This window comes from Oncorhynchus nerka, linkage group LG7, assembly GCF_034236695.1.
Source record: "Oncorhynchus nerka isolate Pitt River linkage group LG7, Oner_Uvic_2.0, whole genome shotgun sequence".
Classification (NCBI taxonomy): Eukaryota; Metazoa; Chordata; class Actinopteri; order Salmoniformes; family Salmonidae; genus Oncorhynchus; species Oncorhynchus nerka.
In genome coordinates this window covers 56,526,107-56,731,098 of record NC_088402.1, presented here as the reverse complement: position 1 = coordinate 56,731,098, position 204,992 = coordinate 56,526,107, and the positions used below count along the sequence as shown (strand labels likewise).

Genomic DNA, 204,992 nt, shown 5'->3' with positions numbered 1-204,992 from the left:
TGAGGGCCTGTTCGGGTGTCTGGAGTAAATCCCTCTCATCCGAGTCATTAAAGGAAAATTCTTCATCCAATTCATGGTGAATAATCGCTGTTCTGATGTCCAGAAGCTCTTTTCGGTCATAAGAGATGGTAGCAGCAACATTATGTTCAAAATAAGTTACAAACAATGTGAAAAACAAACAAAATAGCATGGATGAATGGTGTATCAAAACACCCAGTCACTACAAAGATACAGTTGTCCTTCCTAACTCAGTTGCCAGAGAGGAAGGAAACTGCTCAGGGATTACACCATGAGGCCAATTATGACTTTAAAACAGTTACGAGTTTAATGGCTGTGATAGGAGAACACTGAGGATGGGTCAACAACATTGTAGTTACTCCACAATACTAACCTAATTGACAGAGTGAAAAGGACACCTGTACAGAATAAAAAATATTCCAAAACATGCATCCTGTTTGCAACAAGGCATTAAAGTAATACTGCAAACAATGTGGCAAAGCAATTTACTTTTTGTCCTGAATACAAAGTGTTATGTATGTTTTGGGAAAATACAATACAGCTGATTACTGAGTACCACTTATTTTCAAGTATAGTGGTGGTTGCATCATGTTAATGGTATGCTTGTAATCATTATGGACTGTGGAGTTTTTCAGGATAAAAAAGAAATGGAACTAAGCACAGGCAAAATCCTTGAGGAAATCTTGGTCTGCTTAGTCTGCTTTCACCAGACACTGGGAGATGAATTCACCTTTTATCAGGACAATAACATAAAACAGAAGGCCAAATCTACAATGGAGTTGCTTACCAAGACAGTGAATGTTCCAGAGGGACCGAGTTACAGCTTTGACTTAAATCTACTTTAAAATCTATGGCAAGACCTGAAAATGGTTGTCTAGCAATGATCAAAACCAATTTTACAGAGCTTGAAGAATTTTGAAAAGAATAATGGGCAAATGTTGCACAATCCAGTTGTGAAAAGCTCTTAGAGACTTACCCAGAAAGACTCACAGCTGTAATCGCTGTCAAAGGTGCTTCCACAATGTATTGACTCAAGGGTGTGAATACTTACGTAAATGAGATATTTCTGTATTTCACATTTTCAATAAATGTGCAAACAATTTTAAAAACATGTTTTCACTTTGTCATTATGGGGTATTGTGTGTAGATGGGTGAGGAAAATATACAGTTGAAGTCGGAAGTTTACATACACCTTAGCCAAATACATTTAAACTCAGTTTTTCACAATTCATGACATTTAATCAGAGTAAAAATTCCCTGTCTTAGGTCAGTTAGGATCACCACTTTATTTTAAGAATGTGAAATGTCAGAATAATAGTAGAGAATGATTTATTTCAGCTTTTATTTCTTTCATCACATTCCCAGTGGGTCAGAAGTTTACATACACTCAATTAGTATTTGGTAGCGTTGCCTTTAAATTGTTTAACTTGGGTAAAACATTTAGAGTAGCCTTCCACAAGCTTCGCCACAATAAGTTGGGTGAATTTTGGCCCATTCCTCCTGACAGAGCTGGTGTAACTGAGTCAGGTTTGTAGGCCTCCTTGCTCACACACACTATTTCAGTTCTGCCCACAACATTTCTATAGGATTGAGGTCAGGGCTTTGTGATGGCCACTCCAATTCCTTGACTTTATTGTCCTTAAGCCATTTTGCCACAACTTTGGAAATATGCTTGGGATCATTGTCTATTTGGAAGACCCATTTTGCAACCAAGCTTTAACTTCCTGTCTGATGTCTTGAGATGTTGCTTCAATATATCCACATCATTTTCCTCCCTCACTATGCCATTTATTTTGTGAAGTGCACCAGTCCCTTCTGCAGCAAACACCCCCACAACATGAAGCTGCCACTCCAGTGCTTCACAGTTGGGGCGGTGCTCTTCGGCTGGCAAGCATCCCATTTTTCCTCCAAACATAACGATGGTCATTATGGCCAAACAGTTCTATTTTTGTTTCATCAGAGCAGAGGACGTCTCTAAAAAGTACGATCTTTATCCCTATGTGTAGTTGCAAACCGTAGTCTGGCTTTTTTATGGCGGTTTTAGAGCAGTGGCTTCTTCCTTGCTGAGTGGCCATTCAGGTTATGTCGATATAGGACTCGTTTTAATGTGGATATAGATACTTTTGTACCTATTTCCTCCAGCATCTTCACAAGGTCCTTTGCTGTTGTTCTGGGATTGATTTGCACTTTTCGCACCAAAGTACGTTAATCTCTTAGGAGACAGAAAGCTTCTACTTCCTGAGCGGTATGACGGCTGCGTGGTTCCATGGTGTTTATACTTGCGTACTATTGTTTGTACAGATGAGTACCTTCAGGCGTTTGGAAATTGCTCCCAAGGATGAAGCAGACTTGTAGAGGTCTACAATTGTTTTTCTGAGGTCTTGGCTGATTTCTGTTGATTTTCTCATGATGTCAAGCAAAGAGGCACTGAGTTTGAAGTTAAGCATTGAAATACATCCACAGGAAAACCTCCAATTGACTCAAATTATGTCAATTAGCCTATCAGAAGCTTCTAAAGCAATGACATTTTCTGGAATTTTCCAAGCTGTTTAAAGGCACAGTCAACTTAGTGTATGACCCACTGGAATTGTGATACAGTGAATTATAAGTGAAATAATCTGTCTGTAAACAATTGTTGGAAAAATTACTTGTGTCATGCACAAATTAGATGTCCTAACCGACTTGCCAAAACTATACTTTGTTAACAAGAAATTTGTGGAGTGGTTGAAAAATGTGGAATAAGGGGTATGATATGAATGAATAAGGAACTGCATATCTCTCGATGTGTTTGACTCAGAGTCATGGAATTTGGAATCAGGGGCGTAAGTATAGCTAACCTGTAGAGTGGTTATGTTTGGCCACATGGTGGCGCTGTTGGGCCATTACTTGACCCCCACCATGGCTGCTAGCAGCTATATTTTAATTGAATTAAATTAAAATGTTACCCCCTTTTCTCCCCAATTTCGTGGTATCCAATTGTTAGTAATTACTATCTTGTCTCATCGTTACAACTCCCGTACGGGCTCGGGAGAGACAAAGGTCGAAAGCCATGCGTCTTCCGAAACACAACCCAACCAAGCTGCACTGCTTCTTAACACAGCGCGCCTCCAACCCGGAAGCCAGCCGCACCAATGTGTCGGAGGAAACACCGTGCACCTGGCTACCTTGGTTAGCGCGCACTGCGCCCGGTCTGCCACAGGAGTCGCTGGTGCATGATGAGACAAGGATATCCCTACCGGCCATATCCTCCCTAACCCGGACGACGCTAGGCCAATTTGCGTCGCCCCACGGACCTCCCGGTCACGGCCGGCTGCGACAAAGCCTGGGCGCGAACCCAGAGTCTCTGGTGGCACAGCTAGCGCTGCGATGCAGTGCCCTAGACCATGTCACTCTTTACTCACGTCACTCTTGTGGCATCATGAATCAGCTCACATGAACATTTTTACCTGCTCTAGAAGGAATATGGTATCGAGTGTTACTTTGTTTTGTTTGAGTGATTTTTGTTTTGGTACATATTATATTCCAGAAACGAGAGGTAGACATTTCTGGATTCAAACTCTATAGCTAAGAAAAGGCAAAGAAGCCATGTGAAGCCACAAACAATGTGAATATAGTGCAAAATATGTTCAATAGAACACATTTTCATTCAAATAAGAGTATTCTTTGGCTTCAGAGTTCAGTAATCTGTTAGAGCGTTCCTGTCCATAACAATGTATTTATTCTAATCTTTCTACTTTTAGTTTCCAAAAAGGTCTACCTCTTTTTCCTCAAATCCTCTTTCTGTTAATACTGGTCCTGTAAATCACATGATAATTATAATATCCCCTTCCCCATCCCAGCCCTCACACCCCCACCACCAAAGTGCAGAACAATAATATCTAGTCTCAAAATATATTTCATGGCATGGGTGAGAGGGAGGGCAATGGATTCATGAAAAGCCCAAACCTTGCATAGATCTCTGTGAGATCTAAAAGTCCATATGAACGCACTGTACACACGTAGTACATGACATAAGGTCGAAAGATGACCACAGCTTATGAATCAGGCAAAAGGAGCTCTAAGCAACATTGTTGATAAGAGCCAGGTGAGTGCTAGCGAGGATAATAATCATGTCTCATCTCTAGAAGACAAGAAATACAGTGTGGCCATGTCATATAGTCAAACTGTAAAGAGCCTTCCAGTCCAGTTTCTGTTGTTGGATCAGGTTCATATCAGGTGTCAGGCTGTGTAAAAGTAATGTAGCTCCCATAGAAGAGGTCATATGTATTGTCATTTTGAAGCAATGCAATAGGAAACTCCTGTACTGTCTCCATTTCTTTTCTCACTGCAATAATCAACAGCTAATGAATCTCTTTTTCTGAATGAATCGTTCCAAACCAAACTTGCTCTATTTACATGTACATTTTTTAAATCCCTCTCTATAGTCTTGGCTGGAGAATGGAACAGTTTGGTCCAAAATATTGTCTCTGCCTAACACACTGTTGAAGTGCTGAGGAGAAAGAAGCACAAGGTCGGAGACTTGGATAGCTTTTTAGCTGACGCTAATGGTTTTGTATCCAGTAAATGTTGTATTGGGAAAAAAATAAATATATATATATATATATATATATATATATATATGCATAAACCCAAAGAGTACAACAAATAAAAAGAAGTAGAGACTCATTTGGTCAGTTTCTTCCTGCTAACAAATACGTTTGGTCAAATTAAGCAGGAGTTTCTGATTATCCACATTTTCTGTGATACGTCATTTTAAAACACAATCAAAACAATGTAAATTTGCTCAAATTGATCACCTCATTGTTATATCAGAATCTTAATAAATGTCAGATGAAAAACTGAGCATATAGTCTTCCTGATTTGACATTGGCTGGATTCTACTGTTACAATATTTCAAATGGAAACACAATACACATAATATAATACAAAAATTGCCCATTTTTCATCAATTAGTTCAAATGAATGTTTGAAACACAGATTTTTGAAAATGTTGGATTCAGGGGAACAAATGGATTGTAAAAGTATGGTTTTACAATGATTCATATGATAGGGTCTCCCTATCGCCTAACTACCATGGTGCTTGCTAGACAACTCTTGTGTACACTAACAATCCTCTGCAGTGTCTAAAACTGCCTATACTGAGTGAGACATACTATAACATAAGTAGAAATCCCATTGATAATACCCAGGTTTATAGGATCAGTGATTATATTCAGGTTACTAGTTACTCATTTGGACTGAATAGGGCAGTTCATTTGCTAAATAAACGGAAGAGTTTTAGGACCAAACCCTCTGTGCGTGTAACTCCAATTTGACCTCAACTCTCAATGACATCAATAGAGGATTTACAAGAAAGCACATAGCTATGTGCACTGATCTAAAGTCAGAATTGGGCCCATGGAGACTAACCCTGAATGGGAATGGGATGAACAATACACATAACAACATCAACATCACAACATGAGTGAGTGACTCTGCAGTGTGGAGGGCCACTGTGACCCTCCAGGACCTGGCCCGGGCACCAGTGAAGGAGAGGGGAGAGAAGGAGTCTAGGAGGGGATAGGGCCCCCTGGGGCTGGCTCTGGCTGGCTCTTGACATGCTTCCTGTTGGTGCGTTTTGTGGAAAGGTTGGGGTTGAACTGCTGCCAGTAGGACTGACAGTACTGGTTGATGAGGCGGATCTCCGGCTGGGAGGAGAACTGCAGTGGCAGAGTTTGAGGCGGGGGCGGTGGGTGGTGGAGGTGGTGATGGAGGTTCTGGTCCTCCAGCGGGGCATCCAGGGAGGTGAGGGCCTCCACTATCTCCCGGTCCAGGATGCGGAGGGCCACGCGGACCACCGTGTGCTTGAAGTTGTTCTCAGTGGCCAGGCAGTGGTACAGCCCCCTGTCAGCGTAGCTCAGAGACTTGAGCAAGATGCCATGAGCTGTCTCCAGCACCTCTCCGTCTCGGCTCAGCTGGGGGAAGGGGAGAGAAGGGACAAGGACCATCAGCGTGAGCGAAAAGGAAAAGACAACATTATCTACAGCCATCATAAAGAAGTTAACTAAACGGTCCGTTAGGCCTTGTTTTACCACTTTCCTCCTGCCGTCTGGTGTCTGGTAGAGCCATTTGACTGTCGCTTGTGGAGATCTAGGTTGGCACTCCAGGAACGTACTGCTCCCCTTCACCCCAAACTGCACCGTTTCACTGAGATGCTTCTCCACTGGAGGAGACAGAATCAGAGAAATAAAGTGAAGTATAGATTATGGCATAGTCTGAATAAAAGGCCTTTTGACTCATTAACAGTGGTTAACTCCTTCGTGAGAATGTGTTGCGAGACCATTGTATGCAGAAAACAATTATACTCCTTTTACAAAAATTATTTTCCAGACCAGGCTTTCAGATACACACTCTATATAAGAGGTAAGGGAGATATTGTTCAGTGCTTTGGCCGGAATCACGTACCTTTTGCATTGAACCCTCTGCACTGCCGCAAGGGGTTTCCATGCTTAATATCCTGTCTTCTGCTTCGCCTGTGAACAAGTAACAATTATCACAACTTTGACTTATGCTTGAAACCCGGTAAGCAGTTTGGATGGAATTACTTCAGCTAAACTAATGTCATGACTGTCCTGTGAGGATCCAAATAGGTCAGATCAGCTTGGCAATAAATAACTTCAGCCAGACCCTCCATCACCCACAGAGGGGGGAGATGGGAGCTGGTGGGAGGTTGACAGTTCACACCCGGTTATAAATCAAGGATTAGAATATTCAGTTGTCTCCCTTTCTAAATTCACACAGGAATGTGCCTTTGTTTCACAGACATTTTCAAGACGAAACTCTTAACACATTCTAAAGTGAATACTGGAACAACATTTCTAACATAGAACTTGGGGAATGGTCAAAGGCGATCTAAAGAATAATAATGTCATTTTGGTTGTTATTTTGTGATGTCATTAAAACTTAAATAAAAGGAAATACTGTAACATGAAAAGTATATACACAACATGTACAAAGTTTCCATCCTCTACATTGTGTATGAAATATGAAAATGTATTAGTGTTTTTGTTAAGAGAGGGATATGATCTTAGAAACTATAAGAGGAAATTGTTCCTATAACTTTGATAAGTAAGTAGTCACCACCCCCTTGATGAGGTCAGAGAGTGTGTCAGCCTCACGAACCGCCTCTTTTGAAGAACTGTATAAAATGACGGGTTAAGTATTAACATATCAGACCATAGAAGCATGTACAGTTGAAGTCGTAAGTTTAAATACATTTAAACTTAGTTTCACAATTCCTGACATTTAATCCTAGTAAAAATTCCCTGTTTTAGGTCAGTTAGGATCACCACTTTATTTTAAGAATGTGAAATGTCAGAATAATAGTAGAGAGAATTATTTATTTCAGCTTTTATTTCTTTCATCACAGTCCCAGTGGGTCAGAAGTTTACATACACTCAATTAGTATTTGGTAGCATTGCCTTTAAATTGTTTCACTTGGGTCAAACGTTTCAGGTAGCCTTCCACAAGCTTCCCACAATAAGTTGGATGAATGTTGGCCCATTCCTCCAGACAGAGCTGGTGTAACTGAGTCAGGTTTGTAGGCCTCCTTGCTCACACACACTTTTTCCAGTTCTGCCCATACATTTTCTATAGGATTAAGGTCAGGGCTTTGTGATGGCCACTCCAATACCTTGACTTTGTTGTCCTTAAGCCATTTTACCACAACTTTGGAAGTATGCTTGGAGTCATTGTCCATTTGGAAGACCCATTTGCGACCAAGCTTTAACTTCCTGACTGATGTCTTGAGATGTTGCTTCAATATATCCACATCATTTTCCTACCTCATAACCCATCTATTTTGTGAAGTCCCCCAGTCCCTCCTGCAGCAAAGCACCCCCACAACATGACGCTGCCACCTCGTGCTTCAAGGTTGGGATGGTGTTCTTTGGCTTGCAAGCCTCCCCCTTTTTCCTCCAAACATAACGATGGTCGTTTGTTTCATCAGACCAGAGGACATGTGCAGTTGCAAACCGTAGTCTGGCTTATTTATGGCGGTTTTGGAGCAGTGGCTTCTTCCTTGCTGAGTGGCCATTCAGGTTCTGTCGATATAGGGCTCTTTTTAATGTGGAAATAGATACTTTTGTACCCGTTTCCTCCAGCATCTTCACAAGGTCCTTTGCTGCTATTCTGGGATTGATTTGCACTTTTCGCACCAAAGTACCCTTCATCTCTAGGTGACCGAATGAGTCTTCTTCCTGAGCGGTATGACGACTGCATGGTCCCATGGTGTTTATACTTGCGTACTATTGTTTGTACAGATGAACGTGGTACCTTCAGGCATTTGAAAATTGCTCCCAAGGATGAACCAGACTTGTGGAGGTCCACAATTTTTTTCTGAGGTCTTGGCTGATTTCTTTTGATTTTCCAATGATGTCAAGCAAAGAGGCACCGAGTTTGAATGTAGGCCTTGAAATACATCCACAGGTACACCTCCAATTGACTCAAATGATGTCAATTAGCCTATGACATTTTCTGGAATTTTCCAAGCTGTTTAAAGGCACAGTCAACTTAGTGTATGCAAACTTCTGACCCACTGGAATTGTGATACAGTGAATTATAAGTGAAATAATCTGTCTGTAAACAATTGTTAGAAAAATGACTTGTCATGCACAAAGTAGATGTCCTAACCGACTTCCCAAAACAATAGTTTATTAACAAGACATTTGTGGAGTGGTTGAAAAACGAGTTTTAATGACTCCAACCTAAGTGTATGTAAACCTCCGACTTCAACTGTAGCTGCAGCTCACGTCCAAAGTGGTTCGAACTCAATCTCAACACGAGGTAGAGGCGATAATGTCACCTCTCCGACAATCTCTGGTATGGCTGATAAGCTGTCCGAAGTAAAGTATCTAGAAAAGTGAACTTAAGTGGGACAATTATCCTACTCTTCTCAAATCACTATCATTAAATAATACATATGGAATCATGTAGTAATCAAAAACAAATTAAAATATAAATATATTTCATATTTGAGATTCTTCAAAGTAGCCACCCTTTGCACACTGGCATTCTCTCAACCAGCTTCACGAGGTCAAACGTTTCCTGGAATGCATTTCAATTAATATCTTTCCTTCTTAATACGTTTGTGACATTCAGTTGTGTTGTGACAAGGTAGGGGTGGTATACAGCATATGATGACAAGAACAGCTCAAATAAGCAAAGAGAAATTTCAGTCCATCATTACTTAGAGACATGAAGATGCGGAAAATGTGCAGTTGCAAAAACCATCAAGCACTATGATGAAACTGGCTCTCATGAGGACCGCCACAGGAAAGGAAGACCCAGTTACCTCTACTGCTGAGGATAAGTTCATCAGAGTTAACTGCACCTCAGATTGCAGCCCAAATAAATGCTTCACAGAGTTCAAGTAACAGACACATCTCAACATCAACTGTTCAGGGGAGACTGCATAAATCAGGCCTTCATGGTCAATGTGTTGCAAAGAAACCACTACTAAAGGACACCAATAAGAAAAAGAGAATTGCTTGGGCCAAGAAACACGAGCAATGGAAATTTGTCCTTTGGTCTGATGAGTCCAAATTTGAGATTTTTGGTTCCAACCGCCGTGTCTTTGGGAGATGCAGAGTAGGTGAACGGATTATCTCTGCATGTGTGGTCCCCACCGTGAAGCATGGAGGAGGAGGTGTGATGGTGTGGGTGTGCTTTGCTGATGACACTGTTAGTGATTTTTTTTTAAATTCAAGGCACACTTAACCAGCATGGCTACCACAGCATTCTGCAGCAATACGCCATCCCATCTGGTTTGTGCTTAGTGGAACTATCATTTGTTTTTCAACAGGACAATGACCCAAAACATACCTAACAGGCTGTGTAAGGGCTATTCCAAGAAGGAGTGATGGATTGATGCAGCAGATGACCTGGTCTCCACAATCACCCAACCTCAAACCAATTGAGATGGTTTGGGACGAGTTGGACAACTGTCTCTATAGCACTTCACTAATCTGGGCTTTATGGGAGAGCGGCCAAACGGAAGCAACTCTCGAGACAAAGGCACATGACAGCATGCTTGGAGTTTGCAAAAAGGCAAGTGAAAGACAGAGCATAATACAAAAGATTCAGTGGTCTGATGAGACAACATTTGAACTTTTTGGCCTGAATGCAAAGCGATGTCTGGAGAAAACCCATCACCCATCTAATACCATCCCTACCGTGAAGCATGGTGGTGGCAGCATGATGTTATGGGGGATGCATTTCAGCGGCAGGGCCTGGGAGACTGGTAAGGATAGAGGGAACAATGAACAGAACCAACTAAAAGCCAATCCTTGATGAGAACCTGCTTCAGAGTGCAAACAACCTTAGACTGGGGCAAAGATTTACTATCCTAAAGGACAATGACCCCAAGCATACAGCAAAAGCAACACTGGAATGGCTTCAGATTAAGGATGTGAAAGTCCTTGAGCTGCCCAGCCAAAGACCAGACTTGAATTCCATTGAAAATCTATGGAAAGACTTGAAGATTACTGTTCACCGCCGCTCACAATCTAACTTAACAGAGCTTGAGAAAATCTGCAAGGACGAATGGGAGAAAATCCCATGAATACTTTCTGAAGGCACTCTATTATGTTGATGCTAAGGTGCCTCACCTCTTGGTGGAGGGGCTAAAGGTGGCGCATGTCTCCCCGTCCCAGGCACAGTAAGGGTCTCTGGCCAGGCAGCAGTCTGAACAGGCCTTCCCATAGACGCTACACCTGTGCAGGGACAACTGGGTAAGACCCCTCTCTGACGACACATACAGCTGTTGCTGTGGGTCAGAAGGGAAGAGGAAGGACTATCAGAGGCATACAAACAACAGCAAACACAACAACAGCAGCAATCAGATGAACAAGTGAATATTGATGAAACATACCCTTTTTGATGATAACTTCATAGTCTTAATAGGAGCTGGAGTCTGCAAAAAAGAACAACAAGATAATACTGTAGAATGACGTTTTTGGCTTGTCCCATCTCCCTCCTTGTATTAATTCATACTAGACAGTGATTTACATGAAATAGTAATGATCGTCATTACCCTGAACATTTCCACTTCCTCTAATGTGAGTTCTTCTGTTGTGCTAGTGTCTTTAGGAAGTACTATCACCTTTTGGACTGTCCCACGATCTACAAAAGAGGGGAGAGCAGTTCATAGCGTACATAGTACCACAGATAGCCTAAATATTATAGAAACATATTTAGAGAAGGTATGTGTGAAATGTAAAAGGCACAGTTTATTTAACGTTTAAACGTTAAATAAAATATCATAAAATGGCGTAAATTCATAATCTAGATATGGTTCTGCGTGTGACCGCTAGGGGGCAATGCAGTTCAATCTACAGCAGCCCTGGCTACATACAGGTCGTCACTAGTTATCACAGCCACAAAGTCCGCCTATTTCTACATGCTAACCCTATGCCTAACCCGAACTTTAAATTAAGACCAAAAACATTTTTATTTTAAGATATAGTCATTTTTTTTACATTGTGGCAGTGGTTACTACTGGAAACCCAGTCAGACAGCGTTCACTTTTACTGCCCTCCCCCACCCACTCAGCAACGATGGTATTAATGCTATTTTAGGTTCTCCGTTGTCAGTACGTACTTCATGTCCCACTTATCATCAATGTGATGGCTCGTTGCAGTGATGTATGAGAGCGTGTTCATAAATGTCCAACAATCTGTTGTTAACGCTACGTATGGTGTTCGAGAGCTCTCCATCAGGGCCATCACGGTTCTTCGACATGGCATCTTGTAGTCTGGTTCTAGATCTGCCATTAGGGTATTGAAGCCGACATCCTCTACCATTGACAATGGCTGGACATCAACAGCAATCATTTATCTAATCAGCGATGTGATTTGATTAATCCATCCATTATCACACTCTTTCAGCAATGCACCTGCACTGCCGCTGTAGCTCAATTCCACCTTGCAAAGTTTGTATTTCATCACCTTCTCCTTTCACTTCTCAAATTATTGCCATACAGGACTTCGCCGCTTTCGCTTCCTCTCCATTTTTCCAATTGTTAACGAAGATGACGTGTGGAAGACTTTATTTATATCCATGGCAAATAATTTGAAAGACGCGTATCTTCTCCTACTTACAGCATTATTGCGGTACGTATTTATAAAATATATATATTTTAGCCTTTATGATGAGGACCGAGACCTGTTAATCGTAGCTTTTTGATAGTACACTGATTTTAATTTTGTACAATTTATTTTACAAAATTTACGGTTAGGTTAATGATCCCAAATGTGTTAGTCTTTTTCAATTTACAGTTAGTTACATTCTCTTGTTTTTCGATCAACAAACAAAACACATTCCACATTCACAGATGTGGCAGACAAATAATAAAAATGAAATATAAAACAAAACAAACCGATTTGCAGCAGCCCTATCTGTGATCATCTTAGCTGTTTCCAGCTTTAGCTGAGACAAGGAGCAAATAATGAGTTTTTACAGCACCTTACACAACATGTATATACACTAATTTCCCTAATCACCCCATTGACTCTGTCCAATTTGAAATATAGTTGAGTAGTGAAGACCAGAGTCTATCAAATCTGGGGTCATAAGTAGTGTTGCACATTTTGGGGAATATTTAGAGGTGGAAACTTTCCGTCTGAATTAACTGGAATATATGGGAATTAACAGAAATATATGCAAATAAAATATTAATACCATTTAAATATAGATGTTTTTTGCATTGGATATATTTACCATATATGGAGACATAATTGCAAATGATTAAATCCTTCCAATAGAAATTTAAAAAACAATTTAGTTACGAATTCAACTTTAATTAAATGAGTTGACTTTTCACATGGGAGGATTTTACTGAACAACAAAAGAAAGGGAATATTGAATGATCCCCAATGATCCATCACATCTCTCAAAAACATTTTCAACATACTTCTGTAAAATGATAGTCTAGAAACTAAAGCTTTGGTTGTCTTCCTCTCAGGCTTCCATGTTTTCTTCCTGGACCTTCCCAATGTCCACCTCTTGAACATCAGACTCTGAGGCCTCATCTTCACTGTCACTTTCCAACCTTGATGAGGACAGCTTGCTGTCAGGCTCAAAAAGCAACAAAGAAATGCCCTGATGGCCACCAATTTTTCAACCCTTTTATTGGTCAGCCTGTTGCGTGTTTTGGTGTGTGTGTTCCCAAACAAGGACCAGTTGCGTTCTGAGGCGGCTGATGTTGGTGGGATTTGGAGGATGATGGAGGCAACAGGGGAAAGAGCCTCAGATCCACAAAGTCCCTTCCACAAGGTGGCTGATGAGGAAGGAATGGAGTTTTGCCTCCGTATGTTCTCTCAGAAGTATAATTTGCAGTAAAAATAATGAAAAGTTAAATGTATCTGATTTGGATCATATGTGACCTTGTCATTTGCTGTTCGGATGGCCATGATTGTACGCTCTGACTGCTCTTTTTTTAATTGGTAAGCAAGCAATCTGCTAGGCCTATTGCTATACTCATGGTATTTCTGTTTAGTGACTATACTCTCCCGAGTATAGTCCAAGTTTAGTTTAGTTTGGGTTTGGCGCTGTCTGGGGATTGTTTATGTACACTGCTCAAAAAAATAAAGGGAACACTAAAATAACACATCCTAGATCTGAATTAATTAAATACTTTTTCTTTACATAGTTGAATGTGCTGACAACAAAATCACACAAAAATGATCAATGGAAATCAAATTTATCAACCCATGGAGGTCTGGATTTGGAGTGACACTCAAAATTAAAGTGGAAAACCACACTACAGGCTGATCCAACTTTGATGTAATGTCCTTAAAACAAGTCAAAATGAGGCTCAGTAGTGTGTGTGGCCTCCACGTGCCTGTATGACCTCCCTACAATGCCTGGGCATGCTCCTGATGAGGTGGCGGATGGTCTCCTGAGGGATCTCCTCCCAGACCTGGACTAAAGCATCCGCCAACTTCTGGACAGTCTGTGGTGCAACGTGGCGTTGGTGGATGGAGCGAGACATGATGTCCCAGATGTGCTCAATTGGATTCAGGTCTGGGGAACGGGCGGGCCAGTCCATAGCATCAATGCCTTCCTCTTGCAGGAACTGCTGACACACTCCAGCCACATGAGGTCTAGCATTGTCTTGCATTAGGAGGAACCCAGGGCCAACCGCACCAGCATATGGTCTCACAAGGGGTCTGAGGATCTCATCTCGGTACCTAATGACAGTCAGGCTACCTCTGGCGAGCACATGGAGGGCTGTGCGGCCCCCCAACGAAATGCCACCCCACACCATGACTGACCCACCGCCAAACCGGTCATGCTGGAGGATGTTGCAGGCAGCAGAACGTTCACCACGGCGTCTCCAGACTCTGTCACGTCTGTCACATGTGCTCAGTGTGAACCTGCTTTCATCTGTGAAGAGCACAGGGCGCCAGTGGCGAATTTGCCAATCTTGGTGTTCTCTGGCAAATGCCAAACGTCCTGCACGGTGTTGGGCTGTAAGCACAACCCCCACCTGTGGACGTCGGGCCCTCATACCACCCTCATGGAGTCTGTTTCTGACCGTTTGAGCAGACACATGCACATTTGTGGCCTGCTGGAGGTCATTTTGCAGGGCTCTGGCAGTGCTCCTCCTGCTCCTCCTTGCACAAAGGCGGAGGTAGCGGTCCTGCTGCTGGGTTGTTGCCCTCCTACGGCCTCCTCCACGTCTCCTGATGTACTGGCCTGTCTCCTGGTAGCGCCTCCATGCTCTGGACACTACGCTGACAGACACAGCAAAATTTCTTGCCACAGCTCGCATTGATGTCCCATCCTGGATGAGCTGCACTACCTGAGCCACTTGTGTGTATTGTAGACTTCGTCTCATGCTACCACTAGAGTGAAAGCACCGCCAGCATTCAAAAGTGATCAAAACATCAGCCAGGAAGCATAGGAACTGAGAAGTGGTCTGTGGTCACCACCTGCAGAACCACTCCTTTATTGGGGGTGTCTTCCTAATTGCCTATAATTTCCACCTGTTGTCTATTCCATTTGCACAACAGCATGTGAAATGTATTGTCAATCAGTGTTGCTTCCTAAGTGGACAGTTTGATTTCACAGAAGTGTGATTGACTTGGAGTTACATTGTGTTGTTTAAGTGTTCCCTTTATTTTTTTGAGCATTGTACTTTTTTGCAGCGTTCCAGCTCCCTCTCAAGATCTAACCTGTGTGCTTCCATTGCTTTTGTCTTAGAGGAAGCATATGCAATTAGATGGCGTCTTAGTGTGGCCTTCTCTTTAGTAAGAGAGTTCAACATCTTTACCGATCTAGGGTTTGTGGTGGGCACTTGAGATGATTTGTCCAGAGTTGAGTTGAGGGTACACTTAAAATCTCCAGCCAGCACTCCAAAGGAAATACAATGCTCATTGAACAGGGTTATTATTTTCGACATGAAATCAGGAGTATCTGTGTTAGGGGCATATATATTTAAAATAGGAATTGGTTGCCCATATAGTGACCCAGATATCAGAATACATTTCCCCTCCGGATTAGATATGGTTTTGTCAATTCTGAATAAAACATGCTTATGGATAAGTATGGCTGTGCCTCTACTGTTTCATTTGAGAGATGGGAAATACAGCTGTCCCACCCAAGCTCTGCCGAGTTTAGCATGTTCAGTAACACAGAGGATGGTCTCTCGTAATAGCGCAATGTCTGCTTTTTCCTTTTTGAGAGCACATAAACTCAGCAAAAAAAGAAACGTCCCTTTTTCAGGACCCTGTCTTTCAAAGATAATTCATAAAAATACAAATGCTTTCACAGATATTAATTGTAAAGGGTTTAAACACTGTTTCCCATGCTTTCCCAGGCAATGAACCATAAACAATTAATGAACAAGCACCTGTGGAATGGTCGTTAAGACACTAACACCTTACAGACTGTAGGCAATTAAGGTCACAGTTATGAAAACTTAGGACACTAAAGAGGCCTTTCTACTGATTCTGAAAAACACCAAAATAAAGATGCCCAGGGTCCCTACTGATCTGCGTGAAAGTGCCTTAGGCATGCTGCAAGGAGACATGAGGACTGCAGATGTGGCCAGGGCAATAAATTGCAATGTCCGTACTGTGAGACGCCTAAGACAGCGCTACAGGGAGACAGGACGGACAGCTGATAGTCCTCGCAGTGGCAGACCACTTGACCACAGGTGCATGTTTTGTCTCACCAGGGGTGATGGTCGGATTTGCGTTTATCGTTGAAGGAATAAGCGTTACACCGAGGCCTGTACTCTGGAGCGGGATCAATTTGGAGGGTGAGGGTCCGTCATGGTTTGGGGCGGTGTGTCACAGCATCATCAAACTGAACTTGTTGTCATTGCAGGCAATCTCAACGCTGTGTGTTACAGGGAAGACATCCTCCTCCCTCATGTGGTACCCTTCCTGCAGGCTCATTCTGACATGACCCTCCAGCATGACAATGCCACCGGCCATACTGCTCGTTCTGTGCGTGATTTCCTGCAAGTCTGTTACTTTTGATTTTGACACCCCCTTTGTTCAGGGGCACATTATTCCATTTCTGTTAGCCACATGTCTGTGGAACTTGTTCAGTTTATGTCTCAGTTGTTGACTCTTAATATGTTCATACAAATATTTACACATGTTAAGTTTGCTGGAAATAAACGCAGTTGACAGTGAGAGGACGTTTCTTTTTTTTGTTTAATATCTTTTTCAGTTTTATTGCATGACCTAGCCCATGGCAGTTCCATGTCAGTAGATTTTAAGGTACTAGTCAACGTCATCGAACAGTAATCGAACTCTAGTGCAAGTCATCTCTGGGTATAGGTGGATAATAGTTACAGCTGCTAGCTAGCATGGCTCACCTGTGCCCAGGAAGAGCACCTCATACCTCCCGTCCACAGCATCCACCAGGTCCACCACGATGGAGGTGAATCGGTAGTCCACTCCAGTTCGGACCACCAGAGGGCGCTTGTGCATTGTGTAGACAGGGTGGTACATGAGGGGGTGTGCCCTCACAAAATTCACTGCCTCATCCGAAAACTCCTTGGTGGAGCGGAGGCCCGGGGTGAACGTTCCTCCTGGACACTGTAGACGAAGAGGACAGATAGCTCTGGTTGAACTGGGTCATGTTCAGTGGCACCAAAAAGAAGAAAACCATCTGAAACAGGGAAGAACTACTGTATCTGGACTTGGCCAATCAAAACGGCATGTTTCCTTTTCCATTGTACAATGTTTTGCTACGGTGTACATCAATGAATACGTAGCATGTACATCAATGAATACGTAGCATGTAGCTCAACATGTTCTTGTGTGTTGGATCATGGGAATTATGGGATTTTGACCACACCAAGACACTGACAGTTTGACACATTGTTTCTTTTGATTACTTGTTGATCTAGATTTGACTCTATGATCAATAGCAACTTCAAAGCTACCCATAATTTGTTTGTTTATTGGTCCTGAGTGTACGTACCGTTCCAGGGCGAGGGTAGGGGATCTTTCCAGTGTAGGGGGTCCACTGGTAGTTGTGTCCATGCTTGTGTGAGAAGGGGCCATTGAAGACATTGCGAATGTCGGACATAGAGTACACACACACGGCTGAGCCCTTAAAAACAGACCTAAGGAAAGAGGTGGAAAGGTGGTGGAAGAGAGTCATCAAAATAAACTACCCCAGTGGTGTGTATTCATGTATGCCAAGGGAAGAAAGGCATCCGAGCAAGCGAAACAGCGCCCCTCTGTCTCTGTATGCGTAGCCCATCTATCTGATGCTGTCTGGCCAAAAAGAGTATGACATTGTTGCCGTCCGTAGCATTGAATGCAAAAGAAGCCAACGAGCATTTGGCCTCTCTTGATTAAAAAAATAATAGCCAATCAGCGTTGAGCTAAACTGAGTGAGATCAACTGTGAATGGTCCTGGTGCACCAGAAAAAAAGTGTCAAGGGAAGAGTGTCAATGATTATAACAGCGATTCTGATACAACCATAAATTCATAAATTGTGCCCCTGGCCTGAGAGGATGGAAGTTCAATATGAAGCTAAATGTTGGCTAATTTTAACTAGCTGGCTCATCATTGCCCATGAAAGGAAGTTAGGCTAGAGAGCATGCATTTTAGCCAGGTAGCCTAGGACAACAAAAACTAAAAGTGTGTGCTGTATGACAGAGTCATAGACCATTTCAGCAACATGGAAAAGAGGAGGATGGCAATTGGTGTTTCTCTACAAGTAGGGTGAGTCAAGTTTTTCCTACTTTCACACACGCACACATACACGCACACACACACAAACACAGAAATCAGTTCCATGGACAGCCACATCATATTTAGCTTATGTTAATTGGACTGATTCAGAGGGGTTGGGTTAAATGCGGAAGGCACATTTCAGTTGAATGCATTCAGTTATACAACTGACTAGGTATCCCCCTTTCCCTTTTCCTAAACTTTTTTTGGTATATTTTAGTTGTAACTATATTAGACTAAGCATAGGTGATTTGATGACGATGAAATATTGAAATTGATGTGGTGCTGGAATAGTGGAGGCAGCTCCGGTTTTCTTTGAGACTTGCAATAATTCTCCATGGTTCTAAATCAATAGTTGTTCAGTAGTCTGAAAATGTCGGAAACATTAACTTGCTTGAACTGTTTGTTACATGCAATATGCTTTGTGGACTTCACAGGACAGATGTTGCTCTCCGGTTTTGTGATAAAACAAAGGTGTGGTTAAATGTATTAAGGAATATAAACTAACAGGTTGTAGGGCAAACAACACAATTATCACAACACATGCAATATGGCTTTTTCCCCCTGGCTTGGCTTCCCCAGTGATTTCACCCATAGGTTGTAATATGTTTTTTTTTCCCCTGGCTTGGCTTCCCCAGTGATTTTACCCATAGGTTGTAATATGTTTTTTTTCCCTGGCTTGGCTTCCCCAGTGATTTTACCCATAGGTTGTAATATGTTGTTTTTTTCCCCCTGGCTTGGCTTCCCCAGTGATTTTACCCATAGGTTGTAATATGTTGTTTTTTTCCCCTTGGCTTGGCTTCCCCAGTGATTTTACCCATAGGTTGTAATATGTTGTTTTTTTCCCCCTGGCTTGGCTTCCCCAGTGATTTTACCCATAGGTTGTAATATGTTGTTTTTTTCCCCCTGGCTTGGCTTCCCCAGTGATTTTACCCATAGGTTGTAATATGTTTTTTTCCCCCCCCTGGCTTGGCTTCCCCAGTGATTTGACCCACGCACCGCTACTGAACTACCCCAGGGTTCTAGAACTTCATTTGTGGAGAACTACTGGGTGGGCAGGCTTTTTTTGTTGTTGTCCGACACTAACAAAGGACATAGAATGTATGGTTGTGGGGAAAAAAAACATTTTGGAATGATTCAAGTGATATATTACCCCGCAGTGGAAAAGACAGCGTACACGACAGGATTGCGTTCGTCTTGTGTTGGCTGAATGAAGACATCCTCTGATGGGAAGCAAGTTGACAAAGATGTTAACAGTGCCTTTTCTATAAACAAGTGTCAAAATAAGACTAAGCCTCCATTTTCCTTTATCTGCATCTGATTGAATTGCAGCCTACTGTACAGTATGTCAATGCCGCAGGAATTAAAAGCAGTCTCACTCAGCTCATCGAAATAGGTCTCCACACCATCACTGCCTATCACTGAGCACACCAGCCGAGCCTTCAGGAAGGTCGTCCACTTGTTGACCAGTGACCTCTGACCCCCATCATCATTCTGGGAACGTGAAACAAAGTTAGGGGGAATTTATGTAAAATGGTAGATCATTCAATATCATCACCACAACCACTTGGCTTTCTAGTGTCCAATGGTTGTGCGTTTAGTAGGAACGAAATGGGACAAAATGATTTGAAACTGAGGTATTATCCCCTAACTTGGGGAAGACGGGCTCATAGTATCGGCTGGAACAGAATAAATGGAATGGTATCCAACACATCAAACACATGATTTCCACGTGGTTGACGCCATCCCATTCACTCAATTCCAGTCACTATTATGAGCCGTCCTCCCCTTCAGCAGCCTCCTGTGGTGTGTGTGTATGTGTCTGTGTGTTTGTGAGGTCAGGGGGGGATATACGAGGGTCTCTCACCAGGCATACTCGGCCCACCCTGGCCAGGACACTGGGGCTGCCCCCCCCAGCCGAATCCAGGCTCTTCTCCCGAAAGAAGAAGTAGAGCTTATTATCGTTCCTCTCGGAGCTGTCAGGAATCTGCTGGATCTTCACAAACACAGGCTCTGGAGACAGACATTAGTCAATTTGAGAGAGAGAGAGAGAGAGAGAGAGAGAGAGAGATTATTTATCCAGTCACCTTCTCCTAATCCCTGCCTACATGTACATTCAGTATCTACCTCAACTACTCCAGTATCCCTGCAAATTGTAATTTGGTACTGCACTTTTGGAAAGGGCTTGCAAGGTAAGCATTTCACTGTATTTGTGCAAGTGACAAATGAAAGAGAGAGACATAGAGAGAGAGGTGTGGCCGACTTTTTCTCAGGGCAAAATAGTCATGAGTTACTCAAAGTGTCACCTGTGGGTCAGGGGCAAGCTTACCATTCAGCCAGCGGGAGTCATATTGCTCAGTCCTGACGGCAGGTCTGTCTCCCAGGGTTCTGAAGATGGCCGGGTCCGTGCCCATGAAGTCAACGTGGACCCCTGCATACAGATTCCCATCTAGCAAAGCGGGAACAAAAGAGGAAGATGGATGATGATGATGGCTAGTGGTATTGTAAGTGAGAACTGTGGTGGGAACTGTTATGATGAACAGACAAGAAGAGGTCTCACTGATAAGGGCCACAGCATTCTCCTGCAGCGGGTCGTAGGAACATTTCCCTTTCCCTGAGTCCACATAGCCAGGGACCAGCCTGAACAGGTACTCCTGCACAGAGAGGACAATACATGGATATAGGTATGTTTCAGACCTGGATTCAGATACTATTTTAGGTACTTCAATTACTTTTTAACACATTTCATAACTAATATTTAGATAACCTTTTATTTGAAAAAACAAATAGTTGAATATTGGAATGCATTTCAAAATACCATTTGGAATGTTTACTTAACTAAAAATACATATCGTTGGAAGTATTTGGAAAACAAAATAGTTGTGAATGTAAATAGTAGTTTAATTTCATGACCGCAGTCAATTTCCACGTGACCATTGAGTCTGTCACGACTTCCGCCGAAGTCGGTCCCTCTTCTTGTTCGGGCGGCTTTCGGCGGTCGACGTCACCGGCCTTCTAGCCACCGCCGATCCACTTTTCATTTTCCATTTGTTTTGTCTATGTCTTACACACCTGGTTTCACTCACCCAATTACCTGTTTAGTATTTAACCCTCTGTTCCCCTTGTTTGGTTGTGAGTGATTGTTTGTTGTATTGTGGGCTTAGAATTATTCTTGTATTATTTGATGACTTTGAAGAAAGTTACTTTTATTTAGTCATCTCTGCTGTCCTGCGCCTGACTCCTCTGCACCAGCTACACACAGACTCTTACAGAGTCACTGTAACTGGGCTTCTCCTAAACTGCGCTTTGATGCCACGGATGGTCATTAGTAGCCTACCAAACTTGCTAATGGCCTGGTACTCAGCGCTCCATTGTCTCGCTAAATCACACTGACATCGATGCAAATGCAATAGAAAAACAAATCAATCACTTCATGAGAGCCTTGGCATTCAGAGTTTGAGCGGACTAGGATCACCTGGTGTGCAGCGAGAGCCAGCTCCTCATAGCTGGTCGATGCATAGAATGAAAAGCCTATGTTGCACCACATTTCTATAGGCTATGCTATGCAAGAAAACAGAGTTTTAATGGCCTCTTTTTAAAAAGAGCAGGTCACATCAGCTTTCTATAGGCTAGGCCCAATATTAAGCACATTGCGTCTCTTTACAACCAGAGTAGCCTACCTGGCTGGCATTTAAATGAACCGTGGGAAAAACCTCTTGCAGTCGCTATTCAATGACATGTATTTTATTCCTCTGCCCCTGTTCCGACAGGTACGTGATAATGGCCCATATTATCACTCGTGAATGATGGCCACCGTGTGCTGTCTAAGGCAATGCATTTTTTGGGGGACTTTATCTAATCATAGTCACATGCAGCCTACCCAATATGCCTATATGTTTCAATGAGGGTTGTAATCACAACTAAAGTGGCCAAATAACTCTAAGCGCAGTCTATAGGCCTAGGAACTGTGGAACACAGTTAGAGAGTACATAGCCTACAGAGCCTAGTGAAACGTGTTCTTATAATCCCAGTCATTTGCGCAATCAGGTGTGAAAACAATCAGGTGTGAGTTTTGACTGGACACTATTTAAAAGAAGTTAAGCACATCAATCACTGGCCGAACACAGTTTATCTGGACTCCCGCAAGGTCCGAGTTCTTTTTACTATATTTTACTATCCTGTGCAAATGTTGATTTGTGGTAGTGGGAGACAATGTTGGAGACTTTGGAAATGACTGTTGTGGTTATCTGCAGATTTAAAGTCATTTTTAATAGTGAGAAAAAACATCTTTCATCTTCTTCTTCTTCGGATGTCGTCTTCAAAATTAGCAAAGGCAACAACCATATTATTTGCATTAGTGGTGACCAGGGTGTTGATTTTGGTTGAGATCTTGTAGTGATCTAAGTGTTCCATGTCAGTGCATATGCATATTTGTTGGTGTCCGTACCTCTGCTCTCCATCCTCTGTTGATGAAGGTGCAGATGGGCTTGTAGGCCCCTGTGCCACAGGTGTACAGGTGTGTGCGATTCCAGGGTTCGATCAGACGCACAAAGTTTGCACACTCCCCCTGATTAGGACAGAGGGAACAGAGTTACAATCAATACGCTTGACATACTGTGCATATTTACTGTACTACAATAACAACAGTATTTGTGTAGCCCTTTTTATACATTAAAGCTAATGGTCAAGACGTAAAGGACACTAACCTGCCCACCCTTTCCAGTCATTCTACACTCTCCTTTCCTCTGGGTAGTGGCCGGCCAGTGAATCTGAAGGAAGAAGTGTAGAAAATGCAACATTTCAGATCTGGTGCATTGTATGATTTTCTGCGTGTAGACATGACATATTTTAAGCCTTAAAATAGGACATCATAAAGGCTCATACATGCTTATAAATAGGTCATGATACAAAAAAAGCATTATACCTGTGGACGTCAAGTGTGACTTTTATTTGCACTCTTAGACGTACAGATGGCTTCAGTGGCTGAATATGTCATAAAATGTAATAAAACACAAGAATGGATACTGGCAACTTGACTCCAGGGCGGCCATCTCCATCAGGGAAATCTTATCAGGTAATATATGTATCTGTCTCTGTGGAATTTTATCATAGGAGTCATCATAGGGTTTTCTCTTACTATGAGAGGCTCCTTGTTGATGTTGTGCATGTCCAGGGCCACCAGGTACTCCCGGCTGCCCAGGTAGAGACGGCCCTGGTCCTGGTCCATGTGCAGGATGCGGTAGTCACTGGTGTTGAAGGAGAAGGAGAAAGGCCGCGCCGTCCGTGTCTCCATCAGCTCTGGACCAACACACACACACCACACACACACACACACACACACACACACACACACACACACACACACGTAGGCAGAGAGAGACAGACAAACAGAGAGGAGAGAGAAAGAGAGAGAAACACAAAGACAGGCATCATTAATGGTGCGGCAGGGTAGCCTAGTGGTTAGAGCGTTGGACTTGCAAGTTCGAATCCCCAAGCTGACAAGGTACAAATCTGTCGTTCTGCCCCTGAACAAGGCAGTTAACCCACTGTTCCTAGGCTGTCATTGAAATAAGAATTTGTTCTTTAACTGACTTGCCTCGTTAAATAAAGGTAAAATAAAAAATAAATACATTTGGATCAGAATACATTTGGGGACAGGATATACCTGGGACTTGGCTTGAGAAGCATGAATCCTTAATGGTGAAATTGCCACGTCCATTTGGGATATTACAACAATAAAGAAGTTACTGCAAACAACGAACACCTCGGACATAATTGCATACGCGATAAAACAGCAGCATACAGTGCCTTCAGAAAGTATTCAGACCCCTTTACTTTTTCCACATTTTGTTACGCTACAGCCTTATCCAAACATGTATTAAATAGTTTTTTTCCCTCATCAATCTACACATAATACCCCATAATGACAAAGCAAAACCACGTTTTTAGACATTTATTGTAATTTTTTTTTTTTTTTAAACGGATATCTAATTTACATTATTATTCAGACCCTTTACTCAGTACTTTGTTGAAGCACCTTTGGCAGCGATTACAGCCTTTAGTCTTCTTGGGTATGATGCTACAAGCTTGGCTCACCTGTATTTGGGGAGTTTCTCCCATTCTTCACTGCAGATCCTCTCAAGCTCTGTCAGGTTGGATGGGGAGAGCTGCTGCACAGCTATTTTCAGGTCTCTCCAGAGATAGTTCAAGTCCGGGCTCTGGCTGGGCCACTCAAGGATCTTTAGAGACATGTCCCGAAGCCACTCCTGCGAAATCTTGGCTGTGCACTTACTTTAGCTCATTGTCCTGTTGGAAGGTGAGCCTTCGCCCTAGTCTGAGGTACTGAGCGCTCTGGAGCAGGTTGCCTGCCCTGCACCCTATTTCATAGCTCCACAATGAAATAGGGTGCAGGCCAGGCAGCAGGCTGTCTGCCACTAGCACAGTGTAGTCAGCTCAGCTATCCCCATTGAGACCGTGTCTGTGCCTCGACCTAGGTTGGGCAAAACTAAACATGGCGGTGTTCGCCTTAGCAATCTCACTAGAATAAAGACCTCCTCCATTCCTGCCATTATTGAAAGAGATTGTGATACCTCACATCTCAAAATAGGGCTACTTAATGTTAGATCCCTCACTTCCAAGGCAGTTATAGTCAAGAACTAATCACTGATCATAATCCTGATGTGATTGGCCTGACTGAAACATGGCTTAAGCCTCATGAATTTACTGTTAAATGAGGCCTCACCTCCTGGTTACACTAGTGACCATATTCCCCATGCATCCCGCAAAGGCGGAGGTGTTGCTAACATTTACGATAGCAAATGTCAATTTACGAAGAAAAAAAACTAAGTTTTCGTCTTTAGAGCTTCAAGTCATGACATCTATGCAGCCTACAATTGTCACTTTTTATAGCTACTGTTTACAGGCCTCCTGGGCCATATACAGCGTTCCTCACCGAGTTCCCTGAATTCCTGTCAGACCTTGTAGTCATAGCATAATATTCACATTTTTGGTGACTTTAATATTCACATGGAAAAGTCCACAGACCCACTCCAAAAAAGCTTTCGGAGCCATCATCGACTCAGTGGGTTTTGTCCAACATGTCTCCGGACCTACTCACTGCCACAGTCATACTCTGGACCTAGTTTTGTCCCATGGAATAAATGTTGTGGATCTAACTGTTTTGCCTCATAATCCTGGACTATTGGACCACCATTTTATTACGTTTGCAATCGCAACAAATAGTCTGCTCAGTCCCCAACCAAGGAGCATCAAAAGTCATGCTATAAATTCTCAGACAACCCAAAGATTCCTTGATGCCCTTCCAAACTCCCTCTGCCTACCCAAGGACGTCAGAGGACAAAAATCAGTTAACCTCCTAACTGAGGAACTCAATTTAACCTTGCGCAATACCCTAGATGCAGTTGCACCCCTAAAAACATTTGTCATAAGAAACTAGCTCCCTGGTATACAGAAAATACCTGAAAACAAGACTCCCTAAATTCTATCAGCATATCGATTGTGCTACCAGGGCTGGTAAAACCCTGGACCATAGTTATTCTAACTTCCGCGACGCATATAAGGCCCTCCCCCGCCCTCCTTTCGGAAAAGCTGACCACAACTCCATTTTGTTGCTTCCAGCCTACAGACAGAAACTAAAACAGGAAGCTCCCGCACTCAGGTCTTTTCAACGCTGGTCCGACCAATCTGATTCCATGCTTCAAGACTGCTTTGATCACTAGGATTGGATATGTTCCGCATTGCGTCCAACAACAACATTGACGAATACGCCGATTCGGTGAGCGAGTTCATTAGCAAGTGCATCGGCGATGTCGTACCCACAGCAACTATTAAAACATTCCCAAACCAGAAACCGTGGATTGATGGCAGCATTTGCGCGAAACTGAAAGTGCGAACCACTGCTTTTAACCAGGGCAAGGTAACCGGAAACATGACCGAATACAAACAGTGTAGCTATTCCATCCGCAAGGCAATCAAACAAGCTAAGCGTCAGTATAGAGACAAAGTAGAGTTGCAATTCATTGGCTCAGACACAAGAGTTAGCGTCTACAGGATCTACAGTCAATCACGGATTACAAAAAGAAAACCAGCCCCGTCGAGGACCAGGATGTCCTGCTCCCAGACAGACTAAATAACTTCTTTGCTCGCTTTGAGGACAATACAGTGCCACTGACACAGCCCGCTACCAAAACCTGCAGACTCTTCTTCCTGCAGCCGACGTGAGTAAAACATTTAAACGTGTTAATCCTCGCAAGGCTGCAGGCCCAGACGGCATCCCCAGCCGCGTCCTCAGAGCATGCGCAGACCAGCTGGCTGGTGTGTTTACGGACATATTCAATCAAGCCTTATCCCAGTCTGCTGTCCCCACATGCTTCAAGAGGGCCATTGTTCCTGTCCCAAAGGAAGCTAAGGTAACTGAGCTAAACGACTACCGCCAACTACTCACTTCCGTCATCATGAAGTGCTTTGAGAGACGAGTCAAGGACCATATCACCTCCACCCTACCTGACACCCTAGACCCACTCCAATTTGCATACCGCCCCAATAGGTCCACGGACGACGCAATCGCAACCACACTGCACACTGCCCTAACCCATCTGGACAAGAGGAATACCTATGTGAAAATGCTGTTCATCGACTACAGCTCAGCATTTAACGCCATAGTACCCTCCAAACTCGTCATCAAGCTCGAGACCCTGGGTCTCGACCCCGCCCTGTGCAACTGGGTACTGGACTTCCTGACGGGCCGCCCCCAGGTGGTGAGGGTAGGTAACAACATCTCCACCCCGCTGATCCTCAACACTCGGGCCCCACAAGGGTGCGTTCTAAGCTCTCTCCTGTACTCCCAGTTCACCCACAACTGCGTGGCCATGCACGCCTCCAACTCAATCATCAAGTTTGCGGACAACACTACAGTGGTAGGCTTGATTACCAACAACGACGAGACGGCCTACATAGAGGAGGAAAGGGCCCTCGGAGTGTGGTGTCAGGAAAATAACCTCACACTCAACGTCAACAAAACAAAGGAGATGATCGTGGACTTCAGGAAACAGCAGAGGGAGCACCCCCTATCCACATCGACGGGACCGTAGTGGAGAGGGTAGTAAGTTTTAAGTTCCTCGGCGTACACATCACGGACAAACTGAATTGGTCCACCCACACAGACAGTGTTGTGAAGAAGGCGCAGCAGCGCCTCTTCAACCTCAGGAGGCTGAAGAAATTCGGCTTGTCACCAAAAGCACTCACAACCGTAAGGCTCTCCAGAGGGTAGTGAGGTCTGCACAACGCATCACCGGGGGCCGGGGGCAAACTACCTGCCCTCCAGGACATCTACACCACCCGATGTCACAGGAAGGCCATAAAGATCATCAAGGACAACAACCACCCGAGCCACTGCCTGTTCACCCCGCTATCATCCAGAAGGAAAGGTCAGTACAGGTGCGTCAAAAACAGCTTCTATCTCAAGGCCATCAGACTGTTAAAACAGCCACCACTAACATTGAGTGGCTGCTGCCAACAAACTGACTCAACTCCAACCACTTTAATAATGGAAATTGATGTAAAAAATGTATCACTAGCCACTTTAAACAATGCCACTTTTATGTTTACATACCCTACATTACTCATCTCATTTGTATATACTGTACTCGATAACATCTACTGCATCTTGCCTATGCCGTTCTGTACCATCATTCATTCATATATCTTTATGTACATATTCTTTATCCCTTTACACTTGTGTGTATAAGGTAGTAATTGTGGAATTGTTAGGTTAGATTACTCGTTGGTTATTACTGCATTGTCGGAACTAGAAGCACAAACATTTCGCTACACTCGCATTAACATCTGCTAACCATGTGTATGTGACAAATAACATTTGATTTGATTTGATACCTGAGCGCTGAAGCAAGCTTCCAGACAATTGGAACGGAAATGGCGCCACACCAAACTGGAAGTCTTCCGACTCGCTTGGAAAGACAGTACCGTGCAATATCAAAGAGCCCTCACTGCTGCTCGATCATCCTATTTTTCCAACTTAATTGAGGAAAATGAGAATAATCCAACATTTATTTTTGATACTGTCGCAAAGCTAACTAAAAAGCAGCATTCTCCAAGAGAGGATGGCTTTCACTTCAGCAGTAATAAATTCATGAACTTCTTTGAGGAAAATATTATGATCATTAGAAAGCAAATTACGGACTTCTCTTTAAATCTGTGTATTCCTCCAAAGCTCAGTTGTCCTGAGTCTGCACAACTCTGCCAGGACCTAGGATCAAGGGAGACACTCAAGGGTTTTAGTACTATATCTCTTGACACAACGATGAAAATAATCATGGCTTCTGAACCTTCAAGCTGCATACTGGACCCTATTCCAACTAAAGTACTGAAAGAGCTGCTTTCTGTGCTTGGCCCACCTATGTTGAACATAATAAACGGCTCTCTATCCACCGGATGTGTACCAATCTCACTAAAAGTGGCAGTAATAAAGCCTCTCTTGAAAAAGCCCAACCTTGACCCAGAAAATATAAAAACTATCAGCCTATATTGAATCTCCCATTCCTCTCAAATATTTTAGAAAAAGCTGTCACTGCCTTCCTGAAGACAAACGATGTATACAAAATGCTTCAGTCTGGTTTTAAACCCCATCATAGCACTGAGACTGCACTTGTGAAGGTGGTAAATGACCTTTTAACGGCATCAGACCGAGGCTCTGCATCTATACTCGTGCTCCTAGACCTTAGTGTTGCTTTTGATACCATCGTTCACCACATTCTTTTGGAGAGATTGGAAACCCAAATTGGTCTACACGGACAAGTTCTGACCTGGTTTAGATCTCATCTGTCAGAAATATATCAGTTTGTCTCTGTTAATGGTTTGTCCTCTGACAAATCAACTGTACATTTCAGTGTTCCTCAAGGTTCCATTTTAGAACCACTATTGTTTTCACTATATATTTGACATCTTGGGGATGTCATTCACTGCTATGCGGATGATACACAGTTGTACATTTCAATTAAACATGGTGAGCCCCAAAATTGCCCTCACAGCCTGTGTTTCAGACATAAGGAAGTGGACGGCTGCAAACGTTCTACTTTTAAACTCGGACAAAACAGAGATGCTTGTTCTAGGTCCCAAAAAACAAAGAGATCTTCTATTGAATCTGACAATTAATCTTGATGGTTGTACAGTCGCCTCAAATAAAACTGTGAAGGACCTCGGCGTTACTCTGGACCCTGATCTCTTTTTTGACAAACATATCAAGACTGTTTCAAGGACATCTTTTTTCCATTTACGTAACATTGCAAAAATCTGAAATTTTCTGTCCAAAAATTATGCAGAAAAGTTAATCCATGCTTTTGTTACTTCTAGGTTAGACTACTGCAATGCTCTACTTTCCGGCTACCTGGATAAAGCACTAAATAAACTTCAGTTAGTGCTAAATACGGCTGCTAGAATCCTGACTAGAAGCAATACATGTGATCATACTACTCCAGTGCTAGCCTCCCTACACTGTCTTCCTGTTAAGGCAAGGGCTGATTTCAAGGTTTTACTGCTAACCTACAAAGCATTACATGGGCTTGCTCATACCTATCTTTCCGATTTGGTCCTGCCGTACATAGCTACACGTACGCTATGGTCACAAGACGCAGGCCTCCTTATTGTCCCTATAATTTCTCAGCAAACAGCTGGAGGCAGGGCTTTCTCCTATAGAGCTCCAATTTTATGGAATGGTCTGCCTACCCATGTGAGAGACGCAGACTCGGTCTCAACCTTTAAGTCTTTATTGAAGACTCATTTCTTCAGTAGGTCCTATGATTGAGTGTAGTTTGGCCAAGGAGTGTGAAGCTGAACGGAAAGGCACTGGAGCAACGAACCGCCCTTGCTGTCTCTGCCTGGCCAGTTCCCCTCTCTCCACTGGGATTCTCTGCCTCTAACCCTATTACAGGGGCTGAGTCACTGGCTTACTGGTGCTCTTCCATGCCGTCCCTAGGAGGGGTGCGTCACTTGAGTGGGTTGAGTCATTGATGTGGTCTTCCTGTCTGGGTTGGCGCCGTGGTGGAGATCTTTGTGGGCTATACTCGACCTTGTCTCAGGATTGTAAGTTGGTGGTTGAAGATATCCCTCTAGTGGTGTGGGGGCTGTGCTTTGGCAAAGTGGGTGGGGTTATATCCTGCCTTTTTGGCCCTGTCCGTGGGTATCATCGGATGGGGCCACAGTGTCTCCTGACGCCTCCTGTCTCAGCCTCCAGTATTTATGCTGCAGTAGTTTATGTGTCGGGGGGCTAGGGTCAGTCTGTTATATCTGGAGTATTTCTCCTGTCTTATCCAGTGTCCTGTGTGAATTTAAGTATGCTCTCTTTAATTATCTCTTTCTTTCTTTCTCTCTCTCAGAGGACCTGAGCCCTAGGACCATGCCTCAGGACTACCTGGCATGATGACTCCTTGTTGTCCCTAGTTCACCTGGCCGTGCTGCTGCTCCAGTTTCAACTGTTCTGCCTGCGGCTATGGAACCCTGACCTGTTCATTGTGATTACTATTATTTGACCATGCTGGTCATTTATGAACATTTGAACATCTTGGCCATGTTCTGTTATAATCTCCACCCGGCACAGCCAGAAGAGGACTGGCCACCCCTCATAGCCTGGTTCCTCTCTAGGTTTCTTCCTAGGTTTTGGCCTTGCTAGGGAGTTTTTCCTAGCCACCGTGCTTCTACACCTGCACTGCTTGCTGTTTCGGGTTTTAGGCTGGGTTTCTGTACAGTATTTTGTTATATCAGCTGATGTAAGAAGGGCTATATAAATACATTTTATTTTTCTTCAAGGATCTCTCTGTACTTTGTTCCGTTCATCTTTGCCTCAATCCCGACTAGTCTCCCAGTCCCTGCCACTGAAAAACATCTCCACAACATGATGCCACCACCACCATGCTTCACCGTAGGCATGGTGCCAGGTTTCCTCCAGATGTGACGCTTGGCATTCAGGCCAAAGAAACCAATCTTGGTTTCATCAGACCAGAGAATCTTGTTTCTCATAGTCTGAGAGTCTTTAGGTGCCTTTTGGCAAACTCCAAGCGGGCTGTCATGTGCCTTTTACTGAGAAGTCGGGTCCGTCTGGCCACTCTACCATAAAGGCCTGATTGGTGGAATGCTGCAGAGATGGTTGTCCTTCTGGAAGGTTCTCCCATCTCCACAGAGGAACTCTGGAGCTCTGTCAGAGTGACCAAGGCCATTCTCCCCCAATTGCTCAGTTTGGCCGGGTGGACAGCTCTAGGAAGAGTCTTGATGATTCCAAACATCTTCCATTTAAAAATGGAGGCCACTGTGTTCTTGGGTACTTTCAATGCTGCAGAAATGTTTTTGTACCCTTCCCCAAATCTGTGCCTCAACACAATCCTGTCTTGGAGCTCTACAGACAAATCCTTCGACCTCATGGCTTGCACTGTCAACTGTGGGACCTTATATAGGCAGGTGTGTGCCTTTCCAAATCATGTCCAATCAATTGAATTTAACACAGGTAGACTCCAATCAAGTTGTAAAAACATCTCAAGGATGATCAATGGAAACAGGATGCACCTGAGCTCAATTTAGAGTCTCATAGCAAAGGGGCTGAATACTTATGTAAATAAGGTATTTCTGTTATTTTATTTTTCAGAAATGAGAAAAAATTTCTAAAAACCTGTTTTCGCGTTCTCATTATGGGGTATTGTGTGTAGATTGCTCAGGAAAATGTTTTATTTATTCAATTTTAGAATAAGGCTGTAATATAACAAAATGTGGAAAAAGTCAAGGGGTCTGAAAACTTTATGAAGGCACTGTACTGTATGTACTACCATTTTACCCCCAGTGTTCCCCACCTCTGCTTGTCAACAAAACTATAACAACCATGGGCCAGACAGTGGCGCTGTTTGCCCTTACTGCGGAATTTATCTTTAAGGACAGGCAATGTTAATGTACTGTCACACAGTAAAGAGCAAAGGGAGCCAGACACCTCTCTTTTTGCAAATGTGAGGTGAGCCAAGAGGTCTTCACGGGTCCATCAGACACGAAATTCCAAGATCTGACCTGGGATCCGGGTCCTAAATTCTGGTTTGTCTCGGATCTGGGTCGGGTCTGATATAATTGCCACGGATCTCGGGTATGTGCAATTAAAATTGATTTCCAAACTGGACCCGTTTGAACCCGTCCTTTGTTAATGGAATGTGTGTGAGGTGATGAGGAAACTGTGAGAGCTTGTTATCTGTGTCAGTCAATTGAAACTCAATGAAACACATAGCTTAGGTCGGCCAGGTACAGGAGAACCTTGTTCCAGCCGCTCACCTCATGTGCGCTTGCTGCTGAGGAGAGAGAGAGAGAATCCTTGACCTATGCTGCTGTGCTGTTGATTGCAAAGATGGAGGTCTTTTTCATGGAGATAAAATGAAAGCGATGAGAAACAGTATAGTGAAAAGAAGCCGACATGGGGTATGTCCTTCATGTGGACAAATTTGTATATTGTACTGGACAAAGACAGAGATCTTGCATCTAATAAAACATCAGAAGGCAGTGCGCACTGGCACTCCCTTGAACTCCAACAGCTGAACTTGATGTGAGGAATGTTTTAGGCTAGCAAAGTTACTCCTATAATCTAACAATATAATGCTTATTTTATAAAATATTCTGATTCAAAATATATGACCTCCTTCTGTAGGCCTATGTCTGTATAGCAGTAGCATACTTAAATTCACAGGGGACACCAGATAAGACAGGAAAATTACACCAGATATAACAGACTGACCCTCCGACACATAGACTAATGCAGCATAGATACTGGAGACTGAGACGGGGTGGGTCGGGAGACACTGTGGCCCCGTCCGACGATACCCCTGGACAGGGCCAAACAGGAAGGATATAACCCCACCCACTTTGCCAAAGCACAGCCCCCACACCACTAGAGGGATATCAACAGACCACCAACTTACTACCCTGAGACAAGGCTGAGTATAGCCCATGAAGATCTCCTCCACCACACGAGCGCAAAACCGGACAGATCTCCTCCAGAGCAAATATTCTTGATATGTTCGTCAAAGTTTTATTTGAGACGATTAATTGTCAGATCCAACAGCAGATCTCTTTGTTTCTTGGGACCTAGAACTAGCATCTCTGTTTTGTCCAAATCCACTTCCTTATTTCTGAAACACAGGCTTCCAGGGTAGGCAATTTTGGGGCTTCACCATGTTTCGTGTAAAGCTGTGTGTTGTCCGCATAGCAGTAAAAATTTACATTGTGTTTCCGATGACATCACCAAGAGGTAAAATATATAGTGAATACAATAGTGGTCCTAAAACGGAACCTTGAGGAATGCCGAAACTTACAATTGATTTGTCAGAGGACAAAATATCCACAGAGACAAACTGTTATCTTTCCGACAGATAAGATCTAAACCAGGCCAGAACTTGTCCGTGTAGACCAATTAGGGTTTCTAATCTCTACAAGAATGTGTTGATCAATGGTGTCAAAAGCAGCACTAAGGTCTAGGAGCACGAGGACAGATGCAGAGTCTTGGCCATTAAAAGGTCATTTACCACCTTCACTAGTGCAGTCTCAGTGCTATGATGGGGTATAACACCAGACTAAAGCATTTCATATACATTATTTGTCTTCAGGAAGGAAGTGAGTTGCCTAAAGCTTCTTCAAAAAATGATGAGAGGAAATGGAGATTTCGGGTCAAGGTTTGACTTTTTCAAGAGAGGCTTTACTACTGCCACTTTTAGTGAGTTTGGTACACATCTGGTGGATAGGGAGCCATTTATTTTGATCAACATAGGATGGCCAAGCATAGGAAGCAGCTCTTTCAGTAGTTTAGTTGGAATAGGGTACAGTATGCAGCTTGACGGTTTAGAGGCCATGACTATTTTCGTGAATTTGTCAAGACATATAGGATTAAAAAACTTGAGTGTCTCCATTGATCCTAGGTCCTGGCAGTTCTGTGCAGACTCAGAACAACTGAGCTTTGGAGAAATAAGCAGATTCAAAGAGTCCATAATTTGCTTTCTAATGATCATGATCTTTTCATTGAAGAAATTCATGAATTTATCACTGCTGAAGTGAAAGCTCTCCTCTCTTGTTGAATTCTGATTTTTTGTTATCTTTGTGACAGTATCAAAAATACATTTAGGATTGTTCATATTCTGCTCAATTATGTTGGAAAAATATAGGATGATCAAGCAGGGCTCTTCGATATTGCACGGTACTGTCTTTCCAAGCGAGTCGGAAGACTTCCTGCTTGGTGGTGCGCCATTTCCTTTCCAATGTTCTGGAAGCTTGCTTCAGGGCTCAGGTATTTTCTGTATACCAGGGAGCAAATTTCTAGTGACAAATGTTTTTTGTTTTTAGGGGTATCATGCAAGGTTAAATTAAGATCCTCAGTTAGGTGGTTAACCGATTTTTGGGTAGGTGGAGGGAGTCTGGAAAGGCATCTAGAAATCCTTGGGTTGTCCGAGAATTTATAATACGACTTTTGATGATCCTTGGTTGGGGTCTGAGCAGATTATTTGTTGCGATTGCAAACGTAATAAAATGGTGGTCCGATAGTCCAGGATTATGAGGAAAAACATTTAGATCCACAATATTTATTTCACTGGACAAAACTAGATCTGGGTATGACTGTGGCAATAACTAGATCCAGAGACATGTTGGACAAAACCCATTGAGTCGGTGATGGCTCTGAAAGCCTTTTGGAGTAGGTCTGTGGACTTTTCCATGTGAATATTAGAGTCACCAAAAAGTATAATAATATCTGCCATGACTACAAGGTCCAATAGGAATTCAGGGAACTCAGTGAAGAATGATGTATACGGCCCAGGAGGCCTGTAAATAGTGGCTATAAAAAGTGATTGAGTCGTCTGCATAGATTTCATGACTAGAAGCTCAAAAGACGAAAATGCAGTCGCGGGGATTATGGTCACTCGTGTAACCAGGAGGAGAGGCCTCATTTAACACAGTAAATTCCTCAGGCTTGAGCCATGTTTCAGTGAGGCCAATCACATCAAGTTTATGATCAGTGATTAGTTCATTGACTATGACTGCCTTGGAAGTGAGGGATCTAACATTAAGTAACACTATTTTGAGATGTGAGGTATCACAATCTCTTTCAATAATGACAGGAATGGAGGAGGTCTTTATTCCAGTGAGATTGCTATGGTGAACACCGCCATGTTTTGTTTTGCTCAACCTAGATCAAGGCACAGCCACAGTCTCAATGGCGATAGCTGAGCTGACTACACTGACTGTGCTAGTGGCAGACTCCACTAAACTGTCAGGGTGGCTAATGCTGACTGGCCTGCACACTATCTCATTGTGGAGCTAGAGGAGTTAGAGCCCTGTCTATGTTCATAGATAAGATGAGAGCACCCCTCCAGCTAGGATGGAGTCTGTCACTCCTCAGAAGGCCAGGCTTGGTCCTGTTTGTGGGTGAGTCCCAGAAAGAGGGCCAATTATCTACAAATTCTATCTTTTGGGAGGAGCAGAAAACAGTTTTCAACCAGCGATTGAGTTGTTTGACTCACTCCCCCTAACTGGGAGGGGGCCAGAGACAATTACTTGATGCTGACAAATCTTTCTAGGTGATTTACACGCTGAAGCTATGTTGCGCTTGGTGACCTCTAACGTTGTTGGTGCCGATGTGGATAACAATATCCCTATACTCTCTACACACCAGTTTTAGCCTTAGCCAGCACCATCTTCAAATTAGCCTTTACGTCGGTTGCCCTGCCCTCTGGTAAACAGGGTATGATCGCTGGATAATTCTTTTTAAGTCTAATATTGAGGGTAATGGAGTCGCCAATGACTAGGGTTTTCAATTTGTCAAAGCTAATGATGGGAGGCTTCGGCAGCTCAGACCCCGTAATGGGTGGAGGAGAGACCTGAGAAGGCTGGGCCTCTGACTTCCACTCGTTGCTTAATGGGGAGAACCGGTTGAAAGTTTGTCGGCTGAATGAGCGACACCGGTTGAGAATGCCAAGAGCATTTCTTTCCAGAAGGCTTGAGAAAATTGTCCGGCTGCGGGGACTGTGCCAGGGGATTTATACTACTATCTGTACTTACTGGTGGCACAGACGCCGTTTCCTCCTTTCCAACATTTTAATTTGCCTTTGCCTAACGATTGCATCTGAAGCTTACCTTGCAACACGACTTTCCTCACAATAAGACGATAGTTCTACCGTATATTATGAGTACAGCGACTGCAATTAGATAGCATAGTGTTAATGTTACTACTTTGCTTTTCAGCTGGTGGAGGTCCTGTAGATCCATGTCCAGATAAAGCATCCGGGGTGAAAAATGAATGAAAAAAGTTGAGCAAGGAAAACACGAAGACGTTGGTAAATGTATTAAAAGTAAAAACTGAAAGGTTTGGCATTTGGCCAAGTAGCAACAAACAGTACAACAGCACGGAGACAAGGAGCATACCGCCAGACATACCTCTCTCTTGTCTCTCTCTAATATGCCTAAGCTTCTCTGTCCTTTATATATATTTTTTCAATATTAATATAATATATTGGATGTCTAGGTCTATGTATGCAGTGCCCTGATGCATTTAGTTCTTAAATGTCTGACAGCTGAACAGTGAGGTGGACAGAAATTGTTTAAGGAAAGTAAAAACCAAAGAAACAATAGACTATGACGTTTCGAATATGCTACACATCAAAAACACAATTAATTGTCATTTGTTATAGGCAATTTTTTAAGGTGTTAACTGTGTCTCATCTGGCCAGGTCGGAGGTTTCTTTCTCCCTCTCTTTCTACTCTCAGATCTGAACGGGTCTCTCGGATCCGAATGGGCATAAATCTGTTTTTACACAGGGCTTTTCGGAACGTGTCTGAATGTCCTAGGGCCCATTCGGAGCGGGTCTCTGTCCACATTTTTCTTTATGCATATCAGGTTCGGGTGGGAAAACCAACGGTCCATTTCGGAAAAGGTCCACCTTCTTGGACTTGTGAAGACCTCTATAGCCAAGGCCCCGAAGCAGGTGGAGAGATGAAAGATGTCTCTCAACTGCGTGCTTTAGTTTGTGTGTTCGTGTCTTTTTGTGTGTCTGCCAAGTCTCTTATTGTCTCTATTAGTTTGGGTTCTAGCTCAGAGTTACTGGCCTGCCACAATGGGGATGGATACTATGCCACAATCAAAGGAATGTTTTTTATGATCAACCGTCTAATATACCACAGGATAATGGCACTTCTCTATTGGACGGACAATTTCAATCCTCACATTCATGTGACCTACAGGTAGAGCAGCTTGTTGACTTTAGACATAAATCTCTGGTTATGAGAGTGTGAAGACAACGCCGCCCGCCAACTATATGAGAGCGGGCCCTAGTTTGGCTATGGGGCCTTGGGGGGAGCAGTGACACAGACCATATCTATAAATTGCTCACGTTAGCCTCATACCAGACACACTTTGATCTCACGAGGTATTACTGCCCTTCCAACTGCTAACCTGTCTGGGCTCGGTCTGAAACGTTAAATACATAAAAATAGCTTGAGCCGTAGTGGTGTGAAGGTCACGGACGTACACTATCCAAGGTTCTGGGAACAAGCTTTGGGACGATGCTCAATGTAGAGAATCTTTTTTTACCTTTTCTTTTGAAAGATACCTACTGTCAACCTACATTGAAGCAGGACCTTGTTTTAGCTCAACTAAGTGCCACAAAAAGACTAATAATTTGTGCTTGAAAACAAAAATGAAGATGCATCTTTTGTAGTAGATAATATCTTCATGAAGAACCATACACTTACAAGAGTCTATGCATACCCTTAGTGTGTGTGTATGAGTGTAGTCTGTGTGTGTACACATCAAAGAAGAGAGTGGGCAGCAGAGAGGGGCATGTGAATGTCTTTGGTGCCGTTATCTGGCCCTCTAACTAGGTGGCGAAGAGTGGCCGTCTGTCTGTCTCTCTTGCAGCTGTGTGACTGATCCGCAAACAATCTGTAGAATTCCGTCAGCCACCGCTCTGCGGAGCGCCTGGGATTCTGTCCCCTCGGTGTGCGTAGGTAGGCAGGGGGAGTGGCAAGGCAAGTACGCTTCTATTCTCAGGACTTCTCTCATCCCATTGTAAGTGGCTTTATCCTGAAAATCCACTATCTTTGGGCAAGGGTAGGACAGAGGGCTGACTGTTTGAAAAAGGACACACCTGCTGGCCATAAAGGTCAGGACTATTGGGGCCCTGTGCGGCTGCTTCTACGCTGTGTGGGGAATGGAAGGCTGTTGAGATGTTGTATGCTGGATATGCATATGCTGGATATGCATACACTACCTTGAACTACAGTATATCATACATCCTACAATCACCTAAGTGTAGTATCATGAAATGTCATGTCATTTACCCCTCTCTAATAAATACTGCTACAAGGTCATGCAAAATTGGCGACTTAAATTACATTTATTGAGTGCCATTGAGTCTGACACATCGTTTCTGCTGGTTCGTGATAAGAGCATAGGGGGAAAAAATGGGCTTGTAAATTATTTCACTTTCCATAGCATTGTTCCATTTCTAAAGCTGTGACAATCTCACAATTTAACGATTCGGTTCCATTATTATTAAACTTAGCCATATTGATCCGTAGGAACAAGAGTTCAATAACTAGAGTAGGCTACATTTCCAAACCGGATCATTCTGGATCACACTCTCATGGTGACCTTTAACCTTTCCATCTCACAACCTCCGTCTTTTAGATGATGAATTAACTTTTTCCTGTGGCAAATTAAAAACAAGGTGGAAAGTACAGTGCCTAGTGAAAATCTTTACAGCCATTGCACAGTCTTCATATTTTGCTTCCAAAAAATAAATATAAAAAAGGATTACATTAATTTTTCCCCCTTCAGATCTACACAACCTACTCCACATTTTCAAAGTGAAAAACAATTGTAGAACATTTCCAAAATGTATAATTAAAAAAAATCTAACAAAGATGTCTCGATTGAGGATGTCTTCACACCCCTGAATTAATATTTGGTGGAAGTAACTGTGAATCATTTGGAATAAGATTCTACCAACTTGGCACAACTCTTAGGGCAACATATAAGATTGTGGTGGCAGCATCATGTTGTGGGTATGAAGACATCTTAGAGCAGCTTCAAAGGAAGAGGCCATTGTGTTGAGTCATGCTGAAGCCGGTATCCTCCACCTCTGGTCCTCTCTGCCACAGTGGAGCAACCCCAATGACTCTTATATTAGCACAATTCACTGACTGCCATACCTCGTTAGCAGAACTAGCTAATACTGTAAGTAGCGACGTATTTGTGACTTCAAAACAGAAACATGCCAGTGTTTGAGGGACACAAGAGATCATGCAGAGTGTAGTGCAAACATGTATTAATTAATCCAATTAATAATGGAACAAATATGTTTATCTTTTAACCAACAGCTTTACATGATGTGAGAATAATGAGGACAAACTAATGCTACTGTATTGGCCTACTGTAGGACGTCAGCAATAATCTACATCTGAGGTTAACCGTGATGAGATGCTTAACCTGCTGAATCAATTTTTTGGGGTTGTATTGTCTGTTCCCCTCTCTTTTAATTTACACACAGTGTAGACTTGATTAGAAGTTGTGTGCAGGCACTGGGTGTTTGTGGTATAGTAGTAGTATTTCAGGCCTTGCAAGTCAAATCAAACCACACAAAAAATGTATTAGTCGCATTCGCCGAATACAACAACCTTACAGGGAAATGCTTACTTACAAGCCCTTAACCAACAATGATTTAAGAAGTACATTTAAAAAAAAAAAGAAGTGTTAAGTAAAAAATAGATAAGTAATTTTTTTTTTTTTTAAAGTAACAAATAATTAAACAGTAGCAGTAAAATAACAAGCAAGGCTGTATACAGGGGGTCCGGTACAGAGTCAATTTGCTGGAGCCCCGGTTAGTCGAGGTAATTGAGGTAATAGGTACATGTAGGTAGAGTTAAAGTGACTATGCATAGATTATAAACAGAGAGTAGCAGCAGCGTAAAAGAGGGCTCTGGGTAGCCCTTTGATTAGCTGTTCAGGAGTCTTATGGCTTGGGGTTTGAATCTGTTAAGAAGCCTTTTGTACCTCAACTTGGCGCTCTGGTACCGCTTGCCGTGCGGTAGATGAGAGAACAGTTTATGACTGGGGTGGCTGGAGTCTTTAACAATTTTTAGGGCCTTACTCTGACACCGCCTGATATAGAGGTCCTGGATGGCAGGAAGCTTGACCCCAGTGATGTACTGGGCCATACGCACTACCCTCTGCAGTGACTTGCTGTTGGAGGCCGAGCAGTTGCCATACCAGGCAGTGATGCAACCAGTCAGGATGCTCTCGATGGTGCAGCTGTAGAAACTTTTGAGGACCCATGCTAAATCTTTTCAGTCTCCTGAGGGGGAATAGGTTTTGTCGTGCCCTCTTCATGACTGTCTTGGTGTATTTGGAGCATGATAGTTTGTTGGTGATGTGGACACAGCCCCGTCGATGAGAATGGGGTGTCACAATCATCTCCTTTGTCTTGATCACGTTGAGAGAGAGGTTGTTGTCGTATTTCAGTCCTTGCATGCATTGAAACAGAGTATGTGAGTGGAGCTGGAGTGGAGCAATTTCACTCCAGTAGCACTCACTTCACGAGTTCAAGGCATGCCCACCCCATCATGCATTTGTAGTCTACTTGTGTGCTGCTATAGCCCCTTGCTTTAGCTACTATCACGGAGTTCGCTCAATATTTTCATAAAGAAACTGACAAAGCACACAGGTGCTAAATCAAGGTGACTTACAAAGATGAGGACCAAGAGAAGGTGGTGTGGTGATGTAGTGTCCACAACTAAATAATCATTGTGGAATCTGAAAAGACATGTATCCCAAAAGCATGATGACTTATTACGTGCACATGCTAAACGAAAGGAACGAGGTGGGTAGATAACTAAGTATGCCACTGTTGCAAAGTATTTATAAACAAAAAATCTGCTCTCTTAAACGTTTTGTTCATTTTTGTTCTACTACCTACACAATAGGCCATAATTATTCCCACGTTCAAGGAGCTTTCCATTTTGATTGGGTTATTTTGCCTAAAAACCTTTCGGTCCAACTATAGAAAAATAAATAAACAACTCTGCATCTCTGCTCAGCCTGGCAAGAATGGCCAAAGGGGTGTTTAGCATACCCAGTGGCTCTACAGGTGTGGAGAGGATATTCCCTGCTGCTGGCCGGCTCTCCAGGCACCATCACATAAGCCTGAAGCCGCAGACTGGCCAAGGCAGTAATAAGTCATTTTTCGTTTAATTTGTATGTGTGCAAAGCTGTCATCAAGGCAAAGGGTAGCTACTTTGAAGAATCTCAAAAAATATATATATTTTGATTTGTTTAACACTTTTTTGGTTACTACATGATTCCATATGTGTTGTTTCATAGTTTTGATGTCTTCACTATTATTCTACAAAGTAGAAAATAGTCATGAAAAAAAATGAAAAAAAAGTGAATGAGTAGGTGTGTCCAAACTTTTGACTGGTACTGTATATGCTCAATTTATAGAATATAATGTTACAACAAAATGTTGTTTAAATACTGAGCACTTTATGTCCTACCAGCCACGTGTCACACTCAAAAATGCTTCACAATGTATTTCGTTGTAGGCTATAGCCTTGAAATAATTGAAATAAGCCTAAATAATTCATTTTCATTCATACCTGGGCTCCCTGTCTGGCTCCTGACCTTTACGGTGCCTCTCAAGCTCTGCCAGGTTGGATGGGGAGCGTCGCTGCACAGCAATTTTCTGGTCTCTCTACAGATGTTCAATCAAGTTTAAGTCCGGGCTCTGGCTGGGTCACTCAAGGACATTCAGAGACTTGTCCCAAAGCCACTCTTGCGTTGTCTTGGCTGTGTGCTTAGGATCATTGTCCTGTTGGAAGGTGAACCTTCGCCCAGTCTGAGGCCCTGAGCGCTCTGGAGCTGGTTTTCATCTCTGTACTTTGCTCTGTTCATCTGTCCCTAGATCCTGACTAGGCTCCCAGTCTCTGCCGCTGAAAAACATCCCCACAGCATGATGTTGCCACCACCATGCTTCACCGTAGGGATGGTGCCAGGTGTCCTCCAGACGTGGCGCTTGGCATTCAGGCCAAAGAGTTCAATCTTGGTTTCATCAGACCAGATAATCTTGTTTCTCATGGTCTGAGAGTCCTTTAGTGTGCCTTTTGGCAAACTCCAACCGGGCTGTCATATGCCTTCTACTGAGGATTGGCTTCCGTCTGGCCATTCTACCATAAAGGCCTGATTGGTGGATTGCTGTAGATATGGTTGTCCTTCTGGAAGGTTCTCCCATCTCCACAGAGGAGCTCTGTCAGTGTGACCATCGGGTTCTTGGTCACCTCCCTGACCAAGGCCCTTCTCCTCCGATTGCTCAGTTTGGCCAGGCAGCCAGCCAGCTCCAGGAAGAGTCTTGGAGGTTCCAAACTTCTTCCATTTAAGAATGATGGAGGCCACTGTGTTCTAGGAGACCTTCAATGCTGCAGAAAATGTTTGGTACCCTTCCCCAGATCTGTGCCTCGACATAATCCTGTCTCGGAGCTCTATGGATATTTCCTTTGACCTCATGGCTTGACTTTTTCTCTGACATGCACTGTCAAATGTGAGACCTTATATAGACAGGTGTGTGCCTTTCCAAATCATGTCCATTCAATTGAATGTACCACAAGTGGACTACAATCAAATTGTAGAAACATCTCAAGGATGATCAATGGAAACAGGATGCGCATGTTCTAAAAGCCTTTTTTCGCTTTGTCATTATGGGATATTGTGTGTAGATTGATGAGGGATTTAAAACAAAACAAAATCGGTATTAGAATAAGGCTGTAACATAACAGTGCATTTCCAAATGCAAGGGTATATGCTGTTTAATATAACATGTAGCCTATTTGAAATTATGTTTACATTCACCGTTTCATGTTTATTCCAATACTTTTCATTCAAATCCATAAGGTTTGGTTTCAATACTTAAAAAACAATTGGTAGGTTCAGGTAGTCCAAAAAGTAGATGAATGGAGAGAATTTGGAACAGCAGGTCATTTTCCTGTGAGCGCGGAGAGGTTTTTACGCTGCTCTGCACTGAATCAACACCAAAGAATGTACGAGTTCCCAGTCTTCCTACTTCCCAGTGTTATAATGGATCTATTTTATGTCACAGTGCAAGACTTATGTATATCAGAGTGGTGATTATGTTAGAGGTAGTTTGGGCAAGTCAGTCATCATACTGTATGTTAAGTTGTCCTATGTAATTATCATTCTGTTAATAATAAACTTCATATCACCTCTGGGCTCATCCTGACAATAATAACACTCCCTTAGCCGCAAACCATGTTAGAGCTGCACTGGAGGGAGACAGAGCGATATTTGGGGGGGAATTCCTTCTTTACCACAGTGGAATCTTAGTTTTGTTTGTTTTTGTTCATTTGGCTGCAATGGCTGTTTGTGTGTCACTGTGCCATGGCCAGAAAAGCTACCAGATAGTCTTGTAATATAATTTATTAGTGAGGCACAAAACATGGTCACATTTTCCACTTGTAACATTAACTAAGGGGTGCTATAAGAATCAGGACTGCCCACAAATACAGTTAATTAAACTAGGCCCATGGTGCCCATCCTAGTCATCAACAGTGCCTTGAAAGATTATTTGCCCCCTTTCAAGTTCTCTGCTTTTGCATATTTTTTTATACTGAATGTTATCAGATCTTCAACCTAATATTAGATAAAGGGAACCTGAGTGAACAAATAACACAACAACTACATACATGTCATTTATTTCATAAACAAAGTTATGCAACACCCAATGCCCCTGTGTGAAAAAGTAATTGCCCCCTTACTCTCAATAGCTGGTTGTGTCACCCTTAGCTGCAATGACTCCAACCAAACACTTCCTGTAGTCCAAAATGTTATACCTTTGAATCACCTGTCCATAGAACATTCTTCCAAGAGCCTTGATAATCACCCAGGCGCTACCAGGGGCTTTTTGGCAAACTTGAGTCAACTTTTTGGATGACATGGGTCCCATTATGCCCGGTGAAAACCAAGCCCCGCATTCCACAGTAAGAACCTCATACCAACAGTCAAGCATAGTGGTGGTAGTGTGATGGTTTGGGGATGCTCTGCTGCCTCAGGACCTGGATGACGTGCCTTAATAGAGGGAACCATGAATTTTGCTCTGTATCAGAGAATTCTACAGGAGAATGTCAGGCCATCCGTCTGTGAGCTGAAGCTGAAGCGCAGCTGGGTCATGCAGCAAGACAATGATCCAAAACACACAATCAAGTCTACATGAAAATGGCTAAAAAGCAACACATTTGACGTTTTGGAATGGCCTAGTCAAAGTCCAGAGCTAATCCAAATTGAGATGTTGTGGCAGGACTTGAAACGAGCAGTTCTGGCTTGAAACCCACAAATGTCGCTGAGTTAAAGCAGTTCTGCATGCAGGACCGGACCAAAATTCCTCCACAGCGACATTAGAGACTGATCAACAACTACAGGAAGCATTTGGTTGCAGTCGTTGCAGCTAAAGGTGACAACCAGTTGAGTGTAAGGGGGCAATTACTTTTTCACACAGAATTGGATGTTGCATAACTTTGTTAATTAAATAAATAAAATAAGTATCCATTTTTCTCGTTACTTGTAAAAATAGAGAAAATCAGAGGGGGCAAATACTTTTTCACTGTACTGTATTTGCACTTACAGAAGTAATGTCAAATTCTCTAATATTACAGCCATTAGGTAACCACATTATGTTACCTATTATCTGAATCTAGGTAGATTGACAGACAACTTTGTATAAAAAAGCTAACAATCAAACTTTGCAGTAGTTTAGTAGGCTCTATACCAGAGATGAGGACTCGAGTCACATGACTTGGACTCGAGTCAGACTCGAGTCACAAATATGATGACTTGCAACTGGACTTTGACTTTAACACCAATGACTCGTGACTTGACTTGATACCCTCCCCAAGCCCAAATATAAAAAATGATGCTATTAAAAAAAGTGTGCAGCGGCATCAACTCTTCATTTACGGATTACAGTTTGAATCGGACAGCAGCCAATCAAATTGTGCGTGGCAGTGCAGAGGAACGTCGGTGGGTGAATTCAGATGGAGCCCATGGAATGATGATACCCAAAATTATTCTTTTCAGATATAAAAGACAACACTGTATCAACAAAAAACGGATTGCAACTTGCAAAACATGCGGGAAGAAAATTACAGACGGAGGAGCAACAACTTCCAACTTTGTTCGACATTTGAAGCTGCACAAAGAACGGTAAATCGTGGCTACTATAACCGACAGCTATCCATCACACGAGGTTGTGTGTTTATGAGTGTGTGTAACTTGTTTCATGAGTTTCTTTTTGCTGACTTGTGATGTCTGGAGCCTGTATTGTTACGTGCGCTCCTCACTGCTTGCCTAGATTAGACTTGCAGATTGACTCGCCACCACGCTGTGTGGAGCTGGAAAAGATCAAATGAGCACATTTGTGGCAGAGTGCCTCCTAGAATGGTTGTGTACTCTTCCTAACCTGCTGATTACGGCGAGTGCTTGAACCTCTGTGTTTATGCTTCACACAAATCCCACCATCCCCCTCTCTGCTGTCCTCCGCAGTTTTGAGCTTTCTCCATTAATAATGAATGAAGAACTGAGGCTTATTTCATCTGAGGCACCGCATTCAGTTACAGTTATATAGATATATATGCAATATATAGATCTGTACTCGATTCTCTATTCTACACGGCAAAGGCTGTTGTAGGTGATGTATTTCTATGCAACCACCCGACACGACCCGACCCAGCCTACCACGCCTCTCCTGCTGTCACAGAGCGAGAGAGAGAGAGAGAGAGGGGGTCTTTCTCATGGCTACCCATGTATTTCCATGGAAATATAAAGTTTATTTGGAAAGTAATAAATATCTAGATATTTTTAAAAGCATTCATGATTTGCGTAAATGTAATATACTAACTATTTATCTTGTTAAAAATATGAAATGGCATTACATTTGACTTGTTTAGGACTCGAAACTCAAAGTTTAGGACTTGAGACTTGATGGTCTTGACTTGAGACTTGACTCGGACTTGCCTATCTTGCCTTGGGACTTGAGTGCTAAGACTTGAGACTTACTTGTGACTTGTAAAACAATGACTTGGTCCCACCTCTGCTCTATATCCAATGAAGGCCTAAATGGCTATTGTTATTGTTAACTTTCTTGCTTATAATAAAGTTTGCCAGAAGTGTTTGTGTTCTCATTTCTATGGAAACAACTTAATGAATCTGATGAGTTTTCCAAGTGTATTATTTAATTAGAATTTAGAATGAGAATTTTAATGAAGATCATTTTTCTTAACCTTTTTTGGATCATCCATAGAGGTCTCACCTAAGGACTGTCGCCCAAAGTATAATGTGGGACCGGCTATGGGAGCCTCAGCTTCTTTGACCTGGACTATTCGAACGACATAGCAATCTTGGCCGAGCTCATGGACATTTTACATCTTACCCTTGAGATCATGAGCCATCTCCCAACTGTCCACGCTCAAGAGGAAGACACGAGCCAGGTGATCCAACCAGTTGGACTCAATACCACATCAGCCTGGAACCTGGCCATCATGAAAATGGAATAAATGTTGCGGTATCCCTGGAGATCTACCCCAGGGATTGGTGATAAGAAGGTACGTGCCGCAAAGTTGGCACCTCTGCTGGGAGTACCCGGGCTGGGCAATCCGACGCTGATGGCATCAAGTAGGGGTAATTAGGGGAGACTGCCAACCAGCCGTGTAAGCCACATAAAGGGAGCACTATGGCACACCGCGAGGGAGAAAGAGAGAGAGGCAAAGAGTGAGCCTACAGAGGGGAATGAAGCTCCCGGAGACACGGAGCCTAAATGAGAAGAAGGACCGAGCCAACCTTAAGTTATTTTGTTGTTATGTTTATTTTTGTTTGTAAAGTTCTGTTTTCTGACTAGAACCTTCCTGTCTCTGTGTCCATCTCTGTGCGCTCAACCCTACACCCCATGGTTTACCACATATGGTGGAGAATATGGGCAACTCAGTAGCTTTGGGTGCTGTGGGGTCAAGCGTACAGAGATTACCATGGAGGAACTGGTGGCTCAGTTTATCATCAGCCAGCAGAAGCTGCAGGCTCTCCAGGAGCATGCGCTGGAGGAGCAGTGCCAACAAAAGCTCAGACTGGTAACAGAGGTAGCCCAGTTGAAAGGTGGTATGGCTCAGGAGTCTAGCCCGAATCAGTTCCTGGTCAAGCTAATGGAGTAAGATGATGTGGATACCTATTTGTGCACCTTCAAGAGGACAGCGCAGAGGGAAGGATGGCCCAAGCCCAAGTGGGCCAGCCTTTTGGCACCCTACCTCTCCGGGAAGGCCCAGAGAGCCTACTTTCACTTGAACGCTGACCAGGCAGCAAATTATGAGGGACTCAATGTGAGATCCTGAGCCATTATGGATTCAGCCTCGCATGCCATGCACAACTGGTCCACGACTGGGCCTTTGACTCCACCATCTCTTCCCGCGCTCAGATGAGCGACCTGGTGCACCTTACCAAGGGCTGGCTACTGACTGACGTAATGTCCCTCCTGATAATCGATAAGGTCGTCCTGGAACGGTACCTTCGGGCCCTCCCTATGAGATGAAGAAGGCGGCAAGCATGCAGAGCCCCCAAAGCCTGGAGGATTTGCTGACCATGGTGGAAACCCATCAGAACACCCAGCATCTGCTGAAAGGGGCCTGGGCAGAGAGAACGGATTGCATGGAGGGGGAAGAAATGCACTGAGAGAGGTGAGGGACTGAAGGGGGCCCGGACGGAACCAGCCGTGAAGCAGGAGGGTGACCCGAACCGACGATGATGTCCGCTGTTAGACCCAGATCAGAGGAGCTGCTATGAGTGCGGTGAGCCGGCGCACACCGAGATGGCCCCTTCGATGGTTCCAGTACGAATTGATGGTGTCGACACCAGCGCTCTGACCCTGGCCTAACTGCAGTGGCTCACAAAAGAGGGGAAAGACGAACTGGGGGATGGTATCCTGGGGACAGAAAGCGGTTCCCAACCATGCCGGTGTGGATAACCACCCCAAGGGGGGAGTGCCAGATGCGCGTGGGGGCCATTGCTAACCTGCCCATGCCCATTCTCCTCTGTAGAGATTGCCCTCTCTTCTAGGCACTGTGGAGGAGGGACCTGGGGAGGTGCGCGCACGAGGTAGGAAGGAGAGGAAAATGGACTGTCACCTGCGCAACCCATGCCCCGCTGCGAGAGATGTCCACTGGGCCCAAGTCGGACCAGGAGGAGGGAGACGACCCTGCGCCGGGAAGCGAGCCATCGTCCGTGGAGGACCGCAGGCTCCCCTTTATGGAGGTGGAGGCACCAGACGGGCCGTCTGACATGGGAATCCTCACAGGCCAGTTTTGGACGGCTCAGTTAGAGGACCCCAACCTCCCGAACGCGAGGAGCCAGGTGATCAAGGTGGACAGCACGCTGTTACCCGGGGTAAGTGAGTGGCGCTACCCATACTTCTCCATCAAGCATAATTTGTTGTATCAGGTAGTAAAGCGCAATGGGGAGACGAAAGATTTGTTACTCATACCCACTCAGTATGTTAGTTCTGTCTTGCAGCTCGCCCACCCCCACCCCCACCTGCTCGGGGCACACCTGGGGATGGAGAAAACCAGGGAGCGGATAGGAAATCGGTTCCACTGGCCCGGATTCAAGCGCACCGTGGAGGACTACTGTTGTACCTGCCTGGAGTGCCAGATCACAGCCCGGAGGGCACATTACAGAAACCCTTTGGTTCCCTTGCCCATTATAGGGATGCTGTTTGAGCTGGTGGTGATGGATCTGGTGGGTCCGTTGGTGAAGACCATGAGGGGACACCAATACATCCTGGTAATCGTGGATTACGCCACCTGGAATTCGGAGGCGATCCCATTACACATGGAGGCAGCAAAAAGTATTGCACTGGAGGTCTTCCATCTATTCAGCCGGGTGGGTATCCCGCGGGAAATCTTGACGGAGCAGGGCACCCCATTCATGTCTCATGTAAAGAAAGCGGTGCCTGCAATCTTTTACAAATTAAACAGGTGAGGACCAGTGTGTACCATGCACAAACAGACGGTCTAGTTGAACACTTCAATAAGACCCTAAAGCAGATGCTGAAAAAGGTCAGTGAGCGAGATGGGAGGAGCTGGGACCAGCTGCTGCCGCACCTGATGTTCTCGGAGTTCGAGGTACCCCAAGCGTCCACTGGGTTCTCCCCCTCTTGAATGGTCGTCGGCCCCACAGACTGCTGGACCTAGCCAAAGAGGTCTGGGAGAACCAACCGATCCCCCTTCACAGCGTGGTGGAAAACGTGGAGAAGATGAGGGAGAGGATGAAGTTGATTTGGCCAGTGGTGAGAGAGCACATGGCCCAGGCGCAATTAAAAAGGTACTGGTGCTGATCCCCACCATGGAGAGCAAATCCCTGGCTACATGGTATAGGCCCTACGACATCGTTGAGTGGGTAGGCGACATCAAATATTGTGTCCGCCAACCGGGGCAGAAAACTTCTTCAGCGTTACCATGTGAATCTAGTGAAGAGGTGGCACACACGAGAGGTGCTGTGTGCAACGTGGAACCGGCCACAACAGAACCCACCCTCTGTCAAAGTTTCCATGGGGGAAGACCCAAGCCTGACCAAACGACAAGCGCTCCGACAGTTGGTCCAGTGGAATACGGCTGTGTTCTCCGAGGAGCCGGGAGGAAAGGATCTCGTGGAACATTATATCAAATCAAATTTTATTTGTCACATTTGTCACCTTACAGTGAAATGCTTACTTACAAGCCCTTAACCTCTCTAGGGGGTGTGGGATGCTACCGTCCCACCTGGCCAACATCCAGTGAAATTGCAGAGCGCCAAATTCAAAAACAGAAATACTCATTATAACAATTCATGAAACATACAAGTGTTATACATATTTTTAAAGATGAACTTCTTGTTAATCCAACCACGGTGTCAGATTTCAAAAATACTTTACGGCGAAAGCAAACCATGCGATTATCTGAGAACAGCGCCCGGCAGACAAATCATTACAAATAGTTAGCAGCCAAGAAGAGGAGTAACAAAAGTCAGAAATAGCGTTAAAATGTATCACTTACCTTTGATGATCTTCATATGATTGCACTCCCAAGACTCCATGTTACACAATAAATGTTTGTTTTGTTCGATAAAGTCCCTCTTTATATTCAAAAACCTCAGGTCAGTTTTGTTCAGTAACCCATTGGAACAAAGCGCGGTCACAACAGACTGACGAAAAATCTAAAAAGTACCATAAAAGTTCGTAGAAACATGTCAAACGATATTTATAATCAAACCGGAGGTTGTTTTTGTCATAAATAATCAATCATATTTCAACCGGACAAAAGCTTCGTGAAATAGAAAAACAAGGAATGCGCACTCCCGGTCACGCGCTAGACTCATGTCTGGAAATTTCCACTGTCCACTCATTGAACGTGGTGTTTCTCCCTCATTTTTCAGAGTAAAAGCCTGAAACAATGCCTAAAGACTGGCCACATGTAGAAGAAGCCATAGGGATCGTGAACTGCGTCATAATTCTTTGTATGGTGGATAGGCTTTCAATGGAAAAACACAATTTCAAAATAAAAGCACTTCATGGATGGATTGTCCTCAGGTTTTAGCCTGCCATATCAGTTATGTTATACTCACAGACATTATTTTAACAGTTTGTGAAACTTTAGAGTGTTTTCTATCCATATCTACCAATTATATGCATATCGTAGCTTCTGGGCCCGAGTAGCAGGCAGTTTACTTTGGGCACACATCATCCAAAATTCCGAATGCTGCCCCCTACCGTAGTGAGGTTAACCTGCTCCACTACAGCCCCTTCGATGAGAATGGGGGCGTGCTTGGTCCTCCTTTTCCTGTAGTCCACAATCATTTCCTTTGTCTTGATCACATTGAGGGAGAGGACGCTGTCCTGGCACCACACGGCCAGGTCTCTGACCTCCTCCCTATAGGCTGTCACATCGTTGTCGGTGATCAGGCCTACCACGGTTGTGTCATTGGCAAACTTAATGATGGTGTTGGAGTCGTGACTGGCCGTGTGGCCATGAGTGAACAGGGAGTACAGGAGGGGACTGAGCACGCACCTCTGAGGGGTCCCCGTGTTGAGGATTGCGTGGCGGATGTGTTGTTACTTACCCTTACCACCTGCAGTGGCTCGTTAGGAAGTCCAGGATCCAGTTGCAGAGGGAAGTGCTTAGTCCCAGGGTCCTTAGCTTTGTGATGTGCTTTGAGGGCACTATGGTGTTGAACGCTGAGCTGGAGTCAATGAATAGCATTCTCACATAGGTGTTCCTTTTGTCCAGGTGTGAAAGGGCAATGTGGAGATGACATAATCTGTAGATCAGTTGGGGCGGTATGCAAATTAGAGTGGGTCTAGGGTTTCTGGGATAATAGTGTTGATGTGAGCCATGACCAGCCTTTCAAAGCACTTCATGGCTACAGACGTGAGTGCTACGGATCGGTAGTCATTTAGGCAGGTTACATTAGTGTTCTTGGGCACAGGGACTATGGTGTTCTGCTTGAAATATGTTGGTATTACAGACTCAGACAGGGAGAGGTTAAAAATGTCAGTGAAGACACTTGCCAGTTGGTCAGCGCATGCTCGGAGTACACGTTCTGGTTTTCTGTCTGGTCCTGCGGCCTTGTGAATGTTAACCTGTTTAAAGGTTTTACTCACATCGGCAACGGAGAGCGTAATCACAGCCGTACAGAACAGCTCGAAATGAGCATAGAAGTAATTTAACTCGTCTGGAAGGCTTGTATTACTGGGCAGCTCGTGGCTGTCCTTTCCTTCATAGTCTGTAATAGTTTGCAAGCCCAACCACAACCAACGAGCGTCGGGGCCGGTGTAGTATGATTCGATTTCAGTCCTGTATTGACGCTTTGTCAGAGGTCATAGCGAGATTTCCACACACATCCGGCAGAAAAAGTGTGTAAACAGCCATACCGGATACCAGAAGCCTGGAGGGTGGTGGTTCAGTGGGAATTGACAACAATGCTAGAGATAGGGGTACTGGAGGAGTCCCACAGTGAGTGGTCTAGCCCTATAGTACCGGTACCGAAACCGGACGGAACCGTCTGCAGCGACTTCTGGGGCCTGAACGAGGTCAGTAAAGTTGACGCAAACCCCATGCCCTGGGTGGACGAACTGGTCGCCCGCTTGAGGAAGGCGAGATACGTCAGCATCCTTCACCTGATATTAGGGATACTGTCAGGTGCCCGCTGGCAGCAGCCTCCCAGGAGGCAAGTAACCAGAAGGTTGCAATTTCAAACCCCCGAGCTGACAAGGTACAAATCTGTCATTCTGCCCCTGAACAGGCAGTTAACCCCTTGTTCATAGGCCGTCATTGAAAATAAGAATTCGTTCTTAACTGACTTGCCTAGTTAAATAAAGATAACAAATAAAATACAATGGAATTTATTTTTGTATGCCAGTTGAGTTGAATCAACAAATCACATCACATACTGATGGGTACGTGTACTGCATTTACTTCCTGCTCTTACTTCCTGCTTTGCGCCTATGGATACACTCGCAATGGCTGCCAGTCCCCACCCATTATGCCACCATTGACTTGAATGGGGTCGCCTGTTCTATTCATTCTATTTATATGGCAGCACATGCAATCAGGAGCGGAGGAAAGGAGAAAATGTGCATCCCCAAAAATATTTTGTCTGGCCAATTACCATCATGACCGGCCCAGCTTTGTTGTAATTATTATTGTAATTATTCGCCTACCTCCTTATGCCTTTTGCACACAATGTATATAGACTCTCCTTTTTTCTACTGTATTATTGACTTGTTAATTGTTTACTCCATGTGTAACTCTGTGTTGTCTGTTCACACTGCTATGCTTTATCTTGGCCAGGTCGCAGTTGCAAATGAGAACTTGTTCTCAAGTAGCCTACCTGGTTAAATAAAGGTGAAATAAAATTAAAATAAAAAATCATCCAAAATGTCATGACCTTTACAGCCATAGGTGGTACAATCCTCAGAGCTAGCGAAGAGTCAGTGAGTGAGTCAGTGAGTGAGTGAGTGAGTGAGTGAGTGAGTGAGTCTTACAGATAATGTTTTTGGACATGCCAGATAACTGATCTAGACTATCCATAGGGGTCTCATGCTATACCTGGTACTAGTCTGGCCACTAGGCACTTATCAGCTTCCAGGCATATAGGGGCTCCTTGTGGAAACGTTCTTTATCTGATTTCTGGTGTGTTCCCTATTGCTAATGACTGGCTCAACAGCGTACCACTGGCCTCCCTGACAGGGGTCCCTTAGTATTCAATCATTAGAAGCACTTGGAACTGTTTTAATGTCAGTTAGCCAAGTGCTGGCAGGTGGCCAGCACTTGGCTAACAGAGACTGTTATTGCCACAAGGGTCCTTCAAGGGGTTGACTTTATACAAAGCTGGGCCGGTCAAGTACTCATTTGGGCTGAGTCCCTCAGCCGATGGACCTTGAGTGTCTGTCGGCTTTCTATCCATCAATGTTCCAATGAACATTTGATTTCCAAATAGAGCATTACCGAATATAACTATGCATAGTTATCGGACATTTGCTTTTTTGGATGGCAACTTATGAGAATTCAGTGTGGGAAAATTACACTTCAATTTACCCGCTGTAAAACATTATATTGGCAAATATATCGGTATCTTTAAGTTTTGTCCCCCAAAAAACATAGGTCGGACTCTAGATAGGATGGATTTGACTCGTTCTGAAGTTAAATTATTAGAAGATATTCTTTCTGAAATTTTATCACTGGATATCAAGATGCAATGATGAGTTGAAGCAAGTGCATTAAAGCTGGGCTGGGCAACTGGCAGCCCTTTGGCCTGCGGATCAATTTCCAAAAACGGGTCTGTTTTATTCACGTTTTCAAGTACTGGTAATAAATCATGCATTTCAATTCTTGCATAGATTGTAATGGACACATATGATGGGTGTAAAATGCTTTTTTGAAGGTTGTACTGATTATGATGAGCTAATGCTAAGCTATTTGGCAGCTATGTGTGGCGCCATGTTTGTTGACATTATACAATGCATTATGGGTGTCACGTAAAAGTCTGTCAGACCAAAGATGTTATTACAAAATGAGGTGAAGGGATGGCTCACTCATGTTTCGAGTAAACTTCCGCAAGTGAATGAAGGGAAGTGAATGATGATAGAAGACACACCCCCTTCAACATGTATACTGCAAACAGACCAAACTCCTCTCCTCTTATTATCTTTGGTTGACGCGAAAAAACAAACATGGTGGCTCGCTACCCATCATCGGATTACTTTTGATTTTTAGAAAGTGTTTGACACAACGTGTCAAAGGGCTAAATCCTCTTCCCAGATCTCGGTGCGTTTTACACTAATTGACACAGTGGTTGTTATTCTTTCCCAATTAAAGTATTACTCACATTTGTGGAGAAGTGTCATGTGTCATTGTCACTCCAGAGGTGGTTGAGAAATCTGGGAAAGTTCCTTAGTTCCTGCTATTGCAAATAGCCTGGTCTGTGTTAGAGATCGATGGAAAAACCATCAAACACCAAGGATGAAGAAGAGAGTAGTATGCTGCTAGTGCTTCTGTTTCAACAGAGGCAGAATGGGAGGAGAAAGAGTGGACCAGACAAGTTGGTAGAAGGGTTTAAGGAGATATGGGACAATATTGCCGGACAAAAGGTTGTTTTCCAAATGGATATTTGCACTTTAAAATTTGGACAAACATTTGATGCATCCTTCCAATTATTCAATTATTTTCTGTGTGTGAGGTTTTTATCTACTCTGCCTGTAATACAAGTTTTCAGAACATGATCATGGGTTTGAATTGTATTGTGCCACTACACAGTCATTAAACTGATTCAGACACAGTGCAGGATAAACCAACTGAGATGGCAGTAGCTTCTGCAGTCTGCTTTGATAGAGTGTGTCTGGAACAAGAAGACAGGCCCCACTCTGCATAACAGACATGTCTGTCTTGCATGTTGAAGCAGGTCGTTGGAGCTGGGCCCTTGCATTCTTCAGGGGGTTTCCCTGTGCGTTTACTGAGCTAAACATAGCAACAATGGCAGGCTATTTCTGACAGACTGTCTCTCCGAAGAGGAATCTGTTTCACTGTCACCTAGGCACACATAACCCAGGACAGCCCACCATCCTGTCACCGCTCTCTCCTTCACAGTGACACCTCTCCTCTTCCCTCCCTCAATACCCACACCCATGTCTGTCTCCATTTCTCATTCTCACCACTCTTTCTCTTCCTCACACTATCTCTCGCTCTCTACATAACCACAAAATGTACATATTGCTCCCTTTCCCTCTAGCCTATATTTTAATCTCTCCATGGCTGTATTTTCATTAGCTCTCATCTCAAACTCTCTTTCCTTCTCCATCTTCACCAGATTTCTCCTCTTCCTTCCTCACCCCTCCATTCTGTGTGGTTCTAGCGTTCCATGGTGAGCTTAGACCTCCTGAGATGTGGGCACCACCAGTGTCCCCCTCTGCCCTGGCAGAGGGCCAACAGATCTGTACCCCCTCCCCTGCACAGAGGGTAGCAAGGTGTGTCCCTTTGTATCACATATAGCAAATTCAGAGTGAGACGCAGGCACACACACATGCACACATAGCTCCACAGAGACATCATCAGGAAGGAAGAGTGATATGTTCAGATAAAGAAACAAAGAAAATATATATACATATACACTTCCGTTCAAAGGTTTTAGAACAACTACTAAGGGTTTTTCTTGATATTTACTATGTTCTACATTGTAGAATAATAGTGAAGACATCAAAACTATGAAATAACACATATGGAATCATGTAGTAACCAAAAAAAAGTATTAAACAAATCCAAATATATTTTACATTTGAGATTCTTCAAATAGCCACCCTTTGCCTTGATGACAGCTTTGCACACTCTTGGCATTCTCTCAACCATCTTCACCTGGAATGCTTTTCCAACAGTCTTGAAGGAGTTCCCACATATGCTGAGCACTTGTTGGCTGCTTTTCCTGCTGTCCGACTCATCCCAAACCATCTCAATTTGGTTGAGGTAGGGGGATTGTGGAGGCCAGGTCATCTGATGCAGCACTCCATCACTCTCCTTCTTGGTAAAATAGCCCTTACACAGCCTGCAGTTGTGTTGGGTCATTGTCCTGTTGAAAAACATAGTCCCACTAAGCCCAAACCAGATGGGACGGCGTATCGCTGCAGAATGCTGTGGTAGCTATGCTGGTTAAGTGTGCCTTGGAATCTAAATAAATCACAGGCAGTGTCACCAGCAAAGCACCCCCACACCATAACACCTCCTTACGGTGGGAAATACACATGCGGAGATCATCCGTTCACCCACACCGTGTCTCGCAAAGACACAGAGGTTGGAAACAAAAATCGCAAATTTGGACTCATCAGACCGAAGGACAGATTTTTTGCCCCAAGCAAGTCTCTTCTTATTGTTGGTGTCCTTTAGTAGTGGTTTCTTTGCAGCAATTCGATCATGAAGGCCTGATTCTCCTCTGAATAGTTGATGTTGAGATGTGTCTGTTACTTGAACTCTATGAAGCATTTATTTGGGCTGCAATTTCTGAGGCTGGTAACTCTAATGAACTTATCCTCTGCAGCAAAGGTAACTCTGGGTCTTCCATTCCTGTGGCGGTCCTCATGAGAGCCAGTTTCATCATAGCGCTTGATGGTTTTTGCAACTGCACTTGAATTTGATTTGATTTGTTTAACACTTTTTGGGTTACTACATGATTCCATGTGTCATTTCATAGTTTTGATGTCTTTCCTATTATTCTACAATGTAGAAAATAGTACAAATAAAGAAAAACCCTTGAATGAGTAGGTGTTCTAAAACTTCTGACCGGTAGTGTATATGAGAAAGAGCCTTTATTGTCAATATCGAAGAAAGGTATCCTTTTGCATTTGGGCAACAGTGCACGTCAACGTTTGGAGTTCTAAATTACATTGTGTTCAAAGGGTGCTTGCTTTCATTTTATAATTATTTTTTGGTGAATAAAGTGAAATTTAAGTATTTTATTGGAAGACATGTCGCTCTCAAGACCCCAGCTCTGAAGTCTCACATAAAACTACAATTGAAAGAGGGCATTCATAGTTAAATACACTGAAAGGGCATTCATAGTTAAATACACTGACTGTAATTGTCTTAAGTTGCTGTTGAACACTCACATAAAATTAGTAAGGTAAGGCTCACCTTTGTATGACAAATGCACTCTGGGAGCAGTCCGTGCATTGGCATGGCAACTGTAGACACATAAACTCAGTAGAAAGAGGAGGAGGGCTTGGGTGGTCTCCATAGCAATGACAGCAGTGTTAACCTTTGGAGTCCTACAAAGGGGAAAGGTAAAAGCAGTACAGATTAACTGAACATCACTTAAAACCGTCAAATCATTTCAACCATTTAGAGATACTTCGACATAGAGGCCTTCACGAGTACAAAAAGTTAGAGCCATTCCAAAATGGACCAAGGTCTTTTTTTACATCTGGGCCCGATACGCATCAATACATTTTTTAAACATACAGACCAGTTCCAAACGGACCCTAGGACAACTAGACCCATTCTGTACAGACCTTGTCGGATCCAGACCCTTTCCAATCAGAGCCGAGTGACGAAGCAGCAGCAAGGGCAATTTATTTGTTACTTTACTAACCAGAGGTGATAAAGCGCGAGGGACAGGAGGTAGAGAGAGGTGACGCTCTAGCAGGGGCCGTGCTGTGTGTAGGCTACTGTGAGTGTGAGCGATTATACAATCTCTCTCTCTCTCTACTGCAGCAGTCTAGTTCGGATCAGTATGGGCACAGTTAAAATGACACATACCTGGTTATTCGGGTACAGGTGGATTCGTAAAGATCTCTACCTCCACAACCACTGAAATATCCCTTGCACAGAAAAGTGTAGTTTTGAGAAGTAAAAAATAACTTCCAGTCCTCTAAAATGTCCCATTCACATTGAAATCACCCACTCAAAAGCCTTGACCCTGATAATAATCTGTTTGCAGGTCAGTGAGCATCGAAGCTTTCAGAGTTAAGACTAAAATGTCCTCATTACTGAGATATATCATTAGCATGTCAATAGCTACAAATTCTATTCCATGAACACTATCAATAACAAGACAAGAAAAAAGAGTGCACTTACAACTACCATCTGATGCAGAAATATTGGGAACTAGTAAACATTAAGTGCTGGTTTCGCTGACACACATTTAGCTAAGTCCTGGACTAAAAAGCACAGTCAGTGAAGATTCCTCGTTGAGAATGTTTTTTTTTGTCCAGGACAAGGCCTAATACTGTGTCTGGGAAACCCGCCCTAAGAAAGCTATCCTATTTAAAGAGCAACTGAACGTACAGGAATAAGCAACTTCTCCTTTTGAAAACAGCCTATGTGGCATCATATGAGTCAAAAACATTTACTCTAGTGTCAAAATTTACTACAATGTCTACAATGGATGTCTCTATTGACCTGTGTGCCCTTCCCCTGACACTGGGACAGCGGTGGAGTAAAAAAGACTGTGAAAGTGGGGCAACTAGAACTTACCCATGAGTGACATGCTCCTAAAGAGATGAGGAAAGTGAGCACTCCGAGACAGAGTTCTTAAACACTGCAGCCAAATCCTGGCAGCTAATACAAATCCCTGCCACATTGTCTTGCTCTAAATGTGAAACTCTTTTAGTAAGAGACTGTCTAAAAGCACGAGAACCACCAATAAGGATCACACACACACTCACTCACTAGGCCTCAAAATCGAATGTAAATCATGTCTGTTTAAGTTAGGGTGTGGGTGCTGTACTTTATTTCCCCACATATACCCAAGGTTAATAACGGGTTATCATAACTGTAACATAAACAGCTCAGACACAATACAACGATGCACAATACAAACGGTTTAAAGAAGCGGGTGGCAGTCCAATCACCTCTGACCAGATGTTGAATCGTCGCAAACAGCCACCGTTTGTAGTCACCCAGCAGGTGATCACTTACACAACATGGCCACTTGCTGCTTTTAGCCGTTCGTTGACACGGTGGGTCTGAGCTGTTACCTTCAATGATAATATTGCTTTTCTCTGTCAACATGCTTACAGTGCAATCGGAAAGTATTCAGACTCCTTCAGTTTTTCTACATTTTGTTACGTTACATTCTTACTCTAAATTAAAAAAAAAATCTTTATCAATCTCCACACAATACCCCATAATGTCAAAGCGAAAAAATTTTTTTTTGTAAATGTATTAAATTTGAAAAATAGAAATATCTTATTTACGTACAGTTGAAGTCGGAAGTTTACATACACCTTAGCCAAATTTGTAGCCAAGTTTTTCACAATTCCTGACATTTAATCCTAGTAAAAATTCCTTGTCTGATTACCACTTTATTTTAAGAATGTGAAATGTTAGAATAATAGTGGAGAGAATGATTTATTTCAGCTTTTATTTCTTTCATCACATTCCCGGTGGGTCAGAAGTTTACATAAACTCAATTAGTATTTGTTAGCATTGCCTTTAAATTGTTTAACTTGGGTCAAACGTTTCGGGTAGCATTCCACAAGATTCCCACAATAATTTAGGTGAATTTTGGCCCATTTCCTCCTGACAGAGCTTGTGTAACTGAGTCAGGTTTGTAGGCCTCCTTGCTCGCACACACTTTTTCAGTTCTGCCCAAAAATTTTCTATAGAATTGATGTCAGGGCTTTGTGATGACCACTCCAATACCTTGACTTTGTTGTCCTTAAGCCATTTTGCCACAACTTTGGAAGTATGCTTGGGGGTCATTGTCCATTTGGAAGACCCATTTGCAACCAAACTTTAACTTCCTGACTGATGTCTTGAGATGTTGCTTCCATAGAGTGCCTTGCGTAAGTATTCGGCCCCCTTGAACTTTGCGACCTTTTGCCACATTTCAGGCTTCAAACATAAATATATAAAACTGTATTTTTTTGTGAAGAATCAACAACAAGTGGGACACAATCATGAAGTGGAACGACATTTATTGGATATTTCAAACTTTTTTAACAATTCAAAAACTGAAAAATTGGGCGTGCAAAATTATTCAGCCCCTTAAGTTAATACTTTGTAGCGCCACCTTTTGCTGCGATTACAGCTGTAAGTCGCTTGGGGTATGTCTCTATCAGTTTTGCACATCGAGAGACTGACATTTTTTCCCATTCCTCCTTGCAAAACAGCTCGAGCTCAGTGAGGTTGGATGGAGAGCATTTATGAACAGCAGTTTTCAGTTCTTTCCACAGATTCTCGATTGGATTCAGGTCTGGACTTTGACTTGGCCATTCTAACACCTGGATATGTTTATTTTTGAACCATTCCATTGTAGATTTTGCTTTATGTTTTGGATCATTGTCTTGTTGGAAGACAAATCTCCGTCCCAGTCTCAGGTCTTTTGCAGACTCCATCAGGTTTTCTTCCAGAATGGTCCTGTATTTGGCTCCATCCATCTTCCCATCAATTTTAACCATCTTCCCTGTCCCTGCTGAAGAAAAGCAGGCCCAAACCATGATGTTGCCACCACCATGTTTGACAGTGGGGATGGTGTGTTCAGGGTGATGAGCTGTGTTGCTTTTACGCCAAACATAACGTTTTGCATTGTTGCCAAAAAGTTCAATTTTGGTTTCATCTGACCAGAGCACCTTCTTCCACATGTTTGGTGTGTCTCCCAGGTGGCTTGTGGCAAACTTTAAACAACACTTTTTATGGATATCTTTAAGAAATGGCTTTCTTCTTGCCACTCTTCCATAAAGGCCAGATTTGTGCAATATACGACTGATTGTTGTCCTATGGACAGAGTCTCCCACCTCAGCTGTAGATCTCTGCAGTTTATCCAGAGTGATCATGGGCCTCTTGGCTGCATCTCTGATCAGTCTTCTCCTTGTATGAGCTGAAAGTTTAGAGGGACGGCCAGGTCTTGGTAGATTTGCAGTGGTCTGATACTCCTTCCATTTCAATATTATCACTTGCACAGTGCTCCTTGGGATGTTTAAAGCTTGGAAAATCTTTTTGTATTCAAATCCGGCTTTAAACTTCTTCACAACAGTATCTCGGACCTGCCTGGTGTGTTCCTTGTTCTTCATGATGCTCTCTGCGCTTTTAACGGACCTCTGAGACTATCACAGTGCAGGTGCATTTATACGGAGACTTGATTACACACAGGTGGATTGTATTTATCATCATTAGTCATTTAGGTCAACATTGGATCATTCAGAGATCCTCACTGAACTTCTGGAGAGAGTTTGCTGCACTGAAAGTAAAGGGGCTGAATAATTTTGCATGCCCAATTTTTCAGTTTTTGATTTGTTAATAAAGTTTGAAATATCCAATAAATGTCGTTCCACTTCATGATTGTGTCCCACTTGTTGTTGATTCTTCACAAAAAAATACAGTTTTATATCTTTATGTTTGAAGCCTGAAATGTGGCAAAAGGTCGCAAAGTTCAAGGGGGCCGAATACTTTCGCAAGGCACTGTATATCCACCTAGTTTTCCTTCTGATGATGCCATCTATTTTGTGAAGGGCACCAGTCCCTCCTGCAGCAAAACAACCCCACAACATGATGCTGCCACCCCCGTGCTTCAAAGTTGGAATGGTGTTCTTCGGCTTGCAAGCCTCTCCCCCTTTTTCCTCCAAACATAACAATGGTCATAATTGTCAAACAGTTCTATTTTTGTACGATCTTTGTCCCCATGTGCAGTTGCAAACTGTAGTCTTGCTTTTTATGGCGGTTTTGGAGCAGTGGCATCTTCCTTGCTGAGCAGCCTTTCATCTGCACAAGGTCCTTTGCTGTTGTTCTGGGATTGATTTGCACTTTTTGCACCAAAGTAGGTTCATCTCTAGGAGACAGAACGCGTCTCCTTCCTGAGTGGTATGACGGCTGCGTGGTCCCATGGTGTTATACTTGCGTACTGTTGTTTGAACAGATGATAATTTTCTGTAATTTTCCAAGCTGTTTAAAGGCACAGTCAACTTAGGGTATGTAAACTTCTGACCCACTGGAATTGTGATATAGTGAATGATGCGTGAAATAAATTGCCTGTAAACAATTGTTGGAAAGATTACTTGTGTCATCACAAAGTAGATGTCCTAACCGACATGTCAAAACTATAGTTTGTTCGCAAGAAGTTTGTGGAGTGGTTGAAAAACAAGTTTTAATGACACCAACCTAAGTATATGTAAACTCCCGACTTCAACTGTATTTTTTCCCCCTTAACAATCTACACACAATACTCCATAATGAAAAACCAAACCTCTACGGAGCTCTATGGACAATTCCTAATGACCTCATGGCTTGGTTTTTGCTCTGACATGCACCCTTATATAGACAGGTCCCACCCTAAAAAATAGGGTCTGAATACACTAACGGTCAAAAGTTTTAGAACACCTACTCATTCAAGTGTTATCTTTATTTTTACTATTTTCTACATTGTAGAATAACAGTGGAGACATCAAAAATATGAAATAACACATGGAATCATGTAGTAACCAAAAAAGTGTTATACAAATCAAAATATATTTTATATTTGACCTTCTTCAAATAGGCACCCTTTGCTTTGACGGCAGCTTTGCACACTCTTGGTATTCTCTCAACCAGCTTCACCTGGAATGCGTTTCCAACAGTCTTGAAGGAGTTGACTGCTTTTCCTTCACTCTGTGGTCTGACTCATCCCAAACCATCTCAATTTGGTTGAGGTTGGGAGATTGTGGAGGCCAGGTCATCTGATGCAGCACTCCATCACTCTCCTTGGTAAAATAGCACTAGAGGTGTGTTGTGTGATTGTCCTGTTGAAAAACAAATGACAGTCTCAATTTCCACCGGTCTAATGTCCATTGCTCTTGTTTCTTGGCCCAAGCAAGTCTCTTATTGATGTTCTTTAGTAGTGGTTTCTTTAAAGCAATTTGACAATGAAGGCCTGATTCACACAGTCTCCTCTGAGCAGTTGATGTTGAGATGAGTCTGTTACTAAGCATTTATTTGGGCTGCAATTTCTGAGGCTCGTAATAATTAATTTATCCTCTGCAGCAGAGGTACTGTAACTCTGGGTCTTCCATTGCTGTGGCGGTCCATCATAGTGCTTGATGGTTTTTGATGGTCAAAGCGCTTGACTGACCTTAATGTTTTAAAGTAATGATGTCCTGTCATTTCTCTTTGCTTATTTGAGCTGTTCTTGCCATAATATGGACGTGGTCTTTTACCAAAATAGGGCTATCTTCTGTATATCTCCCTACCTTGTCACAACACAACTCATTGGCTCAAACACATTAAGAAGGAAAGACATTCCACAGATTAACTTTTAACAAGGCACACCTGTTAATTGAAATACATTCCAGGTGACTACCTCATGAAGCTGGTTGAGAGAATGCGAAGAGTGTGCAAAGCTGTCATCAAGGCAAAGGGGTGGCTACTTTGAAGAATCACAAAAATAAAAATATATTTTGATTTGTTTAAAACTTTTTTGGTTACTACAAGATTCCATATGTTTTATTTCATAGTTATGATGACTTCACTATTATTCTACAACGTAGAAAATAGTAGAAATAAAAAAAACAAAAAAACTTGCACGAGGAGGTGTTCTAAAACTTTTGACCAGTAGCGTATGTAAATAAGGTATTTCTGTTTTGTATTTTTAATAAATGTGCAACATTTTCTCAACCTGTTTTCACTTTGTCATTATGGGGTATTGTGTATAGATTGGTGAGGATTTTTTATTTATTTAATCCAATTTAGAATAAGACTGTAACGTAACAAAATGTGGAAAAAGGGAAGTCAAAATACTTTCCAAATGCACTGTTCATTGTAGAAATTATTTAAGATACTCTTCAAAGAGGTAGGGTTTCAGACATTTTCAGGAAGATTTGCAGGAACTCTGTTGTCCTGACTGCAGGGGAAAGCTTGTTCCACTATTGGGGAGCTTTTACTGGGCTGAGCAGGAGCTGCCCTCCCATAGGGGTTGGAGGCCCAAGATACCAGAAGGTGGCTGAACGGAGTGCACTGGGTTGGGATATAGGGTTTGAGCATAGCCTGAAGATAAGGAGGGGCAGTTCCCCTTCCTGCTCCGTAAGCAAGCACGAGGGTCTTGAAGATGATGCGAGCTTCCACTGGAAACCAATGTCATGTGCGGCGAAGCGGGGTGACTTGGGAGAACTTAGCAAGGTTGAACACCAGGCGGGCTGCGGAATTCTGGATAAGTTGAAGGGGTTTGATGGCACAAGCATAGAGCCCAGCCAACAGTGAGTTGCAGTAGTCCAGACGGGAGATGACAAGTGCCTGGATTGGGACCCGCACCACTTCCCGTGTGAGGAAAGGTCATACTCCGGATGTTGTAGAGCATGAACCTGCAGGAACGAGTCACTGCTTGGATGTTTGCAGAGAACGACAGGGTGTTGTCCAGGGTAAAGCCAAGGTTCTTTGCACTCTGGGAGGGGGACACCATTGCGTTGTTGAAATGCCTGGTAATAGGGAATCATTGATATTTTATAATGAATAGGCTGACACATTACCTTTAGCTACAGAATATCTCACCACCATGCGTTTCCATCTCCTCCTTTCTCTCCTTCATTCCTTCCTTGAGTGCAGTGATAGGGGCTGTCAACAGTTTAATTAAATATGTTTTGTTGTGGGGCCTCCCGAGTGGCGCAGTGGTCTAAGGCACTGCATCACTACAGATCCTGGTTTGATACTGGGCTGTGTCACAGCCGGCCACGACCGGTAGAAGCACAGTTGGCCCAGCGACGTCAGGGTTAGGGGAGGGTTTGGCCGGGCGGGATGTCCTCGACCTTCGCCTTTCCCGAGTCCATATGGGAGTTGCAGCGATGGGACAAGACTGTTACTACCAATTGGATATCACGAAATCGGGGAGAAAAAGGGGGTAAAATAAATAAATATATGTTTTCTTGTGAAAGCACGTTACTATCAATGTTCCTGAACAGATTTCACTTGCTTTCCCAAATGATGTACTGGGTAGCTGCAGGAACATGGTTGGAGAGCCCATGGCATACAGAGTTTGGGCAGAATATCACCAGTCGTGCAGCGAGGCTGCATGCACCTCAAACAGTGGTTGATGCATGAAGAGAAATAAGTGTTCTTATAAGCCCGGATATTTCTATATGCCATCCCGTGTGAAAGCAGAGTTTTGATGCTGGCCACTAAAAAGAGCAGGATCCCAGCTGAAACTATATTTAGGACTATTTCTCAGCTGCTCCACTATAAAACCAGAGTAGCCCACCCGACATCAAATCAAATCAAATTTTATTTGTCACATACACATGGTTAGCAGATGTTAATGCGAGTGTAGCGAAATGCTTGTGCTTCTAGTTCCGACAATGCAGTGATAACCAACAAGTAATCTAACTAACAATTCCAAAACTACTGTCTTATACACAGTGTAAGGGGATAAGGAATATGTACATAAGGATATATGAATGAGTGATGGTACAGAGCAGCATACAGTAGATGGTATCGAGTACAGTATATACATATGAGATGAGTATGTAGACAAAGTAAACAAAGTGGCATAGTTAAAGTGGCTAGTGACATAAGAATGCAGTCGATGATCTAGAGTACAGTATATACATATGCAAATGAGATGAATAGTGTAGGGTAAGTAACATTATATAAGGTAGCATTGTTTAAAGTGGCTAGTGATATATTTACATCATTTCCCATCAATTCCCATTATTAAAGTGGCTGGAGTTGGGTCAGTGTCAATGACAGTGTGTTGGCAGCAGCCACTCAATGTTAGTGATTGCTGTTTAACAGTCTGATGGCCTTGAGATAGAAGCTGTTTTTCAGTCTCTCGGTCCCAGCTTTGATGCACCTGTACTGACCTCGCCTTCTGGATGATAGCGGGGTGAACAGGCAGTGGTTTGGGTGGTTGATGTCCTTGATGATCTTTATGGCCTTCCTGTAACATCGGGTGGTGTAGGTGTCCTGGAGGGCAGGTAGTTTGCCCCGGTGATGCGTTGTGCAGACCTCACTACCCTCTGGAGAGCCTTACGGTTGAGGGCGGAGCAGTTGCCGTACCAGGCGGTGATACAGCCCGCCAGGATGCTCTCGATTGTGCATCTGTAGAAGTTTGTGAGTGCTTTTGGTGACAAGCCGAATTTCTTCAGCCTCCTGAGGTTGAAGAGGCGCTGCTGCGCCTTCTTCACGACGCTGTCAGTGTGAGTGGACCAATTCAGTTTGTCTGTGATGTGTATGCCGAGGAACTTAAAACTTGCTACCCTCTCCACTACTGATCCATCGATGTGGATAGGGGGTGTTCCCTCTGCTGTTTCCTGAAGTCCACAATCATCTCCTTAGTTTTGTTGACGTTGAGTGTGAGGTTATTTTCCTGACACCACACTCCGAGGGCCCTCACCTCCTCCCTGTAGGCCGTCTCGTCGTTGTTGGTAATCAAGCCTACCACTGTTGTGTCGTCCGCAAACTTGATGATTGAGTTGGAGGCGTGCATGGCCACGCAGTCGTGGGTGAACAGGGAGTACAGGAGAGGGCTCAGAACGCACCCTTGTGGGGCCCCCGTGTTGAGGATCAGCGGGGGGGAGATGTTGTTGCCTACCCTCACCACCTGTGGGCGGCCCGTCAGGAAGTCCAGTACCCAGTTGCACAGGGCGGGGTCGAGACCCAGGGTCTCGAGCTTGATGACGAGCTTGGAGGGTACTATGGTATTGAATGCCGAGCTGTAGTCGATGAACAGCATTCTCACATAGGTATTCCTCTTGTCCAGGTGGGTTAGGGCAGTGTGCAGTGTGGTTGAGATTGCATCGTCTGTGGACCTATTTGGGCGGTAAGCAAATTGGAGTGGGTCTAGGGTGTCAGGTAGGGTGGAGGTGATATGGTCCTTGACTAGTCTCTCAAAGCACTTCATGATGACGGAAGTGAGTGCTACGGGGCGGTAGTCGTTTAGCTCAGTTACCTTAGCTTTCTTGGGAACAGGAACAATGGTGGCCCTCTTGAAGCATGTGGGAACAGCAGACTGGTATAGGGATTGATTGAATATGTCCGTAAACACACCGGCCAGCTGGTCTGCGCATGCTCTGAGGGCGCGGCTGGGGATGCCGTCTGGGCCTGCAGCCTTGCGAGGGTTAACACGTTTAAATGTCTTACTCACCTCGGCTGCAGTGAAGGAGAGACCGCATGTTTTCGTTGCAGGCCGTGTCAGTGGCACTGTATTGTCCTCAAAGCGGGCAAAAAAGTGATTTAGTCTGCCTGGGAGCAAGACATCCTGGTCCGTGACTGGGCTGGGTTTCTTCTTGTAGTCCGTGATTGACTGTAGACCCTGCCACATGCCTCTTGTGTCTGAGCCATTGAATTGAGATTCCACTTTGTCTCTGTACTGACGCTTAGCTTGTTTAATAGCCTTGCGGAGGGAATAGCTGCATTGTTTATATTCGGACATGATTTAAACTGCGGGAAAACAGCCTCCATTCACTATTCGAGTGAATACAGATTATATGTATTTTTTTCCCCTGCCCCTGTTCCTATCCATTTGATAATTGGGCATTCTAAATCGATTTGAAAATATATATATTAGTAAAGGCAAGAGTAAATTGGGAATAGTCCGATGGGTGAAAATATGATCGCTTGATGAGAGAACAGAGTGTGCAGCCTAAGGCAAGGAACAGAGAGCAAGCATTTTTGCGACTTTTTCAAATAGTCAATAGCCTATAGTCACATCATGCAGTTTTGATTTCTAAGACATTCTAAGGTTTGTGTCATTCACAACTAAATTTGCCAAATAACTCTAAATCTAGCGTATAGAACCTGTTTCAAATGATCACTTTTACACTCAACATAGCCACTTCATATGCCCACTGGCTCCGGAATAGAAAAATATCCTTATATATTTTATTCAATTATATTATCTTATTCCATTATATTATTCTTACAATAAAATCATATAACATTAAATAATGGCATGGGACTTATTAGCATATCTTGTCTCCTAAATGAACTAGCCTACAGCCTATGGAATGACTTATAGCCAGATAACATAGGATGACTACATTTTGTTCATACCATTAGGTTTCTTTAGACCTGCCTAAAAAAAAAAGAATTTATTGTGATGGTGTATATTAAATGAATTTTAAATACAGATGTTCCAAAGGCGCACATCAGCGGCTTGTATACTTGGAGGCCTGGAGATGCTAAACGTGTTTATGTTAATTAATGGTCAATTGGTTTCTTGAGGAGGGGCGGAACTCTGGACATCTTGAAATCAGTGGTCAGGGATGAGTTAAGTGAGGAATAGGAGAAGATCTCCAGAGATGGTCTGGAGAAGGGAGGGGATGGGGTCAAGTTGGCAGATTGTTGGGAGGCTGGGCATCACTAGTCGCGGGTTTTTAACTGGAGAGAGGAGAGAAAGAAGTCAAGGTGTAGGGTAGTTCTGTGTGAGTTGGATCAGTGGGGTCTGTGAATGAGGAGTGGATGTCGTCAACCTTATTTTCAAAGTGGTTGACAAAGTTTTCCGCAGAGGGAGGAGGGAAGGGAATGAGGTGGAGGATTAAGAAGGGAGGAGAAAGTGGAGAAGAGTTTCCCAGGGTTGGAGGCAGACGCTTGGAATTTAGAGTGATAGGAAGTGGCTTTAGCACTGATACAGAGGAAGAGGAGGGAGTGGAAGGATAATAGGTCCTCCGGAAGTTTTGTTTTCCTCCATTCAGCTGCCCGGAGCCCTGTTCTGTTAGCACGCAGTGAGTCATTCAGCCACGGAGTGGGAGGGGAAGGTCGAGCCAGCCGGGAGGAAAGGGGACAGTGAGAGTCAAAGGATGTGGAAAGGGAGGAGAGTAAGGGTCAAACAGGCAGAGTCAGGAGGCAGGAGAGAAAATGATTTAGGAGAAGGGAGAGAGGATAGGATAGAAGAGGACAGATTAGTGGGAGAGAGAGCGAAGATTGAGGTGGCACAAATCAAATCAAAGTTTATTGGTCGCATACACAGATTTGCAGATGTTATAGCAGGTGCAGATAAATGCTTATGTTTCTAGCTCCAATAGTGCACTAATATATAATATAAAAACTGTTAAAAAACATCAGAATGAGCAATATCAGAAAGAGTCCGGAATATAAATATATATAAATGGTGTGTATAGCAGTGGAGGCTACTGAGAAGGGGACGGCTCATAATAATGTCTGGAACGGAGCAGATGGAATGGCATCAAACAATTGGAAACCATGTGTTTGATGTATTTGATACCATTCCACTAATTCCACTCCAGCCATTACCACAAGTCCGTCCTCCATAATTAAGGTGCCACCACTGCTCTCTTGGCTGTTGCCTGTAGTCCATGATCAGCTCCTTTGTTTTGTTAACATTGAGGGAGAGGTTATTTTCCTGCCACCACTCCGTCAGGGTTCTCAACTCCTCCATGTCTCGTCGTTGTTGGTAATCAGGCCTACAACTGTTGTGACGTCAGAAAACTTGATGATTGAGTTGGAGAAGTGCATAGCCATGAAGCCATGTGTTAACAGGGAGTACAGGAGGGGGCTGAGCACACACCACTGTGGGGCCAACGTGTTGAGGATCAGAGTGGCGGAGGGGATGTTCCCTACCTCACCAATTGAGGTCGGCCCGTCAGGAAGTCTAGGACCCAATTGCACAGGGAAGGGTTCAGACGCAGGGCACTGAGCATAGTGATGAGCTTGGAGGGCACTATGTTGTTGAAGGCTGAGCTGTAGTTGATGAACAGCATTCTCAGATAGGTATTCCTCAGGTGGGATAGGGCAGTGTGCAGTGCAATGGTGATTACGTCGTCAGTGGATCTGTAGGGACAGTATGCAAATTGTAGTGGTGTCGGGTAAGGTAGAGGTGATATGATCCTTAACTAGCATCTCAAAGCCCTTCATGGCTACTGACGTGTTTGCTAAGTTACCGTCGCTTTCTTGGGTACATGAACAATGGTGGACATCTTGAAGCAAGTGGGATCAACATACTGGGATAGGGAGAGATTGAATATGTAGTAAACACACCAGCTGGTTTGCACATGCTCTGTGGACACGACTTGGGCCGGCAGCCCTGCAAGGGTTAACACCACACTGACCTGTGGTACAAAGCCCATGAATATTATCTAGCCTCCAATACCCTACTCAACAAATTGGATGCAGTCTATCACAGTGCCATCCGTTTTGTCACCAAAGCCCCATATACTACCCACCATTGCGACCTGTACACTCTCGTTGGCCTGGCCCTCGCTTCATACTCGTCGCCAAACCCACTGGCTCCATGTCATCTACAAGACCCTGCTAGGTAAAGTCCTCATTTATCTCAGCTCGCTGGTCACCATAGCATCACCCACCTGTAGCACTCGCTCCAGCAGGTATATCTCTCTGGTCACCCCCAAAACCAATTCTTTCTTTGGCTTTCTCCTTCCAGTTCTCTGCTGCCAATGACTGGAACGAACTACAAAAATCTCTGAAACTGGAAACACTTATCCCCCTCACTAGCTTTAAGCACCAGCTGTCAGAGCAGCTCACAGATTACTGCACCTGTACATAGCCCATCTATAATTTAGCCCAAACAACTACCTCTTTCCCTACTGTATTGATTTTATTTTATTGATTTATTTTGCTCCTTTGCACCCCATTATTTTTATTTCTACTTTGCACATTCTTCCACTGCAAATCTACCATTCCAGTGTTTTACTTGCTATATTGTATTTTCTTTGCCACCATGGCCTTTTTTTGCCTTTACCTCCCTTATCTTACCTAATTTGCTCACATCGTATATAGACTTGTTTCTACTGTATTATTGAATGTATGTTTGTTTTATTCCATGTGTAACTCTGTGTTGTTGTTTATGTCGAACTGCTTTGCTTTATCTTGGCCAGGTCGCAATTGTAAATGAGAACTTGTTCTCAACTTGCCTACCTGGTTAAATAAAGTTGAAATAAAAAAAATCTGGTGTTCACAGATGTATTCTGGAGTTAGTTCCAAATGACAAACAGTTCACCTCAGAAGTCTAGATAGGGGTGGTCCTATCAATTGCAATAAAAAATGCACAGATCCACAAAACGAGACAAACAGGAAAGCCTCAAAGGATCCCTCAAATGAAATTCAAGGACAAAAGGATGGAATAAACAAGCTGGTACACAGTGTTCAAGCAAAGTTTTTCATGTTCATTTTGTCATAGACAAAAAAGATTTGTCTTATCAAAATATATATATATTTTTGTGTGACATTAGTTGACTAAGTCTGAATCCCGTCATCCATCCTGTCATAGGTTTAAGCCGACCGGGTGGTGGCCATAGCTCCTGAGAACATGTCAACATCTCTTAGCTCACATGCCACTGGGCAAAAACTGGTTGAATCAATGTTGTTTCCACATCATTTCAATAAAATAATCAACGTGGAACACTGATGGTATTTGCAAAAAGTAATCAACGTAAGGAAATGTCTTTTTTTCACCCAACTTTTTACCTAAATCCAATGTCATGGTGCCATTTTTTGTTTCATTTCAGGTTGAATTCACGTTAGTTGACAACAGAACCAATTGTAAATCAAAAATAGATGTTGAACTGACATATGTGCCCAATGGGACACTACTGTCTGCCCACATTTCACACTGCAATCCGAATCATTAAAGTGGTGTGGAAAGAGCTGTGTGCTGCCCCCAGAGAAAACATGTTGGGGCCTGAAAACCTGCAACAGTTGATACAACCTTTCACAGCATTATTGTCCCATAAAGTAGCAACGTGCATGCCCTGCCCACCTGAGCATCTGTCTTTTTCAGCCATTTATTTCCTGTGTTTGAGGGGTGCAAAATCCACTTGTCACTTACAGTTGAAGCCGGAGTTTTACATACACCTTAGCCAAATACATTTAAACTCAGTTATTCACAATTACTGACATTTAATCCTAGTAAAAATTCCCCATCTTAGGTCAGGATCACCACTCTATTTTAAGAATGTGAAAAGTCAGAATAATAATAATAGAGAGAATGATTTATTTCAGCTTTTATTTCTTTCATCACATTTCCAGTGGGTCAGAAGTTTACATACACTCAATTAGTATTTGGCACCAGTCCCTCCTGCAGCAAAGCACCCCCAACATGATTCTGCCACCCCCCCGTGATTCACAGTTGGGATGGTATTCTTCGGCTTGCAAGCCTCCCCCTTTTTCCTCCAAACATAACGATGGTCATTATGGCCAAAAAGTTATATTTTTGTTTCATCAGACCAGAGGACATTTCTTCAAAAAGTACAATCTTTGTCCCCATGTGCAGTTGCAAACTGTAGTCTGGCTTTTTTATGATGGTTTTGGAGCAGTGGCTTCTTCCTTGCTGAGCAGCCTTTCATGATATGTCGATATAGAACTAATTTTACAGTGGATATAGATACTTTTGTACCTGTTTCCTCCAGCATCTTCACAAGGTCTTTTGCTGTTGTTCTGGGATTGATCTGCACTTTTTAAACCAAAGTGTATGTTCATCTCTAGGAGACAGAATGCGTCTCCTTCCTGAGCGGTATGTCGGTTGCGAGGTCCCATGGTGTTTATACTTGTGTACTACTGTTTGTACAGATAAACGTGGTACCTTCAGGCGTTTGGAAATTGCTCCCAAGGATGAACCAGACTTGTGGAGGTCTACAATTGTTTTCTGAGGTCTTGGCTGATTTCTTTAGATTTTTCCATGGTGTCAAGCAAAGAGGCACTGAGTTTGAAGGTAGGCCTTGAAATATATCCACAGGTAAACCTCCAATTGACTCAAATGATGTCAATTAGCCCAGAAGCTTCTAAAGCCATGACATCATTTTCTGGAATTTACCAAGCTGTTTAAAGGCACCGTCAATTTAATGTATGTAAACTTCTGACCAACTGGAATTGTGATACAGTGAATTATAAGTTAAATAATCTGTCTGTAAACAATTGTTGGAAAAATTACTTGTGTCATTAACAAAGTAAATGTCCTAACCGACTTGCCAAAACTATAGTTTGTTAACAATAAATTTGTGGAGTGGTTGAAAAACTAATTTTAATGACTTCAACCTAAGTGTATGTAAACTTCCGACTTCAACTGTAGATCTCGCTGGATTGCTTTCATTTTACTCCTACAACTCTTTCAAACTCTTGCTTGTGCCTGTTGTTTCCCATTAACGTTATGACTGTGGAAATGTTTGCAATGGCCCGTAAAACACCCTGGTAATGGTTGAAATGGGCTCAATGGAATACAATGGCTTTCATTGAATCTATAAAAACAGCTTCGTTTGGGATTTAACGCACCATCTCGACACTAACATCACGAGAAAGATTACTTTTTTCAATTCCACAAAAAATGTACACCCATAAAGTTATCAAGAAAAACAGTTGAAATGTATACAAATTAGATGCGCTGAAATGAAAGCAACTTCCGAAAATGAACACTCGGATTATAGTGATATTATGTCTGACCTCGCAAACAATGTAAAGTATGTTTAGATAAATGTAATCTAGAGCCAAGTGTGTTGATATTTAATCTGAGGGTATCCTGCTATTGACACACTTGAGAATTATGCAGGAGAAAGTGACAACAACAGTAATTAATAAGGAAGTCCAGACAGCACAGGTGAGTGCAGGAAAGTAAGTGTTTGGTGGATGCAGCCCTGTTCCACCCCTTTATGTTAATGTATTCATATATGTAAATTCACTCAGTGTATTTATGCAAATGTCACACATACCATTTTGTTTTTATTTTAACACCAAATATTTAAAAATACCTGATACAATAAGAAAAACTATGAGTGCATTCTAAGGGGGAAAAAATAATAATTTTACAATAAATGTAATACCTGACTTCCCACCAAAATGCCTGAACTCATTCAATATTTGTCCGTGCAAGTAAAATGTTTTATGTGCCATAATTCAGTCAATATCTGATAGATTAAAACATTCAAAAAGTTTGGAGTATCTTCATCAACAGTCCAACTGTTGCATTTATTATAATTGTTTTAAAACCTTTTAAACAATTTTGATGACTGTTCCTACATGAATAACCAGGGACAGGCTATAGCTGAGTGCTAATCCTTGATCTTAGAATACTGTATAATGATTAAATTCATCACTAAGAAATCCATTAAAAGTTACAGTAAATGGATGTAGTAACTGCACAGGAATTCCCCAAGATACATGACTTTCCTTGAGGCATGAAGGTATTGAATCAGTGCCGTCAAACTCATTTCCACTATTTGTCTTAAGCATTTTATTTTTATACAATGGCCTTCACTTTGATATTAGAAAAGCTAAATTGCTCTGGAGTACTGTACTTGAGATTATAGTTAAACCATGAGGTCGAAGGAATTGTCTGTAGAGCTCTGAAACACGATTGTGTCGAGGCACAAATTTGGGGAAGGTTACCAAAAGAAATCTGTAGCATTGAAGGTCCTGAAGAACACAGTGGCCTCCATCCTAATTAAATGGAAAAAGTTTGGAACCACGAAGACTCTTCCTAGAGCTGGCCGCCTGGCCAAACTGAGCAATCGGGAGAGAAGGGCCTTGGTGACCAAGAACCCGATGGTCAATCTGACAGAGCACTTGAGTTCCTCTGTGGAGATTGAAAAACCTTCCAGAAGGACAACAATCTCTGCAGCACACCACCAATCAGGTCTTATGACAATTGCATTATTTGGCCTGAACGCCAGGAAACCTGGCACCATCCCTACGGTGAAGCATGGTGGTGGCGGGGGAAAGATGAGGAGAGCAAGGTACAGAGAGATACTTGATGAAAACCTGCTCCAGGGCGCTCAGGACCTCAGACTGGGGTGAAGGATCATCTTCCAACAGGACAATGACCCTAAGCACACAGCCAAGATAATGCAGGAGTGGCTTCGGGACATGTCTCTGAATGTCCTTGAGTGGCCCAGCCAGAGCCCGGACTTGAACCCAATCGAACATCTCTGGAGTGACCTGAAAATAGCTGTTCAGCAACGCTCCTCATCCAACTTGACAGAGCTTGAGAGGATCTACAGAGAAGAATTGGAGAAACTCCCCAAATACAGGTGTGCTAAGTTTGTAGCAACATACCTACTGTAAGAAGACTAGAGGCTGTAATTGCTGCAAAAGGTGCTTCAACAAAGTACTGAGTTAACCTTTCTGGCGCATGCGTTCCGCTAGAGACCCACCTCGACAACATCTGGTGAAATTGCAGAGCGCCAAATTCAAAATACAGAAATAGTCATAATAAACATTCATAAAAATACAAGTGTTATACATCGGCTTAAAGATGAACTTCTTGCTAATCCAGCCGCTTTGTCAGATTTCAAAAATACTTTACAGCCAAAGCATACCATCTGAGGACAGCGTCCCACTTACAAAAGCATACAAACATTTTCCAACCAAGTAGAGGAGTCAGGAAAGTCAGAAATAGAGATAAAATGAATCACTTACCTTTGAAGATCTTCATCTGGTTGCAGTCACAAGGGTCCCAGCTACACAATAAATGTTTGTTTTGTTCGATAAAGTCCCTCTTTATATCCCAAAAACACAGTTTTGTTGGAGGGTTTTGCTCAGTAATCCACTGGCTCAAAGGCGGTTAAAACATGCAGACGAATACATCCTAATAGTACCGGTCGTCGAAACATGTCAAACGATGTTTATAATTAATCCTCAGGTTGTAAATTGTCTAAATAATCAATAATATTTCAAAAGAAAAACAATGAAGGGCGCTGTCACGACTCTCACCGAAGGTGGCTCCCCTACCTGTTCGGGCGGTGCTCGGCGGTCGTCGTCGCCGGTCTACTAGCCGCCACCGATCCCTTTTTCCTTTTCTGTTCGTTTGGTCTTATTAGTTGCACCTGTTCCTTATTGTGTTTCTTGATTTTTGTCTATTGAAGCCTGTTAGGCCCGCCTAGGTTTGTGCGGGATTTTATACTGTTAGTTTGTGGATGTTCGATTGTATTTTATTTTTCCTGACATTTTGGGTCCTGTGTATGGGCCGGTCAGTTGATGCGCCTTGTGTTTTTGGCGTGACCATTTTTTCCGGTAATAAAATATAAATTTATTCGAACCCTCTGCTCTCTGCGCCTGACTCCAAACCCACTGTCCTTAAAGGACTCTGACAGGCGCGCACTCGGTCACGCACGCAAACCAGCACTGCATGATTCTACAGTCCACTGACAGAAAGGTCTCTTTCTTCTTCATTTTTCAGAAAAGAAGCCTGAAACAATGTCTAAAGACGGTAGACATCTAGTGGAAGCCATAGGAACTGCAATCTGGGTCCTAACCCATGATACTCTATAGGCATTCAATTGAAAACTACCCACATCAAAAAAATCCCACTTCCTGGATAGATTTTCCTCAGGTTCTCGCCTGCCATATCAGTTCATACTCACAGACATTATTTTAACAGTTTTGGAAACTTTAGAGTTTTCAAAATTCATATGCATATCCTAGCTTCTGGGCCTGAGTAACAGGCAGTTTACTTTGGGCACGCTTCTCATCCAGATGTCGAAATACTGCCAAGCCATAAGAAGTTTTAAGGGTCTAATTACTTACGCAAATGTGATATTTTTCATTTTTTAACCCTAACCCATTCTAACCCTAACATTTCTAAAAAACCTATTTTTGCTTTATCATTATGGGGTATTGTGTGTAGATTGATGAGGGGAAAAAACGATTTAATCAATTTTAGAATAAAGCTGTAACGTAGCAAAATGTGGAAAAAGTCAAGGGTTCTGAATACTTTCCAAATGCACTGTATATCTGGACAACTGTAATTTGACCCAGAATGCACTAAGTATACAAACTTTCATTTGACCCAGAATGCACTAAGTATACAAACATCTCAGAAGTTCACCACAGGTGAAACAAAGACTAAAGAGTTTGCACAAGCGAGCAGAAGTTTACCTAGGACTTTGAGGGTTTAGTGTCCATAAAGAATGTTGATACATTTCCAGAAACCACCATTCATAGTAATCCTCCTGTTCTTGGTTTCTCTGTTTCATATAACCAGGCTTATGGAGGTTTTTTTTTTTCCTAAAGGCACATTTCTGGCAGGAGAACTGTGGATATGGATGGTAAAAATAAAAGCATACAATAAGTGGTTCATAAGGCTTTTGGATCCTTCTGCAGAAGGAATTTCTCATTTCAAGTGCAGATTTTATGATTTCAAGTGCAGATTAAGAGCTGGTTGAAGTAACAGAGTGAATATGGTTTTCTAGGGCACATGGTCACAGGGGAAATGGAAGGACATGCCCAAGAGGCCATCTCTTGTGTATGTCACCATGCATACTGCATCTCCAACAGTACAGGGCCCATAGAGATACAACTAGTGTTCGATCTCTATGACTGGGCCCTTATTTCCCCTCCCATTCTTTGCCACACCATTCACTCATGAAAGTATATTGATGAAGACTGGGATCATATCAAATGGGGTTCTCCGTGCTTCAGCAAACAATATATTCACAGAAGAGGGGTTCAACAACCAAGACAGAAGTTCAAAAGAATGACTTGCCCAGGAAACTCTTCCAAATGTTCCTATGCGTTTCCATCTGGAATAAAGTCTGATACAAACGTGATTATCTCATCTCTGACTGGTGTTTTGAGTGCTCTACCGCTAGGAACCTTGAATTAGTCAAACTGTAGAAATTGTTACTGTATTTCACTGCCTCCAAGTCAAATAGCATCAGTTTAAATAAATCTAATCAAAATTATATGTCCTAGGATCCCTCTGAGAGTTTCCATCTTTGATTTGATCATGTGGACGTCGAGCATTCCACAAGTCAAATTAATTCAACTCAATAAAAGACAAAAGGCTGGAATTAAACATTGCATATTTTCCTCACTGTGACTCAGACTCGAAGTGTTACAGAGTTCAGCAAGCTTGTCCTTGAGTTTTAGCCTAAAGTTCTCTGGTTTTGTCTACCCTAACATCAATCAAGTCAAGCTCCTGAATGCTAAAGGAATGCATGCCACAGACACTTACCATAGAATAAACCTTGTAGGAACCTGGCAGTCATGGCTAGTCAGTCTAGTATTTAGCTGAGGGGAATGTGACTTCGGATCATGTGAGGGCTTGGCCAGCGATTAGTGCCTGATGTTAGTCTGAGTGGTCATCCCTACACTCTTAGAAAAAAGGGTTCCAAAAGGGTTCTTCGGCTGTCCCCATGGGAGCACACTTTTTAGGGTTCCATGTAGAATCCTCTTTGTAAATAGCACCTTTTTTTTCAAAGAGTGTAGAGCTGTTACGGTGACCATATTGTGGTCATGACCACAGTTAAATTCCACGTAACCGTTTAGTCATGGTAACTAGGCTTCTCCATAACTGCCCTCTGATGCTGCTGATGGTCATTAGTAGCTTACTAAACTTGCTAACTGCCAGTCGCTAATGGCCTGGTACACAACAATTGATTGTCCCTCTAATCACTCTGACATCAATGCAAATCAAAACAAAAATCAAATTAATGAGCTCATGTTGCGCAACATTTCTATAGGCTATGCAATTGTGAGAAAACAGAGTTTTGATGGCCTCCATTAAAAAGAGGAGGAGCCCATCAGCATTCTATAGGCTAAGCCTACTATATTTATTTCTCAACTCTCCTAATATTAAGCACATTCCTTCGCTTTACAACAGGAGTATAGCCTACCTGGCTGGCATGAAAATGAACAGTGGAAAAAGCGTCCTCCATATGCTAATTAAAGTGCATAGATTACGTGTTTTTTCCCCCTTCCCCTGTTCCAACAGGTGCATGACAATGGTCCATTTTAAATCAAAACTAATTTCACACATACATGATTTACTATTTGTAAAGACAATATTAAATCAATAAAAGTCTGATGGGTGACAATATTATCACTTGTGAACGATGTCTTATACATTTACATTTACATTTAAGTCATTTAGCAGACGCTCTTATCCAGAGCGACTTACAAATTGGTGCATTCACCTTATGACATCCAGTGGAACAGTAGTGCATCTAAATCTTTTAAGGGGGGGGGGTGAGAGGGATTACTTTATCCTATCCTAGGTATTCCTTAAAGAGGTGGGGTTTCAGGTGTCTCCGGAAGGTGGTGATTGACTCCGCTGTCCTGGCGTCGTGAGGGAGTTTGTTCCACCATTGGGGGGCCAGAGCAGCGAACAGTTTTGACTGGGCTGAGCGGGAACTGTACTTCCTCAGTGGTAGGGAGGCGAGCAGGCCAGAGGTGGATGAACGCAGTGCCCTTGTTTGGGTGTAGGGCCTGATCAGAGCCTGGAGGTACTGAGGTGCCGTTCCCCTCACAGCTCCGTAGGCAAGCACCATGGTCTTGTAGCGGATGCGAGCTTCAACTGGAAGCCAGTGGAGAGAGCGGAGGAGCGGGGTGACGTGAGAGAACTTGGGAAGGTTGAACACCAGACGGGCTGCGGCGTTCTGGATGAGTTGTAGGGGTTTAATGGCACAGGCAGGGAGCCCAGCCAACAGCGAGTTGCAGTAATCCAGACGGGAGATGACAAGTGCCTGGATTAGGACCTGCGCCGCTTCCTGTGTGAGGCAGGGTCGTACTCTGCGGATGTTGTAGAGCATGAACCTACAGGAACGGGCCACCGCCTTGATGTTAGTTGAGAACGACAGGGTGTTGTCCAGGATCACGCCAAGGTTCTTAGCGCTCTGGGAGGAGGACACAATGGAGTTGTCAACCGTGATGGCGAGATCATGGAACGGGCAGTCCTTCCCCGGGAGGAAGAGCAGCTCCGTCTTGCCGAGGTTCAGCTTGAGGTGGTGATCCGTCATCCACACTGATATGTCTGCCAGACATGCAGAGATGCGATTCGCCACCTGGTCATCAGAAGGGGGAAAGGAGAAGATTAATTGTGTGTCGTCTGCATAGCAATGATAGGAGAGACCATGTGAGGTTATGACAGAGCCAAGTGACTTGGTGTATAGCGAGAATAGGAGAGGGCCTAGAACAGAGCCCTGGGGGACACCAGTGGTGAGAGCACGTGGTGTGGAGACGGATTCTCGCCACGCCACCTGGTAGGAGCGACCTGTCAGGTAGGACGCAATCCAAGCGTGGGCCGCGCCAGAGATGCCCAACTCGGAGAGGGTGGAGAGGAGGATCTGATGGTTCACAGTATCGAAGGCGGCTGATAGGTCTAGAAGGATGAGAGCAGAGTAGAGAGAGTTAGCTTTAGCAGTGCGGAGCGCCTCCGTGATACAGAGAAGAGCAGTCTCAGTTGAATGACTAGTCTTGAAACCTGACTGATATGGATCAAGAAGGTCATTCTGAGAGAGATAGCAGGAGAGCTGGCCAAGGACGGCACGTTCAAGAGTTTTGGAGAGAAAAGAAAGAAGGGATACTGGTCTGTAGTTGTTGACATCGGAGGGATCGAGTGTAGGTTTTTTCAGAAGGGGTGCAACTCTCGCTCTCTTGAAGACGGAAGGGACGTAGCCAGCGGTCAGGGATGAGTTGATGAGCGAGGTGAGGTAAGGGAGAAGGTCTCCGGAAATGGTCTGGAGAAGAGAGGAGGGGATAGGGTCAAGCGGGCAGGTTGTTGGGCGGCCGGCCGTCACAAGACGCGAGATTTCATCTGGAGAGAGAGGGGAGAAAGAGGTCAGAGTACAGGGTAGGGCAGTGTGAGCAGAACCAGCGGTGTCGTTTGACTTAGCAAACGAGGATTGGATGTCGTCGACCTTCTTTTCAAAATGGTTGACGAAGTCATCTGCAGAGAGGGAGGAGGGGGAGGGGGAGGAGGATTCAGGAGGGAGGAGAAGGTGGCAAAGAGCTTCCTAGGGTTAGAGGCAGATGCTTGGAATTTAGAGTGGTAGAAAGTGGCTTTAGCAGCAGAGAGAGAAGAGGAAAATGTAGAGAGGAGGGAGTGAAAGGATGCCAGGTCCGCAGGGAGGCGAGTTTTCCTCCATTTCCGCTCGGCTGCCCGGAGCCCTGTTCTGTTAGCTCGCAATGAGTCGTCGAGCCACGGAGCGGGAGGGGAGGACCGAGCCGGCCTGGAGGATAGGGGACATAGAGAGTCAAAGGATGCAGAAAGGGAGGAGAGGAGGGTTGAGGAGGCAGAATCAGGAGATAGGTTGGAGAAGGTTTGAGCAGAGGGAAGAGATGATAGGATGGAAGAGGAGAGAGTAGCGGGGGAGAGAGAGCGAAGGTTGGGACGGCGCGATACCATCCGAGTAGGGGCAGTGTGGGAAGTGTTGGATGAGAGCGAGAGGGAAAAGGATACAAGGTAGTGGTCGGAGACTTGGAGGGGAGTTGCAACGAGGTTAGTGGAAGAACAGCATCTAGTAAAGATGAGGTCGAGCGTATTTCCTGCCTTGTGAGTAGGGGGAAGGTGAGAGGGTGAGGTCAAAAGAGGAGAGGAGTGGAAAGAAGGAGGCAGAGAGGAATGAGTCAAAGGTAGACGTGGGGAGGTTAAAGTCGCCCAGAACTGTGAGAGGTGAGCCGTCCTCAGGAAAGGAGCTTATCAAGGCATCAAGCTCATTGATGAACTCTCCGAGGGAACCTGGAGGGCGATAAATGATAAGGATGTTAAGCTTGAAAGGGCTGGTAACTGTGACAGCATGGAATTCAAAGGAGGAGATAGACAGATGGGTAAGGGGAGAAAGAGAGAATGACCACTTGGGAGAGATGAGGATCCCGGTGCCACCACCCCGCTGACCAGAAGCTCTCGGGGTGTGCGAGAACACGTGGGCAGACGAAGAGAGAGCAGTAGGAGTAGCAGTGTTGTCTGTGGTGATCCATGTTTCCGTCAGTGCCAAGAAGTCGAGGGACTGGAGGGAGGCATAGGCTGAGATGAACTCTGCCTTGTTGGCCGCAGATCGGCAGTTCCAGAGGCTACCGGAGACCTGGAACTACACGTGGGTCGTGCGCGCTGGGACCACCAGATTAGGGTGGCCGCGGCCACGCGGTGTGGAGCGTTTGTATGGTCTGTGCAGAGAGGAGAGAACAGGGATAGACAGACACATAGTTGACAGGCTACACAAGAGGCTACGCTAATGCAAAGGAGATTGGAATGACAAGTGGACTACACGTCTCGAGTGTTCAGAAAGTTAAGCTTACGTAGCAAGAATCTTATTGACTAAAATGATTAAAATGATACAGTACTGCTGAAGTAGGCTAGCTGGCAGAGGCTGCGTTGTTGACTATGTAGGCTAGCTGGCAGTGGCTGCGTTGTTGACACTACACTAATCAAGTCGTTCCGTTGAGTGTAATAGTTTCTACTGTGCTGCTATTCGGGGCTAGCTGGCTAGCTAGCAATGTTGATTACGTTACGTTGCGTTAAAAGAACGACAATAGCTGGCTAGCTAACCTAGGAAATCGCTCTAGACTACACAATTATCTTTGATACAAAGACGGCTATGTAGCTAGCTATGTAGCTAGCTACGATCAAACAAATCAAGCCGTTGTACTGTAATGAAATGAAATGAAAAATGTGATACTACCTGTGGAGCGAGCGAAATGCGACCGGGTTGTTGAGTGCGGAAGTTCTGTTCGGTAGACGTTGGCTAGCTGTTGGCTAGCTAGCAGTGTCTCCTACGTTAAGGACGACAAATAGCTGGCTAGCTAACCTCGGTAAATTAAGATAATCACTCTAAAACTACACACTCTAAACTACACAATTATCTTGGATACGAAGACAGCAAAGACAACTATGTAGCTAGCTAACACTACACTAATCAAGTCGTTCAGTTGAGTGTAATAGTTGTGCTGCTAATCGGTAGACGGTGGACGTTAGCTAGCTGGCTAGCTGCAGGGCAGATAGCAGTGTAGACTGCGTTAGGACGACGAAATACGATAATTACGCAATTATCTATGATACAAAGACGGCTATGTAGCTAGCTAAGAAGAAATTGCTAAGATTAGACAAATCAAACCGTTGTACTATAATGAAATGTAATGAAATGTAATACTACCTGCGGACCGAGTGCGGATGCGACCGCTCGCTCCAACCCGGAAGTACTTGTTATCACTTGTGAATGATGTCTTATCACTTGTGAATGATGCCCAGCATGTGCAGTAAGGCAAGAAACAGCACATGCCTTTTTTTGCAACTTTTTCGAATCAGTTGTACACATCATTTAGCCTAGCCCCATATGTTTTGATAATTTTGGATCACAACTAAAGTGGAAATATAAGTCAAAACGCAGTCTATACGCCTAGGACCTGTGGAACACAGTTAGAGAGCACATAGCCTACAGAGCCTAGTGAAACTTGTTCTTATTAGCACATAGCCTACAGAGCCTAGTGAAACTTGTTCTTATTAGCCTAGTCACTGCGCAATCGCATGTAAAAGCAGAGTTTTGACTGGCCACCATTTAAAAGAGGATCCCAGCTTTCAGGTTCTGCTATATTTATTGCTCAATTCTTAAAATTGGCTAGCTAGCAATGTTGATTACGTTACGTTGCGTTAAAAGAACGACAATAGCTGGCTATAGCTAACCTAGGAAATCGCTCTAGACTACACAATTAGACTACACTTAAAGTAATGATGGACTGTTGTTTCTCTTTGCTTATTTGAGCTGTTCTTGTCATAATATGGACCTGGTCTTTTACCAAATAGGGCTATCGTCTGTATACCACCCCCTACCTTGTCACAACACAACTGATTGGCTCAAATGCATTAAGGAAAGAAATTCCACAAATTAACTTTTAACAAGGCACACCTGTTAATTGAAATGAACATTCCAGGTGACTACCTCATGAAGCTGGTTGAGAGAATGCCAAGAGTGTGAAAAGCTGTCATCAAGGCAAAGGGTGGCTACTTTGAAGAATCTCAAATATAAAATATATTTGGATTTGTTTAACACTTTTTTGGTTACTACATGATTCCATATGTGTTATTTCATAGTTATGATGTATTTACTATTATTCTGCAATGTAGGACATAGTTTTTTTTAAATAAATAAAAACTCTTGAATGAGTAGGTGTGTCCAAACTTTTGACTGGTACTGTATATTCCTCATATTATAAAATAATATAAAATAATTAGACAGAATTCTAAGCAAATCTTGTCTGATAAATTAACTAGTGTAGCCCACAGCCATATGTCATAGCCAGATGAGGGCCATAAGGACAACTCAGAATATGCTATTCTGTTCTTCTGAAAAAGGCTACATTTTCTTCGTATCATGTTTCTGTAGACCTGTCTAAAATAAATAATGGATTTATTGTGATGGTGTAGGCTATATTAAATGGATTTGACTTTTTAAAATATTGTCTGCATCAATGGCTTGTAGACTATGCGTGGCACCCAGGAAATTCTAAAAGTGTTTATGTTAATTAACAGTAAATTACCGTGAGACCGGTAGTTAATTGTATGACAATCACCGTCTGACAAAATGTCATGACCGCTACAGCCCTAGTCATCCCCATGCAGCATCTCCCCACACGTGCCGGCTGGGGGACAGGGCTGTCAACGTGAGAGCTCATTAGCACGGCCTCTTGGAAAGAAAGCTGCGACAGGCTTGGAGGGCGACCCCAGGAGGGTCAGCGACCGCCAGCGCGGGTCATGTTTCCACATCGTCTACAAAAGTAAGAATTATTTACCCAAGCCCAACCCTTGCCGTTAGTGCCATCTCCTGCAGCACCGGGTGGGTCTCTCTCTCTGTCTTTCTGTCTCTCATTCTCTCTCTATCTCTGGAATGGCAACAGCACATGCCATATACAGTGCCTTCAGAGAGTATTCATACCCTTTGACTTATTCCACATTTTGTTGTTTTACAGCCTGAAATCAAAATTGATTAAATATATACAAAAAATTTACACACAATACCCCATAATGACAAAGCTAAAACATGTTTTTAGAAATGTTTGCAAACGTATTGAAAATTAAATACAGAAATTTCTCATTTACATATCTCATAAGTATTCACACACAACATGAGTCAATGCATGTTAGAATCACCTTTGGCAGCGATTACAGCTGTGTATTTCAGGGTACGTGTCAAAGAGCTTTGCACACCTGGCATGTACAATATTTGCACATTATTATTTTCAAATTACAAAAAATCTACATTTAATATTTTGAAATTCAGGCTATAACACAAAATGTGGAAAAAAGTCCAGAGGTGTGAATACTTTCTGAAGGCAATGTAAATCATAGAGTAATGAAAGTCAATCAAATACCCCTGTGAAACTTTTACTACTACAATGCTGTATCACCTATCATGATCCGTACAACATTGAAGATGGCGCCGATAGATAAGAGCTGTGTTCGTATTCTCATACGAACATATTGTATACTACATACTTAATGAGTATATACTACATACTAATCGTTCATTTTAGTATACTGTAAACAAATGGTATCATTTCAGCTGTGTATACTAGCGCTACGTCTGTCTACTGGAAGTTGATACTGTTGCTTTGCAACCTCTTGCTAGCTTGTTACCATAGCAAATTACTAGCTAGACACGTCGGTGTGTTCATAAATTCAATCTGGAGTGCCAAAGTGCATTTGTAAATTCAGAGCATTACCATATTGTCTGTTTGTAAATTCAGAGAGTTTCCCTCTCGGAGCATTCAGAGCCCATACTGGAAGCTCTGGCCGAGGTGTAGGGTTGATTCGAGCGTACTGACCGTCACAATGTTCAGAACGCCTCCCCAATTTCTCCTTCACCCAAATCCAGATAGCTGATGTTCTGAAAAGAGCTGCAAAATTTGGACCCCTACAAATCAGCTGGGATAGACCATCTGGACCCTCTCTTTCTAAAATTATCCACCGCAATTGTTGCAACCCCTATTACTAGCCTGTTCAACCTCTCTTTCGTATCGTCTGAGATTAAAGAAAGCTGCGGCGGTCATCCCCCTCTTCAAAGGGGGAGACACTCTAGAACCAGACTGTTACAGACCTACAGTTGAAGTCGGAAGTTTACATACACCTTAGCCAAATTTAAATGCAGTTTTTCACAATTCCTGACATTTAATCCTAGTAAAAATTCCCTGTCTGAGGTCAGTTAGAATCACCACTTTATTTTAAGAATGTGAAATGTCTGAATAATAGTAGAGAGAATGATTTATTTCAGCTTTTATTTCTTTCATCACATTCCCAGTGGGTCAGACGTTTACATACACTCAATTAGTATTTGGTAGCATTTGCCTTTAAATTGTTCAACTTGGGTCAACCGTTTCAGGTAGCCTTCCACAAGCTTCCCACAATAAGTTGGGTGAATGTTGGTTCATTCCTGCTGACAGAGCTGGTGTAACTGAGTCAGGTTTGTAGGCCTCCTTGCTCGCACACACTTTTTCAGTTCTGCCCACACATTTTCTATAGGATTAAGGTCAGGGCTTTGTGATGGCTACTCCAATACCATGACTTTGTTGTCCTTAAGCCATTTTGCCACAACTTTGGAAGTATGCTTGGAGTCATTGTCCATTTGGAAGACCCATTTGCGACCAAGCTTTAACCTCTTAAGTCGACCCGACACGCATGCGTCCCATCTAGCCATCTGGAAATGCAAATGCGCTACGCTAAATGCTAATAGCACTCGTTAAAACTCAAACGTTCATTAAAACACACATGCAGGGTACTGAATTAAAGCTACACTCGTTGTGAATCCAGCCAACAAGTCAGATTTTTAAAATGCTTTTCGGCTAAAGCATGAGAAGCTATTATCTGATAGCATGCAACACCCCGAAATACCTGAAGGCGACCCAAACAAAATAATTAGCGTAGCCGTCGCTACACAAAACGCAGAAATAAAATATAAAACATTCATTACCTTTGACGATCTTCTTTGTTGGCACTCCTAGATGTCCCATAAACATCACTATTGGGTCTTTTTTTTAATTAAATCGGTCCATATATACCCTAGATATCGATTTATGAAGACTGTGTGATCAAGGAAAAAACTGCGTTTTAAAACGCAACATAATTTTTTTAAATTAAAAAAGTCGACGATAAACTTTCACAAAACACTTTGAAATACTTTTGTAATGCAACTTTAGGTATTAGTAAACGTTAATAATCTATCAAATTGATCACGGGGCCATGTGTATTCAATAGCTCCACGTCTTGAAATCATGTTCAGAAATTTCCCATCCAAAACATCCTGTCGGAGACCGGAAGAAATGGGCTGTGTCTCGCTTGTTTGACCAAGAAATAAAGCCAAGGCAAATGACAAGACTGGCGAAATCGTGTGGAAGCTGTAGGAATTGCAATCTAAGCCCCATGTAATTTCGTTTCCATTCAACAATACATGCAAGTGGCGCATTGATATATTTTCCAGTTTTCAGTGATCAGATTTTCTTGCGCTTTTCGATGAAACGCACATTCTGTTATACTCACAGCCGTGATTTAACCAGTTTTAGAAACGTCAGAGTGTTTTCTATCCACACATACTAATCATATGCATATACTATATTCCTGGCATGAGTAGCAGGACGCTGAAATGTTGCGCGATTTTTAACAGAATGTTCAAAAAGTAGGGGGTCGACTTAAGAGGTTTTAACTTCCTGACTGATGTCTTGAGATGTTGCTTCAATATATCCACATAATTTGCCTGCCTCGTGATGCCATCTATTTTGTGAAGTCCATCAGTCCCTCCTGCAGCAAAGCACCCCCACAACATGACGCTGCCACCCCCGTGCTTCACGTTTGGGATGGTGTTCTTCGACTTGCAAGCCTCCCCCTTTTTCCTCCAAACATAACGATGGTCATTATGGCCAAACAGTTCTATTTTTGTTTCATCAGACCAGAGGACATTTCTCCAAAAAGTTGACTGGCAAGGTGACTGGGACTGTGGTTTATTACAAACAGTCCAGTTATGCCCTTCGTAAAGCAATTAAATGAGCATAAAGTCAGTAAGGAGACAAAGTGGAGTCGCAATTCAACGCCTCAGTCACAAGATGAATGTGGCAGGGACTCCAGACAATCATGGATTATAAAGCGAAAACCAACCACGTCGCGGACACCGACGTCTTGCTCCCCAGACACGCTAAACACCTTCGCCCGCTTCGAGGAAAACACAGTGCCGCCGAATTGGAGACCGTAAGCTTTCGTTCTCCGTGGCCGATGTGAAGTAAGACATTTCAGCTTGTTAATTCTCGCAAGGCTGCCAGCCCAGACGGCATCCCTAGCCGCGTCCTCAGAGCATGAGCAGACCAGCTGGCTTGTTTATTCCATGTGTAATTCTGTGTTGTTGTTTGTGTCGCACTGCTTTGCTTTATCTTGGCCAGGTCGCAGTTGTAAATGAGAACTTGTTCTCAACTAGCCTACCTGGTTAAATAAAGGTGAAATAAAAAATAAAAATACACATTTTTAAAATGCTTGGCAAGTCAGAGGGCCTCAGACTCACAGAAGGAATATTTTGTCAATGTCAATGCCTCTCCTCCACCTGCAGATGCACCTGTGGCATAGTCTTGAGACATTTAACCAATCATGACTCATGTTTTTTACACATCACGAGAATAGTCGGTTCATTGAGCTATGACGCCATGCATCCAAAGCATACATAGCTTATTTTATTGTAGGGAGTAGTCTCCTGTTACTCTTCTGTCTCTTTTGTCACTTTAGGCTCCATGTGTTATGACTTCCTTGCATAAATCAAGAGCCCGGTATTCAAGAACCCAATTATGTGTTTGAGGAGGTGCGTGCTGCTCCCCGATGGTCTGTCTGGACGGTCCTGCAGTGGGTGTGTTGTGGCTCCTCTCCAGTAGCAGCTGTAACCAGGCTCCCTCCACACTGGTCTAGGGTCCAAAGTGTAATCCAGGCCAAGTGGTGAACTTTGGAGTTGACTGTTAAGCTCTTGCACTCCTAAATACTGGATTCAGCACCTCCCTTCAAAGGCTGTTAAGACCCTGCTGTCTTATCTGCTCCTATTTGAAGTCCTTCACTTCCATGACCATGACTATGTCTCCTTCTGTAGCGCCACAACAGGCCTGTCAGCAAGCACAAGACTCAAGGCAAGTAGTAGGTGAGAGACAAATTAATGTATTACTTTTCGAGAAGAAATAACTAAAAACATTTAAAAGTTGGCATGCGTGAGCCTCAGCTAAGCAAACAACATTTTTATCTGTCTGACTAACTATTGTCTGCTTTCTCATTTTTCGTATTTTGTCTCAAGTTGTTTTCCTCTTGCAATATGTGTTTTGTAAATGTATTTGGCTTTTTCTGTTATTGCATTGAGTTTAAAAAAAATGTCTGCTTTGTCTGTAATGTCGTCACCTGTCTGCTTTGCTGCACAGTTATTGCCCTATCTCGGTCAGGTCATTATTGTGAAAGCGAATGTTTTGTCACTGACTTACCAGGTTAAATGAAGATTAAATAAAAATTAAAGATCCAGTCTCCTTCAAAGTGTTACTGGCAGCATAGCCTCATTTTCTAGGCTATTTCACAAGGAAAGTGTCACACTTTGCAAACTCAGCGAATATAAGGAATACATACATTTTCGACAACAACAAAAATCTTGGTAGCTGCGGTAGTCATCACAATTTAAGTGTTTCAGAAATGCTACAACATATATTATTTATTATATATATATTATTACATATATTCTATTTTACTAATTTAGCAGACACTCTTATCCAGAGCGACTAACAATTAGTGCATTCATCTTAAATAGGAATGGAAACACTAGAGTTTAGAACACCAGCTAACTAACTGTAAATCGCCATATTGGCATTGTTGCATCACTGGCAGAAGAGTTTTGGAATTCCTGAATATACTGAGACCATGACCTCTGCATGCATTAATGAAAATAATTTGCTAGTGTCAAACCATATTCTGTATGAAAACATGACACCTATTTTGAAAGCTGAGAAACATCCCTTTCAAATGATATGACATTCAATAGCACCACATACAGTGCCTTCCGAAAGTATTCAGACCGCTTGACTTTTTCCACGTTGTTACGTTACAGCCTTATTCTAAAATTGATTACATTTTGCAAATGTATGTAAAAAAAACTATTGGATATAAAAGCGATAACAACTTACCAACATTACAACCAGGAATACGTCTTTCCTGAAGCAGATCCTTTGTTCGGACCTCCACCCTGGACATGGAATCTTATCCCAGAGGCCGACCCAAAACAACGCGGTCGTTGCAGGAGAGGCAGATGGAAAGGCCTACTAGGCAAGCACACCATCCACCGCTCCCGAGCATATTACTCGCCAATGTCCAATCTCTAGATAATAAGGTGGACGAAATTAGGGCATGTGTTGCCTTCGCCTTCCAGAGAGACATCAGAGATTGTAACATTCTCTGTTTCACGGAAACATGGCTCACTCGGGATATGTTGTCAGAGTCGGTACAGCCAACCGGTTTCTTCATGCATCGCGCCGACAGAAACAAACATCTCTCTGGTAAGAAGAAGGGCGGGGGTGTATGACTTATGATTAACGACTCATGGTGTAATCACAACAACATAAAGGAACTTGAGTCCTTTTGTTCACCTGACCTAGAATTCCTTACAATCAAATGCCGACCGCATTGTCTTCCAAGAGAATTCTCTTCGATTATAGTCACAGCCGTGTATACCCCCCCCCCCCCCCTCCAAGCTGATACCTCGTCGGCCCTGAAAGAACTTCACTGGACTCTATGTAAACTGGAAACCATACATCCTGAGGCTGCATCTATTGTAGCCGGGGATTTTAACAAAGCTAACCTGAGAACGAGACTTCCTAACTTATATCAGCATATCGAATGCGCGACACGGGCTGCTAGCATTCTGGATCATTGCTACTCTAAATTCCACGATGCATACAAAGCCCTAACCCTCTGACCGTGACTCCATTTTGTTGCTCCCAGCCTATAGACAGAAACTAAAACAGGAAACGCCCGTGCTCAGGTCTGTCCAACGCTGGTCTGACCAATTGGATTCCATGCTTCAGGATTGCTTCAAACACGTGGACTGGGATATGTTCCGGATAGCCTCCGACAACAACATTAATGTATATGCTGACTCGGTGAGTGAGTTTCTTAGCAAGTGCATCGGAGATGTTGTACCCACTGTGACTATTAAAACATTTCCTAACCAGAAACCGTGGATTGATGGCAGCATTCGCACAAAACTGAAAGCGCAAACCGCTGCTTTTAGGCAGTGTGACGGTAAACATGAACGAATACAAACAGTGCAGCTATTCCCTCCGCAAGGCAATCAAACAAGCAAAGCGTCAGTAAAGAGACAAAGTAGAGTCGCAATTCAACTGCTCAAACACAAGACGTATGTAGCAGTCAATCACGGATTACAAAAACAAAACCAGCCCATTTGCGGACATCGACGTCTTGCTCCCAGACAAATTAAACAACTTCTTTGCTCGCTTTGAGGACAATACAGTGCCACTGACTCGGCCCGCTACCAAAGCCTGTGGGCTCTCCTAGTCCGTGGTCAACGTGAGTAAAACATTTAAACGTGTTATCCCTCGCAAGGCTGCCGTCCCAGAAGGCATCCCTAGCCGTGTCCTCAGAGCATGCGCAGAGCAGCTGGCTGGTGTGTTTATGGACATATTCATTCCCTATCCCAGTCTGTTGTCCCCACATGCTTCAAGATGGCCACCATTGTTCCTGTTCCCAAGAAAGCTAAGGTAGCTGAACTAAATTACTATCGCCCCGTTGCACTCACTTCTGTCATGAAGTGCTTTGAGAGACTAGTCAAGGTGCATATCGCCTCCACCCTACATGATACCATGGACTAGAGGTCGACCGATTAATCAGAATGGCCGATTAATTAGGGCCGATTTCACGTTTTCATAACAATCGGAAATCGGTGTATTTTTTTTTTACACCTTTATTTAATCTTTATTTAACTAGGTAAATCAGTTAAGAACACATTCTTATGTTCAATGACGGCCTAGGAACGGTGGGTTATCTTCTTGCGTCGAGCCAACCCGGATCCGGGATCATGACTACAGCCTCAAGCCCATTACCATAACGCAACGTTAACTATTCATGAAAATCGCAAATGAAATGAAATCAATATGCTAGCTCTCAAGCTTAGCCTTTTGTTAACAACACTGTCATCTCAGATTTTCAAAAATATGCTTCTCAACCATAGCAAACTAGCATTTAGCATTTAGCGTTAGCATTTAGCATTTAGCGTTAGCAGGCAACATTTTCACAAAAACCAGCAAAAACATTCAATAAATCATTTACCTTTGAAGAACTTCGGATGTTTTCAATGAGGAGACTCTCAGTTAGATAGCAAATGTTCAGTTTTCCTGAAAGATTATTTGTGCAGGAGAAATCGGTCCGTTTTCTGCGTCATGTTTGGCTACCAAAAAAAAACGAAAATTCAGTTATAAAAACGCCGAACTTTTTCCAAAATAACTCCATAATATCGACTGAAACATGGCAAACGTTGTTTAGAATCAATCCTGAAAGTGTTTTTCTACATATGTCTTCAATGATGTATCGTTCCTGGAAGTGTGCTTCTCCCTCTGAATGGCATGGTAAAATGATTACCACTGAGAATTGCGCACCAATTTAGACAAAGGACACCGGGCGGACACCTGGCAAATGTAGTCTCTTATGGCCAATCTTCCAATGATATGCCTACAAATACGTCACAATGCTGCAGACATCTTGGACGAACGGCAGAGAGCATAAGCTGGTTCACGGCACATTCACAGCCATATAAGGAGACGATAGTAAAACAGAGCTTCAAATATTCAGCTCATTTCCTGTTTGAGGTTTCATCTTGGTTTCGCCTGTAGCATCAGTTCTGGGGCACTCACAGATAATATCTTTGCAGTTTTGAAAACGTCAGAGTGTTTTCTTTCCAAAGCTGCCAATTATATGCATATGCATAGCGCCCCCATAGGTTGAAGAGGTTAACTGACTCATCATTCGGGGGCAGAAAGACAGATTTTCACCTTGTCAGCTCGGGGGATCCAATCTTGCAACCTTACAGTTAACTAGTCCAACACAATAACGACCTGCCTCTCTCTCGTTGCACTCCACAAGGAGACTGCCTGTTACGCAAATGCGGTAAGCCAAGGTAAGTTGCTAGCTAGCATTAAACTTATCTTATAAAAAAACAATCAATCATAATCACTAGTTAACTACACATGGTTGATGATATTACTAGATATTATCTAGTGTGTCCTCTGTTGCATATAATCTGACTGAGCATACAAGTATCTAAGTATCTGACTGAGCGGTGGTAGGCAGAAGCAGGCGCGTAAACATTCATTCAAACAGCACCTGTGTTTTGCCAGCAGCTCTTCGTTGTGCGTCAAGCATTGCACTGTTTATGACTTCAAACCTATCAACTCCCGAGATGAGGCTGGTGTGACCGAAGTGAAATGGCTGGCTAGTTAGTGCGCGCTAATAGCATTTCAAACTTTACTCGCTCTGAGCCTTGGGGTGGTTCTTTCCCTTGCTCTGCATGGGTAACGCTGCTTCGATGTGGTGGCTGTTGTCGAGCCCAGGGAGGAGCGAGGAGAGGGACGGAAGCTATACTGTTACACTGGCAATACTAAAGTGCCTATAAGAACATCCAATAGTCAAAGGTTAATTAATGAAATACAAATGGTATAGAGGGAAATAGTCCTATAATAATTACAACCTAAAACTTCTTACCTGGGAATATTGAAGACTCATGTTAAAAGGAACCACCAGCTTTCATATGTTCCCATGTTCTGAGCAAGGAACTGAAACGTTAGCTTTCTTACATAGCACATATTGCACTTTTATGTCCTTCTCCAACACTTTGTTTTTGCATTATTTAAACCAAATTTAACATGTTTCATTATCTACTTGAGGCTAAATTAATTTTATTGATGTATTATATTAAGTTAAAATATGTGTTAATTCAGTATTGTTGTAATTGTCATTATTACAAAAGCGTTTAAAATATATATATATATATATATATATATATATATAAATCGGCCGATTAATCGGTATCGGCTTTTTTGGTCCTCCAATAATCGGTATCGGTATTGAAAAATCATAATCGGTCGACCTCTACCCTGGACCCACTCCAATTTGCGTACTGCCCCAATCCACAATCCCCCCCATCCACATAGACGGGACAGTAGTGAAGAAGGTGGAAAGTTTTAAGTTCCTCGGCGTACACATCACGGACAAACTGAAATGGTCCACCCACATAGACAGCGTGGTGAAGAAGGCGCAAAAGCGCCTCTTCAACCTCAGGAGACTGAAGAAATCTGTCTTGTCACCTAAAACACTCACAAACTTTTACAGATGCACAATCGAGAGTATCCTGTCGAGCTGTATCACCGTCTGGTACGGCAACTGCACCGCCCTCAACCGCAAGAATCCAGAGGGTAGTGTAGTCTGCACCGCCCTCAACCGCAAGGCTCTCCAGAGGGTAGTGCAGTCTGCACAATGCATCACCGGGGGCAAACTACCTGCCCTCCAGGACACCTACAGAACCTGATATCACAGGAAGGCCAAAAAGATAATCAAGGACAACAAACACCCAAGCCACTGCCTGTTCACCCCGCTATCATCCAGAAGGCGAGGTCAGTACAGGTGCATCAAAGCTAGGACCGAGAGACTGAAAAACAGCTTCTATCTCAAGGCCATCAGACTGGTAAACAGCGATCACTAACATAGAGAGGCTGCTGTCAACATAGACTCAAATATCTGGCCACTTTAATAAATAGACTTAATAAAGGTATCACTAGTCACCTTAAATAACGCCACTTTAATAATGTTTACATATCCTACATTACTCATCTCATGTGTATATACTGTTCTACACCATCTACTGCATCTTGCCAATGCCTATCATTGGTCACTTTATATAACGCAACTTTAATCATGTTTACATATCCTACATCACTCATTTCATTTGTATATACTGCTCAATACCATCTACTGCATCTTGCCTATGCCACACGGCCATCGCTCATCCATATATTTATATGTCCATATTCTTATTCCTCCCTTATATTTGTGTGTGTATAAGGTAGTTGTATTGAATTTCTTAGATTACTTTTTAGATATTACTGCATTGTCGGAAATAGAAGCACAAGCATTTCGCGTGTACGTGTATGTGACCAATAACATTTGATTTGATTTTCAAAGGCACTTTAAAACATCAAACCGTTACCAAAGACTATTAATAAATTGCCCTGAAACAAATCCAAGTCAACAACAACAGTCACACGTACTGAGCAATCAAACAGTTCAAACAGCAATGAGTAAGGGAATGTCATGTATTGTCATGTTATGTCTTGTTCCTGTTCTTTCTCTTCTCTTCGTTTCCCCCTGCTGGTCGTATTAGGTTACCTTCTCTCCCTTTCCTTCCCCCAGCTGTTCCTCATCTCCTCTAACTACCTCGTTTACGCTCTCTCACCTGTTCCCTTTTTTCCCTCTGATTAGGTCTCTATTTCTCTCTCTGTTTCTGCTTCTGTCTTTGTCAGATTCTCGTTTGCTTCACCCTTGTCCTGTCCTGTCGTAATCTGCCTCTTCATCAGATGCTACGTGTGATCAGGTACCTCTGTCCTCTACTACCCGCGCCTACCCGGAGAGACCAGCAGTCTGTCGGCGCTACCCTGCTATTCTCCTCTGCTGCTAGAAGGGGACTCTCCTGTTAAGATCAGAGGACTTTATAATTTGTTTGTCGCCCTCTCTGCGGGTTGTCTATGTTGTCAATCGATACATCTGAAGAGGATCTATGTCTTCCCTGTGTTTTGACATTAAAAGACTCTGTTTCTGTTAAAGCGCTTTTGGGTCCTCACTCACCTGCATAACAGGGAAAGGTAAAGGGAGATACCTAGTCAGTTGTCCACCTGAATGTATTCAACTGAAATGTGTCTTCCGCATTTAACCCAACCCCGCTGAATCAGAGTAGGCTTCTAGTTAGAGACAGCACTTAAATTAAATTGCCGTGGCTAGACAATACCAACAACTTATTGAATCAAAAAATATACTTTCTATTCTTGCAGATGATGTCCTTCCAAGCTATAGAGGAGGCACCATAGTCAACAATGACAGTTCCGCTAGCTAGTAGCTAGCAAACATACTGAACATACTACACTGAACTATCAGAACTCAGGATAAGATGAAGTTAGAGCCACAGATGTTTATTGACCCAAACAGGGGGCAGGCAAAAGACAGGTCAAAGGTACAGAGCTACAGAACGGCAGACAGGCTCAGGGTCAGGGCAGCCAGAATGGTCAGAACCGGGGAACTAGGAAACAGAACTTGAGAAAGCAGGGAGAAGGGAAAACACGCTGGTAAGACCTGACATAAGACAAACTGGCAACAGACAAACAGAGAACACAGGTATAAATACACTGGGGATAATGAGGAAGATGGGCGACATCTGGAGGGAGTGGAGACAAGCACAAAGACAGGTGAAACAGATCAGGGTGTGACATGAACAAAAATATAAACGTGTAAAGTGTTGGTCCCATGTTTCATGAGCTGAAATAAAAGATCCCAGAAATGTTCCATATGCACAAAAAGCTTATACCTCTCAAATTTTGAGCACAAATTTGTTTACATCCCTGTTAGTGAGTATTTGTCCTTTCCAAAGACAATCCACCCACCTGACAGGTGTGGCATATCAAGAAGCTGATTAAACAGCATTAAACAGGTGTACCTTGTGCTGGGGGCAATAAAAGGCCACTCTAAAATGTGCAGTTTTGTCATACAACACAATGCTACAGATGTCTCAGGTTTTGAGAGAGCGTGCAATTTGCATGCGGACTGCAGGAATGTCCACCAGAGCTGTTGCCAGATAATCTACCATAGACGTTTCCAACGTCGTTTTAGAGAATTTGGCAGTGCGTCCAACCGCCTCACAATAGCAGACCACGTGTAACCACACCAGCCCAGGACCTCCACATCCAGCTTCTTCACCTGCGGGATCGTCTGAAACCAGCCACCCGGACAGCTGATGAAACTGTGGGTTTGCACAACCAAAGAATTTGTGCAGAGAATTTCAGAAACAATCTAAGGGATTCTCATCTGTGTGCTCGTCGTTCTCACCAGGGATTTGACCTGACTGCAGTTCGGCATCGTCACCGACTTAAGTGGGCAAATGCTCAACTTCGAAGGCCACTGGCATGCTGGAGAAGTGTGTTCTTCACAGATGAATAACAGTTTCAGCTGTACAGGACAGATGGCAGAACGCATGCATACTCACCAGACATGTCACCCATTGAGCATGTTTGCGTTGCTCTGGATCAACGTGTACAACAACGTGATCCAGTTCCTGCCAACATCTAGCAACAACGCACAGCAATTGAAACAGAGTGAGACAACATTTCACAGGCCACAATCAACAGACTGATTAAGACAAATGATGGTCACACTAGATACTGACTGGTTTTCTGATCCACGCCCCTACCTTTTTTAAAGATATCTGTGACCAACAGATGTACAGTTGAAGTCGGAAGTTTACATACACTTAGGAGTCATTAAAACTCATTTTTCATCCACTCCACAAATTTCTTGTTGACAAACTATAGTTTTGGCAAGTCTGTTAGGACATCTACTTTGTGCATGACACAAATAATTTTTCCAACAATTGTTTACAGACAGTTTATTTCACTTATAATTCACTGTATCATAATTGCAGTGGGTCAGAAGTTTACATACACTAAGTTGACTGTGCCTTTAAACAGCTTGGAAAATTCCAGAAAATGATGTCATGGCTTTAGAAGATTCTTTAGAAGATTCTGATAGGCTAATTGACATCCTTTGAGTCAATTGGAGGTGTATCTGTGGATGTATTTCAAGGCCTACCTTCAAACTCAGTGCCTCTTTGCTTGACATCATGGGAAAATCAAAAGAAATCAGCCAGGACCTCAGAAAGAAAAATGGTAGACTTCCACAAGTCTGGTTCATCCTTGGGAGCAATTTTCAAACGTCTGAAGGTACCACCACGTTCATCTGTACAACAATAGTACGCAAGTATAAACACCATGGGACCACGCAGCCGTCATACCGCTCAGGAAGAAGACACGTTCTGTCTCCTAGAGATAAACGTGCTTTGGTGTGAAAAGTGCAAATCAATCCCAGAACAACAGCAAAGGACCTTGCGAAGATGCTGGAGGAAACAGGTAAAAAAGTATCTATAGCCACAGAGTCCTATATCGACATAACCTGAAAGGCCGCTCAGCAAGGAAGAAGCCACTGCTCCAAAACCGCCATTAAAAAAGGCAGACTACAGTTTGCAAATGCACATGGGGACAAAGATGGTACTTTTTAGAGAAATGTCCTCTGGTCTGATGAAACAAAAATAGAACTGTTTGGCCATAATGACCATCGTTATGTTTGGAGGAAAAAACGGGATGCTTGCAAGCCGAAGAACACAATCCCAACCGTGAAGCACAGGGTTGGCAGTGTCATGTTGTGGGGGTGCTTTGCTGCAGGAGGGACTGGTGCACTTCACAAAATAGATGCCATCATGAGGAAAGGACAATGATGTGGCTATATGGAAGCTACATCTCAAAACATGAGTCAGGAAGTTAAAGCTTGGTCGCAAATGGGTCTTCCAAATGGACAATGACCCCAAGCATACTTTCAAAGATGTAGCTAAAAGGACAACAAAGTCAAGGTATCACAAAGCCCTGACCTGAGCAGGGAGGCCTACAAACCTGACTCAGTTACACCATCTCTGTCTGGAGGAATGGGCCAAAATCCACCCAACTTATTGTGGGAAGCTTGTGGAAGGCTACCCAAAACATTTGACCCAAGTTAAACAATTTAAAGACAGTGCTACCAAATACTAATTGAGTGTATGTAAACTTCTGACCCACTGGGAATGTGATAAAAGAAATAAAAGCTGAAATAAATCATCTCTACTATTATTCAGACATTTCACATTCTTAAAATAAAGTGCTGATCCTAACTGACCTAAGACAGGGACTTTTTACTAGGATTAAATGTCAGGAATTGTGAAAAACTGCATTTAAATGTATTTGGCTATGGTGTATGTAAACTTCCGACTTCAACTGTATATCTGTATTCCCAGTCACGTGAAATTCATAAATAAGGGCCTAATGAATTTATTTCAATTGACTGATTTCTTTATATGAACTATAACTCAGTAAAATATTTTTCATTGTTGCATGTTGCATTTACAGTACCAGTCTGAATGTTTATTTTTAATTTTTTACTATTTACGTTGTAGAATAACAGTGAAAACATCAAAACTATGAAATAACACATATGGAATCATCTATTAACCAAAAAGGTGTTAAACAAATCAAAAGATATTTTATGATTGAGATTCGTCAATGTAGCCACCCTTTGCCTTGATGACAGCTTTGCACAATCTTGGCATTCTCTCAACCAGCTTCTTGAGGAATAATTTTCCAACAGTCTTGAAGGAGTTCCCACATATGCTGAGCACTCGTTGGCTGCTTTTCCTTCACTCTGCGGTCCAACTCATCCCAAACGATCTCAATTGGGTTGAGGTCATCTGATGCAGCACTCCATCATTCTCCTTCCTGGACAAATAGCCCTAGCACAGCCTGGAGGTGTGTTGGGTCATTGTCCTGTTGAAAAATAAATGATAGTCCCACTAAGCGTAAACCAGATGGGGTGGCGTATCGCTGCAGAATGCTGTGATAGCCATGCTGGTTAAGTGTGCCTTGAATACTAAATAAATCATGAACAGGGTCACCAGCAAAGCACCCCTACACCATCCCACCTCCTCCTCCATGCTTCACGGTGGGAACCACACATGCAGAGATAATCTGTTCACCTACTCCTCGTCTCACAAAGACATGGTGGTTGGAACCAAAAATCTCAAATTTGGACTCATCAGACCAAGGGACAGATTTCCACCGGTTTAACCTGTTTGGGCTAGGGGGCAGCATTTTCACTTTTGGATGAAAAGCATTCCCAGAGTAAACTGCCACCTACTCAGTCCCAGATGCTAACATATACATATTATTATTAGTATTGTATAGAAAACACTCTGAAGCTTCTAAAACTGTTTGAATGATGTCTGTGATTATAACAGAACTCATATGTTAGGCAAAAACCTGAGAAAAAATCCAAACAGGAAGTGGGAAATCTGAGGTTTGTAGTTTTTAAACTCAGCCCCTATAGAATGTACAGTGGGATACTGGTTATGTTGCACTTCCTAAGGCTTCCACTAGATGTCAACCATCGTTAGAACATTGTTTGATGCTTCTAATATGAAGGGGAGCTGAATGAGAGGGGAATGAGTCAGGGGTCTGCCAGCAGCCTCGCTCAGTCACGCGCATTCACATGAGAGGTAGCTCTCGTTCCATTGCTTTTCTACAGACATTGGAATTCTCCGGTTGGAACATTATAGAACATTTATGATAAAAACATCCTAAAGAATGATTCTATACATAGTTTGATATGTTTCTACGACCAGTAATATAACTTTTTGGAATTTTTGTCCGACCTTTCCGCTGGAAGTTGCATGCGCGTTTCGATTTGTTTACCAAATGCCCTAACAAAAGGAGGGATATGGACATAAATGGTGAACTTTATCAAACAAATCAAACATTTATTGTGGAACTGGGATTCCTGGGAGTGCATTCTGATGAAGATCATCAAAGGTAAGTGAATATTTATAATACTATTTCTGACTAATGTTGACTGGCGGATATTTATTTTGGCTGGTTTGGGCTCTGAGCTCCATACATACTTTTTCCATAAAGTTTTTAAAAATCTGATACAACGGTTGCATTAAGGAGAAGTTTATCTAAAGTTCCATGCATAACACTTGAATTTTCATCAACATTTATAATGAGTATTTCTGTGAATTGATGTGGCTCTCTGCAAAATCAACGCATGTTTTGGAACTACTGAACAACACATGCCAATTTAAAATTAGATTTTTGGATATAAATATGCACTTCATCGAACCAAACATACAGTGCCTTGCGAAAGTATTCGGCCCCCTTGAACTTTGCGACCTTTTGCCACATTTCAGGCTTCAAACATAAAGATATAAAACTGTATTTTTTTTGTGAAGAATCAACAACAAGTGGGACACAATCATGAAGTGGAACGACATTTATTGGATATTTCAAACTTTTTTAACACATCAAAAACTGAAAAATTGGGCGTGCAAAATTATTCAGCCCCCTTAAGTTAATACTTTGTAGCGCCACCTTTTGCTGCGATTACAGCTGTAAGTCGCTTGGGGTATGTCTCTATCAGTTTTGCACATCGAGAGACTGAACATTTTTCCCATTCCTCCTTGCAAAACAGCTCGAGCTCAGTGAGGTTGGATGGAGAGCATTTGTGAACAGCAGTTTTCAGTTCTTTCCACAGATTCTCGATTGGATTCAGGTCTGGACTTTGACTTGGCCATTCTAACACCTGGATATGTTTATTTTTGAACCATTCCATTGTAGATTTTGCTTTATGTTTTGGATCATTGTCTTGTTGGAAGACAAATCTCCGTCCCAGTCTCAGGTCTTTTGCAGACTCCATCAGGTTTTCTTCCAGAATGGTCCTGTATTTGGCTCCATCCATCTTCCCATCAATTTTAACCATCTTCCCTGTCCCTGCTGAAGAAAAGCAGGCCCAAACCATGATGCTGCCACCACCATGTTTGACAGTGGGGATGGTGTGTTCAGGGTGATGAGCTGTGTTGCTTTTACGCCAAACATAACGTTTTGCATTGTTGCCAAAAAGTTCAATTTTGGTTTCATCTGACCAGAGCACCGTCTTCCACATGTTTGGTGTGTCTCCCAGGTGGCTTGTGGCAAACTTTAAACAACACTTTTTATGGATATCTTTAAGAAATGGCTTTCTTCTTGCCACTCTTCCATAAAGGCCAGATTTGTGCAATATACGACTGATTGTTGTCCTATGGACAGAGTCTCCCACCTCAGCTGTAGATCTCTGCAGTTCATCCAGAGTGATCATGGGCCTCTTGCCTGCATCTCTGATCAGTCTTCTCCTTGTATGAGCTGAAAGTTTAGAGGGACGGCCAGGTCTTGGTAGATATGCAGTGGTCTGATACTCCTTCCATTTCAATATTATCGCTTGCACAGTGCTCCTTGGGATGTTTAAAGCTTGGGAAATCTTTTTGTATCCAAATCCGGCTTTAAACTTCTTCACAACAGTATCTCGGATCTGCCTGGTGTGTTCCTTGTTCTTCATGATGCTCTCTGCGCTTTTAACGGACCTCTGAGACTATCACAGTGCAGGTGCATTTATACAGAGACTTGATTACACACAGGTGGATTGTATTTATCATCATTAGTCATTTAGGTCAACATTGGATCATTCAGAGATCCTCACTGAACTTCTGGAGAGAGTTTGCTGCACTGAAAGTAAAGGGGCTGAATAATTTTGCATGCCCAATTTTTCAGTTTTTGATTTGTTAAAAAAGTTTGAAATATCTAATAAATGTCGTTCCACTTCATGATTGTGTCCCACTTGTTGTTGATTCTTCACAAAAAAATACAGTTTTATAGCTTTATGTTTGAAGCCTGAAATGTGGCAAAAGGTCGCAAAGTTCAAGGGGGGCGAATACTTTCGCAAGGCACTGTACATGTATTGTGTAACATGAAGTCCTATGAGTGCCATCTGATGAAGATCATCAAAGGTTAGTGATTACTTTTTTCTCTATTTGTGCTTTTTGTGACTCCTCTCTTTGGCTGGAAAAATGGCTGGGTTTTTCTGTGACTTGGTGGTGACCTAACATAATCGTTTGTGGAGCTTTCAGTGTAAAACATTTTTTATATCAGACACTGTGGCTGGATTAACGAGAATTGTATCTTTAAAATGGTGCCTAATACTTGTATGTTTGCGAAATTTGATTTATGAGATTTCTGTTGATTTGTTTTTGGCGCCCTGCAATTTCATTGGCTGCTGGCGAGGGGTTCCGGTAGCGGAACGGCCTAGACAGGTTAATGTCCATTGCTCATGTTTCTTGTCCCAAGCAAGTCTCGTCTTCTTATTGGTGTTCTTTAGTAGTGATTTCTTTGCAACAATTTGACCATGAAGGCCTGATTCACACAGTCTCCTCTGAACAGTTGATGTTGAGATATGTCTGTTACTTGAACTCTGTGAAGCATTTATTTGGGCTGCAATCTGAACTAATGAACTTATCCTCTGCAGCAGAGGTAACTCTGGGTCTTCCTTTCCTGTGGCAGTCCTCGTGAGAGCCAGTTTCATCATAGCGCTTGATGGTTTTTGCAACTGCACTTGAAGAAACTTTCAAAGTTCTTGAAATTTTCAGGATTGACTGACCTTCATGTCTTAAAGCAATGACGGACTGTCGTTTCTCTTTGCTTATTTGAGCTGTTCTTGCCATAATATGGACTTGGTCTTTTACCAAATAGGGCTATCTTCGGTATACCACCCTACCTTGTCACAACACAACTGATGGCCTCAAACGCATTAACAAATTCACTTTCAACAATGCACACCTGTTAATTGAAATGCATTCCGAGGACTACCTCATGAAGCTGGTTGAGAGAATGCCAAGAATATGCAAAGCTGTCATCAAGGTAAAGGGTGGCTACTTCGAAGAATCTGAAATATTAAATATATTTTGAGTTATTTAACACTTTTTTGCTTACTACATGATTCCATACATGTTAATTCATAGTTTTGATGTCTTCACTGTTATTTTACAATGTAGAAATAGAACAAATAAAGAAAAACCTGGGAATGAGTAGGTGTGTCCAAACTGTTGACTGGTACTGTATATTTTTGTTCAGTGCATCTAGCAAGCTGGGCAATAGTCCTTGAAATGTTGCCAGTCATTCAGGTGTAACCAGAGCCATATGTGTTAGTGAGCATGTTCGTTCTGCTGTGTCCAAGCCCACTCTCTGACAAAATTATTTCCAGACAATCACTGGGCAAAGTAAACACAATATCACAGCGCCTGACTACAAAACTACTGGCAGCAACAACAAAAAACATATTCAGAAGATAAATTAGCATCTGCTTGTGTTTGGGTCACCTAAACATCAAAAGAGCTCCAAAGATAGTCTCAAAAACTGTTAGAAAACAAACTCAAGATGTTTCCCTGAATCTAGATGGACAGGGAGAGACAGGGATGCCCCCTACTCTCCCCCTTATGCGATAGAACAAATGTGGAGCTTTTGCGTCACCCCACATTTATGCAGTCCATCGACCCTCCCCCGCCTGTCTCTGTTGGTAATCCAGCCCCCCAGGTCTCAATCACTTGAAGCGGAGGTCCTGTGTGTTGTAATGGTACAACATGAGCGAGGCAGCATTAGAGAGCTATTTTGCAGAAAGGAAAAAAGGGCGATCGATGGACACCCTCCCATCACATTCCAACACCTGTTTCAAATGGGCTTGCTCTTTTGATTTAAACAATAAACACTGGATTCTTTTGTAATTACCACTATCTCTTGCCCTACTATGTATACCCAACAGCTGTTTTCCAGCATCGGATTGGCTTATGAAAGAACATTATTTATTTGTTTTATTTTTTACATGCATGTTTGTTTTTGCCAGACCAAAATCCTGGCTTAACAGACCTTCAGTAATGTTGCCATTATTAGATATAGATTTCACACACATTACAGTCCAATACAGTCTGCACTGCACATCCAGAATTCTATGTTCAGTGGAACATGCTTTATCAGAATCAGAACTTAGAAAATGCAACACTGAACTCTAAAGTAGAAGTATCCAAGACAACAAGCACTTCAGTCTCCGGGCCAAGAGACCAGTGAACAAGTGAGTAAATCAAAGTGGGACACAGAGACACCAGTCATGATAAATGCCTCTCTAGAGTCTTACTATCGCTGGCTACATCTTCACTCTGTCAAAAGATTTATGAATGGTGCATTGGGTTCCCAAAATTCACCTCAGTCAAAGTACAGTGGGATATAGTAAGCATAGCACCAGGCCCTCCATGCCGCTACTTCATGCTTGTCTGAAAAAGACTGGCTCTATTTCTGGCAGGGGGCCAATAATCTTCAGAATGAAGGCTTAATACCCCGCGGGTTGACAGCTGCATGGATTAGCTCCCCTTGCCCGCTGTCAATGACGCCCCTGTATTGTGCCATTCCCTGTAAAAGCGGCACCAGATTTAGGAAGGAGGGTAAAGGAGAGGAGAGGGAGGGGGTTTAACAGTCAGGTGCTTCTGCTTTTGAAGTCTTGGTGACATACACAAGTGCTTTGTGCTGGCAGTATACAGTATTTCTATGCTATTAATAGTATATAATCAGTCTGATACTATCTCTCACTGTCAGTGGGCGTACACTGATAATAAAAGAGAACTCTGCCCTTCCTCCCCAGAGAGCTACTTGTCTTTTTCATGGAGTGCCACATTGGGTGTTTCTCAATATGCATACTGCCGTGCTCCACACTCTCATGCTCCAAGTGCATTCTCCAAGGATGTTCTCTTGAGTACGTTCTTGTGAGGACGAGAGTGTGGAGAACGCATAAAACATTTCATTTGAGAAGCACTCGCACTCCCCCTACTGTATTAACTCACGCTGCATCTCCGCATTCACTGAACCTTCCTTCTTCTAGCCAGGACAATGGCAATAGAGACGAAACAAGATATGAAGTAAAATGTTTGCTTTGTGTATAACTATCAGCTAGCTATATGTGAAAACAGACAAAAATGACCCAAAACCAATTTTATCAAAGGTAGATGTCAATTATTCCTGTGTAGCTAGCTAACAATTATTTGTGGCTATCTGGATAGCTAAACAGTAGTAGCTAGCCAGTTAGCTCTATTGACTTAGTATGGGATTACGACCTATGCACACTACAGTGCGTATTGTAGGCAGGTAACCATGCCACAAATAACACAGCATGTACTATTAACATATTAAGATCAAATATTGTAGTCAAGCAACATATGAGATGTGAATAGGCTAAATTAAATTCCTAAATCGGGAGTGTATTTTCTCTCGCTTCAGCACAAATAATGGCCGCCATTAATTTCAAGAAAATGTACAAAATGTTTACGTGATTGTGTAATATTTCTTTGAAAACTTTTCGTTGACGCTTGCATTGATGCATGCTTCAAAAATGTACAAACGGAGTACGCATTCGAGAAGTGCCCTCCGTACTCCGTTGAGCATACTTTGATTTGGACTCATACTCTGACCCTCCCGTACTCTAATTTGCATGCTCGGAGCACGGTAGTATGCATTTTGAGAAACACCCAATGTCTTTTATGTGGTGAGGTCAAATTTGTGGGTACAAAAATAGTACTTTTACATTTTAGTCATTTAGCAGATGCTCATATCCAGAGAGACTTACAGTTAGTGCATTCATCTTAAGATAGCTAGGTGGGACAACCACATATCACAATCATAGTAAGTACATTTTTCTTCAATAAAGTACATAAAAAGTCAAGTGTGAGTGTTATTTAGCTATGGGATTATTTAAGATACTCTTTGAAGAGGTAGGGTTTCAGAAGAGGGTAAGGGACTGTAGCTTCAGGGGGGGAGCTGGTTCCATCATTAGGGTGCAAGGACAGAGAAGAGCTTGGATAGGGCTGAGGGGGAGCTGCCCTCCCACAGGGCTGGGAGGGCCAAGAGACCAGAGCTGGCACAATGTCTGGAGTAATGAAAAAAACATTTAATTCCAAAATCGGCGTCATACAGCCTAGTATATCTTAGGTCTTGTGTTCTTAAAGATTTGTCAAAAAAATTGTAATAATTGAAAGTGTTTTTAATAAGAAAAAAAGAAGGCACAAAACCGAGAAACACGTTTCAGAAATGATTTACCGATGGCACTGCTCATAAAAATAATATAGACTCATAATGGCACCAACAGTAGTGGGCCTATGTATTTTAAGTCTGCCACACTCACTGATATCACCAATTATCACTCTCTTCCCCACTTCCCCCTCCTCTTGACCTCTAGGGCCCATATTACCCCAGCAAAACTCACTGAGGATGTCATGACAACTGTCTCAAGAGGCCAGTTGTATTTGTGGTGAGTTGGAGCCTGACAACTGCTTGAATGCACCAAATCCTTGATGCCAAATTTAAGGAACGGAGAGTGTCAGAGAAAGTGATGATGAACAATAGCCAGGTCCCTATCTGAACATATATCTACATGACACCAGCTTTGTGGTGGGCTTCTGATGCACTGAAATTCCCCTCCAGTTGTTCTCCTACATCAAATGTCAAGACGGAACAATTCATGAACATGCTTAGTTGCAAATCTGCTACTTAAAGATACCGCATATATTATAAGCCTTATTAAAATACATTATAAAGGCTCATATGTGGTTATAACAAGTAATGCAGTATTATACTATACCACTCTGCTTTATGTAAAGTTTTACTTACCACAATAACAACGTCATTAGTAGATCACCTTCAAACATGCAATGTGATTTACAAAAACAAGTACAATAGACAACTGAGACATATTAAACATAGTTATTACTAGGGTTTCAGAGTAGGGATTCATATTTCTCAGAGAACCTACGAATATTCACTCCCTGCAATAACGCATATATTTCCATCAATAAAGCTTGTAAACGCAGAGATTCCCCCTGAACTGAAAATTACATTTAAAGGCATAATACCATCATTATCATGTGCCACTAAATTACACCACTCAAAATATATTTTGACCATTTACTGCAAGATGTCAGCTTCTTACATTCTCACCTGTCTATCTAATTCACAGGGATTCTTGGAGATGTTATGGCAATCTCTTTTTAAGAGCTAAGATAAACACTAAGATAAAAGTCAAAGGTAAATCTAAAATAAAAATAGAGCTATTATGCACATCCTTAAGAGTCGAACAAACAGGACTTAGGAGCTGTCCAATTATACATAGTATCAATGAAAACTGTCGCTCAACCAACCTTTGCCAGGTGACTGTGCCAGGACTCAGGGATAAGTCACAGTTGGATAGGTGGTGTTGCAAAATGAAATGAATCCACACTGGAGTATGAGAGCCTACATAGCCTGTTTCTATTTCAAAGAGAAGGGGAGATAAAGTTTTAGGAAACAGAATGGCGGTCAACAGAAATGAGTCAAGCAAGGCTCAAGATGAGAGATGGAGTATAAACTATACAGACAGGCAGACTAAAGAAAGGTAAAAGTTATCGGTTCAGATAAGAGGAATAAGGTATGTACATAGAAGTGCATATGAACAAGAGAGATGGACTTTTTTAAACGCTCTTTATGAAAATAATGCATATTAAAAGCTTCAGAGAGTCTTTCCTTAATCATACATTTGATTTATTTAATACCCTTTAATACTCCTATAATCTTTTTTCTTCAAACTCACTGTGACCGAAGTTCCATCATTAATAGTACATTCCAGGGCCTCCCGGGTGGCGCAGCGGTCTAAGGCACTGCATCGCAGTGCTAGCTGTGCCAACAGAACCTCTGGGTTTGAGCCCAGGCTCTGTCGCAGCCGGCCATGACCGGGAGGTCCATGGGGCAACGCACAATTGGCCTTGCATCGTCCGGGTTAGGGAGGGTTTGGCCGGTAGGAATATCCTTGTCTCATCGCACACTAGCGACTCCTGTGGCTGGCCGGGCGCAGTGTACGCAGGTCGCTAGGTGTACGGTGTTTCCTCCGACACATTGGTGCGGCTGGCTTCCGGGTTGGATGCGTGCTGTGTTAAGAAGCAGTGTGGCTTGGTTGGGTTGTGTTTCGGAGGACGCATGGCTCTCGACCTTCGTCTCTTCTGAGCCCGTACGGGAGTTGTAGCGATGAGACAAGACAGTAACTACTAACAATTGGATACCATGAAATTGGGGAGAAAGAGGGGGGTGGAAGGTAGGACTTTCCAATAACCTACTGTATGATTTCTTTCAGGTTTTCTAAATCTTACCATACAGTCCAATTGTGCGTCGCCCCATGGCCCTCCTGGCCTGGGCTCAAACCCAGAGTCTCTGGTGGCACAACTAGCACTGCGATGCAGTGCCTAAGACCACTGCGCCACCCGGGAGGCCCTGGAATGTACTATTAATGATGGAACTTCGGTAAGGGGTGCGTAACTGGTGGCAGGGGTGTCAGACTCAGGAGAGCAGAACTAGGTAATAGCCGGAGCAGTTTAATTACAAAACCAACGGCATAAAGAATAACAAAACATGGGTCCAAAACCCGTTGCGCACCAGTCAACATGTGCACAAGCACTTACAATAAACAATCCCACACAAAAACATGGGGGGAACAGAGGGTTAAATACACAACAATTAATGAGGGAAATGAAAACCAAGTTTGTAGGAAAACAAGACAAAACAAATGGAAAATGAAAAGTGGCTCGACGATGGCTAGAAGACCGGTGACGCCGACCGTTGAACGCCGCCCCGACTTCGGTGGAAGTCGTAACAACCTTACCATATTGACATATTTCTAAAGGCAGAAAATGATAGAATGATGCCGAATCCAACAAGGGATGTTGAGAAAAATTATGAAATAATCACAATAATGAATTTACACAATTATTCAACTTGGAATAATGTGATCAAAACTTAAAGTTAATTCCACAAGTAGGAGCAAAAACAAACAACTACCAGCTTCATGATATGCGCATGTGTGATAGGCATGCAGAATCCTATAGGAGCTGTCTGCTACATTACAGTGCAAAGCATTTGATGCTAATCTCTGACTACTCAACCGAGACATTAACATTTGGGAATAATGTAACTGTAACCAGCTTGGTGCATTGTCAGATGTTGAATATGAGAGGAATAAATCATTTGGGAAGCAAGCATGGCAGTTTGAAAGTGCACGGTTTTCAGTATTTCTTCCCACGTGAATAGATTTAATTAGCCATTTTACTATTGTAAAAATACACTCAATTAACAGAGTTTATATGGTTACTGTGCAGTTAATGGTACTGTATGTTTGTAGTGGTGACTACACCGTAAATGTTGGTAAACATCCATTTAAGGACCATAATCTGCCTTTTTCACCACACAAATCTACCATAACTTTCTTTTCCCCCGTTTTCATCCATACACTTAAAATACAAAACCATTCCATGATTTCACTAAAGAGATGTCCTTGTGTCTAATCCTTTAATATTTCAACCATGGCTGTAAAGGGCGAAAACCACTGAGAGCTTTTCCATGTTTCTCCCTCATGTATTTGTCGAGGCCCTCGCTCCTACCACAACGCTAGACCACTGTTTGACGCAATAAAAAAAGGAGGAGCAGTAAGTGTAGAATATATATTGCCATGTCAGAAATGACAGTGTGTCCACGCTTGTGTTTTTTCAGCTTCATGTCATTTGTTCATAAGGTCTTAGTGTAGACTTACCAGTGTCATGTGGGATAGTGTGCAGGTAGGGGAAACCCTTGCAGCAGGGACATGACCACAAAACTTGTGAACAACTAGTAGGCCTACACTGAACACATCCTGCATTTATCTCTTAGATTAAACACTACACAAACAACACTATGAGAGTGGGCCCTATTCTAATAATAGTCTAGCTAAGAGGATAATAATATGTTCTAACATTATCTGAGCATGGGCAGATGGCATAGGGGTAAATCAGATAGCATAGGGGTGAATCAGATAGCATAGGGGTGAATCCATTTGAATTCAATCACTTTTTGATAGCACCCCTTTTGATTTGAATGAAACCTTCCATACATATTTGTACATTGTGCTCAGAAAGTTACTTTTTGGACCTGAATGACAAAACGTTAAAGAGATAAAGAGATAAAGGTACTCAAAGTTGGGCCAACTATGAGCACCTTTATCAGCTGAATGTTTTGGCATTTAGGTCCAAAAAGTAGAGCCCGACCGATTAATCAATATTATACTTTTATAGATGTATTTGTATCTGTGTTTAATCCTCAAAAAATGACCGATATAAAATGCAGAGAAAATGCTCGGGAAAAAAGCTGTTCATAGGATTATACTTTTTGTTAATCACCCTGTCATCTCAGATTTTCAAAATATGCTTTACAGCCAAAGCAAGACAAGCATTTGTGTAAGTTTATCAATAGCCTAGCATAGCATTATGTCCAGCTAGCAGTTGGCAACTTGGTCACGAAAATCAGAAAAGCAATCAAATTAAATAATTTACCTTTGATGAGCTTCGGATGTTTTCACTCACGAGACTCCCAGTTAGATAGCCAATGTTCTTTTTTCCAAAAATATTATTTTTGTAGGCGAAATAGCTCCGTTTGTTCTTCATGTTTGGCTGAGAAATCGACCGGAAATTACAGTCACAAAAACGCCGAAAAATATTCCAAATTAGCTCCATAATATCGACAGAAACATGGCAAATGTTGTTTATAATCAATCCTCAAGGTGTTATTCAAATATCTATTCGATAATATATCCACCGGGACAATAGGTTTTTCAGTAGGTCCGATTGGAAAAATGGCTACCTCTGTATTTTACGCGAGAATCACTCTGAGAGCCATCAAGTAACCACTTACACAATGTAGCCGCTTTTGGGTATTCTTCAACATAAATGCGTAAAACTACGTCACAATGCTTTAGACACCTTGGGGAATAAGTTGAAAAAGTAATCTGGTTGATAGCCCATTCACTGCTCAATAGGAACGCAGAGCTTTCAAAACACGAGGCACTTCCGGATTGGATTTTTCTCAGGCTTTCGCCTGCAATATCAGTTCTGTTATACTCACAGACAATATTTTTACATTTTTTAAAACTTTAGAGTGTTTTCTATCCTAAGCTGTCAATTATATGCATATTCTAGCATCTTGTCCTAACAAAAGATCCCGTTTACTTTGGGTACGTTATTTAAAAAAAAAATGAAAATACTGCCCCCTAGTCACAACAGGATAATGAGGGAAATAACTATTTGACCCCTCTGCAAAACATGACTTAGTACTTGGTGGCAAAACCCTTGTTGGCAATCACAGAGGTCAGACGTTTCTTGTAGTTGGCCACTAGGTTTGCACACATCTCAGGAGGGATTTTGTCCCACTCCTCTTTGCAGATCTTCTCCGAGTCATTAAGGTTTCGAGGCTGACGTTTGGCAACTCGAACCTTCAGCTCCCTCCAGAGATTTTCTATGGGATTAAGGTCTGGAGAATGGCTAGGCCACTCCAGGACCTTAATGTGCTTCTTCTTGAGTCATTCCTTTGTTGCCTTGGCCGTGTGTTTTGGGTCATTGACATGCTGGAATACCCATCCACGACCCATTTTCAATGCCCTGGCTGAGGTAAGGAGGTTCTCACCCAAGATTTGACAGTACATGGCCCCGTCCATTGTCCCTTTGATGCGGTGAAGTTGTCCTGTCCCCTTAGCAGAAAAACATCCCCAAAGCATAATGTTTCCACCTCCATGTTTGACGGTGGGGATGGTGTTCTTGGGGTCATAGGCAGCATTCCTCCTCCTCCAAACACGGCGAGTTGAGTTGATGCCAAAGAGCTCCATTTTGGTCTCATCTGACCACAACCCTTTCACCCAGTTGTCCTCTGCATCATTCAGATGTTCATTGGCAAACTTCAGACGGGCACGTATATGTGCTTTCTTGAGCAGGGGGACCTTGCGGGCGCTGCAGGATTTCAGTCCTTCACGGCGTAGTGTATTACCAATAGTTTTCTTGGTGACTATGGTCCCAGCTGCCTTGAGATCATTGGCAAGATCCTCCCGTGTAGTTCTGGGCTGATTCCTCACCGTTCTCATGATCATTGCAACTCCACGAGGTGAGATCTTGCATGGAGCCCCAGGCCGAGGGAGATTGACAGTTCTTTTGTGTTTCTTCCATTTGTGAATAATCACACCAACTGTTGTCACCTTCTCACCAAGCTGCTTGGCGATGGTCTTGTAGCCCATTCCAGCCTTGTGTAGGTCTACAATCTTGTCCCTGACATCCTTGGAGAGCTCTTTGGTCTTGGCCATGGTTGAGAGTTTGGAATCTGGTTGATTGATTGATTCTGTGGACAGGTGTCTTTTATACAGGTAACAAACTGAGATTAGGAGCACTCCCTTTAAGAGTGTGCTCCTAATCTCAGCTCGTTATCTGTATAAAAGACACCTATTTCCCTCATTAAAATTCAAATCAATTTATAACATTTTTGACATACGTTTTTCTGGATATTGTTTTTGTTATTCTGTCTCTCACTGTTCAAATAAACCTACCATTAAAATTATAGACTGATCATTTCTTTGTCATTGGGAAAACGTACAAAATCAGCAGGGGATCAAATACTTTTTTCCCTCACTGTATATGGTCTTTGAGAAGGTTATTGCTCAAGCTTTGTCATTCAAACGTTTCCAGAGACACTTAAAAAACATAGAAGGTTACAAAGTAGCGCTTCATAGCTTCGTTTTGATGTATTTGTTGTTACTTGTTAGGGACTGCTCCAAATGTAAGTTTTGCCACCCTCATCTACCCAGCTAAACAGCTGTGTGAGAGTATTTGATGCCATTCACTGAGGGAGGCCATTCCTTCTCTCGCTAGAACAAAAGCGGTACCTGCTGCATGCCGAACCGGTACAGACGAACCTACTGATTCTACTTGTTGAATTGCAATGCTTGTCAGTGGCCAACAACTTGACTTAGACATTTCAGAGACATTTCACAAACTCCCACCTGGGAAAGAAGAGGGCATTTTCTCCGTAGGTTACGTCCATGGATGAGCCAATCACACTTCATATGCAATGTAGGCTATGGGTAGGCAGCTACCTAAGTGCAAAGATGCAATGCACACAACATTAAATACTTCCTCCAAGATAGCTAACCACTGTAGGTACTGTAGTATTGACATAATTAAATCACAATGGATTAGCTAGTTTCCATGAAACAGCTGCCTGTGTTAGCTGCCAAGTTAGTGCAGTGTCCTTAGCTAGCTAGCTAGCTAGCTAGCTATGTTGTGCTAGCTAGGGAAAATGCTAGCATTAGCTAGCGAGCTAAACATTTGGCTATGGCATTATGGGATTATGGAGAGTGAATTAAATTGTTTCTTCATCATCTCGCTAGGTAATTATCTAGCTGTGGCCATCTGGCTAGTATCAAAAAGGTATTTCTACAAAATAGCAGCCTTAGCACAGAAAGCTTAGAATCTAGACCATAAGCAATATGCACAGATATGCATTGCCAAACAACGCTACTGCCACCTTCTGGTTTGGAGTATTCTAACAAGGCTGAGTGGCTGACGACTTCCAAGGTCTTTGCTGTGTGAACACAAAAGAGATTGACAGCCGACAAACGTTTGACAATCCTACTGGTGTGTCTGAGCATTTACCGTAAAAAAATTTAAATGTCAAGTTCATATGGGAAATGGACATCCCAAGGATCCAGGGGGGAGCAAAGACCATTCACTTAGGCAATGCTTGGGGCAAGAGGCATCACTGTGCCAGCTATAAATTTAGTGATTGCTGTTTTTCCTTTCAAGTGACAACTACCAGAATTCAGTGGCTACAGCCTTACAATCGATGAAAACATACCTAAATATCAATATATTGAAAAGGTGTCCCGTGTCGTTGTTTTCCAGCTGGCTAGCATGAGGCAGTTCAGGCTTCAGAGGCACATTATTGTCTGGAATCTGCAGGTTATTCTCCTTTCACTAGAGTAACACACTGTTTTTCCATTTAAAAAATGTGTCATTCTGGTGCTCCTAAATATATTGGCAAATATATCAGTTATCGTTAATATTTCCACTCTAAAATTGGTATCGGATCCAAAAATCCCGCATCGGTGGGGCTCTACCAAAAAGTCACATTCTGACTACTTCTTCCATGAGCAAATGTTTAAATTAAAAGGGATGCTGTCAAATGTAATTCAAATGGATTTACCCCAAGGTCATAAAAAGTGTTGTGCTTTTAACTTAAAATACATTATGCATAAGCTCTTCAGCCAGGAAAGCAGAGTATGAATTATACATAGGCCCACTAAGCGGGAAACATATCATGTGCATTTTGAAACCTCATCTCTGGTCCTCAAAAAGTTGGCTCGGGAGTTTGTAACGAAAATAAGAAATAATCAACTCCATGCGGGGAGTGATTTCATACCAACATTATCAATCAGATCAGTAAACCTCAAATGAGATGATAGAGAGCCTAATAAAAGCCCCATCAGTAAAGTATGCCCATCAGAGCATGTGGAATCATTTGCCATAATTGTATCATTTTGAGGGAGGCAGATGGGGCAAAAACTATAACGTTGAACCACGTTTTTAATAAAGCCTTTATAACGTCGTTAGTGCTAATGTCATTATAGCGGTTTAAAAAATAAATAATTCATAAGCAAACGCATGCTAGGATGGTAAGAGTTTTGGAACATTTGGCAAGGCAGTACACGTATCCTACACCTTATTTTTATATAACGCAGCTTCTGTAGTATGACTTGACTAAGACATTATTTCTGAATCCTGCGGATGTTATGAGTTATAACGTTACCTATAAAGCTCTAGAAATGGTTGGACTCCTTGTAGCCTATAGCGTAAGCCTAGCACGCTCTAACTGCGACTGAAGATGCCACAGGCCAATATGCACTACACAATGGCATTGAAAGAAAAGTAGACTAGTTTTCAAGACACCGATTGGCCTTTCTCTGTGACACAAACGTGCTCTAAACATAAATGAGTATTAAACTCACTTGAAATGCAGGTTGGCTCTGCTGGCGATGTCGATGGACAGTAGACTAGATGTCACATTCCGTGGCGTTGAGTAACGTTAGACTTCCAAACTAAAAGTAGAAATGTGTATCTCTGTAGGCAACTTGTAATTCGGCTTCGCTGCTTTGTTCAGGTTTCGCAAGTTGTCAAAAAAGTTTTTCCTCTAATTATAGTCAATAGGAATTACGTGATGCTTTAGAAATCTCTTACGTTTCCATTTACCAGTAAATCCTCCTCTGAAAACTCCGGAATGACAAATCCGGGCAATATTACAATTTTGCATTAAATTAGTGCTGGCAGGTGTTATGAGCTTGTTCTTCTTCCTCCAAAGCCCTCTGAGCTCTACTGTTGAAGGCGCGTGTCCCATTATTGCTACCTCTGACCAAGCCAACCATGTCACAGTTAACTACCTCAATGCCAGCCAGAGCAGAGTGAATAGGTACTGCCACTTTTTTCCCTCTAGCAAGACCAATGTGAGATCTTCTTTCTGTCCTGTTTTTATTTGCATTTCAGAACTGAACTATTATTGAATGATATTTAAATAAAATATGAGTAAGAATCAGAAACGAAGAATCAGAAACGAAAACTTAATCCAGTTTCATTTTTAAATGTGAAATACTTTTTTATTGACCAAATTGACAATTACAATTGCAATTGCAATGTTTGGTCTACCAAACCATTTAAATAGGTAGCCTAGATCCCTATGGTAGCCTCCTGTTTAAGTAAGACATCGCTCTGTTGTCCCTGCTTAAGATTTTGTTAGGTGAGTGTTTTCTGGAAAACTTTAAAACAAGTGTAAATAGTTGAGCCAGTACTATACTATGTGGTGTTCACTACCGATTTGGAACTGAATCCTGTAATGGATAAGTCACTTCTTCAAAAATACATACCAAGATGGCATAGCAGTTCAGACGTCTTTTGTCCTCGTCTTGTCGTGTCCTGTATATATATATATTTACAACTTTTTTCACATACATTTTATTTTTATTTTCCATCAACTCATCTTCAAAACACTCTCCTGCAACCCGCCTCACCAATTTATATTTATAAAAAAGTATTATTTACCTCAAATCTGTAATCCTCCAAGAAGCTAGCCAGAAACTAGCCAGAAACTCCAAGAAGCTCCAAGAAGCTAGCCAGAAACTAGCCAGAAGCTAGCCAGGAGCTAGCCCAGAAGCTAGCCCAGAAGCTAATCCAGAAGCTAATCAGAAGCTAGTTAGCTTCTTTACTGGCAAATCGTTAGTATTCAGCTAACCTCGGTTTGTGGTCATCAGCTATCCTTTAGCTCGAAAATCTATCGCCAGTTTTGTGCAGCGCGGCTCAGAACGGAACATACCGGACCAATTTTTCTCTCCATGTCCCTGGATTTCAACTGCTCTCTGGACATTCATACCCGGATCTCACAGCTAGCTAGCTGCTATCCTGTGTGACTATCAGCTTTCGTCGATTCCGGAGCAAACATCAATTATTCCGGAGCTAGCCAGCTCTGTCAATCACTCCTGAGTTCCATCAATCACTCCTGGGCTGCAGTCACCTATGCGGACCCGTTTTACTGCCTACGCGGAGCCCCACCGGGCCTTCACAACGGGACTGCCGACGTTATCTACCCGAAGGAGATCCGGCTGGCTCCTCCATCGCGACGTTACCTGAACGCCCATCTGCGGCCTGCTAACCGTTAGCTGTCTTACCGGCTGCTATCTGAATGGACAATCGGACAATTTATTTATTTTTTATTATTATTATGTTTTCTTATTGGGCCTCTATAACTATATCTATTGTTTTTATTTTTGTTGTTGTTGTGTGATTTGGATTAATCCCCTCTACCACACGGAACCCCACTAATCTACTGACGGAACGCAAGAGGTGGCTAACAACAGACCTCCATCCTATGCTAGCTTGCTACCGATGGCCTGGCTAGCTGTCTAAATCGCCGTGACCCCCAACCAACCTCTCCACTCACTGGACCCTTTTGATCACTCGACTAAGCATGCCTCTCCTTAATGTCAATATGTCTTGTCCATTGCTGTTCTGGTTAGTGTTTATTGGCTTATTTCACTGTAGAGCCTCTAGTCCTGCTCACTATACCTTATCCAACCTATTAGTTCCACCACCCACACATGCAATGACATCTCCTGGTTTCAATGATGTTTCTAGAGACAATATCTCTCTCTTCATCACTCAATACCTAGGTTTACCTCCACTGTATTCACATCCTACCATACCTTTGTCTGTACATTATACCTTGATGCTATTTTATCGCCCCCAGAAACCTCCTTTTACTCTCTGTTCCAGACATTCTAGACGACCAATTCTTATTGCTTTTAGCCGCACCCTTATTCTACTCCTCCTATGTTCCTCTGGCGATGTAGAGGTGAATCCGGGCTCTGCAGTGCCTAGCTCCACTCCTATTCCCCAGGCGCTCTCTTTTGACGACTTCTGTAACCGTAATAGCCTTGGCATGTTAACATTAGAAGCCTCCTCCCTAAATTTGTTCTATTCACTGCTTTAGCACACTCTGCCAACCCGGATGTTCTAGCTGTGTCTGAATCCTGGCTTAGGAAGACCACCAAAAATTCAGAAATTTTCATTCCAAACTACAACATTTTCAGACAAGATAGAACTGCCAAAGGGGGCGGTGTTGCAATCTACTGCAAAGATAGCCTGCAGAGTTCTGTCCTACTATCCAGGTCTGTACCCAAACAATTTGAACTTCTACTACTCTAAAAACAAGTCTCTCACCGTTGCCGCCTGCTATAGACCACCCTCTGCCCCCAGCTGTGCTCTGGACACCATATGTGAACTGATTGCCCCCCATCTATCTTCAGAGCTCGTGCTGCTAGGCGACCTAAACTGGAACATGCTTAACACCCCAGCCATCCTACAATCTAAACTTGATGCCCTCAATCTCACACAAATTATCAATGAACCTACCAGGTACCTCCCCAAAGCCTTAAACACGGGCACCCTCATAGATATCATCCTAACCAACTTCCCCTCTAAATACACCTCTGCTGTCTTCAACCAAGATCTCAGTGATCACTGCCTCATTGCCTGCATCCGTAATGGGTCAGCAGTCAAACGACCTCCACTCATCACTGTAAAACGCTCCCTGAAACACTTCAGCGAGCAGGCCTTTCTAATCGACCTGGCCGGGGTATCCTGAAAGGATATTGATCTTCATCCCGTCAGTAGAGGATGCCTGGATATTTTTTTTAAATGCCTTCCTAACCATCTTAAATAAACATGCCCCATTCAAGAAATTTAGAACCAGGAACAGATATAGCCCTTGGTTCTCCCCAGACCTGACTGCCCTTAACCAACACAAAAACATCCTATGGCGTTCTGCATTAGCATCCAACAGCCCCCGTGATATGCAGCTGTTCAGGGAAGCTAGAAACCATTATACACAGGCAGTTAGAAAAGCCAAGGCTAGCTTTTTCAAGCAGAAATTTGCTTCCTGCAACACTAACTCAAAAAAGTTCTGGGACACTGTAAAGTCCATGGAGAATGAGAACACCTCCTCCCAGCTGCCCACTGCACTTTAGATAGGAAACACTGTCACCACTGATAAATCCACCATAATTGAGAATTTCAATAAGCATTTTTCTACGGCTGGCCATGCTTTCCACCTGGCTACTCCTACCCCGGTCAACAGCACTGCACCCCCAACAGCAACTCGCCCAAGCCTTCCCCATTTCTCCTTCTTCCAAATCCATTCAGCTGATGTTCTGAAAGAGCTGCAAAATCTGGACCCCTACAAATCAGCCGGGCTAGACAATCTGGACCCTTTCTTTCTAAAATTATCTGCCAAAATTGTTGCCACCCCTATTTACTAGCCTGTTCAACCTCTCTTTCGTGTCGTCTGAGATCCTCAAAGATTGGAAAGCAGCTGCGGTCATCCCCCTCTTCAAAGGGGGGGACACTCTTGACCCAAACTGCTACAGACCTATATCTATCCTACCATGCCTTTCTAAGGTCTTCGAAAGCCAAGTCAACAAACAGATTAACGACCATTTCGAATCTCACCATACCTTCTCTGCTATGCAATCTGGTTTCAGAGCTGGTCATGGGTGCACCTCAGCCACGCTCAAGGTCCTAAACAATATCTTAACCGCCATTGATAAGAAACATTACTGTGCAGCCGTATTCATTGATCTGGCCAAGACTTTCGACTCTGTCAATCACCACATCCTCATCGGCAGACTCGACAGCCTTGGTTTCTCAAACGATTGCCTCGCCTGGTTCACCAACTACTTCTCTGATAGAGTTCAGTGTGTCAAATCGGAGGGTCTGCTGTCCGGACCTCTGGCAGTCTCTATGGGGGTGCCACAGGGTTCAATTCTTGGACCGACTCTCTTCTCTGTATACATCAATGAGGTCGCACTTGCTGCTGGTGAGTCTCTGATCCACCTCTACGCAGACGACACTTCCGGCCCTTCTTTGGACACTGTGTTAACAACCCTCCAGGCAAGCTTCAATGCCATACAACTCTCCTTCCGTGGCCTCCAATTGCTCTTAAATACAAGTAAAACTAAATGCATGCTCTTCAACCGATCGCTACCTGCACCTACCCGCCTGTCCAACATCACTACTCTGGACGGCTCTGACTTAGAATATGTGGACAACTACAAATACTTAGGTGTCTGGTTAGACTGTAAACTCTCCTTCCAGACCCATATCAAACATCTCCAATCCAAAGTTAAATCTAGAATTGGCTTCCTATTTCGCAAACAAAGCATCCTTCACTCATGCTGCCAAACATACCCTTGTAAAACTGACCATCCTACCAATCCTCGACTTTGGCGATATCATTTACAAAATAGCCTCCAATACCCTACTCAACAAATTGGATGCAGTCTATCACAGTGCCATCCGTTTTGTCACCAAAGCCCCATATACTACCCACCATTGCGACCTGTACGCTCTCGTTGGCTGGCCCTCACTTCATACTCGTCGCCAAACCCACTGGCTCCATGTCATCTACAAGACCCTGCTAGGTAAAGTCCCCCCTTATCTCAGCTCGCTGGTCACCATAGCATCTCCCACCTGTAGCACACGCTCCAGCAGGTATATCTCTCTAGTCACCCCCAAAACCAATTATTTCTTCGGCCGCCTCTCCTTCCAGTTCTCTGCTGCCAATGACTGGAACGAACTACAAAAATCTCTGAAACTGGAAACACTTATCCCCTCACTAGCTTTAAGCACCAACTGTCAGAGCAGCTCACAGATTACTGCACCTGTACATAGCCCACCTATAATTTAGACCAAACAACTACCTCTTTCCCAACTGTATTTAATTAATTAATTAATTTTGCTCCTTTGCACCCCATTATTTTTATTTCTACTTTGCACATTCTTCCATTGCAAAACTACCATTCCAGTGTTTTGCTTGCTATATTGTATTTACTTTGCCACCATGGCCTTTTTTGCCTTTACCTCCCTTCTCACCTCATTGCTCACATTGTATATAGACTTGTTTATACTGTATTATTGACTGTATGTTTGTTTTACTCCATGTGTAACTCTGTGTCGTTGTATCTGTCGAACTGCTTTGCTTTATCTTGGCCAGGTCGCAATTGTAAATGAGAACTTGTTCTCAACTTGCCTACCTGGTTAAATAAAGGTAAAATAAATAAATAAATAAATAAAATGTAAAAAAGGAAAGCTTAGTTCCCCGTGGACATTACTTCCCAGAACAAGTATATAGTGTCAATGAGTCATCATTAGCGTGTAGAGAGTATATGGAATTTCATGAAGTAGCCCCACGGTGCCCAGGTGGACCTAGAAAGGACACCCCTTGGTCACAATGATGATGAATCATCTTTCCTTTTTGTCATTGTAGATTAACACAGTTGACATCAAGGGACCACCCACATTTGTCTTTGCCTTTCAGTTACTCACTAAGGAAGATTTTTCACTGAGATCTTGCTCCATAGTGTTTAAGGTTAGCTACCATTTTGCACAATGGCCAATGGAGACCCCTGATTTGTTTTGGGAGTTTACAGGCAGGTGAGGAATGGCTTTGCTGTGATGTGAATACCTGTCTTATCCACCCCTCGTGGTTGCCCTTTCTCCACTCGCCTGTTGTATGCCACCAAGCTGCAGGAATCGCTGGAATTCCCAGACACTGGAATTACCCCCTCGCTGCCACATGAACAATGACAGCAGCAACATCTTTCTTAAATTGCACAGCATGAACTCAGTGGCCATGCCAGCTTGTCTCCCTCCTCCCTTTCTCGTTCATCTCCATCTAAATTCCTTAATGCATTTTGTTCTGAGTCAGTGTATCCCTGAAAGTGTAGGGATGGAAATATAGACACGTCTTAGGGGAGATCATCCTGATGTTTCATAGAGCAACAGCTACAGTATGACTGACGATGGCGCTGTGACTTTGTGTGATCCCTAGGTCAACTGGCCCAAAGGAAATGTAGTGTGACTTCCACCTGCCTTTATTCATATTTTGGGATGACAGAGAATGATGGAGAATTTGACTTCAATTGAACTGCAATGACAGCTCAACTCTCTTCCTTTACTCAGCTGATTATTGTGTTTTGTTAAGATTGAGTGTTTTGGTATGATAAATCATCATGAATTATAAACCATAGCCCTGGTTGCTCTTAGGGTGACAAACCAGAGCTGTGGAAAAGTGACACAATTAATAACGATGCATAAAACGGTCAGATCTGATGTTCGTGGAAATGTTTTATTCAACAACAAAAAAACTGCATAATGAACACATGCAAATAAAACGTTAAAAAACGTTGTTCATTGACATTCCTAAGTCGTCACATAAGTCATTCACTGGCTGGGTGATTCCAGGTCCTTGGGTTGATCTAGACACCAGTGTCATTTACATTCAGGGTGTGTGTGACAGAGTTTCCTGAGCTGGAAATTAATAATATCCCTGACGAGATGTAAAACAGGATACAGGTCCAGGAGTTGAGATCCCACCTCTGTGTGTGGGTGTTCTCTCACAAACTTGCTGCCTCAATACCGAAAAAAATCACCACCTGGTGTTGACCCAACCTTCTATGTGCTTTGACCAAATACACTAAAATATCAAACTTTTCTGTGAATATGTATTGTGGCCATGACATACCCTGTTGTTGTTGGCCTCCACAAGCCTTAGTTTCTGAGTTTGAATAACCAGTGGGTGAAAGGAAATACCAGTAGTGGAATAAGTATCCAATTGTCATACCTTTTGTAAAAGTAAGGATACCTTAATAAAGAATGACTCAGGTAAAAGTAGAAGTTACCCAGTAAAATAATACTTCTGTAAAAGTATAAAAGTATTTGGTTTTAAATATATTTAAGTATCAAAAGTAAATGTAATTGCTCAATTAAATTATTTAAAATTCCCAATATTAAACAAAGCAGACGGCAGCATTTTCTTGTTTTTAAAATGTATGTATGTATAGCCAGGAGCACACTCCAACACTCCAAAATATGCATTTGTGTTTAGTGAGTCCGCCAGGCCAGAGGCAGTAGGGATGACCACATGTTTTCTCTTGATAAGTGCGTGATTTTCCTGTCTTGCTAATCATTCAAAATGTACTTTTGGTTGTCAGGGAAAATGTATGGAATAAAAAGTACAATATATTCTTTAAGAATGTAGTGAAGTAAAAGTTCTCAAAAATATAAATGGTAAAGTACAGATACTCAAAAAAACTACTTAAGTAGTACTTTAAAGTATTTTTACTTAAGTACTTTACACCACTGCATTTTAGCCATAACAGAGCTATAACTTGCTCAATAGGCAAGTTGTTGGACATATTTCCTCCAAAGCATACTAATGATAGTACTCAGGCTGCAGAGATGGGATTTGGGAGTCTGCGACATCTGTGAAAGTATAAATCTATCACTCCTTAGTGTACTGTAAGTGCAGGAAACTGCAGACAAATATGTTTCTGGTGATGCTTTAACTCATCAATGATGTATGCTCTTTTCATTTGGCACAGATCATTCATTGAAGATAGCTCTTCAAAAGTAATGAGATAGATTAGCTCAAATTTATCTGGATTACCGTAATGGTTTATAGCATATAGTTATAGTTTTATTGACATTCAGTAGGTTATCAGGGATGGGAATGTTTGGAAAACAGCTAAAACAAATCATTGTCAACAGGCTTTAAAAAAAAACATATTGGGAAAAATCTTCTTGTGCAAGGATATACAATAATTCCAAAGTACATTTTTGAGGGGAGAAAACATCCATAACATTTAGACATGGATGAAGGCCGTTAACATCTAGTTGTTCAAGTTACCACAACGGACTTCATTTACCCAAATCTAAAGATGCCAGTGTGGTTTCTTTGAACGTTAACAACCTCTCACCCTAGCGGAATGGTGGTGTTGGTGGTGGTGTGTGCGTGCGTGGAGGGGGGATGTTGGGGTGGATAGCATTTAGGCAATGGGGCATGGAGTGTTGGATCAAGCCATTCATCTGGTTTGCATAACTCTGTCATATCCAAGGAGATGGGGCTACGCATCATTCTGCTCTCTACTAGAGTGTGTGTGTGTGTGTGTGTGTGTGTGTGTGTGTGTGTGTGTGTGTGTGTGTGTGTGTGTGTGTGTGTGTGTGCGTGTGTGTGCGAGTGCGTGCATGCGTGCGTGCGTGCGTGGGTGGGTGCATGTGTGTGTTAATATGCCGATGTGCTGGTAAGGAAGGGGGTTGTCTGTCTTTGTGGTTGTGTGTGCGTGTGTATTTGAGTCAATGAGTGTAGATGCATAGCTATGTGTAGCTCTGCTGTGTGAAATCACAGACAATAGTATTGTTGTTTACAAAAGCATGTTTAGTGCCAAAGTGGGACAATTCCATTGCAATAGCCAAGAACCGGTGGGCATTTAAATCCACACAAGGGATATACCTTAAATGTAGTATAAACTGTCCCTCTGTGTCAACTGTTGTCAAGCACATCACAATTCATTTTTCTTTTATTCTTTTATCTGAGGCTATGAGATATGTTTCAAAGTCACAAGGGTGTTGCGTCTCTCTTTTGACTGCTAAGGATGTTCAAGGGGTGTGTTTAATGTGTTTACACCTTGCTGAAAGACTTTAATCATGCTCTGAGCAATTATACTTTATGTAGCCCGCCAGCAGGAGACAGAGAAATGGGTGAACTCATGCAAGTTATCATCTGTCTCCCCCCAGGCTGCTCCATTCAAATGTCATGACATCAAAGTGGTGGAAAGTTCTAGGCTGTCAGACGGCATCAGAAGCTTGTCATGGCCTCCGGTGGGACAACCCCATCCAGTGAAATGGAAACCAGCTTTCTGTTTATGTTCTCTGTTTAGATACAGCGTCTTCTCTCTCAAAGATTGAGTGGCACCATCACAGAGGAATCACTTATGGGATGACACAGACAATGCCATTTCTCTGAAATAAATCATTTGAATTTATATTTTGCAATCATTATAGGAATTCATATCAGACATGAATCCTGTTATATATATATATATACGTATATACAGGATAACATTTTTTATAGATTGGGTTCAAGTGTGTAGGCTGGGCTTGGAGGGCTGTGATACTCGTCTGGGACCTTTGAAACCATAATTCCCAACAGCAAAACACTGAGAGCAGGAAAAGGACTACAACTCTGTCAAGATTTCAGCCACCAGGTCATACAGTATTTCTGAGCTGTGACAGAATGATAACAGAACCAAATTGGTACATCCAAAGGGTACACTTCTCCATTTATACACAAACATACCCGCCGATTAAGTGCTCGCTTGCAAAATCAGTATTTTATTATGGTCCTTTTGGATGTACAGGTCAGAATGTGAATCTGATGTATCTATGTATCTGTTATGGGTAAAAATGTGAATCGTGATATGAAATCAGTTTGTTCTTGATTTACAGGTGAACACTTTTATATGTTAGTGGTTGCCTTGAACAGGTAATTGCTAGTTATTATTTATGACTATGCCCCGAGATGTGTAATCAAGGTCTGAAAAGTGGAAATGTGTCGTATTTACTGCACTCTCTGTCTTGTCCTGTCAAAATACCTTTCCTGAGGTCCTTTTCTGAGAGCTAGCAGGTTTGTGGATGTGAGATTGTGAGTGAGAGAGACGAGGCAGACACTTTACAGACTTAAAACAAAATATGGGGCTAATTTGCATATGGGGGGGGCATTTTCTCTCTCTGGGAGAAAAGGAATGTGCAAAAACACCCCCCTCATATGGAATTACAGTTAAATGGTTTTAGTCTACTTTTGAATTTGGAAAGCACATACACATGCATGAACTTCCATGGATCTGGTCCAGACTGAGGTTTGCTCATATCAAACAGTCTCATGCTTACCCATGCACACCAGATAAAGGCATGTTGTCCTTTAGAAAAGTAACTTTGGATATAAATAACTGGATAACCCTTGCTAGGGAAAGCCTGGTTCACACAGAACGACAACTGCTGGGTCTGCGGCAAAATGGATAAATAGCAGTGGAACAAGAAAAACACAATAGAGATGTTTAGAAACCAAATGCTACTGTATAGACCATATTTAGCTTGATGTCAATGGAATGTTAGATCCATTGTTTTGATGAGATATCAGAGTCATACTGTTTCCTGTAAAGGATAGATTCATTAAACAGATCACATCCACAAGATATAATCAAAGATACATTTAATTGCAGAGTATTTTTTATTTTTTTAACACAATGTAAAATTGTACATGCTTGCTGTAACATCCCACTGGGCACACAATTTAATTTCAATGTGGACATTTGGGTAATATTTGGTAGAAACGTTGATCAATGCGATTTCAACCTTTATTCACCCACTCAATAAATCAGCCAGAAGTTTGTTGGCTAGCTTATTGAGTGACATTATTTCAAAGGTACAAATTAATTATATTTCATACAATGTTTGTCTAGGTTGAAAATTAATTAAAATGTTGAACTAATCCTATGGTTGAAATTCCACCCTCAAAACAACAGTTTACAATGATGAGCCCAGTGGGATAGAGTATACTGTATGTAGCCAACACAACAAAACAATTGTTTACCCTTTCACTAAGTTTGATTGACAAATAATTGCTAAATATATATCTTTCTTTCAAATGCTGCAAAACGTATAGCCATTCCAGCCGTGCACACATCTTCATGATAAAAGAGTCTAGAGGCAAAAGAGTCCTGGGCTGTGCTATGTTGTAGCACCATCTGCTGCTGAACAAAGAAGGTGATGATAGGTTCTGTAGATACTGTAGACCAGGACAGGTCAACCCTCCTGGAGGGCTTTTTCTCCAGCCTTGTTAAAAAAATACCTGATTCAGTAATAGGTCCTAGTGACTTCCTTTCCCAGTAGTTTTTCATTCACTGAAGGGGTGGTTATGTTCAAGGTTCCTCTGGACGAAATAAGGAGTAGGGTGACAGCCATTTCACATGATGATCCCTAAAAAGATGGTTCATATTATTACAATATCATTTTAAAAACATGTCTGTGTTAATGGGTGGGTTAAGCTGTGTTTTATTAACAGGGTTAACAATAGCACCCTCACTTGTTGAGTTGGAATGAAGCTGCAAAACTAAGAATGAATCAAGAGAGCACATCCAGACCATAGGTCTGTCTACCTGTGGTATTTTTGTCCCTTTCTCCTTTGATATTCCATTTCATCCACTGTCCAGACGGCCCCCTTGCCTCCCTCCACTCGCACAAAACACTTGTGGAGGCTAAGATTGTGACGGACAGCGTTCTGTGGCGGCAAATGAATACAGCTTGTGTAAGGAGTTCAGGAGCTAATATTGCTCAAGACTCAAATATAGGACTCATATGAAAGCGAGCATAATGATCCAAGGAGAAGCCTAACCTTCCATGTGGCCGTGTTGTGTCGGAAGTAGAAGAACATGGTGGTGAACCAGTTGTAGATGTCATTCAGGGAGCGCTGCTTGTCTGGAGACTCCAGTATAGACTGCAGACAGACATGGTGGACATTCACAATATGCTTGTGCAATTGAAACAACTCACATGGGGTCTAGACATAGATTGAGGTCTTGCTACACATGTAGTCCAAAACAACAGATGTTATATTAATGTCACACTTGTCGCTGTCTTGCAGTCCAACAAGGATGCATGAACTACCGAGCAAACTGTATGCTCCTCAGCCACTCAGCCCGACTCTCGACAGTCTACCTTTTCCTTTTCTCAAGTGCTCCTTTTACACAAGTGTTCAGAGAGACTCTTACTGTTTAAATCAGACAACTCACCCATCTTATCATGCAGGCGTAGGTGTACAGTGGCCTAATGTTGTTGTATTTGTAACACTCAACACTCGGGATAAGATCTGTAGGACGGCCAACGAAAGCAAACATACCAGGTCTTGAGTTTGGATCAGATTTCACAGCAACACGAAAGACAACATCACCAAAACAGACAAGCAAAACACTTGTAGGAATGCACTCAGAGTGACATTCAGAATCAAAATGGAGTGGAACTCCCTCAGGCTTAAGAAGAGCGGGAGGGGCGGGGCAGTGTTACCTGGCCGTAGGTGGTGAGGAGCAGCAGAGGGCCAATACTCGTGCTGCACCAGCTCCTCTGGCTCTTTAGTGGTGCAGCGTGACACTCCACCTCGGTTCTGGGGCAGGCCTAGTGACAGGCTGTGCCTGTAGGGCCAGTCTGAAGCTGTCTTCTGACAGGGAGAGAGACCATGACCCAACAACACAGACATTCAACAAGGACAAGTTGAGGTACATAGAAATTGTCTTAAAAAGTGCAGGATAATGGACAATGGCCGGTTACTATAGTCACTTGAGGGAATTATTCAAAAGAGAAGTTACCAAGACAGTTGATTTGTGTCCAGATAGGTGCAGATGTAGTTGCATTGCGAAGAGTTTCTGTTTTTCCACAGTCAGCTAAAAAAGAGAGAAGATTCATTGAGGGCCACATTTTCACTTAGCTGGACTTGGAGCTTTTACAACCTTTCCCAGGTTCTCCGTGTTCACTAGTTGGAGTTTTTCTGTAAAACGATATAATATGTAGAACTACAGGAACAAACCTGGGTCTCCATGTATTGCACCATGTCTTGTTGTACCTTCCACTGTGCAATGCTTCTGTCTCCATGGCCATGGTCAGAGTGGAGGTGTCTGGAAACACCATAAAGAGCATCACTGTCATGACTATAAACAACAGCGCCACAACTGTATCACAATGACTAATGAAATATACTGGTGCTCATTACTTACTTCAAAAAACTGGGGAATTCTTCAAATACTGCATCGCAGCCAGGCCAGCAGCAGAGTCCGTTGAGAAACAGAGCACTGGACCCCTCTAGGGTTGGGTGACCTGCCCTGCAGAATGAGGGGAGGAATATTACAAACTTAGGACTGAACGCAATCAATCAAACCATCCTGGCATTGTTTATGCAGTTTCTGTTCATGTCACAAGCTCAGATGCACGTACATGCACACAGACGCACACACGCGGAACTCACTCATGTTGCCTGGTGATGATGGAGCTCTGCTTAGGACTGGCTGTCCTCGGGGGAGAGGGGTGACGAGTTGGCCCAGGAGAGTGCTCAGAGTGTGGGGGAGAGGACTGTCCACGGCTCCCTGTGTCCACCTCCACCTTGCACAGTGAGATGGGCTGAGCTGAACTGGCCTCTGTTAGAGTGCATGGTGCTGGAGAAGCAGAAGGTAGAGAAAAATGGATCTTTATGGAGAAAGACCTAGATACACTTTCCATGAGCCTCCTTTGAATAATGTACAGTATAATGGCTGTATAGAATTGTATGCAACATATGGAATGACTCCATGCTTTTAAAGCCGCTAGTGTTTCCATTCAAAAGTGTGACTGTACACACACATTATAGGGTGAGGGAAAAATGAAAATGTTTTGACAATGATTTAATGGTCCAGTTGTGAATGCTGTCCAAGCGGACAGAACTATGGGGTTAGTTATAGATTCTATACTTCCATTATACACTTGAGGGTCATGGACAGTGTTTCTACTGTAGGTCTTTCTCCATAAAGAGCTGTTTTATAGAGAGCAATAATAATGGCGTCTTTTAGTAAGCACTGACACAGCCATGGTCCGTGGAACAAAGCCTACGGGGAAATGAATGGAGTTTTATATGTCTGTGGTAAACACAGGCTTAGGAGATCTTATACGTTTTGTTCTATGAGATAATCTTCATCAGCTAACGTCACTTGTTGTGCATTTTGAAGCATTGACTGTATGTAACTGAAAAAAAGCACATGAAGGTTTCATAATTCATAAATGTCATGTCAACTGACTGATATTATCGCATATAACCAAACGTATAAGATCTCCTAAGCCTGTGTCAACCTCAGACCTTATTTTCTAAGTTTGTCCCAAAACCCTATTCTTTCCCCATTCATTTCCCCCAAAGGAATGGCTGAACGAACCAGAGGTAACTCCTTTCTGTTTTTTTTTAGGACTACAAGCTGGCTTTATATCTTCTCCTAAGACATACTACATTTGCACACACTACATAGATTTTTCTATTGTGCTATTGACTGTACGTTTGTTTATCCCATGTGTAACTCTGTGTTGTTGTTTGTGTCGCACTGCTTTGCTTTATCTCAGCCAGGTCGCAGTTGTAAATGAGAACTTGTTCTCAACTGGCCTACCTGGCTGAAATAAAGGTGAAATAAATAAAAAAATATAAAAAACATGTGTACGCAAGGGGGATGCAGAGAGTCAGTCAGCGCAAAGTGTACCCTGCGGTCGCACGTGGGCAGCCTGGACACCTTGGCGTAGAACAGAGGGTCTGTGCTGGCTCAACTGGGGGCACAGAGACACCCGTTGCAGGAGCGGTCTCCCCTCCTCCTCACTGGAACACTGGGGAGGACACGCAACAAGGCACTTACAGGATCCCTTTTCACCAGCAGGGAGTTCTCTGAGCAAATACAAGCAACTTTCTTGTGCTAATGTCAGTGAAACTGAAACAATAATGTATGGGTTTACATGTATCTCAGGCCAGAATAGGGCATCGAAACGCTTTATAATAGGAGGCATATGAAGGAATATCATACCTGCCGTAACAATATGCTTTGGAGCTGAGACGAGGCCATAAGTGAAACTCCAGGTCTAATCATCAATGGGAAGCCTATCTATGAATAATGGACATGTATTTACATCATTCCTCTCACTATAAGGACAACAGATATTCCATGTAATGAAAGTATAAATATTTCCTCCAAGCTAGAATCCTTAGTTGCAACATTCATGTTTGGACTTAACAATTACCCTTGAAGAAAACGTATTAATGCCTGATAAGCTGAGTTCAACAAAGTAAATGTAAACAACCACTGAATAGCCTCAAAACATGGTTAAAACTGTCATTTTGATATCATGGATGGCCAGTCCTTGCATCCATAGCGTAGTCTATGAAATTGAGAGTAGTTCCATGTCTTTAGGCCCATCCCTCAGCTTTTTATCGAAACAGAGGCTGGGTGTGGCTTTGTTATTTTTTATGGATTCTAGCTTTAATAGTCTTAAATTAGTATTATTATACAAAGAAATTGTAGACCAAAAAATAAATAAAAAGCAAACGGTATGAAACCAATTGATGTACACTTTAGCTTGAGCTCTTAACTTTCAATTCATGTTTATTTTAGTATTCATTATGTATTATTATTTTTCTTTGTAAATCTGGCTCAAATTTGGCTTGAAACCACAGTAACAGTTCAACCAGTACCTGCGTAACAGTGGTACGAGCACAGAGCTGAGGTGAGGCAGAATCTTTGGGCTGGGTACGTGCGTCTGGCTCCTCTCGCTGCTCTCGCTGCTGCTGATGTCGCCCACTCTTCAACCTCTCACTCTCAGTCTGTGGCATCCCTGGGCCTGGTGCAGAAGAGCAGAAATGGAGGGTTAGTGCTAAGTGCATGTTACCCATAGGAATGCAGGGGTGGTGGTGGATAAAGGTTGACTCTCACACTGCAAATGTGTAGACAACATAAACAATCGTAAATAAACACACATCGCAATAGATCATCTCCACACAGGGCACCAATTGTGTAGGTATGTTCCTATTTGTAAGGTTATGTTGTATTCAGTCCAGCATATTGTTCAATGTATGACATTAAAACAACATATTGCTACAATATAATATAATAAGAGAGAGAGAGAGGGGGAGAGGGAGAGAGAGAGAGAGAGAGAGAGAGAGAGAGAGAGAGAGAGAGAAAAAAGAGAGAGTGAGGGGGATACAAATTTGCTCTTTGGTAAATGTTAGACAGCTACTGGTTTGGAGGCATATTATCTTTGTTCCTTTATCAGACATAATGAAAGGGAGAGGAGTTCAAACACAGTCTGGGCTGAGAGATTTTGTGGTTGTGCAAAGGTGCAACCTTTGACTACACAGACAGTGGAGGGTACAGAGATGAAGCTGATAGCAGCAGGTATCTCAAAAATATAGCACAGGAAAGAGGGAAGGGGAGAGGGTGCTCAAATCCCCCCAAAAAAAAAACATGTAATTATATCATGTCATCTTTAGGTAAATATGTAAATATCTGGTCATTTCTGTACTGTAAAATAAAGTGCAACCCAAGAGCTTCTAAAGGCAACCTCATATAACTCTATACCTCAAATGTTTAAAAGTCTATGGGTGACCACTGTGTACATTTGCAAATGCACGCTCTCACCCAGGAAGAGGAAACAGGAATTCAGTAGAAAGAGAAAGTACTGAAGCTCTTTGTGGCTTCTCACTTTTATCTCCACTTCACTAGCAAAACCAAACATTTCTTCTTTACAGAAAGCTCAGATCAAAGCAAAGTATTTGTTGTAATGCAAAGTGACAATTGAATCATGTCACATAAAACAGGCATTAAATGAATAAGCACATCTTTTGGATTTGGAATTGAGAGCTACAGTAGACGTTTATGTTGCACAGGTTTGTAGGGTGTGATTTGATGAATGGATGTGCTACAATGACATTACAAGTAGAAAATTGTGATATATTAACACTTCTTACAACACTTCTCTCAACTGAGGACAATTACGTTCAGCTTTTACTATAGTCTAGGACTGGGTTTGATTATCCAAATGCTTTATTTACAATCAACTACATATGGAAAGTTATTCCTTCTGCATCATATTGAAACATTTTTCTCAGTGAGTTTTCTTATTACTCACTATGCTTCCATATCTAAAATATCTGTCTGATCTTGGCACTTTGGAAGGAACCTGTGGGTGATATTGATTTGTAGATTCGCTTTCTTTGACCTATAACACTACAGTAGGACAGGAAGGAATTTATAAGCAGAGTAATCATTCTTTTTGATCTTTGATCCACAAAGGACAGTATTAAACAGAATATGATTTTTTTCCCCCAATATTATATTATGTTTAATTTATAATATGTTTTCTTCTAATTCAACTTTTCTTTTTGAATGAGAAGAAAAACGTTTATAAAAATATATTAGAGTAAATACTATACTGTAGTGGTGACTTAGAGACAGCTACATTAACATTTATGTCCAAAATTATTGAATTAATCTAAATGGCAAAATAAGCATGAAGACTAACTTTCAATTTGATGGTCATATAATACCAGTCCTACAGACAATAAAATAAAATAAACATATTGCAGTTTATATTACAAAGTTAGGATGTTTCTTGTACATTTATGTCCAACTTCTGTATTTCCAAAGGGTGAACTCAGCTCCATCATTCATTGAATCAGTTGGCTCATTCATCACAAAACCCACTGATATTGCCAACTACTTTAATCGTTTTTTTACTGGCAAGATTAGCCAATTTAGGCATGACATGCCAAAAACAAACCCTGAACCTACACATCCATTAATAAATTACCAAATTATGAAATACAAGCATTGTAATTTTGAATTCCGTAAAGTGAGTGTGGAAGAGGTGAAAAAATAATTGTTTAACTTCTCAAATGTAACATTTCATTCTGCGATAAGAGTCACTGACTCAAAGCCACAAGAAGGTAGAACATATTTCAAACGTTGCTTGTAAGGGGGCGGTAGTTGCAGAAATGTTGGGTCTGACAACTTGGATGAAAATTTACTGAGGATGATAGCGGACTATATTGACACTCCTATTTGCCATTTGTTCAATCTAGGCCGACAGGAAAGTGTGTGCCCTCAGGCCTGGAGGGAAGCAAAAGTCATTCCGCTACCCAAGAATAGCAAAGCACCCTTTACTGGCTCAAACAGCTGACCAATCAGCCTGCTACCAATCCTTAGTAAACTTTTGGAAAAAATTGGGTTGACCAGATGCAATACTATTACAGAGTAAACAAATCAACAATTGACTTTCAGCATACTTATAGGGAAGGGCACTCAACATATACAGACGGCACTTACACAAATCACTGATGATTGGCTGAAATAAATTGATAATAAGAAGCTTGTGGTTGCTGTTTTGTGTTCTTTAATGGAAGCCTCTCCAACATAATCCAGGTAGAGTTGGGTATTCCCCAGGTCAGTTGTCTAGGCTCCTTATGTTTTTCAATCTTTACCAATGACCTGCCACTGGCACTGAGTAAAGCCTGTGAGTCTATGTATGCTGATGGCTCAACATTATAAACGTCAGCTACCACAGCAAGTAAAATCACTTAACAAAAAGCTGCAGTCAGTTTTAGAATGGCCTGTGCTATCTGCGATCCTTGAGATGTCCCTATCCCATTATAAATGACATGTTAAATGGTTATGGTAAGGGTTAAGGTTAGAGTTAAAGTTAGGATTAGGATTAGGGTAAGGATAGTGGTTAAGGTTAGGGTTAGGAATGTCCCAAAGATCCCAGCACTGACAAGTAAAAAGCTAGAACTAAATATTTAAAAAAAACTATAAGCATTGTATTTGGGCCAACATTCACAAAACCCTGAACCTCAACTAAATATTCTAATGAATAATGTGAAAATTTAGCAAGTTTAGGAGACTAAACTGCTTGGTGTAACCTTGGATTGTTAACTGTCATGGTTAAAACACATTGATGTAACAGTAGCTAAGATGGGGAGAGGTTGTCTGCCCGTAATAAAGTGCTGCTCTGCTTTCTTGACATTCCTATCAACAAAACAAGTCCTACAGGCCCTAGTTTAATCGCACCTGGACTACCGCCCAGTCATATAGTCAAGTGCCACAAAGAGGGACATCGGCAAATTACAGTTGACCTAGAACAGAGCAGCACAGTTGGCCCTTAAGTGTACATGGAGAACTAACATCAATGGCATGCATGTCAATCTCTGTTGTCTCAAAGTAGAGGAGAGACTGACTGCATCACTACTTGTCTTTGCTAGAGGTATTGACATGTTGAAAGCACAGAGATGTCTGTTCAAACTAGCACACAGCTCAGAAACCCACGCATACCCCACACAACATGTCACAAGGGGTCTTTTCACAGTTCCCAAGTCCAGAACAGATTTTGGGAAACGCACAGTACTACACAGAGCCATAATTACATGGAACTCTATTCCACATCAAGTAACTCATGCAAGCAGTAAAATCTGATTTAAAAAACCCAGAATAAAACCACTTTATGGAACAAGGTGGAGTGTAAAGAGACACACACACGCTAGCGCACTCACTCTTCACCCACGTACATTGTAATATTGTTGTATGGTGGTATTATACATTTTGTATTGTAGATATGTAGTGGTGTAATACTTTTATATGATGTACTGTTTTATTTTTTGTTTTTAGTGTAATGTAAGTGCCATTATGTTTTTGGACCCCAGGAAGAGTAGCTGCTGCCTTGGCAACAGCTAATCGGGATCCCTAATAGTAGAATAGATCCCTAATAGTACAAATACAATTAAATACAAATAAAAAGCAATTGAGATAGAACTACTACTCATGATTACTAATGTCACATTAATGTGCAGCGTAAATGCAGCTACAACAACACCCTACAATCATGTCACACTGACTCGGAGCTTCCATTTATAACTATGTATCACTATTGGCTTTCGCCAGAATTTGACCTACATGTATTATTCTATAAACTACAATACAAAAAAAATATGCTTGTATTAATCTGTTCATCCTAATCTGATCTTTAAATTAGGTTAACTGAATAAAAACCTAATCTACCTGGAATATTTAGGTGATTTGCAGATTAAATGCATGTTGTGATTGTAGTGTAAGCCTCAATACTTACATTTTTATATTGACAAAAAAATATTCATAGAGAGAAAATGCTTTCTGGTTTTCTCACAGATCAAAAGTAACACAATTGAAAGACCAAAGTGTAACAGTGTAATTCCTGTAAAGTGATTCATCGTCTTTGACATTGTGGTACCGAAAATATTACCATATTCCATCATTTGCTTTTTTTGTGGTAACAAAGTACAGATATTGACTACCGTCAGAAAAATCTGAATGTATGATCATTTTGATGACACAGCAACATGTGATGATACTGGTACACATTCTTGACATACATTTTTTAAAATCCCAGTATCCTTTAATGATAAAATACTAATTCTGGACAAGCCCACAGATTTGTCACAAATGACCTTTTTGCACCATGAGACTTCAATCCACCAACAGTCCATCATGTTATGAATATCAGGTCTTGGGTCTAAACCCAAATCATTTTAAGAATTACATTCACAATGAGATTGTACATTTTTTTTAGTGACGCATAGATATTTCAGAGTTTCAATTATTACATTTTCTTCACCAATTATTTCCTTGAATATCGTGAGTTCAAATGAATCTACCCTAACCGTGATAGATATCATACCAAAGTCGTTTCAATTTTGTGAATGAATGTGCCCAGTGTTAGAATTGTGTCGACTGGGTTGTCATTGAATAATCCATTCAATGAGAAGTTAAAAGTTATCTTGAACATAATGCTTAAAAAATGTGTAGAAGAAAGATTGGATTTGTTTTCGCCTATATGATTAGTGATGCTTTAAATACTTACTTTTACACCTGTTAACACCTTTTAACAGGTTCCTCACTAAAGCAGTCATTACAAACAAAGTTATTTTCTTAGTTGTGTTTACTTAATATTAAGACCTATCATTCCCCTTTCACCCTTTTGCTATATGCCTACAATCTGTGTTACCCAACTGATATACAGCATCGATACTTTGTACGCTTTTAGAAGTAAGGTACATGACCATTAGACTACACTATAAAATAGCTCATACACCACAGCTACAAACAATCCACCATTACAGATGACACCAAACCAGATTACACCATGGTCTTGAGTTTTGCGTACTGTACGTACCTCTTGGGGACACGCACCCCAATTTGGGAGACACTTGTCCACTGAATGATCTCCCTTCTGATACACAGAATGGTTGCCAACTCTAGCTGAAAGCAAAGAAGTGCATTCCTAAAATGTAAAGGTCACACGTTAAAACAGACAGTTTTTCTCACCTTACACCTTCCGTATCTCCTGCTCGCTTTCTGTCTTCCTGTTCTTAAGAGGATGAGATGCTAGAAAATGAAGAAAAAAAAGCTAACAAATGTCAGAGAGAGGGGGTAGTATTCCACAAGTGATGTTTGAAGTTTATTATGTTTAAAAGAACACAGACTACCAGCAATATTCACTGTAACGGGGAAACAGGTTATGGTAAGAGCAAAGAAATGTTGAAAAAGAAATGTTTATTAAAATATGTTTATAAATATACAAATGTTTATGAAAAGTATATTTCTTTGATGCTATAAAACAATTATATTTGATTTCAGCATTAATTATTCATTTGTTAGGCAAGTAAGACCAAAACCTATCAGCATGTTTTGTCTAAGGTACAAATAAATGTTAACATTAATCTCCTCCAATAGTATCTTATTTTTGCTTTGCCAACCCATCGTATTCAGGTAACTTTCACAATAGCTACATAAAAAAAAATCTTGATACAGACTAAACATAATCATGCGGCCTTGTATAATTTCACTGTGTGTCAACACAATGGACAGCCGTGATGAGTAGAATTGTTCAAATAACGTTGCGTAATCACAATAACATGCTCAAATAAAGAGAAATCACTCGGATTACAGAGAGCGTGAATAACGCAGAATCACCATCCCCTTCATTCAACACTCACCTGAAAATGTCACAAGCAACATGTGAGAGAGGGAACAGATGTGTGAAATGTGTGTTTGCCAGAATCCAGTCTGTATTTATACCTGGAAGTCACAGTAGGAAAAAAGTTTACGCCTGCCATCGAAATGGAAATGTGCTACATCACTGCAACAGGTTTCACACAAATAAGCGTAAATGACTTACCCTACCCTCAATAGTCTGAAGCACAACCTATTTCAGAACAAATAAATGCTACAAGCCACAATGGCAGTGCACAGAAATGGTTTTGTTTTGTGATTGTTGATTATGTGATCCACTGTATTGTACTGAATTAGTGTAAATCAAATGAATCTGTGTTAGCCCGGTGGTCTGAAACCTAGGCATTAGCTTGGGGAGCTTTCGCAAGTCTTCAGGACCTCGTCTCCCTCTCCACAATGACCCCAGCAGCTAATAGGCATCAATTGAATGACTGGCACCGATGGGACCGTCTCGGTTGCAGCCCTGGTCGTCTGCGCACCACAAAATTGTGTTGGCTCACTGAGCTAAACCCTAAGCTTGGGAAGCTAGCGCAAGTCTTTAGGTTTCCGACAAAGTTACTCAACATACAAGCATGGCTCATTGAACCACCTCTGTTACAAAGGCAATGCCCCACCATGACTCTGAGGGGCCTAAACAGTCAGCAGTGATATCGGCAGGCTCTAAACCCTACAATTACCCAACACATTCTCCAAACCACATTGATAAATAACTTTCCATGGCTAAAATACTCTTCTAGCTCACCTTTTACCCCTGTTTAAGTCTTTGACTGGCTATGCTGAGGAGTACGATTTCTCATGTGTACCAAGACACATTTCTCTTGAAACTTGTCTTCTCGTGTGAACGCAACACACAATCTGAGGGAAAAACAATGAAATTATGCACTTTCTCGCCGACCTCAGTCTGCGGAGGAACAGAGCAAGGACACAGACTGCGCCATCTTTTACCACATATTCTGTCACTCCTGACCACACATACTGTAAGGATAGTTGCTGACAAGACGTTCAAAAAGTCATATGTTGTCCATTTGCATTCTTACATCTTTGGATGTAATTCATCATGAAATAAAAAAATGTTTGTCTGTGATTAAACTTTTCCTTGTGTGTGAGGATCTCTAGAAGAAGCAGAGGAGTGGTAATAGGGGGCTAGAGCGGGCGGTTGATGACCTCAGGTGTGTCCTAATCATGACGAGCTGAAGTAAGATTACATTCGTTATGACATGTATGCTCAAATGGTTAATAGCATGAGCAGTATATGAAACTATCAACATTACAATTGTGATAATGACATCAAAAGGTGTATTTCTTGTGAGAAATTATTTTGTTTTTCTGTTGTTGTGTCCGCTGTACTTATTTTATTTTGTAATAAAGATAATAATCATCATTATCTTTACTACCAGCATCACCACCAAAAATGGTTAACGAGGCATTTTTCAGAGGAAACATTAACATAACCAATGAAAAAATAGTCCATTACGCAACGGGGAAGCCCGCGCGAGGTAAAGTATGACATTCTAAGCAGGTGTAAAACACTTTGTTCTGAAGAGTTATTTTTCAGGTTCTCAAAGGTCATCTATCTAAAATACACCACAGAACGTTGCAAGGAAGCGGTCTGCTTGAGCATCTCAATTTCCTTTTTAATCTTAACAAACATTCCCCTTATTAGATAACAACTGTACACAGGCTTTCACAAAAACCTTTGTCAGGGTTGTTTTTCATAACTTTTCTCAATTAATGTCATGATGTGTTTTTTAAAATCATAATTTTTTGGCCAAATTCACTTACAGAGTATTAAACTACTCAGTTTAGTATTTAGTATTTGGTCAGTTTAGTATTTGGTCTGATATTCCTTGAACACGAGGACTTGTGACTCCACAAACTTGTTGGATGTATTTGCAGTATGTTTTGGTTGTGTTTTGGATGATGTTTTGCCCAGTAGGAACTGAGTTTGTAGAGTCACTTTGCCATTTTGGAGTCACCTTTATTGTGAGAAAAGAGGATGTTTCTAAACACTACATTTATGTGGATGCTACCATGATTATGGATAATCATGAATGGATCGTGAACAATGATGCGTGAGAAGGTTACAGAGGCACAAAGATCATACCCCCCCCCAAATTACCTCCTCTATTATTGATATGGGTGAGAGATTTTGTAGTAGCCTCTGTAACTTTCTCACTCATCATTATTCTAGATTCATTCATGATTTTTTTAAAAATCATGGCATTATCAGGATTCATTTAGAAGTGGTCAGAAACATCTTATCTACTCGCTTAGAAAGAAAATGACTCCAGTCATCATTCACCATTCACTTACTATTGCATTTACATTCAAAAATGTTTAAACATTTTAGTAATATATCAGACGCACTTACTCAGAGCAACTCATTCATCTTAAGATAGATGTGGTTGTCTCACCTAGCTAAGATAAAGTAAGTACATGTTTTGTCAATAAAGTAGTTACATCGCCTTTAAAAAGTATTCACACCCCTTGACATATTTTGATGTGTTACAGCCTGAATTTGAAATTGGTTAAATTGAGATTTTGTTGTCACCGGCCTACACACAATACCCCATAATGTCAAAGTGGAATTATATTATAAATTCATTCAAAATGAAAAGCTGAAATGTCTTGAGTCAATAATTATTCAACCACTTTGATATAACAAGCATAAATAAATTCAGGAGTAAAAATGTGCTTAAAATTCACATAATAGGTTGCATGGACTCACTCTGTGTGCAATAATAGTGTTTAACATTATTTGAATGACTACCTCATCTCTGTACCCCACACATACAAATATTCTGTAAGGTCCCTCAGTTGAGCAGTGAATTTCCAACACAGATTCAATCACAAAGACCAGGGATTTATTTACAATGCCTCACAAATAAAGGGCACCTATTGGTAGATGGGTAAAAATATAAAACGCAGACATTGAAGATCCTTTTGAGCATGGTGAAGTTATTAATTACTCTTTGGATGGTGCATCAATACAATCAGTCACTACAAAGATACAGGTGTCCTTCCTAACTCAATTGCCGGAGAGGAAGGACACCGCTCAGGGAATTCCCCATGAGGCCAATGTTGACTTGAAAAGAGTTACAGAGTTTAATGGCTGTGACAGGAGAATAATGAGGATGGATCAGCATTGTAAAACTAACCTAAATGACAGAGTGAAAAGAAGGAAGCATGTACAGAATAATATTCCAAAACATGCATCCTGTTTGCAATAAAGCGCTAAAGTAAAACTGCAAGAAATGTGGCAATGAAATTAACTTTATGCCCTGAATACAAAGCATTATGTTTGGGGAGAATCCAACACAACACATCACTGAGTACCACTCTTCATATTTCCAAGCATGATGGTGGCTGCATCATGTTATGGGTATGCTTGTCATCAGCAAGGACTGGGGAGTTTTTCAGGATAAAAATGAAATGGAATTGAGCTAAGCACAGGTAAAATCCTCAAGCAAAACCTGGTTCAGTCTGCTTTCCACCAGGCACTGGGAGATGAATTCCCCTTTCAAGAGGACAATAACCTAAAACACAAGGCCAAATCTACACTGGAATTGCTTACCAAGAATGTGGCCGAGTTGAAAACTAATTTGACAGCTTGAAGAATTTTGAAAAGAATAATGGGCAAATGTTGCACAATCCTGGTGTGGAAAGCTCTTAGAGACTTACCCAGAAAGACTCACAGCTGTAATTCTTGCCAAAAGTGTTTCTACAAAGTATTGACTCAGGGAAGTCATTACTCATGTAAATTAGATATTTCTGTATTTCATTTTTAATATGCTTGCAAACATTTCTAAAAACATGTTTTCACTTTGTCATTATGGAGTATTATGTGTAGATGGGTGAGAAAAACATAGATTTCTCTGTCAAATTGGTTGTTTATCATTGCTAGACAAACATGTTCAGGTCTTGCCATAGATTTTCAAGTGTATTTTCCATTTGAATTCAGGCTGTAACACAAGAAAATGTGGAATAAGTCATTGGGTATGAATACTTTCTGAAGGCACTGTATCAGCAAAGCCAGTGCTTGTAGAAAAAAGTCAAGTGCGAGTGTTAGTTCACGAAAGGCAAGTGCGTTAGGGCAAATGTTTGGGCAAAATATAACCCCAAAAAAACAAAAACAAAAAACTGCAAATGCATCCAAAGAGTTTGATGAGTCACAAGCTTGATGTAATCATTGTGTGCAAGGAATATGGGACCAAATACTAAACGTTTAACTAATTTAATACAGTATAAGTACATTTTTGCAAATACTTATGACTTCTTCTTCACATGGGGAGACAAGACACATAAAGTGATGTCCTTTCTAAACGGTAAAACTGTTATTTATAAAAAAAAAACTACCCTCAAATAAAACAATCTGTACTGTTGCCTCATGAAACATTTTCTCAAACGGAGTATAAAGCCAAATTAAAACCCTTAGCTTCACAGTCCAAATACATATGGAGGAGAGTGTATGTTCATTCATCATCACAAATCTATTAGTTGAAAACCAATAGTTTATCTGCAGTCCCTGGTTACATGTTGAAACTAAAGCAACAAAATACATAGAAAAGTACTGATATATATCTGTTGATATCACAAAATAAAGAAAATAATAATGTGTTGTAAAAATCTACTGATGCTTTATGAATGAAAATACCACCAATTAATTACATCTATTGGTAATGATTTTTTTTTTTAAATTCAAGGCTTTGACTGAGAATGCAGATTGACCAAATGTTGTTTCGTTTTGTCCTAAAACTTATTTCAGAACAGCCTAGTTGTATAACTCTCATCAAATTTCAGTTAGTTCATGTTAAAGTTAGCTAATTATACTTTTCTTGGTAATACTCATATGTGGTTCAGCCTGTACAGACCTGACATTGAGTAATGCAGATGGATTTGAGACTTTTTAGTTCCAGTATAATAATCTTGAGGTCATATAATACCATTATTGTAAAACAATCTTGATCAGTCAACTACCCAATGGTAAACATTACACAACATCTTTTTATATTTTCATTTTTATATTGTCATTGAATATAAACATGCCTGGCCCACATTCTAGAGAATTTACCCATCAGTTTCACACACCTTTCTTCATGTGGGCTTTATTCAGATAACACTGTTGTAGTTATACCAACAGATGGCACCACAAACCTGTGAGCACAAGGCTATTGAGAGAGCTGGACCATCTCTGTTAAAGAGAAAGTTCACCCAAATTACAGATTTACCAAATCTTATTAACAAAGTAGTGTAAAAATCTACAGAATCTGTCATCCATAGTTTTGGTATGATTACTACTATATAGCTTAATATTAGTATCGTAACATATAAAACAATGGGGGGTAATAACCACTGTTTATTGCAGACTCACAGGTCCATACACATCCGAGACTGGGACTAATCCATATGATATTCAGATCTTTTTTTATGGTCCTTTGAGCCAGATAGAAACAGCTGTCTAGGAATCATGACCAGAAGGGACAGGCTGTAGTTCACTCTGCCTCCCAGCCAAGATCAAACCTATGATCAGGCTTCCCGGTTGGGGGTGCACATTATGCCTCACTTGCCATACACACAATGGCAAGAAGAGGACAATGACAGGAAAGTCCAGTTCCTAGAAGTCCATTGTTATTTAATATATTCACCATTTACTTTGATATTGACCTTGGATGAACAAGCTAATACTCTACAGTTTTATATTAGTTCCGATATTTCCCACAGAACAAAGCAAAACCTCCAATGGATTGTTGTTATAATTTTGGGGAGAGTTACTCTGTGTCCCGCTCTCTTTCCTGAACATTTCCCTTTGTCAGGAGATGCCATCTGCTCCCTTGGCTTCCAGCGGTTTGGACAGCTGTTAAGGCAGGCATGAGGGAACTTGGCACAGTCTTGTGTCATGCCGAGACAAAACAACGTTTTACCAGGGATTTAGAGCAGGATTAAATGATTGGGCACCAAGAGCCTTACAAGGGAGGTGATTTACATCACTGCATTTTATGTCAATGCCAACATCACCTGGTGAAGCCATGTGGCCTGATGCATCCATGATGCAGTCTGACCTTCTCTAATGTTATGGAGGTATGTGTAGACATGATGACGATTATGATGATAAGGATGAGGGTGAGGATGACGATGGTGATAACGGGCAGATAATGAGGTTGATGATTCATCAAGTAAAAAAACATGACCTCAAAACAGATAGTCATGTAAACTAAATCACGATGAGGATGTTCTCAAACAGAAATAGCAGTGGACCTGACTTTTCCTTTAGCTTTCTACAACGGCAGCTGTTGCTTCAGTCTGAAGTTAAGTGACAGATTGTGTATATCACAAACATTCATTTTTACTACAGAACGCTGCACAACGCGCCTATCCTCTGCCGAAAGATCCCGAATCTTGCCTCGCCGATTCCAAAGGGAGCCGAGGGAGAACCGATGCTCAGCGCATAGACGAGAGCCGCTGTTTCCATTTCACCATCGCTTTAACAGCCCTATCATGTTGGTCATTTTCCTAGTTTCCATTATTTAAACAATGACGGAGGCTGGATTCCGAACGACTTGACATGTCCGTGAAAGATATGGTATCTGGGGATTTATCACCGCAAACAAGGATTTTTTTCAATCTCATTAAAGACCAAACAAGGCGGGTACATGTTTAAATATATAGAGCGCCTACAGGCACAGTGTAGGCTACATATTTTCACATAAGATCTGTGAACGGAGAGTCCGCATATACATTCAGTTGGATATGCAAAAGGATGTATTATCACTGAAAAGATAAAGAGAGCTCTTTGCGCTGGAGACTAGAATGGTCGAAAAAAGGCGTCTCTGGTTTTGATGGAGAATCCAACAAGCAGAGCAAGATCCGTAGACCCTCAATAAAAGTGTCTTGTGCTGGAGCCTAATAAGACCACCGTTATTTTCAGAATTTAGATGTATTTACCAGTGACAGGATCCAGTTGATGACATTCACCGAGATATAAGTATTTGAAAACAGCCAACATTGTCAGCAATTCGAATTTACTCATTTGTTCTATTCTGCCAGTGTGATGGGAATTTATTGCTGAACATTGGGAGAGCTTTATGGAAAACCTGAAGACATGACATGCACACGAAAAAAGAGGAAACGATCCTTTTTGTTCTTTAAAACCTGTGTTTATTTAAGAAGTCTGCAAAAAGAGACATTATTTTTGCATTAAGATCCGGCCGATTCTATGGAGGTGACAATACCCTGTATTAATTATTTAATCTATTCTTTATGTTTTCAGTCATTTATCATTGTGGATTATATTTGGAATTGACGCTCGTTTTGTTGAACCCTCTATGCCATTTACTGTTGCTTTACTTGATTTTGAATCCTTATATATATATAATGTGGACCGCAACAAGCTCCCCAAACGGCCTAGAATAAAACCGTAAGCCTTTGTCTCGAGGACAAGTATAATACATGAGGTAAGATTTCCTTTTACCTTCCTATGCCATTTTTTAGTTTCTGTGGTTTTGTAAGTACTCCTAGGCCTCACATTGCCATGTTTTTTTTCCCTCAGGTACCTGGTTAATTCGTTGAAACCCTTGTGAAACCCCTTTTTGTGCCTACAACATAGCCTATACTGTTATGATTCAGGCAGCCCCATGACGCATGCCACAGACGAACTGTAGGCTACACGTAGGCCCTTCTAATCTTCTTGTTATTATAGACACACACACCACTGCAGATTTGAGTGGCCTTTATGTGGTATAGGCCCAATGGTAAATTATAACAGGGAACCGCATTATGGACACAGGCAGGGAGGTAGAAGAGGCCGATATCCATCGGTGGCTGTATATTATTCACTGGGCGAATGTCCATTATGACAGCATCGATACAGGTTATCTATCCATTTGCAAATGCGATGCAACTGGGGTGTTGGGGTACCGTCATCAGCCCTCTTTGATGAATTATGATAAACATCCACAACTGTTCGTGAATTTTGACAGGATCGGAGCTGGTTGAACACTTCACATGACACAGCCTACGATATGCTCTAGGCCTATACGCAATTGTTTATGCATTTCTTTGAATTCAAACATGACGCGTCAAGCACAACACTACCCATTGTTCACGATTGTAAATAAAGTATTTTCCCCGAAGCCCCGGATGCGTTAATTCATATTCTAAAATCGTTGTTTATAATTGCATTCTGTCGGTGTTGAACAGTGTCAGAGTGATTCCGGAACCTTTGGTTGGTGAATTCCGCGTCGCCTCCTCCCACCGCGACCACGGCAGCGGTACTCGATTGCTGTTGCTATCCAGTTCTTGGCAATGGCTCAGCCCTCTATCACCAACCAACTCCCATTTCTCCAGGCCCCTCCCTTCATGAGCCATCGCTTCTCGGTATTCCCATGAAGCTCTTAGGATACGGCCTAAATATCCCTATCCCGTATATTCATTTAGCAATCAAAGTGACATACACGTGACGATGTAATCTTCCTTCTCAATGTCTTTGTTTTACTGTAGGCCTATTTTCCATCGTTTGAACACTTTTTCCACTCACCTGTTTGTAGAAAGGGGTGTGGTATCATTTGACACTTCACATGATGTAATTATGGTCATAGACATACTCTATTTAAGCATTCACTACGGTTACATTTGTGAAATACTATAATTTACAACAGGCACTGTGGCACCTGATATATCACGTTAGTAGATAGACCAACAATAGATAGATAGATAGAGTCGCTGAAGTCTACACACCCTTTGCACTGCCTTCACATTTGGCTGCCTTTACAACGAAATCTTAAAAGGTAGTACAACACAGTTTGAGCCATTTTTGACAAAAACGATAGATATACAGTATGTTGCCCTAAGAGTTGTGTGCAAAGTCGGTATAATCTTATTTACAAAGATTCATAGCTGTAATGGCGGCCAAATGTGCTTCCACCAAATATTAAGTCTGGGGTGTGAAGACTCAGCAATCAAAGCATCTTCGTTTTTATTTTATTCATTTGAAAAGTATTCCATAATTTTTCTTCCACTTTGGAAATGTGGAGTAGGTTGTGTACATCAGTAGATGTAATTAAGGTAGCAAACAGACATGATCAAGTCTTGCCATATACTTTTAAGCTGATTTGAGTCAAAACTGTAACTAGGCCACTTGGTAAGCAACGCCAATGTATATTTGGCCTTGTGTTTTAGGTTATTGTCCTGCTGGAAGGTGAATATGTCTCCTGGTGTCTGTTGGAAAGCAGACTGAACCAACAAATTCACCTTTCAGCGGGACAATAACCTAAACCGCAAGGCCAAATATACACTGGCGTTGCTTACCAAGACGAGATTGAATGTTCTGGAGTGGCATAGTTACAGTTTTGATCCAAATCAGCTTAAAAGTCTATGCCATTTCCCAACAGGTGCCCTTCTTTGCAGGCATTAGAAAACCTTGGTCATTGTGGTTAAATCTGTTTTTGAAATTCACTGCTTGACTGAAGGACCATACAGATAATTGTATGTGTGGGGTACAGAGATGAGGTGGTCATTCAAAAAATCATGTTAAATACTATTATTGCACACAGTGTGAGTCCATGCAATTTATTATGTGACTTGTTAAGCATATTTTTACTCCTGAACTTATTTAGGCTTGCCATAACAAAGGGCTTGAATACTTATTGACTCAATATATTTCAGCTTTTCATTTGTAATACATTTTTTACAAAAAATCTAAATAAATAATTCCACTTTGACATTATGGGGTATTCTATGTAGGCCAGTGCCACAAAATCGCAATTTAATACATTTTAAATTCAGGCTGTAACACAACAAAATGAGGAAAAAGTCAAGGGGTGTGAATAGTTTCTGAAGGCACTGTATGTCTTCAAAATAGCATTCACAAATGTACATTACAACAGGCACTCTATATTGAGTTAGATCAACAATAGCTATATACAGTTGAAGTCGGAAGTTTACATACACCTTAGCTAAATACATTTAAACTCAGTTTTTCACAATTCCTGACATTTAATCCTAGTAAAAATTCCCTGTCTTAGGTCAGTTAGGATCACAACTTTATTTTAAGAATGTGAAATAATAGTAGAGAGAATTATTTATTTCAGCTTTTATTTCTTTCATCACATTCCCAGTGGGTCAGAAGTTTACATACACTCAATTAGTATTTGGTAGCATTGCCTTTACGTTTTTTAACTTGGGTCAAACGTTTCAGGTAGCCTTCCACAAGCTTCCCACAATAAGTTGGGTGAATTTTGGCCCATTCCTCCTGACAGAGCTGGTGTAACTGAGTCAGGTTTGTAGACCTCCTTGTTCGCACAAGCTTTTTCAGTTCTGCCCACAAATTTTCTATTGGATTAAGGTCTGGGCTATGTGATGGCCACTCCAATTCCTTGACTTTGTTGACCTTAAGCCATTTTGCCACAACTTTTGAAGTATGCTTGGGGTCATTGTCCATTTGGAAGATGCATTTGCGACCAAGCTTTAACTTCCTGACTGATATCTTGAGATATTGCTTCAATATATCCACATAATTTCCCTCCCTCCTCATCTATTTTGTGAAGTGCACCAGTCCCTCCTGCAGCAAAGCACCCCCACAACATGATGCTGCCACCCCCGTGCTTCACAGTTGGGATGGTGTTAATCGGCTTGCAAGCCTCCCCCATTTTCCTCCAAACATAATGATGGTCATTATGGCCAAACAGTTATATTTTTGTTTCATCAGACCAGAGGACATTCCTCCAGAAAGTACGATCTTTGTCCCCATGTGCAATTGCAAACCGTAGTCTGGCCTTTTTTATGGCGGTTTTGGAGCAGTGGCTTCTTCATTGATGAGCGGCCTTTCAGGTTATGTCGATATAGGACTCATTTCACTGTGGTTATAGATACTTTTGTACCTGTTTCCTCTGGCATCTTCACAAGGTCCTTTGCTATTGTTCTGGGATGATTTGCACTTTTCGCAACGACATACGTTCATCTCTAGGAGACTGAACGCGTCTCCTTCCTGAGTGGTATGACGGCTGCGTGGTCCCATGCTGTTTATACTTGCATACTATTGTTTGTACAGATGAACGTGGTACCTTCAGGCGTTTGGAAATCCTCCCACGGATGAACTAGACTTGTGGAGGTCTACATTTTTTTTCTGAGGTCTTGGCTGATTTCTTTTGATTTTCCCATGATGTCAAACAAAGAGGCACTGAGTTTGAAGGTAGGCCTTGAAATACATCCACAGGTACACCTCCAATTGACTCAAATGATGTCAATTAGCTTATCAGAAGCTTCTAAAGCCATGACACATTTTTGGGAATTTTCCACGCTGTTCCGACTTCAACTGTATGTGGTTGAGGGTCACTTGTCTGTGTCAATAGCAGAAACTCACATTTGTTATAGTCTAATAGTTGGTAAATTAATAGAGGAATATTTTTTTTATAGTAGCCTACACTATTGGTGCCTCCCATTCAAGCACCACCATCCTTGTAGGACTATGTCCTATGATGTTTGAATGAATTAGTCTGTTCCAGAGCATTATATTGAGATAAATAATCTATAATCCAAATATAAGGCTCTGGACTATTAGATGTGACATCATGTGACATGGACCTTGGTGGATAGAACATTAGAATAGGCTGTAAGAAGGCCTACTGTTGGTAAGGCGCAACAAACGCAAACAAGTAGTATATGGATGTTTGATTTGAAGAACGGGGTAGGCCTAGTTCAGGTATCCTTTCATTAACTAGCAACACAAAACTGTGACATTGCTTTGGTTTAGAAACAAACAAAACAATCGCAAGTCCATGGAGTGTAATTCTCATGACTGATTTGGTGAGCCCATTTTAAAAGAATATCTGAAATATTATAACACAGCAAGAAATTAAAACTAGATCCTTACATATGAGAGATTGTGCATGAAAGACAATTAACAAGAATGTAGGCCCCGTTTTTGCCATATTGAAATTGGTTTAATGTACATTTAGCTAGGTATTTCAGTTCTTATTCATTAATAGTTGTGGCCAAATATATTGGCACCCTTGCACCTTCGTTAAATAATTCCCTAGTTCTTCTACAGGGAGGTTGCTTTGCTGTCTCTGGTATTGGGGACCTTGAATGTGCGCAAGGCATCATGATATCAGCAGATTATCAGGTGAGTCCAATGTTCAACACAGTGTCCAAAAACGGGGTCTCCATTGAAGGCTGTGTTCTTCCAGTAGGACAACGAGCCCAAACACACATCAAAAGAGCACCCAGGAATGACCAGCGAATAGTCCAGATCTGAAAACAGCAGTTGGTGGAGGGCAGCCCTCAAATACTGAAGTAGAGCAGTTTGCTGCTAAAGAGTGGGCCAAATTGCCAGTAGAAAGGTGCAGAAAGCTCATTGATGGCTACACGAAGAGTTTGTCTGCAGTTATCTTGGCCATAGGGTGTGCAACCAAGTACTAGGTCCGGAGTGCCAGTCATTCTGTCCTTGCTATTGTCTGTATTTTAAAAATTAAAATGGTAAACTTAGGTTTACAAAAATACAATTGGTTCTGAAATGTTGAAAATCTAATAACAAGGTGTGGAGACAACACTGTTTTTCTATTTAAACTTATTTTAGAAGAAATAGGAAACTATTTAAGAAAAGTGCAAGGGTGCCAATATATTTGACCGCAACTGTATCGGTGTTGCTGTTCAATAACATGGGTGTTATTTTGAATGAAGGAGGACTGGGGTCACCAAGGAACACTGGGACACGAGGAACTGCGGTAGCACTTCGTAATAACTAAGGTATGCTTAGAAATGATTCTAAATGTGTATAATGATTGTACTCTATGTATAAATTATTCATGTTTATTAAGAAGGTTATTCTAAAGTGTTATCATATACTGTGAGAACTAGCTATGGGTGCCAAATTTCAGGCCATAATATTCATTTGAAAATACTTACCAAGTATTTAACTGGTTATTCTGTCAAAGTAAATCTTGCCAAAACTATTGTGATGGTAACACACTAACAGCTTTTTACACATTTCATAAATGGACAAAAGACACTGAACGTGGCAAGCTACATTTGCCATTGTTATTACAAAGCACAAGAAAATATAGACTAGAACTTATTTATCCATCCAAGGATGGAAATTAGTCTTTGGTATCATCAGTGAACTATGCGCTTGACACACCATACTCTACATAAACACATACAGGGAGTATATAATAATAATAAATACATACAGCAGGCTTATTTATACACATTCATACCTGACCTCTAACCTTATTGTACCTTTGGATACAGAGTAGCTAATACAACATCTTTCTGCTCCGATTCATATTCTCCACTAATAACTGAACACAACTCAGTTTATTTCAGTGTTACTTTCATTGGCCTTCTCATCTTTTATGCGTGCCTCAGAAAAAATGAAACCATCAGTATTCTCTACACAATATTCTAGACATTTTGGGCCGGTTTCCCAGACAAAGTTTAAGCCTTGACTTAAAAGCATGCTCAACTCGAGAATCTCCATTTAATTCACTTTTTACTCCTGGACTAGGCTTAAACTGTGTCTGGGAAACTGACACTTTAAGTTTAGTGTCAGTATGTCACTGCTGGAAGGACTGTGTTGGTGGGTGTCTAATTTGTTGCTGATCATATCTGAAACTTTCCAATGCCCCCACTATTCCTCACAACAGTTCTTACAGTCTTATACACACACAAACGCACACACAGCATAAGGCAGAGTTGTCCTGTAGCTTAGCAACAAGCTGCTGTAATTACTGTGACAGAAATACATTAGTATGCCTGCGCTGAAACAATGGGCCTGAGCCCTTCTCTTTTTGGCTCATACTCCATAATCATCACCTGTGCATTCCCCGATCACTCTCGAAGCGTTCATCAATACAAATGAGGGTGGTGGCATGGTCAATACAGATTGACTCCACTCACACTCATATACAAACGCGCACACACACCTACGCATGCACACTACTGAGCTATCAGACATACTGTATATCTCATGTGTCACTGTGCAATGAAACCTCTTTTGGAAATGCCTCGTCAGTGGTCCCCAAAGTGATTGCACCTATGAGGCTTCAGCAAGAAAATCCCGTTTGTTTTTTCTCCCCGATCTGCTTCACACACACCAACCCTCATACACACAGAGAATCCCTCCCCACACTCTCTCTCACACACACACACACACAGAAAAAGGATATAAGGTGTTGTAGCCTAGCAACAAGCGAGGTAATTACCGTGACAGACTAGTTGCTGGCAGGCCATGTAGCGTGTAGAGAAAACAGCTGATCTGATTGGTGCTAAGGGGGAAGGAGAAGATGTTCCACAGCATGCTACAGCAGATGCCTATGTGAGCCCTGTTTCGCCCATTGGAAAAACAATTGATTGATTCCGTGGGACAAATGATTTGTGTAATACTGAGGATGATGTTTTCAGACTTGAACGTCTATCTCCACTATTATGACAATCGATTCTGTATTATGTTTGAAGATAGGGGCTTTAGTACAATGTATTCATGTTGTTAACAACAACAGGCAGGAACTTTATTTTGGGATAAACCCAGATGGGATAGACTTAACACATTTTTCATCTTTATGTGAAAAACATATGTTCTTATTACCGTGTACTTTGTCTGTAATTACAGATAGTTACATGGTTGGGGAGGATGGCCACATTTCTTTCACATTTCACACTCTTACCTAACTGCATATTGGCCTAGCGCAGTTAGGTAATCACTGGATATAATAACCACCACTTCCTGGAAATGCTTTCTGATATAAAAAAACAACTGATGCTTTTTGCAGCCAATGCTGGAATCATAAAAGCAATGTATTGTAATATTAGAAAAGCCTCAAGTCACACACGTGAAGTCACAGCTCTCATATTTAACCTTATACGGTATATTCCCTGCAAATGCTTACACTGTATTATCCCCCAGTGATGTCAGACCAGGATGCCCATCCAAACTTAATGCTTATTGTTCATACTTCCTGTTTACAGGAGCTGACGCTGTAAGAACAAGAGGCACCGAGGGGTAGCGCTACAGGAAACGAGGGGCTCAGTGCAAAATGGGGCAATGCAGAGTGAAGCACTCTGGTTCCATGTGAGCACCAGAGAAGAGGCAACCACGAGGACGAACGAAAGGGCAGCTGGAGGAGGAGGAGGTGGCGGTGGAGAGAGGGAGAAGGAAGAGGGGTGGATTTCAGGAGAAAAGAGGGCTTGACACGGGAGCCAAAGGGATGGCCAATGGCAACGAGAGCAGCGAGGGGCTTGGCGGTCCCATGGCTGCAGTGGTGGCCACGACGGGAGGAATGGCAGTCGGGGGCCCATCGTCGGTCGTGTCCACATACATCAAACTGGTCCTACTGGGTCTGATCATCTGCATCAGCCTGGTGGGCAACCTGGTGGTGTCTCTGCTGGTCCTCAGGGACCGGGCCCTGCACAAGGCCCCCTACTACTTCCTGTTGGACCTGTGCCTGGCCGACACCATCCGCTCGGCCGTCTGCTTCCCCTTCGTGCTGGTGTCCATTAAGAACGGCTCGGCCTGGACCTACAGCGTGCTCAGCTGCAAGGTGGTGGCCTTCATGGCCGTGCTCTTCTGCTTCCATGCCGCCTTCATGCTCTTTTGCATCAGCATGACACGTTACATGGCCATCGCCCACCACCGCTTCTACTCCAAGCGCATGACCTTCTGGACGTGCGTGGCAGTGGTGTGCATGGTGTGGACGCTGTCAGTGGCCATGGCCTTCCCACCCGTCTTCGATGTGGGCACCTACAAGTTCATCCGCGAGGAGGACCAGTGCATCTTCGAGCACCGCTACTTTAAGGCAAACGACACACTGGGCTTTATGCTGATGCTGGCCGTGCTGATCTTGGCCACGCACGTGGTCTACATGAAGCTGCTGCTCTTCGAGTACAAGCACCGCAAGATGAAGCCTGTCCAGATGGTGCCAGCCATCAGCCAAAACTGGACCTTCCACGGGCCCGGCGCTACCGGCCAGGCAGCAGCCAACTGGATCGCAGGCTTTGGCCGGGGCCCCATGCCACCCACCCTGCTGGGCATCCGGCAGAACTTGCACAACCAGAACCGGCGCCTGCTGGGCATGGAGGAGTTCAAGGCAGAGAAGCAGCTTGGCAGGATGTTCTACGTGATCACCCTGTTGTTCCTGGTGCTGTGGTCGCCCTACATAGTGGCCTGCTACTGGCGGGTGTTTGTCAAGGCCTGCACCATACCGCACCGATACCTCTCCACCACCGTATGGATGAGCTTTGCCCAGGCAGGGGTCAACCCCATCGTCTGCTTCTTCCTCAACAAGGACCTGAAGAAGGGGCTCCTGGCCCACCTGCCAGCCTGCTGTAGGACTAAACCTCATCTGCCCCGAGAGCCTTACTTTGTCATGTGAGGGGGACGGTGGGCGGTTGTTACCTGGGGAGGGTGTGGAGGGGCGGTGGCAGGGATGTCTGTGAGTGGTTAGGATGGCATGAGGGACCATTTTAGTTGTTGTGGCCTTTGATTTAAAAAAATTGTCTTTCCTTTTTTATAAATGGCCTTGGTCAGGAAACAAATTTAAGAGGGATTCCTTCTACACACAGACAGAATACAAGACTAAACCAACAACTCAAACAGTCTATCTCAGATGCATGTTTGTATTCTTCATTTTAATGTGGAACCTATGAAACTGGTAGGCAGTCTTTAAACAGGCGAGGCCAAGATAATGATCATTCTGGGCCTGCTATTGTGAAAGAGATTGAAGTGAGGGTGACAGTTTTTCTGTAGGTCTGGGCCTGCTATTGTGAAAGAGATTGAAGTGAGGGTGACAGTTTTTCTGTAGGTTGTGGGGACAACCTGGTCATATTTCTCAGTCACTCCCTCGTCTGTTCTCTCAGACCACAAATATCAGATGGTCCTCTGACAATTTGCTAGTGAATGACTAATAGGAGAGTGTTCTAGCACTGCTTCCTTCCTTCATCCACTTGAATCAAAGGCATCATTAATACAGTCAAACAGAGAAATGATGAGTTTTGTACAAATAGCATATTCAGGCACTGTTGGCTTCATTTGGAGTTTATTTGGGGTTTCTATTACATTCTAATTTGGTCTAACACTTCAGATGAGTACACTATTGGATATGTGAAAATGTTAAAAGGGCTGCCATCGACAACAGTTTGATCTTGTGTTCATTAGCGTTTAACAGAAATGAGCAGATAATAATTGTGAAGTGCTAATAGGCAGACAGAATTATGAAATGCATGTTAAGCTGATATGTGTAATCACATGATTTCTGAGGATAACTTAAACAGACCAATGCCCCAATCAGTGACAAACTGAGAACTTGAGACCACACAAAAATCTATGATAAATTGACAGAAAATGCTCCATGCTCTTGCCAAATTCCTTTTGCTGTAGGTGGTATTGTTGCAGATGACTGAACCTTTGAATTTTTTTCCTTCAATCTGAAATTGTTTAAAAAGACAGTTGATAGAAAATGTTCATAAAACCTAAACCAGACTGTTTAGACCTTCAGATAGGATAAAGTTCATCACTTCACATGAAGGTCTTTGTAGAGAGGTGGGGGAAAATTCAGCCCATTTATATTTTTGCACACATTGAGGAATTGATGATAAATCCTTTTTTTTTCTTAACATGATTTAGACTTGAACCAGAATGCTAACTAAGTGTAGGCCGGGACACAGAGATTGTAATATCTTAAGTGAATGTCAAGCAGAGGTCTGGAACATGATACTATCCCTTCGTGGGTACAAATGTACATTTATTTTAGTTTTCAAAATGCTCTAATGTTGTCTGCAAACAATAACAACAACAAAAACTAACAATAACAATGAAGCTACAGATAACTGAATTGTTATTTCTATTATCTGCATTATGGCCTTACTCTTCGCTCTCTCTCTCAAAAAAAAAGGTTTGTTTATAACCAATGCAAGAAAGAGTTGACAGCTGTATGCCTCTATGTGTTAAAGTAATAAACATAAAGAGATTATTCCAACTAATGGGGAAACACAAAACTGTGTAATTAATTATTTTCGGAGGACACATCTCTCCCCCTCGCAACCATAAAAAAAACACCAGTCAAAAACTTTAACAAGGATGGTAATAAAGAAAGAACGCTTGCCAAATTGTAACACAGGAGTGTGCAATTGTGTGTAAAGGACAGAGGAAACTTTAATCCAACATCGACAATTAATGGAATTAACAAAAGCCCTTCCTGGATTATTGTGGATTTATTTTAGACTTTTTGTTGTTTCTTTTCTTATCAGTCAGTGGGGGGGGGAGGGGGGGCTGAGGCTGGTGTTGTGTATTGATCTGTGAAAACAAGGATTAAAAAAATATGTGTGGATTTTGGGGTTGGTTGTTGTTGGGGAGGTAAGGAGGGAGACCGGGCGTGATTTTTTGATAAGCAGAAATGCCTGACAGTGCTTTTTTAGTTGCTTCAGGCACACTATCTTTTGTAAATGATCTATGACCTCCGTACTATTTAATGTGTATTATATGGACAATGGACTGACTTGGAATTGAGGGGGGGGGTTCCTGGTCATCGCATTTTTACAACACGTGTGTGTGAGTGTTTCTGTACGCAAGTATGAATGTGCGTATGTTTAGAGGCTAGAGGGATGAAAACAAAGGACATGTGGGAAATAGGAATGGCCAGAAATGTTGCATTTTGAAATGACACTCCTGCAAATGCTTATTCAGTCTTTTTCATCCTCAGCCTGTTCCTGACACAGAGAATTGAATGTGCTAAAACCAATGAGGTTCATTCAAAAAATCTGAGGCGAGTGTCTTCTTAAACCATTCAACTGCAGAGCCTCAAGAGGTAGCCCATAACATTTTATACACATGCAGTTCCTCTAAATTGGACTACAGAGCCTTCTATCTCAATGGAGATTCTGTTCTTGTATACATGTATGGGAATATGAAGGGTGAAGTCCGTTTGAGCTTGTGTCTTGGGGCGAGTGGTTCTATCCACATAGCTTCTATGATTATTGCACTCTTATTAAGTTCCAATGTGTCTCAGTGAAAGGAATAACTTTTATACATGATCCTGGCTTGGGGTTTAAATTTGAAATACACTGAGTTATGTTGGTCATAGAACTAACATTCTAATACATTTCTAATGTCTGCCTCTTCTGTAGTGTTTTGACTTTGCAAAAGCCCAAAGCCAGCCAAAACCCAATTTGACATCTGAATGTCTTATTTAATAACTCACTGATTTTACTGTATGTGGAGAGACTACATTATGGATGAAAAGAAATGTAAAGACAGAAAAAGCTGTCTCAGAGACATGTGCAACCACAGTGTTATTATACATTAAATCTATGAAAAGACAAGACTCGTAAGGATAGTCCTGTATGTCTCTGAATAGTGGAACAAATCCTGAATCTCAGAACTGAAATACTTTTGACTTTGCCCTTTAAGCTGAACCACAAAATGTCAAAGCTCACGAAAAAAAATCTGCAGTTGAATATCAAATCTAAAATAGCAGAGGTTTGAAGGATACCTATGTAAATGTCTTTGGGCCCCTACATATCTTGGAAGTCAGAGGGTGTGGTTTCCATATATTTTCTGTATTATATAAAAAATAAAAACTGCCTGAGCTGTTTAAGCACGTCTCTGGCCATTTATGATTTTTTTGTCATTGGTTTTTGTAATGAAAAATTAATTTCCTTTGAAATTATTGACAGATTGCAATGACTAAACGTAACACATTCCTTATGTGCAGCAGATAAGAACACATTATCTAAAAGTTAGGAGCTTGTAACAAAGTTATTCTATGCTGTGAATACAAACATAAGACACCCAAATTCGCCAACCAGTCGTCGAGACATGGCTCCGGTTATAAAACATTGTCAGCTACAGGTAACTGACAAAATAAAAAGGTAACACCAACATAAAGTGTATTTATAGACACTATACACCACGAGCAAGAACAGCTTCAAAGAATCTTGGCATAGACCCTACAAGTATCTGGAACTCTATTGGAGGGATGCGACAAATTCAATAATTTGGGTGTTTTGTTGATGGTGGTGGAAAACACTGTCTCAGGTGCTGCTCCAGAATCTCCCATAAATGTTCAATTGGTTTGAGATCTGGTGACTGAGACGGCTTTGGCATTTGGTTTACATTGTTTTCATGCTCATCAAACCATTCAGTGACCACTCGTGCCCCGTGAATGAGGGCATCGCCATGATAGCCAAAATAATGGCCTGCCCAGCATTTTTAATTGCTTAATAATTATCTCAGGAACCACACCTGTGTGGAAGCACCTGCTTTCAATACAACTTGAATCCTTAATTTACTCAAGTGTTTCCATTATTTTGGCAACATACTTTTATGTTGCACCTCACCTGGGGTATTATTGATAGCATTTTTTGTGGGTATTGGACTCACAATTGTTTTTAGCCCACGCAACAGAAAGAGGACATAACCCCACCCCAAAAGTATGATGTCAAAGGGTAACAAGATACCATCTTGTACAGTTAATACATTTAAAGGCAGTAAATATACGGTCTTCCTTTCCCATGCGTTATCCATCTTCATAAGGTCACCAAGTTGCAAAGAGTTTACATAGCCCCAGATTAGCCCACTTGTGGAAAGGTTGGAAAGAGGCTCATGATCAGCTTGCAGAACCGTCACATTAATTTCAACTTTTGATGCCATCTTTCCTTTATACTAACTTTCAGCATCAAACTTGCAAAGCTTCCTCACAAATGTATACTGAACAAAAATATTAAAAGCAACATGTAAAGTGTTGGTCCTAGGTTTCATGAGCTGAAATAAAAGATCCCAGAAATGTTCCATACGCACAAAATGCTTATTTCTCTCAATTATTTTTGCACAAATTTGTTTACATCCCTGTTAGAGAGCATTTGTCCTCTGCCAAGATAATCCATCCACCTGACAGGTATGGCATATCAAGAAGCTGATTAAACAGCATGATCATTACACACGTGCCCCTTGTGCTGGGGACAATAAAAGGCCACTCTAAAATGTGCAATTTTGTCACACAACACAAGGTCACAAATGTCTCAAGTTTTGAGGGAGCGTGCAATTGGCATGGTGACTGCAGGAATGTCCACCTGAGCTCTTGCCAGATAATTTGACTACCATAAGCCAACCTCCGTCATTTTAGAGAATTTGGCAGTACGTCCAACCGGCCTCAGAACCGCAGACCATGTGTAACCCCGCCAACCCAGGACCTCAACCTCTGACTTCTTCAACTGCGGGATCGTCTGAGACCAGCCACCCAGACAGCTGATGAAACTGTGGGTTTGCACAACTAAATCATTTTTGCACAAACCGTCTCAGGGAAGCTCATCTGCGTGCTCGTCGTCCTCACCAGGGTCTTGACCTGATTACAGTTCGGCCTCATAACACACTTCAGTGGGAAAATGTTCACCTTTAATGGCCACTGGCACGCTGGAGAAGTGTGCTCTTCACAGATTAATACTGGTTTCAGCTGACTGGGCAGATGGCAGACAGCGTGTATGGCATCATGTGGGCGAGCGCTTTGCTGATGTCAAAGTTGTGAACAGAGTGCCCCATGGTGGCGGTGAGGTTATGGTATGGGCAGGAATAAGCTACAGACAATGAACACAATTGCATTTTAGCGATGGCAATTTAAATACAGATACCGTGACGAGATTCGGAGGCCCATTGTCGTGCCATTCATCCACCGCCATAACCTCACGTTTCAGCATGATAATGTATGTCGCAAGGATCTGTACACAATTCCTGGAAGCTGAAAATGTCCCAGTTCTTCCATGGTCTGCATACTCAACAGACATGTCACCCATTGAGCATGTTTCAGATGCTCTGGATGGACATGTACAACAGCGTGTTCCAATTCCCACCAAACTCCAGCTATTTCACATAGCCATTGAAGAGGAGTGGGACAACATTCCACGGGCCACAATCAACACCCTGATCAACTATGTGAAGGAGATGTGTGACCACCATTTGCCTCATGTACGAGATACGGACTGGTTTTCTGATCCACGGACCTACCCTTTTTTTTTAAGGCATCTGTGACCAACAGATGCATATCTGTATTCCGAATCATGTGAAATCTATAGATTAGGCACTAATGAATTTATTTCAATTGACTGATTTCCTTATATGAACTGTAACACCGTAAAATCTTTCCATGTGGCATTTACATTTGTTCAGTGTATTTTAATTTGATGCTATCCCATATGCTGTAGATTGGTCATCTTCAAGAAAATATCTAAGTATAAAAAAACTTGAATATCTTTCTAATGGTTCTTCAGAGAATGAATGTGTTATACTGTATATCCTCATTCATCATCATTGTTGATGAGCAACCTGAAAACAACGCTCTAGTCAGCCTATTCATATAATAAAATCCCTGTTCTCACACATGGCCGTTCCACACTAGCGCCATCTGGGTGCTTTGGCTTATGCTCCATTTCCTTAGCCTCGTGTTTCTTTGCCTGTGCTTAGCGCCGCTGATCCTCCATAAATTCAGCCAATTCAATAAGGGTCTCAGCATACATCTAACCTACCCTAGCGCTGCCACCCTCGCGAGCACACCATCTGACCTCCAAAGGAAACCAAATGTGTCAGAGCACTGAGATCATTTGCAATCAGGGAATATCTTACTAACAGGGAGCAGCATCCTGACTTTTAACATGTAAAAAAAAAAGGAAAGAGAAGTGTTTTGGTAAAATTGCATTGACGTTGGGGGGGGGTGCATGTGTTGTGCTCACTAATGCCAGTTACTGCATATGCAGCCATGACTAAAAAGCTCCAGTACATATCCTTGAGCCAAGAGCAGAGGCAGCTGTGGCCTGGTGATTTCATCGGAGAGAGTGGGAGGTGAGAACAGGCAGAGTGGAGGGGACAAGGACAGTGTGTGTCGGTAACACAGTGAGTAACAAGCACTACTCTTAACTGAAAGACAATACAGGTATTGCTGTCTAAATATCTACCCAGAGACTAGTCTTATTTTTGCCATTTGAGCTGACGCAAATAGTTACGCTGCATTTCCACAGGCAGCCCAATTCTAAAATTTTGCTCAATTATTGGTAAAATAGCTAATCTGAATGGTCAAAAGTCCAATTAGTGAGAAAAAAATATCAGCATGGGAATTTATTTTATAAAACGCAGCCATAACGTCAGGACAAGTATTAAAGGAAAGTGTACATTTTCAGTTGTTGATCTGAAGTCATAGGAATGCAGTTACACCATCTAGTGGTGTTGTGGTTGTACTAAAATTAATTTTAGTACAACTACATTTTGTCAGGTAAATTTTCATTACATTTTCCAGAACAATACATCTGATTAAAACATTTACTTAAAATGTGAAGGTTTGCAGCCAGCAAAAACAACGTATCAAACGTAATAATGTTTCGTGAAAAAACGGTGTTTACTTTGGCTATCAGAGCTACATGAAAAGTAAAATGACTAACTACACAAAGGATATTTTCCAACTGCTTCACACAAAAATAGGTTAAAAGCATGGAGAGCGGATTCATGGTACTGCTTGCTTGCCGTGAATTGCAGGACAACAAAATGGGAGCGTCGGAATGGAGTCATTCACATTTAAGAAAAAGCAGGCAGATTGAAAACCAACAAGCACCGGGACAGTTTGGGGGTAAACTAATTCTTACCTTATTTTAAGACAAGAATATACAGCACTACTTGCAAGAAGTGTGGAAGAACTGCACTTACCGGTAATTGTAAGTGCAACTGAAAGCATATTAGTATAAAAAGTATAAGTACACCTCTTAATTACATGACTTTCCACCAACAGGGCTTGAAGCTCAATGGCTGCTTTTACACAGGCAGTCTAATTCTGATCTTTTGCCCAATTGTCGTTAAAAGAGCTGACCCGACTGGCCAAAAGACCAATAAGTGGGAAAATATCAGAATTTGTCTGCCTGTGTACACAGCCTACAAACTTTTGAAATCTCAAACATTGAGAAAATTGACAAACTGACAACAGATATACACTGAGTGAACAAAACATTAAGAACATTCCTAATATTGAGTTGCACCCCTCAATTCGTCGGGGCAGGGACTCTACAAGATGTCAAACATGTTCCACAGGGATGATGGCCCATGTTGACTCCATTGCTTCCCACCGTTGTGTCAAGTTTGCTGGGTGTCCTTTGTGTGGTGGACCATTCTTGATATACAGAGGAAACTGTTTCGCATAAAACACTGGCAGCTACTACCATACCCCGTTCAAAGGCACTTCAATCTTTTGTCCTGCCCATTCATCCTCTGAATGGCACACAAACACATCTCAATTGTTTCAAGGCTTAAAAAACTATTTCTTTAACCCGTCTCCTCCCCTTCATCTACACTGATTGCAGTGGATTTAACAATTGACACGAATAAGGGATCATAGCTTTTACCAGGTCAGTCTGTCTGTCATGGAAAGAGCAGGTGTTGTTAATGTTTTGTACACGCAGTGTATAATCTCTGAAGAAATTCTTAAAAACGCAGATTTGTGAATGTAGATCATATTGTTCATTGTTTCACTAAAATCGTTTACCAACATACTAGATATGGTGATTTATTTTGTATGTCCCCAAACATATCAGTTTTGATATCACCCATGTGCCAATGTGGCTTAAAAGTTCATGAAAGTAAAAGGAGACAAATATAAAGTCATGTAAACGCTGTACAACTTTCAGAATTCCCCAAAATATATGATGTGTCTGTTCTAGCTTTGACGTTCCGCTTCCAATCTATATCAGAAGAGATACTTTCGACATGTGTCAGATCCACACCTGCACTCCACCCGAATCCGCTTTTTGGGAGAGCTTGGGAGTCCCGCTAAACTGAAATTTGAGTCCATCCTTGTGCTCTCTGCATCAACTGGATCAACTGCAACGACAATGTCAAGAGCCAAATTCAGCCAAGATAGCCAACACAACTGAGAAACGTGTCATGGTTCTCACCTGCACCACATAATTGCCAAACTGTTTAACAAGCCAGATATGAAAAGCAGTATTGCCCAAGCATCAAACACTAAAAAGCAAAAACAAAGTTTAATGTTGGAATTTCCAGTGCTCACGGATTCCATTGCATTATACAATTTCAAGGTGTGTTACTAAAAAGACAAAAGAGGGTTTACCCAATTGCGCTTGCCTACCTAGCCCTGAAAAGGTAGGTAATTTGACACATTTGGTGTCCACTGCCCACACCCACCTATGTAGTTAGTCAATGTAGCTAGTAAGTTAACGGCAATTTCTACTAGCAGCAATGGGTGATGGCAAAATGACGGAGCCCATTCATTTTCAATGGAAGGAAAATGACACGCCTAAATGAGCCAGGTGAAATGTGCAAATCAAAGAAAGCGATGCACATATGTTTTGGAAAGCTGGACTCCAGCGATATTGAGGCAAGATTGACAATTGATGCTCACAATAGCGTCCTGCCGGTGCTGTATCGGAGGTTGATAAATTCACTACCTATCACGCTGTGGGCCTGCTGCTCGAAAGAAACACTTACATGGTGATCAACTGTTGAAAATCAAGTGACTTTCAGTTGATATCAACTGTTAGTCACTATTAGTAACAGCATAATACAGCTGTATTATCCACCTTTAAAGGGACAAATTAACTTGTGGATACCGTTTATAGGTCTTTGAGTGTAGTATGAAGAAAGTTAGAGCTGGTTTCTTGAGCCAATGCAAACTAGCGTTAGCGCAATGACTTCAAAGTACACAGGTACGGTAGCATACGCTATCAGAGACAAAAAATACGGTATCCAGGAGTTAATCCGACTCTGGGTAAAAAAGAAAAACAGCTTCATTGCCAATATCTCTCAGTATCCCTTTAAAGTTTAAAATGTCACATTGGGGTCATATTAGGCAGTGGAACATTACACTTACTTTGCATCTTGTAGTCAAAAGTGAGCTCTTCTCCTGCCCTGATGGAGCGTGTTGAAAATAATGCTATCCTCGGGAGCCTCTCATCCAGGTTGTCTATAAACACATTGTATACTTGCAGGTTGGGGTTGCACTGCAAAACAGAGAGAAGACAACTTAAAGGTAAACCATTTAAGAAAGGTCCAATGTAGCAATATCAAATATTTTCTGGGTAACAATTAAGTATCTCACTGTGATTGTTTTCAATAAAAAAACAGCAAAAAATAAACCAAAATAGTTTCTTAGCAAAGGGCAATTTCTCAAGCAATAATTTAGCGTAGACTTTCTGGGAGTGGTCTGAGTTGGGAGGGGAAAACTGATAATTTGCCATTATTGGCAGAGCGGTTTAGAACGCTTTCTTATTGGTTTATTAAACTAATTTACCACACGGTGTTGTCAGCATGGAAGGCCAAAACTCGACCCCACTAAACAGCTTTTACACTAAAAGGGCATTAATAATAATTTTCACTGTATTATTCCAACCTCAGTGTGGAAATATATATAAAAACACGAAAATTCCCATTTTTACTGCACTGGGCCTTTAAGGTCAAAGCATATCTACAGCAATCAATGCTATATTTCAGAATAGCCAAAGCTTATAATACATTTCAGAAAAAAACAATTATACTATGATTTTCATTGAGAAAAAAAAAAAAAAAAAAAAAAAACTTTGTTCACTATAAATCTTATTCAGTTAGAAAAATTTGGTGCACTTCTTGTTCTGTATGCGAAAGCATATTACACTGCAATACTAGAAAACGTCCATGGGAACTCAAGTGGCATTTTTAACAGCTTCTATTCTGCTGTGTCTACGATGTGTCTGCTTTCACTTGCACATAGAATACCAAAGTATACTACTACCGAAAGGTACGACATTGGGCTTTGGCTATTCTGCAGGTATGTTTATTGAAAGGTTAACTCGCATGATAATGTGCCACTCACACTGTGGTTGACAAAGTGGGAGATGTTGCCATGGTTAGCGGCATCCACCGTATAAACGTCCTCCACGTAGTCCAGGTCAAACAGGTAGGTGGCGCCTTGCCGGTCATACAGGTGTCCTCTCTTCTCCGCCTCATCCGATGTGATGATCTGACGGAGGCAGACGAACACACCACTTTAGCAACTGCTCACAAACACCCTGAATGGAAAGTTAAAGTAATCTTCTGTTAAAAAGGCAGACTCCGACACAAACATTAGTCTAATGTCCTTTGTCCATTACTCTAATCCAGGCGTCTGAGACTGTGGCCCACCCTTCAGAGAACATCAAGACAACACCCCCCCCATATTTATTTTTCAGTTGTAAATAGTTGTAATGAATCTGTTAGGGAACCACTATTTTTGGCCACTCCATCCCCTCTTTATAATAGCTAGCTATCTGATTTATTTTCCATTCTATTACAAGGCATGTCATTGCCCCTTTAAGACATCTGTTACGCAGTTGCACCAAACTCTTTTTTTTTTTTTTTTTTACTGCACCACAAGTGTAATTTTAGGAGTTGAGAAATAAACATTGTAGCACTGGAAAGCTGGGATCAATTAATTTTTTTATTTTATATGTAGCAATCAAAACTTCTTTTAAATGACAAATATATAAATAACCTAATAACCCTTAAAAATATATTAAATGCTAGTGCTTCCCTAGAGAGGCACGCCTCACACTTGAATCCAATTTCTTTTTGTGACAGAATAGCTCATTCTGGTAAATGCAGCGGACATGATCGGCCAATAGTTTTTACCCCAAATATTGGCCAATACTTTATACTACTTACCTCTCCAACATACTCCATGACAAAGGTGTTCTTTTTGATGTGCTGTAGTGCGCGCACGCCCCAGCCTCGGCCATTCCCAGTCTTGAAGATGCACAGGTCGAACTGAATGCCCTTCTGGACCAAGCGGTTGGAGCAGTCAGGCCCGCAGCTACAGCGGGCGTTACACTCGTAGATGGGCTCCCCAGCCCGCACTCGCACCTGGCCCTTGTCAGTGTAGGCCAGGCGGTGGAGGGAGGCCCCGGGGCAGCAGCCGCCGACCGGATCACTAAAGCAGTCCTTACACTCACAGCCGACGGCCATCTCGTTGAGCACGATGCCCTCGCCCACCTTATAGTTAGTGATGTAGGTGAAGTCCCTGGGCGGACCGTCCAGGTCCACCTCGTTCAGGACAAAGATGCGCCCCGGGTGGTTACGAGTCTTGTTCAGGTCGGCTTCCCAGCACTGGAGCCTCTTGCGGAGCTTGGCTTTCTGCACCAGGGTCCAGGCCACGTCCTTGTCCAGCCGCTTGGGGCAGGTGGTGCGTCTCTTCTTCTGCCTCAGCTCGTGCTCCATGTCCTCGTGGAACTGCGTCATTAGCTTCCTGCACTTGAGGTTTTTGCGGGGCTCCCAGGTGTTGCTCGACTCGGGGTAGCCCTTCCATTTAACCAGGTAGGACTCCTGCTCCTGATTCACAAAAGGAGACATGACTTGGGTTGCATAATATGGCACAAAATAAACATTTTATACATTATGCACACATGTAGTCCATTCGAAAAGTATTCAGACTCCTTGACTTCTTCCACATTGTTATGTTACAGCCTTATTCTAAAATGGATGAAATTTGTCTTATTCCTCAATCTACACACAAGATCTCATAATGACAAAGCAAAACCATATTTTTAGAATTGTTTGCAAATTCATAAAATAAAAAAACTGATATCACATTTACATAAGTATTCAGACCCTTTACTCAGTACTTTGTTGGAACACCTTTGGCAGCGATTACAGCCTCGAGTCTTATTTTAGCATCGTACCGAAGCCTGGCACACCTGTATTTGGGGAGTTTATCCCAATCTTCTCTGCAGATCCGCTCAAGCTTTGTCAGGTTTGATGGGGAGTGATGGTGCAGAGCTAAACTCAGCAAAATAAAAGAAACGTCCGCTCACTGTCAACTGTGTTTATTTTGAGCAAACTTAACATGTAAAGTCAGCCCCCACCCTCTGATCCAACAGTTCCCAGACGTGCTCAATGGGATTGAGAACCGGGCTCGTCGCTGGCCATGGCAGAACACTGACATTCCTGTCTAGCAGGAAATCACACACAGAGCGAGCAGTGCAGATAATGGCATTGTCATGCTGGAGGGTCACGTCAGGATGAGCCTGCAGGAAGGGTACCACATGACGGAGGAGGTCTTCCCTGTAACGCACAGCATTGAGATTGCCTGCAATGACAACAAGCTCAGTCCGATGATGCTGTGACACACTGCCCCAGACCATGACGGACCCTCCACCTCCAAATCGATCCCGCTCCAGAGTACAGGCCTCGGTGTAACGCTCATTCCGTCGACAATAAAAACAAATCTGAGACAGAACCGCAAATCATCAGTGAAGAGCACTTTTTGCCAGTCCTGTCTGGTCCAGCGACAGTGGGTTTGTGCCCATAGGAGACATTGTTGCCGGTGATGTTTGGCGAGGACCTGCCTTACAACAGGCCTACAAGCCCTCAGTCCAGCCTCTCTCAGCCCATTGCGGACAGTCTGAGCACTGATGGAGGGATTGTGCGTTCCTGGTGTAACTCGGGCAGTTGTTGTTGCCATCCTGTACCTGTCCTGCAGGTGTGTGATGTTCCGATCCTGTGAAGGACGATCAGCTGTCCGTTCTGTTTCCCTGTAGCGCTGTCTTAGGTGTCTCACAGTACGGGCATTGCAATTTATTGCCCTGGCCACATCTGCCGTCCTAATGCATCCTTGCAGCATGCCTAAGGCACGTTCACGCAGATGAGCAGGGACCCTGGGCATCTTTCTTTTGGTGTTTCAGTCAGTTGAAAGGTCTCTTTAGTGTCCTATGTTTTCATAACTGTGACCTTAATTGCCTATCGTCTGTAAGCTGTTAGTGTCTTAATTAACGACTGTTCCACAGGTGCATGTTCATTAATTGTTTATGGGTCATTGAACAAGCATGGGAAACAGTGTTTAAACCATTTACAATGAAGATCTGTGAAGTTATTTGGATTTTTACGAATTCTTTGAGACAGGGTCCTGAAAAAGGGGCGTTTCTTTTTTTGCCAAGTCTATTTTCAGGTGTTTCAAGTCCGGGCACTGGGTACTTTGCTTCGTTCCTCTTTCCTGACTAGTCTCCTAATCCCTGCTGCTGAAAAACATCCCCATGGGATGATGCTCCCACCAATATGCTTCACCGCAGGGATGGTGCCAGATTTCCTCCAGACATGACACTTGGCATTCAGGCCAAAGAGTTCAATCTTGGTTTCATCAGACCAGAAAATTGTATCTCTTGTGTTCTGAGAGTCCTTTAGGTGCCTTTTGGCAAACTCCAAGCAGGCTGTCATATGCCTTTCACTGATGAGTGGCTTCAGTCTGGCCACTCTACCATAAAAGGCCTGATTGGTGGAGTGGTGCAGAGCTGGTTGTCCTTCTGAAAGGCTCTCCCATCTCAACAGATGAACTCTTGAGCTCTGTCAGAGTGACCATTGGGTTCTTGGTTACCTCCCTGACCAAGGCAACTTTCCCCCGATTTCCCTGAGCTGACCACCCAGCCAAAATGAGCAGAGTATTCGTGGTTCCAAACTTTTTCCATTTAAGAATGAGGAGACCACTGTGTTCTTAGGGACCTTCAATGCTGCAGAAATGTTTTGGTACCCTTCCCCAGATCTGTGCTGCTCTACAGACAATTCCTTCAACCTCATGGCTTGGTTTTTGCGCTGACATGCACGGTCAACTGTGAGACCTTAAATAGAAAGTTGTGAGCCTTTCCGAACCATGTCCAATTAATTGAATTTACCACAGGTGGACTCCCAATCAAGTTGTAGAAACATCTCAAGGATGATCAATGGAAACAGAAGGCACCGGAGCTTACCCGATTGAGTCTCATAGCAAAGGGTCTGAATACTTACAAAAATAAAGTATTTTGTTTTTAATACATTTGCAAAAAAATAATCTAGAAACGTGTTTTCTCTTTGTCATTATGGGGTATTGTGTGTAGATTTACTTTTTTAAAATTATTTTATCCATTTTAGAATAAGGCTGTAACCTAACAAAAATGTGGAAAAAGTCAAGAGCACGCTTGGTGAGGACCCAAAAAAGTTACTTTGCTTTGCACTGAAACATGCTAAACATGACAGCTTTGCACACTCTTGGCATTCTCTCAACCAGCTCCTTGAGGTAGTCACCTGGAATGCATTTCAATTAACAGGTGTGCCTGGTTAAAAGTTCATTTGTGGAATTTCTTTGCTTCTGAATGCATTTCAGCCAGTTGTGTTGTGACAAGGTAGGTGTGGTATACAGAAGATAGCCCTATTTGGTAAAAGATCAAGTCTATATTATGGCAAGAACATATGAAATAAGCAATGAGAAATGACAGACCATCATTACTTTAAGACATGAATGTCAGTCAATCAGGAACATTTCAAGAACTTGGAAAGTTTCTTCAAGTGCAGTCGCAAAAACCATCAAGTGCTATGATGAAACTGGCTCTCATGAGGACCGCCACAGAGTTACATCTGCTGCACCTCCGATTGCAGCCCAAATAAATGCTTCACAGTTCAAGAAAGACATATCTCAACATCAACTGTTCAGAAAAGACTGCATGAATCAGGCCTTCGTGGTTGAATAGCTGCAAAGAAACCACTACTAAAGGACACCAATAAGAAGAGACTTAGCTTGGGCCAAGAAATACGAGCAATGGACATTAGACTGGTGGAAATCTGTCCTTTGGTCTGATGAGTCCAAATTTGAGATTTTTGGTTGCAACCTCTGTCTTTGTGAGATGCAGAGTAGGTAAACGGATGATCTCTGCATGTGCGGTTTCCACCGTGAAATATAGAGGAGGAGGTGTGATGGAGCTGGCTGGTGACACTGATTTATTTAGAATTCAAGGCACCTTTAAACAGAATGGCTACCGGAGCATTCTGCAGCAATACGCTATCCCATCTGGTTTGCACTTAGTGGGACTATCATTTGTTTTTCAACAGGACAACGACCCAACACCCCTCCGGGCTGTGTAAGGGCTATTTGACCAAGAAGAAGAGTGATGGAGTGCTGCATCAGAACACCCGACCTCAACCCAATTGAGATGGTTTGGGATGAGTTGGACCGCAAAGTGAAGGAAAAGCAGCCAACAAGTGCTCAGCATATGTGGGAACTCCTTCAAGACTGTTGGAAAAGTATTTCATGTGAAGGTGGTTGAGAGAATGCCAAGAATGTGCAAAGCAGTCATCAAGGCAAAGGGTGGCTACTTTGAAGAATATAAAATATATTTTGATTTGCTTAACATGATTCCATATGTGTTACTTGTTTTGATGTCCACTATTATTCTACAATGCAGAAAATAGTAAAAATAAAGCAAACCCTTTAATTACTATGTCTGTCCATATTTGACTGGTACTGTATATACATTCATATTTCATAAAAGAGCAGACCTGCCAACCCTGTCCAACTTTTTAGAGTACCAGACCAGAGCAGCAAATTGGAGATTCAAGTCTTTGTTCGCTAGAAGAGTGATGTTTCAGCATATGTAAATATGCCTATTGTATTTCTTTGCAGCGCACACATATTTTCAGATTTTCAAAATTGATCAAATCTTAAATCTAGCGCAAAGGCATTTTAGAAGCATTGCCTCTATAGCTAATACCAGACACTCATTCTTTATCGCAGTCTTCTAAACTCCATTTAATGCCAAGATGTTTATATTTATTTTTGATTATGCTTTTTGTGACGTGGATCATAATTACAGTTAGTCTCAGGTCATCGTAACGTTACGTGGAAAATACAATTAATGGGACACAGAATTAAATGTAAATCACACGTAAATATGCGACTTGTTATTTTTTGTATTTGCATTGAATTTCTTTCACTAGCAAATGCGAGTGAACTGCTGGCACTTTAGAGCCCACTGAATGTCCATTTTATGTTCGCTAACGTTAGCATTAAACAATCAGTGTTTACCTTTCCACAACACACGGCGTTGAAAAGGGATTAGGCCATGTGTTTACGTACAGCTGACAGTCAGCAAACTCAGCATCACAACAAACGGGAGGGGCAGACACGGGGTAGCTACGTCGAATAATGACGTATTCATCTCCATGTCTGTTGACACAAACTCCATACATGTCTGTGTGTTGCAGCTCGAGAATCAGGATGTTAGATTTACTCAGTGAATTTATTTTTTATTAAAATGTTGAAAAATAAATCAGGCCCTATTCATTTCTGCGCACTTTTAACTCAGATCTTGTTACCTGCGTACATGGACTAATTCCGTAGTTGGTACACAAAATGTCTTGACAGGTCTGAAAGTGCTTTTTGCATATACAGTTACCCAAGTTGCTAACAGTTGGTTAGCCAAAGGAGTGTAGGCTAACCGACTCCTTTAATGTCCAAGGACCTTTATACATGTTATGTTCAAAGGTAAACTGGGTCTGGCAGCCAAAACAACTCCATCTAAATGTGAAACAATTCTCAATTGCGATACTGTTCTAGAACCATAAAGCCCTCTACTTTCATGACACATCAAAATAGTTTATAAAATATATACGTATTGTACACTGTTTTAACACAGTTGCAGCCAACAGGACATCACTTTTCTGGCATCCTTCTTCCATTACACCCAGGTGTTCAGAGACCCTAGATAGCTAATTAAAACAGGTTGGAAATATGACCGTGTGGTGGGCCGTGTTAAAAGGTGAATAGTAATTAGTAGACAGAGCGTCGGGACAGCATGTGGGAATATCCCCCGGACTGCAGATATGTTAATAGACGATATATGTTTAGTATTAGGCTACTGTCTATGAATGGGCTAACAGTTGGCCACACACAAACACAGATTAGGGCTGGGAATTGCCATGGAACTCTCAATACAATATTATCACGATACTTAGGTGCCGATACGATATGTATTGCGATTCGATATTGTTATTTTATTGCGATACAATGTTCCAAACATATTACTCACCATGTCTGCTGCAGAGGCACAAGAGAGAGACATGATAAAAACGAGTTTGGCTCAGTCATGGCAATAAGTGTTGAAAACAAATTGGCTCCCTATTTAAAAAGAAGATTGAGAACAAAAAAAATACTGGTGTTTTGGTGCAGGTACAGCCAACTAGCACAGAAATAATATTGCAATGTTGTCAAAATGATATCAAAAATAATATCCCGATTTGTAACTATCGATTTTTTTCCCTCATCGCTAATAGAGATCATATTAAATTACATCATTATATGGTCACATGCCTGTAGCTGTCAATTCTGGCTGATGATCTGTTTCCATGGACTGCTTTATGGACTGTGGCTTTAAAAAAACAAAAGTTTAAATTAATCACCAACTGAAGGTTGCAATTCTTGAGATAACTCCAGGACTTGCCTCAGCCTTCATAGTCCCTTAGAGAATGAATTCACTCACCTTAGACTTCTTGTAGTCACAGAGGTACTCAACCTCATAGTCATCGATGTTATGCTTGTTCACCCGTAGCTGTTTACAATGGAGTCTTTCCCTGCGGCAGACAGCCTGCAGATCGTCCAAAGACAGCTTGCAGGATACGCTACAACCTGCAATTGTAGCCACCAAATAAACGAGAAAAAAAGACATTCAGCTTGAGTATTCTTATTTGTAATTGCAGACACTGCCAGACAGTTCCACAATAAAGAAAGTTTGAAGACAGGCAGAAACGGCTCATCCAATAGAAATCCCTGATATCGCTTGTAGGCGATGTCATGGCGAAGGTAGCTAGTTAAACTCATGCGCAGAAACACGTCACCGGGTATAACGGTTGTTTCGTGCAGAACTGCGCGGAAAATGAAAGCGTGTCAGTGTCACGATTGGATTAATAAAATGTTCAACCACTTAAGACATTCCTTCGAATCTAGGTTGTGTCTTTAGATTGAGACAATTAACTACGAAGGAAGAATTCTTCACTTCTCAAACCCCAGCCTGGTCTACTTGGTCTGTTTCGCTAGCGTGCCTGGAAGTCTCGCGATGTTGCGCCTCTGGTTTCAGAAACTGTGGTTCTACAGAACAAGGTCTGTGTTTTGGCGCGCTAAATGATGTTTGCAAGCAAATAGGGCTGTCAGAAAAACACGCGAATTTTCATAAAATTGACGCGTCCTAATGACACACAGCTTGCTAACTAGCTAGTTCTTGGGCTACTTTAGTTAGCTAGTAATTACTCCATATCCGCTTGCATTCGTTTGGCTTTTTAAAAGTTAACGGTATCAACTTCAAGCTGTTAGTACTAAAAAAAAAAAAAAGACCACACAATCCACATGTGCAGATAGTTCTGCCTACTCAAACATCGTTCTTGCTTTAACCTTGCTAGGTAATCTACGACAAGCGTGCGATAAAGGTCGCGGAATTAAGTGTAATATTTTAATTTCAAACAGCAACAACATGCAAGAAACACAACACATATAAGTATTAACTTCCCACTCTCCTTACCTTCCAACTCTTCCGCCATGTTTTACTGCGCCGCCAAAATTGAACAATCCTTCGATTGGGGGAAAATTCTTTCGAGGAAGCAGCTGTTCTATGCTGTTGATTGGATGCAGAATATTCTAGCGGTATTTCTATTGGAGCAGAAAAAGCTCTGCGACTGCAAAACTTTGCAAATATGTAATCGTTTTGCAAGATCAGCAAGGTATGGAAAAAATAATAGTCATTCACACATGTTCAGCGAATATTGGTGGAAAAAATAAAACATATCCTTATTTATTAATTAAATCATTTGAAATGTGTAACACTAGAGGGTGCAGTAGACACACAATTTCAAAATTGGCTCTACTACATGCATGGGAGTTGAAAATCAAATCAAAGTGTATTGGTCATGTACACATTGTTAGATGTAATGCGAGAGTAGCGAATCACTTGTGCCTCTAGTTCCGATAGTGCAGCAATATATAACAAGTAATCTAACAATTTCACAACAATTATCTAATATACGCAAATCTAAGTAAAGGAATGGAATAGGAATATATAAATATATGAATGAGCAATGCCTGAGCGGCTTAGGCAAGATGCAATAGAAGGAATAAAATATACATATGAGATGAATAATGCAATATAAGTAAACATTATTAAAGTGACTAGTGATACATTTATTAAAGTGGCCAATGATTTCAAGTCTGTACGTAGGCAGCAGCCTCTCTGTTAGTGATGGCTGTTTAACAAGCAGTGGCTCGGGTGGTTGTTGTCCTTGAAGATCTTTTTGGCCTTCCTGTGACATCGGGTGCTCTAGGTGTTCTGGAGGGCAGGTAGTTTGCCCCCGGTGATGCGTTGTGCAGACCGCACAACCCTTTGGAGAGCCCTGCGGTTGTGGGCGGTGATGTTACCGTACCAGGCGGTGATACAGCCCGACAGGATGCTCTCAATTGTGCATCTGTAGAAGTCTGAGGGTTTTAGGTGACAAGCCAAAGTTCTTCAGCCTCCTGAGGTTGAAGAGGCGCTGTTGCACCTTCTTTACCACACTTTCTGTGTGGGTGGACCATTTCAGTTTGTAGCCAAAGCAGTGCTTGATTTAGGATGAAAGTAGTGCAAGAGCTGTCTTTTTCCAAGTCTGTCTGTCTAGACTATGTTCACTGAAATTCGCAGCTTACATTATGCTATAGAGACCTCTGATTATTCAATGTTAAAGGGTTCATACACATTTTATGACTTTTAACCAAATGTTCATGACTATTATAGCCTACAGCGTCTGATCCCATGTAGGCCTACCATCTCCTGCTGTTGTGCCCTTGATCAAGGCAAGGCACTTAACCCCCCCACAAAGTAGAACTGCACTGTTAGTCACATGTTGTCAACCCTCCATCTGGATAGCTCCTGGGTGTGCAGGCTTGGCTTTTGATCCAGCCCTGAAATACCCAAGTTCGCTTATCAAGGTCGTGTTGAGCAGATTATGTTTAGGCTACAATGTCGTTAGAGCAGGGCTAGAACAAAAGCCTGCACACCCAGTAGCTATCCTGGAAGATGGTTGCCACCCTTGACATAAAATATTGCATTACAACATCAATATTTTTGGCTATCTTTATAAAATGATTCACTCATTGTTTATATATAAGGCAAAAAATATTAATGTTTCAGGGGAGATCTATGCACGGCACGTTATTTGTCAATTATGATATTTGTTGAATATTTTTAACATTGTCGCAATTATGACTATTGTTTAGAGGGGAATCACAGCTTTCCAATGGCGCAGATTTATTTAGGTCAGTGGAAAGGCGACAACTACTTTAATGATTGGTCAGCTGCTACAAGTTATGTTTTGAATTGGCTATCTAGATACTGTCATTATTTTACACCTGCAGCTGAAATGTTGAACTCTCCTCTTAGGCAACGGCCCACTTGCACTGGCACACACAGATACGCACTGAAGAGTCATTCCGATAACGGTTGATATGTAGATTTTTAAGTGATTGATCATATTTAAATGTGTCTAAATGAATTACATTAACAAGAGTATGACACTAATTTCCATTACTTTTCATAACCTTACAAACCCTAATTTGACAACTTGGAACAGCACATCATGCCCATTCAGGTTGGCGCCTTTTCAATATGCACAATCTCGAACAGCCTACTGTCATGCACAGATTCACAGCCTCGCAGCAAATAAACTTGAACAATGCCGAATCAGAAAATGAATGCCCACTCCCCATAGTGCCCCAGAGTGGAGGTGTCCCATAAAACAAATGGTGGAAAATTGATTGGAACCATTTCCCTGTTTGACCGCTAGGTTTTATGGGTATTATCATAGCCGCGAGAACTAAACTCAACAAAAAAAGAAACGTCCTCGCTGTCAACTACGTTTATTTTCAGCAAACGTGTAAATATTTGTATGAACATAACAAGAGTCAACAACTGAGACAAACTGAACAAGTTCCACAGACATGTGACTAACAGAAATGGAATAATGTGTCCCTGAACAAAGGGGGGATCAAAATCAGAAGTAAGTCCGTATCTGGTGTGGCCACCAACTGCATTAAGTACTGCAGTGTATCTCCTTATGGACTGCACCAGATTTGCCAGTTCCTGCTGTGAGATGTTACCCCACTTCCACCAAGGCACCTGCAAGTTCCCGGACATTTCTGGGGGGAATGGCCCTAGCCCTCACCCTCCGATCCAACAGGTCCCAGACATGCTCAATGGGATTGAGATCCGGGCTCTTCGCTGGCCATGGCAGAACACTGACATTCCTGTCTTTCAGGAAATCATGCATAGAACGAGCAGTATGGCTGGTGGCATTGTCATGCTGGAGGGTCACGTCAGGATGAGCCTGCAGGAAGCGTACCACATGAGGGAGGAGGATGTCTTCCCTGTAATGCACAGCGTTGAGATTGCCTGCAATGACGAAAAGCTCAGTCCGACGATGCTGTGACACACCACCCCAGACCATGACGGACCCTCCACCTCGATCCCGCTCCAGAGTACAGGCCTCGGTGTAGCGCTCATTCCCTCGACGATAAACGCAAATCCGACTATCACCCCTGGTGAGACAGAACCGCGACTCGTCAGCAAAGAGCACTTTTTGCCAGTCCTGTCTGGTCCAGCGACGGTGGGTTTGTGCCCATAGGCGACGTTGTTGCCGGTGATGTCTGGTGAGGACCTGCCTTACAACAGGCCTACAAGACATCAGTCCAGCTTCTATCAGCCTATTGCGGACAGTCTGAGTACTGATGGAGGGATTGTGCATTCCTGGTGTAACTTGGGCAGTTGTTGTTGCCATCCTGTACCTGTCCCACAGATGTGATGTTCGGATGTACCGATCCTGTGCAGGTGTTGTTACGTGTGGTCTGCCACTGCGAGGATGATCAGCTGTCCGTCCTGTCTCCCTGTAGTGCTGTCTTAGGCGTCTCACAGTACAGACATTGCAATTTATTGCCCTGGCCACATCTGCAGTCCTCATTCCTCCTTGCAGCATGCCTAAGGCAGGTTCACGCAGATGAGCATGGACCCTGGGCAACTTTCTTTTGGTGTTTTTCAGAGTCAGTAGAAAGGCCTCTTTAGTGTCCTAAGTTTTCATAATTGTGACCTTAATTGCCTACTGTCTGTAAACTGTTAGTGTCTTAATTAACAACTGTTCCACAGGTGCATTTACATTTACATTTAAGTCATTTAGCAGACGCTCTTATCCAGAGCGACTTACAAATTGGATGTTCATTAATTGTTTATGGTTCATTAAACAAGCATAGGAAACAGTGTTTAAACCCTTTACAATCAAGATCTGTGAAGTTATTTGGATTTTTATGAATTATCTTTGAAAGACAGGGTCCTGAAAAAGGGACATTTCTTTTTTTGTTGAGTTTAGTTTGGGGGATAGGGGTTCTGCAAATGTTATCAAAGTGAGGGGGGGGGCACCCTCAGCACCCCTACTTCCCGTGGATATGGGTATTATGACTCATACTGTAGTACTCTATTTTTATTCAATGCAGATCCGGTATGCAATTCCCCAAAAATTAGTAGTGCCGGTACAGCGCTCCGGCCCAAGTCGAGCACCGAGCCAGAGTTAACTACTTAAAATATTTTTTACGTTTTAGTTGATAATATGAGACTTATCTTTGGTATCAATGTACTTCAGAGGGAAGGCTAGGCCAGAGGCATACTGTGTGTGTGGTTTGAGAAGCTCATGGAGCAAATACCATCTACTCCAAGGAACAGATTCTATTAGTGTTTACTTTGTATTCAATATTACATGAAATGTACCCATTAAGGTAATCAAATTCATTTCAAACTCCAAAGGTTTATTGTAAGTTTTGAGAGAAGGCATGAGAGACTGATGAATACCTCTGAAAGTATTGTGTAATAGGCTTTAAAAAAATGTATTGGCTTTTTGAGATAACATTGCAAAACAAAATGTACTGAGCATGCTCAATATAAAATGTAGGCAAGAAATTATGAGTAGAACAAAAATATCCTACCACACCATTAGCTACCATCTTCATTCAGCTGAGGAATGAATAAATGCATGATCTCAATATACATAAAAATAAAAACTGGGCAAGGTACTACCTCAAGCGGTGTGGTGTCTCTCTTCCATTTCCTGGAGGTGACCCATGTTGCTCTCCTGTTAGGAGATTCCAGGACAGTCCATTCCATAGTGTCATACAACAGTAACATCCCTAGACTCCGCAAAGTTGATGTCAGCAGTAACAGTCAGTTTGGACAGCTCCAAAGTGGCACTTTCATCAGTTACCTTCTCTGGCATCATCTTTTGACGTCTGGGTTGAAGAGGGAAAGGGAAGCGATCCAGGGAGTCGTGTTCGATCTTACAGAGGCTGTCCTCACTGCTGTCACTGTTATAGTCGGGATTGGAGACACCAGCGCCGCACCAGCCAGGCCAGGGGTTCTCCCTGAGTGGCACCACGTCCTCAGTCTGAACTGCCTTCTCCAGTAGCATAACTCTGTGGGGCCTCTCCTCCAACCCAAAGGTCTCCTCCGGACTGGGCTCCACCTTACGGAACGTGTGGCGGGCAAAGAGGCATATGCAGAACATCTCCACAATCACAGAGTAGTGGTAAATTACTGAGAGAGGAAGAGAATAAAATAGATGTCACATTGATCATTTCCTAATATGCATTTCTCTCCACTGTAACAATATTGACATGGAGATGATATCGGGAGGGAGATGTATGGGGGATAAATTCCATCACGGTGCACTTACACTGGGAACGCATGAGAACAGAGAAGGGAGGGGAGCAGGGCACCACCTCCAGGGCCCCCATGGTCTCCAGGATTCCATTCTGAAGGCCACACAGCACCAACACTACAATGATACAGACAAACTTGGCCCTCAGCCCATAGCCAGGCAGAGCCTTTTTGGTGGCCTTGTAAAACAGCAAGTGGCCATAGAAAGACAGGAAGGTAGACACGCTTATGATGGCATTCACGTACACATTGGGATTGACAGAATCCACCTGTGAAAAATGACATGGGTATGGTTTAACAAATAGCAGCATCTACTTGTATAATTAACTCATTGACTTATTAACCACGGACTCACCTGGTTAAATTAAGGACACACAGAGAATGGTTATAATGCAAATATGTCTTGCAGTATATGCTTGCCACTCACATGTTCATAGTCATGCTGCTCATCTGTCCAGAGGACCAGAGTGACAAAGAACAGGATGGTTCTGACCACAGACAGTTGAAGCACAGCAGCCATCATCCACCCCAGGCTGGTCCTATGGAGGGGTAGTGGAGTGGGGGCGATTACAGCAATATATTGTGTATTTATCATTAATACGATAATGGCAACTATATTGTGCATTCACCAATATTGCGATATGGGGCAGTTACAGCAATATATTGTGTATCTACCATTATCACGGTACGGCAATATCTTATGAATCTATCATTATCGCGATATAGATGTGCACACTGGGGATGAGGACATCCATTGGTAAAGTACCTGTTGATCGCTATCATAGGGAGGCAACAGCAGCAGCAACATGGGAATGGATCTGGAGAACCCTGCTCTCCAGCTAAGATCTCCAGCATGCGGGCCTTTCCCCCAAAGAAGTCTGTGATGAGCCCCATAAACTTTAGCAGAGTGATTGAGTGGTACCTTGAGAGAAACAGACAGACAGAGAGCTAGTTTGTTTTACTGGAGGTTTTTAGCACAGAATGACGTGAATAATGTTTCCGTCAACTTTAAGTTTGTACGCAAGCATTGTGATGGTGAAAAAAATGGTTGTACTCGATACTTACAGAGAAGCTATGAAATTACAAAGTGAGGAGGAGCGAGGAACATACAGTGCAATGATGGAGGTTAATCCAAAGACCTGACCGAAAGAGAATGAGTGAAGTTGGACAAAATGTACAAATACTTATCCGATTAAAAAAATAAAATGTGTGGCAAAAAGGAGGTGTCCCTTTACCGGGTACATGCCCAGTATCCACAGGTAGAGGCACCGGCGTCTGGAGGAGGGCACGTGACGCAGGAAGAAGCCCACCTCTTCTAGGAACAGGGCCAGAATGATCACAGCAAAACCGGCAGGAATGATAAACAACCAGAGCTCATCCTTGACCACTGAGGACAAACACACAATACATGGACTAGTGGTGGGACAGATCATATACAACACAGACTAGAAGGGCTGGTGTAGCAGAGGATGACTAAGTTATCACTCAGAATCTAAGACGGCTAACACTAATATTGCACATAGACAAAGCATTGAAAAAAGCATTGCGCAGTTTTGGGCATTTTTTCACTTTCTGGTGCCTTCAAGCACAGACCTATCACACAGAACCTAATGTGTGTCAGATCCAATGAACAAAAAAAAATAAAGTAATCTCTGGCCAGTCAATAACATAACCCATATAGTTTGTGTGAATGCATAAATGCTGGTCTTACCCCTGAACAACTCCCATGACAGTGGGATCTCTGCTCCTAACCAGCTGCAGTTGTCTCCTCTCATCTTCTCAGGGAGTACAGTTCCTACTACCAACAAACATCACAAACGCCAGACTCATGAATAGAACAGAATCTAGAGTAGGCTTTCTATAAAACCAGATATCCGTCACATTTCAGAAAGGACAATTCAATTTGAACTGACTGACCTCCTATAGAAAGACTGATTGTTTTTCTGTTCTCCGAAAACGGACACTTGGTGGGTGTCTTGTCAGTTCCGTGTTGAGGTGGCATCATTGTCTGAACGATTCCTTTCCGATAGCAGTGAGTAATGATTGCCTAAACACAGGTAAACCGACAGGTAGGGAGCCAAGTCCACTCTGGAATGTGTCAACTTGTGTTGTTTCTGAACCGACCATGAGGGGGATCCAAACAAGCTACGTGGTGAAAATATTGTCTGAGATAAGAAATGATAGTAAATAGTCTTTGTGCAGGACACTTAACTGTTATAATAAGCATAGTACTCTTTTGAATACTTAAGATTAAAGCTGCAATATGTAACTTTTTGGGCAACCTGACCAAATTCACACAGAAATGTGAGTTATAGATCTGTCATCATTGAAAGAAAGTCTAAGAAGATCTGTTTTATTTCTATGCTTCTCTGTCTTTCGTTTTTGAAACTTTTACTTTCGGTTTTGTGCACCAGCTTCAAACAGTTGAAAATAAAATATTTTTGGTTATGGAAAAGATATTTCACAGCGGGTTTAGATGGTACAATGATTCTCTACGCTATACGTGCTTGTTTTGTCACAACCTGAAATGAAGTGAACTATTCAAATTTTAGCAACCAGGAAATGACGGAGCTATTTCTGCAGTGCAGCTTCATCTTCTTGATGTACTAACCATAATATTCATGTGGCATTTTAAATTATTCAATTAGCAGCAAAAGACTGTACAATACTTTGCAATAATCTGCCTGAGCCTTGATGAATAAATACTGCAACTAGGACGTGTGTTTTACCATCCATCAAATAAACCCTTCATTTATTCATGTGTAAGTAGGGCAACAGAACTAGAAAAAAATAGCCTTTTATTAGAAAAACAGATACAGTTGAAAAATGTACCTCCATTGAGAACATAATGTATTATATAAACATCACTGACCAAATATACTGTATAATGAACAAAAACAAAAATCATAGTGCTACTGATATACACAGATACATCAATATTCCTATAGCATTGTGTGTGATCAAACTACAAAGCCCTGAAAGAACAGTAGCCTTTACAGAAACCACTGATGAATCTTCAGCCTACAGCTGGTTCTCATCTCAACAGTGTGATACATCATGACATTGAACTAGTGAGTGACTGGTTCTTAAGTGTTTACCAAACAAACGAATACAGCAAGACCCCAGTAAACAAAGCAGCATTCTTCCAATCATGATGGAGTGGGACAATCATCCTGGCCCCACACTAAGCTACTCTGTGTCCATTAAGTCTTCACCCACACCAGCCTATACCAGGTAAGATGGCCCACCCGTGAGCTAAGGGTTCTTTTTGAACCAGGCTATTGTCTTCTGTTCAGTCCAGACCTTCTGTCAACTGAGATCACTGAATGAGGCGGTAGAATACCCTGCAGGCGAAGACCAGCCAGTGGCTGGCCCAGCTCAACTCTGACCACTTCTGAATGCTGTGGTTGGCCACATAACCCTGAGGAGGAAGAGGACGACAACGGTGACTAAATTTGTAGAAGTAATACATTCATGCAGTTCATGTAGACCACTGTTAATTATTATGTTCTCCATTAACTTGGCCCCAGGCAGTTGTAGCAGTTCTTTGGTGTGTCTTACCTCCTCTGCAGCCAAGTTTTCTATGTCAGCGTCAAACAGGGAGCCCAGGTATGTCAGATGGAAGATGGCCATGGCACTGAAGGTCATGTTGATCCCATACACCCATAGCTCATACAAGAAAGAGATGCAGACCATTCACTACACCAGGGCGGTGTTCTGAATCCCCAACTTTCTCCATGCTATGTGCACTAGCTAGCTCACTCCCCCCACTTGGACCAATTTAATATAAGTGATATGATGGCGCCGAAGAACATGGCTGACGTTTTACATTCTCCAAATCAATTGTGCAATTTTGTTATTTTTTTGTATTTTCTGTAACTTATTTTTTAAACTTGTGTACATAATGTTGCTGCTACCGTCTCTTATGACCGAAAATAACTTCTGGACATCAGAAAAGCGATTACTCATCGCAGACTGGAAGAAACTTTTTTCTTTAACGAGTCTGACGAGAAGGATATCCTGCTTTCAATGGAGCAGGCCCAGATCCACGCCTTCGGGGTCAAGAAAAGACGCCGGAAAAGGGAACGCAGATCGGGGATCCTTCTGAGAATCCGGACGCAAGCGAGTAAACTCCCAATGCCTTCCATTCTCCTTGCTAACGTGCAATCGTTAGAAAATAAAATTGATGACCTATTAAGATTATCCTGCCAACGGGACATTAAACCGTAACATCTTATGTTTCACCGAGACGTGGCTGAACAAAGAAACTGACAATATAGAGCTGGCAGATTTTTCAATGCACCCCCGGCAGAACAGAGACGCTACCTCTGGTAAGACGAGGGGTAGGGGTGTCTGTCTTTATGTCAATAACAGCTGGTGCGCGATGTCTAATATGAAAGAAGTCAAGGTATTGCTCGCCTGAAGTAGAGTACCTTATGATAAGCTGTCGACCACACAATCTACCAAGAGAGTTCTCACCTGTATTACTCGTAGCCGTCTATTTACCACCACAAAGCAAAGCGGGCACTAAGACCGCTCTCAACCAACTCTAAGGCCATAAGCAAAGAAGAAAATTATTACCAGAAGCGGTGCTCCTAGTGGCGGGAGTTTAATGCAGGCAAACTTAAATCCGTTTTACCAGCATGCCACGTGAAACCAGGGGGGGAAAACACACAAAAAAACAATCCTAGACCACATTTACTCCACACACAGATGCATACAAAGCTGTCCCCCACCCTCCATTTGGCAAATTTGACCACAATTCTATTCTCCTGATTCCAGCTTACAAGCAAAAACTAAAGCAGGATGTACCCGTGACTCACTCAATACGGAAGTGGTCAGATGACACGGATGCTACACTACAGGACTGTTTTGCTAGCACAGACTGGAATATGTTCCGGGATTCATCCAATGGCATTGAGGAATACACCACCTCAGTCATCGGCTTCATCAATAAGTGCATCGATGACGTCATCCCCACAGTAACTGTATGTACACATCCCAACCAGAAGCCATGGATTACAGGCAACATCCGCATCGAGCTAAAGGCTAGAGCTGCCGCTTTCAAGGAGCGGGAGAATAATCCCTCAGACGAACCATCAAACAAGCAAAGCATCAATACAGAATTAAGATTGAATCCTACTACACCGGCTCTGACGCTCGTCGAACGTGGAAGGGCTTGAAAACTATTATGGACTACAATGGGAAACCCAGACGCGAGCTGCCCAGTGATGCGAGCCTACCAGACAAGCTAAATGTCTTTTATGCTCGCTTCGAGGCAAGCAACACTGAAGCATGCACAAGAGCACCTGCTGTTCTGGATGACTGCATGATCACGCTCTCAGTAGCCAATGTGAACAAAACCTTTAAACAGCTCAACATTCACAAAGCCGCTGGGCCAAACGGATTACCAGGATGGGTACTCAAAGGATGCGCGGACCAACTGTCAAGTGTCTTCACTGACATTTTCAACCTCTCCCTGACCGAGTCTGTAATACCTACATGTTTCAAGCAGCCCACCATAGTCCCTGTGCCCAAGGAAGCGAAGGTAACCTGCCTAAATGATTACCGCCCCATGGCACTCACGTCGGTAGCCATGAAGTGTTTTGAAAAGATGATCATGGCTCACATCAACAGCATCCTCTCGGAAACCCTAGACCCACTCCAATTCGCATACCGCCCAAACAGATCCACAGATGACGCAATCTCAATCGCACTCCACACCGACCTTTCTCACCTGGACAAAAGGAACACCCATGTGAGAATGCTGTTCATCGACTACAGCTCAGTGTTCAACACCATAGTGCCCACAAAGCTCATCAGTAAGCTAAGGACTCTAAGACTAAACACCTCCCTCTGCAACTGGATCCTGGACTTCCTGATGGGCCAACCCCAGGTGGTAAGAGTAGGCAACAACATATCTGCCATGCTGATCCTTAACACTGGAGCCCCTCAGGGGTGTGTACTTATTCCCCTCCTGTATTCCCTGTTCACCCACGACTGCGTGGCCAAACACGACTCCAAAGTCCTGGATGTGACAAACACGACTTTGTTGGTGTCCACATCACCAACAAATTATCATGATCCAAACATACCAAGACAGTCGTGAAGAGGGTACGACAAAACCTTTTACCTATGCATAGTCACTTTGCCCCCACCTACATGTACAGATTACCTCAACTAGCCTGTACCCCTGCACACTGACTCCGTACCGGTGCCCCCTTATTATAGCCTCGTTATTGTTATTCTTATTATATTACTTTTTATTATAGCCTACTTGGTAAATATTTTTTTCTTCTTGTACTGCACTGTTGGTTAAGGGCTTGTAAGTAAGCAAGCATTGTATATAGCGCATGTGGCAAATAAAGTTTGATTTGAATATGCAATTAACAATAGGGTCTCTTATGGAATGCACGGTCAAAATATGAAATATAAACATGGGTGTTAAACAGTCCTGGATGTGACAAGCATGTACCTTCTGGTGCTGATGGCAGCAATTGGTGGGACACTGTTTGGACAGGATACAGGCGCTAAAAATGGCTGCCAGCCTCTCCCTCAGAACTGACAGAAGATGGAAAGACAACTAAGGTGATGCCAATGCAAAACCAGTGAGCAGGTGAATGTGAAAAGCAGATAGAAGTAACTTTACCATGTTCCACATAAGTGATGAAGCCCAGAGACAGCAGCACGGCCCCAAGATGGAAACTCATGCCCTAGAAGAAACTAAATGTCAGATTGGCTTCACAACAGAGGAAGCAACTCAACCAACACTTCACTTTGGCCTCAGCCAGAGGGATCAAGCAGGGACATTTTCAAAATCATACTAAAAACACAGAGCAGTATTCAAGTGCGATGGTGACCTTTGAGTCATCACGTAAGATGAATTCACTGAGTTGGTTGACTCATACTCACGTGTAGCAAGGCACTGGCTGTGTAAGTCACAATGATGGAAGGAAATGTGCCAAGTTTCAACGCATTTTTTAAAACATCTGCATAACAAAATGGGGGAAAGACACAGTAAACAGTTGACATTTTAATATCGCAAAAACATTCTAACCTGGTTTGGTTAAACAAGGCCTATAGTTTTAACATTTCTATCTAATCTAGAGGTCGACCAATTAAATCGGCATGGTCGATTAATTAGGGACGATTTCAAGTTTTCAAAACAATCGGTAATGGGCATTTTTGGACGCCGATTATGGCCGATTACATTGCACTCCACGAGGAGATTGCATGGCAGGCTGACCACCTGTTACGTGAGTGCAGCAAGGAGCCAAGGTAAGTTGCTAGCTAGCATTAAACTTAACATAATCACTAGTTAACTACATATAGTTGATGATATTACTAGTTTAACTAGCTTGTCCTGCGTTGCAAATACTCAATACGGTGCCTGTTAATTTATCATCGAATCACAGCCTACTTCGCCAAACGGGTGATGATTTACCAAGCACATTTGCGAAAAAATCACTGTCGTTGCACCAATGTACCTAACCATAAACATCAATGCCTTTCTTAAAAACAATACACAAGTATATATTTTTAAACCTGCATATTTAGTTAAAAGAAATTCATGTTAGCAGGCAATATTAACTAGGGAAATTGTGTCACCTTTCTTGCGTTCTGTGCAAGCATAGTTAGGGTATATGCCGCCTGGCTCATTGCAATCTGTGTGAAGACCATTTCTTCCTAACAAAGACCGTAATTAAATTTGCCAGAATTCTACATGATTGTTACATAACATTGAAGGTTGTGCAATGTAACAGCAATTTTTTTTTTTTTAATTATAGTTTCCGTATTTTACCATATTAATGACCTAAGGCTCGTATTTCTGTGTGTTTATTATATTATAATTAAGTCTATGATTTGATATTTTATAGAGCAGTCTGACTGAGCGGTGGTAGGCAGCAGCAGGCTCGTAAGCATTCATTCAAACAGCACTTTCCTGCATTTGCCAGCAGCTCTTCGCAATGCTTGAAGCACAGTGCTGTTTATGATTTCAAGCCTATTGTCACATTCTGACCATAGTTCTTTTGTGTTTTCTTTGTTTTAGTGTTGGTCAGGATGTGAGCTGAGTGGGCATTCTATGTTGTGTGTCTAGTTTTCCCGTTTCTATGTTTGGCCTGATATGGTTCTCAATCAGAGGCAGGTGTTAGCACCAGACAGAACTGTTTTGTTTTTTTCACATTTGTTGTTTTGTATTTTGTAGTGTTCACGTTTATCTTCTTTTTTAAACATGATGAACACTAACCACGCTGCGCTTTGGTCCTCTCCTTCGTCCACAGAAGAAAGCCGTTACGCCTATCAACTCCCGAGATTAGGCTGGAAATATTATAGTGCCTATAAGAACATTCAATAGTCAAAGGTATATGAAATACAAATGGTATAGAGAGAAATAGTCATTATAGGAATACAACCTAAAACTTCTTAACTTAATATTGAAGACTCATGTTAAAAGGAACCACCAGCTTTCATATGTTCTCATGTTCTGAGCAAGGAACGTTAGCTTTTTTACATGGCACATATTGCACTTTTACTTTCTTCTCCAACACTGTTTTTGCATTATTTAAACCAAATTGATGTTTCATTATTTATTTGAGACCAAATTGATCTTTATTTATTTAGTATATTAAGTTAAATTAAAAGTGTTCATTCGGTATTGTTGTAATTGTCATTATCACACACACACATACATACAAATAAAAATCGGCCGATTAATCGTATCGTTTTTTTGGGGTCCTCCAATGACATGTATCGGCGTTGAAAAGTAACATGGGATGTTCCAGGAGGTCACCACTAGCACCATGGACCTGGGACCTGGGCAACTCCACATTGAGAGGCTTAACCACTTTAAGATCCCTAAAGACACATTTTGTGCATGAGTCTATGCACATGCAAACACACATTATTTTCACATTACTTAAACTACCTAAACTAATATTACAATAGGCACATACACATTGCGTTACTATCCAATCACAATATTGCAATTATAAACATACACTTAGTTAAAAGGGCAAATTGATAATATACTGACTGAACCATAGATGTTATGTATTGAACTCACCATTTAACATTGTCCTTGTCTTCAGTAAAACCTACCCTGCTAGCACAGTACTTTCTCTAAGGTGGCCAACAAAGTAGTTCCTGAAGTGGAAGGATATAGCATTCTCATAGGCGTGGAGCCACCTGCACACAGGGGAAAAACAGACAAGATAGCTCTAAGATACTGTTTATAGCCTTTTCTCATTTCAGCAATAATGCAATAGCATTATGCACTGACGCCATCTTGAAGTGTGATCTACTAGGCTAGGACTTAACTACTGCTACTACCAGTGTTTGTCTAAAGAACTTTCTTCGTCACGATAACCCTTATCTTGCTTTTGTGCCTCTTGGAAGCAGAGAAAGTCAAATCAAATGGAAATCACTAACAAAGTTGTACTACATTCACATGTCGAAACAGCCCTGACAGATATGGCATGACCAAGGAATTGCTCAGTGAAATGTGCACTCACATGCTCAGTCCTCCGCCCCCGTGGATTGGAATGAAGTAGAGGAAGAGGTATGGGGCAATGCAGTTGGATATCACCAAGCACACCTGGCATTTGACCCAGCTCACTGAAAACGTCTGGAGCCAGGCCAAAGTCTAGGGGACAGAAAGACCATGTAAAAAATGAAAGATTTTAGCAGCTATATTGATCTAAATATAGTGAAAAGTGGTGTCAACTTTTTGCACAAGTGCAAACAATTAGTAAATATGGACCAATATGTTATAAGCCTATATGCGAAATGTAAACTCAGGTACTATCCAGGCATCTAGTTAGCTTTCTTTCAACAAGTTCACTGAGAACACATTTCTTCACCTCTTCAGCTGTGGCTTACCAGCTTGTGCCTCTCAATGGCCTCTTTGTAGCTTGAGTAGCTGACCCAGGGCCCAAAGATGACAGTGCCCACAAAGAGAATGTAGCCTGTGAACTCCAGAGAATTGGGAACAGCAAGCACGGTGCCTCTGTCCAGGTCAAAGGTCAGAGAAATGCCCTTCATGGCCCACACCATCTGAGAACCTGGGGAATTGCGGATGACAGGCAAAGCATGCACAGTGGTTCCATCAGTAAGGCCTCGAATTCAATACTACAGGAGGATGTCTGTGGCTGAAACCATAAAATCATACTTGTCTCACACTGCCTTGCCATCCAATCGTTCAATATTGTTCAATGTATTAAATGATGTGTTATCAAATGTAATGCTTCATAGAAATTCAGGAAAATAAAGTTCAGATTTTGTGACAAATATGGTCTTTGCAGGACATTTACCTCTAATTTTATGCCAGGTCACTGTGTCAATCATATGCAGCTCCCTGTAAGAAAACAATATGAGAAAACAGTTAAGTGGAGGATGGTGCCAGCACCAATGCCTATCATAGAGCAAGAACTATAGATGGAGTTAATTATTCATTACCCCATGAGTAGATAGATGAGGATGGTGGCGGAGAGGAAGATTCTTCGGCTGCTGAAGTGGCGGTTGAGGAACCAGGCAGAGTAGCAGAGCAGACTGAGCAGTAACACCCACACCGTGGACTGCTCAAAGAACAGGTAGAGGGCATATAGACCCGCTGCCACTGAGCCCAGATGTTTCACAGAGGACAAGAGACCTACTGGAGGACAGGCAATACTAAATACAGGTATACCAGGCTGGCACCAAAGGTTTTTGTAGGAATTGGGCTGCTTATAGGTCTCGGTATGGGACTTATTTATCTGTCATTATTACATGTGTCCCATACACAGCAGATGGCTTCATGGCAAAGTATAAATTACATGACTCAGTCTTTGGTTGTGTTCCCCCTGCTCAGATGTTGCATGCGTCAACCAATGGTCGCGGGCCACTTCATTTACTGTGTCGTTGGGCACCAGACTGCTATAACATAGGTATTTCATTTATCAGCTAAACACATCCTATCCAGGCGTTGTAAAATCTGGGATGCGTCAGCAATGCCTGGGCAGAGGAACTGTATCCCCAAAGTTGGGCACATCATCTGTGTTATCCCTCTATTTCAGCCACACGTGTTTCTGACGGGTGCATAAAATCGAGCACAATCTCCATAGACATTGTCAGTAGAATGGCCTTACTGAAGAGCTCAGTTATTTTCAACGTGGCACCGTCATAGGATGCCACCTTTCCAACAAGTCAGCTCATCAAATTTCTGCCATGCTAGAGCTGCCCTAGTCAACTGTAAGTGCGGTTATTGTCAAGTGGAAACGTCTAGGAGCAACAACGGCTCAGCCGAGAAGTGGTAGGCCACAGCTCACAGAACAGGACCGCCAAATGCTGAAGTGCGTAAAAATCCTCTGTCCTTGGTTGCAGAGCTTACTACCGAGTTTCAAACTGTCTCTGGAAGCAAATGTTATGACATATAGGGGAAAGCCTTCCCAGAAGAGTGGAGGCTGTTATAGCAGCAAGGGGGGGACCAACTCCATATTAATGCCCATAATTTTAGAATGAGATGTTCGACATGCAGCTGTCCACATTCTTTTGGTCATGTAGTGTATCATGTTATTGGTCAAGTGAACTCACCCAGCCTACAGAGGAGTCGACAGAGCAGGCAGAGGAGCAGAAGCTGCCAGACCTGTTCCACTCCCTGCTGGGACGTAGGCAGAACACAGCTCTCCGCTAGCTCTTGGAAGAACTCTATCCTGCTGAACTCCATGGTGTAGCCTCAACTATGCCTGGCTCTCACTGGAGAAACATGAAAACAATGTAGCTGTAAGTGAGTGATCAATGTTAAAGTCACAATATGGCACAGCGGTTTAAGGCACTGCATCTCAGTACTAGAGGCGCCACTACAGACACTCTGGTTCAAATCCAGACTGTATCACAACTGGCCGTGATTGGAGTCCCATAGGGCGGCGCACAATTGGTCCAGCGTCATCCGGGTTTGGCCGGTGTAGGTCATCATTGTAAATAAGAATTTGTTCTTAACTGACTTCCCTAGTTAAATAAAAAATAAAGTGTATGATTTCCTACTGTTCAATTGTCAATGTAATTTCAATTAATGCCTTGGCTTTCTTGTGTATACCTTATTATGCATTATAAGTTGGTATAGTCCCAAAATGTGGTAAATCTTTACATTGTATACAGCATATCCATGCATTTACATAGAAAAAAACAACTAAAAGTCCCTTGTCTGTCACGAATACCGAATAAAGTTATATTTGAACTTACTCTGCCGATTGTCCGTGGGGTGGGTCCTTCAGCTGGTTGAAATATTAAACAAAATATTATTAAACCGAATTCAAAACATGGGTCTCTGTGTGTGGCAATCACGATGTGTTTGCTCATAGCCTAAGGCATGTGTAAAAGATAAGTACATATACGCGACGCATGCATACAAACCAAAGTCTTTACATGGTTTTGCACATGTGCCAGGTGATAGACATTTTAACCGCAGTACCGGCACTCTGAAAAATAGGTTAAATTATAATTTCCTGTGGATATTTTGTCTAACATTTCAAACAGCTGAAGGACCAACTGCACAGACAACCGGTAGATAATTGGTAGCACAGTCTGATCTATTAGGCAAGATACCTCATCCCCATATTATTACTTACCCTCTTGCACCCCAGTATCTCTACTTGCACATCTATCACTCCAGTATTAATGTTAAATTGTAATTATTTTCGCCTCTAGGGCCTATTTATTGCCTACCTCTCTACTCTTCTACATTTGCAGACACTGTACATACATTTTTCTATTTTTGTGTTATTGACTATACGTTTGTTTATGTGTAACTCGGTGTTGTTTTTTTCGCACTGCTTTGCTTTATCTTGGCCAGGTCGCAGTTGTAAATGAGAACTTGTTCTCAACTGGCCTACCTGGTTAAATAAAGGTTAAATAAAAATACAATTAAAAAATACAATTGCCCCTAGGTTGTATAATCATGTGCTACTCCATGATTTTGTGTTGTCAATAATGTACAATGCGAGTCCATTTTCCCAGCCACATTCCTGTTACAAAAGTGTCAGGGTCAAACTGTTGACATGAAAAGATTGTTTCTCTAAAAACGGTCATTTTTAACTAGGTTTTTTTCCTGTTATGTCAGTGGTTGCAGGGTTGGAAAAAATAGCAAACTTGCTCTGACTTGGAGCATATTTCTCGAGATAATGTTGCAAGGCAGAGGCAGCAACCCATTGACAAATAACGTAATCTCGCTAGTAGAGATTTAGTCGTGCCAACACTCGAAAACATTTGTTTTCCGACTCTTCACATTCGGTTAACGTACACTGGCTACACTGTCCAACATGGGACAGTGTGTCACAAATTATAGAACAGCAAAAATCGCTCGGAGGGCCCTCCGTTGTCACATGTTGCCAACGAAACTGAGGGTGACTTCAAGAGAGTGGCGAGGGCACCAATACATCTCGAAGGGATCAATAAACTCAAACTTCAGTCGTTACTTGAATGATACAATTCATGTTCCAATTTTAAAGAATAAAACGAGCATGCATTCAAATGAACAAGTCCCCCTCTCGTTTTACAATATATAATTGTCAGTAACAGTTAAACATTTAATTTGGGAAGTATTTCATCTTTTACATGTGTCTCGAAATCAGACATAAGCAAATGCACGTGGTATATAATAAAGGCACACCTCCATTTTTGTAGGCACTAACTCCTCCATGGTTAGTTGGACAAAGCCTATGGGAAAATGAATGGAGTTTTGTAGGGTTTAATTTAGGGATGCATGATATATCTGTGAACATATCGGAATCAGCCGATTTTAGCTAAACATGACAACATCGGCTAAAAATGCCAACATTGATATCAGCCTCGATGTCTAGTTTAACAGAGATGTGCAAAACCGATGTCAAATCTGACGTGCATACAGTACCTACATAACGTAGGTACATGAGTAGGTACATGACGTAATGACGCCATGTAAAATGTTGCGCTACACTTGCAACACAGCATTCCTAACCTAGCCCACAATGTCTGCTGTGTGGATCGAGCAGTCAACAAGTCGAGCAGTCATTTGAAAGAGTAAGAATATTTCAGCAAGACAACTTCAAAGACAAAATCCATTAACGGCAAGATAATCAACCATTTTCTGTCGTGGGTGAGGTTGGCTTTCACTGACTGGTCAAGCACCGGTATACACTACCAAGTGCGCTATTTTTCAGATGTTGCCCTACCGGAGTTACGCAGTATTAGCATCGCTGCGATTAGCTTCACGACTGACATTTGGACCAGCGATATCAGCCCCATGGGCATGCTGAGTCTGACAGCACAGTGGGTCGTCAAGGACTTCGTATTGAGGAAAGTCGTATTGCATGCTCATGAATGTGCTGCTTGTCATACCGCTGCTGCCATTTCAATGGCATTTGAGAACATGTTTGAAACATGAACACGCTAGCTAGGTCCATTCGAACAACTGACTCGAGAAATAACCTCATAAACTGCGCCTGCAGCAGACATGATACCCTCAGTCATGGCATTGAAACGCCTGCTCAGCAAAATTACCGACACAGGCTATGAACAAGCATTTCGGTGGCATTCTCTCTTTACTGTGTTGCCACCATGTTTGATGCTATGTACAAGGATCGCTACTTCGATGCAGACAAGAAACAGGGTTTACGTGAAATGTTACATACACAGCTGGACAAAATGGAAATGGACCCAGTTACAGTGCGCATCGAGGAAGAGAGGCCACGGACAGGCCGAGCTGAAACTTCACTGCTTGACATGTATGATAAAATCCTAGTTGAGAATGAAACGACTGAACAAATGAACAACGAAACACAGCAAGTAAGTGAAAGAAATAGGTTTTGATTAAGTTTTACTGGTAATGGGGACATACATAAATGCCAACAAAATACATTTTTGGTCAGTGTGCAGTGTATGTGCGTGTTTGTAATATTTATTTAACTAGGTAAGTCAGTTAAGAATATATTCTTATTTACAATGACAGCCGACCTCGGGTCAAACCCGGACGACGCTGGGCCAATTGTGCGCCACCCTATGGGACTCCCAATCACAGTCAGATGTGATACAGCCTGGATTCGAACCTGGGACTGTAGTGATGCCTCCTGCACTGAGATGCAGTGCCTTAGACCGCTACATCCATGTGTGTGTGTTAACTATTTAACTGTACTAGAATGCTTAAAAGGCTGCTAAAATGTTAAATATCGATGGTCAGTATCGGGGTTTTTTTTGGCAAGGAAAATAACGGATATCGGTATCGGCCAAAAATGTAATATCAGTGCATCACTAGTTTTATTGAACTCTGAAAATAAGGTTTTTGGTAAACACAGGCTTAGGAGATCGAAAACATTTTGTTCTATGAGAATCTTAATCAGCTAACTTCACTTTTTGTGAATTTTGAAGCATTTATGTACAGTCGTGGCCAAAAGTTTTGAGAATGACCCAAATATGAATTTTCAGTCTGCTGCCTCAGTTTGTATAATGGCAATTTGCATATACTCCAGAATGTTATGACAAATGATCAGATGAATTCCAATTAATTGCAAAGTCCCTCTTTGCCATGTAAATGAACTGAATCCCCCAAAAACATTTCCACTGCATTTCAGCTCTGCCACAAAAAGGACCAGCTGACATCATGTCGGTGATTCTCTCGTTAACACAGGTGTGAGTGTTGATGAAGACAAGGCTGGAGATCACTCTGTCATGCTGATTGAGTTCAAATAACAGACTGGAAGCTTCAAAAGGAGGGTGGTGCTTGGAATCATTGTTCTCCCTCTGTCAACCATTGTTACCTGCAAGGAAACATGTGCCGTCATCATTGCTTTGCACAAAAAGGGCTCCACAGGCATGGATATTGCTGCCAGTAAGATTGCACCTAAATCAACCATTTATCGGATCATCAAGATCTTCAAGGAGAGTGGTTCAATTGTTGTGAAGAAGGCTTCAGGGCGCCCAAGAAAGTCCAGCAAGCGCCAGGACCGTCTCCCAAAGTTGATTCAGCTGCGGGATCGGGGCACCACCAGTACAGAGCTTGCTCAGAAATGGCAGCAGGCATGTGTGAGTGCATCTGCACACAGTGAGGTGAAGACTTTGAGGATGGCCTGGTGTCAAGAAGGGCAGCAAAGAAGCCACTTCTCTCCAGGAAAAACATCAGGGACAGACTGATATTCTGAAAAAGGTACAGGGATTGGACTGCTGAGGACAGGGGTAAAGTAATTTTCTCTGATGAATCCCCTTTCCAATTGTTTGGGGCATCCAAATAAAAACTTGTCCGGAGAAGACAAGGTGAGCGCTACCATCAGTCCTGTCTCATGCCAACAGTAAAGCATCCTGAGACCATTCATATGTGGGGTTGCTTCTCAGCCAAGGGAGTGGGCTCACTCACAATTTTGCCTAAGAACACAGCCATGAATAAAGAATGGTACCAACACATCCTCCGAGAGCAATTTCTCCCAACCATCCAGGAACAGTTTGGTGACGAACAATGCCTTTTCCAGCATGACGGAGCACCTTGCCATAAGGCAAAAGTGGCTCGGGGAACAAAACATCGATATTTTGGGTCCGTGGCCAGGAAACTCCCCAGACCTTAATCCCATTGAGAACTTGTGGTCAATCCTCAAGAGGCGGGTGGACAAACAAAAACCCACAAATTCTGACAAACTCCAAGCATTGATTATGCAAGAATGGGCTGCCATCAGTCAGGATGTGGCCCAGAAGTTAATTGACAGCATGCCAGGGCAGATTGCAGATGTCTTGAAAAAGAAGGGTCAACACTGCAAATATTGACTCTTTGCATCAACTTCATGTAATTGTCAATAAAAGCCTTTGACACTTATGAAATGCTTGTAATTATACTTCAGTATTCCATAGTAACATCTGACAAAAATATCTGAAGACACTGAAGCAGAAAACTTTGTGGAAATTAATATTTGTGTCATTCTCAAAACTTTTGGCCACAACTGTAAACAAAAAAAAGTTAATGAAGGCCATAATTCACAAAGGTAATGTGAACTGACTGATATTATCTCATGGAACAAAATGTGTAAGATCTCCTAAACCTGTGTTAACCCCAGAACTCGTGTTTTGTGTTTATACCAACACCCTATTCTTTCCACACTGACCACGTTTACATGCACACCAATATTATTTGGGATACTTAAGTGGCTTATTCTGTTTTTGAGTTGAGGCACATAAACATCATATATCGTTTACAATAACCAGAAAAGCTTGCATCTCGGTTATGAGAAACTCTGATAAGAGGCCTGGCATATAATGATCTAAGACGGGATACTGTGGCATGTTAACATCTTATCCTGTTTACCTGTTTTTGCAGTCTGCACAGGCTCAGTTTTGCATATGGATCTTGTGTGATGATGTTGTCATCTGATTGTCAAACAAATCACTTCAAGAAGTAGTTTACCTGTGCAATTCGATTCACCATAATAATTTAGCCTACTATAATTAATTTACTATCACTTAAATGGAGTTTCGGGCTTGTAATTTCCGACATTTGGTAGACCATTTGCTTGTCAACTATAGTTTAATACATGCAGCTTCTATTCTGTCATAACTTGTCGCTCCAGAAGACTAAATAAAGTAATGGTCACCAGAATAATGTCTATAGAATAAATGCATTAGTAATGTAGTTAACACTGGTAAAGTTGTCTGTTTTGTTTAGGGATTGGGGATAAAATGCAGAAAGATTGGTCCGATGCAAATGTCCAAATGTCATCAGTTTGACCATTAAGGAAATGAAAAGCTGAGAAAACCAGGAAACACATTTCTGATATGACTTCAGTTCATCTTGGGTGCACATGTTGTGTGGTTGAAGTACTATCTGTTTGCATAACAGTGTCAAAGATAACACATTACACACATTACACTCTGTCAGGAGGAATGGGCCAAAATGCACACAACTTATTGTGGGAAGCTTGTGGAAGGCTACCTGAAACATTTGACACAAGTCAAACCATTTAAAGGCAATGTTACCAAACACTAATTGAGTGCATGTAAACTTCTGACCCACTGGGAATGTGATGAAAGAAATAAAAGCTTAAATAAATCTTTCTCTCTACTATTATTCTGACATTTCACATTCTTAAAATAAAGTGGTGATCCTAACTGACCTAAGACAGGGAATTTTTACTAGAATTAAATGTCAGGAATTGTGAAAAACTGAGTTTAAATGTATTTGGCTAAAGTGTATGTAAACTTCCGACTTCAACTGTACATGTAATTTAATTACATATTAACCATATATCGATGGCATAATTGGCCTGTGATGATCTGTAGGGCCGTGATCATTGACCATTTACATTACACAATAGGTTTGATGCGTGCGCTCCAAGCCGCGCTACGCAGTAATAACTATGAACAACAACTGATACTAATAACTGCTCTCCCGATCGCAACAGATAGTTCAGATGAAAGGTAACAGAGTCGGTGGATTTATGTGCATTCATGGATGCACATAATTTATGGATTAGACGGAGTTAAGGAAGAGAAAGCAGCGAGATCGGACGATGGCGATTTCCTCCTTTTAATGAGTTGAGATCAGTCGGACATTTCCACCTGACCTAATTAATGCGCCCCTGGCCCAGCTGAGCAAGTGGCCATTAATTAAAGGATTCTTCCACCAACTCCATGGGCCTTTTCTACACTAACAGACAGTTACATGACCAACAGCATGGTCAAGCAAGTTAATGTTTCCAACATTTTTGGACCACTAAACAACTATTGATTTAGAACTACAGAGAGTTACCAGTTGCAAAGAAAACAGGAGCTGCCTCCACTATTCCAGCACCATTTCAACATCACCAAATCACCTCTGCTTAGTCTAATACCGTGACAAATGAAACAGAATAACATGTATCCAATCAATTTCATAATCACAAAGATAAAATCATAACAATCATTCATTATTAACATAATTAGGTCATTCAGCAATTCAGTTCAATAAGAAGTCAATAGGAATCATCCTTGAGTCATTTAGGTTCGTAACTATTCCTCATAATCATAAGAATAATACAAATAATTCAATCAATGTTCGGTACCAAAAACAATTTAGTCCAATCAACGTAAGCTAAATATGATGTTGTGTTCTTTGTCCATAGCTTATGCCTTCCCATACCATAACACCCTTGCCACATTGGGGCACTCTGTTCACAGCGTTGAAACCGCTCGCCCACACAACGCCATACACATGGTCTGCAGTTGTGAGGCTGGTTGGATGTACTGCCAAAATCTCTAAAACGACATAGGAGGCGGCTTATGGTAGAGAAATAAACATGGCATTCTCTGGCAACAGCTCTGGTCGACATTCCTGCAGTCAGCATGCCAATTGCACGCTCCCTCAACTTGAGACATCTGTGCTGTGGCATTGTTTTGTGTAACAAAACTGTACATTTTAGAGTGGCCTTTTATTGCCCCCAGCACAAGATGCACCTGTGTAATGATCATGCTGTTAAATCAGTGTATTGGTATGCCACACCTGTCAGGTAGAGAGATTATCTTGGCAAAGGAGAAATGCTCACTAACAGAGATGTAAACATGATAACAGAGATGTAAACAAATTTGTGCACAAAATTTGTGCACAGAATTTGAGAGAAATAAGCTTTTTGTGTGTATGGAACATTTCTGGGATCTTTTATTTCAGCTGACTTTACATGTTGCGTTTATATTTTTGTTCAGTATAGATAGAACGTGACGGCCCTGCCTGCCTATGGGGAAAACAAACTGTGGTTACCTAGATAGGTTACCCCATTGGCATAAACTTGACCTTTTTCAAGTGCAATTTTCTTGTCACCTGCTTGTTTTAGTCAATTACAAAACAACATTTTACAACAACAGTACAACAAAAGTTAACTTTTCAACATTGCTTGCTCCCGAGCATTCTCACTACTAGAAAATGTTTATTATAAGGCTTCCCTCATGCCCCTTTTCGTGATGGTGCTACCAGCCACATGAGTGAGTGCTACCAACTGGCTACTGACCTGAACATTAAGTTAGCCAAGACTAACAACACAAACAGACTCTACAGCTACAAGTAGTGAGTGGAGTTACAAACAGACTCAATAAGTTAAATGTCCTACCTGTGATCAAATGTTTTTCACACACATAGCTACTTGTAGCCTACTTGGACACCAGGTCCCCACTCTCTCATGCCGAATAGCCTGAAGCCACAGGGCTCTTCACACAGGCTCTATTTCCCTATGTGGGAGCATTGTGAACCATAGGTCAGGATTTTTCACATTGAACAACACAGCATCTTTTCGGCATCTTTTGTTATCTGTATAACAAAACATCCAGAGGAAGTTGGCTCTTTTACACAGGGGGTCAATAGGTGTTTGTTTAGTTTTGTGGGCGTGGTCGAGGGGTTTATACCAATAAAACCTAGCGGTCAAACAGGGAAATGGTTCCAATCGTTTTTCTACCATTCATTTTTCCTTTGGGGATAGTAGAAACACTTAAAATAAAGGCTGTTTCATGTAGGCTGTGTAAATCTCTCTAGGACAAGGTGACTTTACATTGTCCTGTTGAAAAACAAATAATGCTGTGGTAGCCATGCTGGTAAAGTGTGCCTTGAATTCTAAATAAATCACTGACAGTGTGACCAGAAAAGCACCACCCCACCTCCTCCTCCATGCTTCACGGTGGGAACCACACATGCCGAGATAATCTGTTCACCTACTCTGCATCTCACGAAGACACGGCGGTTGGAACCAAAAATCTCACAGGACAGATTACCACCGTCCTAATGTCCATTGCTTGTGTTTCGTGGCCCCAAGCAAGTCTCTTCTTCTCATTGGTGTCCTTTAGTAGTAGTTTCTTTGCAGAAATTCGACCACGAAGGCCTGATTCACGCAGTTTCAGTTGATGTTGAGATGTGTCTGTTACTTGAACTCTGTGAAGCATTTATTTTGGCTGCAATCTGAGGTGCAGTTAACTCTAATGAACTCATCCTCTGCAGCAGAGGTAACTCTGGGTCTTCCTTTCCTGTGGTGGTCCTAGCTAGTTTCATCATAGCGTTGATGGTTTTGCGACTGCACTTGAAGAAACGTTCAAGTGCAGTTGCTATTTGACCAAGAAGGAGAGTGATGGAGTGCTGCATCAGATGACCTGGCCTCTACAATCACTCGACCTCAACCTAATTGAGATGGTTTGGGATGAGTTGGACCGCAGACTAAAGGAAAAGCAGCCAACAAGTGCTCAGCATATGTGGGAACTCCTTCAAGACTGTTGGAAAAGTATTCCTCATGAAGCTGGTTGAGAGAATGCCAAGAGTGTGCAAAGCTGTCATCAAGGCAAAGGGTGGCTACTTTGAGGAATCTAAAATCTAAAATATATTTTGATTTGTTCAACACTTTTTTGGGTTACTACATGATTTCATATGTGTTATTTCCTAGTTTTGATATATTCACTATTATTCTACAAAATAGTAAAAATTATTCCTTGTGTCCAAACTTTTGACTGGTACTGTGCATTGATACCCACACATGCAATCAGAGCCAGCCCTAGCCTTTTGGGGGCCCTAAACAAAAATGGAAGTTAAAGAGTTCGTTTCCTGCCATTCTAACACATTTTGCCATAGGGTGGAGAGAAATGTTTGCAGTTTTTAATATGATATCTAAGTAAGAGTGACTAACAAAATCAATGTGTTGCCCCTGGTCGGTAATTCGACCATGATTTCTTCACGTTTAGATAGCTGACTAGGCTAATTTACAAATCCCATGTTTTTTTGCTGACATGTGTGAGTGACTGTCAGTGACTGACATAACAAAAGAACAACTGCTGATGCACAACCAAATTTCCAAATTGCCCCTTGTGTACTCTATTTCTTTAACTCCCAACAGTAAGTTGAGACCCAGACTGAGTCTCGGGGAATTGGTCCACGGGCCTACAAAAGTTGGGCCGCGCCGCCAGTTCCCCATCCCTGCCCTACATGACAAGGCTGCTCAACCTGTGAGTTATGGACTGCCACTTTTTTCAAACTAATGTTACCGTTACCTGTTTGTACCATGTTACCTGTGTGTACCATTTTACCTGTGTGTACCATTTTACCTGTGTGTACCATTTTACCTGTGTGTACCATACTGACAACACTGGCGGTCTTACCATAAAAATAATTATTTTAAATGTGTAGACATCAGTTTGTTGTTGGATAATTCTCGTGTGTTGTGTTTTAGTGAACATTTTTAATTTGTTTCAAATAATTCAGTCTTAGATGCTATTGATACTATGTCATGTCCCCTTATTGAAATAAAACTGAACTTTTCCCTTCTTGACAGATTATGAAATGTCTTTGCATTAAATGTTCTACTCAATTGTGCACTGCACTACCAACCTAAGAAACAATGAAAAACAATAGTGTTAAATAGTGTATGTTAACAAAAATGACTGTAAATGCATCATTTCTATACCAGTGTTCACCACTGTAAGCTTCAGACTTCAATTTTTTTGTCATAAAGAAATAAGATTGAAACTGATACAGAAGTGGAGGGAATATAATTTCCCCCTTCATCTCCTCTTTCCTTCTTTGAGCCCTGGGCAGTATTGGTTTGTTTTCCCCTTCTTTTGTTTTGTCGTTTTTCTGTCTCAGGAGTAATTCACCAGGCCTTCTGTCTTAATGCCCAGGGCCGATCCTCTTCTTCCATCTCTTCTTATTCTAGGAGCATATGTCACTGAGATTAGGCAGTGCTCTACTAATTAGAGGCTCCTATTGTGGCAGGTTTCTCTTTTCACTGCGGTAGTAGTGTTTGTTATAATTGTGTTGGTGGGGGAACAGTGCAAGGCTTGCTGTGCTGGCAGAAGGTTTTTTATAGGACTCTTAGTGAGTTCACCTCCAGGTGGTCGGCCCTGTAGATCCTTTGCACATGTTTGTTTGTTCTGTGTTTAGAACAGTCAGGCTCTGAAGAGGTCCACGTTTCACCTTTCACCTCCTCTTTCCTGGTGAGAGAAGTTTGTCAGTGAGCGGTAAGAGGGAACATGGACATGTAACCCTGTCAAGAATACTTCAAATTCACACAGATGCACATGCACATACATTCAATATATACTGAGATAATGTATGTATAAGCCTGTTGCTCATGCAATATGTAATAAATTATAAGCAGGCGATGTGTGATTATTAGGGTTGTTTAATTGAGTTGTTCTATGTTGGCAGTGTCTCCCCTCACCCTTTGGGAGAGAGGCACAAGTGGCACATTCAACTCCAGTAAATAATCAAGCAGCCCTTTCATTCTCTTCAAGAGGTCAGCCCTGTTCCAACACCTGAGCTCCCACTGGGGGAGAAAGAGAAGCCCCCCGGGAAGCCCCACCTCTGTTATCATGCACCTCTGTATGGACAGGCAAGGGTCAAAGAAATACCCGTGCGAATGCCCATCGTGAAACTGCTTCTCTCTACTCGACCAGAGCATGACCTGGAAGTGCTGCCCAGTGCCCCCAGCACTCTGGCAGAGGTGTACTGTTTCCCTGTGATCTGAAGGGGTGAAACCAGAGGAAAATCTGTATCAGCAAATGGTGGAAAGTGAGTTATGATCAGAAGACAGGCTACGGTGTTTCAAATCTTTCATTATTGTATAACGTTAAACATTTTTGAAAGCATTAATACATTTTCTCAATCTGTGCGATCTAGACATAAACATTTATCCACCCATTCTAATACTGTATATGAAAACATTGTATGCAATATTGTGTTGTTTATTGTGTTATTTGAGGGGTTAGATTTGTGTGTAAAAAATAAATGTTGGAGCAGGCATGGGGAAACATTTATATTTTAGTCATTTAGCAGACGTTCTTATCCAGAGCGATTTACAGGAGCAATTAGGATTAAGTGCCTTGCTCAAGGGCACATTGTTAGACGTTTCACTTAGTCGACTTGGGGATTTGAACCAGCAACCTTTCAGTTACTGGCCGGACGCTCTTAACCGCTAGGCTACCTTCTGCCGAAACATTAATAACAAACACACAGAAATGCCCATTTTGGGCCTCACGAGTGGTGCAGCAGTCTAAGGCAGTGCTGGCTGTGCTACTAGAGATCCTGGTTTGAGTCCAGGCAGGGATGTTCTTGTCCCATCGCGCACTAGCGACTCCTGTGGCAGGCCATGCGCAATGCACGCTGACACGGTCTCCAGGTGTACAGTGTTTCCACCGACACATTGGTGCGGCTGGCTTCCGGGTTAAGTGGCCATTGTGTCAAGAAGCAGTGTGGCTCGGCTGGGTTGTGTTTCGGAGGACGCACGGATCTCGACCTTCGCTTCTCCCGAGTCCATACGAGAGTTGCAGCGATGGGACAAGATACCGTGAAATTGGGGAGAAAAAGGAGTAAAAACTAAATGTATAAAGTGCATTTAGTGCATAAGTATGAGGGAGTCCGTACATCACCTCACCCTCCATACATGATCTATATACCATTAAAGTAATTTGGATACAGATGCCAACTCAGCCCAGCTAGTTGGATGAGAAGGGGGGGGGGGGGGGATCAGCACACCTGGTTAACGATCTACGGGTGCCTGATGGCCTATACACCCAGTCCTTTGACCCTGTGGCATGGCGACAGGAATGTATATTTCAAATGACCATGGATACTTCGGAAGGTGGGCCGGTGTCACTCAATCTTTGAGGATGTCAGGTCCAACAGTGATAATGTATGGGCTTGAGCAGTCTGCAAGTAGATTTTATATTTTTCCAGAGGCTTTATTTTTTAAGGAGGGGGAATGGGGGCAGCTGTATTGCCGGGGGAAAGAAACAAAAATGATCAGAACAGGAAGTGAGTGTGCTTAAATAGGGAGGTATGAATAGGGGTGCAAAGTGGGGTCGGGGAAGGGGGGCACTGAGCTTGATGGAATGGGTGTGAGGGCCGGTGGCATGAACATCTAGAAGAAGGCAAATTGTCTCATTGGGAAGCTGTGGGATTAATCAAAACAGAGGACTGTTGGCACATTGTCATATTCATATTTTGGGGAATATTCAGAGGTGAAAATTTTCCGCAGGAATTAACGGGAATATATGGGAATTAACAGAAATATATGCAAATTAATATTAATACCATTTAAATGTAGATGTTTTTTGCATTGGATATATTTACCATATCATATGGAGACAGCAAATCCTTCCAATATAAATAAAAAACAATTTAGTTACAAATTAACTTTAATTAAATTAGTTGACTCTTCACATGGGATGATTTCACTGTACAACAAAAGAAAGAGAATATTGAATGATCCCCAATGATCCATCGCATCTCCCAAAAACGTTTTCAACATACATCTGTAAAATTATAGTCTAGAAACTAAAGCTTTGGTTGTCTTCCCCTCAGGCTTCCATGTTTTCTCCCTGGACCTCCTCAATGTCCACCTCTTGAACATCAGACTCTGAGGCCTCATCTTCACTGTCACTTTCCAACCTTGTTGATGGATGTCTCGCTGTCAGCCTCAAAAATCCTCAAATTTTCCCAGATGGCCAACAATTTTTCAACCCTTATAGTGGTCAGCCTGTTGCGTGCTTTGGTGCGTGTGTTCCCAAACAAGGACCAGTTGCGCTCTAAGGGGGCTGATGTTGGTGGGATTTGGAGGATGGTGGAGGCAACAGGGGAAAGAGCCTCAGATCACAAGCCCCTTCCAGCAGGTGGCTGATGAGATATGTTGGCACGGCTGCCATATTGCATTTCCATCCCAAAGCCCTTGCTTGGAAGTGTACTTCGCCAGACTGTCAAGAACCTTGCCCTCATCCAGGCCAAGGTGGCGAGACATGGTAGTGATGACACCATTGGCCTTGTTGATCTCCGCACCAGACAGGATGCTCTTGCCAGCATACTTGGGGTCTGACATGTATGCTGCAGCATGTATGGGCTTCAGGCAGAAGTCTTCACGCTTTTTGATGTATTTCAGAACTGCAGTTTCCTCTGCTTGGAGCAACAGTGAAGTGGGCAGGGCAGTATGGATTTCAGACAGGATGGCACTGTCTCCCTCAATCCCTGCAATGGCTACTGCTATAGGTTTCAGGAGTTTCAGGCTGCTTACCACTCTCTTCCAAAATACATCATCCAAGAGGATCCTCTTGATGGGTCTGTCCATATAAGCAGACTGTGATTTGACCATTTCTTGGAGAGACTCCTTCCCCTCCAGGGGACTGTCAAACATGATGACAACACCACCCCAATGGGTGTTGCTGGGCAGCTTCAATGTGGTGCTCTTATTCTTCTCACTTAGCTTGGTGAGGTAGATTGTTGCTATAACTTGATGACCCCTTCACATACCTAACCCTTTCCTTGGCTCTCTTGTAGAGTGTATCCATTGCTTTCAGTGCCATGATGTCCTTGAGGAGCAGATTCAAATCATGAGCCGCACAGCCAATGGGTGTGATGTGAGGGTAGGACTCCTTCACTTTAGACCATGCAGCCTTCATGTTCGCAGCATTGTCTATCACCAGTGCAAATACCTTCTGTGGTCCAAGGTCATTGATGACTGCCTTCAGCTCATCTGTAATGTAGAGACCGGTGTGTCTGTTGTCCCTTGTGTCTGTGCTCTTGTAGAATACTGGTTGCAGGTTGGAGATGATGCAGTTAATTATTCCTTGCCCACAAACATTGGACCACCCATCAGAGATGATTGCATGATTGATGATTGCTTTCTCTATGATTTTCTTGACCTTCACTTGAACTCTGTTGAACTGCATCCAGCAAATGAGTAGATAAAGCATGTCTGGTTGGAGGGGTGTATGCTGTGCGAAGAACATTCAGAAATCTCTTCCAATACGCATTGCCTGTGAGCATCAGAGGTGAACCAGTTACATACACAGCTCGAGCAAGACATTTATCAGCATTTCCCTGACTACGTTCCTCCATTGAATCAAAAAACTTCTGGTTCCAGGAAGACCACGAGCTGTTGCTATCAATAAGGTGTCTGATTCA

At 42.2% G+C, this 204,992-nt stretch overlaps 5 protein-coding genes, 1 long non-coding RNA gene and 1 pseudogene across 11 annotated transcripts; 2 read left to right on the top strand and 5 right to left on the bottom strand.

Annotated features, from left to right (window-relative positions):
• Positions 1 to 3,895: 3,895 nt before the first annotated feature.
• LOC115132024 (semaphorin-3F-like) lies at positions 3,896 to 115,980 on the bottom strand. The gene is made up of 18 exons (XM_029664208.2): positions 115,604 to 115,980; positions 57,550 to 57,683; positions 23,399 to 23,559; positions 22,968 to 23,030; positions 22,709 to 22,828; positions 20,822 to 20,915; positions 20,591 to 20,710; positions 20,129 to 20,274; positions 19,641 to 19,755; positions 19,415 to 19,484; positions 17,500 to 17,644; positions 16,889 to 17,111; positions 11,090 to 11,178; positions 10,928 to 10,969; positions 10,665 to 10,822; positions 6,463 to 6,530; positions 6,090 to 6,220; positions 3,896 to 5,972 (listed from the first exon to the last, which is right to left on the bottom strand). Exons 2-18 carry the CDS (start codon positions 57,650 to 57,652, stop codon positions 5,568 to 5,570), a joined length of 2,253 nt encoding a protein of 750 aa, XP_029520068.2. The 5' UTR covers positions 57,653 to 57,683; positions 115,604 to 115,980; the 3' UTR covers positions 3,896 to 5,567.
• Positions 11,697 to 13,661, top strand: LOC135572534 (uncharacterized). Its single transcript, XR_010464375.1, has 2 exons — positions 11,697 to 12,167; positions 13,019 to 13,661. It is a non-coding gene; the product is annotated as an uncharacterized LOC135572534 (long non-coding RNA).
• Positions 115,981 to 126,231: 10,251 nt separating the features above from the next.
• On the bottom strand, positions 126,232 to 138,046 carry LOC115132023 (forkhead box protein P1-like). 4 transcript variants are annotated; one of them, XM_029664206.2, is made up of 14 exons: positions 137,605 to 138,046; positions 136,934 to 136,993; positions 131,278 to 131,423; positions 130,613 to 130,690; positions 130,298 to 130,418; positions 129,049 to 129,235; positions 128,801 to 128,905; positions 128,614 to 128,701; positions 128,396 to 128,470; positions 128,097 to 128,244; positions 127,826 to 127,902; positions 127,429 to 127,530; positions 127,193 to 127,314; positions 126,232 to 127,013 (listed from the first exon to the last, which is right to left on the bottom strand). In XM_029664206.2, the coding sequence occupies exons 3-14, from the start codon at positions 131,413 to 131,415 to the stop codon at positions 126,956 to 126,958; spliced, it is 1,299 nt and encodes a 432-aa protein (XP_029520066.1). In that variant the 5' UTR covers positions 131,416 to 131,423; positions 136,934 to 136,993; positions 137,605 to 138,046; the 3' UTR covers positions 126,232 to 126,955. The 4 variants fall into 4 exon arrangements, with proteins under 4 accessions (XP_029520066.1, XP_029520063.1, XP_029520067.1 ...); XM_029664203.2 differs by having other exon boundaries at positions 128,097 to 128,247; positions 137,605 to 138,042; XM_029664207.2 differs by lacking the exon at positions 130,613 to 130,690 and having other exon boundaries at positions 128,097 to 128,247; positions 137,605 to 138,036.
• A 5,855-nt stretch (positions 138,047 to 143,901) lies between these two features.
• On the top strand, positions 143,902 to 157,208 carry LOC115132022 (probable G-protein coupled receptor 173). Of its 2 annotated transcripts, XM_029664200.2 has the most exons (3): positions 143,902 to 145,071; positions 150,296 to 150,361; positions 152,582 to 157,208. In XM_029664200.2, the coding sequence occupies exon 3, from the start codon at positions 152,821 to 152,823 to the stop codon at positions 153,982 to 153,984; it is 1,164 nt and encodes a 387-aa protein (XP_029520060.1). In that variant the 5' UTR covers positions 143,902 to 145,071; positions 150,296 to 150,361; positions 152,582 to 152,820; the 3' UTR covers positions 153,985 to 157,208. The 2 variants fall into 2 exon arrangements, with proteins under 2 accessions (XP_029520060.1, XP_064876727.1); XM_065020655.1 differs by lacking the exon at positions 143,902 to 145,071 and having other exon boundaries at positions 150,192 to 150,361.
• Positions 157,209 to 160,694: 3,486 nt separating this feature from the next.
• Positions 160,695 to 172,997, bottom strand: LOC115132021 (histone-lysine N-methyltransferase SUV39H1-like). The gene is made up of 6 exons (XM_029664199.2): positions 172,913 to 172,997; positions 171,881 to 172,026; positions 165,270 to 165,932; positions 164,443 to 164,589; positions 163,465 to 163,594; positions 160,695 to 162,455 (listed from the first exon to the last, which is right to left on the bottom strand). The coding sequence occupies exons 1-6, from the start codon at positions 172,929 to 172,931 to the stop codon at positions 162,322 to 162,324; spliced, it is 1,239 nt and encodes a 412-aa protein (XP_029520059.1). The 5' UTR covers positions 172,932 to 172,997; the 3' UTR covers positions 160,695 to 162,321.
• Positions 172,998 to 173,313: 316 nt separating this feature from the next.
• LOC115132789 (organic solute transporter subunit alpha-like) lies at positions 173,314 to 180,152 on the bottom strand. Of its 2 annotated transcripts, none has more exons than XM_029665529.2 (8): positions 180,029 to 180,152; positions 179,823 to 179,909; positions 179,347 to 179,498; positions 179,177 to 179,250; positions 178,878 to 179,033; positions 178,539 to 178,650; positions 178,128 to 178,380; positions 173,314 to 177,988 (listed from the first exon to the last, which is right to left on the bottom strand). In XM_029665529.2, exons 1-8 carry the CDS (start codon positions 180,114 to 180,116, stop codon positions 177,567 to 177,569), a joined length of 1,344 nt encoding a protein of 447 aa, XP_029521389.1. In that variant the 5' UTR covers positions 180,117 to 180,152; the 3' UTR covers positions 173,314 to 177,566. The 2 variants fall into 2 exon arrangements, with proteins under 2 accessions (XP_029521389.1, XP_029521390.1); XM_029665530.2 differs by having other exon boundaries at positions 179,823 to 179,906.
• A 740-nt stretch (positions 180,153 to 180,892) lies between these two features.
• On the bottom strand, positions 180,893 to 189,812 carry LOC115132608 (protein-serine O-palmitoleoyltransferase porcupine-like; annotated as a pseudogene).
• Positions 189,813 to 204,992: the final 15,180 nt, after the last annotated feature.

Excerpts from the sequence above, each read along its gene's own strand:
- LOC115132022 (XM_029664200.2), top strand. The coding sequence starts at position 152,821 with ATGGCCAATGGCAACGAGAGCAGCGAGGGGCTTGGCGGTCCCATGGCT.
- LOC115132021 (XM_029664199.2), bottom strand. Across the intron at positions 164,590-165,269 it reads TCATGGAGTATGTTGGAGAG|ATCATCACATCGGATGAGGC; the intron begins GTAAGTAGTATA and ends TGCCTCCGTCAG. Across the intron at positions 163,595-164,442 it reads CCCACTTTGTCAACCACAGT|TGCAACCCCAACCTGCAAGT; the intron begins GTGAGTGGCACA and ends TCTGTTTTGCAG.
- LOC115132024 (XM_029664208.2), bottom strand. The coding sequence starts at position 57,652 with ATGGAGACCACCCAAGCCCTCCTCCTCTTTCTACTGAGTTTATGTGTC. Across the intron at positions 23,031-23,398 it reads TCAACAAGGAGCCTCTCATA|ATTCACTGGCCGGCCACTAC; the intron begins GTAAGAGAAAAC and ends TTCTTCCTTCAG. Across the intron at positions 10,823-10,927 it reads TGAAGTTATCATCAAAAAGG|CAACAGCTGTATGTGTCGTC; the intron begins GTATGTTTCATC and ends TCTGACCCACAG.
- LOC115132023 (XM_029664203.2), bottom strand. The coding sequence starts at position 131,415 with ATGCCACAGACTGAGAGTGAGAGGTTGAAGAGTGGGCGACATCAGCAG. Across the intron at positions 128,471-128,613 it reads TGCAATACATGGAGACCCAG|CTGACTGTGGAAAAACAGAA; the intron begins GTTTGTTCCTGT and ends TCTCTTTTTTAG. Across the intron at positions 127,014-127,192 it reads AAGGGACAAAAATACCACAG|GGATCATCATGTGAAATGGC; the intron begins GTAGACAGACCT and ends CCATCTTTTTAG.
- LOC115132789 (XM_029665529.2), bottom strand. The coding sequence starts at position 180,116 with ATGATGCCACCTCAACACGGAACTGACAAGACACCCACCAAGTGTCCG. Across the intron at positions 179,034-179,176 it reads TGTAATTTCATAGCTTCTCT|GTACCACTCAATCACTCTGC; the intron begins GTAAGTATCGAG and ends GTTTCTCTCAAG. Across the intron at positions 178,381-178,538 it reads AGCAGCATGACTATGAACAT|GTGGATTCTGTCAATCCCAA; the intron begins GTGAGTGGCAAG and ends CATTTTTCACAG.